This window comes from Moschus berezovskii, chromosome 27, assembly GCF_049115385.1.
Source record: "Moschus berezovskii isolate FMDL1 chromosome 27, NW_MosBer_1.0, whole genome shotgun sequence".
In the NCBI taxonomy this organism is placed as follows: Eukaryota; Metazoa; Chordata; class Mammalia; order Artiodactyla; family Moschidae; genus Moschus; species Moschus berezovskii.
In genome coordinates, this window is record NC_142486.1 from 31,695,962 (window position 1) to 31,984,319 (window position 288,358).

General features: G+C 44.1%; 5 protein-coding genes and 1 long non-coding RNA gene across 8 annotated transcripts in view; 5 read left to right on the forward strand and 1 right to left on the reverse strand.

The window, feature by feature from the left end:
- Positions 1 to 1,114: 1,114 nt before the first annotated feature.
- Positions 1,115 to 31,573, forward strand: GSPT1 (G1 to S phase transition 1). 2 transcript variants are annotated; one of them, XM_055409513.2, is made up of 15 exons: positions 1,115 to 1,780; positions 11,430 to 11,474; positions 11,593 to 11,634; positions 12,337 to 12,561; positions 13,610 to 13,643; positions 15,250 to 15,327; positions 16,342 to 16,522; positions 17,293 to 17,447; positions 17,551 to 17,691; positions 18,849 to 18,942; positions 19,742 to 19,822; positions 23,709 to 23,882; positions 24,909 to 24,998; positions 25,122 to 25,290; positions 26,943 to 31,573. In XM_055409513.2, exons 1-15 carry the CDS (start codon positions 1,420 to 1,422, stop codon positions 26,993 to 26,995), a joined length of 1,923 nt encoding a protein of 640 aa, XP_055265488.2. In that variant the 5' UTR covers positions 1,115 to 1,419; the 3' UTR covers positions 26,996 to 31,573. The 2 variants fall into 2 exon arrangements, with proteins under 2 accessions (XP_055265488.2, XP_055265487.2); XM_055409512.2 differs by having other exon boundaries at positions 1,116 to 1,780; positions 12,334 to 12,561.
- A 9,327-nt stretch (positions 31,574 to 40,900) lies between these two features.
- Positions 40,901 to 53,029, forward strand: RSL1D1 (ribosomal L1 domain containing 1). The gene is made up of 9 exons (XM_055409514.2): positions 40,901 to 41,065; positions 43,611 to 43,750; positions 46,123 to 46,261; positions 46,850 to 46,998; positions 47,087 to 47,188; positions 49,230 to 49,323; positions 49,412 to 49,537; positions 50,422 to 50,694; positions 52,455 to 53,029. The coding sequence occupies exons 1-9, from the start codon at positions 40,970 to 40,972 to the stop codon at positions 52,779 to 52,781; spliced, it is 1,446 nt and encodes a 481-aa protein (XP_055265489.1). The 5' UTR covers positions 40,901 to 40,969; the 3' UTR covers positions 52,782 to 53,029.
- A 66,565-nt stretch (positions 53,030 to 119,594) lies between these two features.
- On the forward strand, positions 119,595 to 158,081 carry ZC3H7A (zinc finger CCCH-type containing 7A). The gene is made up of 23 exons (XM_055409510.2): positions 119,595 to 119,746; positions 131,419 to 131,520; positions 132,294 to 132,333; positions 134,617 to 134,814; positions 135,558 to 135,716; positions 135,951 to 136,031; positions 136,125 to 136,163; positions 137,041 to 137,074; positions 137,688 to 137,971; positions 139,699 to 139,906; positions 140,971 to 141,035; positions 141,583 to 141,769; positions 142,784 to 142,945; positions 146,140 to 146,336; positions 146,632 to 146,732; positions 147,384 to 147,565; positions 147,970 to 148,046; positions 148,989 to 149,122; positions 149,522 to 149,627; positions 152,127 to 152,235; positions 154,021 to 154,154; positions 155,939 to 156,102; positions 157,195 to 158,081. The coding sequence occupies exons 2-23, from the start codon at positions 131,453 to 131,455 to the stop codon at positions 157,382 to 157,384; spliced, it is 2,919 nt and encodes a 972-aa protein (XP_055265485.2). The 5' UTR covers positions 119,595 to 119,746; positions 131,419 to 131,452; the 3' UTR covers positions 157,385 to 158,081.
- An 8,328-nt stretch (positions 158,082 to 166,409) lies between these two features.
- Positions 166,410 to 227,796, forward strand: TXNDC11 (thioredoxin domain containing 11). 2 transcript variants are annotated; one of them, XM_055409508.2, is made up of 12 exons: positions 166,410 to 166,790; positions 174,512 to 174,728; positions 177,852 to 177,949; positions 181,371 to 181,500; positions 194,191 to 194,284; positions 210,078 to 210,190; positions 212,280 to 212,480; positions 216,015 to 216,807; positions 219,063 to 219,205; positions 219,666 to 219,775; positions 223,244 to 223,324; positions 227,037 to 227,796. In XM_055409508.2, exons 1-12 carry the CDS (start codon positions 166,546 to 166,548, stop codon positions 227,677 to 227,679), a joined length of 2,868 nt encoding a protein of 955 aa, XP_055265483.1. In that variant the 5' UTR covers positions 166,410 to 166,545; the 3' UTR covers positions 227,680 to 227,796. The 2 variants fall into 2 exon arrangements, with proteins under 2 accessions (XP_055265483.1, XP_088689217.1); XM_088833091.1 differs by lacking the exons at positions 166,410 to 166,790; positions 181,371 to 181,500 and having other exon boundaries at positions 174,591 to 174,728.
- Positions 227,719 to 237,651, reverse strand: SNN (stannin). Its single transcript, XM_055409509.2, has 2 exons — positions 237,518 to 237,651; positions 227,719 to 230,840 (listed from the first exon to the last, which is right to left on the reverse strand). Exon 2 carries the CDS (start codon positions 230,756 to 230,758, stop codon positions 230,495 to 230,497), a length of 264 nt encoding a protein of 87 aa, XP_055265484.1. The 5' UTR covers positions 230,759 to 230,840; positions 237,518 to 237,651; the 3' UTR covers positions 227,719 to 230,494.
- A 37,956-nt stretch (positions 237,652 to 275,607) lies between these two features.
- The window catches only part of LOC148773685 (uncharacterized), a 13,283-nt gene continuing 532 nt past the window's right edge, over positions 275,608 to 288,358 (forward strand). Inside the window, exons 1-3 of the long non-coding RNA XR_016036602.1 lie at positions 275,608 to 275,988; positions 284,095 to 284,290; positions 285,440 to 288,358. The exon at positions 285,440 to 288,358 is cut by the window's right edge and continues 532 nt beyond it. This is a non-coding gene — a long non-coding RNA (uncharacterized LOC148773685). The remainder of the gene's footprint in view (positions 275,989 to 284,094; positions 284,291 to 285,439) is intronic.

Here is a 288,358-nt window from a genome sequence, read left to right on the forward strand (position 1 = left end):
CTATTGAGCTGGTTAGTTGCACTCTGTCTAGACTTCTTGGAGAAAAATATCAACAATATGTTTTTCTCGGCCTTGGGCTCTGCAAGGGTGAATTACAGGAAAACTTAACAGGTACCTTCCTACTTTAAGCAGTTGGATCTATATATATATATATATATAGATTTTTTTTTTTTTTTCCTTTTCCAATGTTTACCAAACGGCAACTGGCAGCAGTCAATAAAGTACTTCGGGAAAACCTGAGCAAATTCGGCCATTCAAAATATAATCACTTCACCGGAAGGTGTACAATGAAGCACAAAAATAACCCTGTTAGGTGGGACTAGCTGGTTACATCATGCACTATGGTAATCCTCTATTTAATTTACAAAGCCCTTGGCCGAGAGGAGGAAGGGATGGAAAAGTTTGAGTGAAGGCTTTAAATGACTAGTCATACAGACAGTGAGTCACTGTAAGTTTCCAGTTAATAATCCCCTCTGCCGGGCTGGGCTTTATGAGCCACAAAGCAGTTTAAGTGGTAATGGCTCACAGTTTTATGATCTCTTCTACCAAATGAAAACAGAAAATGAAAGACGCCCTGAGTCGTCTTTGAAATGTAGGGCAAATTCTGACTGGGGGCAGGGAGAAGGAAGGTGGAATGAGAACGGGGTAGGATGTCTGTGAGGCAGGGAACGCAGAGGGCTGGTGAGACGAGGAGGGAACGATTTTCAGGAGGTGAAGGCTTTTCTCTCCACCTTGGAACTGCTGTCCATTTTCCCGCGTTCTGTGCAGAACAGCACGGAACTGGCCACCCCCGCGACCTCAGAGGCTCGCGGTCCGCCGCCCGGCGCCGAGTCGCGCCGGGGTTCGCTCCCGCCCCCGCCCCCACTCGGTGACAGGTGGGGCAGCCGTGCGGCAACCAGACCTCCGCCTCCTCGCGCTGCCTGCCGGGAGCCGGCGCCGCTTCCGGTTGCTCTCGGCCCCGAACTCCGACTCCCGTCGGCCCCCGGGAAAACCGCAGCGGGGTCGCGCGGGCGCTGCCGGAATTCGTAGTTCCTCCTTCTGTCGCGCTTCATAAGCGGAAACTGGGTCGCCCGGGGCCAAGAACTACCGAGGCGAAGGTACGGGTGGCGGCGAGGGGTCAATCCGCGCCGGGCCTGGGGTTGGCGCTGAGACTGTCGGAGGTGGTTGGGGCTGGGTGGGAGGAGATCAGCGCGCACACACGAGGAGGGTTGAGTCGCCGCCGCCGCCGCCGCCGTCGTCGTCGTGAGTGCCGAGTCGGGACTTGAGCTGCCGCCGCGACGACGCCGGGGAGTGTGCCACTAGCCCCCGGCCCTTCTGCCTTGCCGCTTTCCTGGGTCAGCGCGGCCTGCTCCTCCCCAGCCCGTCTCCCCCGCCTCCATTTCCCGCCCTCTCTTCACCACACACACGGCCCCCCCGATCATGGATCCCGGCAGTGGTGGCGGTGGCGGTGGCGGTGGCGGCGGCGGCGGCGGCGGGAGCAGCAGCAGCAGCGACTCGGCGCCCGACTGCTGGGACCAGGCGGACATGGAAGCTCCCGGGCCGGGCCCGTGCAGCGGCGCCGGCGGCCCCTTGGCGGCGGCGGCGACCGAGGCCCAACGTGAGCACCTCAGCGCGGCCTTCAGCCGGCAGCTCAACGTCAACGCCAAGCCCTTCGTGCCCAACGTCCACGCCGCCGAGTTCGTGCCGTCCTTCCTGCGGGGCCCGGCCCAATCGCCAGCATCTCCAGCTGGCGCCGCCGCCAACAACCACGGAGCCGGCAGCAGCGCGGGAGGCCCTTCGGGTAAAGGGCCGGGACGCGGCTCAGCCCCCGGGACGGGAGGAAGCCGTGCTGCGAGGGCTGGGGCAGCTGGCCTGAGGGCCGGAGCCCACCTGGCACGGGGCCCGGCGTAGGGTCGGGGGCGCGCCTCGCCCGGCGAGGAACGCGTGGCCGTGGGGCCGGGAGGCACGTGGGGCGCTGACAGCGGCGCCGGCTGTCCTGGGTGGGGCGACCCGGGGCCGGGGAGGCGGCCTGCGTGGGGCGACCGCGGCGGGGGGGGCGGGAGCAGGGTGCGGGGCGCACCGGTGGGGCCTGGGGTCCGCCTCTCACCGCCCCTCGCAGGGGTCGCAGTTACCCGCTGGGAAGTGGGAACCGTATGGGACGGAGAGCGGGTCAGTGCCACGAGGCCTGGAAGCCAGGACAGATGGAGCCAGGAGTCGGCCGGATGGGCGTTGAGAGCGCTGAGGAGTTGGGGCGGACGAAAGCTCACGTTTTCCCTTCACCTTGGGCCTAGGCTAGAGAGCTTCCCCCGGTGCAATGCCTGTTATCCAAAGTGTAATTACGTTTTGAATGTCCACGGACCCGAACAGTCCCGAAGGAATCCCAGGATGCATTGCAGCCCTGCCACCGGGCCGAAACTGTTGGCTGTCAATAGATCCTTAGCATTTTGTAAGGTTGTGAAGTTAACAGAGTGTCCCAAAGTTAGAGTTCTTCACTTAACATTCAATTGTGTAGGAAATGACGTTGATCCGTGTGCCCTTTTTCTTAAGTGGGGCTTGGATTCTTCCCCTTAGTTGATGACACGTTTAGAATTTTTATTGCGTTAAAAATCGTTTGCCTCATTCAGGTTGCTTGGTGTAACTCATTCTCTGTGTTCTTGTGTCAGGAGTTAGTCTGTTCAGACACCTGAGCATATGTTAAAACTTCTTACGGGTCATATGCAGTTTTGACCATGGCTAGTCGAGTGACTTTCTGTGACTTCAAGTTAAGTCTTCAAAAATCTCCCTGTACTAAGGGGCTGCTTAAGTGATGGCATGTTTTCAGGTACTGATTTTGTAGGAATGTCAAATGAGTGAACTTGATTCCTCTCTGAAGTTCTTTGTTGTCCTATTTCTTGGATAGGTAGACATTGTAAAAGTGCTCTAGGAGTTTAGTTTGTTCAGAAACTTTGCCTGCAGTTTTCTGTCTCGAGGCAAAAAGAGAGTTTGGGGAAATGCTTTTGGGCACACAGTTGGATTTAGTTATTTTATTGACTGGTATTTCTTTTACTTGTGTGAAGCTGTTGGTGTTTTCCCTTTAAACAGAAGCTTAACTTTGCTTACTCCTTTGGTCTACATAAACTCCTTCACTTACCAACTCCTAAAAGTGCCTAGTTCCCCAAACCTTATCATGCAGTCTGCTCTTATCTGGCCATTTTCTTTTTTGACCCTCCCTTGTAAATCTGCAGTTACTAGTATCACTGTGACTAGACCTAGGACTCCATTTCCAACCTATGTAGCCATCAGCCAGTCATCAAGTGGTCTGGAAGGGTGGTCATTCTTGAATGAGTAGGCATTGCCTCTTATGAAGGACTGTCTTTTCTCTTCCTGATATTTATATGCTGATTTGAAGTTTTAATCCTTTCCTCTGTGACACTGCCAGAAGTTGGAGATGTACAACGTGTAGGGAGGTAGTTGTCCCTACCTTAGGGATCCCTACATTATGGTCAGTTTTTTCTTATCCTTTTTTTAAATCAGAAACCTATTTTGGTGTTACTGACTCTTACTAGCTGTTTCTACAAAATGCCAGTTAATATTAAAACAACAACTTATCCATCCTCTGTAGGATGTCTATTTGGGAAAGAATGGATGGTCCAGAGTTAATGTGGCACTGTTGGATTGCATGTTCCAGCATAAATTCAGGCCCATAGATTATACAAGCATAAGAGCAAAGAACTATGTTTTGAAGAAGCAGGGAAAACATTGAAATGGCACTTAGGTTGAAATTTGTGAAGGGGAAGCCCATAAAGTGTGCAAGTATTTTTTAGTAAGGAAATCAACTGTAGGGCTAGCATGTTTTCTTCTGTCGTTAAGTCATAGCTAAAACTTGGCGGATGTGTTTTTAAACTGGATACCAGGAGAGCTCTTGAAGGAGTCTAGAGACAGCACTCTCATGAACGCCTTTATTTAGTTATTTATGACTGCACCGGGTCTTCTTTCCTGTGCGCGGGCCTTCTCTTGCTGCGGAGCAGGGCCTTTCGGCCCGCAGGCTCAGTAGTTGTGGTGCAGGGACTTATACTTGCGCCACCTCTTGTGGTGTTTTCCTGGACCAGGGATTGAGCCCAGGCCCCCTGCATTGGCAGGCAGATTCTTAAGCACAGGACCACCAGGGAAGCCCTAGAATTAACAGCTTTTAAAATATACGTGTGTAGGATGAATATCTGTCATTCTCCTGAAAGAAGGCTGCTGCTGCTGCTGCTAAGTCGCTTCAGTCGTGTCCGACTCTGTGCGACCCCATGGACTGTAGCCCACCAGGCTCCTCTGTCCATGGGATTTTCTAGGCAAGAGTACTGGAGTGGCTTGCCATTGCCTTCTCCGGAAAGAAGGCTAGTTTTCTCTTTTTCTTGCTTCCTTTTTTTTTTTTTTCCAGTGGTACTTGGAGCAACCGGTAAGGGGAGATGCTTTTGCACAAAAAGTCCTCCACTTTCACTGGCAGGCTGCTGGTTAATCGTGCTATAGGATATCCTGAGTCACAGCTTGGGATTCAGTGTTGACCTTGGATCTCTGAAAATTTTTAAGATAAGTTTCCAAAGAAATGATTAAGTAGAACCCATGCAAGTGTAATTACATGTAATTCATTTAAGTACAGTTCTCTCCAGATCCAAGTAAAATGGCTAAGTAATGGTCATTTAGAGTCCTTCATATGAATGAAAATGTAGACAAGTTTTGTGTGTGCCAGAACAAACATTTTCTATAATCGAATGTACTTATTTTCAGTTCAAATTTGCACCAAGGTCAGTCTTTTTTATTGTTAAATGAGAAACAAGTTGAGCAGTGTTCATCAGGATTGCTTGGTGTCTTGCTCTGTTTGGGCTGCTATAACAAAATTCTGTAGACTCGGTAGCTTGTAAATAACAGAAGTTTATTGCTCACAGTCTGGAGCCTGGAAGTCTGAGATCAGGGTGCCAGCCTGGTTGGGTGAGGGCTGTCTTTCCTCTTCTGGATAACAGACTGCTGACTGACTGCTTTCTGTGTCCTCCCAGGGCTGAAGAGGCAAGGGAGTTCTCTGGGGGCCTCTTTTATAAAGGCACTAATCCCATTCATGAAAGCTCTGCCCTAATGGTCTAAGGCCACCCAAAGACCCCACCTAATACCATTACTTTGGGCATTAGGATTTCAACATAGGAATTTGGGGGGAACACAAAACAGGCCACAGAACTTGGCCAGAGTTTCTAAAGTAATGGTATAGAGTTCTATCATCCCTCCCTCATTGCCTCTCAAAACTGCCATTGTGAAATGGCTATGGACTAAAACCAGCAGTCCTCCGTAAATCCTTGTTGTTTTTTAGTCACTAAGTCATGTTCAGCTCTTTGCGACCCTGTGGACTGTAACCTGCTAGCCTCCTCTATCCTTGGGATTTCCCAGGCAGGAATACTGAAGTGGGTTGCCATTTCTTTCTCCAGGGAATCCAGGAACAAATCCATGTCTCCTGCATTGGCAGGCGGATAAGATACAGACTCAAAGTAATAGTCGTTTTGTCCTGAAGGGCTCTTACACTTTTTATGTTAAAGAATACCAGTTGATTGATAGTTAAGTTTAAAGAGATGGTAGATACGGTTGCCCCGAGACATTTGTTTTTCTTGTGACTGAATGCCTGCAGTAACAATTGTAATAGAAAGGACTTTTCAGATGAGACAGTGAATGGGATAAGTGGGCTGAGGAGATCAGGGAAAGTATTGTTCCTGGAATATTATTTCTTTTCCTACCGTGTCATACTGATTATTAGAGATCATTCAGTGTTGGCTCTCGTTTCATGATTTTACATGTGGAGTGGCTCAGATTTGGGGGTTCAGGGAACTAGGGAGGGCATCCACTAGGGCTGCACCATGTTGAGCAGCTGTTTCAACTGTTAGAAACTTTGTTTGGGAGTCAATTTGATTTTTTATTTATTTGGCCACGTTGCCGCATGTGGGATCTTAGTTCCCCCTGCAGTGGAAGCATGGAGTCCTGACTGCAGCACTGCCAGGGAATTCCCATGGGAATTTTTGAGCAGGTTTTAGTCACTGCTTTTTTTTTCTTTTATTTTTTGCTTTTTTTCTGGAATTGTACTGCATGAAAAGATGATGAAAACATATCATGGCGTGTTGGGAAATATTGTAGAGAACAGATTTTAAGCCTTGCTTTGTTTGCCTGTCTTATATTTCATTCTTAAAAGTTTTTATAATCATTATTGGACATTGAAATGCTTACTGTAATAAATTTGTTGAGCAGTTACCACTTGGTTAAAATGCTCTTCACAACAACCGCTTGAGGTATAGATACTGATGACCTATTTTTACAGATAAGAAAATTAAGTTTCAGAGGAGCTAAATAAATAGGGGACGTGACATCCATGAATAAATGGAGGAGTTGGGATTAGAACCTAGATCTGATTTCGAAGCTTATCCTAGTAATAGTAACTCCATTAGTTGTTTCCTTGAAATTGCAGTTAAACGATCTTTTGGCTGAGACACTTTTTCAAAAACTGGGCTTATGAGTTTGTGCACCACAGCACTGTCTCCATGTTCTTTCTCAGCAGCAGCTGGGTACATGTATGTCATAAGTAGGCAATGCTCTAACTTTTAAATTTTTATGATTTTTTGGCTGTGCTGGGTCTTTGTTGCTGTGCAGGCCTTTCTCTAGTTGTGAGTGGAGGCTACTCCCTAGTTGCGGTTCAGGCTTCTGATTGCAGTGGCTTCTCTTGTGACTCACGAGCTTTAGCAGTTGCAGCAAACAGGCTCAGTAGTTGTGGAGTGCATGGGCTTAGTTCCCAAGACCAGCGAGCAAACCTATGTCTCCTGCATTGGCAGGCGAATTCTTTACCACTGAACCACCAGTGAAGCTCGGCAATACTCTAATTTAAAGTAACATCTTGAAATTATTTCTTAATACATTTTAGGAAATGATGTAAAATAAACAGCTGTGATCACAACTATCTGTAACATTGTGCCTTTTTATTTTCAGAGGGTTAGGTAGTTAAGGCAAAACCATGGACCCTTGTACATGTTCTGCATTCTTTTCTTTCTGATGTCTGCCTTTACTATTTTCCAGTGTTGTCTGGGAGAAAATGCCTCAGCTTTTGTGAGACCGTGTGGTCACCTGTGTGCCAGAGAATTTTAGTTCCTTAGTCAAACAGTTCTTTAACATCTCTTCGATATTTTTGCTCTAACTCCCTTAGAAAATTGGCACATATAAAATTGTTCTGAACCCTACTGCTGAAGTTAATTCAGTAAAAATTAAGTGTATTTATTCTATACAGTACACTGTGCCAACCTGTGGAGACAAAGTAGAGAGAAAAGTCTCCATGTTTCAGAAAACCAGTCATTCTAGAAGTCCATAATCTCCTAAGGAACAAGAACTAAGCTGTGTGTGTGGGTGGATCTATAATTGAAAGAGGGTCATGTCTTAGGCCAGCTCATTAGCCCTTCAGGTGGAGAGTGGTTGGAGAATAGGGCAAAGTGGAAAACCAGATAAGGCAAGTTCATAGGGCAACTGAGGTGACTCCTTCAGAGGAGCCAGAACTGCACATGTGGGTGTTTAATTTTAAAGCTAAAATATAAAATTCAGTTCCTCAGTCACAGTAGCTGCCTTTCAAGTGCTTAATAGCCACATGTGGCTAGTGACTATCATCAGAGCACAGATATTTCTATCTTTGTAGAAACTCAGAATTGTCACACTCTCTCTCAGATCCATGCAGTGTAGGACACTTGTTACTTCTGTGAGAGCACTGAAGTTGTTTTTATTTTTCTTTAATGAACACATCATTTAATGAACTAACAGGAGTAAGATATTTTAGTTAAGATGGTATTATAAATAGCTGTTTTAGTGTGTAAAGGGGAATAGAGACTGGTTTTATAGCTAAAGCAGTGCAAATTTAACTTGCTGATTTATGAAACAGATGGATTAAGCACTTTTCGAGAATTGGTCATCATTTATGTTTTAAAATATGTAGCTTAAATTTAAACATAGCTTTCATTACCTGCCACATGTATGGTCTTGACTAACTTGTGCTGTCCTTACTGTAAGCTGGCAAAATGGGAGCTGCCATGTTGAAGTCCTTTGATCCATGATTGTATCTTTAAATTTTTTTTATATTAAAAAAATCTGTATAACATAAAATTAACCATTTTAGAGTAAACAATTCATGGCATTTAAAACATTCTCAGTGTTGTAAAAACTGTCACCTCTGTCTAGTTCCAAAGCATTTTCGCCCTCCCTTCCCATTCCCCTTTCCTTCCAGCTTCTGGTAACCACCAATCTGCTTTCTGCCTCTCTGGATTTACCTCTTCTGAATATTTCATGGAAGTGGAATGGTATAACATGTGGCCTTCTGTGACTGGCTTACTTCACCGTGATCATATTTAACTAGAAGTTTTAAGCCCCAGATCACAGGCATTATTCTTTGCCTGGCTGTCTTTTGGTAAAATCTTGTTTTAAAAATTGTAATAATTTCACCACAATTATTAGTTTCTCCTTTTAACTTAGGGTGTGGCAGTTTTAATCACTTGTACACTCTGATAATGTTCCTACTTTACTAGAATCATTCCTTCGAATACTTGATAAGAATGTGTGTCTGAACATGGAGATACCATTGGAATATATGAAACCATAATTTCATTCCTTGGGAGGGTTTTCTTCTCTTTCACTGATAGGTATGAACTGTGCAAGACTTGAGAAATCAAGCGTTAATAACCCTGTTTGCTAACCATGAACAAATGACTTTGGGTCTAGTAGAATTCTAAGCCCAGAATTAATAGTAGCCAGTAAAATCTGGATGTGATGTGCATTGTGAATAAGACCAGAGTAAAATGAACAAGAAGGGCTTGCATGAATGTGTAAAGCCTGGGTACAACGATACTGAGAAGCTTAAATTTAAGGAACATCTTGTTATATGTGATTTTTCTGCTTCATTAATTCCAAAAACATCAGTTTGCAAATGTAACTAGCATTACCAGTAAGTTTATAATGTCTTCTGTGGTCTGAGTGCATATCATTAGGTGTATATTAAGCACTTGATTGCTTTTGGTACTTTGTCTCTAAGTTTTATAAACTTAAGACAAATATTCAATAAAAGTAAGACACCTTGAAAAATAAAACCATGAACAGATTTTGCATTATGCACCCATGGGGGTGAACTCATGACTGATGTCACTGTCAGAAGTGCCTTACAGCCTAATGCATGTTGTGTATTTGTAAGTTTAACAGAACTAGATGGTCAGGTGTACATACTATTTCATTTTATAAAGCTCAGTTGCAGTTTGGGTTATTTTAGTAAGTGACAGAAGAGTCTACTATACTAGTTATCTTAGTCTTTCCTGCCTTAGAATATATGTACATCATTATTTACTCAATTCACTTTTTCTGAGTGATTTTCAACAGAGGCCATCTGAGGAAGGGGAGGATGGTACTTATATAATTTGAAAAAGCCTACTTGAGTCTGATACCATCAGAATGTTAGATGGTCGTTGTCTATTTCATAGGGTTTTCAGGGGAATTGGAGAGACAGCAGTTAGCACATAAGGGCTCAATAAAGGTTAATTGGAATTAGGGTAATTTGCCACCAACTCCCTCCCTGCCTCCAGCACTATATGGATTGGGGAATGCTTCTTAATCCCTGTCTAGACCATAAAAGACACTCAGTACATGTTAGTTGATAGAATTGATACTCAGTCCATGTTAGGAGGTAGAGACTCATTTGTTGAGTATCTAGGTGCCACGAGTTATTTTATAACTAAACAAATTATTCTTTCATTTAATCCTGTCTGGCAGATGGCATGACATCTTCATGACTCCAGTGAAATAATTGTATCTGAAAACTAACAAATGACAAGCCAGGAATCAGCTCAGTTCTGTCCTTTTGCTACTACCCTGTGCTGCCTCTTCCATCCCTAAGGTGGCATATGAACTTGACTTTTTCTGAAAATTGAGTAATTTTTCCTTATCTTACCTATAAACTTTTCTTAATAGGAAAACCAAAAACAAAAAACAAAAAACTATCATATCTGAAGTACAATTCCTTTCACTTTGTGGACTGAGTTCAAAGGATTTTTTCCCCCAGTTCCTGTTAAAATACCCTGCTAATCACATAGGGTGGGGTCATCTTAGACTTTTCATTCTTCCTCCCTGCTCTTGTCAGATCTTCGCTCCCTTTATCTTTGCACTGAACTCCTTCTCTGGTTGTACCATTCGTTTGTTCTGATGGCATACTTTCTTGTAAGTAGTGTTGGTCTTTCTGACTGGTGGTATCTTTACCTCTCTGGTTCATCTGTGTACTACCATAGAATGATCTCCCTAAGTCACACTTGGCATGTCTCTTCCTTCTTCAAAAAAAATCGGTTGCCCTTGACCTTTCAGGGACAGGAATTTCTTTCTTTCCTTCTTTTCTTTTTTTGGCCATGCCATGTGGCTTGTGCAGTCTCAGTTCCCTGAGCAGAGACTGAACTCAGGGCTGTGGCAGTGAAAGCCTGGAATCCTAATAGGCCACCAGGGAACTCTCAGGAATTAACTTTCTTCAGCATTTCATGTTATTGGAGATTGGGCCCCAAGCTTCTTGTTGACTTACGGGTGTTAATACTTCCTGGGCACTGATTTTATGAGACTGATGTTCTGCCTACTGTGCTAAGGAGGCAGATTGCACACTGATTTTAAATGTGAATCTTGCAGGTTAAGTTCTTTCTTGGTGTGCAGGATTCATGTGATTTCAAATTCTCTGATGTCTTTTTGCCTCTTATAGATTCTTTAAAGCAAGAGTACTTAGGTATTGGAGTATTAAGTATAAAAAGTAAACATGGATTGGGGTGTTAGTGTATATTTCACATACATTTCTTCCAGTGGTGTCATAAAGTTTATAAGGTGATAGTTGTGGAAACTGGGTTATTGCTTGACCTTAGAATTCTAATGTAGGACAAAACTAGCATCATTATAACCACTTCTTCTGAGATGATGTAAGGGCCTGGATACATTCCAGAGACTATACGAATGTCCTTTTCATTTTATTGGTATCAAATAGAATTTATTTAAGGATCTTGATGATAACATGCATTATAGAATCTTAACAAGGACTAATCATTACTTCTTGGGTTAGAGAATCTAGAATAGTAATGTGTATTTGTTGAGTAAAATCTAATTTGATCTGTTCTGGGCTGCAGGTTACTTTTACAGTATCTGTAAAGGAAAAGTTTATGAAGTAGAGTCAGAAAAACATGCTTTTGTGAATACATGTCAATTACTGAAAATGTTTTAAAATTGGTTGTAGTTGGTAGATTTTTTTTAGGTTAAACAGATTTGTAATTTGAAAGCCTGGGTTAGTTGTCATAGTTCTGAATTATTGAGGTTTTTGTTTTGTTATTGAACTTCTGTTTTTCCTGTTTCTTAAAAGATAAGTAAAATGGATGTATAGGTCTCAATTTTTAATAGAGCTTATTTCTGTTAAACAGCACCTGTGGAATCTTCTCAAGAGGAACAGTCTTTGTTGTGTGAAGGTAATTTTCTATGATGTGACTCTTTGAACAACTAATTGAGAAAGCATTAAATTGTCTGTGATATGTAAATCTAGATAGTGTTTTGTAAATATATATTATATCTCAATTTGTTGTCTAGGTTCAAATTCAGCTGTTAGCATGGACCTTTCAGAACCTATAGGTAAGAAAATTTCTGACTTTATTAATACAGTAATATGAAACTCAGTCTCAAGATTAAAGGTACAAATGTCAGTGTTATCATTATTATAATGCCTACATTGAAAACTGAGTCTTCGCCATTAGGATTTAGCAAGCAGAGCTAATGGGGCATTAACACTGCCATGATAAATTTAGTAATGGCAAATATAAAAGAATCAAATGGAGGAAATGCTATTTGAATAGGTGTACTTAATTTACGTTTGTAAAAATTTTCTTCCTTTTTGTAAATTTCTTAGCCTTAAGGTTTCCATATTCCCAAGGTGTTTAATAACATTGATACTGAAGGAAAAACAGAAATCTAAATCTTTTCGCATTTTTTTGTATTCTGATTTTGAACTTCCCCTTTTCTGACAGGACATCTTGATGCCAGAATAATTGGGCCGTTAGGAGTCTTAGATGTCCTGTTCATATTTTGCTCGTCCTTATGAAGATGAAGCTCCATTAAAATAGTCTCTCGTAATCTGAGTCAGAGCTCTTATGTCACCTGTGAGGCCAGCTTGTCTGTTTCTGTTATGAAAGAGATTTTCTTGCTTGTGTGTCACTAGATGTTAGGGTATGGAACTGAATATGTTAAGTTCTGTTTGTTGTTTAAAAGCATCTGTGTTTTAATGTATAGATAGATGATAAACCTTTTTCAGAATACTAAACTGTTTTATTTCAGTAGAAAATGGGGAGACAGAGATGTCCCCAGAAGAATCATGGGAGCACAAAGAAGAAATAAGTGAAGCAGATCCAGATGGTGGTTCTTTGGGAGATGGAAGGCCCACCGAGGAAAGTGCCCAGGAAATGATGGAGGAGGAAGAGGAGATACCAAAACCTAAATCTGTGGTTGCACCGCCAGGTGCTCCTAAGAAAGAACACGTAAATGTAGTATTCATTGGGCATGTAGGTAAGTTGTACTTGTAGCAATGATAAGAAATGACCAAAGTTATTGACTCCATCAGACAGAGAACACCTTATTTAGCTACTGGAAGTATTTAGTGAAACTGAACTAAATTAATCTAAAATGTCTTGATTTTTAACTCAGTAGATTTTTTAGCTGGCAGAACATTGCCAGCAGTGTATTCTTGGAAGTTGTGGTGGCATGGTAGCTGGAAGAAAATAAGTATATTTGTATGTGATACATAATTGGTCTGTAGGCCACTGGTGATGGCTCAGCATGTTATAACATCTGTTAGTTAATGTTTTTTTTTTTAAGTCTATTTTTTTTGTGTGAGAAGAAAATAACAATTATGTGCCCCAAAGGCAAGCCACTCCAGTACTCTTGCCTAGAAAATCCCATGGATGGAGGAGCCTGGTAGGCTGCAGTCCGTGGGGTCACTAAGGGTCGGACACGACTGAGCGACTTCACTTTCACTTTTCACTTTCACACATTGGAGAAGGAAGTGGCAACCCACTCTGGTGTTCTTGCCTGGAGAATCCCAGGGACGGGGGAGCCTGGTGGGCTTCCGTCTATGGGGTCACACAGAGTCGGACACAACTGAAGTGACTTAGCAGCAGCAGCCCCTGTTTCTTTCCTTCTCTTATCTCCGCCTTCTTTGGAATTTGATGATACACCATTCTGCTTTTTTTAGTAGCAAGAACTCCTTTGAAATTTGTAAAGGAACACCTATATTGGCTAAAAGCGCAAAGCAGACTACCTAAATGTAGTTCAGGGGTCTTGGCTACTTTTGTTCTCCTTCTGAGACTCCCCTTGGGTAATTCATATTATCAGTAAAATAGTCCAAAGTCACTGTAGAACTGCAGGGGGGATCTTAGATTCAAGGAGAAGGTAACTAACCAGGGCTTCTGACCCAGATTTTATTCTTTGCAGTTGCTTTTGCAAGCTGTTATTAGGTATGTTAAATGGGCCTTTGGTTGTGTTTCTATATAGTCCTTATGTTTTGGTTTGACTACACCTATAGTTTGCCTGTTGTTGATCATGTTGTTACTTTTAGACGCTGGCAAGTCAACCATTGGAGGACAAATAATGTAAGTATATTTTTTGTTAAATACCTTTTGTTATCACTGTAAGACTCTCATGAAACCTTAATTAAATGTATTTCTAAAAGCTGTCTTTTAGATATGTTAATAAAAAGTAATATAGAACCCTAGATTATAAGAATTTTACTTTGTTTTAAATATAATTTTCTTGGGAATAATGAATCTGGGGGACCTGGTGTTTCCTCATTCATTAACTCCTTGAATATATGTGGATTTAATCAGAGTGTCTGGCTAACATGCTTTTTTATTAATCATATATAGACGGTATCTAGGTACGAAAATGCCATGGTTGATGTTTAGTGATGTGTTCTAGAATTGAAAAATATTTTAATTAAAACATCTTTTTAATCTCTCCAAAGTAGATGCATTTCTTTAAGCTGTTATCTTAAAGGATAACAGAGGGTCTAGAGGTCATATCTTCACTGTCTTGCTTTGTTAAGTAATCTTAATCAGTAAATTTGCCAGTTACTGCTGAGAATTTCTACAACAGATCCTAAAACAGGCTATTATACAGGAATTCTTATCTAAGACTGTGGAAAGAGGTGGCAGGCCCATTTGATGTTGTGTTTTAGGAGAGTGTATATTTTTTGATTATGGGCTGGAATTTTCACTGACGTTTCACAAAGATTCTATACCAAAATGGTTAGAGATATGCACTATAGATGACTATTGAGAACACCCAGAGGCAGAAGCTTAGAACAGGATTTGATTTGGAGAGAGTCAAGGGAAGCAGTTAGGTAATACTAAGGAAGTATTTAAAGATTACATTAAATAGTAAGACTTAAGCACTTAGAATTCCTTTCTTTTATGTTAGTATTTACATTTGCTGTTTAAAAAAAACATTTATTTTGAAATAATTTTAGACTTATAGAAAGGTTCCAAAAACAGTAGTGGAATTGTTAGGCAATTTTATTCAGCCTACCTTAATGTTAACATACTAAATAACCATTGTATAATCATCCCAACTAGCGAGTTATCACTGGTACAAACTAACTTAACTACAGATATCATTTGAATTTCACCAGTTTTTCAACCAGTATCATTTTTCAGTTCTAGAGTTCCACATTACACTTAGTTGTTATGTCTTTTTAGTCTCCTCCAACGTGTGACATTTCTTCAGTCTTGTCTTTCATGACCTTCATAATTTGAAGAGTGCTGTTTGGTTATTTTATTGGATGTTCTTCAATTTGGGTTTGACGATGTTAATAATTAGATTGAAGGTATGCATTTTAGAAGAGAATATCTCAGAAGGTATGTTGTGCTTGTATGAGAGCACAGATGATCACAATATTCAGTATGTTTTATCTGGTGATAATAGCCATGATTACTTAGTTAAGGTGTCTGCTGCCAGAATTTAGCACTGTAAAGTTATTTCTTTCCCATTTTCTTGGGGGAGGTAATCTGAGACTGTAAATGTCTTTTCCACTGAAATTTTCCATGATTTCAGCATCTACCCCAGTGGCACTTGTACTTTAAAGTAGCTTTTTTATGGAGTTCAGATTCCCTTCGAGAGCTTTAGAGATTTTCTAACTTCACAACTGAGCAATTCATGAGTAATTAAATGTTTGTTTCTCTTTTCTTTCAACGTTTTCAGGTATTTGACTGGGATGGTTGACAAAAGGACACTTGAGAAATATGAAAGAGAAGCTAAAGAAAAAAACAGAGAGACTTGGTAAACTTTTATGTGACGCTATAAGTTACTTTTCAGGAAACTACTTATTTAATGCTTTTGTAGTCTACTAACATAAATTCATGAGAGGAGACTTGTGGGATAAATTATAAAGCATCTATTTAATTGAGACATTACCTGGCTACAAAATTTCATTCACAGAATTTCTAACAATCAGGAACAGATGTTACAGTGGAATTTGGGGAGAAGGCAGATAACATAATAGTACTTAAGGGTATGATCATTGTGTGAGTAAACAGTTGAAAGAAAACAGAAGAGATGGAATAATATATTGACAGTAGTTGCCTTTGCATGGAGAGGGGGGTCAGCTCTTTTCTTTCTAACCTTATCTTATTTTTTCTTAAGTTAACAAGCTTTATCTCAGTAGGACATTGGTGGTCTTTTTTTTTTTTTTAATTGTATTTCTGTGTTAAGGGGAAAAATTCCTAATCAATATAATATTAAAAAATGGATTACTTACTATGAAATACAGATGATGTGATGAGGTAATCTAAATTAACACTGTTATGGATGATTTGAATTTATATATGTAATTTTTATATGGCAAAGAAATATCAAAATAATTTTTAGCAAGTAACCATTGTCCCAAATGGTGGGTTAGTGGCCTTCAGTTTTGAAAGGTACCCTTAGACAGCCTTATTTGTATTATACTTTGTGCTAGATGATTTTTAAAATGAAATATAAAGGAACTCATTACTTAGCTCATAGTGATATTGGCATTGGTACTAAATAGTCTTTCTGTGTATGTTGTCATCTTGTTGTTATACATAATATTTGCTTACAGAATGTATAATTGACACTGTATATAAAAGCTCTTGAGTGTTTGAATCAGAAGGATATAAGTTTTAGTCATTTAACTTTTATTTTTACCCAGTCCTGTTCATGATTTAAATGTATATTGAACATAAAATTCTTCTACCATTAATTACATGTTTAATGGTAGAAGAATATTTTTAAAACTCACGTTCTTACCAGTATTGTTATTTTAAAATTCAGGTACTTATCTTGGGCCTTAGACACAAATCAGGAAGAAAGAGACAAGGGTAAAACAGTAGAAGTTGGTCGTGCCTATTTTGAAACGGAAAAGAAGCATTTTACAATTCTAGATGCCCCTGGCCACAAGAGTTTTGTCCCAAATATGATTGGTGGTGCTTCTCAAGCTGATTTGGCTGTACTGGTAAGGAAAGATGTTTCCAATTCATCCCTGTATTTGTTAGCAGCCCAACTTGAAATGTAAACTACTTGGACTTACCTTCTAAAAGCTAGACTTTAGATTACAGTAAAATATACACAGTCACAATTTTCACTTTGTTTCACTAATCTGCCCAAGAAGTCTTCATAATTTGATTTACTTATGAAAATGTTTTTGCTTTTCTCTACCATTGCTATTATGTCTTATTGTGTCAGAAATTAGTGTCCATTGAATGTTAAACCTAATCCATTTTGTACTCAAACCTGTGAGTACAAAAACAAGTAAATTATCTGTTTAAGATCTTCAGTCATTTTGCAACTTGGGGGTAGTTATTGTACTAGCACTAAATCACATGTATGTTTGAAATGTAAACTATAAAGCCATACTAGATTTTTGAGAATTGGGAGTGAGAAGAAACATATACCAACATTTTAAAATATTTAGACATTGTGACATTCAAAAGTATATATATGCTCAGACGATAAAAGAATCTACCTGAGATGCAGGAGACCCAGGTTCAATCCCTGGGTCAGGAAGATCCCCTGGAGAAGGCAGCCCACTCCAGTATTTTTGCCTATAGAATCCCATGGACAGCCTTTCAGGCTATGGGGTCACAAAGAGTTGGACACACTGAATGACTCACTCACTTCTGTTTTCTTGCAAGATGCTTGTGATAAAACTGAAAAGAAAAGTGTTGTATTGCTTGAAGAGTGTACTTGAATGTGTGAGAATAAACTATTGATTTCTTGGAACAGGTAATCTCTGCCAGGAAAGGAGAGTTTGAAACTGGATTTGAAAAAGGAGGACAGACAAGAGAACATGCCATGTTGGCAAAGACAGCAGGTGTAAAACACTTAATTGTGCTTATTAATAAGATGGATGATCCAACAGTAAATTGGAGCAATGAGAGGTAAGCTTGACTGTCTTACTGTTTTTTCATACTTTGTTTAATGTTGAAACTATAGAGTTCAGTTGCTTTACATTATAATCGAGTTATTCATAAATATTAATAGATATGAAGAATGTAAAGAGAAACTGGTGCCGTTTTTGAAGAAAGTTGGCTTTAATCCCAAAAAGGACATTCATTTCATGCCATGCTCAGGACTGACAGGAGCAAATCTTAAGGAGCAATCAGATTTCTGTCCTTGGTACATGTAAGTAATCTTTTTAAGTTTGTGTCTTAATAAGACACATGTAATTTCTTAATTTTTTTAAAAATTAATTTTTTGGCCACACAGCATGTGGGATCTTATTTCCCTGACTAGGGATCGAATCTGTGCCCCCTGGATCACTAGGGAAGGCACAGTGTGTTTATGTGTGTTAGTTGCTCAGTTGCGTCTGACTCTTTACAACCCCATGGACCATAGCTCACCAGGCTCCTCTGTCCATGGGATTCTCCAGGCAAGAATACTAGGGTAGGTAACCTTTCCCTTTTCCAGGGGATCTTCCCCACCCAGGGACCAAACCAGGGTCTCCTGCATTGCAGGCAGATTCTTCATGGGCTGAGCTACCCGGGAAGTCCAGTAATTTAAGAAAATATTGAGTGTAACCTTGGCTTTAAAAAGGCCATGACCTTTGTCTTTTAACTGGGTTTTCTTTTTTGTTATTGAGTTGTTAGTGTACTTTATGCACTGGGTACAATTCCATTGTCAGAGACATGATTTGCAGGCATTTTTCTACCATTCTGTGGGCTTTTTACTTTCTTCATAGTGTCCTCTGAAGTACAAAAAGGTCTTAATTTTGATGAAGTCTTGTTTATTTTTTCTCTTAATTGTGCTTCTGGTGTCATGCCTAGGGAACTGTTGCCCAATCCAGTGAAAAAGAGTTAGACCTGTTCTTTTCATTTAAGCCTACTCAAGCTCTTAGGTGTGAGTTTCATTTTGGATTGATTTTGCCTTTTTGGGTCCCTTGAATTTCCATATGAACATTAAGATCAGCTGGTCAAATTTCTACAAAAAGACAGTGGGACTTCAATAAGAACTGCACTGAATTTATAGATCAGTTTGGGGGGAACATTGTGATCTTGGCAATATTAAACCTCCCTACTGTAGTTTTAAAGGGAAAATTATAGAATCTTGATTTCAGAGCTGGAAAAAGTCCATTAAAAATTAAGTTATATAGAGTGGCTTCAATTTATTACAACATGTGGGTTATTTGCCATTAAATATTTTTATAAGTTTACAGGGAAACTTTTTCATTATATTGATCTATTTTGTTATTTTTTTAGAAAACATTTCTGAGGAATAAGATAAAGTTAGAGCCATGTAATTTCTTAAAATTTTAACATTTATGTTGATTCTTTAATTCTCAGTGGATTACCATTTATTCCATATCTGGATAATTTGCCAAACTTCAATAGATCAGTTGATGGACCAATCAGGCTGCCAATTGTGGATAAGTACAAGGTACCCAAAATGTTCAAGAAATTGGGTTTTATGGGAGGTGACAAATTATTTTGTGGTCTGTTTTAAACTATGAAATAACTTTAATAATTAACAACATAATACAGGTATCTCTTTAATAAAGATTGTTATTCAGTTTAGTTTATTTTGGCTGTTTTCCTATGAGCCAGTGATCATTTTTTGGTGAGAGATTCTTATAAGTAAAACTGCTGAAAGAGTTTGTACATTAAAGTTGATAGATACTGACAAATAGCCTTCCAAAATACAGTGCTGATTTACATGACCACCAGCAGTATATGAACATGTTTACCATAGCCTAACCAACACTGGATGTTAGTCTTTAAAAAATAAGCTTCAAATAAAAATATAATAAGCTTCATTATTTTTAACTATGTTTTCAGCTTCGTTTTTTTAAGTACTGCACTATCAATATGTAGTATTTTGCTTTTTTTCAAATATGTCATTGTTTCATTAGCTTCATGCTAAATTTCTTGAAATTTAGTTTTTAAATAGGGAACGTCTCAGTTTTGAGAGAACCTCAATTTGAACAAGAAATTTAGATATTCAAACATAAAATTCTGTCTCCTGCAGTGTGTTTTCTTTTTAAATCCCAGGCATACGTATTTATTAGTACAGAGAGTATTTGTTGCCTGTGTCCAAGATTAATCCTAAGCATTCTACCACTTGAGCTAAAGATTTTCTTTTCTGAATAAGCCTAACAAGATTTCACTTTGGGTTGTTGAACTCCTATATAGTAGTAACAGAAGTCTGACATTTGGTTTTTTATTTTAAATTTAAACAGGATATGGGCACTGTGGTCCTGGGAAAGCTGGAATCAGGATCTATTTGTAAAGGCCAGCAGCTTGTGATGATGCCAAACAAGGTAAGAATTCATAATGCTCTTGCTCATTTAAATTTTCTCTTGAAAATATTAGTAAGGAATCAGAACTTTTCAATCTTAGGGATTTCATTAAAAGAAACCACTTTTTAAATCCAACATTGGTGGTGGTGGTTAGTCGTTAAGTTGTGTCCGACTCTTGCTACCCCATAAACTGTAGCCTGCCAGGCTCCTCTATCCATGGGATTCTCCAGGCAAGAATACTGGGGTGGGTTGCCATTTCCTTCTCCAGGGTATCTTCCCAACCCAGGGATCGAACCCAGGTCTCCTGCACTGCAGGCAGATTCTTTACCAACTGAGCTATGCGGAGCTAGTTAATGTCAAGTGCAAAATTTAATCAAGAATATGTGGCGTTATTTATTGACAAATGGAGAAGGGACAGTATTAGCACCATGTTAGAGTAAAAGGTACATCATCATGAGAGCTTCAGTTCGTTATTTTATAGGAAGTAAATAGAGATCTGAAGTGGTTAAGTGATTTGCTTCTGTTAACATTCTAGATTAGTAGGTGAGCCAGGGATGAAAACTCAGGTTTATATAATTAGCTTTCTTTTATTTTTTGTACATAGTGGTTATGTTGGATACTATCAAATGTATCCAAGCTATGTTCCTAATTTATTTGGGGAGAAAGGGATTTTTTTTTTTAAATCATAAATGAGTCTTTTCTTGACTCTTAATACCTTATTGTAGTTTCTTCATTATAGGAGAGGGTTTCATTAAATAACATGAAAAAATCTCAATGAACTATATTCCTTTGTGTTATTTTTGACTGGTCAGTTGTTGGTAATTGCAGATGACCTGTTACTAAGAAACTGTTACCTATTTTCCAGAGGACTTCTCTAACAATCCAAAGATGTTATTTACGTAGGAAAAAGCCTGAATTATCAGAACCTCTAAATAGAGATTTTGCTAGATTTAACTGAGAATTTCTTTACCATGCTTATTCCAGGCAAAGAATATTACAAAAGATAACTGTCAATGTACTGTTGAGTTTTAACTGAAACCATACAAATTATATTTTGGGTTTCTTGATGCCTTATGCATTGGAGATCAGAGTATCCTATCATAGTCTCTTTTCTTTAAAAGGTAATTATGCAGTGATAATTGAAAATAATGGTCAGTTTGAATCCTTATGTTTTGTCTGTTGAGCAATCACAGAAGTCAAGTTTGCTTGTGGAGATGGAAGCAAGGGGCTGGGGAAAGAAGAATGGGGAGTGGATTCTTAATGGGTACAAAACTTTTGGGGTGATGATGTTTTGGAACCAGACACTGATAATGGTTGTATACCATTGTGAATGTTGATGCCACTGAATTGTACGATGTAAAATAGTTGAAAAAGGTAAATATGAGTATTTTATCACAATAGAAAAGTACTTACTCGGGCAAGTGAACTTAGTGCTGGGCTGTAGCTAAAGGGACTGAAGGGACTTAATATATTAGTTCTCTCTTTAGAAACTATCACTTTACACTAATTACTGAACAGGTCAGTGTAGCATATCTTACCGGTGTTAATCAGTCCTTAAGAATTCAGTTTACTTCAGTCCCTGAGTGTCAGTGGAATAGAATTATGTTTTAAAAGATGTTAGACTATGCTGTGCTTGACTCTTTGCGATCCCATTGACTGTAGTCCACCAGGATCCTCTGTCCATGGGGATTCTCCAAGCAAGAATCCTGGAGTGGGTTGCCATGCCCTCATCCAGGGCATCTTCCCGACCCAGGGATTGAACCCAGGTCTCCTGCATTGCAGGCGGATTCTTTACTGTCTGAGTAATCAGGGAAGCCCAGATGTAAGACTGTTTTACATTAAAAAACTATAGGTAGGCAACCTACCGAATGGGGGTAAGAAATTGTATATCATAAATCTGATAAAGGGGTTACTATCCATAATATATCAAGAACTCCTACAACTCAACAACAAAAAGAAAGAACCTGACTAAAAAATTAGCAAAGAACTTAAAGCAGGCATTTCTCCAAAGAAGATGAACAGGTGGCCAACAAACACATGAGAAGAAGCTCAACATCACTAATCATTGCTGCTGCTGCTGCTAAGTCGCTTCAGTCGTGTCTGACTCTGTGCGACCCCATAGACGCAGCCCACCAGGCTCTGCCGTCCCTGGGATTCTCCAGGCAAGAATACTGGAGTGGGTTGCCGTTTCCTTCTCCAGTGCATGAAAGTGAAAAGTGAAAGTGAAGTCGCTCAGTCGTGTTCGATTCTTTGCGACCCCATGGACTACAATCCACCAGGCTCCTCCGTCCATGGGATTCTCCAGGCAAGAGTACTGCAGTAGGGTGCCATTGCCTTCTCGGGAAATACAAATCAAAGTTACAGTGAGATAATACCTCACAGGCATCTAGATGGCTATTTAAAAAAAAGAAAAAACCCAGAAAATTAACAAATGCTGGTGAGGATGTAGAGATTTGGTACCCTTTTCTTCATTGTTGGTAGGAATATAAAATTGTGCAGCTGCTGTGGAAAACTTAACAGCATTTCTTCAAAAACAAACATCATAATAAAAATAGAATAATCATGATCCAGCAGTTCCACATCTGAGTGGAACATTTTTCACCCTTAAAAGCTGAAAGCAGACCTTGAAGAACAAATGTTCATAGCACCCAACACATGGAAGCAGGAGCAAACAAAGATGGTGTATACATAAAACAGCATATCACTCAGCTTAGAAAGGAAGGATATTCTAACATAGGCTACAACATGGATGAACCTGGAGGGCATTATTACTAAGTGAAATAAGCCAGCCAGTCATACATACATAAATCACGTATGACTCTCCATTTTTTTTGAGTAGGTAAAATCTTTACTACCTCTCAGAAAGTAATAAAAAATTAATCTTAATTTTTCATAAGTGTGGATTACTGATTTGACTTGCTCTATTTTGTTTAGTTATAAAAGTCTTCATTTAGGGAAAGGAATTGTTAAACTGGATTATTTGGGCAAAAAGTAGTAAACATACTTGTTTGGTTATATATGATGGAACTGCTAGTTTCTACCTCTTTATTCCATTACTCTAAAGAATTTGTTAGCAAATATGGCTGTACTACCAGTTTTTGGAATGAATTTCAAGACAGGTATCAGTAAGGTATAAGCTACCTTTTGGGAAAGAAAGCCATTATTTGTGTATGTGTATGGGGGAGAAACTACTGGAGTTTAGCAAATGACAGTCTGTAGAATTCTGGTATGGAACACAATGATTCTGGATTCTCTACCGTTTATCTACCATCCAATTAGAAAGTTCATTTTGTCTTGAAGGTTGTTGTTTTGTTTTGTTTTCTGGCATGTGTTTTAAAAATATGAATTATCTCCAAGGGAGGAAATGGAGTAAAATAAGGGACTACTTTGTGGGTATTGCTTTTAACATTTTTCCCCATCTATATGCTTTAAAAAAAAAAAAAATTCTTGTAGTAAAAGACAAATTTTACCACTGTTGACATTTTGTATGTTCACAGTATTGTGCAACCATCACCACGTCTAGTTCCAAAACATTTTCATCACCCTAGAAAGAAACCCTCTACCTATTAAACAGTCAGTGTGCTTTTAAAGCTTAGTTGTTCAAATAACCTTAGAAAAATACATTAGGTGCTTGCAGATTGATAGGTAATAGAAGCTATGTCTCTTAACTCCTGAAATTTAAGAATAATAAAAGTTATATCTTTAAAATTTAAATGATTTATGTTTTAATTTTGAAAAAGAGAAGGCAGATATTCTGTTTGGAAATCATTAGGATGTGATATTAAAAAAGATGACAGATCTTTTAATTGGCAGCTTGTAAATCTAGGATATGAGTTTCATTAAATTCGTGTTATACAAATGTTAAAGTTTTAAACTCAAAGTTTTCCAATCTTGGTTTCTTTTTAAGCACAATGTGGAAGTTCTTGGAATCCTTTCTGATGATGTGGAAACCGATTCTGTAGCCCCAGGTGAAAACCTCAAAATCAGACTGAAAGGAATTGAAGAGGAGGAGATTCTTCCAGGGTTCATACTTTGTGATCCTAATAATCTTTGTCATTCTGGTCGCACATTTGATGCCCAGGTAAACCAGATATTGTGTTATCATGATGACCTTTACTGTCACAATGAGACCAGGATCTAAATGCCCTTTGTCCTGACTATTGGTGATATGCCATTGTGTACAGAAGGGGAACTGAAATAGGATAAACCACATATAGGGATCACAGTAGCTGTGATGTACATCTCATACCCATAACGGTCTTTGATGGTACAAGTCCTGGGTAGAAAGTATGCATTTTTAGTTTTTCTTTTCTGTTGATAATATATATTGATACTTAATATTTTGCTCAAAGTGTCTTTCACTTTAAGTAGAGCATAGTTGCCTTGGAAGTCATGATTTGTCTGCTTATTCAGAGCAAGCAAATTTCCAGATAGGAAAACACAATTAATTTCTCCATGTTATTAGCAACCTGACTTCCCCAGGAGGATGACAGAGAACTGGTACAACTCACAGAATTTTTGAGTTGTTATATGATGATTAATCAAGTTAGATTTTTATGTCAGATACAAGGTTGTTAACTTTGGAGCTTGGATACTGGGAAATGGATAAAACTAAGTTCATATCAGGAGGGAAAATTCTAGCATGTGAACAGAAGTGAATGGCTTGCTGGGGGAGTATAGAGGAAAGGCTTCCCAGAGAAGTATGCCTATGTTTTTAAAGTTTGGGCACTTGCCAAGAAGATCTATAGAATAGTTCAGTTCAGTTCAGTCGCTCAGTCGTGTCCGACTCTCCGCGACCCCATGAATCACAGCACGCCAGGCCTCCCTGTCCATCACCAACTCCCGGAGTACACTCAAACTCATGTCCACAGAGTCGGTGATGCCATCCAGCCATCTCATTCTCCGTCGTCCCCTTCTCCTCCCGCCCCCAACCTTTCCCAGCATCAGAGTATAGAATAAGGATATCAAAAATTCATGCTTTGAAGTAACCCAATATGACCTATCACTTCTAACACAAAAATAAGTTAGTGCCCTACTGAAATTGTGAGTTACACATTCAGTTCTTTTTTTACCTAGGATAAAGATGATAATTTCTTTTGTTTGACAGATAGTGATTATAGAGCACAAGTCCATCATCTGCCCAGGTTATAATGCGGTGCTGCATATCCATACCTGTATTGAAGAAGTCGAAATAACAGTGAGTTTTAAGATAATTGGGGTTTTTGTTTTAAGACCATTATTCACACTCCTGGTCTTTTAAAAGAAATAAAAGATTCTTTTATTAGGCATTATTCTAATTTCATCCATTTTTCTTGGATAGGCCTTAATCTGCTTGGTAGACAAGAAATCAGGAGAAAAAAGTAAGACTCGACCCCGTTTTGTGAAACAGGATCAAGTGTGCATTGCCCGCTTGAGGACAGCAGGAACCATCTGCCTTGAGACCTTTAAAGACTTCCCTCAGATGGGTCGCTTTACTTTAAGAGATGAGGGTAAGCCTTTAAATTGATGTCCAGAGGTCTGTCTAAGGTGCTTAGCTTTGGTAGTTTTCATCTGAGTACAGTGCACATTAGAAGTTCATAGGAAACTTGGATACCTGTTTATAATATATGTTTATTATACCTGTTTAAAACATATAATATCATATATGTTTTATGAGTTGAATGAATTAAACAGTAAGATGAAGAACCTTAATCTTGATATTTTGCAGGCAGTGGGTTTTGAGAGTCCTTTTATTTATTGCTAAATAAGACATTTCTATGATAAAATCCTCTGTAATATGTGTGATAAAAACTCATCTTGAGGGACTTTATCCAGTAGAGCAAATTTTTGCTAATAAGCAAACCTCTGAGGTAGACATCTTATTTTTAAGAAAAAATCATTTTAAAATCCAATATGATGAACTTTAACTGCACTGAAATGGGGGGAGATAAAGGAGTACATAGATTGATAGTATTAACACCTAATATTTTCAAGGTTTAGTATTTATTCATTATATTTTTTATATTTTTAAAATAAAAATAATATAAAATAAAAATATTTTAATATTTATTTCAAGGTTTAATATTCATGTTCTTTTGTGTGTGTCCACTTCCGCCTGAGTGAATTGGAATAGCTGTAATTTTCCTGTTTCAAACAGCTATGAAACTTTGGTATCATAGAAACAAAATGACTTTGTGTTTAACAGAACACTTCTCTTATAGATTATTAATTTAAGTTACTATTTTAAGACTATGGAAGACTTTACATAAAACTTTATGGTTCACTTAAAATACAGAATAGTCAGTTCACATATTAGTTCCAATTTGATTCAGCAAAAACTTTACTGTGTATCTGCTGAATGTCAGGAGTTGTGCCAAGCACCAGGAATATGATGGATATGGTCCCTGAGCTTTACTTCAGAGGAAACTATATAAAATCATTACCTTAAAAGTCTTCTTGATGATAGTGAAACTGGCTATTCGGGCTTTCCTATTAATATAACAAAATGATAATTTCAGTTACCAATTAGAAATTAATGTAGCAAGAATTTTTAACTTCAGAATCTTTTTTTTCCCCTAAAGAATAGCTTGGCTTTTAGGTTTTCACAAGACCAAATGGATTTTGTATTTCTAATAATAGGGTCTGAGAGCCCTTTTTAACAGCTTTTATTGAGATAATTTATATACCGTGAAATTGACCTGTTTGGAGTATTATAGTTCAGTGAATTAGTATGTTCAGAGTTGTGTAGTCATCACTACATCCTAATTTTATAACATTTATAACATCTGGAAAAGGAACCCAAATACCTGTTTACCAAGTTACCACCTATTATTCTATCTACCTCTGGCCGCTGTAGGCAACCATATGTCTACTTTTTCTCTGCCTGCCTTTTTTGGACATGACTTATAAATAGAATTATATAGTTTGTGGCCTTTACTGTGTAGATTATTTCACTCACCATGTTTTTGAGGTTCAGCCATGCTGTGATATGGATATAATTAATTCCTTAATAATAATTCCACTGTACAGATATATCCACACTTTACTTTTCAGCATAGGTTTTAATTAGTAATTTACATTGTAAAATAATGATAAAGTTTTAATATCTAACATAGCCTTGTTTTTAACTACTGAAAAGGTTTCTTAAAAATTTCATTTCTAGGTAAGACCATTGCAATTGGAAAAGTTCTGAAACTGGTTCCAGAGAAAGACTAAGCATTTTCTTGATGACCCTGCACAATACTGTGAGGAAAATTGACTGCAAAAGCCTACTTCACACCGCCTTCTTTTATTTTCTGCCCATTGACAAACCTCTCCCCATATTTTGCAAAGACAAAATTCACAGCAGAAGTCCACATTATGTCAGCTTTCTCATATTGAGAGCTCTGCTATGCCACTGTTGAATTTTTCCCAAGATTTTTTTCTTCCCCTCTCAAACTCTGCTTCCTTGGACAGATTTGGCAATAGCTTTGTAAGTTATGTGGACATAATCGCCTACAATAATGAAAAACCAGGAATTTTTTTATTTTTCATCTCCCCTTAGGCATACCTAGTCTTTTCCCCCAGGCAGATCATTCTGAGTGTGCGAGTGTGTGCACATGTTACAAAGACAACTACCATGTTAATAAAATATTCAACTTGAAACCCTTTTCGGTATTTGAATTGCTTTTGAATACTGTTTTTTATCTGGATGTAACATTGTTGCATTAGCTTTTTAACTTTACCAAGTAATCAAGTACATTTTATTACTTGGACTTTTCTAAACTCTTTCCCTCTCCACTACTTAAATGAGGCACTTACAAACCATGTTCAAGTTTGTATTAAAAGAAAGAATTAGATGGACTCCTTTTGATGGTTAATGCATACATATAATATCTTTATGCAACTATGACACTGCTTTATTAGGTCTCTCAGTTATTTTCTGCCAACTGATATTTTAACATGGTTTCTTAAACAAAGTAAGTGGTTTTAAAACACAGGAACAGCATACTGTAGTTTTTATAAGTATAAAGCATAATGAAATTGTACCCCTACAAAAAATTCTATTCACTTGTTAAATTAGTGGAATTTACAATAAAGACAGCATGTTGAGATCTGGCAAAAATGCCTCCTTTAGTATTTATAAGAGCTGCATGCAACTAGTATGAAAACCGTATCAATTGCAAGTGCCAGTTCTACAAATTACTCAGTTTATTTGTTTATATCAGTAATTTTAAAGGCTGGATGACCCTTGCTGGTTAAAGCTAAATCTCATCCAGTAACTAAATGAACACGTATTTAGAACCATCAGAATCTGCACAGACTAAAGTTAACAATGACACGTAGAATCATTGTGCTTGATTGCACAGTATGTTTTTCTCAATTATTCAAAATTGTTTTCTTAAATATATGCTGAAATTTGCTAAATTATGATTTGGATGGCCCAGAGTGCAGCATTGTGGTGGTTTTTAGATTGAATCCTGACCTTCTGCTACAGCTGTCATGATTTTGAAATTTTTAATGAGAATAAATGGGAAATGGAAGGGATACTTTCAGGGATTCTTTCTGGGTTTACTAGAAGCCCCACCTTGATTTTGAGTGTTGCCATTTAGGGAAGACTTAGCCTCTTTCAGATTGGCTTAATCTCTAAATAAGATACTTTGTAATTGCGTATCTGATGACATGTCCCTTCCCTGTAATCTTCCTGCCTCAGAAAAGCCTCCTCTATTTCCAGCCACAAAACAGAAAAATTAAATCTAATCATATTTTCATAACTGTAAAATTCCCATTCATTTCATGAGTGAGGCTACATCTTATGGACAGAGCGCAGTTACTGTCCTGCAGTTTCCTATAACTACACTCATGGTTATTAAAGTTGCGTGAAATTTAAGTTAGACTATGTTTGCAAATCTGGGCTTTTAGTTTTCTGGAATGTGTGGGAGCTTTAATCAGTACATTATAACTTTTTATACTTCCAAGTTAATAAGAACAAAATACTAGCAATTGCTTGGATTTTAATGAATCTTTAAAAGCTCAAGAGTCACTGAAATTACTTCCAGAGATATATTTCCATTTTTAAATTGAACATTTTTTTTTAAAGTTATGTTTGCTATTAAAAGTTACACTTTTAGAATATTATGTGCATGTTGCCAAGACTCAAAATGACTTGGATATCAACTGTGAAGGGCCTACCTCTAAAAAAATAGAATAAATAAATTATGAAATAAAACTTTTGATGGATTCTTGCACATTTATGCAAGTAAGATTATTTAGAAGAAACCTCATTGTTAACCAACACCATACATTTTTGTGGGCTTTGAAGTTCTGTGGGAGGAATGCTTACTTGATGCATTTTAAAATCTTCATTACACTGCCTGGTTACTTGGACGGGCAGATGTGTCTGAAGTGAAATAGAAGTGTGGGGAGATGTTAGACCTATGAAAAGCAATATACAGATTCCTATGCCGTCATTTTGTCTTCTGCAAGTGTGTTTATATTGTTGACAATGCAAAAACAGGGTAATTGGCTACAGACTTAGGATATTACAGACCTAAACGTTTGTTTTTCTTTTCTGTCTTTAGCATAGATATGTTAGAACCACAATTTTCTTTGCATCTTTTTACATTAATGATGTTCTTTATACAGCTTTCATGCTAGATTATTTAATCATAGTTTTTTAAATTAATAAACTTAACGATAATTGAAATAAATAATTGCCATTTTTCAACCTTTATTTCTTACTACAGGAGAAGGGGAAATACGTTTCTTGTTTTTAATTTGCAAACATAATTCATCCAGTGAAAATCTATGTAAAATCAAACTAAAAGAGATGGACTGAGTATATAATGCTATAGTAAGGTATTCTTGAATAATTAAGCCCATGTATATTTGTTTTGAATTGAGTCTTGAAATATGTGATAATTGAATGTAAAAACTTTGTGAATTGTAGAAGAATAAGGTTATTCACTGTAACAAGAGGTAGTTCATACTTGTCTGCTAGTTACATAAACTACAAGAACTACTTTTACAAAATAGGATGGACTTTGAATGTGATACAGTTGACAGATACTGGCATCCTCAGCTGAAGTGCTACAGATATTGGGGGTCATACATTCAACCAGCTGCAGTTTTGCAACCCAAGAAAAAGGTGAACTTACGCTCAAAAACTGCTTTCACGATGAACTTTTGAAAAAAAATCAAGAAAACTCCCTGGCAATCTTCAGAAACACTAGTTGTGACTGTCATTACTCCGTGGTCTTTGATGGCTATTCCGTCTGACAGCACTCTAGCACCTTTCCTCATTGGCGTGGACTTCTTATGGACTGCTGCTTCATGATGACAGCTTCATTGGTTTGGGTAGCAACGTTTTTATTACAGCTCTTAACATCAAGCAACTTTCAGCTTTTAAAAACCCTTTGTGAAAATTCTGGTAACAGCACTATAGCTCTGATTGTAGGATGATTAAATGTTCAGTGTTGGCCTGTCTTATCAGAATAAACTGTGCCATTAATCCTCTCACATACATACTAAGGTAGATAGCAATCAACAGAATTTAGGGGACGATTTTCTGTCTCCACATAACATGGCTTATATTTCCTCCAGCTGATTTTTTCCATGATTGTAGCAGATGTCATCTAATACGTTTATGATCTTCTTTCCTCTAAAGATCCTGCCATTGAAGCAACTTAAGTAAATAAATGTACTTACAAGCGCATAAGACTAGTAGGTTTAAATTTAGCAGTCAGTTGGTTGTATTAGATTTCATAGTAAATGGAATAGGAATTGTTTTTACTTCCCTGTAGTTCAGTGGATTCCATTTGAACCAATGTACTGCCAAATTTCAGATAGGGTAAATTTGGTTCAACTTATGATGGTTTTGGCTCTAGGATATTTTAAATTTTCAATATCCTAGGACATAACTGAGTCTTCCTTCAGTAAATACAATTTTCACATACCTCTAATCCTATGCTTCCTTGAAACAGTAATGTGCTAGCTGAGTTGTTTATTAAGAAGTGTTTTAAGGGCAAGAAGGTGTGGGAATGTTGGAGTGGTCTCCAAAATAAGGGAGGAGCAGAAAGGCACTGTGTCTGATTAGGCAGAAAATCAGGCAGGATTTAAGTGGCCCTCAGAATGGTGGGAGTCTTTTCTGCCTTGTCACACATGCCACTGTGCCCTTTACTATGTACCGTGGAAACCTCAGGTTTGTGGACAGCAAAGGTAGAATGACATTGTGCTTCCCAAGGCTCCCCTCTGCCAGGCACATTAGCTTAGTGCTTGTCAGCCCAAGTGCCCGCTACCTCCTTGCCTGCTGCCCGGGAAGAGTGTTTGTGCTGGAACTGGAGCTCCTGCACACCTCAGCTGACCAGACCACCCACATGCATTAGGTGAAACTGAGGTCTGAGCCCAGGTCTGCATTTTAAGGACTTAACATTTGGCACACGTCTTAGTTACCAGTTTCTTCTCTTTGTTCTAGAAGAAATGTGGATCTCTCTCAGGCCAGGATTTAGTGACTAGTTTTCACTAGATGGCAGGTTAATACCTAGCTCTCCTTTTAAAAAAAACAGAATTGAAGGGAACTGATTAGGTTTGCTGGGTTTTTAACCTAATTCCAAAGCATGGCAGAATGCTCTAGGTAGAAATTATGGGAATCCAAGGTGAAGAAACCTTTTTCTTATGATTTGTAGCTACCTACTGTGCCTGACTTGGTGCCTGTGTGAGGATTAAGCCCTTAGTCTGCTCTTGCAATTATTCAAATGACTGAAGTTAAAAAAATTTGCTTTTGTAATAATAAAAATTGTCATCTTCCCTTTTGAAGGATTTGTCCGTTTGTTTACAATTACTGTATTGTGTCATACTCTGAGTGTATCTGTTTTCTTTACAGCTCTCAATGTCGTGTTCAGGCACTGTATAACAGTGTGTGCAGGATTGACAATAGAGTATTTTTTAATACTTCACGGCCCATGGAACCAGTGTCAGATACAAAAGTTGTATCAACACATCTTGAAGCAGAAAAATAGCAATTAGTACCTTGGATGTTTTAGCTTTGTAGTGGAGAATTTTATCTCCCAGTGTAGAATAAACGATGACCAAATTACAATTAGATTTTAAGTTTTCTGAATTTTAAAAGAACCAAAATTTGATGCTAGCATGAAGATTTTGAAAAGTCATATACGGTCATGGCATCTTTTTGTGGTTCTTTGTATTTAATTTGTCCTCTAAACTCAACATTATTATATGAACCTAATTTGCATGTCTAAGGCATTTCCACCAAAAGTTCTATGAGTTTAGTGAAGAGCGAGGCTACTGATAATTTCTACTAGTACAATAGTTTAGCTAGAGCGGGCATAATGAAAGAATCATGTTGAAATTGCTTTGCACTCTTGTTTGTGACTGTCTAGGTTGAGACTTCACCCCTCTGAATTGAGCAGTACAGTCCTCCTAAAGAATTTTGTGTTTGGTAATAAATCACACAAATTGTTATACTTCAAACAAAAACTATCTCCATTGACATCTTTGCTATTTTCCTGGCAAATACACTTAGTTTTAGACTAAAAGAAAGAAATTTTGAAAGATGAGATTCTGAACAGTAACTACTATTTATAAAGAAGTTCCAGCAGACAGAATGTGTACACAAAGGAGAATTTTTTTTTTATTAAGATAAAACTTGCATACGGAAAAATGCACAGATCTCAAGTTTAACAATGAATTACCTGGTGTATATAATTATGTTAACATCCCCATCAACATAGAGAACATTTTCATCACTACAGAAAGTTTCTTTGTGCCTCTTTCCAATCCATCCCTTCCTCCTGCCAAGGCAATCACTACTCTGCCATAGATTAGTTTGGCCTGTTTTTGAACTCCAGGTAAATGGAATCATGTTATACACCCAGTTGTCTTTCTTCTGGGGGTCTCAGAGATTGATTAACCCACCTGTCTTATCACTAGTTTATTCTCTTTACTGCCGGGGTAATTTGTTTGAATTATTAGAAATGCAAATAAGTAAATAAGGCAGAGAGAAAAGCTTCACATCTCCCTTTATCTGCTTTTATAAAGCTGTTACCACACAGACCACTTAGTATTCCTCAAAGGTGGTGAAATAACTTGAGCTTCCCTCCCAGCCTATCAGTCCTGAGTGCCTGCTTCACTCTGTTCCCTTTGATGTGCCCTGTCAGTCAGTTATAACACTGCATTGTCCCAGGACTTCCCTGGTGGCCCAGTGGCTAAGACTCTGTGCACCCAATGCAGGGGCCCTGGATTTGATCCCTGGTCAGGGAACTAGAACCCGCACAGAAAACAAAGACTCTGTGCAGCCAAATAAATGAATACTAGATTGTCCCTATCAGACTTTGATGTTAGAGCCAAGTTCATCTGGCTTGTACCTCTGCTGATTAACTTTTTAAATCTCAGGGCTAAGTCCTTGTTTTCTTTTTTGGTAGATTTTATTAAATTACATGTATGAATAACTTTTAGAAGGTCTTTTATTGATCCCTTATTGATCACCTATCATAATACTTCACAGAGGCTATTGAAAGTGAAAGTCACTCAGTCCTGTACAAATCTTTGCAACCCCATGGACTGGAATTCTCCTGGCAAGAATACTGGAGTGGGTAGACTTTCTCTTCTCCAGGGAATCTTCCCAACCCAGGAATTAAACCGTGGTCTCCTGCATTGCAGGTGGACTCTACCAATGGAAGCCCAAATATTGAGGCTACTGAAAACCTTCCTAATTTAAGTAAAGATGCACTTTGACTATCAATAACATTTACCAGTTACATACTGTTATGGTTAAATGAACACAGTCCTCCAAGAAGTTGTCAGCTGCTTATCTTCAATAATAAAAGATGATCAATGGTACTAAAAGGCCCCCCCTCCACTTTTTTAAGCCTAGAAATCACTTCTGAGAATAGTCTTGATGACATTTCTCAGGGAATATAATTCCTGATGGCAAGCCACTCCAGTACTCTTGCCTAGAAAATCCCATGGATGGAGGAGCCTGGTGGGCTGAAGTCCATGGGGTCGCTAAGGGTCGGATGCGACTGAGTGACTTCACTTTCACTTTCACACATTGGAGAAGGAAATGGCAACCCACTCCAGTGTTCTTGCCTGGAGAATCTCAGGGACGGGAGAGCCTTGTGGGCTTCCGTCTATGGGGTCACACAGAGTCGGACACGACTGAAGTGACTTAGCAGCAGCAGCAGCAGGATTAAAAAGTTGTCTTCCAAAATGGTGTACAAGGAGGCGTTTGTGTCCTTTGTGAGACAGTTAAATGGGGTGCTCAAGGCACCCACATAGCTGTACACAGATACACGGAGAGAGCTAAACAGCAATAGCAAACAGGTTAATAGTTACCCTACTGAAATTTTCTCTGGTTTCACTGTTTTCCTGCTTCTCATTCCCTAGGGCCTTCATTCCCTAATTTTTTTTTTTTAATCAGAATCTAGTAATTTCTTGACTTAACAACCTCTTCTTCCCTCCTTCAGTTTAGGTACACTGCCTCCACTCTTTCAGACCCTAAGATGCACATTTCACTTTCCCATCCTTTTAATAATGATTATTTTCAGCAAAGGGCTAACCCTGTCCTATTACAGCATGTGCCAGGTACTATGTACGTATATACGTTATCTCATTCAATTCTCTGAACAATTCCAATGGAAAACTAGTTTCCTCTCACATAAAAAAAAAAAAAAAAAAGAGGCTTGGGAGATTAGCTGACTTGTCCAAAGCTAAATAACTACTATATTACTGAGTTAGGATCCAGAGTCAGATCTTTCTGACCAAAAAGACCATATTCTTCCTATTTCCCTTATGTCACAGTCTATACTGTTAGCAATACTGTTTCACTTCACGCCTAGATCAATATTTCCTAGCAGATTTCAATACCAGGATGGATCTTGAGGACACTGACAGAACATTTTAAAAATTGCTTTTAGATAACTCAGACATGGATATTTAACGATATGGCTTGTTTTGCCATTTGTACTAATAATTATCTTAACTCTGCAGGGCTGTCTAGATTTACTAGTTGATTCTAGCAAATATTTATTTTCAAGTAACTAGAATTTGAGCTCCATTATTAAATTTGTTATTAAACTTTGTTTACCATCCAGCAACATCTTCATACATTCTTTGCAGGTAGTTGCATTATGACTTATTAAATCCTTTATACAATTATATACTACTTTGCATACAGCTGATGCCATTTTGTTAATAAGGAGGCAGATTTTGCAACTACTAAAAATTCAAGAATAAAGAGAAACCTCTTTTAGTACCTTCAGGGAAACAACAGTATTCAGTGAGACCTGGGTACTCAAAATGTTGACTGACTCTTACTTAATATATGCTTACTAGAAAAGAAATACTACAAAACTTAGTAATTGTCCCATTAGAAATGTACATGCTAATTACTTTGATTTCTTCCCCAAGATGTTAATGTATTAATTTTTAAAAAGCAATTTGCATATATGGTTCAAGATACTTATTATTTTTCCTTTAATTCAATCTCCACTAATAGAACTGCCTTTATTATTCCTTTACAAGTACAATTTTCATTTTGGCTGGCAATTATCATATTTAATTCATTTAAAAGTGGATAGAGGATAGATGGGCATAAATAATGTAATTAAGTAGGTGGAGTCTGGATAAAGTTTACAGAGTATTAATCTTGTGTGTGTTCAACAGTATCTTGAATTTAAAAAGTTTTAAAAAGAAGAGGTAGAACTGACAGCAGTTTAAGAAAAATTTAAGTTACTTAATTTATGAATGAAATATTTACCCTCAGGTACTGAGTGAAATTTTATAGAATAATGTGGATTAGTTTTTCAGGTTAGTTCTTTTAAAAGACTAATTGATAAGAGTAAAATATTTTCCAGCATAAATCCCAAAGTTAAATAACATACTGTGGCAACTACATCTATACAGAAACAAATGAAGTACAATTCACATTTAAAACTAGTGCTCACTAATGGCTAATTCAGGTCTTAATATCTATCAGGCATGGATATTTATTTTATTATTATTTTTTTTATTCACTTTCTTGCCCAGCTTGTTGGGACACCCTACATTTGCACAGTCCAACTGCTGGGAAATACAATCAAGTAGAGTGTAGTTCACTGGCTTGATGGTAGGGGGTTTTTCAGCTGGGATGAAATGCTGCTAGGGGCAGGGAGTAAACAGAGAGGGAGAAGAGGCAAAGGAGCTGTTGGCTCACAGGTTAGCGAGCAGCCAATCTAGCAGTTGGTTTCTAGCCATGTTTCCCATGGCTTCATCCAGTTGCCGTTCCTTGGCAAACTTCATGACCTCTTGAAGAAGATCTCCTACACTGTACCCCTTCTCTGCTGCCTTAGCTGAAACTTCAGGAAGCTTCTCCAGTTGTCCATCATTGTCTCCCATGAAGGAGAGCATGGGTAGGTTAAGTTGTGAGGCTGCAATCCACTGCAGGACAGCCTGGAGCTGCTTTTGAAAGCTGCTTGTTGAGCCCTGATTATTGACGATGACTTCAGATCTGTGACAGTCTTGGCAGCTCTGACACATCCCAGCTTCGTGACTATATCTGGGGCCACTGGCCTGGGAAAAATTAGAGTTGTTGGATGAGGATGCTTGCTCTTCCAAATCAGTGAGGGCTGCTTCGTTGTTGCTATGCTTAGCCATGATAAGGCACTGCTTCATCACAGATTCTACCAGTTGATCAACAATTTGTTAGTTCACTTGCTTCATCACACTGATAGTCAACTTCTCTATTGTCCTGGCCTTGTTCTTCCTCTCTGTCTGTCTTCTTGAACACGGAGGTGAACCCACTTTGCAGTCCTGATCTTGTCCTGTTGGGCTGTTGAGAGCAACCTTGCACAGGCCCCTGGGGCTGTGTAACCAGTCAATACCATCAGACATCGTGATAATGAAGTTATTGTAGACTTAGGCTGAAAATGTGCCACCTAGAAGGGAGATGTGCCCCTTGGGACGGAACTGGGCGGTGCCAAGTTCTTGGGCACGTGCAGCTGGCTGCCACCCCCGTCAGCTGTTGGATGAGACTGCAGGCATGGATATTTAGAAAGGGATAAAATTCCTTGAGAAATTTCACTGAACATGAGAATGGTTTCAAATACAACAGAGCAAAAAGAATGAGGATTTTTTTTTTAATTATTTGAATTGAAAGGTCATTGGTGACTTTAGAGGGAATAGTAATAGTGTGATTGAAATAAAGGAGTTAGGAGAAAGCTGAAAGCGCTTTATAGCACTTGACTACAAAGACAAAAAAAGGTAGGAGAAAAAAATAGCATGTGGCACCATTTCTTAAGAACACACATGAACACTATTTCTTAAGAACACAAAGACAGCTACTGGAGAAAAGGAAAATGAAGACAATGGAGGAAAATTAAAAGAGTAAAGCCTTCAGAAGGTAAGAACGGATTCACAAATTCAGTGTCCACTCGCTACGTGCCACGCAGACCCTGTGTGTACCAAGTAAACTTGAACCCCAGTTCGGGTCTCAAAGGACTCAATCTACTGCACAGAGCAAACAAACTAATCAATAGTCACTACCACACAAGGGTGAAAACACTAAATTTAGAGAAGCACTCTTCTTGCTATTCTTTGAGTTTGTAAGTAATCTGAGTTCATGTGGCAGCTTATAAAAATTACAGCATTGATCACATCCTGCTTCATAGGTCTTACTTTGCCCTATTGCCCTGTTAAGTTGTAAACTCCCTGGTAGTAAGCACATACATGAGCTGAGACCTATGGGTTGAAAGTGAATAGGATAAGACCACAGATGGTCAATCTGTGGAGAAATAAAAAATGCTACCTAGTAATTCAACAGATGCTTTAGAGGTTGACAATGGACAGGGAGGCCTGGCGTGCTGTGATTCATGGGGTCGCAAAGAGTCGGATACGACTGAGCGACTGAACTGAACTGAAATCTATATTTAAATATATAATCGTGTCCAACTCTTTGTGAGCCCATGGACTGTAGCCCGCCACGCTCCTCTGTCCATAGGATTTCCCAGGCAAGAATATTGGAATGGGTTGCCATTTCCTTCTCCAGGGGATCTTCCTGACCCAGGGATTGAACCCGTGTCTCCTGCACTTCAGGCAGACTCTACCAACTAAGTCACCAGCGAAGACAGAGAGGTAAATAAGCAAGTGCTGTTACATACGTTATCACTGATAGTATGGAGAACCGGCAATAGAATTCCCTGGGGCACAAAAATAATTTCACTTTTCATATGCCTTAGCCTGGACTTCCCTGGTGGCTCAGATGATAAAGCGTCTGCCTACAATGAGGGAGACCCGGGTTCAATTCCTGGGTCGGGAAGATCGCCTGTAAAAGGAGATGGCAACCCACTCCAGTATTCTTGCCTGGAAAATCCCATGAACAGAGGAGCCTGTTAGGCTACAGTCCCTGGGGTTGCAAAGAGTCGAACACGACTTAGCGACTTCACTTTCACTTTCATCTGCCTTAATGGGAAATAAAAGTTTAAAATATACCAATGTTCCATTGTTTTCCTCTCTCATATCTCTCATAATCGTTTCACTGAAATTGTTTTCTATAAGGTCACCATGACTTAACTGCCCAATAAATGGCTTTTCAGAAGTTCTTCAGTATTTATGGTATTAACACATCCTCACTTTTCCATTCCTAAGCACCCTCTTGGTTTTCTTTTACATCCTAAACTATTTCTCAATTTTATAGGCTCTTTTTCCTCCTGTCTCCTAACTGAGGGTTTCTCCATACCTCTATTCTGACTCTCTGCTTCTTTTGGCAACCTCATGTACTTCCGGTTTCCTTTTTTCTTTTCAGCCTTGCTGTGCAGCCTGTGGGATCTTAATTCTCCCTGCAGTGGAAGCTTGGAGTCTTAACCATGGGACCACCAGGAAAGTCTCACCTGGTTGCCTGAGTAGTCTCAGGACTTCTCAAAGATTCACCCAGAGCAAGTAATTTGAACAACAGAAAGAGGGAGGGGAAAAGAACACTTAAGGTTGAACCTATAGTCTTTTTATAACCTAATCTCCAAAGTGACATCCCCTCACTTCTGCTCTATTTTATTTACTAAAAGCAAATCACTAAGTCGAGCCCTTACTCAAGGGACAGGGGAATGAAACTCCATCGCTTAAGGCTTCAATGAATTTGTGGGCATATGACTCTTCTAACCACTACAATACCACAGAAAGATCAATTTTCGTAAAGTCTAATTCATTACTAATTCCTCTTCTTCCTGACACCAGTTCAAAAACCTTGTATGCATATGGTTTCTCCAAAATATAAAACTTCAGCTTGATAATAAATTCCTTAACCTACCCACTCTAGCCTCATCTCCTCTTTCTCCCCTCTGCGCATCCCTACTCCAGCCACTTACTACTTCCAAACACCACCATCCTCTTTTACCTGAATTCATGCTGCTCCCTTGGCCTTGAAATCTGGTTCTTGACTTGAATTCAGGTGACACAACATGTAGCAGCCCCGATGTTCTTTTCAGAATACTAGCAGACAGTACATGAAGCCTAAAGTAACAGCTTATTATCGTGTTAAAATGAATTCCAATCTGCTAGCAAATGAATCTGGAATTCCATTTAGAATTTCAGATTCTAAAACAGGCAAGTGGGAATTGGTGCCAAAGGTTACAAGTTTTTGGTTGAAGACAAAATGAGACATAATACTGTAAATTAACTATTTCAATAATTTTTTTTTTAAAGACAAAGTATTAGAGATCAGCAGAACTCCCCTTTTTTCAGCTTTAGCAATAGGGAAGGAGCATTTCCTTGAAAGCAACTGACATGGAAAGCATCCCACTCCCATCCTTTCATATCAAAATTTTCATAGCTTTTTAAGAAACATATTTGATTTACAATATAGGGTTAGTTTCAGGTGTACAGCACAGCGACTCGGCTAATTTCTTTATCAGTAAATCTTTGCTGCTTATCTATTTTATGTACAGTAGTTTGTACTTAATCATTTTAACTAAACTTTTTATTTTGTATTGGAGTATAGCCAATTAACAATGTTGTGACAGTTTCAGGCGGACAGCAGATGGACTCAGCCATACATACATATGTATCTGTAGCTCTTTGCAAAGCCATCCTGAATATCCATCAAAAAGCTCCTAAAAAACCCTCTGATTTACTTCAGTGATGAAAGGCCATATGGCTATAAAAACAAACAAAAAAGAGGCAAAGCCTTAAGTACTGACTTGGACAACCTTTAAGACACCTTAAGAGAAATGGGCAACGTACACAGAACGATGGGTACAGAGCCTACTTCAGTTCAGTTCAGTCGCTCAGTCGTGTCCGACTCTTTGCGACCCCATGAATCACAGCACGCCAGGCCTCCCTGTCCATCACCAACTCCCGGAGTTCACTCAAATTCACGTCCATCGAGTTGGTGATGCCATCCAGCCATCTCCTTCTGTGTCGTCCCCGTCTCCTCCTGCCCCCAATCCCTCCCAGCATCAGAGGCTACTACTTGTCTTAAAAAAGAAAAAAAAAAAAAAAAAAGAAGCCCAACGATCCATAAAGAGAAAAAAGTATAAGTATTTCCTAAACGTACGTAGAACATCCCCGGAAAGCTCCAGGAGGGGCCCGCGGGGAGGGAGAGGGGAGTTCTCCCGTGCTCCAGTCTGCACCGTTACTGCACTTGCTCTCTCCTCCCGCCTCTGTGAAACTCGAAGCTCAGGAGCCCGGGCCCGGCTCACCGTTCGGGCCGCACACCGCTTAACGACTCGCCCGGTGTTTCCCGTGCACGGAACCGTCACCAGCCGGCGGGGTCACCCGGCAGGTAGGTGGTGGGGCCAGATTCCCCACGCCCCGCGCTTCCTGCTCCAAAGTAGGGATCCACCCAGTGCGGGTGGCCCCACCGGGTGGGCGGACCGGCCTCCCTTTCCGCTTCAGGGCGCTCGCCCGCTTTCGTGGAAGAGTGAGAACCAGGCGTTGCCAGGCTGCTCCCCGCGCCTCACAGACACCGGGAGCTGAAGAAACTCGAGAGGCATCTACGCCCCTCGTCGTAGCGACTCAGATCGCAGAGGGAAAACCTACCTCAGTTTGCTCGAGCCAGCCAATCCCTGACACCGCGACGCCGAAGCGCTTGACCCCGCGCTCCCGGAAGTGACGCGAGCGTCCGGTTCCCGCCTCCCAGCTTCCGGCTACGGGCGTGGGTCCGCGCGTGCGCACGGAGGACGAGCTCGAGGGTTGGCACCCGAGTCTCCACGCGGTGAAGGCGACATGGAGGCTTCGGCTTCTACCCCGCCGTCAACCTCAGCCGCGACTTCAGCTTCGACAGAGACCCCGGCCGGCCCGGAGCAGCTGGACGAAGAGCAGGTGAGTGGCCCCTGGGCGGGGAGTTTGGAAGCGGGGCGGCCGAGGCCGTGTGAGTCGCGGATTCCGAGGGCGAGCTCCGCGCCGGTGTGGACGCCTTCTGGGGTTAGGGTCGCCCGTTCGCGGTGTCCTCCGCTCTCCCGCTGCCTTAAACAGCCGGCTAGACGCCACCTCCTCCAGCCCTGCGGCCTAGCTCTCTTGAGTTGATTTTTTTTTTTAATGGCCGCTCCGCGCGGCTTACGGGGTTCTAGTTCCCCGACTAGGGATGAAACCCGTGCCATCTGCAGTGTGAGCTCGGAGTCCTAACCGCCGGATCGCCAGGCGAGTCCTTTACCTTGAATTGGATTTCAGGTATACCTTGGGTCCCTGGAGTGAGGCCCACCTGGCTCTGCTTCCCTGCCGTTTGCCTTTTTTTGCTTTTGTTTCTTCCAATTCATAAATCTCTCAGTTGATTGCAAATAATTAGCGCAGAACACAGAGTAGCCTCCAAGGAGAAGTCATGGGAGGAGGCGTCGCAGCGCAAGCAGCAGTCCGGCAGCTGTTCTCTTAACAAGCCCGAGAGGGAAGCAGGCTCCTACTGAAACAAGGCCTCCGGCAGTATCCGTCTGGAGCAGCTCTCAGCAGCGCGGAAACGGGTCCTCCAGCGAGGAGACTTCACGTCTCTCGGCTCCGGGGTCTCTTTTTGAGGAGTGGTGATAAAGAACCCACCTTCCAGTGCAGGAGACATAAGAGATGCGGGGTTTGATCCCTGGGTGGGGAAGATCCCCTAGCGGAGGAAATCGAAACCCACTCCAGTGTTCTTTCCTGGAGAACCCCATGGACAGAGGAGCCCGGTGGGTCCATGGGGTTCCAAAGAGTCAGACTCCACTGAAGAGAGTTAGTGCACACGGTTATTACAGGGGAGTGGGTTATGTCTCTATCAGTTGCTCCTTCTATTCCACATTACACACACATTGCCCTTCAAATTTCTCATCTAAAGTAACACTCTCAGGTTATCACTCTGAGACACTTGCAGTCTTACAGCAGGTTTTTAAAAAATGTTTATTTGACAGATCCGGGTCTTAGTGGCCTCATGTGGAAACTCTTGGTTGCTGCATGTGGATCTAGCTCCCTGACCAGGCTTGGAACCCAGGCCCCTGCATTGGAAGCACAGAGTCTTAGCCACTGGACCACCAGGGAAATTGCTAGCAGATGTTTTAAAACAACTGATGCAGAAGTTCTTGCTGGCCACTGTGACTCCATTTTGAACTACTTCACAGAGTTTTTGTTGTTCCATCACTAAGTCGTGTCCAACCAGACAGAGCATGCCAGGCTCCTCTGTCCTTCACTCTCTCCTGGAGTTTATGTCCATTGAGTCAGTGATGCCGTACAACCATCTCATCCTCTGCTCCCCCTTCTCCGAGTTTAACATTGCTAAATGTTTTAAGTTTTTCACAAGATGAGTAGGTATCAGAACACAAAAGGAATTGCCTTATAACAGCAATACAGTGGGGCAAGAGAAGAGCGAATGTCTCTAAAACAGACCCAAATTATACCTTGAAAACCACACGACTGGTTTGACTCCTCTGAGTATTCTAAAGGAATGCTTTTCTAAGGTTTTACCAAGTTTTCCCTTTCAGTTCGGTCAGTTCAGTCGCTCAGTGGTGTCTGACTCTTTGCGACCCCATGAACTGCAGCACGCCAGGCCTTCCTGTCCATCGCCAACTCCCAGAGTTTACTCAAACTCATGTCCATTGAGTCGGTGATGCCATCCAACTATCTCATCCTCTGTTGTCCCCTTCTCCTTCTGCCTTCGATCTTTTCCAGCATCAGGGTCTTTTCCAGTGAGTCAGTTCTTGGCATCAGGTGGCTGAAGTATTGGAGTTTCAGATTCAGCATCAGTCTTTCCAATGAATAGTCAGGACTGATTTCCTTTAGGATGGACTGGTTTTCCCTTTAACATTTTGATTAGGCTTTGTTAGAAATAAAGCTGCAAATTAGAAAGCTTTATTTTTTATTAATTTTTATTGGAGTATAGTTGCTTTACAACGTTGTATTAGTTTCTGCTGTATAGCAAGATGAATAAGCTGTACATATACACATACCCCCTGCAGTTTGGCCAAGTCGCTTGATCCTTGGTAACTTCCTCGGATTTAAAAATGGACTCTGCTCTCCAGGATCAGAGAAGGTGATGCAAACAAAGCAAGGGGGCCAGGGAGGGCCTGGCGCATAATAGGCACTCAGAAAATGTGAGATGCAGATGTATTGTGCTTTTATGGGGTTTGCTGCCTTCATTTTTGGGTGCAGGGGAAACATGCTCCCGCTTAATATTTTGTTTTGGCCTTGTGGGGACCTGTGCCTCCTGCAGTGGAAACTCAGAGTCTTAACCACTGGACTTCAGGTGGCTGCATTCCTCTGATTACAAATTGCACAATCTTGATGAGTATGGTTGTGGAGATTACCTGCGAAAATAGAAACTGAGCAGGGACAAATTCTGGGGAGAGGTTAGATTTTGAATTTTGCTAAATTCAATTGAAATTTGACTTACTTGTTTATCTCCACTTTGCAGGTTAAGAAGGCAGTGGAGGCTCTGTTGGCACATTCCAGATCCAGGAAAAACGCGAATGGATTACTTCTGAATGAGAATGAAAATTTCTTTTTAATGGTGATATTATGGAAAATTCCAAGTAAAGAACTGAGGGTCAGATTGTAAGTTCTTGTTTTCTACTTTTGCTGGTCTTAACTGCTTGGATGTTTCGTGGAACTTTAACAACTGTCAACTTAGTTTTTGGTGGAAACTTTGCAAACTCAAAATATTTGATTTGAAAACCATTGGATTTAGACATGCTTACATTTTCTAAAAATTCCATCAGTTTTCTGAATGGTTGGTGGATGATTTGACCAAAGCCAAACTCAGTTCTGTTGAATCTGGCTAGCTCTGTTCAGTCCTTTGTTCTGTGAGCGGGTCTGGCGGTGTCTTAGGTTGGGGCTTTTTGGCTTTTTGCCTTTTCGCAGGGTAGCTATCCCGTAGTCTGTTTAGCTATCTTAAGTTAGCTCCCTCAGATTGCCCTCGGGGCGTTCAGGCCCAGTCCTTGCTCTAAGAGATGCAGCCTGTGCCTCCCTGCCCAGCCCCCGCTTGCTAGTGAGGGTTGCGGGCAGTTGCCCGCTTCTCCGCTGAGAGTTACCTCTGGGCACTTAGCCTGTGGGTTTTAATTATTTATTTCTTTTTCCTCCTGGTTACGTGGCCCTCTGAGGTTCCAAGGCTTGCCACAGACTCACCAGTGAGTGTTTCCAGGTGTTTGGAAACTTCTCTCTTTTTTTAAGCCTCGCTTCCCCAGGATGGATTTCCGTCCCTCCCTCTTTTGTCTCTCTTTTTATCTTTTATGTTTTTTCCTACCTCCTTTCGAAGACAATGGGCTGCTTTTCTGGGTGTCTGATGTCCTCTGCCGGCACTCAGAAGTTGTTTTGTGGGATTTACTCAGCATTCAAATGTTCTTTTGATGAATTTGTGGGGGAGAAAGTGGTCTCCCCGTCCTGTTCCTCCGCCATCTTCCTCAGTTCTGTTGAATCTGAAAACCTGGTTTTTGAGAGGACAAAGGTTAGAATAAATGAAGCAGCTTTTGTATTTTCATAGAATCTTATCTTTCCATGTCAAACTAGTTCTAAGCTAAAATTACTGAGGTGCTAAACTCATTCCTATATACAGAGACTATTAAAGATTTGACAGTGAATTCCTTACGGAAAAGAAACCCATGAAGATTACACATTCTTATTGCTGGAACTCTTAGGTCAAAGATGCCAGACTTAGCAAATAAAAATACGGGGGAATTTTTTTGTTAGTGTAAGTAGGTCTCATGCAGCATGGGGACATAATTATGCTTAAAACATGATTCAGGTTTAACTGGGTGTCCTATATTCTGTCTGGTAACCTGCCATTCTGTGGAATCCTTCATTTCCAAAACCAGCTCTGTTATAGAAAGCAAGGTGTGGGATAGCTTTTCTTTCCCCCGTAAGGGTGGAGGATAGGGGTTACAAATAACTACAATTGGAGATGTTATTCCCGGATGTCCAGTGGTTAGGGCTTCACCTTCTAATGCACAGGGGTGCAAGTTCAATCCCAGATTGGGGACCTGGGATCCCTCATGCCTCTTGGCCGAAAACAAAAAACAGAAACATTGTAACAAAGTCAGTGAAGACATCTAAAAACAATTTTTTTTAAAGAATGATTACAAATTGGGAAGGCCTCTTTAGCCCTCAGACTCTTTTAACTCATCCCCATGAACAGCCCTAGCCATGTTGTTTTAGTTACTGCTTTACACCCGGTGTGTTCTTTCTTTATTCCACACTTTTGCCCTCACATTGTCCAGGTTATTTTCCCAACTGCTCACTTGGTGATTTCTGCCACTTGCCATCCCATTGTCCAAGTCCGGCTGCAGCTTGCTCTCCTCTTAAACTAAAGCTAAGTCTTTTTTTTTCCTTTTTGAGACTCAGTATAATGCATGTTTGCTGGTCCCTGTAGGTTTGCTCTGTTTTCTGTTTCAGCTCTTAAGAGTTAGGATTATGGAGCCCAGAAGTTTCTGCAAGGTAGTGTTCTGAACCAGAACTGCCCTGATGAAACTGGATTATTCTAGCACTTCATAGTACATGTGTATATATAGCAAACATGTAAAATAATGATCAGACTTACCTAGCAGGCCAGTGGTTAGGATTCCACCTTCCAATTCAGGAGGCGTAGGTTTGAACCCTGGAAGGAACTAAAATGCCATGTGTGTTGTGGCCAAATAATAGTGACACTTTTACTATTTTGAGTGTTCTTGATATATTTTAACTCTTAATCACATTCCAGATGTTAATGGTATTTCGGTCTGTGGATATTTGTGGTGATTTAGTGTTTGAATCTTAACTTTTCTGTACCATTGAAAACCGTGTGTATGTGTGTGCTGTGCTCAGTAGCTTCTGTTTAAAAACCATGAATAAAGTTTATTGAAATGACTGGATTTATTGTGTATTCTGTGGAATATAAACATATATATAATCAGTTATAATGCTTTATTCCTTGGTCTGTCTCATGTATTTTGCAGGTCTTTGCCTCATGGTATTCGATCAGATTTAGCAGATGTTTGTTTATTTACCAAAGATGAACCCAATTTAAGCTCTGAACAGACAGAACGTTTTTATAAGAAGCTTCTAAACAAGCATGGGATCAAAACCATTTCTCAGGTAGGGAGCAGGTTAATATTTTCAAGACAACGAAAGATTGGATTCAATTGAAGTGACAAGAGGGTCTTCCCCGGTGGTCTGGTGGTTAAGATCCTGTGCTTCCACTGCAGGGGTCCTGACTTTGAGCACTGGTCAGGAAACTAAGATCCGTCATGCCTTTTGGCTCTCCCCCCAGCCTGACCCCCCAAAAAAAGATTTCAGTTGAAGTGACAAGTAATACATTACCTAGTACATGTTCCTCTCCTGGGAATTTAATTTTTAACCTAATTTTCCCTTTTAAATTCTCACTGGCTTTGGGTAGGGCATATTCCCTCTAGCTTGTAACGAATGAGCTGTTGAGGTTGGTTGGCCTCGGACCTCTACATGTGCATCAGTGATGTTTCCATCTTGAAGATTTTACAGAAGGTTGCTCCGTTAAATTGTTCCTTTCTCCTTAGGGGTGTCCTGCGTTTGCATCTGTTGATCCCAAACTCCTAATTTGTCCCTCCTCTTCCCCTCTCCCCTTTGGTAACCATAAGTTTGTTTGCTGTGTCACTGAGTCTTTCTATTTTGTATATTCATGTTTTTACATTTTCTTAAATTTTCTAGATTATCCCCCTCCGAACTTTAAAAAAGGAATATAAAGCCTATGAAGCCAAGCTCCGCCTCTTGGGTAGCTTTGACTTCTTTATTACAGATGCCAGAATCAGGCGGCTCTTGCCCTCCCATCTGGGGAGGCATTTCTACAACAGAAAGAAGTAAGTTTCTCAGCAGTGACTGGACTTGAGTAACGTGATGTTTACGGCTGTGTATGTGCCGCGGTAAAGAGCCATTCTGTTGTTCTAGGGTTCCAGTATCTGTAAACCTTCAGTCCAAGACTTTGTCTAGAGAGATCAACGACTGCATTGGGGGAACTGTCTTAAACATCTCTAAGAGCGGCTCTTGCAGGTAGGTAAAAGGCATGAAGGTGTGCCTCTGTTTAATTTTATCTTTAGTAATGGTTTTATTGGGGTTGCAAAGAGTCAAACACGACTCATTGACTGAACGACAACAGCGGTGGCTGTATAAACATTTATAAGATGGTGTTAATGAAATCAGATTCTTAAGTTAAAATTCATTCCTTATACGTATTCAGTTCTCTAGAATGGTGCTGCCCCCTAGAGCTTTCCACAGTGTTGGAGAAGGTCTGTGGCTGTGCAGTCTCACAGGAGAAAGCGCCGCGTGTGGCTGCTGAGCGTGATGTGGCTGCTGCAGCTGAGGAACCAAATTTCCAACTTCACTTGTTTTTAACTGAATTTAAAAAGGCATGTCTGCTGACTTTTACTGTATTGGACAGGGCACCTCCAGACGTTCAGGAAACCAGGAGAATAAGACCGATGCTTAGGGAACGTAGGTAGTTCTGGGCTTCCGTGTTGACCAGCATCATTTATCCTTTAAAGTCAAGGCCCACTTCAGTCTTGCTTTAACTTCTTGAGAAGTGAGTTCTGGATCCCCCCTGTTTCACCAGCCTGTTTTATATCTCGGCATGGTCTCATGGAGCTTCTCTTTCCTGGAATGCTGAGCTGGGTGGAATCCCCACAGCCACCAAAGATCTTTTAGGACAGTGACTGCATCCTAGCCTTCAGGTAGACAGATAGCAGCTCAGCCTTTTTATCTTTTTTTGATTAGACTGAGAAGCAGGTTGAGTTTGAGTGCTTAAAGGGAGGGTTAAGTTTGAGTTGTGTGGAGGAACATAATTCAACATCATTTCATAAAACAAGTAATCTGATGACTGGGACATCTGTGGTGTGGGCATGGGCGGCTGCCAGTAGGGCAGGGCTGTAGAGCCTTTCCACCCAGAGATACCCCAGAAGCCCATGTGAACCCAGTGGTCACATCCATAACAAAACAGGATGTCTTGGCTCTGCTCACCAGGGAGGCCAGCCCTCAGTAGTGTCTCCGGGCGAGTTAGAACAGGGCATGGCTGGGGAGACTGGTGTCATATTCTGCCTGCAGGGGGGGAACCCTCCTACTTGGGTGAGTTAAGCAGCTAAATAGAGTTGATGGTCAGGCCTAGACCCTCAACTCTGTATATTATAGGCTGACGTAAAAGTAGTGGTTTATGGGAATCAGTTAGCTTGAGGGTCAGAGGCCTGATTCAGGGTGTGCTTGCAGGTCAGTGCCAGTGGGCACACAGAATTTTGGTTTGAGAGAGGTGGGATCACCAGCCTGTGTCACCCTCATTCTGCAGATACCCCCACCAATAGCCAGCCTGCCTGTCAGCTCTCCTGGTAGGGAGAGTGGGAGCTGGCAGGACCAGGGGAACTGGTGGCTGAGCTGTCGGCACTTCTGGGCTCTCCATTGGCCTTTGGGTGCCGTCTGCTTCAGCTGAGGAGATGGTTTTGCTCTTGGCCAGAAGATGCTATTCCTTGAGCAACTGATGCTATGTCAGGGCGGTGGGGCTATAAGATAGCAAGCGGTCCTCCCGGGAGTGGGTCCTTTCCAGAACAGCCACTGTTGGGGGTTATCACTCTCAGCAAAGCTTGAGGGCTGACTCGGGGACCTGTGTTCTCCAGAATGCAGGTAGAATTTGCTGTGGCCCTCCACTGACCCTCCCAGCCTCACACAGTTATGTGCCAGCTTCTTAGTCGCTGCTTGTTTTGATGGCGGGGGTATAGTTACTTCACAGAGTTGTGCTAGTTTCTGCTGTACAGTGAAGTGAATCAGCCGTACATGTGCATGTACCCCTTCCCTCCTGGATTTCTCTCCCATCTAGGTCACCAGAGAGCAGCGGCTAATCGCCTCTTGATATTTCAGGAGGAGGGTATTTCTTTTAGAACAGGAAAGATGATCATCTTCTCTTAAAATAAATGGAAGACCTGAAGATCTTAGTGTTTCTACCCTAAAAAAAATGTCTGAGTTGTGTACTTCTATTTGTCATATACCAGGCTGTGCTTTATTTTGAGAAGCAAGTTACATTTTCTCATCTCTGTGTCGGATGCTTTTCCAGCACTATCCGCATCGGTCACACGGGGATGCCGATTCAGCACATCGTTGAAAATGTCGTTGCCGTTGCGAAAAGGCTCGCGCAGAAACTGCCAGAGGTACGGTCGCTCAGATGTCTCGCAGTCAGTCCTTCACATAAAAAAAGCAAAACCCACACGGGTGACGTTGCTCTTCTTTCTGTTTCAGAAGTGGGAGAGCGTGAAGCTCCTGTTTGTGAAGACTGAGCGGTCAGTTTCCCTGCCTGTCTTCTCTTCCTTTGTCAGCAGTCAGGGTGAAGCCCAGGGACTCCGCGTACGAGACCTGTTGAGAAAGGTTAGTAGAAGTTCATGTCCTGACAGGCTTCATCGTGTCTGTAAGCACAGCCCGAGAGGGAACAGAGGTTCGGAAGAGCCTGCAGGAGAGGCAGAGAGGCAGAGGAAGCCCTAAGTCTAGGCTGCGTGCTTGGTTATTCGTGGCAAAAGGCAAGCCCGCTCGAGGCGGCCATGCCTCGTGGTTCTGGTTCGTGGGTTTAGGTGCTGCCGGTGCTGTTGCAGAAAGTGGCGGGAGGGAAGACGGAGCCTCTCGTTACTGGTTGGTCCAGTCTCCTAGTTGATTCAGTCTCTCTCCAGCCATGTTCATCCATGTGTCCAGTGAGTGTTTTTTTGTTTGTTTTTGTGCCTGAACAGCAATGTCCCGTATATGAGTTAAACTACACACATCCTCCCGTGTACTCTAAATCACCTTCAGGTTAGAATACTGAATGCAGTGTGAGTGCTGTGTAAAGAGTTGCCAGAGTGCAGCAAGTTTAAGTTTTGCTGGTTTGAACTTTGGGGATTCCCCCCACCCCGAATATTTTTGATTCACATCTGGTTGAGTCTGTAGATATGGAGCCCTGCATGTATGGAAGGCCAGCTGTTTCACAACACATACTGTACAGTTCCGAATTATTCTTAACTCAACCTGTAGACGAAGTTGAATTCCACACAGCCGGTGACCACACGCTTCACATAACCAGATTCTGGACAGAATGTACCACATGAAATGCGTCTTTGGCTGTGGCTTTGAGACAAAGTGGAGTTGGGTTTCAAGTGGTGGCAGTGGGGCTCGTTTGCTTGGATCTTGTGCAGGTCTAGGCTCTTTCAGGAGCTGACAAAAGACCTGACTGCTTGTGCTAAGAAGATTTCCACCCTTAAAATTATTCTTGGTTCTTCTTGGAGGTATCAAAGAAAAGCCGAAAGAAGAAAGAGCGTGCTCTTAAAAGACAGCAGGAGAAGAAAGAAAAGAAGCTTCTGAAGCAGGCTGGAAAGGCCAAACCTGCCCCAACAACAGATGCAGTGGCCCCCAAAACTGGGACCGTTCCAGCCCAGGACCCTGCACCCCAGAAGGAGACCAGTGGGGTGAGCGCCCTGCCTAAAGCACAAGATGATTCTGAAGATGAAATCCCATTGCTGGTGCCATTGACGGAAACGCCAGCTGCAGGAAGCGCCAAGGTATTTTCATTAATATTGGTGCCCGTTGTGGGTGAGTTCTGGGGCTCGCGTGTGCCAGGAGGCACTGCTGAGGGACAGGGAGTGCTACCCCTGGGAGGCAGCTCTTGTAGAAATTTGTGAAGTAAGGGATGAAAAATACCAGGGTGAGCCCCAAGAACCCCTGACTGACTCTGCCCGCCTCCTTAAATATTGGAGTGACGTGTAGTCAGCCAAGGCTTTCTTCATGTACCTTGGAATCAAGGGAGACTCAGCCATATTAATAATGCTAATAATTCAACCATGTTGCCTGTGGTTTTGAAGAACAGATTCAGTTTGCGAAGGTGAGTCCTCAGTCACCACATAACAGATCTCAGAGAACTTACCTGAGGGGAAACTTGGGTGCTGGGTCCTGCCTCTGACACCTTTGCAAATATTCGGCCTTGCGTGGCTCTTAACAGAAGTCTGACTTCATGGGTTTCAGAGGAGGTGATTTAAAGGAACTGAGTTTTTCATTTTGGGGTGCTTTTTTAATGTTTTTACTCAGAGTATCCATCCAGCTATTGGGGAGAGACCTCAGAGGGGAGCAGTGGGTCCTTTCTAAGAGATTTGGAGGGTGGCCTTTGCATGTGTCTGTGAGACTCACAGCCTGTCTGGGCGCAGCCCGTCAGGTCATCCCACGGCTGTCCCTGCACTTTACCTATTACGTATATTTTTGTAACAGTAATCCTTAAAATCTTCAACAGAATTATAATTGTCCTCTATTAGTGAAAATATTACTTCTAAAATATCCCCAAAATGCTCTTGAGATTTTTTTAATATATTTGAAATTAATGTTGATGATCAGTATGTTTACTGTAAGCAGTATAATTGTTTCTAGAAGAAATAAGCTGTATTTGTTTTAATGTGACTGAAAGGTGATAAGCTGGAGATTAAAGAGGGGAAAGCATCGTTGCCAGGGTGATACGATTCAAGAGTATTCAAGTGTGGGTAGTTCCCTGGAAGTCCAGTGGTTGGACTCGGTGCTTTCACTGCCATGGTCCTGGGTTCGATCCCTGCTCGGGGAACTAAGATCCTATAAGCTGTGCAGCGTGGTTGGAAAAGAGTGTAGAAGTGTTTGTGCCTTTTGAACCACCTAGGAAATTTGGAGAAAGATACAAAAGTTTCATCATATTTTTAATATTTTTCAAAACTTCCATCTGTTGTTTTATATTGTCAGAAAAAGTCCTGTTGGTGATTTTGTCTATATTGTCTCTCTGTGTGGGACACAATCCATTGCTGGAATGGTGTCCGTGGATCATCTAGGGTGCTTGAAAAATCCAGGTGTCCCAGCCTGGAGTACAGTCCCTGCTTTTTTCTAACACGCCTCACTGTTGGTTTTAACTGGGTAACCAGCCAACCAACCTGGTTTTCAGCAGGATAACCCACTGCCGTAACCCACATATAGGGAATTTACTCCTGGGGGTGAAGAAGAGTCAGGATGAGGTCACAGGTCTCCCAGCTGTGCTCCCAGCGCGTGCTTCCCGAAGCCCTTAGCCCCAGCCATAGGAAAAGATGGTTTTCCTCTGATTGGACCAAGAAGATGCTAGGGTCCTTTCCACAGTCATTAATAATGAATGCAGCTGCCTTTCAAAATGTTTGCAAGGCAAAAGGAGGAAAGCATTCCTTACTCTTCGTGCTGCAGTGTGCCGTTTAGGGGTTCTCTAAATTTTAAGAACAGAAGCTCTTTGGGTTACATTGTCAGTAGTCTGGCCCATATTCACCCACCTTTTTCTTTTTCTTAGATACAAAAAGCTGCCACAGGAAAGAAGTCTCCGAAAAAGAGTCCTGGTCCCAACACTGCTCGTGGGAAGAAGAGAAAGGCCTCCCCAGCCCTGGAGACCCCAGTAGCTACGGAGCCCAAGACCCCAGGGAAAGGCCCCGGGAAGAAGGCCAAAGGCAAAGAAGAGGTGGAGAAAGAAAGAAACTCTTCCCTGGGGAAAAAAGACCCGAGACAAACTCCCAAAAAGCCCGAGGCCAAGTTCTTCACCACCGCTAGTAAATCTGTGAAAAAAGCCCCCCGTGCCCTGACACAGCGACCCAAAAAACGCAAAGTACCCCAGTCAACCTAAAATTAGAGACTCAGCCAGCAGGAAACTCAGCTATCCGAAGAGCTTGTAAAAACAACATACCTGCGTTCTGACCCTGACCCCTGCTGCAGCCTCAGAGTGAGACCTACCTAGACTTCATATTTTTTAATACCTCCACAAGTAATTCTGATACATATTCACGGGTGTATAAGAACCAGTAGTTGGCAGTAAGTCCATTTGTTCTTCTGTGTATTTGCTAATATAATAAAGGGAAAATACAGTGCCTCTCCGTGGTTGTGTTTTATTATTAAAGTGTCGCATTTGTTTCACAATACACTGTTGGCATTCCAAATCTTGTTGGTGTTTTACTTGAGTGCCTATGAGATAATTCTTTTCTTCATCTGCTTTCAACCATTTGTTCACTTGACAGCTCCATTACAGTAATTTGTGCAGACGTATCCAGAGCTTGTCTGCAGGCCACTGGTGGACTTGCATGCGAATCAGCCATGGAACTGGTGACCAACTCCAGTTTCATGGCCCCCATGCTGAGATGGGTCTTGGAAAAGACCCTTGAATCAGAAATAAAATAATTGATTCCATGGCCCAAGGTTCCAGATCACTGAATTAGCATGCATTTGTTGAGGGAAATTAACCATCATCATTTAGAGAAGCCCTGGATCCAGTCCTGCAAACTGGAGGTAAGAAAATGCTTATTTCCCATAGCCTTTCCTCATTCCTCCAGATTACTCCTCACCCTATACAGATTTACTTTCCTAGGGGAGGAAGTGCAGGAGAAAAGACTAAAACTTCAGGTCGTCGTCAAACATACCTGAGGCAGTAAATTGACTTTGCAGGTACTTCTGCTGGATTTGAACTGGAGTGTACGTCTCTAGTAAGTGATGTAGTCACTAGTACAGAAAGGACAGAGGCGTGCTTTCCAAGATCATGTCATTGATGAATAGAATGACAAAGGAGTAAGAGCTTTAAGTGGTTCTCCAGGTTTTTAAATCATGAAAGCTTTTGAAAAACTGTTTCACGCTATTGTCCTTTTAGACTGTTTAAAGTGAGTATGCTACATTTAATGTAGGGGTTTAGCATAATTGACGGAGAAGGCAATGGCAAGCCACTCCAGTACTCTTGCCTAGAAAATCCCATGGATGGAGGAGCCTGGTAGGCTGCAGTCCGTGGGGTTGGCTAAGGGTCAGACACGACTGAGCGACTTCGCTTTCACTTTTCACTTTCACACATTGGAGAAAGAAATGGCAACCCACTCCAGTGTTCTTGCCTGGAGAGTCCCAGGGACGGGGGAGCCTGGTGGGCTTCCGTCTAGGGGGTCATACAGAGTCGGACACGACTGAAGTGACTTAGCAGCAGCAGCATAATTGATCTTATATTTAATTATATCATTTTATATATTATATAATAAAATGCTAAATATATAAGAATAAATTGTATACATATAATAATACAAATTTTTATTTATAAGACTATAAATCAAAAATAGGCAATCCAATTTTTAAAATGAGCAAAGGGTCAGAATGGACATTTGCCCAAAAGAGATACACAAATGACCAACAGGCACTTGAAAAGATGATGATCATTAGTCATCAGGAAAATGCTAATCAAAACCACAACAAGATATACCACTTGACCCTAAAAGACAAGAGGGATATGAAGAAATTGGAATGCATTGCAAATGGGAATATGAAATGGTGCAGCTGCTTTGGAAAACAGTCCGGCCATTTCTTGAAACAGCATAAAGCAGGGTTAACCGCATCCATTCCTTTGTATACACCCAAGGACGTTAAGAACATAGGTCCACAGAAAGATTTGTACTTGAATCTTTATAGCAACATTATTCATAATAGAGAAGTAAAAACAACCCAAAGTCCATCAGCTGATGAATGGATAAACAAAATGTAATATATCCATTCAATGGAATATTATTAAACCACAAAAAGGAATGACTTACTGATACATTCCATGACATGAATGGACCTTGAAAATACTATGACCTGTCACCCTCCAAGTCCAAACTTTCAAGGTGGGAATGTGTGTATGCATGTGCAGTCATGTAAGCTGGGTCACGTGTCTGGCATATATGGTCACGTGTGCGTCTTCTGTAACTAGTTGTGCTTTTATGTACTGTACAGTACTGTATAGAGTACAGTAGTATGGTATCTGTTTCAAGCCCAGTGTGTCTGGAAGCAAGGGACTATCAAGAGTCCCTTGAATCTAGCAAGGAAGCCAAACCTGTGCCAACAACATCAGGGGTGAGTGACTGCAGCGCGTCCTCCATCTATTGCTGGTGATCCTTCAATGCTACTATCTTCCTCCTCCATCAGTCAATCTTGCTTGTTCACTCGACGCCAGCCCCTTAATGCCAGCTGTTGTACTGTCCTAGGTCCTGTACCATAAGATTAAAAATATTTCCCTTGATTTTGTGTTTGTTTTTAATGCACTATTTGTGTGAAAAGTTTTATAAACCTGTTACAGTACCACACTAGATCAGGTCAATCTCAGTCGTGTCTGACTGCAACCCCATGGACTGCAGCAGGCCAGGGTTCCCTGTCCATCACCACCTCCTGGAGTTTGCTCAAGCTCACATCCGTCAAGTCAATGATGCCATCCAACCATCTCATCCTCTGTTGTCCCCTTCTCCTCCTGCCTTCAGTCTTTCCCAGCATCAGGGTCTTTTCCAACAAGTCAGTTCTTCGCATTAGGTGGCCAAAGTATCGGAGCTCCAGCTTCAGCGTCAGTCCTTCCAATGAATATTCAGGACTGATTTCCTTTAGGATGGACTGGTTGGATCTCCTTGCTGCCCAAGGGACTCTCAAGAGTTCAACACCATAGTTCAAAAGCATCAATTCTTTGATGCTCAGCTTTCTTCATGGTCCAGCTCTCACATCCATACATGACTACTGGAAAAACCACAGCTTTGACTAACAGGCCTTTGTCAGCAAAGTAATGCCGTGCATGCGCAAGTCCTTTTGAAGGAGATGGCCATTACAGTCATTACCCCATCATAGTTTGGCCTCAGGCCAAACAACAGGGAGGTAACACAGACTCACTCATCAGAATAAGACCCAGTTTCCCCAATAGTCAGTCTCTCCTATCAGGAAGCTTCCATAAGCCCCTTATCTATCAGAGGGCAAACAGAATGAAAACCACAATCACAGAAAACTAAACAAACTGATCACATGGACCACAGCCTTATCTAACTCAATGAAACTATGAGCCATACCATGTGGGGCCGCCCAAGAAGGATGGGTCATGGTGGAGAGTTTTGACAAAACGTGGTCCACTGGAGAAGGGCATGGCAAACCAGTATTCTTGCCTTGAGAACCCCATGAACAGTATTAAAAGGCAAAAAGATAGGACACTGAAAGATGAACTCCCCAGGTTGGTAGGTGCCCAATATGCCACTGGAGAAGTAACTCCAGAAAGAATGAAGAGATGGAGCCAAAGCAAAAACAATGCCCAGTTGTGGATGTGACTGGTGATGGAAGTAAAGTCTGATGTTGTAAAGAGCAGTCTTGCATAGGAACCTGGAATGTTAGGTCCATGAATCAAGGTAAATTGGAAGTGGCCAAACAGTACTATATAGCTGATTGCATTAGTTGGGTACCTAACTAACTTCGTGGGACTTAACGAAATTGCTCTTGAAATGGAATTTGTATGTAGGGGACTTAACTGTATTGAATAAAAGGAGCCAGACACAATGACCATCTATTGTAAGATTTCATTTATATAAAATATCCAGAATAGGTAAAGCCGTAGAGACAAAAAGTAGATCAGTGGTTGCCAGGTTCAGAGGGAGGGAGGGAATGGGAAGCAAGGTTTCTTTGGGGGATGATGAAAATGTCAAGGTGATGGGTGTAGTCTTGTGAAAAAAATACTAAAACCCTCTGAACTGCACATTTGCAAAGGGCAAATTGTATGTTACATGAATTATATCTCGAACAGCTTTGATAAGAAGAACTAATGTTCACAGAAGCAAGTTCAAACTTCTAATTTATAAATATGAAAACCTACTATCAAGGAGTTTTATAAAAATTCAATATTTAGTTTTTCCTAATAGGGTGTACTTTTTAATATGCTATCTAGGTTGGTCATAACTTTCCCTCCAAGGAGTAAGCGTCTTTTAATTTCCTGGCTACAATCAGCATCTGCAGTGATTTTGGAGCCCCCAAAAATAAAGTCTGACACTGTTTCCACTGTTTCCCCATCTATTTCCCATGAAGTGATGGGACCAGATGCCATGATCTTCGTTTTCTGAATGTTGAGCTTCAAGCCAACCTTTTCACTCTCCTCTTTCACTTTCATCAAGAGGTCTTTCTGCCATAACGTCATCTGCATATCTGAGGTTATTAATATTTCTCCCGGCAATCTTGATTCCAGCTTGTGCTTCTTCCAGCCCAGCGTTCCTCATGATGCACTCACCGACTCGATGGACATGAGTTTGAGTGAACTCCGGGAGTTGGTGATGGACAGGAAGGCCTGGCGTGCTGTGATTCATGGGGTCGCAAAGAGTCGGACACGACTGAGCGACTGAACTGAACTGAACTGAATAGGATGTACTTTAATGTAATTCCAGATTACAGAAAATGTTTTGCATTTTCCCCACAAACTTCGTATAGATGCCTCTAAATCCCTTCCAGTTTCTCCCTGAGTACCACCAGAAACTGACATGTTCTAGGGACTTCTATGGTGGTCCAATGGTTAGCACTCTGAGCTTCCATTGCAGGGCACACTAGTTCAAGCCCTGGTCAGGGAACTAAGATCCCCATACGCTGAACCCTGTGGTCAAAAAAAAAAAAAAAAAGACTAAACATTGCAAGAAAATAATATCCCAAACATATGAGAATAGTATATTTTCTATTGTTATTTTATACAAATAGAAATTTTCATTTCCTTCTCTTTTTTTAACCATTTATATTTGTCAAATTTCACTCAAAGTTTCTATTCTAATGAAAAAAGAAAAGTTCTCTTTTCTTAATTGTACTTCTTTCAGTATTAAGCAAAATATAGTAACAAAAAGCATATCAGTGGTTGTTGCCTGGGGATGGGTGGGGAGATGTAGATTACCAAGAGATACAAAGAAACTTTGGGAGGCAATGGATGTGTTTATGACCCTATTTGTGCTGATGCTGTCATTGATATATATATATATATATACATATATATATACACATATGTCAAAACTCATTGAACTGCACTTCAAAAACTCATCAATCGGTGCAGGTTCAATCCCTTGTCAGGAAGCTAAGATCCTACATCCACCATGGCCAAAAAGTCCAAAACATAACAGAAGCAACATTGTAACTAATTCAGTAAAGACTTTAAAAATGGTCCACATGAAAAAATCTTTAAAAACAAGAGTCCCAGGCTTCTCAAACTCAGGGCAGTTGGAAACCACTGGTACCAACTGGGTGATAGCTAAGAAAAGAGACTTCCCTCATCTTAACCAAGTCATCAAGTGAATCCAAATGAAACCATGACTATCAACATCCCAGGGATAAACAAACCTATGATTTCCTAGTGTTTTACATAAATGCACGATCCTTAATCAGTATATGATACGTGAGTGTCCCACAAGGTTCTCAGCCTCTCACCATTTTCTATCATTGGATTAATTGGGATGAAATAGGACAGGTGATAAAGGCTCTCCATAGAATCCACGTTATTGCAATTATCCAATCACGATCCTGTCTCCTATAAAAGAAACGCAGTGCTGTGCTCAAGGTTCATCTTGAAATGTGTTTGCCTGTTTGTTATTAAGGAGATTCATTTAATCAGGTAAAGGGAATTATGTTTTTTAAAAATATATATTGTGGTATGTTTGAAAGTCACTGAATGTTTTTTTCCCTTGTTACTAGGTGAACTCAGGTATGTCTAAAAAAGATTCACTGGTCATTGCAGTTCCTCAGATGTGTTTCTTGTTTTACCTTTTGTCCGTTTTCCCTTACTTGTCAATGTTCTGTGTATTAACGTCAGCAGTTTCTGACTCTTTGAGACCCATGGACTGTAGCCTTCCAGGCTCCTCCATCCATGGAATTTTCCAGGTAAGATTACTGGAGTTGCCAGTATTCTGGTTTGCCATTTCCCATTCCAGGAGATCTTCCTCACCCAGAGATCAAACCTGAGTCTCTTGTATCTCCTTCATTTGCAGGTGGGTTCTTTACCGCTGTGTCATCTGCAAAGCCCTCAGCATGTTTTTATTTTCTATGCATATAAAGTGTATTTCTCCCAACTGATCATTTACCATAACTTGTCTGTAATGCCTCTTGCCAGTCAAGGAAATTTTTTTTCCCTTTGAAGCACCCATTTCACTCTTTCCAAGAAAAACTTGAAGGAATTTATTTAGCCAGACAAACTAAAACATGCCTTCAACCTAAGGCTCTGGAAAAAACAGTAATAAAACCAATAGAAATGCAGGAGGAGTAGTTTAATAAGGGAACAAAATAAATTGGAAAACTGAAGCCATGACTGGTAACACTCAAATTTAGTTATTGAAGAATGTGACAAGTAGCTAAATAAATATGGCAAGCCAAAAAAAAAGAAAAGAAAATTGTATGAATGAGGCAAGAAATATAGTCAGATAAAAAAAGTTATAAAAAAGTTCATGTAAAACTTCATGGCAATATACTTGGCATTTTAGACAAAAAAATACGGTTTTCTTTTTCTTTCTCACCATTTATTTAAACGAATGCTAATACATTCATTCTTTGTCTGGCCATATTTAGAGTTTTTATATTTGAAATATAATTGATGTACAATATTATGTTAGTTTCAGGTGTACTATTGATATTTGCACTTATATTATGAAATGATCAGCACAGCAAGTCTAGTAACCATCTGTTCCAATACAAAGTTAAAATTTTATTGAACATATCTCTTTGCTGTATACTTCATCCCTGTGACTTATAAGTGGAGGTTGGTACCTTTAATCCCTGTCACCTGTTTCACCCACTCACGTCTCAGCCTCTGCCCTTCTGGCAACGACCCATTTGTTGTCTGCATCCGTGAGCCTATTTTCATCTTGTTTGTTGTTTTATTTTTTCAGACTCCACATATAAGCAGTATTTGTCTTGTCTGCCTTATTTCACTAGACATAATACCCTAAAATGTATGGTTTTCTTAAAAAAGTCACCAAAAAGTGTTACCGAAAGTTACCAAAATTGAATCAAGGAGAGTAGAGACATCGGAATAATCCAACCTTTTTAGAAGAAATGAGAGAGGAGGCCACACACCTACCTCTGCTGGCCTGAAAAGACAATTCTAACAGCTTCGTAGTCATCTTACAAAATCAGTGTTACCCTAACCTCAGCAGCCATAAAAATCCCCTTGACAAAACTAAAAATATAGTGGAAAAATTCTTAACAATGCAGGCAAATTGTGTCTTTTAAAAACTTTTAATCATAACTTACAAACACTTAGACACGTTTTAGAAAGACACAGTACACACTCCCTACTCTCTGCTGTGCTGCAAAAGCTTGTTAATGTTTTTATGTGGTACATAGGTATGTAATTATTTGCTGAATCATTTGAGAATTGGCTGATGGTTCAATAAGATGCAACCATGTCCTCTAGCAAACCTCAGGTCTATGGGTCATGGTCCCAGTTCTGTAGTGTTCTCTGGATATAATCTAGAAGTTTGTGATGGATGATTTCTTGGAGGTTACTGAAAGAAACAGTGAAAGGAAATTAAGAATATGTACTCATCCTCCTGGATTTTCTGTCAATCTTCTTTGGAAGTCAGTTCCCAAGTCATCCAGAAAGAAGTCCTTTGTTTTATACCATCAGGACACTTGGTAACTCAGTGAATATAATTAAAAATTTGATCCAAAAGTACTGTCCTGCCAACTGGGGAGATAGGTTCCTGGTCAACCTTTTGATTTTTCTAACCTTAATTTTTAACTTGGGCTTCCCACATGGCTCAGTGGTAAAGAATCCACCTGCCAATGCAGGAGGCACAGGTTCAATTCCTGGGTCAGGAAGATCCCCTGGAGAAGGAAATGGCAACCAACTCCAGCATTCTTGCCTGGAAAATCCCAAGGATAGAGGAGACTGATGGGCTATCATCCATGGGCTGCAAAAGAGTTGGACATGACTTCGTGACTGAACAACAAACAATTTTCTCACCTCTCATCCTACAGATAAGACTCATCATGATCCTAGCTTCTCAAGCTCATGGTCAGTGGACCTGGTTTCAAAGACTAAAGCAAGAATTCTGCAAGCCCATCTGTTGGTTCCGTATCGGATTAATAATTATGCTCCTCAAAATTGCTGTGGTAGCCTTCTTCGGTAATCATTTACCTTTCTCCCTCTCAGTGACAATAATTGCTTCTGGCATCGTTTTAATCCTCATTTCTGGAGCGATACTCTTGTATGGATTATGCCGAAACTCAGACTACACCTCTCTTGGACCAGAAGAATTAGTGAGGCATCGAACTGTCCACGGTCATCCTGAGGGTTTTGAAAGAGAGGCAGCAACTATCAGCACCTCGCTCTGATATATATATTAAACCCAGACATCACTGGGTCTTTTAACCTTCTGAAAGTTCCTTGAGTATAATTAAAGTAGAAATAAACTTTGACCTCTAAAAAATTTTGTTTTCTGAGTTTGGAATGTGTTTGTTCTCTCTTGCCTTTATGAAACCGTACTTCTTCAGAAGTCCTCTCTCTCTCAAATTCATCTCAAAACGAGTTTTGTCCTGCTTGTTTCTGCACCTCCCAACCTTCTTATTCTCTTCCTGCCATCACTGGTGCTTCTCATCTGGGTCTTCACTGTCAACTCCTGCAGCTTTCAGCAAGCACAGAGGGGACCCCTTTAGGACCACAGGGGCCGAGCTCAGGGCCCTCATGACCTGCCATGTCCTGTTCTTTTCTCACCATCCATGGTCATGTTTTGTACCTTGTCATAAATGCTCCCTGTGAGACCCCTAGAACATCATTGCAGACACCTCACTGGCTCACCACACTTCCCTCAGGGAAGTTCTGAGCTGTCGTTTGATGTCTTAAGAAAACTAGAGCCAGCCAGTAGTTAAAGTAATAAAATTAGATTTTACTCAGGAAATATTGTAATGGGAAAAGGGACCCCAGCATAGAACTGGGCTCAATTCTTCTTCTTTTTTAAAATATTTATTTAGCTGCACCCAGTTGTAGTTCTGGCATGCAGAATCTAGTTCCCTGACCAGGGATCTAACCCAGCCCCCTGTATTGGGAGTGCAGAATGGTTGCCACTGAGCCACCAGGGAAGCCCCCTGGGCTGAGTTCTGCCTATGTGAAAATTTATGACACAGGTGAAGTTGGGGGATCAGTCACTGGATAGAAAATTACTAAGGAAACATTAGGGGTGTTGGGGGGCATGGTGAATCTGGCTAAATCAACCTAACAGGATTTTTGCAGACAGCAGGTCAAGATGACATCACCTGAGAGCTGGGGTGAAACAGGAATCTGATCAGCCATCAGGGGTGGGGGTTTCTCACTAAACCAACTTAGCAAGTTTCCAGCTCATATTGGAAGATGCAAAGACCAGCACAGAAGTGTAAAAGTTGAGTCCTAATTGGGATGGGGACTCAGAGGAGCCGGACTAAATCTGGGTCAAGGAGAGATACTTTGTCATTGAAAATACCCACAATGTTCTACCCCTTATAACTCTCCAGGCCTGGGCACACAGGAAGCCCACTGAAGTTTTCCACTGTGGACATGAATCTACAGACCCACACATCTTAGAGCAAGTCATGCTACAAGGCTGAGTGACTTCTTTGAAAATCATCATTATTGCCTCAGAGGAGACTCCCTACTTCTAGTCCACCTTTTGAGATTGTTCCCCACTCCTTCAGTCCTCATGAACAGTGAAATCTTTTTTTTGGCCACACCATGCCAATTGTGGGATCTTAGTTCCCCAACCAGGGATCAACCCCAGGTCTGGGCAACGGAAGCACAGAGTCCTACCACTGGATGGATGGTCAAGGAATTCCCAAGAGTGAAATCTTGTCTTTTAATATAATTGACCAAACGTCTTTGCTCCCTCAACACGTGTGTGTGTGGAGTTCCACAATGAAATGATGACTTATTATGCCACCAACTCACCTAATCACGCTACAGACCCCACCAGTGCACCAGCCCTACCCAACAGCCCTAGTACCTCACTAAATATGAAGGGAGAGCCCAGAAATTGAGACCTTTGGGGAAAGTTTCTGTTATGGTTGGTGGCTCAGAAGGTAAAGAATCTGCCTGCAGTGCAGGAGATCCTAGTCTGATCCCTGGGTTGGGAAGATTCCCTGGAGAAAGGAATGGCTACCCACTCCAGTATTCTTGCCTGGAGAATTCCATGGACAGAGGAGCCTGGTGGGCTACAGTCTATGAGGTCGCAAAGGGTCAGACACAACTGAGTGACTTACACTTTCACTTTTCTTTCTATCATGGTTGCAAACTCAAAGGTCTTTAGAGGATGCTCAGACAGTGCAGAGAGCAGCACACAGGAAAAACATCTTTCATCCTGTATCTTTAATATTTCAGACATGTAGGAAGCAGTATATAAATGAAGTAAGTGTAGAGTGTCATAAAGGATCCAGAAAAAAAATGCAAGAGCTCTTGAAAATAAAAAAATGAGGGCAAAAATTCAAAATCTAAAACTGTTGTGTCATACAGGTGAGGGGATAAATCCAAGACAAATCACTTCCAGTGGAAAATACTGAAAACAATGTCTAATACTTTTTGAAAAACATGATAGAATAAGACAAAGAAACATTTACTATCCCTGATGTCAAAAAGAAGTAAATGTAATAGGAAATCACCATTTAGGTGATTGTTTCTCAGTGGGGTAAGTAATGAACTTTGTTTCTAGTTGAATTTTTTTGGATTTCCCAACGTTTCACTAAGGCTTTTTTTTAATTACATGGCAATAAAATGGACAAGGAAGCCTCATGTGCTGCTGTCCATGGGGTCGCAAAGAGTCGGACATGACTGAGCGACTGAACAAAAGCAACAATAAAAAAGACTAAATAGTTTAAAAAACAAAATTGCATATACATGTATACATTTGCATACACACATTCATTTATAGTTAGAGCCATCCATCTATCTGTGTATATATGTATCGATATGTACGGATGGATGTCTCGATCTATCTCAGTGGCTCAGTGAAATATTACAGGAAATGAAAATATATTCCTCCCAAAAGTGGCAAGGAGCTGAAAGACAGTACCTAGCTTGTCTGCTGACATCACATACAGACCATTTCTTGGTATTGCCTTAAACATAATCATCAACTTTTTGTGTTGGCTTTTCCACCACTGGAATGGGGAAACAACCCCAGGATACTTTGGAAATATCTTGCACTTCTGAAAAGTTCTGTAGGAAAAGATATTCAAATCCAACAACTTCCAAGTATAAGGATGATTGGTTTTCTGATCATCTTTTCCCAAAATATATAAGGCTTTTAATTTTTAATATATATTCCCAGTCTATATGTTTTCAAGCATTTGTCAAAAAAATTTCCTTTCAATAAAGAAACAGTAAACTGGCATTTATACTCTTTAATGTCCTAAATTGTTTGTGATGGCTCCAAACTGGAAACAACCTAACGTTCATAAATAAGAGAATGGATTAAACCAACAGTGATATATCCATACAGTGCAATATTACTCAAAATAAAAAGGAACAAACTACAGATACTCAAAACAATAGAAATGAATCTCAACATAATTATCCTAAGTGAAAGAAGCAAAAGAGAAGAGAATACATATTTGATACTATTTATATAAAATGCAAAATAATCTTTAGTACAGAAATCAGGGGAGAAGGCAATGGCAAGCCACTCCAGTACTATTGCCTAGAAAATCCCATGGATGGAGGAGCCTGGTAGGCTGCAGTCCATGGGGTCGCTAAGAGTTGGACACAACTGAGCGACTTCACTTTCACTTTTCACTTTCACACATTGGAGAAGGAAATGGCAACCCACTCCAGTGTTCTTGCCTGGAGAATCCCAGGGACGGGGGAGCCTGGTGGGCTTCCGTCTATGGGGTCACACAGAGTCGGACACAACTGAAGTGACTTAGCAGCAGCAGCAACAGAAATCAGACTGGGTGGCTGCTTGGGTCTCGGGAGGGAGGCATGGACTACGAGAGGACATCAGGAAACTTTGGAGGGCAGTGGATGCGTTTAATGATCTTGTTTGTGCTGATGCTTTAATTGATATGTCAAAACTCACTGAATTGTACACTTGAAATTTGTGCCATCATTTGTATGTCATTTGTACATCCATGAAGCTGTGAATAAAGAAGCAAAGAGTAATAATTTTAAGCAGAGTCCCCCCAGCAGGCTTAATATCAGTGTGCTTATATCAAGAAGCCTGTGGTGCCTTGGGAGGTCCATGCTCCTGGTCCCACTGCTGGAGCCTCCATGAAGCACCAGGTGAGCTGTGCTCTCAACAAGGGTCCTGGGAATTCTCAAGCTTGGGGCAGTTAGAAAACCCTGGTACCCACTGGGTGGCAGCTCTTATCTTGACCAAACTATCATCAGGTGAATCCAATGAAATAACTACCATTAATATCCCAAGGGGAAAACAAATGATCATTTGTTTTATTTATGCCACATTATCCTTAACCATCATATAACAAGTGTTTGTCACCTGTCTCTCCTTTAAGAAGTTTTTCAGTCCCCCAACATCTTATATCATTGGATGAACTGAGAGAAAACTAAGCTGATGAATGAAATAGTTCTCTATAGAATACATGCTATTGCAATTATCCAATCAAGATCCTGTCTCCTATAAAAGAAACACAAAGAGCTATGTTTAGCATTTCACCCTGAAGGGTGTTTGCTGATGTCTGTTGAGAAAGAGCTGCTTTTAATACCAGGTAAAGCATGATTTTTTTTTTTTACATTGTTATGAAAGTAGTGGTGGGATTGGAAGTCGTTAAGAAAGCTCTTTTTTTCATGACTAGATAAGGTCAGGAATATCTTTTGAGATTCACAGAGCATTGCAATTCCTGAGGTGTGTGTTTTCTCTCAAGTCCTTTGTCAGTTTATTTTTTTCCCTTTAATTTGTGGTGTTCTTTGTTTGTAAAGGATTTTAACTCTTTGTCTTCTCTATGTTGAAAATATATACTCCCATCTGTCACTTTAACTTCATTTCTAGTGTCTTTTTTCCTTTATGGCAGCTGTGCTAATTTTTTTCAGTAAAAACTTGAACTTTTTATTTAGCAAAACTGAAATTATATAAAACATGCTTTCAATTTGGAACTGAGAAAAATGCTCTTTAAGCATTGGAAATGGAGAAGGAATTTAATATGAACACCTAAAACTAATCAACTGGAAAACAAATGTTTTGGTTGATGGATATAAGTAAAAGCTGGTTTTGGGAAAGGAAAGTATTTTTCTTTTTGGAACCCTGTCACGTCAACTAAAAACTTAAAGTTTATTATGAATAAGACAAGAGATATTGGACAAAAAGTTATAAATAACACAACAGACAACTTCATACCTATATGCTACATGAATAATTTTCTGGAAACCAACAATACCAAAATTAAATATAGAGAGGACAGGAACTCCAAACAAACCACTTTCTTCAAAGAATTTTAAAAGTTTGTCACACATTTACCTAGGGATAGCCTGAGGAGCTGATTCCTTTGAGTTGCTGAAAGCTTTGCAATTATTTTACCAAGGTAAATAGATTTACGCTAGTCTTGGTAGCCATAAAAATTCCCACAACAAAACTGGGGCCTTAAGTTTAAAACATACATGTAAAAATTCCTAACAAAACAAGAAAATTAATCCCTGTGGTTTTTTTTTAACTTAGTCATAATAGTTTTCATTTACAAAAATTTAAATAATCAAAAGGTGGCTTATCTATACTTAGATTTAACAGGTTATTTGGTCATAACTGGTACATATGTATATCCTTATTATTATTATTAGAATGATTTGAGAGTAAGTTGTATTCATGACATTTCACCCTTAAACACTTGAACTTGCATCTTCTACATGTAGAAACATTCTCCAACAGTGACTCACTTATGTACAGGAAAACTACTAAATAATTTAAATATAATCAAGATGGCTATGAGGGTTTATTTCAGGACATAAAGATGAATCCAAATTGGGGAAATCATCGAATGTCATTGTACTAATAAAAGAAAACTGAAAGTCCCATTTGTCAACAAATACTGAGAATGTGTTTGAAAAAACTCCCTAGAAATTTTCATCACAATTTGTCATAGAAGGACAGAAATATTCTCTAAATGTGCAAAAGAGAAGCAGCACTTGTCCAAGAGCATGAGCAACAATCAAAGTGTTTCGGAGAAATGTAATATACACAGCTCTGTAGTCTTAAGTATGTCTGAGATATTCAATTTCCTTGACCCAAGAACCATAACATTTTTGGAGGACAATTGTGTCCTTCATTATACATTAAGTTGACTTCTAAAACAATTCATTGTAAATTAAAATATTCAAAAAGGATGCACTGACATATTATAAATTATGTCTCAAAGTAACTGCTATACCACTTTTAAATGAATTTGCAACTCTATCATCTGTTTGAAATATACATGAACTGAGCTCTACATTCAAATTCAAAATTTCACGTTCTTCACTTCCTCTTTCTTCAACTTCCTTTTTATTCCATGCTCTCTCACCTAGAGGTGTGTCCTAATGTAATATGTTATGCCTTAAATCTTTTTTTGATCAATAATATCATAGTTCTCTGCAGTAAAAGTATCAGTTCAGTTCAGTCTCTCAGTCATATCCAACTCTGCGATCCCATGGACTGCAGCACACCAGGCCTCCCTGTCCATCACCAACTCCTGGAGTTTACTCAAACTCATGTCCATTGAGTCAGTGATGCCATCCAACCATCTCATTCTCTGTTGTCCCTTCTCCTCCCACCTTCAATCTTTCCCAGCATCAGGGTCTTTTCTCATGAGTCACTTCTTCGCATCAGGTGGCCAAAGTATTGGAGTTTCAGCTTTAGCATCAGTCCTTCCAATGAACATTCAAGACTGATCTCCTTTAGGATGGACTGGTTGGATCTCCTTGCGGTCCAAGGGACTCTCAAGAGTCTTCTCCCACACCATAGTTCAAAAGCATCAATTCTTCGGCGCTCAGCTTTCTTTATAGTCCAACTCTCACATCCATACGTGACTACTGGAAAAACCATAGCCTTGACTAGAAGGACCTTTGCAGTAAGAGTATACATAAACCTAAATTGTAAGAAATATTTTTGACTATAAGACTCTAGGTGTTAAGTTTCCTCTACGTTAAAAATACAGCTAATATACTTGTGATCAAAATAAGATAGTGCAAATCATATGTTTAACAGGAAAAGGAAACTTGTAAGGGCCTCATCTCCAATGATGTAATAATATGTTCTTTTCTCATATTTTTCCCTTTTCAAAATGCATATGTAGACAATTCTCATTGCTAGAATAAGACCATCATTATACTTCTTTTATTTTTCAGAGACAAAAGAAACTCATTCACAAACATAGAGATGGGCATGTACAGAGATGTTATTTAATATTTTGGACTCCTTCAAGGTTACATGGAAAAATCACAAAATGATCTTTTGTTGAGTTATTTTCCTGAGCTGAAGCTTCCATTGATTCCTCCAGTTTTTGTTATCAGCAAAAAATAAGTGACTTCCACTTGTAAAACTGTTAACCGGTTATTAGTCATTTATTTTCTTAAGATAGCTGTCCACATTTCTAATTGTTCCTATTTGGTGCCTCAGATGTTTTTTTAATACCTACCCTAATGCAATGCACCATAGCAAGTTAAATACGAATGAGATGATTTTTGTTTGAAGAAGGCGAAGGGCATCTGCCAAAGGGATATCTTACCTGCAGGCAGAGCAGTTGTAGGAAGGACCACAGCTGAGGTTGTAGAGCCTGATAGAACTTTCCAAACACAAACCACCTGGGTGGACTTTGCGTCCCTTGAGGGTACGCGTGGGTTCATTTGAAGATCACTGTTCTAGATGATGTAATAAAATAGGAAAATGCAATAGGAAAATGACTGGGAAAATTATTCTTATGGATATAGTTTTATACCTAGAAAATCCAGGATTTAACTGAAGAGTTTTAGAATTAGTACAACAAATTTAAATGTCTAGTGATAAGAAATGGTTTACAAATCTAGCAGTTTTCCTTTATGATGGTAATTGCCAATTAGGATGAATAAAATTTTCAATTATTAAGTTAATCATATGTCATTGGATATAACTGTAATTTTGTGTTATACATAGAAGTAAAGGAACAGAAATATAAATATTAAGAACTGAGCATAAAGCAGTAATGAAGACTAGAAAGATGAACTCAGTAGAGAACCCTTCCTGAAAAAGAATTCTTATTATTATAAAATGCAATGTCTTTCCAAGAAATGGTTAGTTACAATTTCAATTATAAGGCCAGACTTGTCTCTGGCTGTTGAGGGTAATGCCAAGAGATGTCTGACAGGTTGTCGGGAAACACTCTGAACAGGATCACAAAAGGGGGTCTAAATCAGTACAAAGTGTGACTGGCAAAAAACTAGATATAAATGGAAGATAGAGTGTTGAAACACATCCTATGGTATAGAGTTATTTAATGTGATGGGGGTAGCATTTCAAAACAATGTGCAAGGATTAAATATTCCATAAGTGGTAGAGGACTAATTGGCTATTCATTTAGGAGGGAATCTAGAGTTCCTTTTCATGCAAAAGTACAAACATGATCAATGGATTAAAATGAAGGACACAGTTATTAAAATGTAACACTTGACAGTATTGATGTGGGGTATTGCTCCTTAAATGTTTCTTGAAATGTAACAAAATGTGCTAGTACCAGGATTTGTTGATCAAATGGACTTTATACCTGAGAAAGCAGAGATTAATAATATAATGGAGAGTAATAAATCCTGTGATTCAGTTGAGATTGTTGTGGCTCTTTTTTTAAATTTTAATTTTTTTCACGTATAGTCAATTTACAATGTTGTGGAGACTGTGGCCCTTAACCATGCTAATTAGAAACCCTGTCCTTCGTCAGGTGGGTCCTGAGACAGCAGGCAGCCCAACTGTCTGAAAAAACATCAATCAAAACAGGAGTTATCTGCTGACTCTTCCTTAATTCTGCCCTCCCAAGTGGCCCTGGGAAGACTCCTCTTCAGTCCACTCAGGCAAGGACAAGGGCATCGGTGGGAATTTCCTTCCAGAAGCTTCCTTCTGTCTTGCTGGTCAAACCTTGCAGCTGTCTTCCCTACTGGCAGAGGAAGGAAATCACAGCCCCCTGGGCTGCAGGTCAAATTTCCCCTGTTATGTTTTGTCTGGAGAGTGTGTTGCTTTTGGCATGCATGCCATTCCATTATATCTGTATCTATAATCTTTTTAAAAAATGTTATTTTAATTTTTAAGAATTTTGGCTGTGCTGGGTCTTTGCTGCTGCACTGGCTTTTCTCTAGATGCTGAGCGGGAAGTTACTCTCTAGTTGTGGTGTATGGGCTTCTCATTGTGGCTTCTCTTGTGGAGCACGGGCTCCAGAGCACTCAGGAATAGTTGCCACTCTTGGGCTCTGGACCACAGGCTCAGGGGCCTAGTTGCTCCGAGGCAAGTGGGATCTTCCCCAACAGGGAATCAAACCTGAATCTCCTGTGTTGACCAGAGGATTCTTTACCTCGGAGCCACCAGGGAAGCCATACACCTGTATCTAAATTAAATAATGAGGCCCTTGCTTGGTGCTCCATTTCATCTGTATCTGATGAACAATCTTAGATATACCTCCAAGTAATGTTGATATTCCCATAAAGTGCAACATGTGTTCTGAGTCTTTACATGTCTGCCAGCAAACCTCAGGACAACATGATATACCCAATCCCTAGTGGTCTTTCTAAAAATGACCCAGAAGTTGGGGATAGACAGCTTCATGAAGATATTGAAAGAAATATTTGAAATAAATATGGATTAAATACCAATCATCCCTGATTTTTCTAGCAACATTCCTTGGAATTCAGCTCCTAGGTTGTCTTAATTACTAGCTCTATGTATTATATCACCAGGACACTTGATAACTTATTGTGAATGCATGCTCAGTCACTAAGTCACGTCCGGCTCCTTGCGACGCCATGGACTGTAGCCCACCAGACTCCTCTGTCCATGGGATTTCCCAGGCAAGAACACTAGGGTGGGTTGGCATTTCCTTCTGCAGGGGATCTTCCCGACCCAGGGACCAAGCCCTTATCTCCGGAGTCTCCTGCCTTGACAGGCAGATAACTTAAGGTGAATGGAATTTGAAACTTCATTTAAAAGCAAAGTCCTATCAAGTTAACCTTTTGATTTATCTGACCTTCACTTTTTTTCTTCCTCTAATCCTTGTAGCTAAAACTCATCATGATCCCAGCTTTTCCAGCTAACAATCAGTGGACCTGGTTTCCAAGAATCGCGCAAGAGGAGGTTTCACGTAGATGCTGGTTGTGCTTCTATTTGCTCTACGCTGTGACATTAGCATTGATGCTCGGTGGTGTTTTCATCACTTTGTTCTCTGGTCACCCACCTTTCGCCCTTGTAATGACAATGATTGTTACTGGCATTGTGTTTTTCATCCTCACTGGATTGATGTACTTGTGTGAAACAAACAAGGTATCAGCTTTCATACAAGAAAAATTTTCAAGGAGGAGAATTGCTTGGGATCCTTGTAAGGCTTTAGAAATGAAAAAAACCAATGGTTGCCACCTGACTGTAATATCATCTTAAACCTGGAAATCCTTGGGACTTGGATATTTTAATGATTTAAATAGAAATAAACTCTGGCTTTTAAAAAAATTTGATTTTGGAATGTTTCTATTCCCTATTGCCTCCCTTCAGTCTTCTTACAGAAGCTCCTGTTCTTTCAAGTTCCAGCCAGATGAGTGGACCAGTTTCCTCCTCCCTGTTGCCATAGCATGCTTCCAACCATCACCGAAGACCCAGCCCCTGCCTCTCACTCTGGCTTTTCACGTGGACTCCTGCAGATATTAATTGACCCATCCAAGACCATAGGTGCCCAGCTCATGGCCAGCCTCCCTGGCAGTGCCCTGATCTTGTCTATCGTCCTGTCCTGTAAAACTTTTCATCACTGTTGCCTGTGAGTCTCCAAAATGATCCTTCAGACACCCCTTCCTCCCACCACACAGCCCTTATCATCCATGGTCAATTCCCCTGGCATCCCCCACCTGACCATCCTCTGATGTAATGGTGTGGTCTACCCTTCTGATGCTAAGGTCTCCTTACTCTCCTACAGTGCCTCGACTTCTTATCTCTTTGGGGCTTCTTCTTGGAATTACCTTCTACTTTTCCTCCCTTTATTCTTGCCTTATACATTCCCTTCTACATGCCTGGTGATGTGCGGACATGTGAACCTGCTTGAACTAAGTTATCTCCCCGTGTACATTAATCCAAGGAGATAATTACTCAATAAAGGTGACCTCTTCCTTTCTTTTTCTTAAAATGTTATTAATATTTTTGGCCATGTTGGGTCTTCACTGTTGCTTAGACTTTAGTTGCGGAGCAGGGGCCACCCTCTAGTTGTGGACTTCTTATTGCGGTGGCATCTCTTGCTGCAGAGCATGGGCTCTAGGCGCGTGAGCTTCAGTAGCTGCAGCACATGGGCCCAGTGGCTCCTGGGCTCTAGACCACAGGCTCAGCATCTGTGGCTCATGGGCTTAGTTGCTTCTAGTGATGTGGGATCTTCCTGGACCAGGGATCAAACCCATGCCCCCGACATTGGCAGGGGGATTCTTTATCACTGAGCCACCAGGAAAGCTTCGCTGATTTTAATTCCTTTCAATTATGATCATTCACCAAAGGGATCACCACTGCTGTCCTGCTTTTCTGAGCTGTTTCTAGTCCTTCAGTTCAGGCAAGAATTGGAAGACTCTTTGCTAAGTTTACTGGCCAAAGAAAAACCGTCCCTTCTCCCCTAACATGTAGGGGTCACATAATAAAAACACTGCTCAACCTACTCTGACCTGAGGGTTGGATGGCATCACTGACTCAACGGACATGAATCTGAGCAAACTCCGGGAGACAGTGAAGGCCAGGGAAGCCTGGTGTGCTGTAGCCCATGGGGTCACAAAGAGTCAAACATGGCTTAGTGACTGAACAACAAAACCTACTCACCAAGGAAACCCTATCCTCCAACAAGCCCTCCCCAGCAGCCCCAGGGTCTTCCCTCTGAAATGAGAAGGGAGAGCCCAGAAACTAGGACCCGCTGAGAAAGCCTCTGCCATGGTTTGCAAACTCAGAAGACGTTAGAGGGCATGGAGAGTGTAGGGAGCAGTAAACAGACCTAGCTTTCAACTATGTAACTGACATTTTCAGACACTTAGAACATACTACATAATTGAAACAACAATAGGGCGTTAAAAAGGATTCATAAGAAAAAAGCAGGAACTCTTGAATTATGAGTTCAGGCAATGTTATGGGGCAGACTGGATGGGAGGGAGTTGGAGGGAGAATGGATGCATTTATATGTCTGGCTGAGTCCCCTTGCTGTCCACTTGAAACTATCACAACATTGTTAACTGGCTATACTCCAAAACAAAATAAAAAGTTAAAAAAATAGAGGGGTGGGAGGGATACTCGAGAAAAAGGGGGCATGTGTATACTTACAGTTGATTCACGTTGTTATACAGCAGGAATTAACACACATTGTAAAGCAATTATCTTTCAATTAAAAAAATAAAAGTTAAAATTCTTTTTAAAAATGAGAGCAGAACTTAATTCAAAAAATTGTATACAATGAACGTAAAAAGAAATAGTCAAGAAGAGCAGCTTACAGTGGGGGAAAACTGAAAACAATGTCCAAGAATGAAGAATTTTTCAAAATCTTGATGCAATAGAACAAGACCATGAACTATCTTACCCTCCCTAACTGATATCAAAAAGATAGAAACACAGAAGGAAGCCATCATCAATGCTGACTGTTTCTGGGAGCTGGAATAACTATTGACCCTATTTGTACCTGCATATTTCTTTTATCTTTCCAAAATTTTTCAAGATTCTGTAATCAAAAAAATCGAATGTCAAAAAGTAAAATTGCAATTTTATTTTCCCAGTGTTCTCAAGGTTCGGTCATCAAAAAAAAAGTCAAATGTTGAAAAATAAAGTATATCCAGGTGACCTGGTTAAAGAATACATGACGTGAAATTACATTTCTGGAAGGGAGACTTCCTGTGCTTCCCAGGGGCAAGAAGACCATGTGGGCACCCGGCGTTGAGCCCATCTCCCATGCCTGTTACATTTCAAAAGCAGCTATAACTGTTGGCATTTTCCACCCTTGAACTATGGATACAACCCCTAAATGTTTTTGAAGTATCCTGCACTTTAAAAACATATATATATATATATATATATATTTATTTATTTATTTTTGGCTAAGCAGGATCTTTGTTGCTGTTGAGGGCTTTTCTCTAGTTGTGGTGAGTGGGCTTCTCACTGTAGTGAATTTTATTGTGGAGTGCAGGCTTCAATAATTCTGGCACATGGGCTCAGCTGCTCCGAGGCATGTGGGATCTTCCCCGATCAGGGATCCAACCCGTGTCTCCTGCACTGGCAGGTGGATTCTTTACCACTGAGCAGTCAGGGAAGCCCTGTCTTGCACTTTTGAGACCAAGAATTTATAAGAAAATAATATTCAAGTCCCCACTTCTCAAACAGAAGGATGGTATATTTTCTGACAGTCTTCCCATGTGTGTAGGGTATCTCTCTTCTCTTCTTTATGACCATCTGTCATATTTAACTTTTTCCTAGTGATTTTTTTCAAAAGAAAAGGGAAAAGTCATCTCTCCTTCATTGTAACTCTTCATGTATCTAGAATTACTTGTGATAGGCTCAACTGGAACCAACTTACATATCCATTCACAGAGGGAATGGGTTTATCCTTGCAGTGGAATTGTGCTTCATTGTGATCCACACCTCTTTCCGTCCATTCCAAGCCCACTTTGGGCTTCTCTGATGGCTCAGCTGGTAAAGAATCTGCCTGCAGTGCGGGAGACCTGGGTTTGATCCCTGGGTTGGGAAGATTCCCTAGGAAGGGAATGGCTACCCACTCCAGTATTCTGGCCTGGAGAATTCCATGGACTGTATAGTCTATGGGGTCACAAAGAGTCAGATACGACTGAGCGACTTTCACTTCACTTTGCAATGGAATACTATTCAACGTGAAAACAGTCTGTTGATACTCAAGACAACATGAATGAATCTCAAAATAATTATGCTGAGGGAACAAGCCAGACACAGAAAAGTACATACCAGAGAATGTCATTTATATAAAAATGTGAAAGCACTTCTAATGACACATTGTAGATTGGTGGTTGCCTGGGAATGGAAGGGAGGAGGTGTGAACTACAGAGAAGCACAGTGAAACTTTGGAGGTGACAGGTATATTTTTTATTTTAATTAGACTGATGCTTTTATTGGTTCATACATGCCAAAACTCAATGAATTGTACACTTTGAATATGTGCTGGCTTTGTACCTCACTTGTACATTCAAGTGCATAAAGAAACATAGAATGAATTATTTTAGGCAGTGTTTCTCCAAACTTTGCTGATATTAGAAAGCTCCTAGTACCTACAGTTAACATACTCAACAGTGAAAAGCTGACAGTGTCTCCTCTAAATTCAGGAGAAAGACAAGAATGCCCACTCCCATCATTTCTGTTTAACATATTATTAGAAGTACTAGCTGGGCTTCCTGAGTAGCTCAGCTGGTAAAGAACCCAGCTGCAATGCAGGAGATCCTGGTTCAATTCCTTGGTCAGGAAGTTCCCCTGGAGAAGGGACAGGCTACCCATTCCAGTGTTCTTGGGCTTACCTGGTGGCTCAGATGGTAAAGAATCTGCCTGTAATGCAGGAGACCCGGGTCCAATCCCTGCTGTGGGAAGATCCTCTAGAGAAGGGCATGGCAACCCACTTCAGTATTCTTGCCTGGAGAATCTCCATGGACAGAGGAGCCAAACAGGCTACAGTCCATGGGGTTGCAAAGAGTAGGACACGACTGAATGACTAAGCTCACCACAGCACAGCAGTATTAACTACAACAATCAGTCATAAAAAGGAATGAAATTCTGCTATTTGCAACATCATCATAGACCTGGAGAGGGCTTCCCTAGTGGCTCAAATGATTGAGAAACCGCCTGCAGTTCAGGAGACCTGGGTTCAATCCTGGGGTCAAGAAGATCCCCTGGAGAAGGGCATGGCAACCCACTCCAGTGTTCTTGCCTGGAGAATCCCATGGACAGAGGAGCCTGGCAGGCTACAGTGCATAGGATTGCAAAGAGTCAGACATGATTGAAGCAATTTAGCACGCATGCCTGCATGGACTTGGAAAGGATCATGCTTAGTGAAATAACCTATATAAAAAGAAGACAAATTCTGTATGTTTTCATTGAAACATGGAATCCCCAAAATTAGATACTTCTCTGGTGGTCCAGTGGTTAAGATTCCATACTTCCACTGCAGGGGGTACAAGTTGGATCCCTGGCTGGGTGGGGAACTAAGATCCCATATGCCATATTATGTGACCAAAAACAAAATAAAATTCAAAAAACGAAACAATGAATTTTAAAAACAGAAGCCTCTGGTCCTGTGTAAAGTCCATACTCTTGTCCCACTGCTGAGCACTCCATCAAGCACCAGGTGAATTGTGCTGTCAATAAGAGCCTCAGTGGTTCTCAAGTTCAGGGAAGTAGGGATACCTGGTTTAAAGCAGGTGGCAGCTGAGAAAGAATGCACCTTCCCTCACCTTGACCAAACCATCATCAGGTGAAGCTGAATGGAAAACACCACCATCAACAAGCAGGGGAAAAAACCTATGCGATTTCCTAGTGTTTCCCACAAGTGCATGACACTTAACCACCATATCCAGGGTTTGTCACCAGGATCTCCTTTAAAGAGCTTTCTCAGCACCCCCAGCATCTTATATCAATGGATGAATTGGGAGAAAACTAAGCTAATGAGTGAAATGGCCCTCCACAGAATCCATGTTGTTGTTATCCAATCAGGATTTGTCTCCTATAAAAGAAACACAAAGAGCTGTGTTGGATGTTTCATCTCGAAAGGAGTTTGACGTTTCAACTTGTTCAAGAGCTGCATTGCAAGCCAGGTAAAGGAATCTACGATTTTTCGCACCTAACTGTAGTGGTGTGTTTGGAAATCATTATAGATGCTCTTTTCATCATTACTCAGTGAGATGAGAGATTCTTTTTGGAGGTATCTTTTTAGATTTACTGACCACTGCAGTTCCTCAGATGTGTTTCCTGTTTTGCCATTTGTCTGTTTTTCTTTTTTCCTTAATTTGTTGATGTTCTTTGTTTAGGAAGGATATTAACTCTTCTACGTGTATAAAATAGTGACTTATCAAAACTTTGTCTGTGATGTCTTAATGTCATTCAAGAGTTTTCTTTCTTCCTTTATTTCATTTTTCTGAGTAAAACATAAGCGCTTCCCTTACTTAGTAAGACTGAAAATATGCATTCAATCTAAGAAACTAGAATAAATAAAATCAGTGGAAATAGAGGAGGAAATGCAAAAGCCTAAATTAAACTTGAAACCAAATACAACACCATGCCTGAAGGGTAACACTAAAAGCTTGTTCTTGTAAATGGTGACAAGTAGATCAATTCTGTCAAAACATTTTTTTTTTTCAATGAGCATTTGGTGAGCAATAAGAAGAAATAGAGTCAGGTAAAAGGTAATGTACAACTGCATGTCAAAATACCTGATAATTTACGTGAAAGGGATAGTTTCCTTGAAAAGTTACGAAAAAGGATCAAGAAGTAACAGATACAGCAGACAAATCACTCCAGAAGATAAATTCACACCTCCACCTAAAGAGCCTGAGTGGCCTATTGCACTGAGTTCAGAAACTTTTGAAAGGCACCTTTTTATAAAGATAATTTTACCTCAGCCCAGCACCCATAAAAATCTCCATGATGAAACTGGGGCATAGTCTAACTCAAAAACCTATTTGGTAAAATTCCTAACATAATGAACAAATAAAATCTTACTTTTTAAAAAACCTTTAACCTCCATTTAAAAAGTCTATTTATTTCTAATTGATGGATACTTGCTTTGCAATATTGTGTTGGTTTCTGCTATACAGCAACACGAATCAGCCATAAGTGTATATGTGTCCCCTTCTGTGTGGCCCTCCGTGCCACCTCCCACCCCATCCCACCCCTCCAAGTGGTCACAGAGCACCGGTTTGAGTTCCCTGAGTCACACAGCAAAGTCCCACTGGCTATCCATTTACATATGGTGGTGTGTATGCGTCCATGCAACTCTCCCTATTCGTCCCACCCACCCCTTCCCATTCTGTGTCCGCAAGTCTGTTCTCAATGTCTGCGTCTCCACTGCTGCCCTGCAAATAGGTTCATCAGTACCATCTTTCTAGATTCCATGTATATATGCATTAAGATGACATTTTTCTCTTTCTGACTTACTTCACTCTGTATAATAGGCTCTAGGTTCATCTGTCTCATTAGAACTGACTCATGCATTATTTTTTATGGCTAAGTAATATTCCATTGTATTTATGTACCACAGCTTCTTTATCCATTCTTGTCAATGGACATCTAGGTTGCTTCCGTGTAACCACAATTTTCAAGTGTGTAAAATGCGACGAGTTGACTCACTGGAAAAGACTCTGATGCTGGGAAAGGTTGGGGGCGGGAGGACAAGGGGACGACAGAGAATGAGATGGCTAGATGGCATCACCGACTCGATGGACATGAGTTTGAGTGAACTCCGGGAGTTGGTGATGGACAGGGAGGCCTAGCGTGCTGTAATTCATGGGGTCGCGGAGAGTCCGACACGACTGAGTGACTGAACTGAACTGAAAATGTTAAAACACAAGGAACACTCACCTACCCTCCTTAATGTTAACAAATTAACATTTTGTTGTAACTTTAGCACATGTTTATAACATTTGTTGCTATTGCTATTATTGTTGTTGGTTGAATCACTGAAGAACCAATGGCAGACTTTATGAATTTCTTGCCTGAATGCTTGAACCTTCATCTCCTGTTTAAAAAAAAAAGGAGGGGGCATTCTCCTACAAAAACTGAATGCCACCATGGATTAGATTGTACCAGTTAATAAAGATGGCCATGAGTTTATTTCGAGAACACAAGGATAGGTCCAAATTAGAAAAATGGATAAACCTTATTATATTAGTGAAAAAAAGCAGAAAGTCACATTTACCAGCAAGTGCTGCAAATGTACTTGACAAAATTCCCTGCAATTTCTGATAAGTTCTCAAAGAAAAATAGAAATGCTGATTCTAAAAAAGACAATCTGCCAACACAAATGATGTAAAAAATGGTGAAATAACCAAAGCATTTGAGCTAAAGGCTTTCTACAAAGTGAGGCAGTTTTCGATGTTTTCCTCCCTGTGTTTGAGTTCTTCAGTTTCCTTGATCTCATGCATCAAATATTTTTGGAGAGACTCCATAGTAACTTATACATTAAGTTGACTTCTAAAGTTTTCCATCACCTTAACTAGTCACAAAGAATGCACTGTCTGGTATATTGTAAATGCTGACACATCAAAATAACTGCTATACCACTTTTAAATGTAAGTATAAGCCTCAGTCTTCACCACCATCATTCATTTGAAATACACATAAACAAATTTTTCTTTGTCTCAAGCTTTGCCTTATTTCCTTTTCTTTAATCTGTTCTTCCATTTCATTCAATCTCTCCTGAAATGTGTCTTAATATAGTATGTTATGCTTTAAGGTCTCACTCCTATCGTTGTTCTCCTCAACAAAGATATATATTAATATGTATATGCATATGCTTGGATTTAAGGCAAATTCTTCTGACCATGATGTTCTAACTGTAAAATTTCTTCTGAACTGGGTTACAGTTACAATTCGTTTACATGTGATCAAAATAACACTGCTATGGTCTGAACGTTTGTGTCCCCAAATTCATATGTTGAAATCCTACCCCTTTTGGTGATAGTATTAGGAGGTGGGGGCTTTTAGGAGGTGGCTAGGTCAAAAGGACTGAGATCTAATGAGTGAAATTAATGCTCTTAAAAAAGATCCCATGGACCTCCTTCTCCCCTTCCCCAAGGTGGGGATAAAAGGAAAAACCTGCAACCCAGGAGAGGTCTCTCACCAGTGATACTGGTTTCCTGATCTCAGAGTTGGAGCCTTAAGACCATGATCACTAAATTTCTGTTGTTTATAAGTCACCCAGCCTGTGTCATTTTGTTAGAGCAGCCCAAGTAGACTGAGAAAATATATTACAACACAAAAATTTATTCAACGCAGAAAACTTTTAAGAACCGCACCTCCAGTCATAGAACACGTATACCTTTTTTTTGGTTTGCTTTAAAAAACTTTTTTGTTGTTTTTGTTGTAGAACAGTTGATTTACGATGTTGTGTTAGTTTCTGCTGTATAGCAAAGTGAATCAGTTGTATATAGCTCTACTCTTTTTTAAAGTGTTTTCCCACATAGACCATTAAAGAGTATCGAGAAGAGTTCCCTGTACTGTACATTTGTTTAGCTGCTAAGTTGTGTCCAACTCTTTTGCGACCCCATGGACTATAGCCCATCAGGCTCCTCTGTCCATGTGATTTTTCTAGGCAAGAATACTGGTGTGGATTGCCATTTCCTTCTCCAAGAGGTCTTTCCAACCCAGGAATTGAATCTGCGTCTCCAGCATTGGCAATAGTCAGTCAACCTTAAAATTTTTTCCCTCTTATCCCTGAAGACAAGATTCATTATGATCTCATCACCTCGAGTTTACCGTCAGTCAAACTGGTTTCCAAGAATAACTCACGTCAAGTGTTCATATCGATTATACAAACAATTATTTTTGTTCTTTGCTGTATTCATCGTTTTGATATTTGGAATTGCCATGGCAGTTTTCCCTCTGGATCTCAAGACGTTATTCCTGGTAATCACAATAATTATTACTGCCATCGTTTTTCTCATCATTATTGGAGTGCTCATTTTTTATGAAGTCTGCCGAAAGTTGGAGGAATTTATCCCTCCCCAAGTGGAAGAACCATGGAGGTATAGAATTGAACACATTGCAATTTAAGCTTCAGCAACAGATTCTTATTGTCAGCACCTGACTACCATTTTATCTGAAATCTGAACTTCCTTAGGACTTTGAACCCTTTTACAGTCTTTTGAGCATTTTAAAAGGAATAAATGTTGACTTTTTAAAAGGTTATGATTTTGGAAAGTTCTTGTTTCCTGTTGCCTCTGTGAAATCTCTTCCTAGGGAAAGCCCTTTTTTCCCCTCAAATATGTGATAGATAAATGTACCAGTGTTCTTCCACCTGTTTTTATTTTATTTATTTTTGGCTGTACTGGGTCTTCGATGGTTGGCGTGGGCTTTCTCTAGTTGTGGGGAGCAGGACTCTTCGCTGCAGTGCATGGCCTTCTCATTGCGGTGGAGTCTCTTGTTGCAGAGCACGGCTCTAGGGTGCTTGGGCTTCAGGAGTTGCAGTTCCCAGGCTCAGCTGCTCTGTGGCATGTGGGATCTTCCTGGACTAGGGATTGAACCTGTGTCCCCCTATACTGGGAGGCAGATTACTATCCTCTGCACCACCAGGGAAGTCCTTCCTTCAAGAAGTTTTTGCTTCTACCAACTTCTTGCTCTCTTCCTCCCATCACTTACGACCTACCTCTTACTCTGGCTTTTCATATCAGCTCCTGCTAATTTTAACATGTACGGAGGTGACCCACTGAAGACTCCAGGTTCCCAACTCATGACTCCCCACTTGCAATGTCCCAATCTTATCTCCGCTATTGAAGTGGAGCAGGATCCTATGGCCCTTGCCCGGCATGTCCTCAGTATGCCTTTTGTGTGTGAAAAAAACTTTAGCCAAAGAATAACTTTAATCAGAAGGGAGAAAAGGTGGAAGCTAAGAACAGCAGTCAAATAAGACAAAACAATAGTCAGTAACCAAAGTCAAGGACCTTTGGTTCCTTCTCACGGATTATAGATAATATTCTGAGCCATATCCTGTGGGCTGTTTTGTAGAGACCAAACCCCTCATCAGGTGGAAGAAATTAATGACATGATGATTGGACTATAGCCATGACATAAGTTGCCACAATTTCAAGAATTTTCCCCAAAGAAATGAAAGCAAATCAACCCCTGGAACACACACACAATGTCACATGACCTTATTTTACTGTTCCTAAAACTGATATCAAAACCATTTTCAAAAATGGTTTTGTGCACTTAAAAACTTGAGATAGTAGATCTCTTGTTGTATTCCTACAAAAAAAAAAAGGTAAGAAACACAGTAAATGGTTTGGAGGTGAAGGATATATTTATTACCTTGATTTTGATGATGACATCATGGGTATAGGTATATGTGCAAACACATCAAAATGTATACATCAAATATGTATGATTTTTTAATATAGTAAGTATGCCTCAAAAAACTAAACACAGTGGAAGCCATTGTTAATGGGAATTGGTTCTGAGTGGTGGAATAACTTCTATTTGGATCTTTCTTATTTTTTTCAAAGTCTCCCAAAGAACATATATGTTACTTTGTAATCAAAACCCAGCAAACTGTTAAATTTGCTGGACAGCCATGCAGCCCACCATAGATGATAATATAGGCAACATACTTAAAAAAAAATCCTAGATACTATGTAAGTAATATCTTATAAAAAAATGTCACTGAAATTGCCTTAGAACTGGACTCTTGGCTTCCCTTCCTCCCATACCCCTCTGTCATCTCTTGTTAACTAAGAGTATGATTTTTAAAAAATTTTTATTTTATTGAAGATAATTGATTTACAATGTGTTAATTTCTGATATACAGCAGGCAGTTATACATGTATATATACACATTCTTCATATTATTTTCCATTATGGATTATCACAGAATACTGAATGTGTCTCCCTGTGCTATGCAGTAGGACCTTGTTGTTTATTCTCTATATAATAGTTTGCATCTACTAATCCCAAACTCTCAATCCATCCCACCTCCAACCCCCTCCCCCTTGGCAACCACAAGTCTATTCTATGTCTATGAATCTGTTTCTGTTTCATAGGTAAATTTGTGTGACATTTTTATTTATTTAAAAAATTCTTAATTAAAATTTCTATTGGCCACAGCACATGACATGTGGAATCTTCCTCAACCAGGGATCCAACCAGTGCCCCCTGCATTGAGAGCACAGAGTTGTAACCATTGGACCACCAGGGTCATATTTAAGTATGACCACCTGTGTCATATTTCAGATTCCACAAATAAGTGAAGTCATATAATACTTCTCTTTCTCTTTGTGACTTGCTTCACTTAGTATGACAATCTCTAGATTCATCCAGGTTACTGCAAATGGGGTGATTTCATTATTTTTAATGGCTGAGTAATATTCTATTGCGTTTACACCACATCTTTATCCATTCATCTGTCGATGGACACTTAGGTTGCTTCCATGTCTTGGCTATCATGCATAGTGCTGCAATAAACAGGGGTGCTTTATTAAAAAATATTTATTTTTGGCTGCATGGGGAACTTTGTTGCAGGGCGAGGGCTTTCTCTAGTTGCGGCAGCGATCAGGGCCACTCTTCCTTGTGGCATGAGGGCTTCTCTTCTTGCAGAGCACGGGCTCTAGCGTGCTCGGGCTCAGTAGTGGTGGTACATGGGCTTAGTTGCCCCGTGGCATGTGAGATCTTCCTGGACCAGGGATCGAACCTTGAATTGCTGGGCAGATTACTAAATACTGGACCACCAAGGAAGCCCAAACAGGGATTCTTGAGTCTGTCCTGCAGAGCGACAGATCAGGGAGCAGCTGGCTAAAACCCCTCTGCTTGTAAACTGCCTTCACTGGCCACGCTGGATCCAGCTATTTTCCTTTCTTTCTGTTTCCTCTCTTTAGTTGCATACCTTCCCAGCTTCATATGGCTCAGTTGTTTCACAGGAACTTAGAGTTACCTCACCTTTTCCTCTACCTCCAATCACTTTTCCCTCATGCCCCATTCCATCCTGCTTGTCTTACAACTATCCCGACCCCCTTCAGCTTTGGGGAGGCGGATCTGAGACTCGTTCTCCTATCTCTAGTTTGTCTCCTCCCTTGGCAAAACCTCGGCACCTCAGCGTTTGGCTTGCTGTGCCTGGTTTGGTAATGGTGTTAACATTCCCCAGAGGTGCTTGTGGAAGACTGGTCCTTCGAGAAAGGATCTGGAGAATTGTACTTGCAACAAGCGCCCCAAGATTTTTCAAGCCCAGTGGTGGTTGGGAAAAACTGGTATAAGGTGGGTTGCAGGTGACAAGGAAACTTTCCTCAACTTGACCAAACCATCACTGTGGTGCGTGTGTGCTAAATCGCTTCAGTCGTGTCTGAGTCTGTGCAACCCTATGGACTGCAGCCCACCAGGCTCCTCAGTCTGTGGGATTCTCTGGGCCAGAATACTGCAGTGGGTTTCCATGCCCTCCTCCAGGGGGTCTTCCTGACCCAGAGATTGAACCCACAGCTCCTGCATTGTCAGGTGGGTTCTTTACCACTAGTGCCATCTGGGAAGGATGTCCAAACCATCATCAGGTGAAGCCAAATGAAACAAACACCATTAATAGCCAGGGGGAAAACAAATGATCATTTCCTAGGTTTTTTCCACGACACATTATTCTTAACTACCACATAGCAAGGGCTTCCCTGCTGACTCAGTGATAAAGAATCTGCCTGCCAATGCAGAAGACGTGGGTTTGATCCCTGGGCTGGGAAGATTCCCTGGAGGAGGGCATGGCAACCCACTCCAGTATTCTTGCTTGGGAAATCCCATGGACAGAGGAGCTGGGTGGGCTATAGTCTATGGGGTCTCGAAGAGTCAGACACGACTTAGAGACTAAACAACAATAACAAACCATAGAGCAAGCGTTTGTCGTCAATCTCTCCTTTAAGAAGATTTCTCAGAGCCCAGCATCTTATACCATTGGCTCAATTGGGAGAAAGCTAAGCTGATGCGTGAAAAAGGCTTTCCATAGAATTCCTGTTATTGCAGTTATCCAATCAGGATCCTGTCTCCTATAAAAGAAACAGAAAGCGCTGTGCTTAGCATCTTATCTTGAGGTGTGTTTGCTGGTTTCTGTTGTGAAAAAGCTGCATTTCATACCAGGTAAACCCCACTATCACCTCTATTTATTTATAAAAGCAGCGATGTGTCTGAAAGTCATTAAAGACTCTCTTTTTCCTATTTCTAAGTGAGGTCAGGGATACCTTTTCAAGTCCACCAGCCATTGCAATTCCACAGATAGGGGTTTCTTGTTATATCTTCTGTTTTTCTACTGGTTTTATTTCTTTATTGTCAATGTTTTGTGTATATAAGGGACCATATGCAAGAGTTCAGGAGGGCGTGGAAACACACTGAATATTCTTACCTGGAGAATCCCATGGGCAGGGGAGGCTGGCAGGCTACAGTCCAAAGGGTCGTGAAAAATCGGACGTGACTGAAGCGACTGAGCACTCACACATGCATGCAACAGTTCAAATTACCTTTGTTAGGGTTTGTCTAAAGTACATGCTGCTTTCTGCCTCTACTCCATTAAACCTAAATTAATAGGGATTTTGCTTTGTGATCTGTATCAATTTCAAACGATGCATTTACGTAATTCTGACACTTCCTTAAAATGAGCTCTTGAGTCTGTTCTCGTCCCCAGGCAAACCTCAGGACTATGAGCTATGCCCAAGTGCTCTGCGGAAATGTTTCGGAAGTTTGTGATAGTTTCATCAAGGTTATTGATTTATTTACAGGAAATTAAGATATTTATGTTTCCTGACTTCCTGGCAACCTTCCTTGGTCATCCTAGACCCTAGCCCTATTGTTTCACTCCATCAGGACACATTACAACTTAGAGTGAATAAAATTCAAAACTTTGTCTAAAAGCAATGTCATGGCAAATGGAGAGATGGGTTCCCAGTCAACCTCTGATTTATTTGACCTCATTTTTTTTCTTCTAACCTCTGCAGATAAGATCGTCATGATCCCAACTTTTCAAGCTCATAACCTGAGGAGCTAGCTGCTGAGAATACAGAGTTTATACAAATATATCTGGCTTTTTTATTTTGGAGTAATCACTTTGTTTCTGGAACTTTCTGCAGTGGCTTTCTTTGCTGATCAGATTCCTTTTCGTCTTGCAATGATGATGGCTGTTTCTGGAATTGTTTTTATTGTCATTCCTGCAATCTTTGCCTTGTATGAAGCTTGTCAAAACCCAGAAAATTCACCTTTAACCCTAGAAGAACTATCAAATCTTAGAAACCCCCAGAAGCTTAGAAATAGCTATTTTGAAATGGGAGCACCAACCACAAGCACCCGATTTTTAAGTTGTTGTTAAACCCCCAAATACCTTTGTGCCTTTGGACAGTTTAAAAAAAATCCCTTGAGCATTATTTTAAAAAGAAATAAACTCTGGCTTCTAAAAAAGCTTACTATCTGATTTTGGAATTTTTTGCCTCTATGAAATCTCTTTTTGCAGAAATCCTTGTTCGTTCAAATTCACGGCAGATGAAGGAACCAGGTTCCACCTCCCTGTTGCCATGACTACCAACTTTCTTGCTTCCCTTCCAACCATCACGAAGATCCAGCTGCTGCTTCTCACTCTCTCTTCACATCAATTCCTGTGGACTTTAACATGCACAGAGGGACCCTTCCAGGCCCACAGGTGCCTAGCTCATGGCCCTCCTCACATGGTTTGTCACCTTCCTGTCTTCCCCAAGAGTTACCTGCCTCCATGGTCCTCTCCTGTGCCTTGTCGGAATCCCCAGACATCACTGCAGACCCCGCATCCTCTAAACCTATAGCCCCTGTTTTTTTAATTTTAGCTTAACATTTTATTTTTTTATTGATAATATTTTATTTTATTTATTTTTTTTACAGTTCATAACTTTTATAAATAAAATAAATGTACAGTGAATAAGTTCTCTGAAATATTTCAATATTTCTGCAGGTTTAGTAACATCGTAAAATGCATTTCAACTAAAATTCACAAATCTAAAAACCTGTTAGGCATTTTTTGGCGTTTTAAGTTGGAAATGAAGACCAATGTTACATCGTAATATGCCAATTACAAATAGTACTTCAAATAGCAAATACTACAGTTTGTCCCAAACTTTAAAAACTATTCATGAACTCAACACTGAACTATTGATGGCTATGAGAATTGTTTCCTAGCCTTTTTGAAAATTTCAACCCATTTATGTTTAAGGTAATTATTGACAAGTACGATCCCGTAGCCATTTTCTTTATTGCTTTGGGTTCAAGTTTATACACTCTTTCTGTGTTTCCTGTCTATAGAAGATCCTTTAGCATTTGTTGGAGAGCTGTTTTGGTGATGCTGAATTCCCTCAGCTTTTGCTTGTCTGTAAAGCTTTTGATTTCTCCTTCATATTTGAATGAGATCCTTGCTGGGTATAGTAATCTGGGCTGTAGGGTATTTTCTTTCATCACTTTTAAGTATGTCTTGCCACTCCCTTCTGGCCTGAAGAGTTTCTTTTGAAAGATCAGCTGTTATCCTTATGGGAATCCCCTTATGTGTTATTTGCTGCTTTTCCCTTGCTGCTTTTAATATTTGTTCTTTGTGTTTGATCTTTGTTAATTTGATTAATATGTGTCTTGGAGTATTTCGCCTTGGGTTTATCCTGTTGGGGACTCTCTGAGTTTCTTGGACTTGGGTGATTATTTCTTTCCCTATTTTAGGGAAGTTTTCAACTATTATCTCCTCAAGTATTCTCTCATGGTCTTTCTTTTTGTCTTCTTCTTCTGGGGCTCCTATGATTCGAATGTTGGAGCGTTTAACATTGTCCCAGAGGTCTCTAATATTGTCCTCATTTCTTTTAATTCGTATCTTTTTTCCTCTCTGTTTCATTTATTTCTACAATTCTATCTTCTAGTTCGCTTATCCTGTCTTCTGCCTCTGTTATTCTACTGTTTGTTCCCTCCAGAGTGCTTCTGATCTCATCTATTGCATTATTCATTGTATATTGACTCTTTTTTATTTCTTCTAAGTCCTTATTAAATCTTTCTTCCATCTTCTCAATCCTTTTCTCCAGGTTATTTATCTGTAACTCCATTTTGCTTTCAAGATTTTGAATCATTTTCACCATCAAAATTTGAAATTCTTTATCAGGTAAATTCCCTATATCTTCTTCTTTTGTTTGTGTTGGTGGGCAATTATCTTGTTCCTTTACTTGCTGGGTATTTCTCTGCCTCTTCATCTTGCTTATATTGCTTTGCTTGGGGTGGCCTTTCCCTCTTCTTGCAGTTTGTGGAGGTCTCTTTATTATGTCGTTTCTTCGCTGTGTGTGGGGTTGGACGAGTGACTTGTCTGGGTTCCCTGGTTAGGGAAGCATGTGTCGGTGTTCTGGTGGGTGGAGCTGGATTTCTTCTCTCTCCTTTAGAAGACAATGGGCTGCTTTTCTGGGAGCCTGATGTCCTCTGCCAGTATTCAGAAGTTATTTTGAGGACTTTACTCCACATTCAAATGTTCTTTTGATGAATTTGTGGGGGAGAAAGTGGTCTCGCCATCTTATCCCTCCGCCACCTTGTTCCTTCCTCCCCAGAACACTGGATTCTTATATTCCACTTGGTTGTGGAGTATCTCTTCCCAGCTGCTCCAGCAAGGTGCAGCCGGTGTACCTTACCTTGGACGAGGGGTATCTCCTCAAGGCCACCCCTCCTGCTTTGAATGTGGATCAGCTCCTCTCGGCCCTCCGGTGCCCAAGCAGCCACCGCCTCCTGGACGTGGTACAGCTCCTCTCAGCCACCGCCCTAACCCTGGGCGCGGGGTAGCTCCTCTCAGCCACGATTCTGCACGTGGTCGGTTGCGCCGGAACCGGGCGTCTCCCGCGTCTGCGCCGCCAGAGCCGGGCATCTCTCGCGTCTAACATTTTATTTTTAAAAAAACTTTATATTTTGTGTTGGGGTATAGCTGATTAATAATGTTGTGATAGTTTCAGGTGAAGAGCAAAGGGACTCAGCCACACATATACATGTATCCATTCTCCGCCGAACTCCCCTCCCATCCAGGCTGCTCCATAACATGGAGCACAGTGCCCTGTACTCCACAGTAGATTGTACATATTACAGTAGTAATTTGTTGGTTATCCATTTAAGATATAGCAGTGTGTTCATGTCGATCCCAAACTCCCTAAATATCCCTTCCCCCTGGCAACCATAAATTCATTCTCTAAGTCTGTGGGTTTTTTACATTTTTCTTTTTTAAAATATTTGTTTATTTGGCTGCACCAAGTCTTAGTTGCGGCCTGTGGGATCTAGTTCCCTGACCAGGGATGGAACCCGGGCCCCCCTGCATTGGGAGCAAGGAATCAGCCACTGGACCACCAGGGAAGTTCCTCCTATAGCGCCTTGACTTTTTTCTTGTCCCTCTTGGGTTCCAAATTTTTCACCCCCTCTGACCCTCCTGTATATTCCTGGCACTTTTACTGGCCTATTCACGTAGTCAGAAACCCAAGAAGCCACACCTCCTGGAGCAAGTGATACAAGAAATTGTCCTTCAAATCATAATCACAAAGTTCAGTCACCCGCACTGCGGTCCTTCTATTTCATTGTATCTTCTCCTTTGCTGCCAGGCTGGGAACTGGCAGATGCCTCCACGAGAAAAGCGCCTCAAAAGAATATCTTGCTTCCCTTTGTCTGACGTTTCTGGGTGCCCCCTCCCCCCACCACCGTTGAGAAATGGACTCACCATGCCACCTGCTCATTCTAGAAATCTCACCAGTCAACGGCCCTACCCAATGGCCCTTGATATAAGAAGAATCAGAGCCCAGAATCAAGGACCTGGAAGGATTTCTTCTCTCATGCTAGAAGAGCTAAAAGTCATTTGCAGAGGGAGTTGATGCAGATAGTAAACAGAAAACAATTTTTTTTTTTCTTTCAACATATAATTACTATCCTCAGGTCTGGGGTAGTAGGCTGTATCACAAAATGAAACAAGGATCAGACCGTGTGAAGGATCGGTAACTAAGGCAAGGACACTTGGAAATTGAAACTGAGGGCAGAAATTGAAAAGTGAAAAGATTTGGAAGACAAAGCAGAGAAGTCTACGAGGTCAGCCATTTGTGATGGGGACAGTGGAAACGAGGTTTAAACACATGAGAGTTTTTAAAAAACTCACATTCAGTTTTGCAAGATGCAAGAAGTTCTCTGGATAGAGTGCCCTGACAACGTGAATGTACTTAATGCCACTGAACTATCCGCTTAAAAATGGTTACAGTGGTAAACTTCATGTTAAGCCTGTTTTACCGCAATCAAAAATCATTTTTTAGAAATGGGATATGGCGGAAGAGAACAGGATTCAAACTGATATGGGGAAAAAATAAAAGGAGTTCAAATGAAAGTTCCCACCAACATATTGGGGGTGGTGCAATAATTGATAACATAAAGGAAGGGCTATAGAAGATATACTTTAAATTGCAAGTGATAAAGAAGATTGAAATTGGTCGTTGAGGCCCAAGTCCTCAGGGGGATTTCCTAACCTGTAGGACTATGCTGCTGCTGCTAAGTCGCTTCAGTCGTGTCCGACTCTGTGCGACCCCACAGACGGCAGCCCACCAGGCTCCCCAATAACCTTCTAGACCATTCACTGCTATTCTGTGGGAGGGGGTGCACTGCATCTTTGTTTTTGCGAGTGAACTTTCTCTAGTTGCAGCGAGTGGGGGCTACTCTTTGCTGTGGTGCACGGGCTTCTCATTGCGCGGGCGCCTCTTGTTGCAGATCAGAGGCGTTCAGACCTCAGTGGTCGAGGTGCATGGGCTTAGTTGCTCTGCGGCATGTGGAACCTTCCTGGACCAGGGATTGAACCTGTGTACCCTGTCCAAGAGGCGGTGGCTACGTGGGCGCAGGAGGGCCGAGAGGAGCTACTCCACGTTCAAGGTCAGGAGGGGCGACCTTGAGGAGATAACCCTTGTCCAAGGTAAGGTGCAGTGGCTGCGCTTTGCTGGAGCAGCTGTGAAGAGATATCCCACGACCAAGATAAGAGAAACCCAAATAAGACGGTAGGTATTGTGAGGGGGCATCAGAGGGCTGCTGCTGCTGCTGCTGCTAAGTCACTTCAGTCGTGTCCGACTCTGTGTGACCCCGTAGATGGAAGCCCACCAGGCTCCCCCGTCCCTGGGATTCTCCAGGCAAGAACACTGGAGTGGGTTGCCATTTCCTTCTCCAGTGTGTAAAAGTGGAAAGTGAAAAGTGAAAGTGAAGTTGCTCAGTTGTGTCCGACCGATAGCGACCCCACGGACTGCAGCCTACCAGGCTCCTCCATCCATGGGATTTTCCAGGCAAGAATACTGGAGTGGCTTGCCATTGCCTTCTCCGCAATAAAAGTCTAGGTTTAACTAAATAAATATGAGATATTTTATTCACTTACACTACTATGTGATAAATGATTTAGTCTGTTCTCTACCTGATATCTGAATCCTCCCATTCTCCCACTCATCTATTGTTGATTAACTTTTAAGCTTCTTGCTGGAGAAGATTCTTGAGAGTCCCTTGGACTGCAAGGAGATCAATCCTGGGTGTTCATTGGAAGGACTGCTGCTAAAGCTGAAGCTCCAATACTTTGGCCACCTCATGCGACAAGTTGACTCACTGGAAAAGACTCTGATGCTGGGAAGGATTGGGGGTGGGAGGAGAAGGGGACGACAGAGAATGAGATGGCTGGATGGCATTACTGACTCGATGGACATGAGTGTGAGTGAACTCCGGGAGTTGGTGATGGACAGGGAGGCCTGGCGTGCTGTGATTCATGGGGTCGCAAAGAGTCGGACACAACGGAGCGACTGAACTGAACTGACCCTGCATTTGCAGGTGGACTTCCATCCACTGTACCACCAGGGAAGTCCCTTTTGGTCTTACTTTTCATATCTGCTAGAAACAACACATATGCACTGGAAATGGAAGGCTGGCCAAACCCAGGATTCATGAATTCACAGCAGCAGAGTTCACGTGCAAATGTGTTTCTTGTCTCTTCTGTTGATGTTCTTCCCATTTTTTCAAAAAGTATGAGGCCATGAGGATCTCCATACAGCAATTTTTATCACAGCTCTTCATAGAATCGTTGGTGCCAGTGAGATTTATGATGCCCCAAGAGCCACATAATCCTATAAATCCTTAGATACCTGACAACATCGATTTTTACCCTCTGTTTCCATTAATGCATACTCAAACCTCATGATGAGAAAATGTAGATTGTACCAACAAATCAAACTATTTGAGCCTATTGTTTTTAGATGCAGAACAGAATCACCTGATGCAAATTTTAAAAAAGTCTACTTGCCAGGAGAATCTAATTCTGACATGTACATCCAGCTGAAGATCATCAATTTAGGCTGAGCAGGGGCACTTCTGATTTTACTGATTTGATGAGGTTTCAGTGAGTAGTTCTGTCTGATGAACTGGGGGTGTAACCAAGTAGGACCTTTGGGGGCCTTCCCGGGACAGACTACCCCCGACCCCCAACTCTTGTCCTCCAGCTGCCTCTTGTCTGTAGAAAACTTTGGCTTCCTAGGCCTTCCCCAAGCTCCAAAGGATAAATTTAATCAGAGAAGTGAGGAAATGTAGAAACAGGAAAACAGTCAAGCAAGGCCATAATAACAGTTTAGCCACTAAACAAAGTCGAGGGCTCTCAGTTATCTTCTGAGTCTTTTGCAGGTATTTCAACTCCCATCAAGCAGAAGAAGTTAACTGCTTGCTGACCACAAGCACATAGACCCCAGCCAGGTTGGAACCAGAAGGTTGATGATGTTGACTCCCCAGTTACTTCACCACCACCAAGTCAGAAGAATGTTCATGAGCTGATTATGTGCCCACAACCTCTCTCCTTTATCTTGAAAGCCATTGGGGAGTTTGGGTGTTTTGAGCACTAGCTGCCTGGACTCCTTGCTTGGTGCCTGCAATAAACACTGCACTTTCTTTCCCCAAGACCCAGTGTGAATAGATCTTACTGCATGTGGGCAAGCAGACCCAAGTTTGATTTGGTAATAGAAGAAGCAGTAGACTCCTGCTTTTAATGAAATACTTTAAAATTATCTTCTTTCCTCATCAAGAAATCTTCCTCAGCCCTTTCTGAGATTCTTGCTTATTCTTGGTGTACTTTTCGACTGGGAATATCAAATAATATAGATGTACAGCCTACTTGGGAGTATGTAAAGACAGAGGCTTCCTTTCTTTGTATGAGGAGTTCCAGGCATTGTGCGGATGGCCAAACAGAACTGAATATCTGAAACGATCGTTTTTACTTTTTAATATTTATTCATTTATTTATTTGGCTGCATTGGGTTTTGGTTGCAGCACGCAGGATTGCTGATCTTTATTGTGGCATGTGAACTCGTAGCTGCAGCATGTTGTATCTAGTTCCCCAACCAGAGATTGAACACCAACCCCCTGCACTGGGAGTGCAGAGTCTTAGCCACTGGACCACCAGGGAAGTCCTTGAATCAGTCATTTTTAAACTCTGCTGTTGTTGTTTAGTTGCTCAGTCATGTCCAACACTTTTGCGAACCCCTGGACTGTAGCCTTCCAGGCTCCCCTGTCAATGGAGTTTCCCAGGCAAGAACACTGGAATGGGTTGCCATTTCCCTCTCCAGGGGATCTTCCTGACCTAGGGAACGAACCCACCTCTCCTGCACTGGTAGGCAGGTTCTTTATCGCTGAGCCACCAGGTAAGCCAATAGAGAGGGCTCCAGAGTCTCCTGAAGGGTTTACTGAAAGCCAGACTGCTGGATCCCATCCCCAAGAACTTCTAATCCGGTAGGTCTAAGTTGGAGTCTCCAGAACTTGCATTTCTAACAAGATCCCAGGTGATGGTGCTGCTGCTACTTTGGAGAACTCTCTTTGAGAAACTCTGACCTATTCCACCTGCTCAGGCCAGAGAGGCATGTATTACGAAATACCAAAGGTGTTATGACTACTCTAGGTGCCAAAGAGACCATAGAAGGAAAACAGACTCTGCGTTGAATCCTAATTCTGCCACTTCCTGCCTGAAAACTCTGTGCAAATTATTTAACTCTCTGTACCTTGTTTTCTTGTTGGTAAAATATGGATGATAACACGTGCCTCACAAGATTCTGTCTGTGAAACACTTGGCCTAAAGTAACATACAGAAGAGAGCATTTCTGATGATGACCTTTCTCATAAATAGTTTATAAATTTCTCACCACTCCTCTCAGTCCTGGCTGCATATTAGAGTTATCTGGGGACCTCCTGAGGTGGTCCATCCCCAGGGGTGTTGATATAGATGGGATGACATTATGGGTGTTTTCATTTTCAGTGGAGTATAATGGCTTCCCTGGTGACTCAGATGGTAAAGAACCTGATTGCAATATGGGAGACCCAGGTTTGATCCCTGGGACAGGAAGATCGCCTGGAAAAAAAAATGGCAGTCCATTCCTGCCTGGAGAATTCCATGGACAGAGGAGTCTGGTGGGCTACAGTCCATAAGGTTGCAAAGAGTCAGACACAACTGAGTGACTTTCACTTTCACTTCACTTTCAAAATTGCTTTACAATGTTGTGTGAGTTTCTGCTGCACAACAAGGAAATCAGCTATATATGTATACACACACACACACATATATGTATATATATATATTCTCTCTTTCTTGGATCTCCCTTCCACCCACCCCTATTCCCACCTATCTAGGTCATCACAGAGCACTGAGATGAAATCCCCGGGCTGTACAGGAGCTTCCCACTAGCTGTCTATTTTACACGTGGCTGTGTATTTATTCAAGCTCCCAAGTGAGTCAGATATACATCATGAGTAGAGAGCCACTAACCTAGTTAACAAACTAGTCAAAGACGAAGCAATAGAAGGCCCAGGTTTAGCTCCTCAGTGGAAGACATGATCCGTGTGACATATACCCATAATGTCTCGAGAGTCTGGGTGTTCTCTGTGCTAACATTAACAAGAGTAAGCTCACTACCCATCCCGTTAGTGTCCTTCACAGCCCTCCGGAGAGGGAAAATTACTGTGCTAAGTAGGACTAAGTGCTCATCTGAGGCTTAACAATGGTATCCCTGGAAAGTTCACATTATTGTCATTATCTAATCAAGATCCTCTCCCTCTTAAAAGGAAAAGGAAAGGCTTCAACTCTTCTCCGAAGGTTATGCCAGTTTGGTTGGAAAGCCTGCTGGCTGATTTCTTTAAACTCCTCCTTATTTTTAGGTTTACATACTACTGGGTAAGTAAAACAAGACTGTCTTTCATGAAAGTGTTAACTTTTTGCAGATGTATGCATTGGATTAAGAAAATTTTGTAAAAAAAATTTCAGTTACCATTTTGATAAGTACTTTAAAAAATCATGAATGGCTCTGAAATTTAATCAAATGATTTATCAGCACCTATTGCAATACTAATATGGGCTTCTTTCATATACTTTTTAAATGTGGTGTTGTGTTATAGTGAGATTTTTGTCATGATAAGCCATCTTTCCATGCTTGGGATAGCCATTATTTGTTGGCTATATGTGTGTGTGTGTTTTGTTTTTAAATATTGATACAATGCTCAATGGGTTTCCCAGGTGGTGCTAGTGGTAAAGAACCCGCCTGCCAATGCAGGAGATGTAAGAGACTCGGGTTCAGTCCCTGGGTTGGGAAGATTCCCTGTAGAAAGGAATGGCAACCAACTCCAGTATTCTCGCCTGGAGAATCCCATGGACAGAGGAGCCTGGTGGGCTACAGTCCATGGAGTTGCAAAGAGTAGGACACAATTGAAATGATTTAGCATGGACACACAATGCTGAATGCTGAATTTAAACTAGAGTATTTTTTAATTATATATGACGCATTCATATTTCTGTATAGTTAACAAGAGTTTGTTGATAACTTCTTTGTCACTGAGAAGATTGTTTAAATCTGGGAAATGAATCCATGAATGAATAGCTAATCCGATGTAAAAATGGATGTCAGAATATTATCTGCAGTGCCTGTTACTGTAATCCCATCCTCAAAGACAGTACATTAGTTGGTAAGTCGTGTCCAACTCTTGTGACCCCAAGGACCGTAGCCCACCAGGCTCCACTGTCTGTGGCATTTCCCAGGCAAGATACTGAAGGGGGTTGCCATTTCCTTTTCCAGGGAATCTTCTCTACCCAGGGATCAAACCGGCATCTCTTGCATTGCAGGCTAATCCTTGACTGCTGAGACACCAGGGAAGTGCATTTAAAAAGGTATATGACGTTGCAGGATATAAAATCAACACACAGAAATCCCTTGCATTCCTATACACTAATAATGAGAAAATAGAAAGAGAAATTAAGGAAACTATTCCATTCACTGTTGCAACGAAAAGAATTAAATACTTAGGAATATATCTACCTAAGGAAACAAAAGACTTGTACATAGAAAACTATAAAACACTACTGAAAGCAATCAAAGAGGACACTAATAGATGGAGAAATATACCATGTTCATGGATTGGAAGAATAAATATTGTAAAAATGAGTATACTACCCAAAGTAATTTATACATTCAATGCAATCCCTATCAAGCTGCCAACAATATTTTTCACAGAACTAGAACAAATAATCTCACAATTTGTATGGAAATACAAAAAACCTCGAATAGCCAAAGCAATCTTGAGGAAGAAAAATGGAACTGGGGGAATTAATCTGCCGGACTTCAGGCTCTACTACAAAGCCACAGTCATCAAGACAGTATGGCACTGGCATAAAGACAGAAATATAGATCAATGGAACAAAATAGAAAGCCCAGAGATAAATCCATGCATCTATGGACACCTCATCTTTGACAAAGGAGGCAAGAATATAAAATGGAGAAAAGACAGTCTCTTTAACAAGTGGTGCTGGGAAAACTGGTCAGCCACTTGTAAAAGAATGAAAATAGAACACTTCCTAACACCATACACCAAAATAAACTCAAAATGGATTAGAGAGCTAAATGTAAGACCAGAAACTATAAAACTCCTAGAGGAGAACGTAGGCAAAACACTCTCTGACATAAATCACAGCAGGATCCTCCATGACCCACCTCCCAGAATATTGGAAATAAAAGCAAAAATAAACAAATGGGACCTAATTAAAATCAAAAGCTTCTGCACAGCAAAGGAAACTATAAGTAAGGTGAAAAGACAGCCTTCAGAATGGGAGAAAATAATAGCAAATGAAGCAACTGATAAAGGATTAATCTCCAAATTATACAAGCAGCTCCTGCAGCTCAATTCCAGAAAAATAAATGACCCAATCAAAAAATGGGCCAAAGAACTAAACAGACATTTCTCCAAAGAAGACATAAAGATGGCTAACAAACACATGAAAAAATGCTCAACATCCCTCATAATCAGAGAGATGCAAATCAAAACCACAATGAGATACCATTTCACACCAGTCAGAATGGCTGCTATCCAAAAGTCTACATGCAATAAATGCTGGAGAGGATGTGGAGAGAAAGGAACCCTCTTACACTGTTGGTGGGAATGCAAACTAGTACAGTCACTATGGAGAACAGTGTGGAGATTCCTCAAAAAATTGGAAATAGAACTGCCATATGATCCAGCAATCGCACTCCTGGGCATACACACCGAGGAAACCAGAATTGAAAGAGACACGTGTACTCCAATGTTCATTGCAGCACTGTTTATAATAGCCAGGACATGGAAGCAACCTAGATGTCCATCTGCAGACGAATGGATAAGAAAGCTTTGGTACATATACACAATGGAGTATTATTCAGCCATTAAAAAGAATACATTTGAATCAGTTCTAATGAGGTGGATGAAACTGGAGCCTATTATACAGAGTGAAGGAAGCCAGAAAGAAAAACACCAATACAGTATACTAACACATATATATGGAATTTAGAAAGATGCAAATGATAACCCTGTATACGAGACAGCAAAAGAGACACAGATGTATAGAACAGTCTTTGGGACTCTATGGGAGAGGGTGAGGGTGGGATGATTTGGGAGAATGGCATTGAAACACGTATGTTGTCATATGTGAAATGAATCACTAGTTCAGGGTCAATGCATGTTATAGGATGCTCGGGGCTGGCATGCGGGGATGACCCAGAGGGAGGATAAAGGGAGGAGGGAAGTGGGAGGGCGGTTCAGGAGGGGGAACTTATGTAAACCCGGGGCAAATTCATATCAATGTATGGCAAAACCAACCAATATAATATTGTAAAATAATTTGCCTCCAATAAAAAATAAATTAATTACCTAAAAAATAAAATAAAATAAAATTTGGTTAAGAGGATAGATTTAAAAAAATAAATAAATAAAAAGGTATATGAGACTGTAACTTCTGAAGGGTCTTCATGGAGGACAAAAGTACTGTCTGAAACCTAGCCTTGGGACTTCCCTGTGGTCTAGTGTTTAAGACACCGCACTCCCAGGGCAGGGGGCTTGGGTTTGATCCCTGGTCAGGGAACTAAGCTGGAGGAGGAAATGGCAACCCACTCTAGTATTCTTGCCTGGAGAATCCCATGGACAGAGGAACCTGGCTATGGTCTGTGGGATCGCAGAGTTAGACACAACTGAGCAACTGAGCACACACACACTCAGGGAACTAAGATCCCATATGCTGTACAAGGTGGCAAAAAACACAAAACAAATAAAAACCTTTACCTCGCCCTTTACGTTATCTTCAAAGAGTATTAGATTCAATAAATAGTCTAACAAGTCATGTTCACAGTAGATTTTAGACTGTATCTAAATAAAATGTCATCTCAAATAGAGAGAAATATTAATATTTTGCATATCTTACACATTAATTTCTTTTTGCAACCGCAGCAGCAAAGACTCACCATGCTTGAGCCTCATAACTGGAGGATAAGGCTACCAAAAAGCATGCTGCAAAAACCTTTTTACATTCGCTACCAGGACTCCCTCATCCTCACCAGCCTGGGATTTCTGACTTTGGCTCTGGGAATTGCTATCACAATCGGAGCTTTTAACAACTTGGTTGTCCTCCTTGGGATGACACTTGACTTTCTGGGTGTCCTTCTTGGTATTTCTGGGGGGTATAAACATGTACACCACCTACTCGTGCTTCCAGAGCTCCTTAGAAGCACGAGAGGCAGCTGAGAACATTCACCTTGTGTGGTGTCAAGAGTCTAAACTCTTGGCCAGCACCTGCTTATAATCTCATATTTAACCTGAATATCTCTAGGACTCCAATTTTGTTTTATGCACCATTTTCAAACTTGAAATAAAATTCTGAAAGCTACAGTGAAAGAGATTTTCAATGTCCCTTCTTACTTTTGTTTTTCCTCTTAATTTGGCCACAGCAACGCACTGGATTTGCTATAGAAGTTCATGACCTTTGACTTCTGATCTCTGGTGAAAGAGGGAATGTAGGAGTACAGGTGATGCTGCCGCCGCTGCCGCTGCTAGGCCACTTCAGTCGTGTCCAACTCTGTGCGACCCCATGGACAGCAGCCCACCAGGCTCCTCTGTCCACAGAATTCTCTGGGCAAGACTACCGGAGTCGGTTGCCATTTCCTTCTCCAGTGATGATGCTAAACCTTTCCATGTAGAAGAGATACCGACATGGACTTCTCTTGTAGAATTCACTCATCCACAAAGTCTTTCCACTCATCCACAAAGACTTGTGACCTCTGTTTTGGGCCCTGAATCTTGGCCTCAAACTGCCCAGCTCTCCAGGGATGGACCTGGAGTTTGTACTATGATCTGTTAGGCTCAAGCCTCATTTCTCATGTGGATCCAATGATTTGGAATGGAGATATAGTGCCAGCAACCCATGTTCCTGTCTGAGCCACCAGGGAAGCTTAAGAGGTGGGTGCTAGTTGTAAAGAACCCGCCTGCCAATGCGGGAGACATAGAAGACGAGGGTTCGATCCCTGGGTCGGGAAGATCCCCTGGAGAAGGAAGTGGCAACCCACTCCAGTATTCTTGCCTGGAGAATCCCATGGACAGAGAAGCCTGGTGGGCTACAGTCTGTGGGGTCACAAAGAGTTGGACACGACTGAATCGACTTAGCACACGACCCATGTTCCCAGCATAACTGTCAGGCAACACCAATTGCCTTATTGGGTTCTCTCCTGAGTGCTTCATTCTCAGCTGACTTAATTCACAGTATGGCACACGGGTTCCTAGTTCCCTGACCAGGGATCGAACTTGCACTCCCTGCACTGGAACCACAGAGACATAACCATCAAACCTCCAGGGAAGTCCCCCCTCTTCCTTTGAACTGGCATTTCCTCCTGTTGAAACGCTCATTCTTCAGAACGCGTGCCATCTCATGATAGCACACCTCCTCTGCCTGGGACTGTCCTCTTCAGGTCCATCTGTCCATGTGCCACCGTCTTATCCCTCACCCCTCATCACTCTTTGAGAACTTCTCCAGTCCTACTTTTTTGTTCTCATTACTATTATTCTTGAGGACCGGGATGACCCATCAGTACAAAAACTGCTTGGTTCTTGTTGGAATTTAAAAAAATAACTTGATTTCAGGGACTTCCCTGGTGGTCCAGTGGTTAAGAATCCATCCTACTGCAGCAGGGGGTGTGGATTTGATCGCTGGTCAGGGAACTAAGATCTCACATGCCTCTTGGCCAAAAAACTAGAACATAAACAACAGAAGCCATGTTGTAAGAAACTCAATAAAGACTTTACAAGGGACTTCCCTGGTGATCCAGGGGTTAGGACCCCTTGTTCCCAATGCAGGGGGCCTGAGTTTGATCCTAATTTTCTAGTTAGGAAACTAGATCCCATATGCCACAACTAAGACCCAACGAAGCCAAATAAATTTTTTTTTTTCTAAAAAGACTTCATAGATGGTCCACATAAAAAAAATCATTTTCTCCTTGTTTAACAAATTTTATTGAAGTATAGTTGATTTGACTCAATGGAAAAGACTCTGATGCTGGGAAAGGTTGGGGGTGGGAGGAGAAGGGGACGACAGAGAATGAGATGGCTGGATGGCATCACCGACTCTATGGACATGAGTTTGAGTGAACTCCAGGAGTTGGTGATGGACAGGCGTGCTGTGATTCGTGGGGTCGCAAAGAGTCGGACACGACTGAGCGACTGAACTGAATTGAACTGAATAGTTGATTTACAATGTTAATTTCTATTCTACAGCAAAGTGACTCAGTTATACACATATATTCTTTCCCAGTATAGTTATGACAGGACTTTTTGAACTTTTTATTTTATACTGGAGTATAGCTGATTAACAAATGTTATAACAGTTTCAGGTGGACAGCAAAGGAACTCAGCCGTACATATACATGTATCCATTCTCCTCCAAATTCCCCTCCCATACAGGCTGCCACCTAACACTGAGCAGAGTTCCCTGTGCTGCACAGTAGGGCCTTGTTGGTTACCCATTTTAAATACAGCAGCATGTCCATGTCCATCCCAAACTCCCTATCTGTTCCACCCATTTCCCCCCCCACCCCCGGCAACCGTAAGTTCCTTCTCTGAGTCTGTGAGTCTGCGCTTGTTTTGTAAATAAGTTCATTTGTATTGTTTCTTTTTAGATTCCACACATAAGCAGTGTCATAAAATATTTCTCCTACTCTTTCTGACTTACTTCACTCTGTATGACAAATTTCTAGGTCCATGTTGCTGCAAATGACATTATTTCATTTTGAATAGCTGAGTAATGTTCCATTGTATATATGTACCGTATCTTCTTTGCATTCTTCTGCCAATGGCCATTTAAGTCACTTCTATGTCTTGGTTATTGTAAACATCGCTGCAATGAATGCTGGGGTGCATGCATCCTTTTGGATCATGTTTTTTTTCGATATATGCCCAGGACTGGGCTTGCAGGATCATATGGTAGTTCTATTTTTAGTTTTTTAAGGAACCTCCATACTGTTCTCTGTAGTGACAGCACCAATTTGCATTCCCACCAACAGTATAGGAAGATTCCTTTTTCTCCACACCCTCTCTAGTATTTATTATTCATAAACCTTTTGATGATGGCCATTCTGACCAGAGTGAGGTGATATCTCATTATAGTTTTGATTCCATTTCTCTAATAATCAGCAGTGTGGGGCATTTTTTCATGTACCTGTTGACCATGTTTGTGTCTTCTTTGGAGAAATGTCTATTTAGATCTGCACATTTTATTATTATTATTATTTTTTATATTGAGCTGCATGAACTCCTTGTATATTTTGGGAATTAATCCCTTATTGGCTGCATCATTTGCAAATATTTCCTCTCATTCTGTAAGTTATCTTTTTGTTTGTTTTATGATTTCCTTTGCTGGGCAAAAGCTTTTAAGTCCCATTTGTTTATTTTTGCTTTTAAACCCATCCATTTAAAGTGTGCGGTTTAGTGGTTTCCAGTATATTCACCATTGTGCAATCATCACCAACTGTAGAACATTTTCCTTGCCCCACCCCCTCCAACCTCATAACCTATTTCCTCCCAGACGTGTGTGTGTGTGTGTGTGTGTGCAAAGTCGTGTCCAACTCTTTGCGACCCCATGGCCTATAACCCACCAGGCTCCTCTGTCCATGGGATTCTCCAGGCAAAAATACTGGAGTGGGTTGCCATTTTCCTCCTCCATTCCTCCCAGACATAGGCAGCTGCTATCTACTTTCTATCTCTACAGATTTTCCTGTTCCGGACGTTTCACGCACATGTAGGTTTTTGCAGCTCGCTTCTTTCATGTAGCATGTTTCCAGGCTCACCCGTGTGTACCTTGTATCAGTACTTCATTTTTGGTTGCCAAATCATATTCCATTGCATGGAGAGACCATATTTTATTTCTTCATTCACCACTTGATGGGCAGCAGCTTGGTTTTGGGCTCTCTCTAGCCGATAACCTTTTTGCTACAGTCCATACTCTATTACTGGAGAAGGCAATGGCACCCCACTCCAGTACTCTTGCCTGGAAAATCCCATGGACGGCGGAGCCTGGTGGACTGCAGTCCATGGGGTCGCTAAGAGTCGGACACGACTGAGCGACTTCACTTTCACTTTTCACTTTCATGCATCGGAGAAGGAAATGGCAACCCACTCCAGTGTTCTTGCCTGGAGAATCCCAGGGACGGGGGAGCCTGGTGGGCTGCTGTCTCTGGGGTCGCACAGAGTCAGACACGACTGAAGCGACTTAGCAGCAGCAGCATACTCTATCACCCACAACAGTGCCCTGAATTCTCACTTTTAATCATTCCAACATCATAGTTTCTTTCTTTACACAAATTAATTAACTTCCTTATTTTGGCCACACTGGGTTTTCGTTGTGCTTGGGCTTGCTCTAGCTGTGGTGAGCTGAGGCTACTCTCGAGCTGCGGCGTGCAGGCGTCTCAGTGCAGTGGCTTCTCTTGCTGTGGAGCACGGGCTCCCGGGCATGTGGGCTCAGTAGTTGTGTGCACAGGATTAGTTGCCCCTCAGCATGTGGAATCTTCCCAGACCAGGGATCAAACCTGTGTCCCCTGCATTGGCAGGTGGATTCTTAACCACTGGATCACCAGGGAAGTCCCTTTCAGGTCCTTCATGAGATTGTTCCCACTGTTGAAATTCTTTTCTCATGAGACCGCCAATATACAGACACACACATACAAAATCTCCCAATTTTCTCAATTTCCATGACTCCTCTAATGTCTTCATTTCTCCCCTCATCTGAGTTAGAACCTGTATTCCACCATGATTGCTTCCTTTCCAATGTCTCCAACTCTCCTTATCTCTCCCCCTCCACTCTACCTTCTGCTTCTTAAAATACATGAAACTTGGTCAATATAAGAATTTACTGGGACTTCCATGGTGGTCCAGTGGCTAAGACTCCAAGCTCTCAGTGCAGGGGGCCCAGGTTCAATCTCTGGTCAGGGAACTAGATCCCACATGCCTCAGCTAAGAATTTACATGATGCAATGAAAGATCCTGTCTGTTGCAACTAAGGCCTAGTGCAGCCAAATACACAAATAAAATAAGTAAACATATTAAAAAAAAATTTCACTTCTTAGATGTCTGTACTGAGGCAGTTAAACATTATGCCTAAACTGACGTATGTTGATCTAAAATAAAGTTCACCCATGTCAACTGGGCATCAGACTTCTTGTCCGTCCTTATTTCCAGCCCCCAACTTCTCACAGGAGACTGGGAGACTCCTTTCTCAGGAGACATACCACTTTAACACAAAGAGAACTAGGCTTACTCAGTGACAAGTTGGTTGGCCTCTTGATGCTCCTTCTGCAAACTTACTGGTTGAAAAGGCTATTTGAAGAGATCCTGAATGGCATTTTGATGCTTTATTCTTAACACAGGCAGCAAAGAATTACCAAACATCTGAAGAAAGCTCTACGATGAATGAGTCACCCAAGCAAGAAGACAAAAAAGGAACTAGGGAAGAAAAACACAATGCAGGATGCCTTCTCATTCCCAACAGAAGAATAATTTCCTGCCTAAGAAAAGCCATACTCAGGAAAATTATCAATCAAAGGTGAGGTTGCTGCTGCTGCTAAGTCACTTCAGTCGTGTCCGACTCTGTGTGACCCCATAGATGGAAGCCCACCAGGCTCCCCCGTCCCTGGGATTCTCCAGGCAAGAACACTGGAGTGGGTTGCCATTTCCTTCTGTTAGGATAGAGATATTTTCAGACACACAAGGTCAGAAACATTGGCTTGACATGTACTCTTTCTCAAGAAGCCTAACAGGAACTTGCCTGGCGATCCAGTGGTTAAGATTCCGAGCTTCCAATGCAGGGGGTCGTGGGTTTGATCCCTGGTCAGGGAACTAAGATCCCACATGCCATGCGACCACACACACACACACACACACACACACACACGCACGCCTTACAGAAACAAATTCTTAAAACAAGAAAGTGAAAGCTTTTTATAGAGATATAAGAGTTAGGGGAGATTACAGCTCTCTTGAATCAAACCAAGAACTAGAACCTGAGCTTTCTGGTTCTCAGTCCAGTGATGATTTTACTGTGTTACACTGTTTGCAATATTTGTCTCAATAAAACTGAGTTTTAGAATATAAGATTCACTTTACGTTGCCACAATGCTAAAGGAGAATTTCCAGTTGGTCTTTGAATTTAATATTATTTAAGCACCAACATGGAGAAGGAAATGGCAACCTTCTCAAGTATTCTCGCCTGGAAAATCCCATGGACAGAGGAGTTTGGTGGGCTATAGTCCATGGGGTTGCAAAGAGTCGGACACGAACTGAGTGACTAACCACGAAGCACCAACATAAAATACTCTTATAGGCCTACTGTGGTTTCCTTAACCTGTCAAAATGCTATTGTCAGAAATGAGTCTGTATAATTGGTGAAAACTGGTCAGTGTCAGCCTCCTGGTGTTGATAGTACAATACCAATGCTGGGAGAGGCTGGGGGAAGGGTACAGGGGACTTCCCCATACATTTCTTAGCAATCTCCTGTGAATCTGTAATTATTTCAAAATAATAAGTTTTAAAATTAAATTGTATGAAAACACAGACTATTGAAATTTATTATAGACCTGGAGACTGTCATATAGAGTTACTCATAAAGAGACAAATACCATGTATTAATGTTTATATGTGGAATCTTGAAAATGATACAGATGAACTTATTTGCAAAGCATCTATAAAGACGCAGATGAAGAGAACAAACATGTGTACCAAAGTGGGAAGGCGGAGGGGGGGATGAATTGGGAGGCTGGCATTGGCAGATATATACTATTGATATTATGTATAAAATAGATGAGAACCTGCTGTATAGCACGGGGAACTTTACTTAGTGCTCTGTGGTGACCTAAACGGGAAGGGAATCCAAAAAAGAAGGGATATATGTATATGTATAACAGATTCATTTTGCCATACGCAGAAACTGCCAAACACAGTAAACCAAATATACTCCAGTAAAAATGAAAAACAAAACAAATAAAAACCAAAACCACCTAATGTCAGTTTGTCTAATTTTACATTGGAAAGTAAAAGTGAAAGTGTTAGCTGCTCAGTTCTGTTTGTCTCTTTGTGATCCCATAGACTGTAGCCTGCCAGGCTCCTCTGTCCATGGAATTCTTCAAACAAGAATACTGGAGTGGGTTGCCTTTCCCTTCTCCAGGGGAACTTCCTAACCCAGGGATCGAACCCGTATTTCCCACATTGTGGGGAGATTCTTTACCATCTGAGCCACCAAGGAAGCCCCCTACCAAGAAACACCCCAAATACTACTGTAATTATAAGGATTGACCACAGGGTGTCACCAGTGGCCTGTCATAGCCCTCTGAAAGTTTGTTTTTAACTCTCACTAAGCAAGAGTTGTCATTTGGGAAGAAAGGAGTTGTTCTTCTTAAAGAATAAAGAATATAAATTTAATATACTTGAATATGTTCAAACATTTTTTCTAACTGGGTGCACTAGGAAGTCCCAGTATCTCATTCGTTTTTTTTTTTTTTTACGTGAAAACACAGAAAGCCCTAAGAAAAGGAATAGAGTTTACCTAAGGCAAATAAGCAGAGAAGGCAATGGCAAGCCACTCCAGTACTCTTGCCTAGAAAATCCCATGGATGGAGGAGCCTGATAGGCTGCAGTCTGTGGGGTCGCTAAGGGTCGGACACCACTGAGCGACTTCACTTTCACTTTTCACTTTCCACTTTCACACATTGGAGAAGGAAATGGCAACCCACTCCAGTGTTCTTGCCTGGAGAATCCCAGAGACGGGGGAGCCTGGTGGGCTGCCGTCTATGGGGTTGCACAGAGTCCGACACGACTGAAACGACTTAACAGCAGCAGCAGCAAGGCAAATAAAACAGTCTCTAGAGGAATCTCACTTGGCTGCTGCTGCTGCTAAGTCACTTCAGTCGTGTCGGACTCTGTGCAACCCCATAGACGGCAGCCCACCAGGCTCCCCCGTCTCTGGGATTCTCCAGGCAAGAACACTGGAGTGGTTGCCATTTCCTTCTCCAATGCGTGAAAGTGAAAAGTGAAAGTGAAGTCACTCAGTCGTGTCTGACTCTTCGAGAGCCCCTGGACTGCAGCCCACCAGGCTCCTCCGTCTACTGGATTTTCCAGGCAAGAGTACTGCAGTGGGCTGCCATCGCCTTCTCCGAGCAGTGTTGGTATGGCCTATGAATTTGTAAGATGTGCAAAAAGAACTCAGGCCTCACCCCAGGTGTACTGAATTCGATTCCTAACAAGCTCAAAGGTCCACCCACCACTCTAGTAAAAATCTAAAAGAGACCTGGGGGTTTAGGATGGTGGGACACATGTACACCCGTGGCTGATTCATGTCAATGTACGGCAAAAACCACCACAATATTGTAAAATAATTAACCTCCAATTAAAATAAATTAATTAGAAAAATAAAAATTAAAACATTAAAAAAATGAATAACTTCATTGAATAGAAAGAAAGAGACTTAAGAAAATGAATGCAGGCATGGAAAATACCAGTTGCTGTCAATACAACAAAACTGTCCTAATTTGGAGCTACTGAATCAGAATTACAATTTTAACCTGGACTGGATTAAATATCGTGTTATAATGTGTGCAAATGCATAATTATACTTACAAACTAATGTTTGCACATATATGTGTATGCTCATAAATATGTAAATTATATTCCATGTTTATTATACATCAATCTTTGGTCCTGATTTTGCAAAAAAAAGTTTAGAGATAGCTTGTTTTATCAACTTAGACCAAATCATCAATATGGTTTACACCAGCCTTGTGATTTTTCAAATGAAATGATATATTCTATGATCACTTAATAATTACTGAATTTGAACAAGATACCATGTTACTTCCTTCTTTAGAATTGGTAATAAAACCAGATAGTTTCAAATGTTACCAGGATGCTCTCAGAGTATTGTGAAGAAAAGCTTTCAGAGTTTAATGGGGGAAAACTTTTACTTTTTTCTCCTCTAGCCAATTTACTTTTTCGTCTCTTGATATTTTGGTTGTGTAAATTCACCTTATTTGCTCCCTGCAGTTCATGAATGCTATTTACTTCCCCCATATCCTTTCTCTTAACTTTTGCATTTGATTTTAATGTTTTAGTATTCCTCTGCAGTCTCTCACTCTTAGGGGACCTTCCTGGTGGTCCAGTGGCTAAGCCTCTAAGCTCCCAATACAGAGGGCCAAGGTCTGATTCTTAGTCAGGAAACTAGATCCCACATGCTTTGCGTTAGAGTTCACATGCTGAAGCTAAAACCCAGCACAGCCAAAATAAATAAATAAATATTTTCTTTTAAAAAAGAATAGATTCTTATTATGATGGCTGTTGTCTATAAAATTAACAGTTCCTCACTTTTTTAAAGCTATTTTACTTCACAGCCTTCTAGTAATCTACTTAATTGCTTTTATGGGGCAAAAAATTTCCAGAGCTGCCACTTTAAAAAATTGTAAAAGAGCACATAACACAAAAATTACCACCAGAACTGCTACATTTGTTTACTAAACATGTTGAACTTTGTCACAGAGTTGGCTTCCTTGAAGGACAGTTTGCTCCCTGGCTGATCACATCTTATTGTTGACTTTTCCTTCCTTGTCTGCCTTTCATTCCCTGACCTTTTCTCTGATCTTATCAGTCTCTGCTTTATTTCCTCCTGGGCTGATCACTTTCAACACAGGGACATCTCAACCATAATGGACAGGATGCTATTTAATAATTGCTTGATTTTCATAACTACGTATAAAATGTTATAAAATACAGATTCAGAAAGATCCATGAACCCCAGGGTCCATAGCTGCACTTTTACAATGGCTAAGGGATGGAAGCAGCCCAAGTGTTCATCAACAGAGGAATGAATAAAGGTGAGACGCATACACACAATGGAATACTACTCAGTCGTAAAAAGAACGACGTTTCACTTGCAACAACACGGATGAACTTGGAGAACATGAGTGAAACAAGTAAGACAGAGAAATACAAATAATTTACGGTATCCCTTATGTGTGGAGTGTAAAAGTTATAACAAACTAGTGAATAAAACCCCAGAGAGGCAGATTCAGAGAACAGAGAACAAACCAGTGGGGAGAAGTAAGTGCAGAGGGACACAGAGGGTGGGGAGACAAGGGTTTTTAGGGGATAACGTGAAATTGTGTGTGGGAAACATTTGAAAATTATAAACATTATGGAATTGAAAGAGTCTTTCATTCAACAAAAATTTTAATAGCTTAGGAAACTTAATGAAAAGATGATAGCATTTTCATTGTAATAAAAGCGCTATCTATATCTTTAGAGAAAAATATGAAAGCTGTATACATTTTCAGTTCAGTTCAGTTCAGTCGCTCAGTCGTGTCCGACTCTCTGCGACCCCATGAATCACAGCACGCCAGGCCTCCCTGTGCATCACCAACTCCCGGAGTTCACTCAAACTCATGTCCATCGAGTCAGTAATGCCATCCAGCCATCTCATTCTCTGTCCCCTTCTTCTCCCGCCCCCAATCCTTCCCAGCATCAGAGTCTTTTCCAGTGAGTCAACTCGTCCCATGAGGTGGCCAAAGTATTGCAGTTTCAGCTTTAGCAGCAGTCCTTCCAATGAACACCCAGGATTGATCTCCTTTAGAATGGACTGGTTGGATTTCCTTGCAGTCCAAGGGACTCTCAAGAGTCTTCTCCAGCACCACAGTTCAAAAGAATCAATTCTTCGGCAATCAGCCTTCTTCACAGTCCAACTCTCACATCCATACCCAAATGTAGAACTGAATAGATTAGCTTTATTGTTGAATAGAAATATAAATGCATGCATATGCAATAAGAATATATATGTATATGATGTTACATGTCATCTTTTTTACTTTTCTTGTCTTCTGAGAGCCCTCATGCCCTTGGAAATCTTTCAAGCTGGCCTTTTAAATTCACCTTAGGAGATCTGTGTTGCAGAGCAGTGGGTGTCAAGGAGCATGTATTCATAATCAATATCTTCGTACCCACTGCCACCCATCTGGTCTTCTGTACTTTGGATTAATTTCTGACTAGCAAACTGTCTTTTTTTAGAGGGTATTAATACAGTAGTGGGACACACTTCTCAATAAATAGTTGCTGCTGCTGCTGCTGCTGCTGCTGCTGCTGCTGCTGCTGCTGCTGCTGCTGCTAAGTCACTTCAGTCGTGTCCGACTCTGTGTGACCCCCTAGATGGAAGCCCACCAGGCTCCCCCGTCCCTGGGATTCTCCAGGCAAGAACACTGGAGTGGGTTGCCATTTCCTTCTCCAATGTGTGAAAGTGAAAAGTGAAAGTGAAGTCGCTCAGTCATGTCTGACCCTTAGCGACCCCATGGACTGCAGCCTACCAGGCTCCTCCATCCATGGGATTTTCTAGGCAAGAGTACTGGAGTGGCTTGCCATTGCCTTAATTGTTACGTACCAATAAATACTAATATAATAAGTGAAATGTTTATTGAATATCTGTGTTCCCATCTCTATGGGATATGATGTTAAGGAAAAAAGATACAGTCGCTACCCTCATGGGGCTTCAGTCTAGGAAGGGAGACAAATATGAATCAAATAACATGCAAACAAATGTGACTTTGTACTTGTGTCTAGTGCCAACAGGGAGGCAAACCATACACTGAATGTCTCTCCTGGGCAGACTTGATCTCCTTGGGAAAGTTAGGGAAGGTTTCCCTAAGAAAGTCTCATATGGGCACAGGGAGGCCATGAGTTCAACTTTTGAGATGTGGTGTTGGAAATGCTTCTGAGCTGTCCAAGAAGAGATGTTAAGTAGGCAGTTGGATTATTTATTGGACTGGGACTCAGGACTGATCTGGGCTAGAGGCCTACATGGAAGAGCCATCAGTGCATAAACAACAGTGGAGGCCAGAACCATCAATGAGATTGGCTAGGACGGTAGAGAATTGGAAAAGAAGAGGACCTATATCCATTTATTATCTTCTATCAGCACTAGAAATAGAGTCTGTGTTTTTGAAAAATGTGCCAGCTACTTATAATCTTCTTTAGGTACCAAGTACTTTTCCTTGGAGGGATAATCCTTTTCCCTTTCTTGGCTGAGTTGACAGAGCTCAACCAAGAAACGGAATTATGTATTGACCCCCAGCACCAGGGGTGAGTATGTAATTGAAGCCCAAGTCATTATTTTCTAATGTGATTGTATACAATGTCAATGGACAACAACTCAATTGTATGACATCCCCCAAGCCTCAGTGATTGATTCGGGATAGTCAGATGATGACCTGGTTCTGGCCAATGAGACTCAGGCCTTGAATATTTGTGGGGGTTGCTGAGAAGACGCCCCATAAGCCTGAAACTGCTAGCAGCTCTCTGGACCCCGTAAAGGGAGGGACTGCCTGAGAGTGACAGAGTTGCCTGACGGAGAAAGACTGGGTTTTGTTGACATTGAAGCTGGCTTTACCTGGATGGGTGAATTTATATGTGATTAAGTTAAACGTGCTTTCTGCCTTAATCTAGGCTAAGCAGGGCCCCCTACTTAAAGATCATTGCTACTAAAATATTCTTGATATACCCATTCATAGACTTTAAAGAAAATGCCAGTAGAGAATTCCCTGGCGGTCTAGTGATTAGGACTCCTTGCTTCCAATGACAGGGGTTGGGGTTCGATCCCAGGTTGGGGAACTAAGATCCCATAAGTGAAGTGGTGCAGCCAGAGAAAAAAAAAAAAGAAAGAAAATACCAGTAAAGGGTTGTCCTTAAAGAGGATCTTGCCCCTGAAATGGTAAGTAAATCATTAAGACTTTGGGTTCCCCAGGTTAGAGGGACTTCTTTGCCTGAACTTGATGTACTCCCAAGGTGCCAACTACTTCAATGTTTACTCGGGATAAATTAGCCTACTTAAAACTTGTTTCTCTGATCAAAGCTGAAGAAAAGCAAGACAGACTTTGCTGATACTATAGATGAGGTGAGGAAGAGTAACACTTGAATTGAGAAGCAGAGAGAGCTCTTACAAAGTCATGAGGAACCTAAGAATGTTTAAAATCTGGTTAGATTTTTAAAAAATACATAACTTTATTTTTTTGGCCACACTATGTGGCCTGTGCGATGCCAGTTCCCTGACCAGGGACTGAACTTGTGCCCCTACAATGGAAGCGTGGAGTCCTAACCACTGGACTGCCAGAGAAGTCCCTAAGACCTAGCTAGATTTTGTTCTAGAAAAGGAACAAGAGATTTAAACCCATCCTATAATAAATTTGTGTGGAATATATGAATTTTGGGGGTTGCAGCACACACACACACACACACACACACGCACACACACGTTCCTAGAAACGTCTTTTCTAATGAAAACACATGCTTTAAATAGCATGCCTGAAGGATGGACGCTGAATGATAGGGAGCAGAGCTGGCTTGGGTTTTTTATTTAATTGATATTTAAAATTTATAGCACAACCAGATGACTATGATTCAGATTTAGAGTTTATTCACATTTATTCCTTTTTTGCAAATGTCTTTAAAAATACATTAATTTAAATTTTTGCTATAAATCAGTCTAGAGCAGCAGATGTAGATTCGTGCTAAGTACATTTTATAACAACTTCACAGAAGGGGAAAATGGCTTTGGACATGTTGCTGGAAACATTCATGTGGTTACTCAAGGGAGAATTTGTACATTTTTTATATTTATGGCTTCTGCAATTTCTTAATAAGCCTTGGCACCCTGCCAAAGGCTATAAAAGACTGAGTAAAATTTATGATCCTTGAGCATGTTTAAAAAAAAAAAAGCAATCTATTGTAGATTAGTTGGATTAAAGGAGCCTGCCAGCCATTTCCTTTAATTGAGGTAGTAAGTACCTTTTAAACTGCAGTGTCGGTGGTAAGTTTTCTTCTGATTTCATGTTAATCCTCCTCATGTACACATGTCCTGAGAATTTCACGTGTTAAAAGACAGAGATCTTGGACCCTACATCCAACAGATCACGTTTGCTTAACCTATGTTTTAGGTTCATCATAGGGGCTTCACAGATGGCTCGGTGATAAAGAACCCACCTGCCAGTGCAGGAGACTCAGGTTCAATTCCTGGGCTGGGAAGAGCCCCTGGAGGAGGAAATGGCAACCCACTCCAGTATTCTTGCCTGAAAAATCCCACGGACAGAGGAACCTGGTGGACTACAGTTCACGGGGTCACAGAGTCTGACATGACTGTGAGACTGAGCACGCACGCCTAGCGTCCCTGTGCTCTTTCCTGTTCTAATTGTCTATTTCCCAAGCCCACATCTTGGAGGATCTTCAAATAGCAAATATAATCTTAAGCATCTTGAGTGTAGGAACTCTGACTGTAGGTTTCGGAATTCAGCACACTGAATGTAGTTGGCACTGACATTTGTTGAACAGATGAATGGAGCTCCCTGGATCCCATCCACTATTCCAGAAGGACCATTTCCAGGTGGTTTCCGTTCCAGAGGCTGGAAGCAGTAGAAAGCATGGGCTGGATTAATCAGTGGATGGGGGAGGAAAAGTCAGCTGGGAATAGCTATGGAGGGAAGACAGAACACATGGAAAGGGGACCTTTGTACTCCCAGCTTTGGGGCAGAAAGAAGTAGGGGAAAGAATTGAAAATAATTCCTGCTGTGAAGACAGCACTCCTGGATTTCTCATGATCCTCCATCCCCCAAAGCTGCTATTAATAGGAAATGGAGCAATTCTTTTTCTAAATGTTAAATGTGTCTCCCCACATAAAAGAAAGGAACTGTGTGATACATTGTGGCACCAAATTTAGTATCAAGTCCAGGCTGAGAATCAAGGGAACACACTTCGGAGGCAGAAATCTGCTTTCCCACCACTGTACCCTTTTGGGGGAACTCCAAAGAATTCCTGGAAAAAAAATGTTGACAAGTAAAACGTAAAATCTTTCATCTTATTCCCCCAATTATTTATCTATCTGCTTCTTTTATTTTCTTGGATAATTAGGGCTCTTTTGCTCCATACTGGGCTTCCCTGGTGGCTCAGATGGTAAAAAAAAAAAATCCGCCAGCAACGCAGAAGACCTGGCTTCGATCCCTGAGTCGGGATGTCTCCTCACCTGCAATTAGTCACACATGTAAGCTGATGTACAGGCCACCAGCCCAAGGGTGGAGGTTTTAGCAAGGCATCTTCAAAGCTGAGTAACATGAGATAAATACCAAGAGAAAGTGGAGAGGAAGCACATGCCTAATCCGTATAGCAGCTACAAAGCCAAATAAAGGAATCCAGTTTATGCTTTATCTTTCTTGTATTTTAGCACTTCATCACAGCAGAATGTGGAAGTATAGTCCCAGTGATTTACTGTGATTACTCAGTTCATATGATTATTCAAGAAGGAATATAATAATACTACATTTTTTAAAATGCTGAACATGTAGGTTCCAACACAGGTTCCCATAGGAGCACTGACATAATTCATGCGTGTGGCTTGTCAAAGTATCATGTGGTCATTTAGCAAACATTTAACATGTGCCTTTCCTGTTCTGAGTCACCATAAAATTGAAGGTTTTCCTTTTCTGGAACACGTATTATCAATTGATGCTTTCAAATTGTGGCACTGGAGAAGACTCTTTGAGAGTTCCCTGGGCAGCAAGGAGATCAAACCAGTCAATCCTAAAGGAAATCAGCCCTGAATATTCATTGGAAGGACTGATGCTGAAGTGCAGTACTTTGGCTGCTTGATGCAAAGAGCCAACTCATTGGAAAAGACCTTATTGTTGGGAAAGATTGAGGGCAACAGGAGAAAGGGGCATCAGAGGATGAGATGGTTGGATGCATCACAGACTCAATGGACATAAGTTTGAGCAAACTCAGAGAGGTAGTGAAGGACAGAGAAGTCTGGCATGCTGCAGTTCGTGGGGTTGCAAAAAGTCGGACACGACTTAGTGACTGAACAACAACAAATATAATACTTGCAAACAGATCGTTTCTACTTTCATTCTTATTTAAGGTTGGCCCTGTGGTGAATCCATTTCGTAAATACATTGATAACAGCCTCAAGATAGTGGGTTTATCTCTGAGATGGTGGGTCTATCTTTAAAGATTTTTTTTGATGTGGACCATTTTTAAAGTCTTTACTGAATTTGTTACAATATGACTTCTGTTTTACTTTTTTGTTTCTGTTTTATGTTTTTGCTCAGATCTGATTTGTTTTTGTTTCTTGGCCAAGAGGCATGCGGGATCTTAGCTCCCGGACCACGGATCAAACCCACACCCCCCGCACTGGAAGGCCAAGTCTTAATCATGGGATCATCCGGGAAGTCCCCTGAGGTTCCATTTTCAAGCCAGTGACTCAAGCATTTTTCCCCTTCAGGATTCCTAAGACATCTGTCGCCCTTCCATCATGCCCCACCCAGGAACAGTTTTTCCAAATGTAGGGTGACTAGGGAGCATGCTTCATGGTGTCTGGGGGTGGGGCCCAGTGCAAGTGCCCCCCCCCACCTCCAAGATTATGGTGGCAAGTTTATTCCAAGCATTAGTCAACTCCTTGAGGGAAATGTAACTGCTAATTATTGACCATTCTCTGTGCCAGGTGCCTTATGTATACATTATTTAATCCTCACCATGAGAGAGGGATTATTAGCCACATGTTAAGACCATGAGCTCAAGACTGAGATAAAAGACACAGGCCCCAGGCCATCCATATGGGTAAGGAGCGTGTTGGGATTTAACCCTTGTTTCCCAAACTCCCTGGGCTTCCCTGGTGGCTCAGAGGTTAAAGCGTCTGCCTCCAATGCAGGAGACCTGGGTTCGATCCCTGGGTTGAGAAGATCCCCTGGAGAAGGGAATGGCAACCCACTCCAGTATTCTTGCCTGGAGAATCCCATGGACAGAGAAGCCTGGCGGGCTACAGTCCACGGGGTCGCAAAGAGTCGGACACGACTGAGCGACTTCACTTTCACTTTCCCAAACTCCAAGTTCCCTCCCCACTGTGCTATCTCCTACTAACCAACTGCTTGTGTCTGAGATGTTCACTGTCTCGGTTCGTACCTGCTGCTCTCACAAAATAACCATAGACTGGGTGGCTTAAACAAGAAACTTTTTTTTTCCCTCACAGATATAAAGGCTGGGAAGCCCAAGATCAAGATGACAACTGATCTGTGTGGTGAGACTCTCATCCTGGCTTGCAGACAGCTGTCTTCTTGTGTCCTCACACGATGGGGAGAGAAATCATTTCCCTCATGCCTCTTTTATAAGGGCACTAATCCTGTTCCTAGTGGCTGCACCATCATGACCTGATCACCTCCCAAAGGCCCACCTTCTAATATCATCACATTAGGGGTTTGGATTTCTAATATATGAACTTAAGAGAGGGGACACAAATATTCATGCCACAACATTCACTTCATATTTATTTGGAGGAACTTGAGTGAGAGAGAATCGTGTTTATAATGGTATGAGTACCTTTTTTTTTCCTTTGGAGGGGACTTAGGATGTGAGTATAAAACAAAACTCACTTTTGTCATGTGTGCATGCCAGCTGCAGCTGAGAATCTTCAGAAACTTTATACGGAAAACAGAGCCATCACGGATGTTACTGCCAGGATGCAGGAGCTGCTGGCCAGAGATCCCCACAGTCTAAGAGCTCACTCCCACATTTCCAGATGAGTGCTAGGAGATGAGGTTCTTAAACTAAGACTCCTAATTTGGTGCCCTGCTGAAAGGAAGAATCAAGGCAACCAAAAATAGACATATACTGATTCCTTATACAATTGAGAATTCTGACAGGATAACATGCAGAGGAGTGGAGGATTTAAGGTGGGTAGGAAGACTGGGATCACAAACTAATGCAAACACACCTTAGCAAAAACAAAACCTATCTAAAAAGAACAGGCCAAATAAAATTTAAAAGAAAAAGAACAGGCCTTGGGACTTCCCTGGTGCTCCAGTGGTTAAGAATCCACCTTGCAATGCAGGGGACTTGGGTTCGATCCCTGGTTGGGGAACTAAGATCCCATATGACTCAGAGCAACATAGCCCATGCACCACAACTGCTGAGCCTGCGCACCACAATGGAAGATCCTGCATGCAGAAACTAAGACCCGGCATGGTCCAATAAATAAAATAGATCAATTAAAAAAAGGACAGCCCTGGTTTGCCTTCTCTTGCTTAGTAGAATACACAGTTCTGGTCATAAGAACTCTCCCATAGATAGATAAATGTGGAGATCATCCTGCATGATCTGGACAGGCTCACTGTTACCACAAGGTACTTACAAAGGAAAGAAGAAAGCAGGAAAAGTCAGAGAAGACCTGACATCAGAGGCAGAGCTGGAGAGATGCATCCTGAGAAAGGAATCCCTAATCACTTCTGGTTTTGAAGATGACGGGAGGTACCGTGAGCAAAGGGAGGCTGCAGCCCCCAAAAGATGAGAAAGGCAAGAGAACAGTCTTTTCTGGAGCCTCCAGAAGGAATCAGCCCTGCCCATACCTTGACTTTAGCCCATGAGACCCATTGTCAGAACACCAGAACTATAAGAGTAAATATGCATTATCTTAAGGCACTAACTTTGTGGTGATTTGTTACAGCAGCCAGAGGCAACTCATACAATCCCATCAAGTTTTCTCTTGTACTGGCAAAATGATGTCCATCTTCATGTAGCTTTACAACACCCTTCAGGGCCTGGCCTTTGCTCATATCCTGTCTAAATTTCCTGGGACACCACTCAGGTGTCTGTGGTCCAGCCATTCTGACCTTTTAGCATCTTCTCTTTTTTCTCTGTCAACACGTGGGATCTTAGTTCCCTGACCAGGGATGGAACCTGTACTCCCTGCATTGGAAGTGCAGAGTCTTAGCCACTGGACCACCAGGGAAGTCCCCTTTCAGCATCTCTGACTTAGGTCTCCTCTCTCTCCACGCACCCCTGCAGCCAGGTACCTCTTGCTCATCCTGCAGACTTTAGCTCCTAGTTACCTGGGGACATCCATTTGAGAAAAATGTATAGAGTGCCAGCACTATTCTAGGGGCTGGGAATAGAGAACAGAGCAGGAGGAGTCCCTGCTGACCTACGTGGGAGGAGGAAGACCATAAATAAGAACCCAGATGATTAAACAAGGTCATCCCAGAGAGTACTGAGACAACGGGCAATTTTAGGTGGCCGTCGGGGAAGGCCTCTCCAGGAGAAGTCGTCTGAGCTGAGACCTGCGTGACGGGCAGAATCCCTTCCTCAGATGGTCAGCTCTCCTTGAATGTTTCTATCACAGTGCTTCCCTGGTGTTACGCACTAAACTGTGTCCCCTCCAAATTCATAGGTTGAAGCTTTAACTCCTGACATGACTGTATCTGGAGACAGGGCCTTCCAGGGTAATTAAGCTTAAATGAAGTCATAAGGGTGGGGCCCCAAGCCAATACGATCGGTGTCCTCCTAGGAAGAGAAAGGCCTGTACACAGAGGAAAGACCACGTGAAGACACAGAGAGAAGGTGGCCCTCTGCCGGCCAAGCAGGCAGTTCCCGTCAGAAACTAACCCTGCCAACACCCTGATCTCGGACTTCCAGCCTCTAGAACTCTGGGAAAATGCATTCTTCTTTAAGCCTCCAGGTCTGCTGGTATCTTGTTATAGTAGCCTGAGCTAGTACACCAGGTTTATAAAAGGACATCACCCAGATCACTGTCAGGGCCACCCAGCAGTCTCCCGGTTCCCCCTCTTGGTCCTCCTATGACGCCCAGTCTCAGCAGAATAGCCCCAGAGAACTTCCTGAAATGCAAATCACATCGTGTCACTCCCAATTCAGACTCAGCAGTGCCACGCAGAACAAGCTCCAAATTCCAAACAGTGCCCCGCTTTGGTTACTTAGACCTGTTTGCTCTCAAACACACCTCCTGTTCCCCAGACACCAAGCTCCAGCCTCCTGGTTTTTGCACTTGACCTTCCTTCTGCTGGGAGCACGTTTCTCAGCTCTGCAGACTATCACCTTCACAGAAGCGTCCCTCCCCTCTATTTTAAATGAAGCTGTCCCATCGCAGTCTCTTTACCCAGACCTGAGTCTCCTGGTTTTTCACCGCCCACAACGGTCTTTTCTGCGTCTTGGTGGGTTCCCACTGCCACTCCCCATTCCATTATGGGGCAGGGACCCTGCCTTGTCCACCGCTAGAGTCCCGAGCACCGCTGGCTGTTGAAAAATACAGGTGGATGGGGGACTTCCCTGGTGCTCCAAAGGTCAAGACTTTGCCTTCCAACGCAGGGGCTTCATGTTCCATCCCTGGTCGGGGCGGGGTGGGGGTGGGGTACAAAGATCCCCACATGCCTTGAAGCCGAAAAAGCAAAACATAAACATTTTAACAAATCCAAGACTTTAAAAAAAGGTCCACATCACCAGGATAGGGGGGTACGTTTTAGATTGCTGACGGCAGATTAACAATAAAGTGATGCTCTGGTGGAGAAAAAAAAACAGGTAGACATTAAAAAAAAAAAATCTTAAACAAGAAAATACACGTAGATGAGGTGGCACTGGAAGGACGGGAGCCAGGCCCTCTAGCCGTCCATATCAGAGCCGCCACTGAGTTCCGTGCTCAGTGGCGGAAAGAGAACAACGATGTCCACAGGCTCCAAACAGTTCACAAGCCGGAGAGTAACGAGCACCAGCTAAGGACTTGCTAAATAAACGGTGTCTCGGGGGAGGCACCTCCCGACACCCGAAACGAGGTCAGTTCCCTGGGAGACGCTTTCTAACTCCTAGCTCTTCTGCTCCGGGGCCGCGCGGCCCAGAAAAACACGCCCGGCGAGCATCCATTTGAACCGCACGTCCACCCCCAACCGGGTCCCAGGACCGCTGCTTCCGGGAGCCGCGCGGCCCCTCCACCGGCTCCGCCCCGCGGCCGCAGGACGGCGAGGACCGCGCGCCCGCCTCGGGGGCAGCCCCCGGGCCGAGGGTCGCCGCCGCCCGCTGCCGCCGCCCGCTGCCGCCGCCGCCGCCGCCCGGCCCGACGTGGCGCCGCTACCGCCCCCGGCGCAGACGCTCGCGGGCGCAGCCAATGGCGGCGTCTCCCGGGCGGCGGGCGCGGCCTCCGGCCGCCAGAGGGCGCCGCGCGGAGGCCGAGGAGCCGCTGCCGCCGCCGCCGCCGCCGCCGGGTCGCCGCGGAGGGAAGCTGCGAGCGAGCGCCCAGGCCGCCGCCGCCGCCCGCTCACCGCGCGCCGCTGCCCGCCCGCCGGCGCGGCCGTCCCCGCAGGTAGGTGCGCGCCGCCCGCGCGCCGGCCCGCCGCCGCCCGGCCCCCGCCCGCCGCCGCCTCGTGCTCGCGGCGCCCGTAACGGGCGCGGGCGGGGGAGGGGCGCGCGCGGCCGCCCCGCGGCGGATCGGCGGCCCCGGGGGCGCGGGGCTCGGCCACAAAGGGCGCGCGGCCCCGGCGCAGGGGCGGCCCGAGCGCGCGCCGCCGGGGGCGGGCGGGTCCCGGTGCCTCCCTCCCCGCGGGGCGGCGGGGGCGCGTCTCCGCCGAGTGGGGCGCAGGCCCCGCCGCGCGCCGCGTCCCCGCGTGTGTTTCGCTTGACAAACACCCCCTCTCTGGTTATTTAACTAAAAAATATGTGTGCGTTTTTCCGTACTGTTTGTCTGTTTGGTGATCGAGGACCCCCGTCCCCCGCCAATCCGGTACCTTGGTTTCGGGGGCGGGAAGGGTCCTCGCGGGGCACTTGGCTCGTTAATTTCGGGTCACTCTCTCCGCCCTCCCCTCCCCCGTTATTTTATTATTTTTTTTTTGCGCGGGGTTCACGTCTAGGACGCATACGAGTGGTTTCCTGTCTTTATTGTGGACACCGAGACGGCCCGGGCTGGAGGTTTCTCGTCCCCACCCTTAAATAATGAAGACCTGTCAGTTCCCATTAGCGTGAATTTCCTGTCGGGGACGGTCACTGCAGGGGTGTGGTCCAGCTGGAAAGCTCTGGCTGGTCCCGAGAGGTCGCGCCTGCACCCTGATTGGGTGAAATTTTCGGGACGTGGGTCTTCCCCCCTGTCCTCCGATACGTAGTTAGGTATTTTAAAGGCCAACCGTCCGCCTGAAGTTCGTGTGAGCTGTCCCCAGAAGGTGGCCGCTGACCGCCGGAGCGCTTGCAATGTGGCTTGACTTAGGAGAAAACAGTAAAACACCCTCATTCGTCATTTTTTTCTTGCTTAAATCATACAGGTTGAGATGTTTCAAACATATTGGGTTAACTTAAATACATTCTTAAAATTAATGTCACTGGCTTCATTTTGCTCTCTCTTCTCCTTTTAACATGGCTACTTGAAAATTTAAAATTAGATATGTGACTGGCATTATATTTCTGTTGGACAGCGTTCAGCAGGAGCCTCGGGATGGGGCAGGGGTGCTTAGGAGCCTGTGCCATCTGCTTATATTTTCCTGCTTCTGTGATGGCATGTGGCCTCCTTCTCTGCTAGGCTCTCAAGGAATCCCCTGCCTCTTCCTTCTCACCCTCAACTGGACTGCCCAGCTGATTGCTTAATGAGGATCTTGTCCTAATTTGCAGAATAATTCAAATTAGTGGACGGAATTTTCTTTGCTGAAAAAATGTTTTCCGTCTGCTGTCTACACGAGTCTGCAGATAGTTTCACCCAGAGTCAGACCGTGAGCTATTGAAGCTGAATATTTTTTTGGGGGGTGGGGTGTATGTGTGTGTGTGTGTAATGCAAAGCACATGTTAATTTTCAGGTCCTCTGCCACCTAAATGCCTTACTTCAGGTTACCAGGGCTCTTTCTTGGGTGCTCATCACACACTGACCTACACTCTTTTCCCTTCCCAACTGTTGATAATGTCAGTTTTTACAAGTACAAATGGTGGTTGTCAATGATACTGTCCCCTAGTTCTTCACTTTGACTAACTGTAAAGCCTGTCAGTTTGGGAGGGTTAAATCAATGTTAAGTAGGAGAGAATCAGTTAGTATAGAATCTCAAGTCCAGTAATGGTGACAGTGACTCTGGGAGAGTTGTGAGCATTCCAGTAAAGGACAAGGTAGAACAGAAGATATCTGTATTCTGTTGCCTTGGTTACTCTAGAATGACTTCCAAGAGAAAGTATAATGTGTGGAGATTTGATTTCCAGATAATATCTTGAAGTGTGTGTGTGTTAAAATACTTTTTTTCCAAAATCTTCGGATTGAAAGTGAAATTTGTGTTCTCTAAAGTGTGAAATGTTTACAAATCAACAGAAAAACTGTAGATAGTATTTTTAGGGAAATAAGAAAATATTAATCCGGAAGTTTAAAATGTATGCTTGTTCCAAATATTAATTTAAAAAATTTAATTCACATACACGCACACATACAATAGAAGCATATTAAGTGAGGTGAAAATTACCTTTGATGCAAAGAAGCAGGGTCATTTATCCTTACCAGGTTTTGCCCAAATGAGAAGTTTGCTTTTTAATTTTGTTATGAGTTTAGCGATGTGTTGTTTAGTTAACTAATTACTGTTAATTTCACATACTGTGAAGCCTTGGGAACCAGGTGATGGGTACAGTAAAAGGCGCAGAAATTTTTCTGTTGCACAAATGAGAAAGTGGAACCTTTGTATTTTCAAATGCGTGAGTCTGGAGCAAGGTAGTAATCTGGCAGTTCAGCACAGCTCTGCAGTCCTGGGCATGTAACTGACCCAGGGCCTGGGTGCCCCTGGGCAGGCTGTTTGCAAGACTTTTTGTCTTTCTTGTCCATTCCTCCCATACAAGATTCCTGTGTCAGGCAAGGTGTTCCCTGGGCCTTAGGAGGCCTGGGCCCCGGAGGGGGCACCTGGCACATGTTGTATCTGAGAGATCTGAGAGCAAGTTCAAAGTGAACAGCTGGGGCGAGGAGTTGGGGGTGGAGTAAAAGTGTGAAATTTCCTCCCTGTTGTTGCTTAGCACAGCCTTCATCTTGGGGCTTTCATTTTCAGTAGAAGGGGCAAACTGCCTCATAAGTGTATCCAGGAGGAAATTTCCCTGTTCCAAGAAGGTGCCAGAACATCTGTAATGATGTTTCCCTCCCTGGGTTTGTGGTCTCTATGGGATGTAATGTATCCACCTGCTTTTGCAAGTCTTTCCGTAGTACAGTTGGGCACTGGGGTGACAGGGAACAGTTACTTTAACTGCTTCGTGTGTTGTTTGTGCCTTGACCCAGAGAGGCTTGAGTCTGAGGACCGCATTGACTACAGGCTGATGATTATAATTTTTCACTTGCAGCTTAGGAATGCCTTTTAAGGCAAAAATTCAGGCACTTTGTTGCACATTCCCTGGGGCACCTTCTCTGGTCCTGTGTGAGGATGTCTTGGAAGTACGGCTGTTTAATAATATTTATTCCTCTTTCTAAACACATGATGTCGTGGGCAGAGCGTATTTCCACTCACCCCCACTTGTCCCTGGAGTGCTGTCCTAAAATTCCCTGTGTCCACACCATCAACCCCCTCTGCTGCCCTGAGTTGCTTTAAATTTCATCCCTTGCCAATGTCATCCTGTGTGCCTCAGTGTACAGAGGGCTCTATTTATTCGGTTCCTCTTGAGTGGCACTGAAGTGCCCACCTGTCTGTGGCAGCTGCGTGTGTCTTTCAGAGCCCAGCCCTGGTGCCCTCGGAGCCACGCTGGCCCTCCTGGCAGAGCTCCTCAGATGGGAATTCAGGCCTGGGGCCAGCCCGGGCGGCTGGGCCGCTTCCTGGCTGTGTGATGCTGGCCTGGCCGTGCCACTTCTCTGTGCTTCAGCTTCTTCTCAGCACCTGCCTCTCAGGATTCTTAGGATTAGATGATTTCATACTCAGAAAGCACTTGGAACAATGCCTGGCATCCAGTCAGAGCCATCAGTGATAGCTGTGATATTGTAGTCATGTTTCGTTTCCTTGGTGTCCTCTGATAATGGACACTGGTTCCCGAAGTCACCATGAAAGGCCAGAATTTCACAATTTTGCATTTCATGGTTTAGTTATAGCTTTGTACTAGGCTTCGATATAGTGGGTGTCACCTGGCAGGCACAGAATAAATATGTAAGGAATTATACCAGAGAGCCAGGGTACCTTGCCTTCTGTGAAGCTTCAGAGTAAGGAACTTAAAATCAGCTGGTTCCAGAGAGGTGATATCTGTTCTAGTTTACAGGAGTTTAGCTAATTAACGAATCGTTGTTGTTCAGTGGCTCCCTTGTGTCCGACTCTTCTCAGGCCCCCTGGACTGCAGCAGCCAGGCTCCCCGTCCTCCACCATCTCCCGGAGTTTGCTCAGACTCTGTAATTGAGTTTCTGACTGATTTTGTTTATTTATTTTTACTGTTCAAAGCTCCCACCTCACCCTTCCCACCACTTCCTTTCCGTTTAAGGAGAAGAGGGTGTGGCTGACTGGCTCTTCCCCTGTTGGTGATGAGTGAACTCCTTCAGGAGTGACTTAGGGTTTCAGATTTTTCCTCTGTTGCGGTCTGGTTGATTCCCATCCTATTGATTCACTCCCTTGTTTGCTCTCTAAGGACGTGGGGTCCCCCTCAGCTGGCCCCGCTGGCGTCTGGTCACTTCCTCTTTGGCCCTGTCCTTTGGTTTAATCACGCCTGCTTTGACTGAACCGCTGTCCCGGGGACTTTGAATGGAGTGTTCTCTTTACACTTGACCACTTCATTATTCTTCACTAAGGTTGTCATTGACCTGGACCCAGGGAGTGTGAGGTGATTGTGGCTAAGAAAGACAGGGGTCTCCTGGCAGGGAGTGACCCTGAAGCCCAGACTCAGGGCTGAAAAGAGCCAGCTCAGGGCAGATCTGAGAAGGGTGTCGTGGGCAGAGGGAACTGCATGCATGAGCTCCCAGAAGCGTGGAGCCCTTGACTCACCCCAGGGACCTACAGGAAGAGGAACAGCGTGACCCGGGCCAGGTGAGGGTGGCGTTGCTGTCAGGAGTCTAGATTTGGTTCTGGGTGCCAAGGGGATGCCAGCGGAGGAGTTTAAGCAGGATCGTAATACCCAACTTGTGTTTTTAAAGAGCCTTCCTTTCAGTGTGGTGTGGGGATGGGGTGGGGGAGGGAGAGTGGCGAGGTCGGGGGGCCCAGAGCAGAAGTGGGGGAGGAGGGAATTGCGACACCCCCCTGTGACTGGGGCCAGGGTAGCACACGAGGCCTGAGCGCGCTCAGATTTGGGGTGCCCGTCATGTGTTTTTGACTGTGTCGCCGACAGATGCTTTGTCGGTAGATTAGTTAGATGTGGTGAGAGAAAGGTTTCTGGTTGAGCAGTTGGCCAGGAGGTGATTTCAGCACTGAGAAGGGCAGAGTTAGGCTTGGGAGGAGGAGGGTATAACATTAGAGGCCTTCCAGTTAGAAATGCTGAGTAAAGGTCGCACACTGGCCCAGAAGTTTCTATGCATTTGGACAACTGGTAGCTATTTGCGAAGGAATATGTATATATATCATTCCTTAGAGTAAACTGGCTGAGAAGGCAATGGCAAGCCACTCCAGTACTCTTGCCTAGAAAATCCCATGGATGGAGGAGCCTGGTAGGCTGCAGTCCGTGGGGTCGCTAAGGGTCGGACATGACTGAGCGACTTCACTTTCACTTTCACATATTGGAGAAGGAAATGGCAACCCACTCCAGTGTTCTTGCCCGGAGAGTCCCAGGGACGGGGGAGCCTGGTGGGCTTCCGTCTATGGGGTCACACAGAGTCGGACACGACTGAAGTGACTTAGCAGCAGCAGCAGCAGAGTAAACTGGTGGATCTGGTTTAAGGAAAAAAACTTTTTTAATGAAACGGTGACACTACTTACTAGACGAAAACGTGGAGAGTTATTTCATAATCTCAGGGTGGTACAGGCATTTCTTTCTTTCTGTAAATAATTTTATTTCTTTATTTTGGCAGTGTTGGGTCTTCACTGCTGCTAGAGCTTTTCTCTTTTAATTTCATTGCTGCAGTCAGCATCCACATGAAATTAAAAGACGCTTACTCCTTTGAAGGAAAGTTATGACCAACCTAGATAGTATATTAAAAAGCAGAGACATTACTTTGCCAACAAAGGTTCGTCTAGTCAAGGCTATGGTTTTTCCAGTAGTCATGTATGGCTGTGAGAGTTGGACTGCGAAGAAGGCTGATCGCAGAAGAATTGATGCTTTTGAACTGTGGTTCTGGAGAAGACTCTTGAGAGTGCCTTGGACTGCAAGGAGATCCAACCAGTCCATTCTAAAGGAGATCAATCCTGGGTGTTCATTGGAAGGACTGATGCTAAAGCTGAAACTCCAATACTTTGGTCACCTCATGCGACGAGTTGACTCACTGGAAAAGACTCTGATGCTGGGAGGGATTGGGGGCAGGAGGAGAAGGGGACGACAGAGGATGAGATGGCTGGATGGCATCACCGACTCTGGACATGAATTTGAGTGAACTCCGGAAATTGGTGATGGACAAGGAGGCCTGGTGTGCTGTGATTCATGGGGTCGCAAAGAGTCGGACACGACTGAGCGACTGAACTGAACTGAGGGCTTTTCTCTAGTTGCAGCGAGCAGTGGCTACGCTAGTTGCAGTGCATGGGCGTCTCGTTGCGGTGGCCTCTTTTGTTGCAGAGCACGGGCTTGCAGGCGTGCGGGCTTCAATCACTGTGGTATGGGGGCTCAGTAGTTGCAGCTCCCAGGCTCTGGAGCTTGGGCTCAGTAGTTGTGGCACACGGGCTTAGCTGTTCCATGGCATGTGGGATCTTCCCAGATCAAGGATCAAACCTTTGTCGCCTGCTTGACAGGCATTCTTAATTACTGAGCCGTCAGGGAAGCCCAGGCGTTTCTGAGTATGTCAAAATCCAGAATCCATAAAAGAAAATATTGAGCTTCTTAAAAATAAAGACTTTTGCTGTCAAAAAGTACCATAACCAACATCAAAAGTTTGACATCACGTTGGGGAAAATAATAATAACATCACAAAGGACTGCTTTCCTCAACACATAAAGAGCTTCCATGAATCAAAACAGCTCAGCCTGGAAGAAAAATGCATGAAGGAAACGAAACAACAGTTCACAGAAAAGGAAGTACAGACGGCTCTGAAATCTTAAAAGCTGTTCAGCCTCACTAATGATAGGAAGACCTAAGCAAACAAAGCCCCAACCACAGTTGTCACACTGTTTGTCATCTCCCTGACGGCAGTGGAAATGGTGCTGGGTAGGGTCATTTATAAAACTTGGCAGTAGCTGGCAAAATAAAGAAATGCGCCTGCCCTTCACTCTTTGGAAAGTCTTTGAAGATATGCGCATATGAAATGTCCGGTGTACCTGGTGAACTTTTAAAGATTTGAAATGACCAAAATGTCCTAGGGGCCTGGTGACGGCTCGGTGCCATATCACAGAGCTCGGCTGTTAGTGCAGCTGGATGTGAGCGGACGTGGACTGACCTTCAAGACGAGGGGCCAGTCAAGAAAAGTAAGGTGTGGACGTGTGTTAGGAGCCCCGGTTTGTATGAAAAATAGCATATCCACAGGATATTTTTAACTTTTTATTTTGAAATGATTATATACTCACAGGATACTGCGGAAGTCATATATTGAGTCCCACGAACCCTTCGTCTGCTTCCCCCAGTGGTGCCGCCTTGCCTCACTGAAGTGCCATAGTCAAGCCGGGAAACTGACATCTGTGTAATACTGTTAGCCAGACTACAGACCTTACTCAGCTTTTCATTCACGTGCGTGTGTGTTTCTGGGCAGTTTTATCCCACGTGTAGGTTCACCTCTGTAGTCCAGGCACAGCTTTGTTCACAGAGTGTCTTTGTCAGGATACATAACAGATCTGTGTCAATGATGTTCTGTTGATCGATTGCCTGAAGAGGGCACACAAGCGGCTGAATGATCGGGTTGGGAAGGAGACGTTCCTTTTCACTCTCATGGTATTTTAAAGCCCTGCTTTCTGAACAGTGGGTGGCGTCTGGACATCCAAGTAGAACTACCAGGTAGAAGGTATTTGCGAGCTCTGCCAGAGGATGGACACAGGGCATTGTCGGGCCCTCAGTGAGAACATTTCACATCTGGGTGGGGCAAGGGGTTCCTGAGGGGAGAGGGTGGTGGTGGGGCACAGGGAGAGGGGTTCTGGTGCCCCCCAGGGCCCTCACGTTTAGAGGTCAGCTGGAGGTGAAGCCCCCCGCCCCCGCACTTCCAGGAGGGAAGGGACCCCTGTCATGTGCTGCTGAATTTGAAGAGAAGTGGTTGTTGGATTAACTTTATCAAGTTCTCCTTCACCTTAAAACTGAGGTTGGATTCTGTTGACTGGATCCCAAAATAAGACGGTATGGAAAGCCTTTACTGTTTTATTTTAAAATGAGATGTTGGGGGAGGCTTCATTTCCCAGGTAAAACTAACTGCAGCGGGAAAAAATCCAAACAGTGATTGCCCTGGGTGCGTGGTAGGGGAGGACTGGCCGGAGAAGGGGCCCGAGGGAACTTCCTGGAGTGAAGGCAGTGGTGTGTCTCAAGACCAGGGTCTGGGTTACACGAATGTATCATTTGTCAAAACCTGCCTTAACGTTAAGTATGTGCGTTTTACCTTAAAAACTGCAAACAGATGTTGAACTCCACATAATGCTGAGGTGTTTCGCGGTGAGTTATAATTGGTGTCTGCAGCTCACTTTGCAGTTTACAAAATTGTGTTGGTGGATGGATGGAGGGTGGGCAGATGTCATTAAGGATGGGCAGATGTGATACAGATACCAAAATATTAATTGTAGGGTATAAGTAGTATAGAGGGATATGGTATTCATGGTAAAAAAAAAATTAATTTTTCTGTGTGCATAAAATTTTTCATGACAAAATTTAGGGGAAAATTCTACAGAACATGAAATGCTGGGTCATGTGATATTTAAATGTCACCTCATGCTCTGTTCCCCAGTCTTTAAACATGTAAAGGTGGCATGGTGTTTCCTGCTGTTAAGAATCCACATCTTACTTTCTCTTAATCACTTGCTTGAGTCGTCAGCTCTTTCTCTGCTGCCCTTTGTCCTTAAGAGGCCAGGGTTCAAGGTTTTTGAGTACTTCCTGGGGAAGCAGCTCTAAGGCTCTTATCTGGGCGGATTATCCTAATCCCGGAGTTCCTTCTGAGTCCACAGATTGCTTTTTTTGTTGTTACATAAATGAACCCATTTATTATAGGCTAGGCAACGTTATCAAATGGTGGTGCTTTTCCTGGTTCCTTCAGTCTTCTTTCTGATGGCAGCCTTGACTATGACAGCTGAGGTGGTGGTGAAGGTCCAGGCACCACCAGCTGCTGTTCTCGTGTAGGAACCGCAGTGCCAAATGCCCACGGCTCGTCTCTTCATCTTGGTTTTGCCACAGAAGGAGCAGGTGTACTTGGCATGCTGGCGGGTTTCAGTTTTCTTCACCATTGTCCTGAAGGAGGCACCATAACAGGTCCCATGTTTGCCCACAGTTCTGACTTTGTTGGTGCATTTCGCCAGGTGGTCAAAGCCCAAGAGTCAGATTTACTTTTCAAGTGAGCCTCAAACTACGAGAACGACGAGAGGCCCGTCGTTCATTGAAGGACAGGAGAGGCTTCTTGCCTGCAGCTTCTTTTCTTTCATCCCAGTCACTCTGGCCTGACCACCCTGGGCCCCCAAGTGCAGCCCTTGGTGCCTCTGAGCTCCAAGGTTCTGACTCTGCCTTAAGTTAAAGGAGAAAAAACTTGAGTGGGCTCAGAAGCCACATAGGCTTCTTTGAATACTTTCTTTTTCCAGAGGTCATTTATTCACAAGGTTAAAAAAATTTTTTTTAAAGGTTTGCTGTGAAGAGACTCTGTCTTACCCTCTCCCAGCCCCCAGGTTTCTCTCACGGCTGTCGCTTCTGTAAATCCATCTGGAGCTATCCTGTGTGTGGCTCCTGCTCAGTTGCCTCAGCCATATCTGACTCTTCAAGACCCCATGGACTGTAGCGCACCAGGCTCCTCTGTCCATGGCATTTCCCCAGGCAAGGATACTGGAGTGGGCTGCCATTTCCTTCTCCAGGGGATCTTCCCTCCCCAGGGGTCGCACCCATGTCTCTGGCATTGCAGGTGGATTCGTTACTGCTAAGCTACCAGGGAAGCATGAAAGTTGTTGAGAGAGTGGAGTAAAAGTTCTCATCACAAGGAAAAAAAATATTGTTATATTCTTTTAATTTTGTGTTTATATGAAGTGATGGATGTTTACTAAGCCTGTTATGGTCATCATTTTATGACGTTTTTATGTCAGATCATTGAGTTTTACACCGTAACCTTACACAGTGCTGTATTTAGTGGTATCTCAATAAAACTGAAAGGCGAAAAAAAGAAAAAAGCCTTTGCATCAGTTCCCAGGTTTCAGGGCACTCCAGCCTCCATCCCACTCTACACTTTGAAAAACGGTAGAATTAAAAATAAAACTTGCTTAACACATGGTAAGCAGTAATGAAGCTAAAACAATTCAGCTATGTATACTTTAAATATGGGTGTAGATCCATAGTTTTCATGACACGATGTCCTCTTAGAATTAACTCTCAGGAGTCCTTGTCCAAGGGTGACTGTGTGGACCCCCCAACCCCTCCCCGCCCCACCAGGGAGCATTTAACGATATCTGGAGATACTGGTTTGTCACAGATGAGGGGAGGAGTGCTGCTGGCACTTAGTGGGCAGAGGTCAGGAAACTGCTAGCATCCCACAGCACACAGGACAGCTCTCCATGCTAGAGAGTTTGGTGTTGTTATTTAGTCTCTAAGTCACGTCGGACTCTTTGCAACCCTGTGGACTGCAGCACGCCAGGCTTCCCTGTCCTTCACTATCTCCTGGAGTTTACTCAAATTCATGTCCATTGAGTTGGTGATGCCATCTAACCATCTCATCCTCTGTCGTCCCCTTCTCCAAAGCTTCAGTCATTCCCAGCATCAGGGTCTTTCCCAGCGAGTCAGCTCTTCACATCCGACCAGAGTATTGGAGCGTCAGTGTCAGCATCAGTCCTTCCAGTGAATATTCAGGGTTGATTTCCTTTAGGATTGACTGGTTTGATCTCCTTGCAGTCCAAAGGACTCACAAGAGTCTTCTGCAACACCGCAGTTCAAAAGCGTCAGTTCTTCGGTGCTCATCTTTCTTTATGGTCCAACTCTCACATCTATACAGGAGTACTAGAAAATCATAGCTTTGACTATACGGACCTTTGTAGGCAAAGTGATGTCTCTGCTTTTTAATATGCTGTCTGGGTTTGTCGTTGCTTCCTCCCCGAATGGCTGAGATTGAGTGACCCTAGTTTAGGATACTGAGAGGTGACACTTTATCCCATTTCTCTTCTCTGTGGTTCTCCTGTAGCTTTCCGGAAAATACTTCATGAACAACGGCCAGTCAGGGTAAATATCCCCGGTTTGACATTAACCTGAGTTACATTTCAGGTAAACCCTTACTGTCTAGAAAATTCCAGTTAATGTAACTTCACTTAGATCCTCATTCTATCAGTTGTATGAACAAGGATTGTTTCAAAAGTCTGTGTAACAAAGTATGGATCAGGCTTAGACTCTGCTCACAAGGAAGTCAAAATCCCTCAGAGGCAAGCGGATATGAAACCTTTTTGCTCCTGGAAGGTTTCCAGAAGCAAAACAAGGCCAGGACTGTTCTCATGGCTGCTTCCGCGTGTGTAGAGACGGGCCAGAAACAAAACCCGCAGTCGCAGGCGGGTAGGCGAGAGTGGGAGAGAGGTGCTCGTGCGTGGGGATTGTTAGGAGGGCCTGCCGGTCTGCCTGGCTGTTCAGCGCGGGGCAGGCAGAATGTGGCCACTCTCTGCTCGAGGCGCGCGAGACAGCGGGCCCACGGGCCCAGCTCAGGTGTGTCTCGGCCTCAGAGACCCTAGTCAAGCCGGAGGAGATGGATGCATCCACAGTTAATTGTGCGACATGACCTCAATCCTGAGTGTTTTAATTGGGATCCAGGAGTCCCGTGCCTTGTGTAACTTGTTGCCTGTTTCTTTCCAGATTTCTCCTTTAGAAAGTGGATGTGTGGGATAACATGTCCAGTGTGTCCGAGGAGAGAAGAAAAAGGCAGCAGAACATTAAGGAAGGACTACAGTTTATACAGTAAGGGTTCCCTGCACGCCTGTGTCCTCGCCACGTGGCAGTTCCTGTTTGCTGTGGCTCTGCGTTTAGGAGGGGATAGGACACTTTTGGTCCTATTCACTTGGGTTAGAAATCAGATATTTTTGTCCCAGCAATGCTTTCTGCTCCTGGAACATCAGTCCCTTTGTGTTCTGAGGTGGATCTTGCGTCATCGATATTTCAGGGTTAAAATCCTGACGTATCTCCCAAAATGTTTGACGGAGGAATTTGAACCTAGTTTCACTCTGATAAGGGAAAGTCAACATCAGTCAGCACCCACGGCTTTTGTGGTCACACTCCTTCTGCTGAGAAGCCTGGTCTCCAACTGGCCTTCGTGACGCACATCAGCGACAGGACCACAGCCCGGGTGGCCGTGTCCAAGCAGAAAGACTTCTTTGTCCCTCCTGGGAAGGGGATATTCTTTCCCTCTGTTCTGCAGTGAATTGGAACAAGCAGAACTAGTGGTTCTGTACTATTTTAAAACTTTTTTGGCATTTGAAGAATTAGGCCCTCTGTCAGTAGAAGTAGATTTGAAAGGTAACTGTTGCCCTAAAGAAAATACAAAAGAATAGTTTTAGATTTTTTTTGAGACTACAGTTATATGTGAAATCTTGGTCATAGAGCACAAGTAGGTCTTTCAAATATGCTTTGAACCAGTGGTGAGCTAATGAGAAGCCCAGTTTTAGGGTCACTCCTGGATGAACAAATCCTGACAGGGACCTGATCATCAAAGTTAACTGGTTTCTTCTTCTTAGGTCACCGCTGTCGTATCCAGGAACACAGGAACAATATGCGGTAAGGAAAAGATCTCTTTGAAAGTAGCTTGGGAACTGTCACACGTAGCCTGGCTTGGCAAACTCCAGTGCGGCCCTGTCTGTTTTGTAAATAAAGTTTTATTGGAACACATCCATGCTCATTTGCTGGTGTGTTATCTGGCTACTTCCATGTCATGGTTGAGAGAGACTGTATAGCTCACAAAGCCTCAAATCCTTGCTCTCTGGGTATTTACAGGAAAAGTTTGTCAACTCGTGTATGTAAGACAAGGTTAGTTTTTTCCGGCATACTTAGACAGTTGTGTATTTTCTTTCCTCTGTTATTATAGTTTTGAAGTAATTTCTTTTGAGTCCCTTGACAATTACTTTTAGCCTTTCATTTCAGGAAGATTGAGAGGGACAGATTATGTTGAGAAGGAGAGTACAGAGTATCTTCTGGTTTTTCTTTAGCAGAGAAATTGTCACAGTAAAGGGGTAATCAAATGAAAGAGCTGGAGATGAATCTAGTTAGAGAGAAAGCCCAGTTGACTATGCCTGGAACTAAAGACCCTCATCTCTGCAGACCGTTAGTTCCCTGTGGCTTTGTGTCTCTGCGGGTTTTGGTGTTTCTGAACATCACTCCTTTCTCTCTGCCTCCCTCCCTCTCTGTTCGTTTCAGCCTCTTCCTTCCTTTTCTCCAAACAGACGTAAAACTGTAAAGTATGAGAGCTAGCAATCATGTGGAGCAGTCTGATTTTACAGATGGGCACTCGGAGCCCAGAAAGCGGAATCAGCCTGTCTCTCAAGTCACCTCAGTTGTTAAAGATTGATCTGGACAGTTTCCTTTGTCACTTTCATCAGCTTAGATGTGAATTCATGAAATGAGATGAAGAGTTGCATGTTTATCTGCCCCCTTGATGGGAAAGGATTACTTATGTATTTAATTTATTTTCGGGGCTGCACTGGGTCTTCACTGCGGTGCACAGACTCTCTAGTTGAGGTGCACAAGCTTAGTTGCTCCGAGGCATGTGGGATCTAGTTCTGTGACCAGGGATCGAACTGGTGTCCTCTTCACTGGAAGGCAGTTTTTTAACCACTGGGCCACCAGGGAAGTCCTGGAAAGGGACTTTTAAAATCTTAAAGCAATGATAGTAATTCTGAAGGAAACTTAAAGAACCTTTGCCCCTACCGAAAGAACATGTATACTAAAAGCAATAAAAAAAAAGATTTGACTTCCCCTGGAAGAAAAACTATGACCAACCTAGGCAGCATGTTAAAAAGCAGAAACATTACTTTGCTGACAGGTCCATCTAGTCAAAGCTATGGTTTTTCCAGTAATCTTGTATGGATGTGAGAGTTGGACCGTGAAGAAAGCTGAGCACTGAAGAATTGATGCTTTTGAACTGTGGTGTTGGAAAAGACTCTTGAGAGTCCCCAGGACTGTAAGGAGGTCAAACCAGTCAGTCCTAAAGGAAATCAGTCCTGAATATTCATTGGAAGGACTGATGTGAAGCTGAAACTCCAATACTTTGGCCACCTGATGCGAAGAACTGACTCATTGGAAAAGACCCTGATGCTGGGTCTTTTGAAGGCAGGAGAAGGGGATGACAGAGGATGAGATGGTTGGATGGCATCACTGACTCGATGGACATGAGTTTGAGCAAGCTCCGGGAGTTGGTGATGGACAGGGAAGCCTGGCGTGCTGCAGTCCATGGGGTTTCAGAGTCAGACATGACTGAGCGACTGAACTGAACCCCCTAAATCAGTAAGCCACATGAACATTTACAAAAGAAGAAATACAAATGGTCCATTAAATTGTGGAGAAGTTCAACCTTGCTGATAATCAGATATGCAAATAAGTAAAGGATACTGTTTTTCCCCTAGAAACCGGTAGATTTTATGTGTGCATGCTCACTCACGTGTGTACACATGTTAGCAGGGGTGCTCTCAAGCAAGCCACTATACACATTCACCATTACTGCCTTTTTTGGAAGACAATATAAATACCAGTTAGAAGCCTTAAAATGCTCATTCTACTTGTAGGAATTTATCCTCAGCACAGAGTTGGCGATGTCAACAAATATTGATAGGCTGCTTTTGCAGCACTTTTCTTAATTGAATTTTTTCTTGGGAAAAGCAAGCAGGATGAAACCCTAGCTGAGATAGTAGTGACCTGGCCTAGATTTCATAATTTCTTACAGTAGTGCTTGTTGCTCTGTCAGATTATTTCTTCTGAAGTTTTAGATACAGAAATTAAAATTTGCTTGCACTCTGACTTGTTCCTTAAAGAGTTTCAAGGGGTAACATTCTTTTTATTTTTTTTAAGGTATATTTACGTGCTCTTGTGAGAAATCTTTTTAATGAAGGAAATGATGTTTATCGCGAATGTGATTGGAACCACTCTATAAGTCAGTATTCAGAAGCTTTGAGCATAGCTGATTATGCAAAGTCTGAAGAAATTTTAATCCCTAAAGAAATCATTGAAAAACTATATATAAATCGTATTGCTTGCTATTCCAATATGGTGAGTTGTGATTTGTAAAGCAATGTTTATGGAGAGAAAATGATTTTCAGTAACATAGTACATTAGCAAAAGTCAGCTTTCTAATTTCAGTTTATAGGAAAGATATATTAGCTGCTCTAGAGAGGCCTAAAGCTTTGAAAAATAAGTTTTGGCCAAATACTTAAGAATTTTTGAAAATCATTTGTTTCTTAGATACTGGTCCTTGGAGATTCCCTTTTGAGTATGGCTTTGGGGAAGCGGGGGGTGGTATCTGCTCTTAAAAAAAAAAGTCAGCCTAGGAAGATACAGGTATTCACAGATGGGTGTATCAGGTGTCTCTGCTGACAGTTTGCTCCTTATGTTTCTCTTAGGAGTTATTATTATTATTTTTTATTAAAAAGAAAGTAGTGAGCCTTCAAAAGAATTAACACAATCTCTTCACTTATCTAAACTTAAAAAGTAGTATTTTGATGTTCTTCAGTTTTCATATAGACATTCACACTTAGGACCTCACCTATACCTCGACAGCTTTCTTTCTTGAAGATCTGGGGTCTTTTATGGCCAAAGGTCTGGCTGGTGGGTACATAGGTAGCCATGATATTCTTTCTACTTTTCTGTATTTGAAATCTCATAATGAAAATAATTTTAAAAAGACAAATAAAAACCACTAACAATCCATTTGAGAGGAGAATCTGAATTTGTTTGTGTTTGCATCATTGCAAGACATGAATTGATTGCTAACTTTATTTGGTCTCACTCACCAGGGTTTCCATGATAAAGTTTTAGAAGACTGTGATACAGTCCTCAGTTTAAATACCAGTAACTGCAAAGCTCTGTATCGGAAATCTAAGGCTCTCAGTGATTTAGGAAGATTCAGAGAGGCTTACGATGCTGTAGCAAAGTGTTCCTTGGCAGTGCCTCAGGTATGGTATTTATGTTCTAGTTCATTTGTTTACATTCTAGCCATTTTATTGCTTCTATGCAGACGAATGGCATCAAAAAGTTGTTTTCCAGCCAGCCGTCCACCTGCTGCAGCTGGAATAATTGCCCATAAAGCAAGTGTCTTGACAGGATAAATTAGAACTATTTTGTCCCTTCACCTCTATGGTTATTGTAAATATAATCCTCCATTGATTGTATATTCTGACTTTTTTCAGGATGAACATGTAATAAAACTAACTCAAGAACTAGCTCAGAAATTGGGATTTAAAATAAGAAAAGCATATGTTAGAGCCGAGGTAAGCTGGAGTTCTCGCCATAAGGTATTTTCATTTTGTTTTGTAACTTGGAGTCAGTTCTGGTTTTAAATTAGCATCTTGATTTTCTTTTAGCTCTCACTAAAATCAGTTCCTGGGGATGGGGCTACAAAGGTAAGGTTATTACTCTTGTAAGAGTCATAATTTTTTAAAAAAGAAAAGAAGTATCAGCAGTTGTGCTTTTAATATTTTTGGGTTTTGTTTATTTTTGAGACCTTTTTATTCCTCATACACCTAAGTGGCCAGAGCTTCCTGCACTGTGAAAGGAAAACAAACAGCTCCAGTCATATCTTTTACCTTTAATCAGCATTTCCTGAAGGCCCATGGAGCATTTTATAGGATGTTCATAGAAGTTAGGTGTTACTTGAAAAAGTGGGTTGGGGCCACATACTAATTTTAGAAGTCACTGGATTAAACACAACTAACAAGATTTATCTTTTTTAAAGATAAGTCTTCTTAGAACTGTTAGGAGGTCGCTGTGAGTTGGGGAGGGTGGAGTGGCTACACGGGTCCCTCTGGAACTGAAAGGCTCCTGAATATCCTTGGAGAAATACTAGGCCACACGAAATGAGTGGCAAGAGGCCCGCACTGTTTAATCCTACGTATTACAAAGGTTGGGCTTCCCAGCCAGGTGACCTGCCAGTGCAGGAGACGCAAGAGATGCAGGTTCAATCCCTGGGTCGGGAAGATGCTGAAAAGGAAATGGAACCCCACTCTGGTATTCTTGCCTGGGAAATTCCGTGGACAGAGGAGCCTGGTTGGCTACAGTCCACGGGTCACAAAAAGTCAGACACGACTGGGCATGCGCTGGACTGGTCCACACAACTGAGTGTGCCCTGGACTGGCCATTACATTCTGTTTGTCTCTATCTTAATTGGAAGGAGGTCAGATGTGAGAATTGGCATTGCTCTCTTAGAGTGAATTTTATGGCTTGCTTTATAGTCTAGAATCCTGAAAATAACTATGATCAATTATTTGGTTCAATTTCTAGGCTTTGAACTGCTCTGTGGAGGATATCGAACCAGGTATGTTTTCACACACGTGTCCTCTTAATCTGAAGTGCCAGCCTTGGGGACTTCCCTGGTGGTCCAGTGGTTTAAACTGCACGCTTCCAACACAGGGAGTGTGGGTTTGACCCTGGTCAGGGAACTAAGATCCCACACGCCTCACTGCGCACCAAAACAAGAGAAAAGGAAAGTGCCAGCCTTCGATGTACATTATAGTGTTGTCAGTTAGGATTGCTGGGTCATGAGTAGTGTTAAAACAAGAGCAATTTCAGAAACCACCTCTGTGCTGTGTGAGTAGTGACTGATGGTACCGACTGCCAGCGAGCAGTTGTTCGGCGTCCACCATGGTGTCACCACCCTCTAGTAGCTCCACCCAAAAGGAGCCCAGGCTTTTTGAGAAAGGAGGAAGTGTTTTCACAAGTGGATATATCTGTTCCTGGGCAAAACAAACTCTTGTTTTTTAGAATTGCTTTTACTCTTTTATTTGAATTGCTTACACTGTTGTATCTATCTGTTTATAATTGCTTTCATATTTTCACCTTGCTCTTCATTTTCTCTGTTACTGGCTATTAACACTAGTATTATGTAAATATACTGAAAATAAGTGAGCACATGTCCATTCATGTTACAGATTTATTAACTCCAAGGCAAGAAGCACTTTCTGTCGTTTCTATACCCGCATCCAGTTTTTCTCACCAAGTTGGAAATGAGCTGGCCTCAGTTTCTATTCTGCCCTTGACTTCTGTTTTGCCACTGCAAGTGGAAGAGAGCTCTCTACCATCGACAGTGTTGGCAAACGGAGGAAAGATCCCCTTCAGCACGCCAGAAGCATTTTTAGATGATGGGGATATGGTCCTCGGAGATGAAATAGATGATCTCCTGGATTCTGCACCTGAAACTAATGAAACAGTCATGGTAAATTTCAGTCTGACTCCTCCTTAAACCTGACTTTTTTTCCCCCCCTTTTTTAAAAATTGTGATATAACCTGCTAGATATTTTCAGTATTGACTGTAGGCTAAACAGGCTTTCTTGAAAATTACTTTTGTCCTTTTCCAGTGTTAACTGGCTTATTTTGTCACTTTTTAAAATTAAAAAAACAGAACGTGCTAGGAATCACATGTTATGGGAAAGGGAAATTTAACTCCCTGGCAAAGAATAGACTTTTGGTGTGTAAGGCAAAATGAATCGATGGATTAAGGATTTCTCATTCCTTAAGGATGATTCTCCTATAGCTACATAACCATAAAGCAAACTTGGGCCCACAGGCCAGATCTGGCCTGCTGCCTCTTTTGTATGGCCCGAGCACTAAGACTGGTTTTGAGATTTTTACATGGCTGGGAGAAAGGGAAAAGAAGAATGTTTTAAGATACATGAAAATATCTCATGACCCTGCAGTAACAGAGCTGAGTAGTTGCACCAGAGACCGTGTAATCCACAAAGCCTACAGCGTTAATAGGGCTCTATTAATGTCCAGCCCTTTATAGAAAAGTTTGCTGACTCCTGCTGTGAAGTATATTAAGACAGTGGCAGCAGTGATAACTGGAACGATGACGCGGAGAGGGGAACTCCGAGCTGGTTTCCGGGGAGGGTAAAACCAGTGATGTCCTTGTGGGGCTGCCGAGGAGAAGATGTAAGAGGCAGACAGACTATGGGGGTGCGGGGGGCGGGGGTTGGCTCCTCCTGCTGTGATCGGGGGCAGGTTATTCCACCTCTCGGTCCCTCGGTTTCCCCATCTGTACAGTGACAGTCCTCGTAGGATGCACCTCAGAGGCTTAGGAGGATTAAATGCACGGTATATCCCTCCGTTTATAGAAAAGTTTGCTGACTCCTCCCTGAAGTGTATTAAAATAGTGGAAGGTATTTTAATTGATATCAGTCAGTTCAGTTCAGTTGCTCAGTCGTGTCCGACTCTTTGCGACCTCATGAATCACAGCCCGCCAGGCCTCCCTGTCCATCACCAATTCCCGGAGTTCACTCAAACTCATGTCCATCGAGCTGGTGATGCCATCCAGCCATCTCATTCTGTCGTCCCTGTCTCCTCCAACCCCCAATCCCTCCTAGCATCAGACTCTTTTCCAGTGAGTCAACTCGTCGCATGAGGTGGCCAGAGTATTGGAGTTTCAGCTTTAGCATCAGTCCTTCCAATCAACACGAGGCTCTCAAAAAAAAAATCATCGCTGTGTGGGGGAGGGGCAAGGCATCGTTCCACTTGTTCTCATGAGGTTGTACACTGACAGCTCCAAAAAGATGGTCCCCAGTTCTCCAGGCTGCTCCAGCTCCCTTCTCTTGACCCCCCTTCCTTCCGCCCTGGCCCTGTTTACCCCCTCGTGGTTCCTCTTTGAGGAAACCTTCTGGTTGGCTCAGAGCAGGGAATGTTAGGAATCCTAGGAAGCCTGGAAAATGAAGCAGGGACTTCTCATCAGTGATATTAGAAGTCACATTTCCAGACTTTGTAAAAAGTGGGCTGGAGAAGAAGTCAACTCTGTCGCTTCGATTCTGCCATCTTGATTATGACTTCAACTTTGTTACCTAACAAAATCACCCAGTGGACTAACTTGTTCTTATGTGCTGATATTAAAAGCAGTTTGGCCAGCTTGGGACAGAGTTTCATGGACTTCAATTTGGTCTTGTTCCTCCCCAGCCATCAGCCTTAGTCAGAGGCCCCCTCCCAACTGCCAGCGTTGGCCCGAGCGTCCCCTTCTCAGCAGCGTCTCTTTTGGGCGCCTTGCCCATCGGGGCGAGGTACGCACCCGCACCCTCCTTCTCGGAGCTGTATCCGCCTTTGACTTCGTCCTTAGAAGATTTCTGTTCTTCTTTAAATTCATTTTCAATGAGTGAATCCAAACGAGGTAAGACTCTAGCTGCTTATGTAAACAGTTACAGTTCATTTTCTAAAAAAGACAGTCTGTTTAACTAACACTAGGTAGTTGGTACTTGAGTTATTTTCACTGTAGCTAAAAATACACCGTAGCTCTAAAACCTGAAGCTTCCTGTTTTAAATTCACCTGGACTTAACTGTGCCATTGTGGAGATCAAGAAGCAAAGGCCTAAGAGTAGGAATGTATGTGGCACTGTTTTTTTTTCCTTAATAAGATAGCCTGTTAAGGTGGGTGTCTGTTGTTTAGAGGGAGGTGAAATGACTTTTAATGTTTTTTTCTAGAAAAGGGATAACCCCCTCTTAAAGGGTCTTAAAGACAGGTTATCGTTTTAAATTCTGAACTAGGCAATACTTAGTTAAGACTAATTTAAAATCAGTGTTTAGAATGATAATCCATTGAGCTCAGCAAACTGTGGTGCTTTACTTTTGCAAGGGATTGCTGAGGTTTGAGCCTGACTCCTGTTTTTGTAATCCTAGGCTTAATGTATCCTATAAGTAGCCACGAGAAAAATCTTCATATTTTTGTCAGGCATCATTACAGTTAAACGAATCAAAATCAAAATAATTGATTTAAAGATTGGCAACTGAACAAATGAAAATTTATGGAAAACAGAGGGCAGAGAGAAAGTAATTGAGTGGTAGACTAAGAAAAAGAAATTGAACCTGACTGATTCTCTTAATGTTTTGATGAGTTTCTGTTTCATACTTTCAAAAGGAGAGAATCCTTTCCCATTTTTAATATGAATTATCTTCTTAGTCTTTTTAACATTCCCATTTGGTAGGCCCTGCCTTAGCTCATGTCTCTGAAAAATTGCTTTTTATTGAAATTTGTTTGTCTAAGGATTATTTATGTCCTTGGTTTCTGGAGGAGAGGAGAGACTCCATAGCCCTCTTTGGGTGTCAATAATGAGCAAGAAAGCTTCTTGGAACTGGGATGGGAAATAAGGTGGGAAGCCATAGTGAGCTGCTAAGCCCTGATGTTCTTATTACATGATTAGAATGAAAAGGTCTGTTGAAGTTTTTTTATTATTTTAGATCTGTCCACCTCAACTTCTAGAGAGGGAACAGCGCTTAACAACAGTAATTCTTCCCTTTTACTTGTAAGTGCCACTTCCTCTTTTGTAACTACGTCGCTTAAATTGCAAATAGGTCTTTTACTTAAGTAACTTGAGTTATTTGAATGAACGATACCAGCTCCCTGGAATTTTGTGTGTGCTGTGGGAAAGAGTGCTAAAATAAGACTCTTCTGGAACATCCAGTAATAAATACTCTGTGTTTAAGGCTGGATCTGTCATGGCAAATTAATCAACAGTATAAGAGGCTTTAGCACAGGGTGAGTGATGAAGAAATGCAAGATCAGGGCATGAAAACCCTGTTGGCTGATGAAGCAGAACAATTACCCATCGCTTATAACAACTCATGGAGCATCCCAAAATGTGGGGGAGGGGCCTAGAGACCCCAAAGACAGGAAAATGTAGAAGGAGATGGTTTTTAAATAGAAACGTAGTAAGGATAGAATAGTCCCACCTCGAGTCTGTGCAGAATGTCTCATTTTTCAGATGCATTTGTTTTCTTCTTTAGTGATAGTGCAATATTTGTTGGCTGTTTTTTGTTTTTTTGTTTTTTGTTTTCTTATGCTTCTTGCAGATGAATGGACCAGGCAGTCTGTTTGCTTCTGAGAGTTTCCTGGGAATTTCAAGTCACCCTCGGAATGACTTTGGAAACTTTTTTGGAAGTGCAGTAACTAAACCCGCTTCTTCAGTGACCCCAAGACATCCCCTTGAAGGAACCCATGAACTGAGACAAGCTTGCCAGATCTGTTTCGTAAAATCAGGTCAGGACCAAACCAAGGATCCCATCAATAACCTGAGAGTTCTTAGGAATTTGTAAATCTATGTGAAAACACCAACTGTTGTGACTCTTGCATCTTTATTTGAGTTCTTTCTAAAGAAGCAGCAATTATTGATTAGGAGCCTTTAGAGTCTAATAGGATAAGTCTCAGTTCTTCTTTGATATAATTTTATGTATAGAATCATTTGGAATAGAATATTTACCTGATTTTGAAAATTCTTTGTATTTTAAGTATATGTTTAAGAATTTGATCATTTTCAAATAGAGTGACAACTAGAAAAGAGCATTTTAAGACCAGTATGTGATACAGTGTTTGTGAAAATTAGAGTACTTTCTGTTGGATTATTTCATATCTTTACCCCTAAGTCAAGTGATACAAACACAGTTTATTCTAAATGGGGCCCAAATTCATTTTCTTTCTTAGTTTATTTAAGCACATGCTTTACCTTTACTCAGTTGGTAAAGAATCCGCTTGCAATGCAGGAGACCCTGGTTAGATTCCTGGGTTGGGAAGAACTGCTGGAGAAGGGATAGGCTACCCACCCCAGTATTCTTGGGCTTCCCTGGTGGCTCAGCTGGTAAAGAATCCGCCTGCACTGTGGGGGACCTGTGTTCAGTCCCTGGCTTGGGAAGATGCCCTGGAGAAGGGGAAGGCCGCCCACTCCCGTGTTCTGGCCTGGAGCGTTCGTGGACTGTAGAGAGTGACTTTCACGTTCACGTCACCTTTAGGAGCCGTCAGAATTCCTATTCTAATAATTAAATAAGGGTTATATCTTGGGAGCACTGGTGGTTTTGTTCTGATCTTTGTGTTTTGTCTGACAGCACAAAAGGCAAAAATTACTTTCCCTAGCTTGTTTATATTTGGGGGTTATGAAAGGACTTTTTCATGGGAATTCAATAATCATTATTCAGTTGCTCACATGTGCTTATAACTGTGCTTGTAAAATGAAATGATACTTCTTGTGCATATGAACAATCCTTTTTACATCTTTTTCAGGCCCTAAGCTAATGGATTTCACTTATCATGCTAATCTAGACCATAAATGTAAGAAAGATATTTTAATTGGTAGGATAAAGAATGTAGAAGATAAATCATGGAAAAAAATACGTCCAAGACCGACAAAAACAAATTATGAAGGACCTTATTATATATGTAAAGGTATGTGCTATAATTAATGAATTGGTGTACCATGGCCTAAGTGAGAAACAATTTGCTGCTTTTATTGCAGTGGTCCCAGTATTACTGTTACTAAAAATGTTTAGAGTTAACAGCAAATTCCTTGGTTTGAAAGATTAGTATTTTTTTGTATTTTTACCTTTGCTTTTAATTTGCTGTGTAGTGGGTGTTTTATAGTTATTTATTGAAATAGGGTTTCATCAGCTTTTAAACAGAAAACTGTCTTAAACTTTGGGTTCTCTGACATAGTCTAAACAGAATCAGAACACTGAACTAAGGCGTTGATAATGTTACTCTTTTAATACATTTTTGAGAGAAACATAGTATTTTCATTTTGTCGGACTGCTTCACCCAAATGAGCTTTCAGTCAATTAAGTTGCTTAGTCATGTCTGACTCTGCTACCCCATGGACTGCAGCATGCTAGGCTTCCCTGCCCATCACCAGCTCCTGGATTTTGCTCAAACTCATGTCCATTGAGTTGGTGATGCCATCTAACCATCCCAATCTCTGTTGTCCCCTTTTCCTTCTGCCTTCAATCCTTTCCAGCATCAGGGTCTTTTCCAGTGAGTCAGTTCTTCACATCAGGTGGCCAAAGTATTGGAGCTTCAGCTTTAGCATCATTCCTTCCAATGAATATTCAGGAAATGAACTTTGAATGTCCATAAATGATAAAATGGGAAAGACTAGAGATCTCTTCAAGAACATTAGAGATACCAAGGAAACATTTCATGCAAAGATGGACTCAATAAAGGACAAAAATGGTATGGACCTAACAGAAGCAGAAGATGTTAAGAAGAGGTGGCAAGAATACATAGAAGAACTATACAAAAAAGATCTTCATGACCCAAATAATCACGATGGTGTGATCACTGACCTAGAGCCGGACACCTTGGAATGTGAAGTCAAATGGGCCTTAGGAAGCATCACTACAAACAAAGCTAGTGGAGGTAATGGAATTCCAGTTGAGCTATTTCAAATCCTGAAAGATGATGCTGTGAAAATGCTGCACTCAATATGTCAACAAATTTGGAAAACTCAAGCAGTGGCCACGGTGCTGGAAAAGGTCAGTCTTCATTCCACTCCCAAAGAAAGGCAATGCCAAAGAATGCTCTAACTACTGCACAATTGCACTCGTCTCACATGCTAGTAAAGTAATGCTCAAAATTCTCCAAGCCAGGCTTCAGCAATACGTGAACAGTGAACTTCCAGATGGCTTTAGAAAAGGCAGAGGAACCAGAGATAAAATTGCCAACATCCGTTGGATCATCGGAAAAGCAAGAGAGTTCCAGAAAAACATCTATTTCTGCTTTATTGACTATGCCAAAGCCTTTGACTGTGTGGATGACAATAAACAGTGGAAATTTCTGAAAGAGATGGGAATACCAGACAACCTGACCTGCCTCTTGAGAAATCTGTGTGCAGATCAGGAAGCAACAGTTAGAGCTGGACATGGAACAACAGACTGGTTCCAAATAGGAAAAGGAGTACCTTAAGGCTGTATATTGTCATCCTGCTTATTTAACTTATATGCAGAGTACCTCATGAGAAACGCTGGGCTGGATGAAGCACAAGGTGGAATCAAGATTGCCGGGAGAAATATCAATAACCTCAGATATGCAGATGACACCACCCTTATGGCAGAAAGTGAAGAAGAACTAAAGAGCCTCTTGATGAAAGAGGAGAGCATAAAAGTTGGCTTAAAGCCCAACATTCAGAAAACAAACATCATGGCATCCGGTCCCATCACTTCATGGGAAATAGATGGAGAAACAGTGGAAACAGTGTCAGACTTTATTTTTTGGGGCTGCAAAATCACTGCAGATGCTGATTGCGGCCATGAAATTAAAAGATGCTTACTCCTTGGGAGAAAAGTTATAACCAACCTAGACAGCATGTTAAAAAGCAGAGACATTACTTTGCCAACAAAGGTCCGTCTAGTCAAGGCTGTGGTTTTTCCAGTAGTCATGTATGGTTATGAGAGTTGAACTATAAAGAAAGCTGATTGCCGAAGAATTGATGCTTTTGAACTGTGGTGTTGGAGAAGACTCTTGAGAGTCCCTTGGACTGCAAGGAGATCCAACCAGTCCATTCTAAAGGAGATCAGTCCTGGGTGTTCATTGGAAGGACTGAAATTGAAGCTGAAACTCCAATACTTTGGCCACCTGATGCGAAGAGCTGATTCATTTGAAAAGACCCTGATGCTGGGAAAGATTGAAGGCGGGAGAAAGGGATGACAGAGTATGATGTGGTTAGATGGCATCACTGACTCAATGGACATGAATTTGAGTAAACTCAGAGAGTTGGTGATGGACAGGGAGGCCTGGCTTGCTTCAGTCCATGGGGTCGCAAGAAGTTGGACACGACTGAGTGACTTAACTGAAATGATTTTTTAAACTTAGGTGGTGAACATGCAAACATCAGGGCTTTTTTTGCTCTGTCTGAAGTAAAACTAATTTAGAATTGTGCTGCTGTTTTTTGTTTGTTCGTTTGTTTAAGAGTTAATGCCATTGGGACCTCCCTGGTGGCTCAGATGGTAAAGAATCTCCCTGCAGTGCTGGAGACCCAGGTTCAATCCTGGGTCGAGAAGATCCCCTGGAGAAGGGGATATCTGCCCACTCCGGTATTCTTGCCTGGAGAATTCCATGAGTCTGGCAGGCTACAGTCCACTGGGTCACAAAGAGTCGGGCACAGCTGAGCAACTAACACTTTCATGCTTTCGGTACACCATTCCCGCATAGCAATATGTGTACCATGGTTTGAAGCTGTCCATGAATTGTTACAAAAATTTTAAGAATACCCTTATTGTGTTTAATATTCATTGGCTTTGAAAACACAGTGGCCCATGTTTTAAATGTCTTTTAATTCCCTGTCTCTCCCCTACTTTTTTTTTTTAATTTTATTTGAATATCTTTTTTTTTTTTTCCTTTTTCAGAGGATAGTTACTTTACAATGTTGTGTTAGTTTCTGCTCTACAGCACAGTGAATCAGCCATACGTATACATACATCCCCTCTTCCTTGGATTTTCCTCCCATTTAGGTCACCACAGAGCATTGAATAGAATTCCCTGTGCTGTGCAGTCGGTTGTCATTAATTATGTTTTATTCATATTTGTATATGCATGCCAATCCCAATCTCCCAATCCATCCCACCTCTGTTAATTTCCTGCCTTTCTAGATGTTGCCGCTGAGGAGGAATGTAGATATTCAGGCCACTGCACATTTGCTTATTGCCAGGAGGAGATAGATGTCTGGACGCTGGAGCGGAAGGGGGCTTTCAGCAGAGAGGCCTTCTTTGGTGGCAATGGAAAGATCAGCTTTACCGTGTTCAAACTATTCCAGGAGCATCTTGGAGAATTTATATTCCTTTGTGAGGTACTGTCTCCAGATCTTTCTACTGTGAAACAGGTGGCGGTTTCTGACTCAGAAATATCAAGTACTTAGCTTTGGTTCTGCTGTATGCTAAAGCATTTGCTTAGCAATGGTAGCCACTGTTACTATCCAAAAGAATAACATTAAGACGTCCTATTTGCCGAGTGTTAATTGACATATGCTTGTAATATGTAAGTATGAACGTCATCAGCCTCACACAAAAGTTATCATCTTAAAAAAAAAAACAATTATCATCTTGTATTATGTTTTTATGATAATTCTTCTCTGTCTATTTCAGAAATGTTTTGATCATAAGCCTAGAATGATAAGTAAAAGAAACAAAGATAATTCTACTTCTTGTTCTCATCCGGTTACGAAGCATGAATTTGAAGACAATAAGTATGTTGGTATTTTCTAATATTTTTAGTGACAAAATTAATCCTCTTTTTAGATCCAAATAAAACCAGAGTAGTATCTTCCCAGGCGTTCCCTTCTCCTTTTGTTGTTGGTTTGAAAGATGGTGACTATTTTTAAATGGCTAATAGGTTTTGCTTAAAATTTTAAAATGAATTATTAAGATTTAATACAGAGAAGCAATACTGATTTATAGCTTCTCATGACATAGATTTAGGTATTTTAATATAGCCTAACATAATTATCCTCTTATCTCCCCAGTTAATCCTACAGTTGCATACAGTGATTTGTTTTTTTCTGATAAAGATTTAAAATGTATTTTCAATCTAGAATTTTACATTTTGTATGTGAATATGGGCTTCCTGGTCGCTCAGATGGTAAAAAATCCACCTGTAATGCAGGAGACGTGGGTTTGATCCCTGGATTGGGAAGATCTGCTGGAGAAGGGAATGACAACCCACTCTAGTATTCTTGCCTGAGAATCCCATGCATGAGAGCCTGGCAGGCTACAGTTCATGGGGTCGCAGAGAGTCAGATATGACTGAGCGGTTAAGCACAGACATGTGCGTGAATATACATTTGTTTTTAAAAGCTGCAGTACAACAGTAGTAAACTGTCACTCCATTTTCCTCTTAGGTGCCTTGTCCACATTCTGCGAGAGACAACAGTAAAGTATTCCAAAATACGTTCTTTTCATGGCCAGTGTCAGCTTGATTTATGCCGACATGAGGTTCGATATGGCTGTTTACGGGAAGACGAATGCTTTTATGCACATAGTCTTGTGGAATTGAAAGTCTGGATATTGCAAAATGAAACAGGTGGGTTTGTGCAAGATTGAGGCAAGTCCCGTCAAGAGCAGTCAGGGTTTACGAAATGGTGTCGAAGACCTTTCTCCATCAGTCTGGTGTGGCAGCACTGTTTTTATCCTGAGTCTGAAACCTGAGTCACGTTATCTTTAGAGTGGCCTGTTTTGAGTGTGGTCTCGTATATGTAATTGCTGATACAAGTTCATGTATATAGTACGGATCCATGAGGAAGAAAGATTCTTCAGAAGGCACCAAGAGCTGTATTTGCAAAGATTCCATTTCGGAAGAGTAGTATGATATTCATCCTTGGTGACAGATTATGCCAGATGGGGGTAGAGAACTGAGTCTGACTGTGCCTAGACAGGGGGCCTGGTATTGCGTGAAGAACCTGAAAAGCAGTCTTCGGCATTTCTCAGGTATCTCACACGATGATATTGCCCAGGAATCTAAACGATATTGGCAAAACTTGGAAGCAAACATACCTGGAGCTCAGGTATGTTTTTCCTTTGTCCTTTCTGCATTTGGGGTCTTTTCCGGAATGGCCTGATGGATGTTAATAGTTGGCAGATGCAGTTTATAATTCCATACAACCCAGTTACTCTCTTGAGTTTTCTTGAGTTTATTGAGTTAAGTGGGAAAAAAAAATTGAGTAAATGTGAAAAAAATTTTTCTGAATTTTAATTGATTATCATTAAAAAAAAAACAAACAAACTAGACATCTCATAACACCTGCCAAGAATACAGGTTAGGGAATTCCCTGGTGGTCCAGTGGTTAGGACTCTGTGATTCCACTGCAGGGGCCATGAGTTTGATACCTGGTCAGGAAACTAAGATCCTGCATAGCCAAAGAAGAAAAGAATATAGAGTACAGTTTTCTCTAATTATTTTATCTTTTGGCTGCACCACATAGCATATAAGATCTTAGTGCCCCAATCAGGGATTGAATCTACATCCCCTGCAGTAGAAAGCACAGAGTCCTAACTACTGGACTCTCAGGGAAGTTCCAGGATACAGTTTTCTTATTCAGTTTATTTGGCAAAACAGTTAGGGTCTTGGGCTGTGGGGATCCTTGGAGTAGGGGAGGTAGACTATGTACTTTTGCTTACCACTTAGCCAGACTGCTTTATCCAGCCATCTTCCTTCCTTTCTCCCCACAAATCCTAAACATTAACACCAGAGCTGACTTTGATAAATTGAGGTTTGGCATCTGTAATCTACTTTAATCATATTCTCTTATATTTGGGTAGAGAACTGGAGATATAGTTATCAGATTGTATATATAGATGTCAAATCATCAGACCAGACAAAAACAGAAGTTGTGTGCCGTTATATTAAAAAAATAAAATAATAATGTACACAGTTGTGCATGGCCAATGAATGTGTTCTCAGAAAATGGTTTTCTGTTCAATTAAAACTGATCTCTTAATTACTTAAGGTACTTGGCAAGCAAATAATGCCTGGATCCCTTAATATGAAGATAAAATTTGTATGTTCTCTGTGTCTGAAAAATGGCCAAATCATTGAACCAGACAAAAACAGAAAATATTGCAGTGCAAAAGCAAGGCATTCGTAAGTAGTGTGTGTGCAAATAGTCCCTGTTTCTTTTCATGGGCGTAAAATCGTACATATAAGAAAAAAGATTAAGGCTGTGAGGAGAGCAAAGGAAAGTAGACAATTTAGGAGTAACTGCAAAGCAAAAGCAAAGAGATTTTTAGGATTTAGTGCTAAGAATTCAACAATATTCAATAGTGTTTTTCCTGTAGTTTACCATTTCCTTGTTTAGGATTCATAGGGAATGTCTGTTTATAAATATCGACAGGAAGTGAAATGAGAGAATCATAAGGCATTTCTTCTAGAAGGGTTGAAAGAAAACATCTCTGGTCCCTTGGGTACAGATCTCGTACCTGCCCCTTTATGTGATGCCTCTGCCGGTGTGTTTTTGTTTTTTCTGAACTCCGTTTTTCTTAGGTGGACCAAAGACCGTCGTGCGATGAGAGTGATGTCTATTGAACGTAAGAAGTGGATGAACATCCGTCCTCTTCCCACAAAGAAACAAATGCCTTTACAGTTTGATGTACATACGTAATTTTTAAGCCACTTTTTTTTATTAGGCATTTCAAATCATTAGAAAGTAGTAGTAATTCAGATGGAAACTGGTACCCTTTAAATAATGCTCGTCGTGTTACTAAAATCTAAGTGGTCCTTTCGTTTTCCTTCCCCTTTCATGTGTGTGGCTCTGGCACAGTTCTTAGGTTGATTGGAATGAGTTACTTAGGAGACGTAGAAAATGAACTAGAGAAAAGTGATGGTCTAGACTCAGCTTATTTTCCAGATGAATGACTGTCAGCAAATGGGAGAGAATTTCGTCTATATTTGATTCCTCAGCTTTGCTATCAAACCTAAGACTTTCCGTATTATTAACTCTGTTGATGAGTTTTTGGTGTTTGTTTTTTTTTTTTATCATGCCTGTTTCTTTCACAATGGAAGCAATGGATGCTCGCTAAAGGATACCCAACATTACAGGATTTTCTTGAAGTAACCCAAGGGAAAAATGCTTACTGTTAGAGCAACATGTTCCCCAGAAGCCCTTAGATTGAGAACACCAAACTGACTTCCAAGGTGGCACGTTTCATCTTGGTCCCTCTGGTCCCCTCCATGGTCGTCTGGGCAAAGCTTGGAACTGGCCCAACTTTCTTGTTCACAAGGGCGGGTCTGGCGGGGTTATACCTGAGCTCGGATGAGGGACGCTTTCTGTCCCAGCAAAGCCAGTCTTTTGCCCAGAGCAGCAGTACAGATGGACTGCACAGGCCCCGCTAACGAGGCTCCCTGTCCAAGCTGCCAAGGAGTTGAGGAAGAGGCGGGTTCGTTTCCCGTCACCCAGGGCACCTTGCTGTTTGTGAAACTTAACACAGGTTACAAGGCCAGTCTTTGAAGGAGGTGACATGTTTGTGTTTATCCACTGTGGTTTCAGCCTCATAGATACGGGTGATTTATTAGTGGGCTCTAATAAGAGAGGAGGAAGGCTTATTAGAACCAGTGATTATCTGGTGCCTCAGTAGATAGTGGAGATTATAGAGATACTCCTCAAAATTTTGCCAAAACAAAGATGACTGGGAACAGTTCTAGCTCATGAGGCAGCTGCCTAGAACCACTGGTTATTCTCTTACTGCAGATGCGGTGTTCTACCTGTAATGTTTACAGGAACCCATTTCCTCTGTTTCGCTACCCCACTAGATATTGCTAAGGACGGGACCTTTTTCTGAAAGAAGAAATAATGCTCTGCATGCCTGTATGTGCGTAGGCAGTGTGGTGAGGCGGAGAGAGGATGGGCTTCAGGGTCTGTCCAAAGGGCCAGTTAGTTAGCCTCAGTTTGCTCATCTGTAAATGGGAAGCATTGCACCCGAGGGAAGATGTGTGGGATGGTGCTGTGTAAAAGCCCAGTGCAGAGTGGCCTTCTCCTTTATCTTCCCCCTGCTCCTTGTCACTGAGCTTTGAAAGAGCTCAGTATCCACTCAGTAATACCTGAGTACTTCCTGGGGCTTGACTTGGAAAAGAATGTAAGAAAATCCATCACAAGAATGTTTTGTTGACTACTGACTTCCTGCAAAAAAATTGTAAAGGGGTTGGGGGGTCTCTGACTTTGTGTCGGGGGAGGAAAGGAGCAGTGTTTAGTGTTAACTGCTTCTTGATTTTTGGTGAAAGTCAATGCTAAGCATTTGCTGTTAGGTAAACTAATACATCCAGCCAGCTCCTGCTGAAACAAGGATTAACTAAGACAAGCTAATGATGAATTGTACTGGGATTTATGCTTCATAAAGACAGGGACATTGATGATATTTACACTTGAGCTCCGCCGTGACAGTGGTATTCCTAGTTCTTAACAGTCACGGGTCTTAGGGAAATCTGTGTTCTGCTGACTGCGGTCACTTTATTTTTCCTACCAGTATTGCTGTATTTACTCTGTAAAATAAAAATGCAAATAACCACAAGAGGTATTACTTGAATGCTGTATAACTGGATGGGCTGGTTAGTGGAATAATTGTCTTCTGACACTGCAGAGCTAGTGAATGATGGCTGAGATTAGCTGCCAGTATCGGTGAGAAGTAAACGTCGGAGGTTTTCTCTGACCTTGTTTATTGGAGGCGTCTGCAGTTTCTTTCCTGCTTCCCAAGTGCTGACAAGGAGGTATCCTAGGTGTCAGGCAGAGGAGAGTAGGATATGTCATATTGAGGGGGCCAGAGACTTGCAGTGCAGAGATAAAGTGCTCTGCTGTGTTAAAAGCAGATACTCTGAATAAGTGAATCTGCTGACATTTTCTCATAAGAAAATGTTCCGTATTCCAGTTCCATACTTATGCTCTTTTGAAAAGTTTTGAGACAGAAAGCTTGATATCATCTCATGTCTTTGGGGCTTATAGTCAATTTGAATAGGAGCAAATTAATCTCATTTAAAAATTATATTACCCAGCATTAGCATGGATAATATTATTTACTTTGCTTAAATGTAAAAATTAGGCAGTTTACTCAGTGTACTCTGTCTTAAAGCATATTCATGTATTTTTTTTTTTATACAGCTGTGCAATCATATTGCTTCTGGGAAAAAATGTCAGTACATTGGAAACTGTTCCTTTGCTCACAGTCCCGAGGAACGAGAAGTATGGACCTACATGAAGGAGAACGGGAGTAAGTTGATGATTAAGCATGGCCTTGACACCCACGGAATCCAGCTCGCCTGGAAGTCTCTTTCCTCCCTGTAAATTGCCAGCTTACAGGGAACACAGAAGGCAGTCTGTGCTCTAAACCATTATCTCATTTTATCAGTGAAGCAGAGTCTGACCACCAATTGTGTTCGCTCAGGTCAAATTTGGATACAAAAACATAGGTCAGCATCCTCTGACATCATAGGCGTGTCCCTGAGTCACTGTCTGGGGGAAGTTCAGTCCCTCCACGAGTGCTCGGGTCAGATCACCTCCTGGTGTGAAGAGTCACTCCTGAATTCATCAGGTTGGAACTGGAGGTTTCTTCTGGGACTCTTATGGGTAGAACAGGCCCAGATGCAAAGGCCCAAGGAGAGAATGTTTGTCTTGGTCAAGCGTCAGTTTTACTGTGAGAGCCTTGGAAAGAAGCCTCAGGCGACCTTTCACTTCTGACCAGAAAAGGTTTTGCTACCAGGATCATTGTTCTTCAGTCTTAAGTAAACTGATCAAAATTTACAGACGGCTTAAGATCTGCAATCTGGGGATTACAAGAACCAATCTGATTTAAGCACATCACCTATTGCATTTCAGCCATGTAAACGTTCAGTGACTTGTGTGAGTGGGACTCCTTGCTTGGAGTGAGGACTTGAGGTTGGCCTTCCTGAAGGTATCCTTGCAAATCAGGGCTCTTGCAGCAATTCCTGCTACCTCTGGCCTGAAGGAAGAAGGATTTCCTATTTTATCTCTCATCTTAGCTGGAGGTATATTGTTAGAAACACTTGAGCAGACTGTAGAGCCGGGTTTTGACCAGATCCTCATTTACAGCTTTTTTTTTTTTTTAACTCAGTGCCTCTCAGCTGGGGATGAATTTTGCCACCCACACCCCTCTCCCCTTGGGGACAGTTGGTAGTGTCTAGACCTTTATTATTGTTATGACTTGTGGGGCAGTGCTACTGGCAGCAAGTGGGCAGAGGCCAGGGAGATTGTTTAACATTACAGTGCCCAAGGCTTACCCGGCTCAGCACACAGGTGGTGCTGAGGCTGAGAAGGTTTAGCTTTATCAGTGGATGGTAATGCCGGATACACTTGTTCCTACTGTAAGAAGCAGCTTGCAGCCACAGCCAGGACCTGGTCTTCACCGCGCTGTTGTAAATTGCACCCCTGCGTGTCAGTCCTCTGGGACAGTAGCTGGGCTGACGGGGCTCTGTCACGTCTTGGTCCCTATAGTAGGTTTCTCACCTTTCTCAGTGAGGAGCTGTTTAAGTTGCCTGTGTGTTTACGGCACTGATAACCTAAGTGTTTGACGCACCCCATTGTGAAGCTGTGGCTTTCCTTTTCAGCAGTGCCCTTGAAATGGCTTCTGAATTTTATTTTTTGGCTGCACCATGCGGCACGTGGGATCTTAGTTCCCTGACCAGGGATCAAGCTTGTGTCCCCTGCACTGGAAGCTCAGAATCTTAACCACTGGTCCACCAGGAAAGTCTTGGGTTTCTGAATTTTAAACACCCACAAGGTCTTGCAAATGCAGGGAGGAATTCATCAGTCTTGAAAACTAATGTTTGTCTGTGCCCTAACGGACCTGAATTTGGTTCTTACCTTGAGCATCTGGAACTGGCCCATCTCTCGTGTCTAATACATAATCAGTCTCTGTTTGCCTCTTGATTTTCTTTTGAAAATTACGCCGACTGATGCAAAAAGAGTGCATGCTCTTGTGTGTATTTAAATGGTGTCTTTAAATATTTGCTGCTGAAAGGAGTTCATTTTTCTTTAGTACAAGATATGGAGCAGTTTTATGAACTCTGGCTAAAGAGCCAAAAAAATGAAAAAAGTGATGATGCAGCCAGTCAGTCCAGCAAAGAGAATGGAAAGCAAATCCACATGCCGACGGATTATGCGGAAGTTACTGTAAGTACCACAGGTTGGTTCCCTTGCCTGTGCTTCCAGGCCTTTTCTTTCCCACCTTTTCCCAAACCTGGCTCCCTCGCTCCCAGCTGGCCTGCCCACCCCTTGGTGTCTCTTCTCTTTGTGCTGGCTCCCCGCTGTGAGTCTAAGCCTCTCCATCCTAAAAACTCCTTTCCTGCCTCCTTTTTCTGCCTCTGGAAGAAGGAGCTGGTGAGTCACTAGCCTGAGACCCTGGGTAACTTACTGAATGCCTCTGTGAGGGAGACACAAAGCGTGATGAACCTGCGGGTATATCCCAGTGCTGGGCCACGGCAGGTGCTCAGGAATCGAGGGTTCCCCACCCCCAGGTCCTCCTTGTTTTTGGATGGGATGCTATGCAGCATGTGGGATCTTAGTTCCCCAGCCAAGGATTGAACCCATGCCCCCTGCACTGGAGTCTTAACCACTAGGCCATCAGGGAAGTGCCCACCCCACCCCAAGTCCTCGTGTTCCCTTACCATCCTCCTACAGTCTGACCTCTGTCTCTGGGTTCCACCCCAGACATAAGTCACCTGTGGTGTTTCACAGGGCTTGCTTTAACATTTTTCAGAAAAGTAAAGGGGTTAATATAAAGAGTATCCCAAGTCAACTAATGTTAACAGTTTGCTTCTGTTAGGTAAATAAAACGTCTCAGATGAGGTTGGAACCCCAGTTGTCACCGTTCCCAGAGGGACCAGATCCAGTGTGTCTTTTTTCCAGTCCGTGTCTCCATGTCTTGGACAGTCGATTCCTAATCTGTAGTTCTGCCCAGCGTGGTTTTTCAAACTGACACAGACGTACCCATTAACTCTGCTCCTTGTTTCCAGTTTTGTTTTTTTGGCCTCTCTCTGAATTGAATCAGTCAGACCCAGGTCAGGGACGTGTCTCTGCTCATGATAAGCCTTGTGGACTCTGCCCTCTCTGCCTGGACTCGGCGCCGATTGCCTCGCCACTTTAAGTACTGCTGGGGTTCCCAGAGCAGGGTCACCCCAACTTGCTGGGTCGTGAGAGTCACCTGTCTCTGAGAGCCTGTTCTTTCCCCCCTTCCCTCTGCACCACACAGCATGTGAGAGATCCTGGTTCCCCTGCCAGGGATCAGACCCACATCCCCTGCATTGGAAGCACGGAGTCGTAACCATGCACCACCAGGGAATTCCCTCTGTAAACCTGTTCTTACCCAGCATCACACAGGATTCTGACCCAGGGCACTTGGGAAGTACTGCTCAAACACCACACGCTTGCATCTGTGGCAGCACAGGGTTCCTAATACAGTTCGTGGGTCTGTGCCCCCGGGGCAGCGTCTTCCCAGCATGGGTACTCCCCCAGCCCCTGGCACACATCCTGGCCCGCAGTAGGGGCTCAGTTCACGTGCAAGAGTAGAGTTGCTGCTCCTTGTTCTTGCACAGCAGGCGAGCCCTGGGCTTTCGCATCCTCTCTGATTTTCCTCATGGTATTTACCCTCCCCGGGACCCTGGTTTGAACCTGGCCCCCCATCCTCCCGACAGACACCCTTGTTGGCACACCAGCTTCTTGCCAGAGAGTGCTGGACCCCCGGCCCAGCCCATTGCCCCGGCTCTCTGCTTCCTGTGTGCTGGGGGGACCCTCGGCCCATCTCTCCCAGCTACCCCCGCTGAATGGGCTGCGTAAGAATAGAATGTGGGCCTTAGGTGGAGTTGTTTTTAGTCTATCTGGGGCCTGAACACGGGTGACCCATCAGGGGCCCCCCAGACAGCAGCTGCTGACGCGACGCATGTCTTCGTGTGCTGCAGGTGGACTTCCACTGCTGGATGTGCGGGAAGAACTGCAACAGCGAGAAGCAGTGGCAGGGCCACATCTCCTCCGAGAAGCACAAAGAGAAGGTCTTCCACACCGAGGACGACCAGTACTGCTGGCAGCACCGCTTTCCAACGGGGTATTTCAGTATCTGTGATAGGTGCGTGGGCCTCTCAGCTTCCCGCGGGAGCTCTGCTGGTCCGGCTTGGATTGTAGTCACTGTACCAGTAGACAGGCTGCAGGCTAAGTCACTACCGGTGTCAGACTGTGTGACCCCAGGGACTGCAGCCCTCCAGGCTCCTCTGACCATGGGATTCTCCAGGCAAGAATCCTGGAGTGGCTTGCCATGCCCTCCTCCAGGGGATCTTCCTGACCCAGGGATCGAACCCACGTCACTCACCTCTCCTGCATTGGCAGGCAGGTTCTTTGCCACTGAGAGCTACCTAGGATGCAGTAGACAGGGTACCTGGGTGGCCAAGTCTTCTAATCCTGGATGTTGGCATCTGAGCTCAGAGTTTTAGTTGCTCCTTGAACATTTCCTTCACTCACCTGAGTTACCTGAAAAGATTCACTAGTTTGCCCTCACTGGAGTGAAACATCTTAACCAAACAGGGAAGTCAGTTCATTCAGGCTTGCCCAGATGATCTCTGAGCTGGCATTGAGGATTCTCTGACTCTTCACAACCATCTTTTCGTAGTAGATGTTCATCACTTTTGAAACTGCCTTTGAATTATATTCCAAGTGTCAATCTGGAACTTTATCAGGTCAGATGGAAATAGTATTAATAGTATCACTCTTTTAAGTATGGTTAGAAAATTTTTCAGTGAAAAGCTAGGTAATTTTGAATTGCTCCTTATTTTGTTGTTGGCTGTTTCTGTTTGATTTCCCAGTTTCGATCCATGTGATACATAGAATTATTGAAGATTACTTTCTACTTCCTGTCCCCTCTGATTTCTTTCTACTGCATCAGGAAGGAGTGGAGTGTTGTTTTTCCACCCCCGCAGCAATCAGTCTTTTTCATTAACTAGTGCATTTAAATAGTTTAAGGTACTCATGTCTCTATTCTAGATACCAAGACAATAAAATACTCATTTTTATTATACTCCAATATAAAAGTATTAAAAATACTCATTTTTCTAGGATTATGAGTTTGCTAAAAGTTTACCACAAACCATAAAGGTAGTGAAGAGCACATTTTAGAGATTGTTGTAAACAGTGGGTGGACACTTACCACGCTGACTTGTCCTAACAGGTATATGAATGGTGCCTGCACGGAGGGAAGCAGCTGTAAATTTGCACATGGCAACGCTGAACTTCATGAATGGGAAGAGAGAAGGGACGCCCTAAAGATGAAGCTCAACAAAGCACGGAAAGATCACTTAATTGCCCCCAACGATAATGACTTTGGAAAATATAGTTTTTTGTTTAAAGATTTAAACTAATATGCCGGCTTTTATATATGTTACCTAATCAGGGCATTGACCAGAAAAATTGAAAGTGTTCTAAGGCACGTAGCAGAGGAGCTGCAGGTTTTCTGCTTGTATTGGCGTCTCTCGTCCCTCCTGAGCAGCAACCCACAGTAGGTAGGAAAACGGGCTGTTGGACAGGTCTGGCCAGGCTCTTAGGGCGTCACATGGCGAAGTGACCGCTACTGGTTGCCATCAACAGACTTTTGGATGAATTGTGTTGGGGAAGAGGTGATGTCTAGGACGACTCCTTGAGTTGGTCCTTCAGATAAGAACCACGATGGTGAGAGAGAAACACTGTACTGGGATCAGAACACATGATGGATGAAATTCTTCACACGTTTTTAAGAGGAACGAATTTGTCTAATAAAGTTCGCTACTTATCTGTACGTAGGTTGCTAAGAAGGATTTTCTTAACTCAGATTTTAAGCCAAATAACCATTTAACACTAGTATATGTTAAATGGGGTATTTTTCTGTATTTGTATGTTTCACTATAATGAGGGAACTGAGGATAATGTGCATTGAGACTATTTTGAAAAATAATCAGTTGACTCAAATTTTATTTCTTGGTCTTTTGCTGTTTAAATGATGATTTTGAAAGATTAAACTTGTACTGTTGGTATTGTGTAGTGTATGGACCAATATTGCCTGTAATAAAGATTTTATATATAGATGTCTTTCATTTTGTGGTGTGGTCCTTGCCTCACAAAGAATTGTTAAAACTGGGTACTAAAATCACAAGGTTAGATCTTTTTTTTCTGGCCACTCCAGGCAGCTTGTGGGATCCCAGTTCCCCAACCAGCGATTGAACCTGGGCCCTTGGCAGTGGAAACATGAAATCCTAACCACTGGATCACAAGGGAATTCCCTAGATTTTTTAAAAACACTTTTCTTTAAGCAGTTACTGACAGAAAGTAAATTAGAGGGATATGGCAGCAGCTGCCACTCTGTCCCTCTCTCCTGCGATTCGGGTTGCTAAAAGGCTTATCGACCGACATGCTAACCCCTCTAGGAACTCTTCTGTGTTTCATTGAGATGAACACTCAGCAAGGGGAAACATGGTCAGCTAGGACCTGGGCTGTGGGCCTCCACAGAGATAGCCGTCTAGCAAGATGCGCTCGACAGGGTTGTGGTGGTTGAAAGACCGCTGAAGACGTGGTCAGTGCAGAGACAGAGAGGCACTGTTGTCGTTCTGCTGAGTCTCCCTAGTCTGATGGCCTTCGTGAAGTTTTTCTTCATCCTTCCGGACTTCTTTTGTGCTCTTTCCAGGGAGAATAGATGTTAAAAAGAGATATCTCTGCTGTTCCGTTTCAACCTGCAGTTTAAAAAGTTGGTTGTTTTAATCTTGGAAATCTAGGCTTGAAACCTAGTTTGGAATCCTCTGATTGGTCAAGAGGAGAATTTTTTTGATTTTCACACCCCACCTCCAAATTTTCTGTGCCTCGGCTCTCTTGCAGTTCTCTGTGCTCTGAACCATCTTTGCAATAAATCCCACTTCTGCCTAAGTCATTCAGTTCGTTGCTCTGGTTTCCACCGAAGACCCTGCAGGCCACAGCCTTGGTCTCAGCACCAGGATTTAGTCGTTCAGTCACTAAGTCGTATCTGACTCTGCGACCCCACAGACTGCAGTGCACCAAGCTCCCCTGTCCTTCACTGTCTGGTGGAGTTTGCCCAGAATCATGTCCATTGAGTCGGTGATGCTGTCTAACCATCTCACCCTCTGCTGCCCCCTTCTCTTTTGACTTTCTTTTCCAGCATCAGGGTTTTTGCCAGTGAGTCAGCTTTTTGCATCAGGTGGCCAAAATACTGAAGCTTCAGCATCGGTCCTTCCAGCATCAGTGAATATTCAGCATCAGGAAATCAGTCTAATTACTCCATGATGAAGTCACATCCCCATCCCAGAAATGAAGAGAAGAGAGTAATATTGGGGTGAGGGGAGGGAAGGAAAATAAGGTATAAAAGAGCAAAACTGCAATATTAACAGCATTGGGAACTAATAAATCGATGTGTCTACTTGGACAGATTTATCTATCTCCTCCAGAGTGGATTTTTTGTTTGTTTCAATGTTTAACAAATGGAGATACAATTTTAAAACCCCCAAATGATTGCAGCCATGAAATTAAAAGACGCTTACTCCTCGGAAGGAAAGTTATGACCAACCTAGATAGTATATTAAAAAGCAGAGACATTACTTTGCCAACCAAGGTCCGTCTAGTCAAGGCTATGGTTTTTCCAGTGGTCATTTTGGATGTGAGAGTTGGACTGTGAAGAAAGCTGATCGCCAAAGAATTGATGCTTTTGAACTGTGGTGCTGGAGAAGACTCTTGAGAGTGCCTTGGACTGCAAGGAGATCCAACCAGTCCATTCTAAAGGAGATCAGTCCTGGGTTCATTGGAAGGACTGATGCTAAAGCTGAAACTCCAATACTTTGGCCACCTCATGTGAAGAGTTGACTAACTGGAAAAGACTCTGATGCTGGGAGGGATTGGGGGCAGGAGGAGAAGGGGACGACGGAGAATGAGATGGCTGGATGGCATCACCGACTCGATGGACATGAGTTTGAGTGAACTCTGGGAGTTGGTGATGGACAGGGAGGCCTGGCGTGCTGTGATTCATGGGGTCGCAAAGAGTCGGACACGACTTGAGTGACTGAACTGAACTGTTACCATTTTAAAGTATAAATCCATGGTTTTAGTAGAATCCAAATGTGCTACAATCACCACAATGAAAAAGTGTTTTACTCCCTAAAAATAAAACCCACACCCTAGTCTACCCACTCCTCCTGATTTTCAAGCCGTAGGTGACCACTAATTTGCTTTCCTTCTTATTTAAAAAAAAATTTATTTATTTGGCTGTGCCAGGTTGGGCCACGTGGGATCTAGGTTCCCTGACCAGGGATTGAACCCAGGCCCCCTGCATCTTGAGCTCAGAGTCTTGTCTAGTGTTGTCCCAGACAAGGACAGGGAAGTCCCAATCTGCTTTCTGCCTGTGCCGGACATTGCATGTACATGGAATTATAGAATATGTGGCCTTTTCTGACTGGCTTCTCTTACTGAGTGTAATGTTTAAGAGGGCAGCAGAGGAGGAGATGATTGGATGGCATCACTGACGCAATGGACATGAGTTTGAGCAAACTCCGGGAGATAGTGAGGGACAGGGAAGCCTGGGTGCTGCAGTGTGTGGAGGGCACGACTTAGTGACTGAACAATAACACTGTTTTCAAGGTTCATCTGCACTGTGGCATGTTATCAGTATTTCATTCCTTTTAACTGCTGATTAATCACCGACTCGATGGACATGAGTTTGAATGAACTCTGGGAGTTGGTGATGGACAGGGAGGCCTGGCGTGCTGTGATTCATGGGGTCGCAGAGTTGGACATGACTGAGCCACTGAAGTGAACTGAACTGAATCCTTCACTGTGCAGATTTGTTACATTTTGTTTACCCATTCCTCTGTTGATGGGCATTCAGCTTGTTTTCTCCTGGCTCTTGTGAATAGCAACATTCATGTGTAAGTTGTGTTGGCCACAGTGAGCTGGTCCCATCAGTCCTGAAGAGATGTTGGGAGGTGGCAGGTAGATTTTCCCCTGCCCAGTTCTCCTACCTGTGTTGGACGTGCCTGGACAGTAGGCCGGGGCTGGAAGTGCTCACCCCTCTCCATCATTCTCACCCTTTTTGCGTCAGCTCTTTGAGGGCTATTTGCCTTTGACTGAATTCCAGTGATCCCCACTGGGAAACCGAAGGACAGCATGTTCCCTGGGCAGTTAGTACAGGTTCAAAAACTCCTTAGTTGACCTGCAGAGATGAGAATATGGGTTTTCTGTCAGTACTTGCTGCAAGGGAACAAGGAGTGCCAATTTATGGAAAGCCAACTCTTCGATCTTGATACAAAGTCTCCAAGAAACAGCACCATTGTCCAGCTTTACCTAGTAGGCTCAGGGTGTGGGCTCCCTCCTGCATTACCTGCCAACCTGTACCCTGTTAGGCACATCCTGTTAAGTAAGTAAATGCTTCGAGGCTTTAAAAATTAACAAGCAAACAAATCATCAAGCATTAGATGTTTCATACACACACACACACATAAATACACTTCTCTGGTAGCTCAGTGGTAAAGAATCTGCCTGCAATGCAGGAGACACGGGTTCAATCCCTGGGTCAGGAAGATTCCCCACAAGAAGGAAATGGCAACCCACTCCAGTATTCTTGCCTGGAACATCCCAAGGACAGGGGAGCCTGGAAGGCTATCTATTAGGTTGCAGAGTCGGACATGACTTAGAAACACTAAACAACAACAACAAATATATACATGTTATATATACGTATATAAGTATATGTGTGTATATACACACACACATATACATATACATACAATGGAATATTAACTCAGCCATACAAAAGTGAAATTTGTAGCAACTTGGATGGACCACAGAATACTATACTTAGTGAAATAAATCAGAAAAATACTGTATGATATCCATTATATGTACAATCTAAAAAGATAATACAAATGAACCTATATACAAAACACAAACAGATTCACAAACAGAAAACAAATTTATGGCTACTGAAGGAGAGACGGAGGGACAAATTAGTTGTATGGGATCAACAGATACAAACTGCTATACATAAAATAGATTGGCAACAAGGATTTACCATACCTTCTACATAGTACAGGGAATTACTGAATATCTTGTAATTACTATACTTTGTATATAGCACAGGGAATTACCTAATATCATGTAATAACTTATAACGGAACACAATCCACAAAACACACTGTGCTGTGCATCTGAAACTAACACAATATTGTAAATCAACTATACTTCAATTTAAAAAAATTTTTGTTGAAATTACAGGATGTAAAATATGGGCTTTCTTGTGCAAGAAACACTGACAGAATACAAAACCAGAGACTCAGATTTAAGGAAGCTGATAAAGGGACAAAGTAGAATAAAATATTTGAAGCAAGTGATAGCATTGCTTTCTGAGTTACTATAGTAACTCACTTTTAAAAATAACCAAATTTGGCTTAGAAACAATAGTAAGGAGACAGTTAAAAAGACAGAATTATAAAATTTTGGGCAGGGGAAAAGTTATGATTATTTGCACACACACAAAAAGAAAGAGCTCTAATTTTAAAAAAATTAACAAGTAATTATTTCTCCCCAATTTTAAGGATTAATACCTGGGGAAAATATATGTCCCAGGGGGCATGGTGGTTAAGAATCTGCCTGCCAACATGGAGACAAAAGAGATATGGGTTTGATCTCTGGGTGGGGAAGATCCCCTGGAGGAGGAAATGGCAACCCACTCCAGTATTCTTGCCTAGAAAATTCCATGGGCAGAGGAGCCTGGCAGGCTACAGTCCATGGGGTTGCAAAGAGTCAGACATGACTGAGCACGTGCACAAAATAAATAGAAAGATATGTAATCTTCTCCCTGCCCCCTATGCAAATGCCACCACCTTGATCATGGTATGAAAAGTGACCATGGAAGCTGGTTGACGTGGACTAGTTAGGGCTGACACGATTTAATGACTGAACAACACGAACAAGCCTTGAAGAGCAGTTCAGCCTGACCCAGATGGCCTAGTGTCATCTGAAGTGAATTTCCCATTGTCCATCATTGCCGGAGCAGCAATGTCTGGAAACAGAGGAGTAAAGGAAACATACTTTGGTCTCCTGGCTTGTAAGACACCCCCCTGCACTGCCATAAGATATAGTGGGTCTCATGAAAGAGCCCACAGGCAACAAAAGCACTTTGAACTTTATAAAGGCCTGTGCAAAAGACAGGTGTCTTATGAAAGAGTAGGGTGGATTCTGCCCTAGTGACCTACAGTGAATGAGTACCCATGACTTTGGACTGTATTTGTTTTTGTTAGCAATATACCGTGTTAACTCAGATCTAAACAAATCAAGAGAACTAGAAATCGTAAATAAAGTTAACATCTTTTTAAAAAACTAGAAATGCATTTTTTAAAATTTTCTCAGCTTCTTCCAACAATATTATATAAAACAATAACATAACACTAGGTTTATAGTAGATTAAAAAAGAGCAATGATAGCGTAAAAGTGGAAGGAGGAAATGGAGCTATATTGAAGCAGTTTCTATATCTTACTGGAATTAAGTTAGTGTAAATCTGAAGTAGATTCTGAAAAAATGTATACTGTAATCTCTGAAGGGCTTCCCTGGTGGCTCAGATGGTAAAGAATCTGCCTGCAATGGGGGAGACCCAGGTTTGATTTCTAAGTCAGGAAGATCCCCTGGAGAAGGGAATGGCTACCCACTACAGTATCCTTGCCTAGAGAATTCCACAGACAGAAGAGCACGGTGATCTACAGTCAGTGGGGTCACAGAGAGTTGGACACTGAGCAACTAACACACAATCCCTAAATGCCACCACTAAGAATATAAACTGAAAAAAGTAAGTTTTAAATCATTAAAGGAATTAACAGTGTTTTAGAAAAGAGCCACTTAACATAAAGGAAGGAAGTAAAGAGCAAAAAACTTGGGATTGTGAGAGGAAATACTTCCCTGGTGGCCCAGTGGCTAAGACTCTGCACTTTCAATGCAGGAGGGCCAGGTTCCATCCCTGGTCAGGGAACTATACAGCCAAAATAACCAATATTAAAAAAAAAAATGAGATATACAAACCAAAGAGCAAAATGGCATGCAAACATGAGCTACCAACATGTTGAGACTCCATGGTTAACAAACTGAATGCTCTGGGCCACTTAGGAAGATGGCTATTTCTAGAGCCCTTTACCTCCCTGGAAACCTTGCACTGGGGTTAGCACGCCGGCTTGTGGCATAGGTGACTTCTCATCTTCTGTTTTTTTTCCCTTGTTTTTTTGTTTTTGTGTGGCATCATACTGCCTTAGTTCTCCCCGCGTTTTATTTACCTGGTTTGTAGTTATTGACAGCGGAAGTCTAGTCTAGATCTTTGGCTCCAGCTGTTGGGTAATTACAGACATTCTTTTAGCTCCAGGCACACGTGACCCAGATAAACAATCCTTGTCACTCTCAAATCACATTTCATCCTTCTCCGACTTGTCGTTTTTAGTCACAAAAACTTATTTAGAAATCACTTAACATTTAGAACATTAGGAGCTCCCCCTGTGGCTCAGGAGGTAAAGAATCCGCCTGCAATGCGGGGAGACTTGGGTTCAATCCCTGGGTTGGGAAGATCCCCTGGAGAACGGAAAGGTTACCCACTCCAGTATCCTCCCCTGGAGAATTCAAAGGGCTGCATAGTCAATGGGGTCGCAAAGAGTCGGACACGGCTGAGCGACTTTCACTTTCATTTACATTTAGAGTCAGAAAGGATTTAGAGTCGGCAGAGGATTGCTGGAGCGGCTTGTTATCCAAATTGCTTTCGAGTCTACTCCCCTAATGCCTAGTGGAAGCGGTCAAGCGGCTTTTCCAAGCCTCTGTTTTCCCATCTCTAGTGAGTACTCTTGCCTAGAAAATCCCATGGACAGAGGAGCCTGCTGGGCTACAGTCCATGGGGTCGCTACTAGTCGGACAAGACTGAGCGACTTCACTTTCACACATTGGAGAAGGAAATGGCAACCCACTGCAGTGTTCTTGCCTGGAGAATCCCAGGGACAGGGGAGCCTGGTGGGCTGCCGTCTATGGGGTCGCACAGAGTCAGACACGACTGAAGCAACTTAGCAGCAGCAGCAGCAGCAAAGTGAGTACAGGATGCACTGACCGTCTTCCCAGGGCCGAGGTGCACAGCACTTCACTGTGCAGGAAGTGGACACTGGGAGAGAACAGTCCCTAAGGCTTATTTAGCACTCACTATGGAAGGTATTCGGAGAAGGCAATGGCAAGCCACTCCAGTACTATTGCCTAGAAAATCCCATGGATGGAGGAGTCTGGTAGGCTGCAGTCCGTGGGGTTGCTAAGGGTCGGACACTACTGAGAGACTTCACTTTCACTTTTCACTTTCACACATTGGAGAAGGAAATGGCAACCCACTCCAGTGTTCTTGCCTGGAGAATCCCAGGGACGGGGGAGCCTGGTGGGCTTCCATCTATGGGATCACACAGAGTCAGACACGACTGAAGTGACTTAGCAGCAGCAGCAGCATGGAAGGTGTTGGAGAAGACTCTTGAGAGTCCCTTGGACTGCAAGGAGATCCAACCAGTCCATTCTAAAGGAGATCAATCCTGGGTGTTCATTGGAAGGACTGATGCTAAAGCTGAAACTCCAATACTTTGGCCACCTCATGCGACGAGTTGACTCACTGGAAAAGACTCTGATGCTGGGAGGGGTTGGGGGCAGGAGGAGAAGGGGACGACAGAGAATGAGATGGCTGGATGGCATCACCGACTCGATGGACATGAGTTTGAGTGAACTCCGGGAGTTGGCGATGGACAGGGAGGCCTGGCGAGCTGTGATTCAAGGGGTCGCGGAATCGGACACGACTGACCGACTGAACTGAACTGAACTGATGGGTCCAGCAGTTTCCATCAAGGACCTCAGTTAACCTTCAAAGCATCTCTGTGAGGTCGGTACTGATGCCACTGTAATTCCACAGATGTGTCCCAGACACGACTGCTGTCACCATCACAGCTCTTTTAAGCTCCCGGAGCCAGGTGGTGACTCTCCGTAGCCCGGGGCTGCTTCAGAGCAATGCTGGGTTGAACCGGCGGTAGGCGAAGGCTGCCGTCTATGGGGTCGCACAGAGTCGGACATGACTGAAGCGACTTAGCAGCAGCAGCAGCAGGAGAAGCCGAACACCTGACGGCGGCGCCTGCGCAGACTCAGTGGACGGACCGGCGTAAGCGGGGCGAGCACGTGGCAGCGGCAGCGTGCGCGCAGACTCCAGGAACTGGGCGGGGCCTGTGGGACGAACACACCTCCGCGGCGGCGCTGGCGCGGGGTGGGGCCGCGCAGACGCCACGGGCGAGGGGCGTGGCCCTCCGGGGCGGGGCTTCGCGTGGTGTCCGGCTCCGCCCTCTGCGCTGAGAGGGCGGGAGCCGCGGCGGCGGCCGGGCTGACGTGGAGGTTCGGGGTTAGCGGGCGCGGCGAGCTGCGGGATTGGGGAGCGACGGCCCGGGCCGGGCCGGGCCTTCGGGCCCTTGGCGGCGGCGGCGGCGGTATAAAGCCGGCGACGGGGAGCATGTAATGTCGGAATGCGGAGGCCGCGGCGGCGGCGGCAGCAGCAGCAGCGACGACGCCGAGGACGAGGGCGGCGGCGGCGGCCCCGCGGGCTCCGGCTCCCTCAGCCCGGCCCCGGCTGCGTCCTCGGAGGGCCGGCTCCGCCGCGGGCTGCGCGGCGCCTCTCTCATGGCGCGCCGGCGGCCCGAGCTGCTTTACGGGGCCGTGGCGCTCGGCTGCGCGCTGTTCCTCGCCCTCAAGTTTACCTGCAGGTGAGGCGGCCCGCACCCCATCCCGGTCCGGCGCCCCTCGGCCCGGCCGGCGGCGCGTGGCCGGCTTGGGGGCCTCAGAGTCGGGGGTCTAAGCGGCCTGCGGAAGTCGGGCCTGACTTTGCCCCGGCCGGTGGACTTGACCCTCCTGCCTGCCGCATGCGGCCCTGCCCGCCGCTTTCCCTTTTCGCCGGCCAGCGAGCCCTCAGGGCTCTGAGGTGCTGCCCGGCGCCCTTTCCTCCCATTTTCATACCGAGGAAAGGTGGGCTAAGTTCTGATGTGCTTGTCACCTGTTGGGATTTCTTGGGGGTGCACCCGTCACTTTTGCCCATATTGTAGGATCCTCATTTATCACCCATTTTATTTAACTATGCCTCGGGTAGGCGTAGATGACCATTAGCGTCCCGGACGTTGAGAATTCATGCACTCATGGATCTAACGATTATTTGTCCGCACCTACTGTATGCGGACGGCTCCTCGAAGGTGTGTGATGAATATTAGAAGTTCCTGTTCTCCATTCCAGGGGGTGGTATACAGGCAGTAAACGAGTAACCTTAACATAATCTTAAAGGGTTTCAGTAAGTGCTGTGCAGGGAATAGAAGCGATGAGGGTGGGGCCTAAAGACCTTCCCCGGGGAGCTACATAGGAGAATCACCCAAGGGGAAGGGGCCAGCACTGGGGAGATCCGGGGGGAAATATCCAGGGTAGAGGAAACAGTAGGTGCAAAGGTCCTGGGGCTGGACAAGACTGGTGGACTGATGTTTTCCTGAAACTGGAAGAAAGGCCTGAGTAGGCTGGAGCCAGTGAGTGGGGTGGGGAAGGGAAAGACAGTTAATGTGTCTTGTTTTGGAAAAGGACATAAGTACAAATTTTGCTTTGTGTTTTAGCGTGTCCAGTGTGTTTTAGTATTTTAGTGTGTCCACAGTGTGTCTTCTGGGACTCCAATTTATTTATAAGTCTGTGGTGCCACTGACTGGCATAGCGGCCACTGGGAAGATTTCAGCTTGGAACATTTTTATGGAGTCTGTTAAGGACAATATGTGACCCCTGTTGTCAAAGAGATGTCAAAAGATTGGAGATTTTAGTGGAAAGAAGAAATTATAATAATTATCGCTGATGAATTAGGAGATGGGGATTGACATATATACGCTAGTATGGGTAAAATAGATAATAATGAGAACCTGTTGTATAGCACAGGGAACTCACATAATGCTCTGTGGTGATCTAAATGGAAGGGAAATCCAAAAAAAGAGGGGATCGTGGATACATATGGGCTTCCCAGGTGGCTCAGTGGTGAAGAATCCACCTGCCAGTGCAAGAGATACAGGAGATATGGGTTTGATCCCTGGGTCAGGAAGGTCCCCTGGAGAAGGAAATGGCAACCCACTCCAGTATTCTTGTCTGGAAAGTCTGTGGGCAGAGGAGCCTGGAGGGCTGCAGTCCATGGGGTCGCAGGGAGTTGGACATGACTGAGAGACTGAGCGTGCGTGCACACACACACGGAAGTATTTGTATAGCTGATCCACTTCGCTGTATAGCAGAAACTAACACAACATTGTAAAACAACTGTACCCCTAATTGAAAAAAAAAGTCATAGAGTAAATAACAAAAGACCTTATTGAGCATTTGCCATCGTGCCAGGTGCAGCCTGTCAGCTGGGTTTCTCAGCCTTGTTACTGTTGGTATTTTGACTCACATAATTCTTGTGGTAGTGGGCTGTCCTGTACATTCTGAGCTGTTCAGTGGCATCCCAAGCCTCTACCTACTACCTGCTCTTACCCCCCCCACCCCCCACAATGTGACAATAAGAAGAGTCTCCAGATGGTACCTGATGTCCTCTGGGGAACAGAGTCGCCTGTTTGAGAACTACAGATTCCATGAATGCATTTATTTATTTAACACGTGACCTGAGAGCCTGTTACGGATCACTTAAGTCACCCAGTAAAGTCTGGAGAGAGATACACGCGCACACACACATATATATATATATTCTTACCCTTCCAGTTTACACACAAAAGAGTGGAACTTTGGCCATGTTGCAAAACTTGGCCCAAATCACTTCCACCTAATGAGTGGCTGAGCTGGAATTTGAATCCTTTATTGTCAGAAACCAGGCTCTTAATCGTGTTCTGTGTCACATCCTACACAAGGGAATTACACAAAGTATTTTACAAGGTAGAATATGGCAACGTGGTATTTGAGTTCAGATGAGGAAGAGAGGTTCTGTCTCCTCCAAGGCTGGAGAACTTACTTGCATCAGTTTGTCCGTTTATAGCAATAAAACGTAGTGTTTTCTCTGAGAGAACAAGACTTAGTAGATATCAAAGTCCTTTGAGATTTCAGGAAGAAGTGTAAATCCAGTTAATGGAGCAGGCTGAACAAGATCCCACTTGCTTCAGGCAAGGAGAATGAGCCAGTGAACAGCCTGTTTGCCTGTCCAGCTTCTTTCTGTGCCACAAATTTGACGGTCTTTTAATAGACTCAAATTGATTTTTTTATAATCTCCTTTGAATGGTGTCATGATACTACTTTATTGTTCTACAACTGACTGACATTTCTGCCACTCTTTTCCTATTTTGCTTTTAAGATCTTGTGTGTTAATGCGGACAGAGGCTTAAAGGAGAGTAGAATTTTAAGTTATTTTTTATTAATAGCTCCAACCCCCTTTATTGTCTTATTGCTTATTTTTTAAAAAAGAAAAAAGGTTGATTTGGGGTTGAAACACTATTAATAATTAGTTGTACATTTCTGAGCACTTAATCTCTGTCCTAGCTGCCTTTCTATGCATTGAATGTCCATGACTTCATCCTTTCCTTTTACCCTGCTTTGTGGGTGTGTCTTTGTGGGGGGAAAGTTATAAGTACGTCTTTGGGTGTCCGTCTCTGTTATCTCTGTTGTTCGGTCGCTCCATCATCTCTGACTTTTTGGGACCCCATGGACTGCAGCACGCCAGGCTTCCCTGTCCCCATTATCTCTCTATGTGTATATATTCATTTTGCTTTATTTTGTTTTGTAAGCTCAAAGCTGCCTCAGATCCTCTTTGGAAGGAGGTGTAGAGCGTGATTCTCTATAGAAATTGGGAGTTGCGACAGGACTTCCTTGTTTGCAACCAGTTCTTTTAGTTTTTGGTACCTGAGACTTTGGCTTCAAAGCTGCAGGAAATCTTTAATCTCTGTATAGTTTCTCAAAAACAGTAGCTAATTTAGGAATTAAATGGCAGCTCATGAATGCTTCTGTTGGGGCAGATGCATATGGGTTTCTCTGCCCCTGTTAATGTTTGCTTTTTGACGGCCACGGCTCGTCTGGCTCTTTTACTTGAGGAGCTGGCTCATCAGCAGTACTAGGTTGATGATGGTCCTTTGTTTGATTTGTCACAGACCTGCATTTTCCCTCCCCTTGCCTATTTAACTCTTACCACCAAATTTGAAGAGTAGAAATACAATACCTCCAAAGTCTTTTGGACTTGCTGAGAATGTGTCAGCTTGCCTCAGGGCCTTCCCTCTGGGTGACTGCCTTCCTGTCACTCACATCTCAGCTTAAAAGATACCACCCTGCCCACCACCCCATGGAGGAGCTTCCAGGTGCCCTGCCACATTTCCGTGTTGACTTCTCCAGCGAGCATGATCATTTTGTATGGTTTTATGTCTGTTTACAGGTTTGCTTGTTTGCATGTCTTCTTCCCTGAGAAAGGAAGCCCCTTGAGAACAGGTCCCTGCTCCTGTAGCCTTAGTTCCTATACAGCAGTGCCTGAAGCATAGTAACATTTGCTCAGTGAACTTTTTTTTTTGGAATTATTGTGTAAGTGACTGAGTTTTGGGGGTTATGAAGATGTTTTACTTGGACAAAGCTCCCTGATTGCAGAGTTAAAATATTAGCGTGAGTGTGTAAATAGGAGATTTTTTCTGACTTTTAACAGCATTACTTTATGATGTCAATAATTTTTGGTTAAAATGGGGAAGCAATATATTTAAAACTGTCTTAATTCAGGAAGCTGACACTTTCTAGATGTAGAGAAGGGTGTGTACTCTTTTCCTCAAACTAAATGACCCAAGGCTCTTAAGAGTAGCTTTGGTCTTAGATATTTGTATGATTTCTTTTTTTTTTTATTTTATGTATTTGTAATTGAAGGATGATTGCTGCACAGTATTGTGTTGGTTTCTGCCATACATTAGCATGAATCAACCACAGGTACACATATGGCCCCTCCCTCTGGAACCTCCCTCCCACCTCCCACCCCATCCCACCACTCTAGGTTGTCACAGAGCACTGGTTTGAGCTCCCTGCGTCATATAGCATTTTCACACTGGCTTTCTGTTTTACATACGGTAATACAGGTTTCAGTGTTTCTCTCTCAATTCATCTCACCCTCTCCTTCCCCCACTGTGTTCACAAGTCTGTTCTTTTTGTCTGTGTCTCCATTGCTGTCTTGCAAACAGGTTCATCAGTACCATCTTTCTAGATTCCATATATATGTGTTAATATATAGTATTTGTTTTTCTCTTTCTGACTTAATTTCACTCTGTATTATAGGCTCTAGGTTCATCCACCTCATTAGAACTGACTCAAATGCATTCCTTTTTATGGCTGAATAATATTCCATTGTATTACACTACAACTTTTTTGCCCATTCATCTGTCAGTGGACATCTCGGTTGCTTCTGTGTCCCATTACTGGGCATATACCATTGAGAGACCATAGCTGAAAAAGACACATGTATCCCAGTGTTCATTGCAGCACTGTTTACAATATCTTGGAAGGAAAGTTATGACCAACCTAGATAGTATATTGAAAAGCAGAGACGTTACTTTGCCAACAAAGGTCCGTCTAGTCAAGGCTATGGTTTTTCCAGTGGTCATGTAAGGATGTGAGAGTTGGACTGTGAAGAAAGCTCATCGCCGAAGAATTGATGCTTTTGAACTGTGGTGCTGGAGAAGACTCTTGAAAGTCCCTTGGACTGCAAGGAGATCCAATCAGTCCATTCTAAAGGAGATCAATCCTGGGTGTTCATTGGAAGGACTGATGCTAAAGCTGAAACTGCAATACTTTGGCCACCTCCTGCGACGAGTTGACTCACTGGAAAAGACTCTGATGCTGGGAGGGATTGGGGGCAGGAGGAGAAGGGGACGACAGAGAATGAGATGGCTGGATGGCATCACCGACTTGATGGACATGAGTTTGAGTGAACTCCGGGAGTTGGTGATGGACAGGGAAGCCTGGCATGCTGTGATTCATGGGGTTGCAAATAGTCGGACATGACTGAGCGACTGAACTGAACTGAGGACATGAAGGGGCTTCTCATATCTCAGTTGGTAAAGAATCTGCCTGGGGTGCAGGAGACCTGGGTTTGATTCCTAGGTTGGGAAGATCCCCTGGAGAAGGAAATGGCAACCCACTCCAGTATTCTTGCCTGGAGAATCTCATGAACAGAGGAGCCTGGCAGGCCACAGTCCATGGAGTCACACGAGTCAGATTCAGCTTAGCGGCCGAACTACCACCAGGACATGGAAGCAACCCAGATATCTGATTTCTTTTTTGGTTCTCAGTATCTGTCTGTCTGCTGCATATCTCAGAGCTGGCAGCATTTTCCTACCTGTCCCTCCTTCCTGCTACTTTGCTGTATACTGAGAGACCAGATGATCAAGTTCATTTGAACACATACAAAGTTAGAGCAGAATAAAGTGGTCCTTAGAATCATTCCTTGTAATGCGAGTGGACCTTCTGACATTTTTGATTCAAATTAATAATATATATCTGTATGGATTTAATTTGCTTTCACATATATTCAAGTGAGGTAAGTATAGGTTTGTTCATTTCACACATTACTGACCTTTGCAGTACTGGGAGCTGCTAAACAGTAAGGATTTATCAGTGAAAAAAAGAGCCAGGGTCCTTACCCTTATGGAATTAATTATCAGGGAAATAAGTAAGTCACAGATTATGGTGAGGGCTGTTGAAAGCAGCTAATAGGAATCTGAGAGAAAAAAAAATTGGGAGAATCATCAGAGCAGTCCTCACCAAGGAGGTGACCATCAGCCAGGCTTGTTTCTCATCAGTGCCATTGTGCTATAATTTATGTTCGGTAAAATTCACACATTTTACATATGTAGGTCCATGGCTTTTGGCCAGTGTAACCACCTCTATCCTTTTAATTCCTTCTCCCCAGAAACTTTCCTCAGTGCCCTCTACAGTCAGTCTTCTTTGCTGTACTCCCAACTCCAGACCACTGCTAATGTGATTTATTTCATTACAGATTAGTTTTGCCTGTTATGGAATTTCATGTCAGTGCATTCATATTGTTTGTATTCTTAATGTCTGACTTCTTTCAGTGTATTTTGAAACTCATCCAGTTATAGTATATATTGATTTCTTTTCTTTTAAATTACTGAGTAACATTTAATTGTAAGAACACACAAATTAATTTATCGTTTCACCTAATGATTCATTACAGCTTTTTTGTGCTTACTATGTATGTAGTTTATCTTTTCCCATCCCTGTGGTTTCATGCTGTGAATGTCTTTATGTTTAAAATGCTTTTAGAGAGCATATGGTTGGGTTTTGCTTCATTATCCAGCCTGGCAATCTCTTCCTCTTAAATGGGTTTTTTAGTCCTTTTATATTTAATGTAATTGTTGATTTGGTTGGGTTTCTGTTTACCATCTGGCTGTTTGTTTTCCATTTATACTTTCTGTTTTTTCTTCCTCTCTTGGCCTTTTTTCTGCTCACCTTCCCGCTCCCCACCCCCTGCCCCCGAACCTGGTACCACATGATCTATGGGAATCTCAGTTTCCCAACCAGAGACCAAACCCAGGCCCTCAGCAGTTTGAAAGGATGCAGTGTCAACTATCGAACATCTAGGAAATTCCCTCTTTTGGGTTAATTGAATTTTCGTAGGGTTCCATTTTATCCTCTCTTGGTTTCTTAGCTAAGCTGCTCGAATGGTTTTATACTCTTTTAATCCAGATATGTGGACAGCTCAAGAGTGTTTACTGGGACCCTTTAACCTGGTGGGATGCAGCTTCAGCCCAGACCTTGTTGTCTTGGCTCTGGCCACTTGTTTAGTTTTATTTTTTTTCTTCCCCTGACTTTCTGTGAATCTTAAGTACATACTTAGGAAACCTGTTTTCCAGTTAAGTGGGCAGTTGCTCTGCTGTTCATCTTTATTAGCCTTTGGATCATGATGCATGCATGCAAATGGAGACACCTCCATTATTATTGCTTTTCCCTGAGTACAGGCCAGCCGCAGCTGATGAACGTGCTGTGAGTGGCCAGCAAGCGTTTCCCATGCCCTTTGGTGGCGCCGTGTGCGCCCTCCTCTTGATTCTGAGCAGGCTCACTGGTGGCTCGGAAGCCCTGGGCAGCAGTGGCGTTTGTGGAGAGCAAGGCTGCAGAGAGATAAGGATGGAGTCTTTTGGGTGGGGGAAGCAAGAGTCCGGATTATTCAAAGACACTCTTCTCGTTTTGCTCTCCACTGCCCTCCCACCCCACACCTGGGGCAGACAGTGTTAGAGAATGTTTTTAACATGTCATTTGAGTCTTGCATTCTCTCAGTCAAATCTTGCCTTCGCTTAGCACAAAGTACTGCTTTTATCCTCCAGGCCAGTGTTTGGGGAAGTCCCTTTTCTTATTTAAGAGAAGACTTTTCTTTTAAGCTTTGTTCTTTTTCTGCACAGAGCTGTTGTTAGAAGAAGATAAACTAAACAATCTTGTGTTTGCTCTTTTTTAGTCGAGCAAAAGATGTGATAATTCCAGCAAAGCCACCTGTCAGCTTTTTCTCCTCGAGGTCTCCGGTTCTTGACCTCTTCCAGGGGCAGCTGGACTACGCAGAGCACATTCGCCGGGATTCAGAGGTGGTGCTGCTGTTCTTCTATGCTCCATGGTGTGGCCAGTCCATCGCCGCCAGGGCTGAAATTGAACAAGCAGCGAGTCGGCTTTCAGACCAGGTAAGGTGGACATTCAGCCTGATTATCAGATGACTGGCAGTCCAGGTTCAGGGCAGGTTCTCCCCACAGAGATACCTTTCCCAGATGGCTGATTTTGCCAGGGTGAAGGCCAGGAGCCTTATTCCGAGCCTAAATCATAAAGCCCCTGTGAGCAGAGGCTTTCTGATTGTGGTTGTCATAGGCAGGAGTGGGAGGAGATGCCACGTTTTCTTGTGATGAGGCTGGTGCTCATCTTAGGGTGCCAGGTTGTCTGGTTTCAGTGGGGAGACTGAAAATCCTCATTGAATATACTGTTAATATTGCTGGTTATTTATTTTACGTAAGAGAAATTTATGTGTCATGATTACAGTGTAACTAGGCAAACCTTTCAAATACCTCGATCATAGCTACATTCAACAAATATTTAATGAACGCCACCTTCACGCTTGGTAAGAGGGATATATAGACAACTGATATGTAGACCTTCTGTCTGGCAGTGGTTTTCAATCCAGTAGATCCCAGTTGACCTTTTTAAAGCAAGTATTTTTTGATGCCCTTCTTCTGTCCTCAGAAGGTATTCATAGATGATAAAACTTCCCTATACTATAGTTTCAATGTAGCCAATCTAATGCACTAATTGTAACATAAAGATAAGGGAAAAGAAAAGTGGTATATAATTAAACATGTGTCTTAGTGTGTAAGTGCTGGAGTAAGTTAGGTCCCTGTACCTTTATGTAGAACCACTATGAATTATAAATGCAGGAACAGTTACAAATGCAGCCCCATAAAGTAGGATATGTTGGCCACACAGAGGCCACGAGGGCATTGCTCTTAGTGACTTGATTTTTCTAAATGGTGAACAGCTCTTGGTAAAGTTCTGAGCCAGCCGAAGTCCTTTCTGCCCTCAATTAAACAGAAATTGCCTTCTTGAGAAATGCAGTGAACACAGAAGCCATGCTTTGGATTGACATATATAAAATGGAGTCAGGATCTGAGTTGAATAATAATAAACAGGTTTCCCTCCACATCAGTGTTTGGCAGGACTTTTAAAACTTCTCTGGGCGATATGGAGGATCGTTCCATGTGCAGAACAGCTTGAAGTACACTGCAGGACGTCGGTGCCATGGCCCCTGCCCACCACGTGCTCTCTAGCACCCCCCAACCGATGCAGTCAGCCAAAAAGTATCACACAGGTTTCTAAGAGGCTGCTGTCGAGACCCACTGATCTGGGGTGACTTGTGGCACAGTTGAGTTTCAGAAGTTCACTTGGAACTCTCAGTTGGATTTTCTCAGAATGTTATAAATGGTGGCTAGACTTCCTGCCCAGCCTAGCAACCTTTTAAATTATGTTATACCCCTGAACGTGATGCTAAGTACTGTATAAATACATTGATTTTTGTATTGATAGCATTGATTCTCAGGGGGTTGTGATTTTATATTCCAGCTTTGGACCCATGGAATCAATCTATTCCTTGTCTCCCCCTCAACCCCCTGCCGCAACTCCCCTTAAGAATGGCTGATAGCAATCAAGCTGGGGACACTTGTGGGAAGAAAACAACCCTAAGGGAGCTCTGGAAGGCAAGCTTAGAGGAAGTCACCCCTTTGTCAGTCATTCCTCATGTAGAGCACTTGTGGGGGAAAATGTGAGAGTCTGTTGTATTCTAGGGTAAGTGTCAACTACTTGTTATATTACTGCCAGCCGAAGGAATATGTCCTTCAGAGTGACTGTAGGGATTGCATGCTGGTGTGCAGGCCCCTGCTCCTTAGAACAGCCCTGCAAGCTGATGCTGGTTGCCCTGAAGCATGACCTTGGGTTTAGAGAGCAGAATAGTTGTTAAAGGTCACAGGACAAGTGGTGGAGGTTACAGTGCCATCCACAACTGATGGGCTCTGCTTTCTTTCAGAAAAAATTTTCAGCTTCTTCTAAATTGAGAGCTTATTGTTCTGTGTTCTCAGTAGGGAAAAGGAGTGGATTTATTTTTGGAAACAGGCAAAAATTTCTGGAGCCACATTACTTAATAAAATTAGCAAATGTGGTAGATTGTGCCCTATTTTTGAGGTGTCAGCCTTAGTAAAGGTACTGTTATAAAGTATAGGTAGAGTGTAAAAGGAGTTCTTAAGAGTTTACACTTAAGTTTTGAGCAGTACTGCTCTGGTCAGTGTAAGGCATCTGAAAGTGACTTTTCATTTGTAGTCTTCATATTTTTCGGTACTTTATTACAAAGATTTTTAAATATAGGATAGCAGAGGTGAGCTGTGTCTGCCACTTCTAATAACATTTTATTAGGCTTGTTTTATCATGTATCTGTTCATCTTATCATCCATGTAATCAGTGGTTCTCAACTAGGGGCAGTTTTGTCCTCAGGGGACTTTTGGGACTGTCTGGAGAGGTTTTGGATTATCACTACTAGAGAGGGGAGGCCCGGGATCCCACAGCATCCGACATCCACTTTGTGCCCTCCCCACCCCTGCCCCCAGCAAAAACAAATAAAACAGCAGCAAAAAACCTGTATCATGCTCAACGTGTCAGTAGTAACAAAGGTGAGAAACTTTTTCCGGTCTGTTAGGACATCCCATTTTGGGTACAGGTCAAAGTAAATTTCAGGCACTGGGATACGTCTCCTTAAATACTTCAACATCTGCCTGTAAATACATATTTAATCCATATTTTTGCTATCTGATAGTATATTTTAGAATTTAGTTCTAGTCATCTATTATCTTTATTGGTTTTTAATATCATTATTAAAAATAGTCCTTTGAAATTTTTGGTATGTCATCTGTAGGTAAGATTGCTTTTATTCTCAGATGCTCAATTTGACTATCAAAAGACATATCTTACTGGTAAGTTTTAGTATAATCATGCTTAGAAAAAGTTTTTTGGTGTCATTCACTTCAGGATTTGAAGCAATTCATTTTCCTCTTGGACCAGACTGCAAAATACTCAGAGTCCCAGCTGGACACTGTGGACTACAGTCTTTCTTTGTCCTTGTCAGGGTAAATGATGCTCTTCTTTGAGCACCGAAAATGATTTTTTTAATGCTTTCTGTTTCAGAGAGGGATTGTTTCATTTTTATAATTTTGTTTAAATCTTGGTGATTTTTCAGTTGTTATTTATAGTCATTTGAAACCTTCTTTGACTTGCAGGTGTTGTTTGTCGCAATTAACTGTTGGTGGAATCAGGGAAAATGCAGAAAACAGAAACACTTTTTTTATTTTCCTGTAATATATCTGTATCATCGGAGGTAAGAACTTTCAAGTAGTGTTTCTAATTCAATTCATTTTATCAGTTTCAAAGTGAATTTTTGTTTTATCCTGTTTAAAAGTACCCACTGTAGAAAATTGAGAAAATAACAAATAAGCAAAAATAAGTAAACAGAAGGATCTGTGATTTATCAACCATCCATAATCATTATGTGTTTCGATTTATATCCTGTGACTGCATATCCATACCCCCCTTTTTTTACTTAAAAAATGGGGTCATGTGTTGATAGTAGTAATATCTCCTCAATTGCTTTTTTTTGTGAACATTTTTCCATGTCATTACGTATTCAGTAGCATTGTTTTCAATTTGACTGGTTACTCCACTGTGTGGCTGTATGTTTCAAATATTATAGAAGTATTTTATGGAATAAAAATGTACTGAAGTGCTTATCCCATTATCTAGCAGCATAACATAGTCAGGAGGATATCTAACATCTTTTCAAATTGGGAAGAAAAAACTACAAGTCTGCAACCCTATAATCTCTCATTCTGAAATCCAGAGAGCTTTGAAGACCTGAAAGAATTCCATGAATATCTTCCTGGCCTAAAGTACCAGGAGGCCACCTGTCTTTGTGCCACGTCAGGTGCCACTGTGCTCGTTTTCCTGAGGAGATGCTGGCGTCTGATTTTAGGGGACCGACCAGGCCGCGCTCAGTTGCGCGGTTGTGTCCGACTCTTTGTGACTCTGTGGACTGTAGCCCTCCAGGCTCCTCTGCCTATGGGATTATCCCAGCAAGAGTACTGGAGTGGGTTGCCATTTCTTCCTCCAGGGGCTCTTCCTCAACCCAGGGATTGAACCCGTGTCTCCTATGGCTCCTATACTGGCAGGTGAATTCTTTACCACTGAGCCATCTGGGAAATCCCGCTGTGGATTTAGGTCTAGAATCTGACCTGAAGGATTTGGGAGACAGAAGATGAAATTCTGGGCTCTGTTCGGTGTAATTGGCTTGAAGTTTGTTACTGAAGGGTTAAGAAGAGTTGACCAGTTAGAACTTTACTTTTTATTACCTCCCTCTAAATTCTTGGGCCTTAATCAATGCAGATTTATTACAGATATCACCAGACTATCATGTGTGGATTATCTATCCCCTTCCAGCACATTCCTGTGTCTCTAACATAAAACTTGTGTGGCTCAGAGTGTTGTTTCTCGGGAGCTATTAAATAATATTTGGGCAAAAACACACATTCCTTCCCCATCTCCACCCTCAAATTTCCCTCTGGGTATAAACACAGTTTCTCTGAGTAACTTTCTGATGGTCACTTCTTTTTTTTAAGGTAAGTATATGGTGTTATATTAATATTTGAGAGTTCAAAACCTTGGTAGTGTGTAATGGGCGGTGAGCTTGCCCTGAAGAGATCCCTGTGTTTCTTTTTTTGGAAATAGGGCGCAGATGGCTAGCAGGGAGTGCAGGCCTTGCAACTGTGTGTAACCAAGCCCGCTGCCCAGAGATAGACTTAACTCGATGTGACATTAAAATCACAAGAGTTCCCTTGAATTGAGTACAAATGTCATTTCAGCATATGGAGGTGTGCAACCTTGTCTTACACTATTGGTTTTCTTAGTTTTATAGAAAGATTGAAAGCACATGAAGGGAACATCAGAAATATTTCGCCCAGCCCTCTTATTTTGCAGATGAGGAATCTGAGGCTGGTGTGCCTTAAAGTGCTTGCCCCTCATCTTGGCCTGTTAAACCTTTACTTGTTTGAGTCAGTTCAGAACCATTGACACTCATTTCAACATCTACCATTCCCATTGTACCAAAAAATAAAGTGCTACGGCAGAGACACCCAAAAGGTAGCCTTTTTGTATTCTGTGCTGTTTGTGTAACAGCTTAACTAGTAGTGGCTACCTATAGAAATTAACAGGCTTTCCTGTTTTGTGAGTGCAGACTCTGTTTTTTTGACTTGTTTTGTTGCCAGTCACAAAGGCAGTTTAGGAAAGGCTCTGAAGCAGGAAGTAGTTTTCCCAAAACACTCTGTGCAGAATTCAGCTGCCTGAAAGCAGTGGCCATGGTGTGCTGGCAAAACATGCTCTGCGACCTGCATCTGGGTATCTTCTCATTATACCAGATCCCTGGGACCCTTGTAACACAGTACCTAGGAACCTCAGCAGAGCCTATTTGCTTGAGTGGACGAGGTTTCCAGGTCCCTTGCCCACTTTTCTGCTAAGCAAAATAAGTTATCAGATGATTTTTTTGATTTCTTCCTTTAAATTAAAAATTGGTGGTGGATGATGGGGTTCGTGGTGGTGGTAATTTAAAGACAAATTAGTTAGCAAATGGATTGTGCAAGTCTTGAATCGGTGGAGCCGCTGACCCGGTGTCTCCGCTATGTGTGTAGAATGCTGTTTTTGCCTCTTCCGTGCTGATGTTCCTCTCTGCTGTCATGTTCTGCAGTGCACACTGAAGATTGTGCTCATGTCATCACACTATATGTATGTGTGAGTGTTCATTCCTGTCATCATGTTAATATTGTAGTTCCATTTATATTGTACCCATTTATGTAGTTCTTTTCTGTGCCCTGTTGTTGCTGTTGCAGGAGGCTTAATGTCAGTGTCTATTCAGAGAGAAGAATGGGTATAGATCTGCTGATTTTCACCATACTCCCCCGTCCTTGCTACATACCATCCAGTTATATTTGAGCAATGTCTGTTGTGCAAGAGTGAAGAAAGCCCTGTGAGCATTCTAATTATTTTAGGAGGATAACTCAGTGTTGGCAGTATTGCTTATTGGTACTAAATCAAATTCATGTGTGTCCCCAAGCACAAGTGCCTGGGAAAACCGGGAAGATCATTTGTACAGTTCCCTGACTTCATACCTTCATATAATTTTTTGTTGTAATAAAGTATTAAGTAGGTTTAAGGTTTATTTAGTGATCCTTTTTAAGTGCCTCTGAGAATATTTAATGACTACTTTATAGTAGGCCAAGGACCAACTGCTCAACTTGTTCCTTATTTTACAGTGACTTGAAAAGGAAAGTCTACCCTTCCCCCCCCTTCCTCCCCTCCCCCACCCCACAGCAGACTTTTGTAAAGATCCTAGAATTCTTTGGCATTTGGTCAGTTTTCAGAGTTGCCTGCTTTTTGTTTTTTATAGAAATGTTACTGTGAGAATTAATTTTTTTTTTCAGAAACTAGAATGAACTTTGCTCTGAAATTCAGTTTGCAGAATTAATTTCATATTAAAAAGTAAAGGCCAGTTGTACTTCCCCTCACATAAAATGCTTGCTCTTAGTTAGGCCTCCAGTTACCCTCTTGAGACAAGGAAGGCTACTGACATATGAACCAGTTGGGATCCTAAAGCAGGACATTTTCATTTTGTGGTGTTGATGATTTCAGTTACATATTACAGGTTTAATGCATGGTGTACTTTTATTTTTTTATTTTTATTTTTTTGGTACTAGTTTTGGACCAATCGAATACAAAGGCCCCATGAGTGCTGTTTACATTGAGAAGTTTGTTCGCCGAGTGATGAAACCACTTCTCTACATCCCATCTCAATCAGAATTACTAGATTTTCTCTCAAACTACGAGGTACCTGTCTTTCCTATCTTCTCCAATTTCCTCAGGCTTCACTGGGTTGCATTGGATTATTTTTATTAGAAGAGTCTTTATACCTCCCGATTTGCAGCAATTAAAAGATCACATTATAGGTAAGCCCCAATTAAATGCTTTTGGAGATACTTATATAGGAATGGTTTGGCCAAGTCAGTTTTTAGAGAACAGAAAACTTGTGAATATTATTTTTTATTTGGGAATTTTAAACAAACTTTCAGTTTGTCTCACTATTAGCTTAGAGTATGTAAGAATTAATTTACAATTTATATGCAATTGTAGATTTCTAAAAATTTTATATGATGCACACAGCACTTTTGGGCATCCCAGGTGGTAAAGGACCCGCCTACCAGTGCAGGAGACATGAGACGTGGGTTCAGTCCCTGTGTCAGGAAGATCCCCTGGGTTTGGAAGATCCCCTGGAAAAGGGCACAGCAACCCACTCCAATATTCTTGCCTGGAGAATCCCATGGACAGAGGAGCCTGGCGGGATACAGTCCATAGGGTTGCAAAGAGCCGGACATGACTGAAGGGACTAAAGCACATAGGACATAGATTTCTAAAAATTTTATATGCTGTTGACAGCATTTTACTATGAGATAAATGATTTTTCTTATAAGTTGTAGTTTTTTTTTTTAAGAAAGCTAGGAATATGTTCTTTCTGTTTTATAATAAAAATTTCAAGGTTTGTTAACAGAAAGTTTCCTAACATGGCATCTCAACTGTTTTCCTATTGCCAGTCAGCCCCTGATGGATTATTTTGTTGGGATCCTCAGTGCGTGTTCAGGACAGGTTGTTATTGAGAGACCAATATAAGTCTTAAAATAATCTCAAAAATTATAAGAATAGTTCCACAGAAAAATTCACTGGATCAAATATAAAATCATACTTATAATGTTAGTCGCTGAGTTGCATCTGACTCTTTTGGCACCCCATGGACTGTTGCCCACCAGGCTGTATCCATGGAATTCTCCAGGCAAGAATACTGAAGTGGGTAGCTATTGCCTTCTCCAGGGGATCTTCTCAGCCCTGAGCCTCCTGCATTGCAGGCAGATTCTTTACCATCTGAGCCTCTTGGTCACAAGTAAAAATGATACTTAGCTACAACAAAATCAAGACTGTAAGTACCTAGCAGAGATAAAAAGCATGTGAATCCACCTCTCTGTACTTGAGAATTTAGTAACTGTCATTTGATTAAAATTTACCTTTTGCACTGTGTATATTTTATGTAGGTGGGATATGAATTTCTTTCCCCAGAACATCGTTGGCAGCTTTTTTCAATTGTTGCAGAAATACTTTGTGTTCACTGTTAGCAGATTCTCTAGGCAGCAGTGTTCCTCTCCAGTTACTCCGCCTCTGGTTCCCAGATGTGCTTTAGGGTGAATGCTTCCGAGCTCTTACGTGTTTAAAGGGTGGGTTTCCGTGCCCCTCCTGGGCTTGCTCCCGTTTTCCTGGGAGGCTGGCGAGCAGGACCTACAGTGGGAGGCAGTGCACCTGGGCCCCATCCCTCTGGCAGCACCAACTGGGTTTGTGACTGGGGGCAGGTCACTCCTCTGCCAGGCATCAAGGTCTGGGAACAGGGTTTTCCTGAGACTCCTCTTGGTGCAGCAATTGTGCGATGAGGGTTTTCACGTAGATTTTCAGTAGATGACAGTCAGTCACTGGGGGTGGTCCAGCAAGATGGTGAAGAATCAGGACTCAGACAAACTTGAATCCAAACTCATCTTTGTCTTCTTAGCTATGTGGCCTCCAGTTAGTACTTAATCTCTTTAAGCCTCCATTTTCTCATTGGTAAAACAGGGATTAAATGAGATTTAAAAAAGAAAATACCAGCTAGGATGTAGTCATAATAAATGAAAATCTATCAGTGAAAATGACATTGTGAAACAATCCTGGATAGCTAGCACTACTGAGAGAACTTAAAATGAGCATAACATCTGCTGGAATTCCCTACTTATGTAAAACCTTTTGCTTGTTTTGTAACTGAGATGATAAAAATGGCCTGTAGAGGCCTGCCTTCAGGGGAACTCTGCTGAGACTTCTGTGGAACACTGGGCCTGGGTTGGTCCCCTCTGTTGTTTCCTTTACATTTTCACTCGGTGTCCTCTAGAAAGTAATGGGAGAAGAGCTGTAGAACATCACATAGCATACAGCTTGTACCTACCCGTCCCCAAGAGTGTGGGAAAAAAAAACTGAGATTATTTGACTTTAAAAAGCACAGAGAGGTGGCTTTATGATTATATCCAGCTCTGTGAGAGATTTGTGTACAGAGAGTTTTGAGCCAATTCTTAAGCAGAGGTCATGTGATGAGATGGACTCAGCTAGGACTCTACAGGGCTGGGTTTTAGCCCTGACATCTAGCTCTGACAGAAATCTTTGATTTCTGCGTTTTATGCCGATTTCTCATCTCTGAAGTAAGGGAGATGGCTCAGCTAATCCCTCCTGTTTGGGCTTTGGTGAGTTTAGAGGTTGGAAAGAGGCAGACGAAAGATTTATCATTTTTGGTTGGGAAAGTATTTTTGAAACAGTGCCTTTGAGCATGTGTATCCGAGATCTTTCTAACTCTATTACTGTCTCTAAGATGTTTGTAGTGTCTCTATAGTTGGATCTGCAGGAGAGAGACGAGGGCACAGCTATGACTGAGCAGCACGGATGATTTCTGACCTTGAGCTTCTGCATTCTTAGAACCCGCTTTTCAGCAGCAGCTTTGAGTGATGATGCTCCAAGTCTGATGTTGAGTTCACATCAGACTCGATGTTGTGCCAGTGACATTACTCAAGTTTTTTTTTTTTTTTTTTGGCAGCCCACTCAATTAGAAAGATGACAACAATGGTTAGACTGCCTTTAAGATGGGACCCAAGAGAGTGCTGCCAAGATGGAACCCTGTAGAGCTTCTCTTGGCCTTTCAAATGCCTCCTGAAAGCTGCAGATGGCTTTTATCTTGTTAGAATCATCTTTGCTGGACTTCTGTTCACTGAGATGAAACTGTTGGGTTGGCAAGAGACAGTATTTGATTAATTGTGAAAGAATTTGGGAGTCGCGCCCAGCATGGTTTCAAATGGGAAGTCTTTTATCTTGTGAAACATACCAGATACTGCCTTAGAAAGAAGCGATATCCGGAAAAAAAGAGGAAAAAAAAAAAAAAGAAAGAAGCGATATCAGCTTCATTCACTCTCCGTAAGATAGCATAAAGACACAATTTCCGATCCAGAAATGAAACCACTGTCATGGTTTTGATAGTTGAGTAAATAAAAAAGTTTAAAGGGATTTTTAGAGGCCCCACTCTGGACCATAATAAACTTTATAGGCATCCTCTAAATTAAGGTTTCTCAGCCTCGGTGTTATTGACATTTGGAATCAGATAATTGTGTGTTGTGGGGGGTTGTCCTGTGCTCTGCAGAATGTTTAGCAGCATCCTTGGCCTCCACCTACTAGATTCCAATAGCACTGCACCGCCCCCTTACTTGTGGCAGCCAAAAATTTCCAGGCATTGTCACGTGTCCCTTAGGGCACAGAATCATCCTGGTTGAGAACCGCTGCTCTGAATCATTGTTTCCTCAAATAAGGCCTTTAGGATGCCTCACAGGTCTCAGTATAAGCACACATTTTTTCATATAGCACAGAAAGCCGCAATCTAATTATTGCAAGTGTCTCTGCTTATCAGAGTGTCAGTAGAGAGATGAAAATTAAGCAGTGCCTTAACTAGAAAATTCTGGAGTGTTACCTGTGGGGAGCTAGAGCCAGGAGTGAGTTATTTTTCATCTATAGATGTCCCTGATGCTCAGCTTTTTACTCAGTTTGTTTGTACCACACCCTCCCCCTGCCCAAAAAAAAAGGCATCCTAAGTATGTTAAGGGTATTGCTGATTTAAAGAAAGCTTAGTATGACAGAGTGCAGCACTTTCACAGCATCATCTTTCAGGATTTGAAATAGTTCAATTGGAATTCCATCACCTCCACTAGCTTTGTTCGTAGTGATGTTCTCTAAGGCCCACTTGACTTCACATTCCAAGATGTCTGGTTCCAGGTGAGTGATCACGCCATAGTGATTATCTTCGTCGTGAAGATCTTTTTTGTACAGTTCTTCTGTGTATTCTTGCCACCTCTTCTTAATACCTTCTGCTTCTGTTAGGTCCATACCACTTCTTTCCTTTATCGAGCCCATCTTTGCATGAAATGTTCCCTTGATATCTCTAATTTTCTTGAAAAGATCTCTTGTTTTTCCTATTCTGTTGTTTTCCTCTATTTCTTTGCATTGATCGCTGAGGAAGGCTTTCTTATCTCTCCTTGCTATTCTTTGGAACTCTGCATTCAGATGCTTATATCTTTCCTTTTCTCCTTTGCTTTTTGCTTCTCTTCTTTTCACAGCTATTTGTAAAGCCGCCTCAGACAGCCATTTTGCTTTTTTGCATTTCTTTTCCATGGGGATGGTCTTGGTCCCTGTCTCCTGTACAATGTCACAAACTTCCGTCCAGAGTTCATCAGGCACTCTGTCGATCAGATCTAGTCCCTTAAATCTATTCCTCACTTCCACTGTATAATCATAAGGGATTTGATTTAGGTCATATCTGAATGGTCTAGTGGTTTTCCCTACTTTCTTCAATTTAAGTCTGAATTTGGCAATAAGGAGTTCATGATCCGAGCCACAATCAGCTCCTGGTCTTGTTTTTGCTAACTGTATAGAGCTTCTCCATCTTTGACTGCAAAGAATATAATCAGTCTGATTTCGGTGTTGACCATCTGGTGATGTCCATGTGTAGAGTCTTCTCTTGTCAGTCTTCATTCCAATCCCAAAGAAAGGGAATGCCAAAGAATGCTCAAACTACCGCACAATTGCACTCATCTCACACGCTAGTAAAGTCATGCTCAAAATTATCCAAGCCAGGCTTCAGCAATATGTGAACCGTGAACTTCCAGATGTTCAAGCAGGTTTTAGAAAAGGCAGAGGAACCAGAGATCAAATAGCCAACATCCGCTGGATCATGGAGAAAGCAAGAGAGTTCCAGAAAAACATCTATTTCTGCTTCATTGACTATGCCAAAGCCTTTGACTGTGTGGATCCCAATAAACTGTGGAAAATTCTGAAAGAGATGGGAATACTAGACCACCTGACCTGTCTCTTGAGAAACCTGTATGCAGGTCAGGAAGCAACAGTTAGAACTGGACATGGAACAACGGACTGGTTCCAGATAGGAAAAGGAGTACGTCAAGGTTGTATATTGTCACCCTGCTTATTTAACTTATATGCAGAGTACATCATGAGGAACGCTGGGCTGGAAGAAGCACAAGCTGGAATTAAGATTGCCGGGAGAAATATCAATAACCTCAGATATGCAGATGACACCACCCTTATGGCAGAAAGTGAAGAGGAACTCAAAGGCCTCTTGATGAAAGTGAAAGAGGAGAGTGAAAAGGTTGGCTTGAAGCTCAACATTCAGAAAACGAAGATCATGGCATCTGGCCCCATCACTTCATGGGAAATAGATGGGGAAACAGTGGAAACAGTGTCAGACTTTATTTTTGGGGGCTCCAAAATCACTGCAGATGCTGATTGTGGCCAGGAAATTAAAAGACGCTTTACTCCTTGGAAGGAAAGTTATAACCAACCTAGATAGCATATTAAAAAGCAGAGACATTACTTTGCCAACGAAGGTCCGTCTAGTCAAGGCTATGGTTTTTCCCATGGTCATGTATGGATGTGAGAGTTGGACTGTGAAGAAAGCTGATCGCCGAAGAATTGATGCTTTTGAACTGTGGTGCTGGAGAAGACTCTTGAGAGTCCCTTGGACTACACGGAGATCCAACCAGTCCATTCTAAAGGAGATCAATCCTGGGTGTTCATTGGAAGGACTGATGCTAAAGCTGAAACTCCAATACTTTGGCCACCTCCTGCGATGAGTTGACTCACTGGAAAAGACTCTGATGCTGGAGGGATTGGGGGTGGGAGGAGAAGGGGACGACAGAGAATGAGATGGCTGGATGGCATCACCGACTTGATGGACATGAGTTTGAGTGAACTCCGGGAGTTGGTGATGGACAGGGAGGCCTGGCGTGCTGTGATTCATGGGGTCGCAAAGAGTCGGACACAACTGAGCGACTGAACTGAACTGAACTAGTATGACAGATACTTGCTTTGATCAGATATGGATTTCAATATCAAGTGTGTTTAATATGGATTTTAATATCAATCCATAGTAAACAAATATGGATTTTAATATCAAAATCCATATTAAACAAATATGGATTTCATATTCCATGAAATTACAAATATGGATTTCAGCATCAAGTGTGTTTAAATTTAGGTATATTGAAATTGGGCAGAAATAATTATTTAATGTTTCTGTGGCACTTCTAAGGTTTGTTAGGATGGCACTGCTTCTGTCTCTAGATGTGTCTGCAATGTTTTTCAGGAATGCATTTGATAATTTCCTCCTCACTAAAAAAAAACAAACCATATTGGTTACTTATAAGTTTGTCTCTAATCCAGATATTTATGAACAGTGTGGATCATTGTAAGATTGTATAGTGTTTATTGGGAAGTGATGCTACCCTGCAATTAACAACTTTCTATATTGTCATAAACTTCATTATTCTATGTATACTGAACTCTGTTCACATATGCTTCTAATGTTGTTATGAACAGAAATTCTAGGTTGGTTTGAAGTTTTATAAGTCATACAGATCAATCCTTTTCAAAGCCTGTTTCAGATTATTTGATAATTACCTGGAAAAGCAGAAGTTTTTAACAAATGGAGAAAATATATATGTGTGTGTGCATGTGTATATACATATGTATATATAGTTTTGACAGTGTTGCACGGCTTGCTGGTTCTTAGTTCCCCAGCCAGGCATTGAACCCATGCTCCCTACAGTGGAAGCACAGAGTCCTGACCATTGGACTGCTGGAGAATTCCCTAACCAATATTTTATTTGACTTAGAATACATCAGACCTACCCAAATGAGATTGCTCATCATTCTCCATACTTTTATGTTTATAAAATATGACACTAAACCCAGATGCTATTTTTAGGAAAACAGTATTGCGTTTAATTTATTGAACATTGCAGAAAGACATTAAAGGGTGAATATTGTAAGTGCTTGACTCTGTAAATTCCAAAATACCTTAGACATTATCAGCAAACAAAGAATGAGTAAACTATGCTTGGGTCAGTGACCAGCAGTTTTCAAGTGCTTTTACTTTTGATTTTCCCAGCAGCCATGTGAGGTAGATGGAAACTGTAGATCCTTTAAACAGATTAAGGAGGTAAAGGTATAGAGAGGCAGAGAGGGTATGATTTACCCTAAGAGGAGATTGGACTGCAGTCCAGGTCTTCTGACTCCCAAGATTCTTCCTTATATACAAAGGAACGATTAAAGTCTCTGATTTGAAATTTCACTATGTAACTAGAGGTTAAAACTTTGAATATTTAATTATTTTTATGTCATTTTTGAGCCTTCCTTCTTCATGGAAGAAAAATTTTGAAATAAATCTTAACTTGACTGTAACTTTTTTTCCTTCATCTTGAAGAATGGTTCTAAGACTAATGAATGATAAAGGCTGCGCATGGCTATTGACTTACTATTAAAGAAACAAAGTTTTATTAATTGGGTCGTTAGTATTTATTCTGCAGAACTGGGCATGTTCTGTGTATGAAAAGCACAGGATTGATGCTTGGTAGAGTCCAGAATGTTCTTCCAGATATGCACTAAAATCATACCTGCCTTATAAATCATGAAGGTAGCTAAAACTAAATGGACCTGCTGGTGGACACTGCAGGCAGAGGACAGGAGCTTTATGTCATCTTGTTGCAAACCATGTAAGAAATTCTGCTTTCTTCATTTACTCTTAATTGTATGATAAAATTCCTCTTCCTTAAAAATTCTTCCTACATATTTAAGATACAGACAAGACAGTTTATTACTTGGGGACAGCATAGTCAAACGTACCCCAGTGTCATCTTCATTTAGACGTTAAGTTGACTGGAAAGGGAACAGGACTGAGTGTGGTAATGTCACTTTCACAGTCACAAGTTTTATGACTACTCTGTCGGTAATTTTCAGACATCATTTGTCTTAAGTATCAGCAGCTTCTATGTCAATAGTGCTTGCTTTTTTATATTTTAAAGCATGTGACAGAATCATCTGATTTGTACCTTTCAGTCTACCAGCAGATGCCAACAGTATTATTTAAAACTCATATTTGTAACCAAAATCTTTTCATGAATTTCTATAATTTATCTTTCTAAGAGCAGTGATTTAGCATATATCCATTCATTTATTCTTAGAAGTTTTGATAGATCAAGTTGTTTTAAATTTAAGTGGGATAAGAGAACGTTTGGAAGGTGTTTGGAGGGAGAAGCAGGGCATTGGGTAAATTGCCAATTGACAGGAATCTGAGCACTTTGGAGACAAACCTAGAATGCTGGGTGGTACCTGCTGTTATCCTGTTGTTTGTTAGTAAAAGTGTTGTTTGTATTCTGATGTTGCACAAAGAAGTAGATACTGTTTCTGTTAATTCATAGTTCTGAACAACTGTGAATTAAGTAGCTTTACCTGGATGTTCATTGGAGGGACTGATGCTAAAGCTGAAACTCCAATACTTTGGCCACCTCATGCGACGAGTTGACTCACTGGAAAAGACTCTGATGCTGGGAAAGGTTGGGGGCGGGAGGAGAAGGGGACGACGGAGAATGAGATGGCTGGATGGCATCACCGACTCTGTGGACATGAGTTTGAGTGTACTCCGGGAGTTGGTGATGGACAGGGAGGCCTGGCGTGCTGTGATTCATGGGGTCGCGGAGAGTCGGACAGGACTGAGCGACTGAACTGAACTGAACTGAACATTTTCTAAGTGTGAGTTAACATTAATTCAGAAATATTGTTGCCATTGAGGAAAGCAACACATGGAGGTAACTGTTCTCATGGCCACTAGAGGGCGTGCACACCATCTGCTGAAATTTATGCCACACTGCTGGGCTGCAGTCCATGGGGTCCCTAAGAGTCGGACACGACTGAGTGACTTCACTTTCACTTTTCACTTTCACACATTGGAGAAGAAAATGGCAACCCACTCCAGTGTTCTTGCCTGGAGAATCCCAGGGACGGGGGAGTCTGGTGGGCTGTTGTCTATGGGGTCACACAGAGTCGGACACGACTGAAGTGACTTAGCAGCAGCAGCAGCAGCAAATGGTGCTCAAGGAGGAAAGACATATTTTATGCTGATGAGGTTGGGCTGGCCTCATATAAATAGCCCATTTAGCCTATTTCCAGCCTCATTATAGCAGGTACTGAATATACTGTACATCATGGAATGGAGTTGAAAACCCACAGACTGGGTTAGGGTATAATCTGGTACTCTTTTGTTCTTCACCATGAGAATAAATTTCTGTTGGTTTAAGCCACCAAGTTTGTGGTGATTTGTCATGGCAGCCCTAGAAAGCTAACACATGAGGTAATATCAGTAAACCATTGCTACAGACAAAGACAAGTGATGGGACAGATACGAGAGCAGAGAGGAAGGTGTGAGTGTCTTAGAAGGCAGAGAAAACATCTCTGAGGATGTGACCTTAGAGACTTGGAGTGAAGCCTGTGTGATGTGCTCCATCCCTGAGGAGGTTTGGGGATAGTGCTCCAGGAGGCGGGAACAGTGCGTGCAAAGGTCCCGAGGGAGGAATTGGATTTGGGGGGCAGTGACAGGAGCAGAGGGGAGAGCACTGGGAGTTGAGGGCACAGAGGTGCTTTCCTCCCAACCTTAGCCCAGGATCAGGCTTCCCCACGTGCTTGGCCTGCTCATCTGAAAGAGCGCCTCAAAAGTCCATGAGGCAGGGGCCCCAGTGTCTGCTTTGAACCAGCCCCTGGGTTGAACCAGCAAACAAGGGGTGTAGACCTGCCATGGTCGTGTATTTGGATAGGCATGTGTTTTGTTCCCCAAACTTCCCTTTTTACAGATTTAAGAAAGAACTGTGGAGGAAACTCTGAAATATATAATCATTTCTCAGATAACAGCTTTGGTTGGAGAGACACTGAAACTTTGGGGAAATGGTTGTGAAATTTATTTTACCTGAAGCATAACCAGAGCCAATTTAATAACTTTTAAATGGTAATTTGTAATAGAAATAAACAGATAATTGTCACTTTATTTCCTTTTTATTATTTTGAAATGTTAGTTTTAAGTGACATTCTGAAACATGCCACTTTTCAAAATTTACTACAGACTGTCACACTGCTATGAATATTTGAAAAATAGTACCTAAAATAGATAGACGTTGCCTGTTTCTTTAAAATAGCTAGCTAGTATTTTATGATTTGCTGCTGCTAAGTCACTTCAGTTGTGTCCGACTCTGTGTGACCCCATAGACGGAAGCCCACCAGGCTCCTCCGTCCCTGGGATTCTCCAGGCAAGAACACTGGAGTGGGTTGCCATTTCCTTCTCCAATGCATGAAAGTGAAAAGTTAAAGTGAAGTCGCTCAGTCTTGTACGACTCTTAGCAACCCCATGGACTGCAGCCTACCAGGCTCCTCCATCCATGGGATTTTCCAGGCAAGAGTACTGGATTGGGGTGCCATTGCCTTCTCCGATTTTATGATTTATGCAACCTTTAATCCTTTCATATGGTTGTTGAATTTTATGATCTTCATATTTTTGGCAGTAAAAAGTAAAAATAATTTTACCTATGGGTTTTTTTGTATTGTTTGTGGAATTTCTTTGGAAATTTCAGTACTAAGTCTTCTGAGCATAGAGACTCCTTCATTCAAGTTGCGTAGCCCCTTGGGAAACCACAGCAGTGGTGCCATCAACAGGGATAAACCCTTACGCTGTTGAAAGGCCTGCAGAGGACCCCTGCAAATGGTTTAACCTTTATTCATTTTTAAAGGTTTAATCTGCATTTCTCATAAAGATGTAGAATTCAGGTCGTTTTTATTTCTATTGAGGTGTGTTTACATAAACACACATGTAATTACATACATGCATGTAGACAGATACATATGTGTTCTTCTATGATGGGAGAAGAGAGTTTGAAGCTCACGTCATACAATTTTTGGCCATGAAACCTTTCTTAATATTTAGAATGAGTTTATCCCAATTGGTTTTGATTTAGGAGAGTGAAAGAAATTTAAATGGGTGTATTTTCTTTCCATCACTTTTCATTTTATCTTGTATTACCCAGTATTAACTGACTGAAATACCTGAAGGTCTTGTTTTCCTTTGTTCATGGTAGAAAGCCTGATACACCGTCATAGGTTGGTTTAAAACATTAGGAACCCAAGCACTGTGTTATTCTACTTTGGACCAGTTCTGGATTGGCTTGTTAAAAACATTTAAAGAAATTAAGCAAAAAAAAAAATCCTGTTTCAGTAACTTTATTTTCTTATTTCCTCAGTTGTTTGCGAAATTAGTTATTTGTTGGATTTTTTTTTATATTAAGACTAAACATTGATTGTCTCAGTCTCTACCAGAATAAAAAGCAGTTAATTTATTTAAAATGAAATCTTATTAGACTAAACAAATGCTTTAGATTTGAAAGACAGTGTGTTCCATTGTAGATAAGGAATTTCCTTTTTTGTACAACATACTGATTTTAAACTTTACCAACAGGGTAAATTTCTGTTTTACTATTTAGATCTTTGTCCCAGTGATCACATCAGCTCTAAAATTATTTATTACAGACAGTGTTGTGTGTTTTAGGACTAGAAAGGACTCCTTACCTCTGCCTGGTGCTTTATGTTCATCAAGCTCATTCTTCTCAGAAACCCCAGGATGAATGGTCCCCATTTGCCAGTTAAGAAAGCTGAGCTTCACATTGAAGGGTTCACCCAAGATCACTGAACTGTCAGACCGGAGCTTAGGTCTTCTGACTCCCAGCCAGCACTCTTTGCTCAAGGATCTCATAGTTGGGCTTCAGAAACATTTAGTTACAGAACAAAGTGAGACAGAATGGTGCCCGCAGGGCCTTCTAAGAAGGAAGAAATTATTCTGAACATGAAAGCAGAATGTGTCTGGTGGAGCACATTGGTTTGGCAGGATGGAGGGGCGTGCAGTTCTAAGCTTAGAGAAATGGAATGAGCAGGTGGAAGCTGCGCTGGAGGACCGAGAGAGCTCTCCGCAGACTGACCTGACGAGAGGAGAGTTACCTGTGAGGAATGCTGGGCTCTGCTTGGGGGGAGAGGAGAAGCCCCTAGAAGGATGACGTTGAGCACCAGTGGAGCCACTCAGGGGTAGCCTGATTTCCAGTGAGCGTGAAGGTGTGTTTGGAGTGAGGGGAGGAAGAAGCCAAGGAAGAAATGTAAGAAAGGTTACAGATCATTGAACTGGTTTGCCTAGAGTTGCTAAACAAAGACAAGTGAGTACTTGAACTTGATGTGGTGAGGTTTCAAACCAGGGCCATAGGAGAACTGTCCACAGAGGGTGAAAGACCTGCCTAGGACGCTTCAGCTCTGAACTAACTGCCCCCGTAAAAGCTGCTGCAACTCAACTTGATCTCTTACCTTGTCTGTCGTCTAGATGGAGGGAAAGGGTCAGTGCTAAACGGCAATTTAGGTTTTTTAAAAAGGGAATGCAGTAGATTGCAATTGTTAAGTTGTAATGGCGTGTCTTTCTGTTTTGAAATATTTCTCTTTATGCAGTGACCAGCGATACCCCAGTCACCTAATTCTGCTCTTGTTCTACAGCCTGGAGTTCTCGGGTACTTTGAGTTCAGTGGCTCACCCCAGCCACCGGGTTATTTGACCTTCTTCACCTCGGCATTGCATTCATTAAAGAAAGGTAAACAGGATTCATGTTAACACATTAGTGCTTTAACTGAAATGTATGTTTACTGATGTCTACTTTTGCATAGGTTATCTTTCTGATAATATCTTTTAGTTCTCTTGATTCTTTTCCTCTGTATTTGTATTACATTGTTTTATGTTCTATTTAAAGAATTGTTTGCTGTTTCAAGTACAGCCTCTTAAATGTTTAGAGCCTTTTTTTTTTTCAAGTAGCTTGATCACACAGTGTCTACAATGTTGTATTTTGCACTTTAAATTTTATTATATCATAGTCTCTTGTTTTGTGTGGAGTTAGATGTTTTGATCAAAGTTTTTAGTGGTCGTATTGTTGGTTGTATGAAAGTCATGTCACATTACAGCATTGGCCTATGGCCAGGTTCAAATCCATATATACATATTTTTTTTTACTTAGCTATATCATATCTTATTTGAAGCTCTGCTTTGTAAGTTGAACATTGTATCCTGCCCATTTTTTCATGTTGCTCCATTTTCTTTCTCTGTATCAGCTGTGACCTTAAATCAGTTCTCTGTTAGATACTTTCATCTGCTGTTCATCTCCTCATTACAAGCCATGGTCCAAGCCTCTTCCCACACCTGGACTAGACCAGTGGGCACTTGACTGGTACCCCGCCTCCACACTCCTGCTCACACGGGGGCCGCTGTGTCAGTCCTTCTGCCTGAAGTGTGTCTTCTCCATCCCCAGGACCCAGGGCCCAGCCCTCCACCTTTTAAACCCCTGTTTATCCTCCAGATTCCCCTCAAATAGCACCTCCTCAGTCTCCCATACTGGAGAGAGATTTGTTGTTTTCTTTCATAGCACTCAGCCTAGTTTATATTTATGTGTCTACTTACAAGATGATTTGTTTACTGTCTGTCGTTTTGCTGGGACTGGGAGATTTCTGAGGGTGGGGACCATGTGTCTTCAGTTTAGTGTTCTTTCTCCAGCATCTGGCACATAGCAGGGGCTTAATCACTATTTGCCAGATGAGTGATCGCATTGATCTTTCGGTAGGCCCGCCAAAATATGTAGCCATCCTCCTGTTACTGGATATTACATTGCTTCAATATTTGGGGGGATATTATGATAGTGTACTATTAATACATCAAACAGTTATATTATTGGCCATTTTAGTGTGTACATTGTCTTAAGGTTTTATGCATAGAGAATCTATTGTATGCATGCTTTTCATCCAGGGGACATTGGGAGAGGAACTCAACCTGTCATATTAGGTGTCTCTTCTGTCCCCTTTAAGAATGGGCTGCACAGCTTCAGGTGACTGAGGAGTCTCAGTGAGTCAGAGTTTGAATTTTGAAGATAAAATACTGCCAACTTAAATAAGCTTAAGCAGATAGATGTTCACAAATCCTCTTAGAAAACTAAATAAAGTCCTTTGAAGGTAATGTATAAAAGGGTAGCCTAGAGTTAGTCACTAGAACATGGCAGCATTCAAGTTCTTGAGTTGGAGAAGCTGTTTCAAGATTTGAAAGGGTGTGTTGTTATCCAGCTAACTTATAATGTGTGTTAATGTTTCATCTTAAATTACCTTTTCATTCAGAGCTTTCCAAAACATTGCTTCTTTTGGAAAAAATCTTTCCAAATATAAGGTAGTAGCCTTTATTCCCATTTTAAAAAAAAATATAGTTGACTTATTAAAAGTTTTTTTAATAAGTTTTTTTTTTTTTTTCTGTTCCTTTTTAAGCAAGGAGGGTAGCAAATGGGTTAAGACTACCTGAAGGTACAAAACAAACCTTCTAGTCAAATCACTAGTTTTGACAAATGATTTTATCAAATTTCTTCTCAGAATAAATCTAGCTCAGTAAATTTGCTCCATTTCTTTCCTCTTTAGTTGGGTCTTGTAAAATCCTGTTGCCTATGGACTTTGCAAGAACTGAGTTCATTGTAGTTAATCATTTTTCACTCCATTTTTGTGGCTAAGCTCCCACTTAAGCTTTAAAGAACCATTTTTAGAAGAAAAACACAAATTTGGAAGGATGAATTTCTATGAAATATGTACTGTGACAGATTCCCTAAAGTAAATCTTCCTTGGGCATCTGGGTGTTTTTCACCTTTGCTTTCTCCTATGCTGAAGTCAGATGGTGTTTTACTTACTATTAATAGCTGATGCTCAGTAAGAGAAAACCTTGCAGGCTTTTTGTATTTTAACGGGACAGTTTGAAATGTAAATTCTAGGTCATTGTTGCGTTTCTGTCTTGTACACAAATTGAGACCTGAGGAGCATTTGACCCGTTTAACATTTGGTTATGGAGAGCTTAACTGATGAAGTGTTTAGACTGTTGTGGTAGAAAGCAGATGTCCTGGTTCACCAGGCCACGAGCGTATATAAAATGCACATGTCTTTCCATTGCCTTATGGTTTGTTTTTTTAAAAAGTTGCCTTAGAAATAGCCAGGACAGGACACTCTCTAACATTTGTTTAGCTTGCCATTGATCTGCAAATATTTTGAGAATGTACCATAGACGAAGCACTCTGCCTGGGTGTTGGGGGTGGGGTGCTGAGAGGGGCCATCTCAGTCACCTGTGTCCTCTGCCTGTTGTTCTCCATCTGGGTGCCGATTCGTCAGTTTATGTTGGCCCTGCTGTTTGATGGTTGTGGGCAGTAGCCCTTTGTTATATTTCTGTCCATTATTTTCTAGCCACTTTACTTTTATCTTTTTTTTTATATAGCAGTTCTATATTTTCATGTAGTTAAATCTGTGGTTCTTTTTCTTGATCTGTTTATTTAAAAAAAAAATCCGATCACTAATTAGTTTACTTCTCTTTGGATTTTAAAATTATTTAGCACTTTATGCTGCCTGGGTTTACCTTGGCTTAAAATACAGAGCACTGTTGATTTTCCTCAATTCTTACTGACTCATCAGCACTATTTACAGAGTAACACTTCCTTTATCCTTCATCTTGATGATGCCTGCTTAACCAAAAAATATTTTCTCATGTGTAATTGGGTCTATTTTCTGTGTTTTCTCTTGGTCTGGAACCCTCTTTTTGTATGAGTAAATATAATTTCATTTCTTGCTCTGTGAGTGAGTCCCTGGTGAAGTCTGGACTCTGCTTCTTTTAGTTCTTGTGTTTTATGAAATATTACTTTATATCCATCTATGCATTGGGCTGGGAATTTTATTAAATGTTTATATTGACTTAGAGGTAATTGACATTTTCATAAAATTTAGCTTCCCTTTCTAGGCTCACAGCGTAATTATTCATTTATTCAAACCTCCCTTTCAGTTTTTTGTAAATGGTCTTGGCGTGCGTGCATACTCAGTCATGTCTGACCAGGCTCCTATGTCTATGGGATTTTCCATGCAAGAATACTGGAGTGTGTTGCCATTCCCCCCTTCAGGGGATTTTCCTGATCCAGGAATCGAACCCATGTCTCTTGTGTCTCCTGCATTGGCAGGCGGGTTCTTTACCACTGCACCACCTGTGAAGCCCCAAAGGTCTTCCACACCCTCATTACTGATTAATCCTTTCAAAGTGCTGAATGATTAACTGTGGGCTGGCATTCTGGGTGTGTTTCCAGATCCTGGGGGTGCTGGTCCCTTGTACTTTTCCTCTCTTCCCAGACTGCCAAGCCTTTCCTCTTTAAGCCTTTTCACCTTGATCTTGGCAGACAGGCTCTTTCTTCTTTTGCCTAAAGAAAATTTGATAAAGGGGTTGATATTTTTAGGGTACCTACTTGATTTTTTTCTGTCTTATGATTATTTACTGTAAAGATGTGTTCTGGTAAAATGTTGTTATATTCTGCTATGATTCAGTGCCCTTTTTAAAAGAAAAAATTTGCAAGAAATTTCGTCCATTTGACCTTCAGAAGGGATGCAGTGCTTCCTGAGGGGAAAACAGGGGCCTAGGACCTGGTATCTGGTCCTTAGCCTTTGCCCCGGCAGGGTCTATACACTTGAACAAAACAGTCACCTTTTCTTTTTTGAGTTTCTCTGCCATAAAATGGGAGAGAGTGGAGGTGAGAGGGTAAGTGCTTGTTTTACAAGGCCACATCATGTATGAATTATGTTGTGTGTAAATAAAGTTACAGTCTGAAAATCTGTAGTAGTTTAATGGGAAAGCCATTGACTGAAAGCACCTGAAGTAAGTTCTGGGTCTGGTTTCTTAAAAGCATCTACAGCAGGTGTTCTGCACCTAGACCAGCCAGCAGGCCTTCGTCTTCCCGCTCCTGGAGCTCTCCATCCTTGTTTCTTTTTTGTAGTTAGCCCTCTGTGTCCACCTGTGGACTCACCAACCCTGGGTTGAAAATAAATTAGGAAAATTCCAGGAAGTTCCCCAGAGCAAAAATTGAATTTGTCACACATCTGCCAATTAACTGACATAGCATTACATTATATCTACAACTATTTATTGAGCATTTACACTGTGTTAGGTGTTATAAGTAATCTAGAGGTGATCTAAAGTATATCAGAAGATGTGTGTAGGTTACATGCAAATGTTGTGCCATTTTGCACAGGGGACTTGAGCATCCCTGGATTTTGGTATTCAAAGGGAGTTGGGGGCGGGGCTGGAACCAGTTCCCTGTGGACACCAAGGGATGGCGATGAGGCATGGTGTTCTCCCCGTGGAACTGACTGCATCTCTGTCCCACCAGAACGTGAGCTACTTTGTTCAGATAGTATTTACTGAGTGCCTTGAGGCCAAGATTTTATCACTGGGCTCTTGCAGTTCTTACAGTTTAGCTAAAAGTTTGAATGAATAACTTGTAAAGAACACTTTACCTTGAGATTGCTGAAGGAGTGATTTTCTCAGTGGGATATTGTTACTTTGGATCTCCTGCCCACCACTTCCATGTCCCCTCATGTCTGTCCTTTCAGGTTCCCTAGACCAGAGTTGCAGGAGTCACTCACCCTGGGCTGGACGGAGGCCCAACCTGGCTCATTCTTGACTTCTCACTGTCTCCTGACACTAGAATCCTAATGGATTGAATTGAAATACACATGATATTGTGGAGAAGTAAATTGCAACCCACTCCAGTACACTTGCCTGGAGAATCCCATGGACAGAGGAACCTGGCAGGCTACAGTCCATGGGGTCATAAAGAGCTGCACACGACTGAGTGACACACACACAGACACACACACACACACACACAGACACACACATAGACACACACAACATTTAAATGTCATCCTCAGAATACACTGAACTGTTAACTAAAGACTCACTCCCTTCTTTCACCTTTAGGAATTCCTGAGTGTAGTTGACAGCAAACTTTGTGACATTAGTCTTCTAAGGAACACTTTTGGAAAATAACCATTGCAGCAAATTATTTTTAATAGAAATTGATGAGAGGAAGTAATTCCCATGTAGGGTCCCTCTCCTCCACCAGGTGGCGTTTTGTGGTGCTGCTATTTGCTGGGACAATCCTATCAGGACACAAAAAGGTCCCTTCATGAATAAAGCTGTTTTGGAGCACTTTTCTGTTAGATTATCAAACTTTATACAACATCAAGAGATCTGAAAGGTAGGATTTTCTTATCCTGTAAGTGACATTCTTAAAGTCATTGAAAAAACAGGGAGCTGGGACTTCCCTGGCAGTGCAGTGGCTAAGACTCTGCACTCCCAACACAGGGGCCCCAGGTTTGATCCATGGTTAGAAAACTGGATCTCACATGGCTGCAACTAAGAGTTCACATGCCATAACTAAGAAACAAATAAATAAATATTTTTTAAAAGACCAACAACCATTAAAAAAAAAAAAACACGAAAAATCAAGGGACTGACTTCTTAGGCAAGGTTGACTCTGAGATTACTGTATTTCCTCAAGTTCCTGGATCTAACTCTTGGAAGTTTGGATCAGGCATTGGGTTTAACAGTTCTCCATCAATGAAACAGGTTCTTGATCAGTTGGTTTTCTCAGATAATAGATTATTGAGTTTTAATGAGTACTGATTAGTGAGTATTGTTGTCACTATACTCACTTAGAGAGAGAAATCTTTTTCTAACTAACTAACTGCTGGTGATCTGAGGCCTTTTGGGTACTGATTAATACATGTTAGAGTAAACATATTAGGAATTCCATACTTCTTTATTCCCATTTAAAAATGACTTTTAATTTTATTGCTATTATTTTAGCAAGGATATGATCGTATTTCATAGGAAATGCTTTTATTCCCATTATGACATCTCCTCAGCCTTGTAAGTGCTGCTCAGTTCAGTTCAGTCGCTCAGTCATGTCCGACTCTTCGTGACCCCGTGGACTGCACCACGCCAGGCCTCCCTGTCCATCACCAACTCCCTGCTAGGTAAGCAGCGCTGCTAGATAAGCACTAAGCCTGAAACCAGACATTCCTGTTCTTGAGTTAGATTCAGAAGCATGACTTATTAATTCAGAGAACTTTGGAGGGTCTATTTTGTACTCCAGCTATGAAGAAGAGTAGCACTTCTTACCATCCATAGTGCCCCCATAAGGTGGCCCTCAGGTGGGCTTGTTCACAGAGCGAGTGCAGTAACACATCTGTGACAGGCTTTGTTGGAGCACGGAGGTGTGGGGTGTGCGAGTCAAGTCAGGGAAGACTGGAGGTGGGCGGGGCTTCCCAGGAGGGTGAGGGGTCAGGAACAAGACAGTGAGGATGAGGAAAGAGAGAGCGGAAGACAGGTGGAGCTGAGAGCAGCAGAAAGTGTGCGGAGAGCTCAGAAACAAGCTTAGTGGTCGCTGGCAGATACTCTGATTCCTTGGACCCGTGTGTTTGAAAAATTTCACTGTCTTTACTTTCTAATTGTTTTGTGGTATTGTCTGTCTTTTTTAAGTTTACCTGTTTTATGAGTGTGTATGTATATGTGTTTTTGTTGTTGTGTTTGGGGGGTTTTCTCTTTGGCCACGCTGTGTGGCATGTGGGATCCCAGTTCCCAGACCAGAGATGGAACCTGTGCCCCCTGCAGTGGAAGCATGGATTCTTAACCTCTGGACCGCCAGGGAAATCCCTGTCTGTGTGTGTTTCGATTTTTTATTCTATTTTTTCAGGGTTGTTGGGGGTTTCTGGTGGGGTTTTTTGTTGTTGTTGTTTTAAGCTGAAATAAGACTCCTAGGCAAAGAACCCAAAACATTAAAATCTTGAAAACCTCTCAGGGATCACCTTCTATAATAAAGTCACACACTTACAGTGAAGCTGTTCGGTTCAGACAAACCCAGCTCTGGCCTCCACTTGACTACTTGTTATGTAACATTGAGCATGATAAGCTGATGCTGAACAGAGCACTTTACCTGGACAATCCAATCTTCACTGCCACTCTTTGAAGTAGGATGTTATCTTCTCAGTGTGACTATCTCTGTTGAGGAGATGAGGCTTGGGAGAGGTTGCTAACAGACCCCAGGTCACTGTGAGGCAGAACAGTGGCTCTTCAGAGATGTCCACATTCTAACCCCAGGACCTGTGAATATGTTACATTGCATGACAAGAGGAAATGGAGGTTGCATGTGGATTTAAGTTGCTAATCAGCTGACATTGAGAAAGGGAGGTTATCTTGGAGTATCTGAGTGGACCCAAGATAATCAGAACAGTTCTTAAAAGTGGAATTGAGAGGCCAAGAACAGTGTCAGAGTGATCCAGTGAGAGAAGGACTTGTTTGGCCATTGCTGGTTTTGAAGACGGAAGGGGCCACAAACCAAGGAATGAGGTAGCCTCTGAAAGGTAGGAAAGGCAAGGAGATGGATTCTCCCCTGCAGCCTCTGGAAGGAACACTCCTTGCTGACACCTTGATTTTAGCCCAATGAGGCCCGTTTTAGACTTCAGCCTCCAAGCTGTAAGATATTTTTTAGAGCTACTAAATTAGTGAGTAATTTGTTACAGCAGTAACAGCGACTTAATATAGTCATGTGCAGTAAGTGAGGAGTGCGACAGGAACCACAGCCACATCACTTCCATCTGCCTCTGCTCTGCTGGGATGAGGAGGTGGTGATTCTCACCTCCCAGGCTTTGCTCACAATCGTGCTTAAAATGCAGTGCATCGCCCTAGTTAGTATCTGCCTTCCTAATTTTTCACATCCTAGCCGAAGTCCTGTGGGAGCTGTAGATACTGCCCAGTCAGCGCGACATCTGGCGCTCTGTAGACATGGAGTGGAGATTTCTGTCCACCGGCTCCTTTCTTGGGACTCCTGCTGCGCTCCTTGGCTGTGGCTCCCACTTAGCAACCAACCTTGTTTTCTGATTTTCTCCTCGACTTCAGTGGCATCTTCTTAGCTTGTAGTCTAGTGACTGGTTGTGTTAGTGGCAGGTGTCCTGTGTGACCACGACTTACTCTTCAGGTTCCCCATCTGCAGCATAAGGGAGCTTTGCCCTGGTTGCCTCTGAAGGAGACTTCAGCTTGGAAATGCTCTGGCCCACGGCCTGTTTTTTTTTTTTAGACCTGGCAGCTCAGAATTATTTTTATTTTTGTAAAACATGATAAAAAAACAGAAATATATATATGACACTAATGCTAGATCCCGAGTGCAGCATAAGAGGGGATGGAGGAGGCATTTCTAAGGAGATAATGTTTCGTTAGTGAAGTCTTTCCCTCCCTGAGGCTTTTTTTAAAAGAGAAACTTAATTGAAATACATACAAGAGATGTATTCAAACTGATCATTTGAATATTATGCTTTGACTATAGGAGAACAGTGGTGTGAGGGTGTTTATGGTCGTGTTAGTGTGTAGGGCAGCACCTGTTAGTGTGTAGGACAGCGCCTGGTGTCGGTGTGTAGGACGGTGCCTGCTGGTGTGTAGGACGGCGCCTGGTGTCGGTGTGTAGGACAGCGCCTGGTGTTGGTGTGTAGGACGGTGCCTGCTGGTGTGTAGGGCAGTGCCTGTTGTCGGGGTGTAGGGCAGTGCCTGTTGTTGGGGTGTAGGACGGTGCCTGTTTAGATCTATAGTTTATGTTCCCCTCAAATGATGAATTTGGAATGATGTTTTTCTTTCCCTCCTTCCTGACTCACGAGTAAAAGGAAAATCACTGCTAAGAAGTTACATGTTTACTTGAAGTTTAGCAGTATTTTGGCAAGCACCAGAATATGCATACTGTGTCTATGGTGCCCAAATGCCAGACTTTTTTCTACATAATTGCTTTGTTCTTAGGATTTTGAGGGAGTTGCCTGGTGGTCTGGTGGTTAGGATTCTGTGCTTTCGTTGCCATGGGCTGGGGTCAGTCCCTGGTTGGGGAACTGAGATCTAGTAAGCCATGCCGCATAGCCAAAAAAAAAGAAATTGACGATATAACAAATCTCAGAGTCACGGTTCTGTGGGAAAGATGCCAGCCGTACCTATAGTTCATACACTGAAGACAAACATTCCTATACAGTTGCATTTCTTTGCAGATTTTTTTATTTTGGTGAATGCATGCAGCATTGGAAGTGCGTGAAGTCATCATCTGGTGGCTGATGCCGAGTCACTGCAGTGGAAACGCTAAGTAACCTTGGAGGGGCTGTTGTTATCCCTGTTAATACAATCCTGTCATCTTCTTTTTTCTTGCTTGTCCAAAACCTTGGAAAGAAGAGTGGGAAAGCAGAAGTTAATAAAAATGTCAGAGTATAAAGTAAAGTGAGAATTGTTGGAGGCATAGAAGGGACCACAATACAGGTTTTGCCTTTGGGAATGTGACCACTTCCCAGAGTAAAGAATTGAGAGAAATTTTCCCAGAGAGTATATAACTTCTTAGCCTTGTAGGTTAAAACCTATGTGACTTAATCCAGTGGTACTCAGTTTTGAAGAATATCATGGTTTATTTGTTAGCAGTGTTCTGTATTGGTATTTTTCTCAATTTGGTGTTCCATTTTGCCCTGAGATCCCTGAGAGATTAAGCTCACACAGAAGCCTCCTGGAGAGCAGATGGTCGGTCCCAAGGTGAAAATTTCCATTCAGTTCCAGCATGTCTGCTCATTCTTTCAGTGTGTCCTTGGGTACCTTGCTTTGTAGGACACCAAATGATGTTTAATGTAGACCTCTGAGAGAATTTCAGAAGCTCGGCCGTTTATACCCAGAGTCCCAAGGTCTAGGTACCTTTTCCTTTCTGAAGGAGAGAGTGGGACACATTCTAAAAATAACCATTCTCTGCTATTTAGAGAGGTTTTCATGAAAAAACATCTTGTCTTATGTGTCCTTCCCAGATAACTGTCCATTATTAAGACTTACTGGCTGCTGGACTTATCTGAGGCTAATCTTCTTCCTGAGTTACATGAATCTTGCTTTTTCGTCATGGTCACCTTGGCATAGTTCAGAAGAACTTTAACATGAACCACAGAGATACTTTAAAATTTTCTAGTGGCTGCATTAAAATTGAAGAAGAAAGGTGAAATCAGTTGAATAATTTATATTTTATTTACCCCAGTTATTAGCATTTCAACATGTAATCAGCATAAAAACTGTTGAGATATTTTACATTTTTTTAACCAAGTCTTTTATACGTAACAGCACACTCCAATTCAGATGCTAAGTGTTCATTGGAAATACTTGATCTGTATTTAGATTTCATACAATTTATAGCTGAAAAAGTGTTTTACATATCAAATAGTTTTATATTGTTTCATTTTGTGTATTTATTTTTATTGAAATATACTTTTTTTATAATATTAGTTTAAGATTGCAAACTCATCTTTTGAATGTTTTTTTATAACTGAGTTGAGTATCACAAATTAGATTAAATAAAGTCAAATAAAGTAAAAAATTTAGTCCCTCAGTTGCTCATATTTCAAGTACTTGTTGGCCACATGTGGTTAGTGGCTCCCACTTAGGAGCATGCACTTAGGACCTAGGCTCATTATCCCGGTGTCCTAGGAAGAAGCAATTATACCCTAAGATACTGAGTCTCCTGCAGGCGCCTCCCTGAGCTAATGCTTCAGTGCCCTCCTGGTAGTCTGTTAGTTGGTGAGTGTGAATTGTGTAGCTTTGCTTCTGGCAAGATGTTTATTACTAATTTGAAAGCAGTTAAACATTTATTAGTGGAAAATCTGAAAAAAATATAAAATTGAATCATTGTGCTGTGCACCTGAAACTCATCCTGGATTATGAATCAACCATGCTTCAATAAAAAGGGGAACAAAAAACCTTTTACTAACAAAAGGAACTAATTTTTGTTCTTTTCTGGAATGTTTGAGAATTTTAATATTTTTCCTCACTGAGGTCTTGCCTTAGAATGTATGCAGTTTACCTTAATACCGAACTGAAGTTTTAATGTTAAAAATTGAATTTAAAGCAGTGGTTTTAAGCAATAAAAGTAGTCTGATATTAAAACATTATGCAGTGACCGAAAACAAAAACCCCTGATGCACACCAGAAAGCTCACAAGTGAGCCAGGTGAGTCTGAATGGAAACCAGATGGAATGTCAGGTCTTTCCATCCTCCGTGTGTCCTTGGTGGTCGCCAGGAGGTAAATGGTGAAGTGGTACGTAGAAGGTCAGTGAAAGCCCCACCCAGAGGGGTGAGGGAAGCAGGGGTAGAGCACTGTGTGAATGACAGAAAAGAACCCCAAGCTCATGAAAGGTAGCGAGGGGTAAACCTGCAGTAAGTGCTGAAGATAGACAAGGTTTCATGGATCAAAGCAAGGCTGTTTGTTCCTCAAAGCACGCAAACAGCAAAGCACCATGGTACATTCATTCCACTCGTCCCATGTCTCATGGGGAGCCTGGCGGTGGCTGTGTGCCCAGTAGGTTGCCGTGTAGCTAAGGGAGACCAGACTGAGGACTCAGCAGCTTCTGCAGCAGACAGTAGACAAGCCAGTCTTCTTGCTGTGGTCTTGATGTCTGTGTGACCAGCTGCAGAAACTGCCCAGTAACTCCTGGTCTCACCCAGATGTTCTTTCAGGATGTCATTGCATGTTGCGGTAGTCTTTCTGACACCTTTCCCTGGATGGTTAATAGACTGTAGCTGGCTGGTCACCTGGCTAACAGAATTTATTAAGATTTTATTATTATTATGAATTGAATAGGATCATGCCATTGTTGGACCCACTGATGGGGGAAGGGAGAGCATAGTTCTGAATTTGTTTTTTATATTCAGTACATTCAGAATCCTCAGTTAAAATATTAAAGCTTCATTCATTTTGGGACAAAGTTATTCATTTTATAATTGACAAAGACCCCTATTGTAGAAAGCCCTGGAGCCTTCCTGACAGAATGTTCTGGATATGGAGATGAGAAGTGTTATTTTCGTGTGTCATTCTTACACTGTGAACTTTGCCTGCTAATTCAAGTGCTTCTTAAACACAGAAGACTGCACAGATAAACTGCTTCTTCCAGCAAGATTGCCGCTATTTGAAGGAACTTTTAAAATGTGTGATTTTTGTAAATTTCTGTGTGAAAAATAAACTTTTGAAATTGTAATATGTTTGGGCGTGTTAAAATCTGCCCCATGCAGGCGGCTGTCCATTCTTATGAATGCAGCTAAGCTGGTTTTTGAATGGCCCCTTTCAGCTTTTGAGTCAGGCTGTCACTCCTGATTCCTCTGCTCCAGTAAATCATGTTGGTGACTTTGGCGGACTCTCAAATGAGTTTCCTACTGGCTGCTTCTCCTTCACCCCTCTCTCTATTGGGCGGTCTGCCAAGATTGAGCCTACTGCTGGATGGAGGAGGGTGGTGTGTTTGCCTCTACCAGTGCATTTCCCCTCCTGGGTCCTGCTTTTTCTTCCAGCAGCTTTGGAATCTGAACTTATATGTTATGCCTTTTTTTTTTTTTAATTTCAAATTTGAACCAGTTTTATAGCTGCAGAAATGTTGCGTGGATGGATGGATCCGGAGTTTCCTAAAGCCCTACCTTCACCTAGCTCCCCTCCAGTGTTAACATGATTTAACCATTTGTGGTGGTGCTTTTGTCAAAACTAAAAAATAAACGTTGGTCCAGTGTGAAGGTCTGTAAACCGCAGACCTTATTTGAGTTTTGCCGCTGTTTTCAGTAACGTCTGTTTTCCATTCCAGGATTCAGTCTGGGATCCTGCATCGCAGCTAATTATTTTTTCTCCTCAGTCTCCTCCTATGACAGTTCCTCACTCTTTTCTTACTTTCCATGACATGGACACTTTTGAAAAATACCGGTTGTTTATTTTGTTGCTCAGATTGTTCCAGCTTTGGCCATTAGTCTCTTGGGTTGGTGCCTGTGTCCCTTGAACAGATTCTCCTCTTTTTATGAGCACTTCTTTCCTGACTCAACAAGATGTTTCAGGCTCATCTTGTACTGCCTTTGCCCCAGCTCTGGGATCAGCTTCTTTTCCAAGAAGCCCCAGATCCTTTTTATTGGAGAATGACATTTAGAAACCCAGTTCTGGGGCTTCTTGATATTCAGTGTCATTACTTCTAGGCCCTTTCAGCGGGGAGAGAGCTCAGACATGTATGTGTTTATTCCTACGCACACGCATGCCTCTGTTCTGTATCTATTATCTGTGTCTTAAGTCATAAGTTTATACTAAAAGTTGTAAGTTTATTCTAATTTCCTCTGATTCCAGTCTAACGCTGCAGAGTTTACTTTAAGTCTCCTCTCTTCGTCTGTGACTCTTTCTCTTTCCCTGAGAAGCCTGGCTCTCGCTGTCTTGACAGTATCCAGTCAAGACACTGTTTGCAGCTCTTCTCTGGTTCAGTTCTCTGTCCTCACCCACCACCCCCCGCCGACTGAGGTGTGCGGCGTTTGCAGTGCCGGCAGGCGTGTCTGTTAGTGCTTGTGTTCCGCACTGGATCCACACGTGGTGGCTGGTGTCATGAGTCTAGTGTTTGATCGTGAAGGCTGTGGAACCTCACTGTGGTTCTAAGTCTGGTGCTGAGAGGAAGGTTAGGCTGCCTCACTCCCATTCTCTGGCTCCCATTGCCCACCCCGCCCCGCCCTTTGCCATCCACCCTATATATAAGACTTTCCTGTCATTTTGGGCTTATTCTTCTTGTGTTTCTTTGGTTCTGTGCCATTTTCAACTCATCAGGTTTGTGTTAGATTGTCCAGCCTGGTGTGAGGGACATGGCCACTCTCGCCTCATCCTCAGTAGTCGCTCCTTCTCTGAGAGGAAGAGTGGGCTTGTGTGAGTAAGCTAGAAGCTTCGTGTGTTTACTTAGATGTCGCTTGGTAACATTTTAAGGTTTTTTTTTGCTCTGTAAATAACGATGCAGTGAACATCTCTGTGCACAGGACACTTTAAAGTGATTTCGCCTTATTTTCATAAGATAGAGTCAGAGCTTCCCAGGTGGCGCAGTGGTAAAGAATCCACCTGCCAGTGCAGGAGACACGAGAGACATGGGTTCGATTCCTGGGTCAGGAAGATCCCCTGGAGAAGGAAATGGCAACCCACTCCGGTATTCTTGTCTGGAAAATTCCACGGACAGAGGAGCCTGGCGGGCTCCAGTCCATGGGTCACAAAGGGTCAGACAGGACTGAGCGACTGAGTGTAGCACACGATGTTTAACTGCTGTCTCACTCAACCTCTGCCTGCAAAGCGGAGAGGGGGCAGGAAAAAATGCACCTCTTCCTGCATCGTTTTATCCACCCTCTTCTAATACTACATATTTTAGTCAGCTTTTAATCACACAAATATTACATTAAATATACTCCTTAGGGGGAAAAAGAAAGCTTCACACATAAGGATCAAGTCCCCTTTGATCTCCAACCCCCAACACAAAACAGTTTTTATTATCCTTTCAGATTGTGTATACATCTGTAACCATATGTGCCTGTGGGAGAAAACATACTTTATAAGTGTGAGGGATTTTTCCACATAAAAGGTACACTATGTCTTTGCTTTTTTACTCACATGTGTCTTAGAAAATCTATTCAGGCTGTATAGATTGCCCTGCCCCACAGTTTTCAACATCTGCAGGCCATTCCTTGGTGACTGCCCTCAGGTATAACTCTCACGGGACATGTGTAGGCACCAAAAAGTGGATTGGGGGCTGCAGGCCTTGTCCGGGTTCCATCGTGGACAGCACAGCAGATTGCGCTCCCAGGTGTCTGCCAGTCTGCCTTTTCCACTAGTGCAGCGGAGCACTCATTTCTTTACTGGTCATCAATATCTGGTACTTCCTATGTCTCAGATCTGGGACATTTTGAAGGTGAAAAGTGGCAATTGTGTTTTCATTTGCTTTCCTCCGAAATAGGTTAAGTGCACAGTTAGTTAGCCTCTGACATTTCCTTTTCTGTGATTTGCCCATTTTTAACTATTTTATTTTTGTTAGTAATTCATATGAGTTCCTTGTATATGCTAGATTGATTCATGTAACTAACATTTATTGCTGAAGAGATCAATACACGTATGCCCAGATGCTGCTGTAGCTGCTGAGGTAAACAGCAATAAAAAAGGTTTTAAGAGGAAGTTGGACCAAAGAAAATCTAAATAAATCAGTAGGATTATGTAAATGTTAGTAAGTGCTGTTAAAAGCTTAGAGTAATGGTAAAGAGAAGGCTTGAGTCAGGAGGGAGCCTTGGTGTCCCCTTACAGAACATCCTCTCGTGTTTTTGTCTGGAAGCAGGTGGTCAAGGAAGCCTTCTCAGAGAAAGTGGGGTGGGAGATGTGAATGATGAGAAGGAACTGGCATGGAAATGTCCAGACAGAGAGAATAGCATGTGCCTGGGCTCTCAGGTGAGGCTCGTGAGTAGGGGAACAGGGACCGAAACAGTGCAGGTCCTAGTCAGAGGCAGGTACTCGGGAGGAGACACGCGATCTGTTTTAGGAGGTGGTTTCTTCGGCTCCTCCTTTTCGGTCTAGGCTAGGTGGCCAAAAAGAGCTTTGCTCCGGGGAAATTTGTGTCTCAAGATTTGATCATTGGGTTTTGTGGTTGTTTTAAGGCATAGGCTTTTTCTTTTTAATAAAGGAAAATTTTCTGTTTCAGATTACCTAGGAACAGTACGATTTGGGGTTATCACAAATAAGCATCTTGCGAAACTGGTATCCTTAGTACACTCTGGAAGTGTGTATTTACATAGACATTTCAACACATCACTTGTAAGTATTTTAAAATCACGTTTCTATTAGCGCAGTGGTTCTTAACCTTGTTTAGATCATAGACTTCTTTGAGAACTGGGTGAAACCTGTAGATGCTGTCTCTAGGAGAGTGCACATGGTTTTATATGGAAACCGAGTCCCCTCAGCCCCTTCTAGAGCCCAGTGCCCCAGAGCTCTCAGATTTAACAGCTAGAAATTCTGTTTATATTCTTAGATTTTGATGCAGCCTTGTTAGCTTTCCTTCTTGGATGAAATTGCAAAATTGCTGTATTGGAGAAGTGTTCCTCTGGGACCATGTTCTCAAAGGTTAAGGTTCCATTGGGCGATATCCTTTGTTCATTTGTTCCATTTATCAAGAGTAGTAACGTGTCATGCTTTTCTCCTTTAGCTGATGAGATGGATTTGGAAGTCTTGACAAGTCACAGTGAGAAGCTGGTGGCTTCCTGCCCCAGAGCGCCTCGGTTTTCCATTGTTGTCTTTGTTCCCTGATTTTATTTGCTTGTTGGTGGACTGGCCCCAACTTAGCTATTTCTGAGCTTCTGACCTGTGCTGTGCTTAGTCCTGTTCTTCTGCTCTGTTTGTTGCTACTTCCTCAGCCCCAGCGCTGAGTTTATTTTCTTCAGTGTTTTCTCTCTCTAGCTTCGTTGATAGTGTCAGTGACTTACAGGTTGAGTGAGGACCCGAACCCCCATACCCAGTGTACCCAGCCTTTAAACCCATGCTGCCCTCGGCTCAGCGTACAAGGCTCTTGCCTGTGGAGGGACTGCTGAGGGACCCTCCCCGTGGCCAGTCTCCCTGGCTTCTACCTTTCTCTAGTAACCCAGCTGACTTTACTTCTTGCAGTTTATATTCCTAAAGTCAAATATTTTCCATGTTTTCTAGATAGAAATGTTCATGAAGACAATTAACATTTTTTTCCACCTCCCACCATCCCACTCAGAATCAAAATCTGACGGTTTCTCCTGTCGCCCGCCTATTCTCCTTGTGCCTCTGTCTTAAGTTTCTGTGGACTTCATATGCTTCTGCCGTCTGTCATTCTTCTTCATCCTTCTTTTGTAACATGCTTTACAAGCAACGTATATCATGTTTATGTATAGTCGTGGGTACTGAGAAAGAAGTTTAAAATAGATGGCGAAAAGAAGATAGGACTATGAGAAAGATACTGAAAAAGATTCTGAATTCATGATGTCAATTCCATAGTTTTTAAGGGTGGCTCATTGACAGAGCAGCAGAACTCCTTTCAGTAAATGAAATATTAATGGGATACCAGTATTTTTTTTTTTATATAAAAAGTGGACATCTTTTTTATAAAAGCAGTGGACATCTTGTTGTAAGTCAATTTAAACCTCTATTTGGGGAAGTATAAAATATCTTATTTTGTGGAACTCTCCAAGCATTTTGGGGGAGTTTTGTTTGAAACCCTGTAATTTATATCATTGGAATTTCAAAAATAATTTTATGTTGACATAATTTGTTAGAGAAAAAGCAAAAAAATCTAGGCATATCTCTCCTTAATTCTGCACACATAAAGTATGATCCGTGGCCTTGTATACAAGTTCTAGGTCACTCAGGGTTTCATGCAAATATTTGTTGAGTTCCTGCTCTGTGCCAGGTATTCTTGTCCTTGTGGTGGGGAATGGGGGTAGGGAGACAGGTGAGCAAGGCAGATAGAAACTTCTGCCCTAACAGCGTCCCCAGGAACAAGGGGAACATGATTTTCCCAAGGATAAAATGACCCCTGACTCCATCATTTCTGTTTCCTTAGCAATCACTTTATGCAGGAAGGTAGAGGTCACTGTTGCCAGCAGCAGGCAGGGAAACTTATTTGTTAATAGATAAACAAATTCATCTTTTCTGCCTAAAGGGGCAAAGATGAATCCCATGATCTGAAAGTCCCCTCTCATAGCAGCTTTTGCTTTCCAAACCACTTGTGAGGAGGCGCCCTGTCTGGAGGGGGAGAGCCCGAGTGCTGCTGCCCAGGCCACTCTGAGCCTCGTTTTCCTCCCTGGTGAAGAGAGGTCTGAGGCCGGGCAGGGGTGGTGCTGCGGTCCCGCCTTGCCTCTTATGTTTGTGCATTTGTCCTTCCCAGGTCTTTCCCAGGGAGGTCATCAACTACACCGCCGAGAACATCTATAAGTGGGCCTTAGAAAACCGAGAGACGCTCTTCCGATGGCTGCGGCCGCACGGCGGCAAGAGTCTCCTGCTGAACAACGAGCTGAAGAAAGGACCAGCACTTTTCTTATTCATACCTTTTAATCCCTTAGCCGAGAGTCACCCTTTGATAGATGAGGTAAGAGCCACAGTGGGAAGAGGCTTCTCTGTCCCACCATCAGAGTGGTTACCCTTACTCGCTGAGTGGCTGCTGCGTTTCATGGTGCCACTCCTTCCTGTAAGTGGGCAGGAGAGCCTGTACCTTCTTGGTTGGGACCCACCATGGCCTCTCCGGCCACATTACTGACAGTGTCTCAGGTCTGGGTGAGGTGGAGCAGACTGGGCGGTCAAACCAGGCCTCTTTGGAGACGGGCCAGATTCCCTCTTCCTGCGGCGACTAATGTTCGGGAAAGGTGGAGGGGGTGGACAGCACAGGTTTAGTGTGGCCTTGAGGGTGCTGTCATCACAGGCATTTGGCCAGGCTGGTGGCCCTGACCACACTTAGTCCAGCAGTGGCAGGGTGACCTTGGGATCCTGTGTTTTCCTAACCCTTCTGTGGCTCACAAGAGCGGTTTTCAGAGCCGATCGTCATCAGAAGTCAGCCCCTTCCGCCTGCCTCTTCTGCGTGCGTTGCCTGTCTCTGGGTGTGAGTTTATTTTATGTATGGATCGTTCGGAGGCACTTAGAGAGAGCAGTAACAATCAGCAGAGAGCGCCTGGGATTGCTCAATTGGGTTTACTGGGGGTTAAATTTTTTCCTTCCCTCCAGAGATCCCTTAATTGGCCAAAACCAATTTCAGAGAGTCCGTGAGCCACTGGCCAGGCTCACCAGATGCTGCTTCTCCTGGGCCCTCTCAGGAGCCTTCCTGAGGGGACGGGGAGGCATGACCCTCGCCAGGCCAGGCCCCTCCCACGGCTACTCTGGAGCCTCTTTGCTGACATGATTCATCCCCGCTGGGGGCCTGCTGAGTGGACGCTGCTCCCGTGGCTTAGAGGAGGGAGGAAGAGGAAGTGAAATGACTCTGTCGGTTCTCTGATTAGGGAGGACTTGAAGTAATAAGATTTCATTTCTTTGGAAAATCTTCACTACACAGTTATTTTATGAACTAAGACACTCTTCCTTTACTAAGAAGCTCTAGTATTAACAGTTCTTAAAGTTGTTTGTAGTAAATGTGGGGTTTTCAACCAGCCATCCCCTGGTATCCATGGGGGTTTGGTTGCAGGACCCCCGCATACACCAAAGTCCAAACATGCTCAAGTTCTGAATTATAAAATGGCATAGTATTTACATATAACCTGTGCACGTCGTCCTGTATGTTTTAAATCATCTCTGAGATTACTTATAATCCCTATACCTAATACTGTGTAAGTGACGGTGTTAGTTGCTCAGTTGTGTCTGATTCTTTGCGACCCCTTGAACCGTAGCATGCCAGGCTCCTCTGTCCTGGGGATTTCTCAGGTCAGAATACTGGGGTGGGTTGCCATGCCCTCCTCCAGGGGATCTTTCTGACCAAGGGATCAAACCCCCATCTTGTACGTCTCAATACCATATAAATGCTGTATAAATAGTTGCCTGTGTGCAGTGAACTTAAGCTTTGTTTTCTGGAATTTTTTCCCCCAAATATTTTTGATCCATGTTGTTTGAATTGCAGATACAGGATATGAAGGGCTGACTGTAGTTGAATTTTTGTGGCTTTGGTGGGGTCCTGGGGGTGGTGATCTGTTATGTCTTTGAATATAAAGTAGTACCCAGATGGGGCAAGAGGGCAGCTGGGCTCTTTATTAATCACATTGGCTTGAACTTTCAGTATCATGTGCTGTGGGACCCTTGAGCTTTAGGAAGGGCTGAGATATTCTTGTGTGTACATGTGTGTAGGGGAGGGGGTACTGAAACACGGGTTTTATCATCTAAAGTAACCTTCTTTATGCCCAGGAACTAGTCCAACAATTTGTTTTTCTGTACAAACACATGTGTCTTAAATTTGTCCATAAGTATCATGTGTTATAAACTGTGGGTTTTCTTTTAAATTGGAGAAGTACTTTTACACACACATGCACACACACTCACCCTCTTTAATGAAACAAAATCCTAAGTGACTTAACACCCTTTAGCTAACCATGGCAGGATTTGACCAAGTTAGCACAGTTCTGTTTTAGGGAGTATGAGTGCCTCTGGGTTAGAATGACTTGCTCGTCTTCTGCATTAAACTGGGATGGTATAGGGTGGTGAAAGCACCTGAGTTTGGAAATGGAAGAGTCCTGGAATGAAACTTGAGTCTAAATGGCTAACACTGATCTCAGGGTGAAGCGGACCATCTCACCAAGAAGCAAGAGTGTGTACATCCCCCTGAGATGCCTTCCGTTCACCAGGTGTTTATCAAGCCTTTGTTACGTGCCTGGCTCTGGGCGAGGCTCGGGGGGACAGCAGGATAAATCAAGCCCAGTCCTGCCCGTGAGGATCCCTGAGTCTGTGGGGAAGAGGGGTATCTCGACAGACAATTGTGAGGCTCTCTGGGAAGGACTTCTGGGACCATAAAAATGCAGAACCTGCCTCTCCCCAGGTTGGAGTAGGGTTGCCTTTACTGTGTAGGGTCTTGGGGAGAGTGTTGAGGTTTGTCAGGTGGAGGAGGCTCTGACCAACCAGAAAGGCAGACTTGGGTAAGACTGTGTTTGGTTTTACCCTCCAGATAAGGGGAACCATTGAATGTCATTTGGCAAAGGAGCCTCATGCTTTGGGTGGCATTTTTAAAAATAAGGGGTGGCAGTGTAGAGGCTCAGTAGGCGGGAGGAGAGAATGGCGGTCTGTGAGGAGTGAGGCCTAGTCGAGGCAGTGGCCATGAGGATGCAAAAGGATGCTGCCCAAGTCAGTGCTGGCTTGACTGGGGGCGTGGGTGACGTGGAGGAGAAACCGAGGGCTGGCTGATGTTTCTGGTTTGATGGTGACATTTTCCAGAGAGGGTGGTGCAGGAGCAGGAAGGCAAAATGGAGGAGTATGGTTTAGAACAGGTTGAATTCGTGAGCTCCTCTGGTGCATTAATTTATTTGGAAACATAGATGCCGGGAAATAGATGATCTACTCATTAGGTGCTTGGCAAGTTTTTTTAGGCTGCTGCTGCTGCTAAGTCACTTCAGTTGTGTCCGACTCTGTGTGACCCCGTAGATGGCCTCCTACCAGGTTCCCCCATCCCTGGGATTCTCCAGGCAAGAACACTGGAGTGGGATGCCATTTCCTTCTCTTTTTTTAGGCTAAACTGTTATATTTCAGAGGAGGAATGAAGACTCCTCTGGAGGAGTTTAAGGATGTAAAGAAAAGTGACTCAGCTGGGTGTTCAGACTTAGATTCTGTTCCTGGTTCTTCGACGACCCAGATGTGTCTTGTGGGGTGAGCTGCTTCACCCCATCACGTGATAGGCTAAGATATCTCCCTCTAAGACCCCTTCTGTCTCTGAACAGGTGGTTCAGTATTTGTTAACAGAGTGACATGATCTGAGATGTGACCCAGACCTCTTTATTAATAGCTGTAGGTGTGACAGCTTCCTGTTTATTGCTGTTTCCGGCCAGGGCTCTTCCTTCTGAATCAGACAGGATGCTCTCCAGGTCTGTGGGCCCCAGGGTCAGTCCCTTGGCTCCCTACCCGCCCCCATGCCTCTCACGAGCTCCACCCTGTGTTTCAGATCACCGAAGTGGCCTTGGAGTACAACAACTGTCACGGGGACCAGGTGGTGGAGCGGCTCCTCCAGCACCTGCGACGAGTGGACGCCCCGGTGTTCAAGTCCCTGGCACCCGAGCCCCCAGCCCGGCTATCAGACCCGCCGCTGATAACAGCGTCACCCTGCTGCAACACGGTGGTGCTGCCGCGGTGGCACTCCATCTCCAGAACCCACAATGTGTGTGAACTGTGTGTCAACCAGACAGCCGGTGGCCTCAGGCCGAGCTCGGTCAGCGTGCCCCAGTGCAGCTTCTTCGAGATGGCAGCAGCTCTGGATTCTTTCTACCTCAAGGAGCAGACCTTTTATCATGTGACATCAGACAGCATAGAATGCAGCAATTTTCTAAGTTTCTACAGCCCTTTCAGCTACTACACTGCATGTTGCAGGACCATAAGCAGGAGCATGGCGGGCTTCATTGATTCTGAACAAGGTGTCTTTGAAACCCCGCCCATTGCATTTTCTCCCCTGGAGAAGAAGTGCGAGGTTGAGAGCCCGGGCTCTGTTCCTCACATTGAGGAGAACAGGTATCTCTTTCCTGAACTGGAGGTGAATAGCTCGAGCTTCACAGGCCTGAGCTGCAGAACCAACAAGACCCTAAACATCTACCTTCTGGACTCTAATCTGTTCTGGTTGTACGCAGAGAGGCTGGGTGCTCCAAGCGCCGCACGGGTGAAGGAGTTTGCTGCAATCGTTGACGTGAAAGAAGAGTCTCACTATATCTTGGATCCAAAACAGGCTCTTATGAAGTTCACCCTAGGTACCATGGGCTATTTCCTTCCCCAAGCCTAACGCTTTCCTTAACTTTCCATAGGTGACTGTTATTTAGGGATATCATGACGATTGGCTCTTATTAGCTCATTTTAAATCTTCACACTGCAGTTGTAATTTTAAAAGAAGCTAATTTTGTCCGTTAAATGAAACGGAAACTCCCTAACTTCAAATTCTGGATAAGCTGATCACTTAGCCCTTGGGGGCTAAGAGTCCAGCGTCCCAGATTGGCAGTACCTGCCGCATTTCCAAGGTGGGAACCTGGCCACAGTGATGACAGTTTGGTGGCAAGGGGGTCTGGTGGTAACTCCCCTGGGGCTGATGAACAGCCCTGGCAGGAGCTTCACAGAAAGCAGTAGAATGATAGAACCACCTGGCCCCCTTTTTGTCTTGGAGGTTTAACTACATATCGGGGCCACCAGACCTAATTTGTTCTGCTGCTCTTTTTTAGCAAAAGTTGAGGAATACTGCTTGACCTTGGGTGCCTCGATGGTAACAAGCAAGTGTCAAGTGCAATGAACAAGTGTCAGACTGCAAACCAGCAAGACCCACTTTGAGGGCAGGGCTGGGAAGAGGGTAAATCACCGTTGTGGGAAAGCACCCGAGCTTGCCCTTAGAGCCTGGCAGCAGCAGAGACCCAGCCCACGTGTCCTGTTCCCAGGGCTTCGCTAACATCCTTGATGTGCACACAAGGAAGTGAGAATCAAAAGCTGTGTTAGTTCAGCCTCGTTGGAACCACGGGGGAAAGCCGGCGTTTGCCAAGTGGAGACAGGAGGAATGTGGTGGGGAGGGCAACCTTTAGTTTCCAAGTTTTGGAGAGCATGAAATGAAGAAACTCAAAGCCTTTAAATAGTAGTCACTGTAGGTGCTGTCTTTTAAGTCCAGGTGAAGCTTGTTTCTTACATGAGATGCATTTGAAAAGGCTGATGTAAATGGTAATTTATTTTTCCTAAATCAAATTATATACTAAAATGTGAAGCCTCCTGAGTGTGTAGAGGAGCCCCGTGAATAGTCACTTAATGAAGTGCGTCCACTTTTGATATCACACCTTGCTCCTCTTTCATGTTGCCTGAAGTTACGTTTTGCTCTACTGAGTTTTCTTAAAATGAAACAAGCCTGTATTTTTAAAATAAGCGTTGATTGGATTTTCCTGCCTCCTGTGCTGATACTCAAGCATTCAGTGAGCATGATGGGTGCACCCTGAATTTAAGGGTGATCTGAAAGAAGCCGCCTTCTGATTTCTTTTCATCTTCTGTATGTACTCTGAAACATCTAGTTCTGTTGTTCTCTGTCCTGTGGTTGGTGACAAAATTTGTCAGAGTCCTCATACAAAAACATCCACTGTGTTGTTATGGAGAGGTGACTCTGAAGTCAGCCGTCTCTGGGGCAGTTTCAAAATTCAGCCCTCATTCAAATTAGTGAACAGTTCTGGGTTTTATGTTTCAAAAATCAACTAAGTGTCATTCAGATGTTGATGACTGATTCTCTTTAGTATTCACTCAACCTTCTTCCCTTCTTCCTTCCTCCACGGAGCCTGTCATTGTTCACTAGGACCTCAGAATGGAGAGAGAAGAAAAAAAAATGAAACTCAGATTAGTGCTGCTTCAGATGAAACAAAGGAATCTGAAGACATAGTTGTTGGTGGAGAGAGTAAGACTGTTGGTTCAAGTTAGGGTTTTGGATTATTTATGGGTCTTATTTATGCTGTTTTCCCACTAAATATAGATGTTTATTTCACTTACCATTTTAATTAAAGAAGAAACTTGAGGAGCTTTAGTAAAGGAAGCACAAACCATAGCTCCTCACCCTCAGATGAACGGTTGTTTGAGCACCTCCCACCTTACAGTGGCTTGTGCAGTTACTGCATCGGTAGTCAGGCTTAAAGGTCTCGGGACTGTAGGCTGAAATCTTAACGGTGACTCGTTGATGACTTACCCAGTCTCTGGTGTCTTGTGGACCAGTGTTAGAAACAAAGAGCGTCGAATTCCTAGCCCCGTGCACGGTAGACCGTGGAACTCTGAGCAGTGCTTTGTTAGCTAAAGTGCTGTCTGCTGAGTTACTACAGCCAATGCGACCCCCGGTCCCCTCCTGTGTGGATTTTGTTCAGAGTTCTGCCTGTACATAAAGTGTTAAAAATGTGGGCCTGTGAAGTCAGCCCAGTTTTTAAAGTGTGTAGTTTAAAGTGGGCCAGCTACTCTCCTTGTACCAAGAGAAGAGCTGATCTCATTTTCTCTTTATTTTTAGAGTCTTTCATTCAAAACTTCAGCGTTCTCTACAGTCCCCTGAAAAGGCATCTTATTGGAAGTGACTCTACCCAGTTCACTTCTCGGCGTTTAATCACTGAAGTGACGACTGACACCTTCTGGGAAGTAGTCCTTCAGAAACAGGTATGGAATCGAGTGAGACAGAAATCAAGCCATCTGTACCTATTAAAATAATTTCCACAGCTGCAATCACGGGTGGAGCAGTTGGTACTGACGTACAGAAGACTGGCCACGTGACAGCCTTACTGCAGAACGTGCGTGAATTACATGGTGCTTTTGTGATCGCAAAACATCCTTAAAAATACATGATTGAAAACACCAAAAGATCAGAGACTTCCCTGGTGGTCCAGGGGCTAAGACTGAGCTCCCAGTGCAGCGGGCCTCCCAGTTCCCTTGTCAGGGAACTGGATCCCATTTGTCACAACTAAGAGACCCAGTGCAGCCAAATAAATATTTTTAAAAAATACCCAGAGATCAAGTTTTCACTGTACTTTGTGCGTGAGCAGCATTTATGGAATGCCTGCCAGGCTCTAAGGACAGTGAGGACCCCAGAAGCCCAGTAACAGCCAACTTCTTCCCACAGGATGTGTTGCTACTTTACTATGCACAGTGGTGCGGCTTCTGTCCAGCCCTCAATCACGTCTTCATCCAGCTAGCTCGGCTCCTGCCCTCAGACACGTTCACTGTGGCGAGGTAAGGAAGCCCGTGCAGCCGCATGCTGGGCTGGGTGCCTGTCATTGCTCTTGCTTCCAGCTTAGCCACGTGGCTTGCAACGGTCTGCATGTTTTCTGTGGACTTGGGTAAGACTGGGTTGATTGTCAGCTGGAAGCTGTGGGCAAAACCTCATTGGCGCCAGTCTTCCTGGTGAATACTGAGTGTTCCTTGCATGATGTTGAGTGTGTTCAGCCCTGATCAAGTTCATCGGAGCACGAGGGTGTTTCTGTGGGAGCAGTGCTGACCTGTTTGCTTAGACAGCCCCCCAAGTGGCCAGCTTTCTGGAATATACATCACTGGGGCCTTGGCCCAGCCAAAGGGGGCCAATCTCTGACATACTGTCAACAGCCCTGGGACCTGGAGCAAATCTCTCCAGCAGGCCTTGTTTCCCTCCTCATTCCTGAAAGGAAGAAGGAAGATTGGCTGATACTCACGTGGTGGTCTAGTTGTGTGATTCCATGGCACTGTATGTGGGTTCTTCAGTAAACAAATAAATTTTAAATCACTGTTTTGTAAAAACAATGCTCAAAGAGTTTTTGGATGAGGTAGTAGGCAGTTCGGAGGGACGATTATTTAAATTTAAGCTGTAACTTCTTTCTCCCTCCTCCCCAAGAAAACTGCTTCAGATGGGTAGAATTAAATATAAGAGATCAAATCAGAGAAAATGACAGAAAATAGAATATTGGATTTGCTGGTTGCTTCGAGGGGTGGAAACTTGCCAAATGGTGAAAGAAAGATGAACAGATTTCACTAGAAAAATGTACAACGAAAATACAGAAAACCGACTTACAAAAGGACAAAAACTGTATTTTCCAGCACATATGTCTTTCCTTTTGTGTATGCCGTAAGTAATGATTTAGAGCCATACTAGAGGAGTTACTGTGCTGTGAGACTTTTATATATACACGTTATCTGACTTAATCCTTAGGACAGTCAGTGGAACAGGTGTGATCACCACTGTCTTTCTACTGAGGACGAATCTGAGGCACAGAAATATCAGGCAGCTTGCCCAGAGTCAAGCAATCTGTAAATAAGGGATCAGGATTCAGAATCAGGCCTTCATACTTCAGACTCTGAGAAGTTAGAGTGGTTTAAGAAAACCGCTGAGAGCAAAATGTGGTTTGTACACATAGTGGAATATTATTCAGCCTTAAAAATTTTAGGAAGGACGTTCTGTAACATGGGTGCACTTTGAGGATGTTCATGCTAAGTGAAATGAGACACAGAAGGACAAACACTGTGCGGTTTCCCTTGCGCGAGGCCCCTGGAGTAGTCAGAGTCATCGAGGTAGAAAGCAGAATGGTGGTTACCGAGGGGTGCGGGAAGGATGGGAGTCTTTGTCAAGTGGGGGCAGTTCCTGTTCTGCGGGATGAAAGAGCTTGAGACAGGTGGTGGTGATGGTTACACAGCGTTATGAAAGCACGGTGCACTTAGAGCTGGTTAAGATGTACGTGTTGTGTTACGTATATTTTACCACAGAGGAAGAGGGGGTTGGAGGGAGAAACAGCTGAGAAGGACTGCAGTCTGAAAGAAAGGTCACAGAACAGACTTTCCACCTAAGAGGAAAGAGCGAATAAACAAGTAGGGAGGTGATAATCTAGTAAATGCAAATTAAAACAGTAACAAGATGTCATTTACGTTTACTAATGAATGCTCTTGAGTGGTACAGTCTTTTTTGTTTGTTTGTTTTTGTTTTGGCCACATCATGTGACTTCCAGGTCCTGACCAGGGATCAAACCCAGTCCCCAGGGCAGTGAAAGCACAGAGTCCTAACCACTAGACCGCCAGGGAATTCTCATTGGTAGGATTTTGTGTTGATAAAATCAAATGAAATTGTCACAGTCACATGTAGCTAATAGAGACAGCAAATTGGCATAAGCTTTTGGAAAACATTTTAGCACCATTTGTAAGAGGTCGCAAAAATGGTTTTATACTTTTGACCCAGTTAATTTCACTTTGGGGAATTAAGGAAATGGGACTCCCAGAGAAGCATGTGCTCATCATTGCAGCGTTATTTATATCTGACAGGATAAAAATGGTTATTACATAAATTATGGTTGAGCATTTGATGGAATTTTTACCCCTTCCTTAGAATAATGCTCTTCATACAGTTGATTTTGAAAAGAATAGAATGTGAAATATGACTGCTTCTCTTCACAGTGTGTCGGCACAGACACCAGAACTTGAATGAGAATGGCAAGAGGTCCTGATTAGCCCAGTGGGATTCTGAGGGGATGTTTACAAATATATTTTTCTGATTTTACAGTTTAGTTTTTCCTTGAAGTAAAAAATCAGGAGAAAAAGTATTTGATTATAAACCTCTTGCTTAAAAAATAGGACTGATGTTCTCTGTAGCCTCTCAGAAGGGGAGGCGGGAGTGCTGTGTTGTTAGTGAAGCTATTTAAAACTGTTATGATTTGATTTTGTCTTTTTTTTTTTAAAGTGAATTTCATCCTTCTGGACAAATGCATGGCACTGATTTCTCCCGCTCCCAATTATACGTTCTGAAAACTTCTGTTGAGTTAATGATTCAGAACATTTCCATCTTTTGTATGTACTGTTTGTGAATACTGACACCTGGCCTAGCGGGCCTTCTTCGGTCTGCTTCCTCCTCCTAGGATGTTCCTTTTGCTTCAGCTGAGCAGTCCCGGGGCGAGTGGGGAGGCCCTCCTGCAGGTCGGCTGAAGAGGTGCCTCTACCTAGTTCAGCAGAAAGCAAGTGAACAGGTTGGGTAATTTAGCCCAGATGTCATTTCCTGTATTAGAAAATTAATCTAAAATCCGCTAAGGAAATACAATTTTTTTGGTCTCTGTCTAGACTTACAAAATATAGAGTATTATCTTTCATTCCCAGTTTTCTTACATTTTCAGAGGCTCGATATATTTTGCGCAATGATTTCCTTTTTCCAGGGCTGATTCATGGGTTAAAGTACTTGCCCACATTCTATCAGTTAGGTGGACTACCTGTCAGGTGTCAGTGAGACTTTTTTATTCTTTTTTGGATTTCAGTTTTACTTTCTAGACATCACTACATTTCAGGACTTCCTGGTGGTCCATTGGTTTAGACTTCGCCTTCCAATGCAGGGGGTGCAGGTTTAATCCTTGGTCGGGGAGCTAGGCTCCTACATGCCTTCTGGCCAAAAAACCAAAACATGAAACAGAAGCAGTATTGTAACAAATTCAGTAAAAGACTTAAAAATTGTCCACATCAAAGGAAAAAAAAAAACCCACTACATTTCCCTCAGTGAGTCAGGTGAGCAGTTGGCTGTCCTGGAAGCCTTGGTGTGCCTTGCGTGCGCTGTGCCTGCCAGTGGTGTGCTCACTGCCAGCAGCCAGTCCATGTGGCACACATGGGTTCTTAACTTACTTAAGAAGATGCTTTCAGGTTCCAGGTTGGAGTTTCTTGGGCCACTCTATTTTATGTTTTCTGTTCTTTTCCCTTTGCCAGGATTGATGTATCTCAGAATGATCTTCCTTGGGAATTCATGGTTGATCGTCTTCCTACTGTCTTATTTTTTCCCTGTAACAGGTAATGCTGAATTTTTTTTTTTTTTCCAGTATTTGGGCAGAGGGGATTCTTTTGCCGAAAATAAAATGGGTTTGAGGTAATTCACAGAAGTGAAAGGTAAATCATTATATATTACTAAAATATTTAGAATAAAATGCATTGTTTGGAACATGTACCACTAGGGACCAAGGAGAAAAGGGCTTTGGTGTCAGGGTGTCAGGTGTAGTGGTTTTAATAAATGTGCCTCTCCCGGAGTGTGTTTTACACAAGCATGAATGTGGCCACTGGAACTCGTTCCCCTTCTTGGCCTTATGAGCACACAGTATGTGCTGAGATCGACAGCAAAGAGCCCCAGGTTCAAGTGGGCAAAACAGTAGCTCATGGCTGGGCTCTTCGGGACCCAGGCCTGGCTTGCTTGCTTCCACGTGAGTCATTCATTTCTCATTGAGCCCTGCAGATGGCTTCCTTGGCTTCCTGATACAGGGAGGAAAGAGCCTCTCCCGCCTGCTGCACCCCCATTCTAGGGTTCACAGAGCCTTCTTCCCGAGAATGTCACTTCAAGGGCTGTCACCTTGATCTCTTCACATTCATCTAAGGGCGCTCCAAGGTCAGCCGTCAGGACACCCTCCCTGAGAGCCCAGGCACAGGGATGGGCCATTAGGTTAGCAAAAGGACGCCGACCTGGCGGTCAGAGAACATGGATCCGGATGTTTTGGTAGAAAGGAAATTAACTCTTGGCCTTTTAAAGCCTGACAAACCAAATGTTCTCTTTGTATAAATTCCTTTTTGTTTTTAAAAGGATGGGTCCTCAGAGACCCAATCACATGGGTTTGACAATATCTTCTCAGGGAAGAGCACTCGCAGGATGAGTTTAGTAATGCTCTAACTCACGTATTTTATTCTCCGGCCCTCGCCTTTACTATTTATTGCAGCCACTGTCATGCTTCGCGTGTTTCTCTAAGGAGAGTGCTTCCTTCATGTGTACTGATTCATTTCCTTGGTTTTTCCTCTCTATCTCAAAGAATTTTTGCTGGTACACTTCCTGTGGTAGTAGGGTCTTGTCAGATCACGGACTAAAAACAGAGCGTGACTCACCCCATTCCACTGCTATGTGGTGATGAGCCTTTTTCTTTCGAAGAAGCGTCTCAAATGCCACACAGTCCAGGAAGCGTGGACAATGACACAAGCAATTTCACCTTGTGTGGGACAGAGGTGGGGTGTGAAGTTTAATGCCTCAATTTTCAAATTTCAAGCCTAGTTTGAAAAAGAAGTGAAGTCATAACCCCCAGCACATGCCTTTGCACGAAGGCATTCCCAGCAGCTAGATGGTTTCTTGTTTGGGTTGGGCGCTTTTCGCTCTGAGGCCGCCCAAGGGAGTCGCTCATGCCCAGCAGGAAGGGTGCTGCAGCCCCTTTTTGTTTCCCTGAATTGAAAAGTCAAGGAAGTAAATACTGAATAGAGAAGACTGTCCAGTTCTAGATTAACAGAGAGAGCTTGAGAACCAAACTCTTATTGCCCTGGAGTGGAAATTTTCTTTTTTATAAAATATTTATTTATTTATTTTTGGCTGTGCTGGGTCTTCGTTGATGCATGCGGGTTTTCTCTAGTTGCAGTGAGCAGGGGCTGCTGTAGTTGAAGTGTGCAGGCTTCTTGTTGCGGTGGCTTCTTCTGTGGCAGAGCCTGGGCTCTAGGGCACGTGAGCTCGGTAGTTGGCACTCCCTGGCTTTAGAGCACAGACTCAGTAGTTGTGGCACTTGGGTCCGGCTGCTCCACAGCGTGTGGGATCTTCCTGGATCAGGGATCGAACCCGTGCGCCATGCATTGGCAGGTGGGTTCTTTACCACTGAGCCACTAGGGCAGCCCAGGAACAGAATTTTTTTCTTATTTCCTAAAAAGAAATGGTAATCAGAAGTGAATAAGCTCCTCACTAGCTGGTCCAATGTGAGTGTTCAGTTTACTCAGAAGGTAGATGGGCAGGGAGCTGACAATTCGCAAAAGAGGACATGAAAAGGCTGACAACATGCAGTTAGACCTTCCTCACAGTCACATGCTTATGTTATCTTTCATGAAGAGAATGTAAGAGTACATATGCGTTTTGGTAAAATATAAATTTACACATGCACTGGGTTAAAATATGTGCAGAAGGGAAGATATCAAGGGGGTTGATGGTGATGGTTTTGCAGGAGTGAGGCTTACAAGTGGTCTGGTGAATGCCTCTTGTGTGCTTTTTACACCCTTTGCAAATTGCCCTCAATGAGCACGTTGGATTTAATAATCATGAAAATGAAACCATAGGAGAGAGCTTGTCCTCTGCCACAGTGTGCAACCTGGGCCTCCTCCTTCTCCTGCAGGGCCACCTTCCCACTCAGGGGCATCTCAGAGCCACTCTTGTTCCACCATGTCTTCTGTGTGACCTTTCACAAGGCACGTGCTCTGGCCCAGCGTTGGGCCAACATATTAGAAGCAGGAGGGGGTTCACTCTAACGTGGCCCCTGGGGAAGGACCTCACTTTTTTAGAGGAGCAGCCCACCCTCCTTCTTGGCCCATTGGCCTGTTTGCATTTGACCTTTTATTACGTGCTAGAGGTGCACATATGTGCTCTTGGTGAACTTCCAGAAGAGTCAGATAAACAGTGGGACCTTTACCGCCACTCCTGCAAAACGATTACCGTTTGGGAAGCAACTTGTTGATGCTCTGTGTCCTTGCTGCTTAAGGAGTTTGAAAGTATTTTAGCACACATTCAGGTAGGTTCATGGAGATTGCTCCAGACACTGAAAAACAGCATGCTTACCAGTGTCATTTTCTGTCCTGTGTCCCCAGATACACACACTAAGCTCTTTGCTGGGGATGGTTCATATTTGCTGTGTCCTGGAAGATCAGGTTGTGCTGCAGAACTTGGGGGCAGATCTAACCTCTGCTTGCCTGTCCTAGCCCACTCTTCACAGGGGCCAGGGTGTTCTCAGTTGTTGATTGAATGGCTGGGAGGCCCCAATGGGGAAAGCTTACACGTTAAGGAAACTATGCTTTAAAGGAAGATATGGTTATGTGTTTACCCCCAAAGTTTTAAAAAAATTATACCATTTACCTGAAAGTTTCCATAAACATATAAAATGGGGCATATCTGGTTTTAATTTCCCTGTGATCTTTCTTTCATAGGGAAAGGGCTACCCTTTGATAGAACCCCTTTTGTCTTTTCTTAGGGCTGGGCCACCTTCATTCTTCAGAGCCCCTCAGTCTGTCTGTCAAGGGTGGGACTCCAGTAACACCTTCCCCATCGTGACAATAAAATGTATCTCCAGGTGTTGCCCACTGTCCAGAGGGTTGGGGATACAGTCACTCCAGTTGAGAACTCTTTGCTCAGATAATGTGTAATAAATGCTTGCTGAAGAGCCAGGCTGAGTGTTGGAGGTTCCCCCATCTCACCAAGCATTGCTGATGGCCACAAGAATGATACGGTGGCAATCTGGTCCCAGGACACTCTTCCTGACACACCCCTGGCTTTAGGCCTGGGAGCGCTTATCTTTCCTGGAAGGTTGTGAGCAGACACACCTTTGAGATAAACCACTTTAATTAGAGAACCAGCACAGGGGACATCCTCATCTGCGCAGAACATTTTTTTCCAGATGACATTTTCCATGCGGACTTCCTTTTGGTAGGAAACAGCAGCCTGGTTTTGGACTAAGAACGTAGGCCTGGCTCTCTGATCTTTGACTCCTTCCCCCTTTCTCCCCAGAAAGGACCTAAGTATGAAATACCCTGAAGACCTTCCCATCACCCTTCCCAACCTGCTGCGGTTCATCCTGCATCACTCAGACCCAGCTTCCACCCCCCGGAACCTGGCTGGCCCTCCCACCGCAGAGTGTCTTCAGAGTGAGGCGGTCCTGCAGCAGGGGCACATCGCCCACCTGGAGAGAGAGATCCGGAAGCTGCGGGCGGAGATTGGTGCCCTGCAGCGGGCGCAGGCGCAGGTGGAGGCCCGGCTCGCCAGTGCACGCAGGGACGAGCACCGGCTGCTCCGGCAGCAGCACACGCTGGAGCGGCAGCATGACCTGCTGCGGCTGCACAGCGAGCAGCTGCGGGCCCTGTACGAGCATAAGACCCGGGAGCTCGACGAGGTGGCCCACAAGCTCCAGGAGCTGGCTGACGCCTCGGAGACCCTCCTCACTGAGAACACGTGGCTCAAGATCCTGGTGGCCACCATGGAGCGGAAGCTGGAGGGCAGGGACGGGGTGGACGACCGCACGCCCCCGAGCAAGGTGCACTCAGAGCACCCCGAGCCCCCAGGCGCCCCCCGGCTGCCCGCCAGCACCCCCCTGCCAGCCAACGTCAGCTCCACACTGGCCTCCGAGAGGAGCCCCGAGAATCGGACAGACTGACTTTGGAAAATGACATGAAGAAATCAAAGGAGAAAACTGTACATTGGGAATATATTTATGCAAATTTTATTGAAATTTATTGTAAATAAAGATTTTCTCAGTGGTCTAGAAAATCAACATGAATGTCATTCAGCTTTTATTGAACAGGAGTGACATCCCCCTCCACTTATTGCACAAACTTGGTAGCTTTGAGACAAAAACAGTAGCACAGTCCATGTGAAGATTCGTCAGAAAAGTTAGTCCCTGTTTCAGTGGCTCAGTATCGGAGTTCCCTCCCCATCCCCCTCCTGTTGCCTCTGCCATACACACAGGATGAAAGGCTAACGTCCTGACTGACAAGTCAGGAAACTTGGACGCAACAGTTGGGCTATTCAGAAAGAATTCAATGAGAGGTCATAACTTAACTGAGCCATTGGAGTGCGTGGCTCTGGTGTCTGCTAAAAAAAGTAGCTATTGACAAAGAACAGTGAGAGCTATTGTGTGGTTGTCACCAGTCCTGTGGGCCCCTCCACTTACCCCCGAGATGCCACTAGTGCCCCACTGTGCCTCTGACCGGCGCTGACGCCATGCCGACACGCCTGCTGCAAGAGGCACAGATGTCAATGGATGAGGACCGAGGAGGAAGAGTGAAACCGAGGAGAAAGTGGCGCTTCATCTTCTCAAAACTGAAACTGCGCAGGCACGGCAAGAGGCTCGGGGCAAGCCTGACAGTCAGGCGGCGGTCATTTTCAGGGTTGGGCTCAGGGACTTGAAAAGGCAAGTGCTTCGGTTACTTAGGGGAAGGACAGACAGCCTCAGGTGCTGACCGCCGGCTGCAGAAAGTAGAGGTAGAAAGCCCGAAGCTCTGAAATGCGAGGGGAATGGATCAGACACCCCCACACCTGCCCGTTTTATGTCCTCCATTAGAAAGCACACCTCCTTGACCTTCCAGTTGACCCCTTTAGAACCTCTGACACCCCCCTCCAGCCCACACCCTGTGTCCTGCCTCTGCTGGTCTCCAGTCTCATACTTGGCCATCCCTGGGTGGGGACCAAAGGCAGCCCCTCCCCTGCTCTAAAGCCTGGCGACCTTCTAAGGATCCCTCAAAAGCCTCCTGTGCTGTCTCTTGTCTTTTAACTAGCTACCCCTCCGCTCCCCGCTAGCTATCATCTAAAGTTGGACCCTTAATTGAGGGGTACACCGCTGAGAGAGGTGTTCCCTAAGCTCTCCCTTAGGGGTTCTAGAAAGTTGGATTAGTTCAACATACTTTTTTAGGGGAGATCTGGATGAGGCCAGAGGAGCCGCCTTCAGTGTGCCCAGGAGGCCAGAGCTCTGGGCGGGGAGCTCTGATGGGGTGGGGGCAGCCTGGGGTTAGCCAGGCACTCCCCACCTCTGCTGCGGCAGGAGGCTCAAGTGCTGGGGGCCGTCCTCCAGTTTATTCCGGAGGATGCGTACACAAATCACCATCTAATCATTGTTTAGGACTGTTTACGGTGGTGTGATTAAAAACCCGAGTTCTCTGAAGTCTACACAAAGGACACCATGGAGGGGCGAGGGGTAGGGGGTTGATGGCCATCCAGCTCCTCATCTTTGCAAAAACCAAGTCCTGGACCTTAAGCCCCTTCTCCCCACTGAAGTACAGGCTGCTCGGGGCTTCTGCTTCCTCCGGCACCCAAGAAACGACACTGGGCACTCTCAGAGCAAGGCCAGGGGACCCTCCTTGTCGGTGGCCCGCTGAGGACAGTGAAATCGAGCAGATGGGTGGGAATCTGAGAGGAAAGGAAGCAGATCTGTGAAAAGGGCAGGAGGGGGAAACGGGGGAAACTAAGCCCCGCCCCGCTCCAGTGCAGAAAACATTAAATACAACAACAAACTAAAACCGCCATTGTCTCCCCTTCCTGGGCCAGTTGGGTTTCGGATACCGGGTGAAGGCGGCAGCTCTGGTGTTTTCTAGCGAAGCCAGCGCTCAGTACAGCCGGGTGGGGGGCGGGGCGCCCAGCATGCTCAAGACCACGGGGGCCAAAAACTGCTCTGCCACTGGGACGCCTGGCAGCCTCGGGACTCGTGCCCTGACTCGTCCTTCACCGGCTCCCAAGCAGCCGCAGCAGCTTCCTTGCAATCGCTCCACCAGCAACAGGGAACAGCCATTTAACGACCTCATCTACCAGGAGCTAGCGGGGCGGGGCACGGGGGCGGGCCGCGCCGCCGCTCCCATTCACTGCTCACAAAGCAAACCACCAAGGCACCCCGAAGGGTCGGCTACAGAGGCTTAAAACCAACATGTCACGTCCTCTTCGGACACACACGTATATCAGAGGCCCCTGCCAAGTGCCACGTGGGCCTTACCTGTCTAAAACCACCCTCCCTCACTGCCTTGATTCAGCTCAGCCTTAGTTCGGACAGTCCCATATGCTCTACGCGCGATATTTTTAAAAATCAGCAAAAGAGGCTTAAGCACGTGCTTCCGGGGCCTATTTACAGTTCACAGGCTTGTGAGTTCACGCGTTACAGTAGTAGTAGCTCCATCAAAAACAGGCTCAGCTAAACATTCAAGTAACAAAAGCGCTGCGGGGCCAAGAGCCCCGGCTAGGTTAGGTCTGCCCACTGCCTGCAATGGGCAGTCCCACCAGGACGCCGAGGGGTTGCCCAGGGCCAGCGAGCCCTGGATCAGGACCACTGGGACCCCGGGAGTCAGTGCATGCGATGATGAAGCCTGGCGAGGCCATGCCAGCAAGTGTCAACCCTTCCTCTTAGGCGGAGGCATGTCTGTGGTTTCACCCCTCCTGCGCCTCTCCCGCCTGACTACAAACGGGCCCAGGAGCCTCCGCATCCTGGCTCAGCCGTGGACTTCAGGGCCGTTGGGGGTCAGCTTGGCCTTCCTCTCCACGCACGGTCCCTTGGCCGAGTACTGCACCAGCAGGAAGGGCTCCTTGGTCTCGCCATCCCCTACGATGCTCTCCTCATCCTCCGACTGGCTGATGCGCTGGAGTCGCAGGTAGCACCAGCAGCCCAGGATCAAGGCCCCCAGGGCGGCGATGGCGATGAGGATGACAATGACCGTGACCACTCCCGTGGTGGGGCTGTGGTCCATAATAGACATGGTCAGCGCCGGTAAGGGCAGGGGCTTGCTCCGTAGGAAGGTCTCGCGTGCGGATAGCTCAGCAAGGCTGGACCCGAAAGCCCTGAAAGACAAAGCAAGACGATGGGACACTCTGCTGCCGACCCTGACAGCTCACACACTCTCGCTGGGTCTTCCACCGGGTCTATTTTTAATCAGTTTGTAAGCCTGACCAGGCCGCCCTCATCCTAGTGAAAAACAGGCCGGTTGGCGTTTGCTGGTTTTTTTGGCTCATGATGCCACCAGCGGTCTTTGCTCACCCCAGCTGCTTCCATTTAATACCTTCAGTGCCTCTGCTACCAGCCAGCCAGTCGCCCGCACTCAGGCAGGGAACCTGACAGGCAGGAGAGGCAGCACCCAAGACCTGTGACCAGGTGAATGAATGTTCTAGAAACCCAGCACCACTGGGTGTTTAGTAAGTGCTCACAGATGAAAGGAGCCAGTGCTGCAAGACAGCCAGAGACGAGGGATTCAAAAGCAGGGAAATGACATCAGCCCCGACCGGGGAAGTATACAGCTCAGCGAGCCTTCCGGTACACCTGTGAGAGGTTGCAGCCAATGACAGGCTTTGCTCCCGAAGGAGCTGTAGCTGCCCTGGCTCGGGAACTTTGAGGAGGGCACAGGGGAAACGGAACAGACCGGCCTCTGCCCTCACTGGGCTCGGCGTCTAGTGCAGGAGCCAGACTACAGATGGGTCAATATGCCACACACCTGTTGTTACACATGCAAGAAAGTCACACTGGGGACACGGGGGACCAGGTGCCACCAGGTTAAACTGCGCGGGGCAGGCGGCAGACACCTGGGAGGTGATGCTGGGACATGCAGGAGGGTCAGCCCTTGGAGAAAAGCGTTCCTGGCAGCGGATCACCATCTGCTAAGGCTCTGAAGGCAGGAGGGTCCGCTAGCAAGCGTGAGGAGCTGAGGGGGTTTGATCCCTGGTCTGGGAAGATTCCACATGCAGCTGGTTTGGGTGGGGTACAGGAGGGGGAGGCAGGGACAGCCCCCTGAGGTTGGAGGTAGTGGCTCCCCTGGGTCCCAGACCGAGCCCTCTTTAACGTCTCCTGCCTGACCACACATGGAGCAAATAATAGTAACAGTCAGGTGGTCATGAGGGTGCAGGAGAGCCCGGGGTGCCTTGGGCACAGGGCTGGCGCAGAGCCGGTGCTCAGCTGTCTGAAGCTGCTGTTTTTGGAGAAGACTGATATCAGTGCAGGTAGACAGCGCTGGAAGGGGAAGGTGTCCCCTCCAAACAGGATGGAGTGCTGTCCTTGAGCAATGACAGCCTTAATAGCAATGATTCTCCTCCACACCAAGGAGTTCCCCCAACCCCTACCCCAGGACCACGTTCTAGGCAGCACAGTCAATGTCCCTGAGTCTGTCCAGGGACCAGGCCTTGAGAAAATTCCTGCCCTGCTCCCACCCCAACACTGGCAAAGGGGTCTGGGGCTGGAGGGGGCGACACACCTGGAGTCTGTGCCCTTCTTACCACCTCCAGGGCCAGACTGCTGTCATCATTCTCAACGGGCTCCCTGGTCCACCTGGACCACTGCAGCCAGTGCCCTGTCACTCAGCAGAAAGGCCCCAGGTCCTTACAGTGACCTTCAGAATCTGATACGAAGCAGCCCCAGCCCCTGCTCATCTCCCACTGACCCCACCTCCCTTCTACCTCCAGGCCTTTGCCCAGCCAGGTCCCTCTGCCCAAATGCTCTGCTCCCCTACCTAACCCTGGCTCAGTGGTTCTTAAGTGGGGACAGTCATGCCCCCCAGGGTTCATCTGGCAATGTCTGGAGACATTTTTCGTTATAACTGGTGCGGGGTTGGGGGGTTGCTACTGGTACCATATGGATAGAGACCAGGTGTGGGGCTAAACCTCCCCCACTGCCAGGGACGGTTCCCCAAACAAAGGTCCCAAACAAAGATCATGCAGAGGCTGAGAACCCTGCCCTGGTTAGTTCCAGCCCAGGCAGGGAGCCTTCCTGACCCCTCAGTCCAGGAAGCCCCCTTGGTCCTGCGGCTTGCACTCCCTCCCTCCCTCCCTTCAGGGCACTCATCTCAGTCTGCCACCCTGGCTTCAGTGTCAGCACCAGGCTGGCATACTTGCTCCAGGGGTGGCCCCGCACACTTCTGTGCCACCCAGGGCATATCCTCCTGGCTTCTCAATTGCCACCATCAGGGCTGCCATCAGCTTCCACAACCCTGCTCAGCCCGTTCTCTTCTCGGGCCTCCAGGTAGGACAGGTGACCCCTCCCCTGACCCCATCCCCACTAGATCCTGCTGGCAGCACCGGGTAAACCCGTCCCAACCCCTATGCTTTCTTCCCACTTGGGAGCACACTGAGCTGCCAGTCCCTCTCCACCCTGCCCTCTCCACTCGCCCTCCTGGGTGTCCAGCGCCTGCTGGGGTGCCTGCCCCCACCCTGGGTTCTTGGACAGGAAGGGAAGTCAGTATCAATTCGGAAGAGGAAGTGTGTGTGTTTGGGGACTGGGGGGTAGGGAGTGGGTTCAGGGACAGGAAGTCAGAAATCAAACAATGGCAGCAAGAACCTGAGGACGTGGACCCCGGGGGCCAAACCAGCTGGGGAGCCCAGGAAGTGCCCCCCGAGTCCTGAGGGAGAACCAGCGGTCCCAGGACGGATGAAAAAAACGGAGGCAGAGGCAGCCCCAGCTCCAAGGGACCCTCTGAGAGGGGCGGTGACCTCTAAACCCTGTCAGCTGCCCCTTCCCCCGCCCCGCCCCCAGCACCCCAGGCCAGGGGGAGGGGGCGGAGTCAGGTCTGGGCGTCTCCCTCGAGGGAGCACAGAGCCAGGTGACCAAGCCAGTCACACCTAGCCGGAGTTCCCTCCCCCACCCCCAAACGTGTGTGTTTATTACTTCATTCCCTCTGCAAGTACTTCCTGAGAACCCATCTTTTACAAAATCTGGTCGCGTCATCTCCTGCTCAGAACCCTCCCCAGTACCGGCAGAGAATCCGAATTCCCCTGCCTCCCCAGCTTCTTCACACCCTCCTGCCTCCCACCTATCTCCCCAAGGCCTCTGCACTTTCTGTTCCTTCTGCCTGGGTGTTCTTCCCTGCACGTCCCATGACTGGCTGTTTTCCATCAGAGGGAACTTTCTCAGAGATGCCTCTTGGGAGGGGGTAGTCTCCCCAGACCCCCAGGCTCCAGATGCGCCCCCCTCACTGGTCCCGGTCTTGTCTTACTTCCTATTTCCTGGTGCTCTTTGCCACTTGACATTCTCCTGGGTCAAGAAAGGTGCTTCCCTGGCTGCCAACTCCTGCCTGCAGTGGACTCTAAGCCTGGAGGAGGATGCCATCCATCCTGCCCATTGGTGGAGCCCCAGCCCTGTTACCAGTACACAGCAGGTGCTCAATACTTGTCTGCTGACCCACCACTCCAAGCTTGGGGGAAGCAGCAGTCCTAGGCAGCTGGCCTAGGCAGCTCCTACCCCTGAAGGCCCCCGAATCTCAAAGCTACCAAGGAGGAAGGACAGGCTGCAGCCTGAGTGTGGGGATGGGCCCCAGGCAGGCCTGACCTGAGCCCTTGGAGGGGCAGCTGTCCCCACACGGGCTGTGGGGAAGGGAAGATGTCACCGAGATGCAGATCCAAGAGCAACCTGAAGCCAGCCGGTTCCCCCCTGCAACACTCACGGCCCGGGCTGGACCCTACCGATGGCTCCATCTCTTCCGGGCTTCCCTCCTGCTAAGCTGTCTCCTGCAAGTCAGTTGACCCCCTCACCTTGAGCTAGGAAAAGACACAGGGCAGGACAGGGAGGACCACAGGCTGGGTAAACGCCCAGAAAGGTACGTGGGAAAGCTGGACGCCTTCAGAACACTCATCCAAGTGGCTAACACTTTATTCCACACCACCGTCTGATCCTCCTAACAAGCTGGGGGCTAGCGCTGCTCAGGGTTCCCATCTGAGTTTCACAGGTGGGGAAACTAAGGCGCGGGGAGCTTGAGTGGATTATCCAAGAGTGAGCCTGGGGAGGGTGGGGCCCCGCAGACAAAGGGGCAGGGGCTTCCCTGTGCAGGGGGAGAGGGGCAGGCCAGCCTGGGAGCCAGCGCACAGCCGAGGCACTCCAGGGGTGGGCGACGGGCCATGCTCCCCCCAACCTCCGCAGCAGCTCCTTGCCAGCTCCCTTAGTCAGGAGGGAGGCTGGCGCTGGAAGCCCAAGGCCATTTGGATCCCCAAACACACAGTGCCAATCCTCCACCCTCCAGCTCCGCCTCCCTGGGATCTCACTCACTGCTTCTGGAAAAACAAGATGTAAAAAAGCCCAGTGCCTGCAGACGCCACCCCTCAGAGCTTGCCATCCCAGCCCCACACCATCCACCAGTGGGTTTAAAGGACTGTCCCTGCCTTGGCCACCAGCAAGCCAGGCATCTCCCACTGTCCTGCTGTCCTCAGAGGCCCACCGCTTAGGTCTTCCTCAATGTAAGGTTGGGTGTATCACCCCTGCCTCTTCAGGGGACCCAAAATTAAGCCTTAACCCCACTCCGCAGGTCCCTGCACACACCCTAGGCCTAGTGGAGCCTCACCCTCCAACAGAGCAAATTCGATTCGAGTCCCCTTCTTCACCCCATCCCACCCCTCCACTCAATATCATGAGTTACTGTGACTCAGCCAAGCAAGCTGCCCCTAACGGGCTCAGTTTCTCAGGCTGCAAAATGGGAACAAGACCCTGACCTCACCAGCCAGGCTGTGGGGAGGCTGAGAAGTGATTAGAAATGTGACAACAGGATATGGAATCACCAGGTGTGTGTGTCGCCAGGCCCCACACCTTCCTGGGTGTCACAGGGAGGACAGTGAGACCTCAGGGTGGCCCCTCACAGCACCCCCTCTCCAAAGGACCTGCTCCCAGAAGGGTACAAAACCTGGTCCAGGCCCAGTGCCACAAATAGCACCGTCCTCAGGGGACATGCAGCCACCTTCTCGCTTAACTGGGCACATCACGAGTGTTACCCGGCCCAGCTGGACACCAGTTAGCTACCTCCACCCTGCAGCCGCTACCTTCTGGGACTTTCCTGCTTACAGGGGACAAACCACCTCCGCACAGTTAAGCCATGCCCCTTCCCCTGACAGAGCCATCTGTCAGGTGTTCCAACAAACCCTGCTCTGTCTCTTCGAGGGACCCCAGTTCACAAACTGGAAACATTTCCCGCCCAGTTTCTGATGAGGAACACAGGACTGTTGGGGAGGGTGGGGCATGGGGAGGGGGCAAGTGGGATATCTGCTCTGTGCCAGGCCTGGGCCAGAGTCCGGACCCAAGGGAGCATCACAAAGGCCACTGCCCTCGACGAGCCAGGGCGAGAACAGTGGCGATGAGGATGAGAGATTAACTGCGCTGTGCCCAGCTCTGCGTCCAGTGTCACCTCACCTTCCACCACCCACCCATTACACCAAGGTCCTCCCGAAGAGGAAATTCGCACTAGAACCCTCTAGGTTCCCCTGTGCAGAAGAGGAAGCTGGCACAGGCAGAGCCCCAGGGACTGCCCCAAGGTCAGCCTCAGTCTCTTATGCCCGCGCCCTGTGAATCAGCCACTGGTCATTCTCACAGGCTGCCCCGGGGTAGGCCCACTTGCCGGACAACTTTGGTAATGACAGTAGATGCCTGACAGAAGTTGGCAGTGATTACTCTGTGCCTGACACTGGGCTAAACACTTCACACAGATCATCACCTCTCAGCCTGAAGAGTCTGTGGCTCAGAGAAGTTAAGTCAGTTGCCCAAGGTCACACAGCTCGAAAGTAACTGCGCAGGGATTCAAACCCAGGCAGCTCCGGATCCAAAATCTGGGATTTCAACTCTGACACTCAAATGACATATTATTTGACCCCCACCTCCCCCGGTCCCATGCCTGAGGGGCCAAGGGAGACAGGTGAAGCCCAGTCCGCCCCCATCAGAGCAGTCTGGGTGACTGGGGCCGAGGGCTCTATGCTGGGGACACGGGGATGACAAGCGCCCGGGCAGCTCCCGCGTGCCAAGCGCCGGCGACGTGCAGGCGCGATGCCAGGCGCGCTCCACGCATCCTCTCATTTAACCCTGCCAGGCGACTCCGTCGTCTCCCCGCCTCTACCAAAGAGCTAAGAAGAGGCTGGAGAGAGGAAGGGACGCGGCCCGGGGTGGGGGGACAGCTGGAGGAGGAACGACAGCTGGAGAGGCAATTCCAGTCGGTTTGACTGGGGGAGGGAGCTTGGGGGACGCGGGACCACGAGACCCAGTCATGCCCACGCCGCGCAGTCACGTCCTCAGTTTCCCCACCTGCGAAGTGGGCGCCAGACGTCGCCAGGACCCCCCCGGATTCCTCCTGACCACCCCGAAGGCTGCCAGGATCCCCGCCTCCTGTTAATTTTTGAAAATCTCTAAGTGTCCCGAGGAGCCCCGCGGCCGGCCTGGGGCGCCGAACTGCGGGCCGCGGTGAGGGGCACGCACTGCGTTGGCGGGGTACACTCGCTCCCTGCAAAGCCGCCGCCCCCCGCCGCCTCCTTTGTCCCGATCTCTCCGCAGCGCAGCGGACAAAGAACCCCCGCCCGCGGGCGCGGCCCCCCGGAACAGACCCTCCCCCCGAAGCCGCGCCCCCCGCCCAGGTTGCCCCTCCCCCGCCGCAGCGACCCCCCAGCCCGCGACCGAGCCTCCCAGCGCGCGCCCCAACCCCAGGCGGGGCCGCCCCCTCCCCTTCTGCAGGGCCCCGCCGGGCCCGAGCACCCGGCACCCGCCCTCCCTGGCCCTTCCCGGCTCCGCTCACCATGGTGCCGTCCGCAGCCCGGCCCGATCGCCCCGCAGCAGCCCCGGGGGCCCGGCTCCGCCCGCCTGCCAGCCGGGTCCGGCCGCCGCGCACCGTCCGGACGCAGGAGCCCAGCTCTGCGGCGGGCGGGGCGTCTCCAGCTCCGCCCCCGGACGGGGGCGGGGTCCTCCCTGAATAGCCAATGGGAGTCCGCGCTTGGACGACTGGGCGGGGCGGGCCGGGGCGGGGTCACGTGCGCGCGAGGCGGGCCGCCCAGGCGGGGCGGGGGCTGCGCGCAGCTGGCAGGACTGGGGGCGGGGGGCGGTCTCGGCCTCGGTGCACGGCGATTGGGCACGAGTCAGTGCGGGGCCCCTGTGCCCGGAACCCCAGCCTCCAGCCCCCAGAGTCTGCCCTTACTCCCACTAGCAAACGGGGGAGAACTGAGGCGCATAGCAGGTAAGAGTGTGGCAAGCTGCCCGGGCAGGACAAGGCAGGACCCCTGAGTTACATGTCCTCCCTCGGGGCGGGAGCTGGTCATTCACTCGTTTATTAATTAGTTCATTACTCCATCATCCATCCATTCATTCGACGTTTGTGGAACGCCAACCACGTACGCTGGGTGTTCCAGTGGTGGCCAGAATAACCGCGAACAACACAAGCAAGGACCCTGACCTCAACAGAGCTCTCATTCTGCTGCGGGCTGAAACAGGATTTGCAGCATTTTTGGCCTCTTTTAATCATGGTTATTGAACGTAATAGCCCCCGCGATTAGGCCTCACACAGCGCTAGGCCCTGTGCTCTCCTCTCAACACACTTCATGGAGACAGCTGGGAAAGGAAGAGCTGCTCATTTTGCAGTTGGTGTTCCAGAGAACTGAAGTACCACAGGCCACATATAATAAAGACAGGATTGGAGGCCAGGCCTGTTTGCCCTGGGAATGACTGCCAGTCAGTCCACTTGTCCACCCAGGAAGGCGGTCAAGAAAGAGGACACTCCTTTCCCTTGTGGCCAGCTGGCTCTAAGAGGGGCAAGGGTGGGTCCTTCAGGGCCTCTGTGGCCCAAGTTCCCTGGACCACCGCCTCTGGCTTGCAAGGTAGGAGGGGGCAGGTGGAGCACCTCATCCTGGGAACTGGTAATCTTGTCTGGAAATGTCTTTTCCAGTCTCAAGCAGAGTCCTTGGAACTTCCCTGGTGGTCCAGAGGTTAAGAATCCACCTGCCAATGCAGAGGACAGTTCAGTCCTGGTCCCAGAAGATTCCACATGCTGTGGGTCAATTAAGCCCCCTCACCACAAGTACTGAGCCCATGGGTTGCAATTGCTGAGCCTGTGTGCCCTTGAGCCCATGTTCCACAACAAGAGAAGCCACCGCATTGAGAAGCCCAAGCACAATTAGAGAGTCACCCCCACTCCTTGCAACTAGAGAAAACCCTTGGGGAGCAACAATGACCCAGCACAGACAAAAAAAAAAAAAAATCAGAGCCCTCTAGGAGAAGATGGAGGGCCCCACTCTCAAGGCCATAGTCACCATGCTCTTTCTGCTCCATCCACTTGGCGTTGGTGTCTTCCTGCTTCAAATCACCATGTTGTTTCCCACCTCTGGGCCTTTGCCTGTGCTGTTTCCTTCAGCAGAAACGTTCTTCCATTCCATCTTTCGGAGGGCCCTCCCTGATTTCCACTCAGTGCTGTATCTTATATTCTAGCTTGTGCACTGCAAAATTGTACATTTACAAGAGTATGTGATACGTGCTTGTCTGAAGGAAGGAATGAATGGGCAGACTGCAGACCTCCGGGTCGGACCCCGTTGCACCCTAGCCAAGAGGCTAGGCCCAGGAGGTGAGCTGGAGGTTAAGTGAGAGTGGACGAAGAGGCAGAGGGGCATTCAGCTCCAGGCCAGCTCCCCAGAGGCCAGAGCCAGACAGCTCAACACAGATCCTACTCCTGAGTTGGCCCAGCGCCACCCTCAAAGGCTCCTGCCCGGTCAGCCACACCTGGGAGCCCCGGGTGAAAGGAAGCAAGGTCTTCCCACAGAGTCAGTTTCAGTGGCCTCTGCGGTCCCAGCCTTAAGTGGCCAAAGACCTCATTAGTGGTGAGCAGATGGGAGGAGCAGGCCCAGAGCCCCAGAGCCAGGGTTGGCAAAAAGGTTACAAGGGACTCAGGCACACTTTGGGGGAAAAGATTCTGGGAGGAAAAAATAGTGATGGGGGGTATAGCATAGCATGGATGATGAGCATCAGACTGTCTGGGTACAGTGCAGCCTTTCCTGCTGGGTAGCTTTAGAAAAGCAGCCTGACCTCTCTGACCCTCAGTTTCATTGCCTGAAAAATGGGGGTGACAGCAAAGGCAATTGTGAGGTAGTTGACGGGGCAGTTGTGAGCACCACGAGGGTTTAGTACAGCAGAAACAATTCCATTTGCTCTTTTTTTTTAATACTTATTTTTTGGCCATGTGACACAGCATGTGGGGTCTTAGTTCCCCGAACAGGGATCGAACTTGTGCCCCTTGCATTGGAAGCATGGAGTCTTAACCACTGAACTGTCAGGGAAGTCCTCCATTCACTCTTAACATTAATAGTAGGGTTGGATCGGTGTGGGAGTGAGCCTGGGCTTCCTCATTTGGATCTTGGGCAAATTACTGCATTTCTGTGAGCCTTAGGCTCTTTGTCTTCACAGGGACAACCCACCTCTGGGGTGCTGAAAGGTGGGGGTCTGGGAATAGCCCAGCTATCTGTCTTGCCCAGAGTGAGTTGCTTCAACAATAACAATAACGATGAATAAATAATAAGAGCAGCAAACCATGTTCTAAGCACTACTACATATACATGAACCCATTTTAATCCCCATTTTACAGATGGGACAACTGAGGCATAGAGCAGCGCATTTGCACAGAAATTATCTGGAGGGGGGGTCTTGTTAAGTTGTAGATTCTGACTCAGTAGGTTGGGGCCCAAGGTTCTGCATTTCTCACAAGCCCCCGGGTGGTAGTGATGGTTTGGGTACCACGCTTTGAGCTGCAAGGGGCTAGTGCATTTGCTATAGGTCACAGGTGGTGTGCACCAAGCCTGATTCAAGCCCTCCCAGTAGACTGCCAAGTCCTGAACTTAACCGCCACCCTAACTGTCTGCCCCAACCCTAGCTTTCTCCCCTACAAAGAGACAGGAAGTATAACTCCCCTCCCCAAGCCCATTTCCTCTCTCTGGGCAGGGGTAGGTGCTAATACCTCCCTCGGTTGGTGACATCTGGTCTGTAGAACCGCCCTGCCCCCAGCATCCCAGGGGTCCTCCTGAAGATGACAGGGAGGTTTTTAGATGCTCATTAGTCAGGAAGATAATTAAGGGCGAGGGCTGAGCTCGCCTTGGCTCCCTGGGGCTTGCTGGGGCCCAGTTGGGCCTGCCCTGTGACAGCCTGGCCCTGTGCCCGCTTCCCTTGGGGCGCAGGAGGGGCTGGGGCAAGGGAGGGGCTTGCCAGGGAATAGAGAGGCCTCAGCCAGCCTCCAGGGAGACTCCAGTGGGGCCTCTTGCCCAGCCCACTACTCTTAGGGTTCCAGGCCTAAACATGAAAGGAACTGCTGGGCCAGAGGGCAGTTCCGCAAAAGGTGAGAGTTGAGTTCTGCAGGGCGAGGTTAGGTGGGACACAGACGTGGTATCACCTAACTCTGAGTCACCCAGCAATCTGGGCCAAGGAGAGAAATCAGCCCTTGCTGGTTGGTGGGTTTAACATCTCTCTGGCCTCTCTCTAGCGCTGGCTCGGCCCCCTTATAACCTTATAACCTCAGGCTGACAGTCTTGGGCAATCCACACTCCTATCTCCAATTGAACAACGTGTTGTTTTTCTGCAGTTTATGTTACTGTCTATTTTTGGCCCAGATATTGCTTTTCCGTTTATGATAGTGACATACCCATTCCTTTTTATGTATTTATTTATGTTGGCTGTGCTGCGAAGCTGGTGGGATCTTAGGTTCCTAGCCAGGGACTGAAACCCACACCAATAACAGTGAAAGCGCCACGTCCTAACCACTGGACCCACCAGGGAATTTCCCCCATTCCTTTTTCTTTTTAAAACTATTTTAAAACATTTGCTCTTTATTTTTATTTTTGGCTGTGCTAGGTCTTCGCTGATGTATATGGGCTCTCTCCAGTTGTCGCACAGAGGCGGGGCACTGTCTGATTGAGCTGCGACGGCCTCCCCTGCTGCGGAGCACAAGCTCTGGGCTTGCAGGCTTCAGTAGTTGCGGTGCATGGGCCCAGCTGCCCTGTAGTGTGTGGGATCTTCCCAGACCAGGGACCAAACCCACGTCCCCTGCATTGGCAGGTGGACATCCAACCACTGGACCACCAGCGAATTCCTTCCCCAGCCCCCTCCACTCCTTTTTAAATCAGTCTCTTCAGGGAGGAAAAAAAAAAGTGTGTTAATTTAAAGCAAAGTGTAATAGAAATAACTAGAGATGGTTAGGGGAGCTAGCAGCAGTGAAGATGGAGGCAGATGGAAGGCTGAAGTGGAGTACACGCCAGAGGTGAACCCCACAGCGGCTCAAAGCCCGGTGCTCTTACTTCAGTGTCGGACAAGAGCCCCCGGCTGGGGCAGAGACATCCCATGGGCTCCTGCGTCTACCGGCAAAATCCAGCTGGGTTGTCATGAGCTGAGGGGAACCTGGGTTGGTTCTGGTCTTCGTTTCTGGGGTCTGTTATCAGCATGATGAGGGGCAGTCTTGGGGTGTGGGGAGGGCATGACTGCCCCCAGGTTGCTCCCTGCCTGAAGCCTGTCCTGTATTTCCATGTGTGGTACCTAATGCCCTCCAAACACACATACACCTGAGCACCGGAGCCCCTTAATTGCCCATTCACCAAATCCATCGTTTATTTACTCCGTTTTTTTCATTTATTTAGCCAATCTTTGTGGAGCACCTCCTCTGTGCTCCCTCCTGGGGAGACAGGCGTGAATCAGATGGGAACCTCAGCCCTCACGGCGTTCACGGCGTCTCCGAGGGAAGACAGGTGATAAACGCACAAATGAGTACTTTGCAGGGCTTGCCAGACCGTGTATGCGCTGGGAAAGAAGGGAAAGACAGTATGGGGAACAGTGTGGGGACTGGGAGGGGGCAGGGGAGAGGGACACTCTGTCACAGATGTGAAAGAAGGCAGTGGTGCAGGAATCCCTTTTATTTTGATTTTATGTAATTTTTTATTGTTGTTGATTTTAAGTAATTTTATTAGCAAACTTCAGGTGCAGACAATGATGGACTAATCATAACCCAGATCATGGTGTATTCTCTTTGGTCCTTGCATGACCTGATTTTCTTAAAAATTTCCACAGTTATTTTAATCACATGATTCACACCATGTAACCTGTAAATCAAAAGCTAGGACCCTAACAATAGCCAATGTCCAGGCTTGAGGTTTCCCCCTTGTCATCCCCATCGCCCTGGGTCCTGCCTTCGTTGCTCCCTGGTTTCTTTCTTGTATGGTTTTATCCTCTAGGTCTATTTTTATGTTGTTGTTGTTCAGTTGCTAAGTCACCTCTGACTCTTGGGGACCCCCATGGACTGTAGCGTGCCAGGCTTCTATTTCCTGGAGTTTGCTCAGATTCATGTCCATTGAGTCAGTGATGCTATCTAACCATCTCATCCTCTGCCGCCCCCTTCTCCTTTGATGTTTTTTTTAATGTTAGTTTCTTCTTACTAACTTTATTGAAAGGGTATATTAGCTTCCCAGGGCTGCTGGAAGAAATTCCCACAAACTGGATGGCTTAATACAGTAGAAATTTATTCTCTCACAGCTCTGGAAGCTAGAAGTTCTAGATCAAGGTGCTGGCAGAGCCACGTCCCCTTTGAAGGCTCTGGGGAAGGACGTGTTCCACGCTTCTCTCCTGGCTTCTGGTGGTTGCCAGCAATCCTCAGCAATCCGAGGCTTGCAGATGCATCACCCTGATCCCTGCCTCTGTCTTCACATGCCTGCTCCTCTGTGTGTCATCACCTCTCCCTTTCCTCCCTCAACTTTATTGAGGAATAATTGGCAGATATAATTGTATAATTTAAACTGCACAGTGTGAAACTTCAGATAATAATGCATACACATTGTGGAATGATTACCCAGATCAAGATAATGAACATGTTCGTCACCTCACATGGTTAACTCTTTGTGTGTGTGAATGCATGCATCTACGTAGACAGTGTGAGAATGTTTAATTCCTGCTCTGCAACGTTCAAGTATAAGGTAATGAATTGCTAACTGTAGTCAGCATGCTGTACATTAGACCCTCAGAACTTATTCTTGTAACTGAAAGTTTGTACCCTTTGACCTTTTTATCTCCTTGTTTCTTCCTCCCCCACAGCCCCTGGCAACCACTGTTCTATTTTTTGTTTCTGTGAAATTGGCTTGCTTTCCTTCCCTCTCTTTGTTTCTCCGTCTCTTTCCCACTTCCTTTCTTCTCCACACGTAAGTGATAACCATATGGTATTTGTTTTTGTCTGGCTTATTTCACTTAACATATGGTGGGATGATCTTATATTGTGTGTGTATATGTGTGTGCGTGCGTGCTCAGTCACTCAGTCATGTCTGATTCTTTGCAACTAGTCCGCCAGGCTCCTCTGTCCACAGGATTTTCCAGGCCAGAATACTGGAGTGGGTGGCCATTTCCTCCTCCAGTGTGTGTGTGTGTGTGTGTGTGTGTATATTATATTACATATATTATATGATATATTGCGTATATTATATGATATATTGCATATATGTGTGTGTATATATATATGCCACATTTTCTTTACCCATTCATTCATTGAAGGACATTTAGTTTCTTTTTCCTGTGTCTTGGTTATCATGAAGAATGCTGCAATAAACATGGGAGTTCAGATATCTCTTCAACATACTGATTTCATTTCATTTGGATTTATACCCAGGAGTGATTGCTGGATCACATGACAGTTCTATTTTTCATTTTTTGAGGAATCTCCATACTGATTTCCGTAGTAACTGCCCAATTTGCATTCCCACCAGTGTGCACAAAGGTTCCTTTTTGTGTGAAGTGGTATTGTGATTTTGATTTGCTTTTCCCCAATAATTAGTGATGTTGAGCACCTTTTCATGTGCTTATTGGCCGTCTGAATGTTTTCTTTGGAAAAATGTCTATTTGGGTCCTATGCCCATTTTAAAAATAGCAAATTCTTTTTTGCTATTGAGTTCTTTGTATATTTTGGACATTAACTGCTTGTCAGACAAATGGTTTGCAAACATTTTCTCCCATTCTGTAGGTTGCCTTTTCACTTTGTTGATTGTTTCTTTTGCTTTTCACAAGCTCTTTAGTTTGATGTAGTCCCACTTGCTTATTTTAGTTTTTACTGCCCGTGCTTTTGGTGTCTTATCCAAGAAATCATTGCCGAGTCCAATATCAAAGGGCTTTTTGCCGATATTTTCTTCTAGTAGTTTTATGGTTTCAGGTCTTACTTGTAAGTCTTTGGTCCGTTTTGAGTTTGTGAGTGGTCTAAGACAGGGATTCAATTTCATTGTTTGCCATGTGATTATCCAGTTTCCCCAGCATTGTTTATTGAAGAGACTGTCCTTTCTCCGTTACGTGTTCTTGTTGCCTTGTCAAAAATCAGCTGACTGTATTTGTGTAGGTTTAACGTCTGGGCTCTCTGTTATTTTTCACTGGTCTCAGTGCCTTTTTTATGCCAGTATCTTTTTATCAAATTTATTAATTTGACTGTGCAGGCTCTTAGTTGCAGCCCTCAGGATGTTCGGTCTTTGTCGGGTCTTGTGGGATCTAGTTCCCTGACCAGGGATAGAACCGGGGCCCCCTGCATTGGGAGTGTGGAGCCTTAGCCACTGGACCACCAGGGAAGTCCCTATGCCAGTATGTTTTATTAAAGCTCTGTAATATAGCTTGAAATCAGGAAGTGTGTTTCTGCCAGCTTTGTTCTTTCTCAAGATTGCTTTCACTATTTGAAGTCTTTGTGGTCCCATACAAATTTTAGGGTACTTTTTTATTTCTGTGAAAAATACCATTCGGATTTTGATAGAAATTGCATTGACTCTATAGATCACTTTGTATAGTATGCACATTTTCACAATATTAATTCTTCCAATCCGAGAACACAAGAGAGCTTTCCATTTATTTGTGCCTTCAGTTTCTAACTTTTTTTGTTTGTTTGTTTTGATTTGATTTTTGTCGTATAGTTGTCAGTGTACAGGTCTTTCACCTCCTTGGTTAAATTTATTCCTAAGGATTTTATTGTTTTTAATGCTATTGTGAACGTGATTATTTTCTTAATTTCACTTTCAGATAGTTCACCGTTAATGGATAGAAACACAAGTGATTTTTTTGTATGTTGATTTCTATATCTTGCAATGTTACTGAATTCATTTATTAGTTATAATAGCTTTTTTAAAAAGTTTTTTTGGCCACATTGCATGGCACGTGGGATCTTAGTTCCCTGCCCAGGGATGGAATCCGCTTCCTCTGCAGTGGAAGCGAAGAGTCTTAACCACTGGAACACCAGGGAAGTCCTCTAATAGCTTTTTGATGGAGTCTTTAGGATTTTCTGTACATAAGATCAGGTCACCTGCAAACAGATAATTTTACTTTTTCCTTTCCAACTTGGATGCTTTTTACTTCTTTTGCTTGTCTAATTGTTACTGGGAGTTCTTCCCCTGCTTATAAGGATACCAGTCACTGGATTTAGAGCCTACTCTAACTTATATGACCTCATCTAAACTTAAATAATACCACTTCCCTGGTAGTCCAGTGGTTAAGAATCCACCTTCCAATGCAGGGGACACTGGTTCAGTTCCTACTTGGGAAGATCCCATATGCCATGGGGCAGCTAAGCCTGCATGCCATATCTACTGAGGCCATGTGCCTAGAGCCCATGCTCTGCAACAAGAGAAGCCACTGCAATGAGAAGCCCACGCACCACAACTGGAGAAAACTCATGTGCAGAAACGAAGACCCAGCACAGCAATAAATTAAAAAAAAAAAACTGTAATCACATCAGTAAAGGCTCTATATGGGTTCAAATAAGGTTACACATACGGGAATCAGGGATTAAGACTTCAGTGTATCTTTTCAGAGACACAATTCAATCCATCAGCAAAGGGAAGCCAGATAACCAAAAAAAGAGTATCAAGATATGTGAATCTTATGAGACTTCATTTCATCATTTAATAGTCTACATATACTGGGATTTGCTTATTTTAACTGTTGTGTCATATTCTCCTAGGTCAATGTATCGTGCCTGACCAGTCTGTGGACAGCCTCTTGAATGGTGTCCAGGTATCTGCTAATTTACAGTGCTGTTTAAGCATTTTTTTATATATATATTTTTGCCTTTGTTGGGCTTAGTTGTGGCACATGGCTGTTTGTTACAGGACACAGGCTTCTCTCTAGTTGTGGCCTGTGGGCTCCAGAGTGCACAGGCTCAGTAGTTGAGGTGCTTGAGCTTGGTTGCCCTGCAGCATGTGGGATCTTAGTTCCCCAACCAAGGATCGAACCTTCGTCTCCTGCATTGGAAGGCAGATTCTTAACCACCGGACCACCAGGGAACTCCTTGGGCATTCTTATAAGCGGCTCTTGATTGTGCATGCAAGAGTTTCTCTGGAGTGTTTACCCGGAAATAGAATCACTGGGATTATGAATACATGAATATTCAATTGTGAGAGATGACAGCAAGGTACTTTATGAAGTGGTTGTCCTAATTACACTTCCACCAGCAACATGTACGATCCACATCCTCTCCAGCACTTGGTATGATTCGATTTAAAAATGTTTTCCAGTTGACTGTGAAATTGTTCCCGGTCGAGATCTTGATTTGCATTTCTCGATCAGTAATGATGCTGAACATCTTTGTTAACGCTGAGGTCTAAAATATATTCACCTATATTTCCTGCTAAGGTTTCTGAAGCTTTGTTTTTGACATTTAAGTCTATAATCTATCATCTTTGCATCATTTAAGTTCGAAAGGATTATTCCTCTCATTCCTGCTAAAATTTTTTTAAGGTGGGTTTTGTGTTTGTTTTTGGTATTTAAGTCCTTAATCTGGAGTCGATTTTTGTGTAAGGAAGGATGGATTGTGTAAACTGAGGAGCTTGTGTAGGGTAACAAGTGTAGGACAGTGGGGCAGGGTGTTCCACTGGGACTCCTGAGTGTACTGGAAGTTGTTCACTGGATATTGAGTTCAAATTCTGCTCCTCTCATGGACTGCTTTGCGATCTTCTACTTAATCTCTGTGATCCTTGGTTTCCTTATCTGTAAAATGAGAATTATAGCAAATACTGTCCTTGGGTGCCACAAGGAGTCCATGAGACAAAGTATGCAGAAAAGCTTCCCACATTGTGGGTAAGCAACCTAACTAGCATTTATTGAGTACTTACTGTGTGCCAGATGAGGCCAAGCACTTTACATGTGTTATTTATTCGTTTAACCCCTGACAGCTCCGTGAAGCCGATGGTATCTCCCACACTTTACAGATGAGGAAACTGAGTCTCAGGATGAGTGAGCCCCCCAAAGGCACCATGCTAGCATGAGTCAGAGGACTTGAACGCTGGCAGTTGAGCTACAGAGCCCTCATCCATCAGCGATTGTGCCACTGTGCTCAGTTGTGTCCAGCTCTTTGCGACCTCATGGGCTGTAGCCCACCAGGCTCCTCTGTCCATGGATATTCCAGGTAAGGATATTGGAGTGGGTTGCCACGTCCTTCCCCAGGGGATCTTCCCATCCCAGGGATGGGACCCAGGACTTCTGCATTGGCAGGCGGATTCTTTACCACTGAGCCACCAGGGAAGACCATCCAACTGCATCACATTTCAAAGCTATTCCTTCCCTCCCTCACCCCCCAGAATCTAGTCCCTGGGCCTTGCTTCTCCAGGCGGAAGGGTCTAGAGGTGGCGATGGGGGAGTAATAGGCAGTAGGGTTGACCCCTGATTCTCCTGTGGCCCCTTCCTTTGACTCTGAGACTGGGGAGAGACTGGGGAAGGAGAGGGGAGCCTGGGCCTCTTGCGGGGAAGTCCATCCATTCTCCCCTCCCCACACCAGAGGCAGTTGACCATCACAGTGAAGATGAATCACCAGCCACAGAGTTCTCCCCACTGTCATCCATTATTCACAGCCGCCATCCCAGGCACGGGGTGGCTTTGGGGTCAGGCAGGAATTATTCCCGAGGCCCAGCTCTTAGGGGCTTTTATCCACAGCTGAGCCTGACCACAAGCAACCTCATTCTCTCGGTCTGAGGGCTGGGGACTTTCCATCCAGAGGGGCTGGAGACTCCAGCATGAGCTAAAAGGCCTGCGACCCGCTGGCCAACAGGGCACTTGGGGCTGTGTTTGAGCCCAGCTCTGCCGCTTTCCAGTTACCTTCTTGATCCTCAATTTCCTTACCTGTAAAATGGGAATAACTAGCCCCACTGCGTTAATAGATTTAGAAATTATCTACAGCTAGAGGCGTGGGTACCAGAGTTGACCACCAGAGCTGCTGTTGTGACATCTGCTCTTTCAATGATTGTCTCTCAGGCCTTTCTGGGGATGCAGAGATGGTGTGACCCTTTAAAGTTCACCTAGTAATTTTTAAAAATTTTTATTTAAATATAGTTGATTTGTAATGTGTTAATTCCTGCTGTACAGTAAAGAGATTCAATGATATCACTGATATCAAAGTGATTCAGCGAGGATATATATGTGTATACATGTGTATTCTTTTTCATATTCTTTTCCATTCTGGTTCATCATAGGATATTGAACATAGTACTCTTGCCTGGAAAATCGCATGGATGGAGAAGCCTGGTAGGCTCATGGGGTCATGAAGAGTCAGACACAACTGAGCGACTTCACTTTCACTTCACTTTCCATGCACTATACAGCAGGACCTTGTTGTTTATCTATTCTGTATGTAACAGTTCGCATCTGCTAATCCCAAACTCCCAATCCTTCCCTCCCGAACCTACTTCCACCTTGACAACCACAAGTCTGAGCCTTGTATCTGTGAGTCTGTTCCTGTTTTGTAGAAACGTTCATTTGTGTTGTATTTTAGATTCTACATAGAAGTGGCATAATATGATGTTTGTCTTTCTCTTTTTGACTTCCTTCGCTTAGTATGATAATGTCTGAGTCTGTCCATGTTGCTGCAGATGGCATTATTTCACTTTTTTATGGCTGAGTAACATTTCATTATATTATATATATATACACTACATTCTTATCTGTTTATCTCTCAGTAGATATTTAAGTTGTTTCCATGTCCTGGCTATTGTGAATAACGTGGCTGTAAACATAGGGGTACATACATCTTTTCAAATTAGAATTTTGTCTGGATATGTACACAAGAGTGGGATTGCTAGATCATATGATAACTACATTTTTAGTTTTTCACCAACTAATTCTTATTTGCAGCCAGGGCTGAAGCCATTGTCTTCACCTTGGAATTCTTAAGAGTGATCCCTCAGCAGATAAAGTTCAATGAAGAAATAAAAAATTTGGGAGGGGGTGCCTATAATTTTGTAATTCTCAACCTGTGGCTCCTCAGCGTCACCTGGGAGCTTGTTTGAAATGCATGTCCTTCCCCACCCAAGGCTGCTGGGTCAGGAACTCTGGGGGTGGAGCCTAGTGAGTTGTCTTTCAACAGCTCCTCCAGGCAGGTTGGGTGCATGCACAAGTGTGAAACACATTGCTCCCTCTCCCATTTGCTTGCTTTGTGGACACAAGTTGCCATGTCGTGAGCTCCCACGTTGGAGGGCCTGTAACAAGGAACTGAGTGCTGCCAGCGTGCACTGAGGGAGCTTGGGAGCTGGTCCTTCCCCAGTCATGCCTGCAGATGAGACCACAGCCCCACCGATGCTTAGATTGCAGTAAGAAAGACTGAGCTGGAAGAATTCTCATTCAGATTCCTGCCCAACAAAACTATGGGATAGGAAATATTTGTTGTTTTAAGGTGCTCTATTTTGTGGAAATTCATTTTGCAGCAAATCGGTAACTAATGTGGTGATTATTGGCAAGAAGGACAGAGTGGCTGGGTGGGGGGAATAGAAGGATATTCTGGAGTAATCTAAAGCCTACATGAAAGGGGTTTATGGGACTTCCCTGGTGGCTCAGTGGTTAAGAATCCACCTTCCAATGCAGGGGATGTGGGTTTGATCCCTGGTTGGGGAACTACAATCCCACACACCAACTAAGCTGAAATGCCACAGCTATTGAATCCGCATGCCACAATGAAGACCCAGCGGCACAGCCAAAAAATAAAATAATAAAACTTTTTTTTCAAGGATTAAGGACCTACTGTATAGCACAGGGAACTCTGCTAAATATTCTGTAATAACCTCAATACAAAAATAACTTCAAAAAGAATAGATATGTATACATGGACAACTGAATCACTTTGTTGTACACCCGAAACCAATGCAATGTTGTTCCTCAACTATACTACAATATAAAACTAAAAAATTTTTTTTAAGGATTTAAGAGACATGTAAGCTGATTTCAACGTGCAGACCTTGTTTGGATCCTGACTGAACATATTAACTGTCTTGTTTTACATTGATATTTGGGGAATGTGAACACCAAGGGAATCCTGGATGATATTAAGCTGTTATTGTTCATTTTATTGGGTGTGATAGTGGTTCTGTGCTTATGTTTTGAAAACGAGGCTGTGTCTCTGAGAGAAGCATGTTGAACTAGTTACAGATGAAGTGATACTCTGTTGAGGAATTGCTTTAAAATAATCAGGGTGGGGGGGTAGATGTGAAAGAAAAGGAACTGATGGCTGTTGAGGGGAGGGCGCAGTGCATGGAGGTTCCCTTTATTCTTCTCTGTGTTTTTGTATATGTTTGAAATTTTTCACAGTAAAAAGTTTAAAAAAATGGAGTGAGTCAATGTTCCCACTGTACAGATGGACAGAAGAAATCCCAGAAGCAGGCAGGAAGCTTGGAGGGAAATGGGGAGTGGAGAATCTTAGGTTGTTGACAGTGGGGGTCTATCCCTGGGCCTGACCTCCCCCACTGGCGCTTGTGTAGGAGACTCTGGGGCCTCCCTGAGCCTGGGGCGTGGAGAGGAATCTCCCCCATCATCCGAGACTCAGCTTTCTGGCAGTTCGTAGCTGACACTCTAAGTCATCTGAGTCTATACCTGTGAGAGGCATCTTTTTTTGTTTGTTTGGCCACCCTTTGAAGCTTATGGAACCTTAGTTCTCCAACCAAGGATTGAACTGGGGCTGCAGTGAAAGAGCAGAGTCCTAACCACTGGCCCACCACGAAGTTCCTGGGAGGCATCTTTCAAGTGTATAACGGTGACGATTTTTTCTTTTAATAAATTAAGTCATTACAAAGGGAGTGTTTGATTGTGTTTTATTCATTTATTTTGTATTTTATCTTAGATCTCTCTCTTTTTTTAAAAGAAGATACTTGTTCATTGTAAACTCAAAGGGAATACAATGCAAAGACAGTACCCTTCCTCTTGTCTTCCAGTCACCTCCCAAAGACAACTATTTAAGTAATTTTTCAACAGACATATATTTTAAAATTTTACTTTTGGTCACACCCACAGCATGTGGGATCTTCGTGCCCCAATCAGGGATTGAACCCACACTGCCTGCATTGGAAGCACAGAGTCTTAACCACTGGACCACCAGGGAAGTCTCCTGTTCAACAGATGCATATTTATGGAGCACCTGCTATATGCCAGAAAGGCACTGTGTCAGGCACTAAGGAGAACTGCGTGTGAAATTTAAAATTTCCCAAGAGTCCCATTTAAAAAGGAAAAAGAAACAGGTGAAATTAATTTTAATAATACATTTCTTTAACTCAGTATATCCAAACCCATTATATGGAATCAATGCAAAAATTATTAATGAAATTTTAATGATCTTTTCATAGTGTATTAGTTTGCTCAGGCTGCAGTAACAAAATACCACACGTGGGGTGGCTTAAATTTATTTTCTCACAGTTTGGAGGCTGAAAGTCCAAGATCAAGGTGCTGGCAGGGTTGGTTTCTCCTGAGGCTTCTCTCCTTGGCTTGTGGATAGCCACCTCTGAGACTCAGTTTCTCCATCTGTAGCATGGGCTTGGTGAGATCTGATTGAAAGGGAGGCAGGTGTAAGAACACAAGATTGTTTCTGAGCAGAGCTGATGCCTCCCGGGGCTCCCTAGTTCCCAATGCTCTGAAGAAAATCCTCCCACACTGCTCTGGGCTCCCGCCAAGCCCTGACCTTGCTGCTTTGGCCCCAAGGAAAAGGGGTTGGAGCCTGTGAGTGGGTCTCTGGCAGGTCCTGACCTGCCTGGTGGGGAGACGGGAGGGGAGTGAGGCAGGAAGGCAGCTCTGGGTCCTGAGCACCTCCACCTGCCCTTGGATCCTCTGCCCCTGCCTCCCTTTCTGCACTGCAGCCATGCTCAGCCACCACGGTTCCCTGACCCTCCCTGTCTCAGGGCCTTTGCACAGGCTGTTCCCACTACTCAGGTTTCCACCCGCCTCTTTTCAGACTTCTACTCACTGTTAAAATCCTGAGAAGCTTTTCATGAGGTCCTGCTCTGTGGCCGCTGCCCAGCCCAGTTTTCACTGTAGTGTGTGGTCCCCAACAGGCTAAGCCCCCTGAGGTCTAGGATCAGATCTGTGCCAACTTGGTAGCCCAGTGACAGTGGGTTCTCAGCAAATGGTTGTTGAGAACAAGTACATGAAGGCAGGAGCATGTCTCTGCTCCGTCCAGACTTAGATGCTCCATGTGCGTTGCTATGAGGGGCAGGTAAGAGAAGGTTCCCGCCCCCAGTGCTGCTCAGTCTAAGGGGAGGCAGATATGAAACAGATAATTATACAATCACTCTGAACAGTCCCTGGAGGCAAATATAGAGCCAATGAGAGTGTGTAGAGGGAGATGCCACCTTGACAGGGACCTGAGGTTTCCTGGAAGACATGATGTTTGCGGTTTGATCTGAAAGCTGAGCAAGAATAATTAATCATTAATAATAATTAATTAATAACAGAGAGAGGCAGAAAGATCTTTCCAGGAAGAGGGGACCGTAAGTGTAAAGGCCCAGTGGTCAAGAAACACCCAGAGGAGAGTATGTGAGAGGTACCGTGGGCTGAGAGGTTGGGGTGGGAAGGTCAGATCACATGGAGGGTGGCTGAACTTTACCCACAGAGCAGTGTGAAGACACGAAAGGGTTTCATCATCCCTGGGAAGATGGAACCCATATTAAATTGGAAAGAGCTAGCTGTGTCTGCCACATGAAAAACAAATCAGAGGGGCCAGGAGGGCAGGGAGGAGGCCCCTACAGTTCTTGAAGGACTTGGACTAAGGCAAGGATAGATAGATGTGGACAGGCGTGGAGGATTTTTAGCAAAGAGCCAGTCTACAAGCCCAGCCATGGAGGTGGTCTGCAGAGGGAGCAAAGTCAGGATTCAGAGGGAGGCATGGTATCCTGCCCCAAGCAGGACCCCGCCAGCTGGGAGCAGCCTGTTCTCAGGAGGAGGGTCTGATGAGCCTCTGCGGCCCTGGCCACTAACCAGCCAAGAATCCCCTGGCTAGAGACATGGGCCTGGGGACAGGAGGGATTCTAATCCTGTTTCCAGGGATGACACATTCCAGCAGACAAGTCTTCTACATCCTTTGGGCCCTGCCCTACCCTGGAGTTGCTGAGTGACCATCTCTGGGCCTTGCCTGCCCTCCTGCTGAGAGCCAGAGGCTCATCCACTTCCTTGGGGATCAAAGACTCCCAGTGGTCTCCTCCCAGGAAGCCCCAACCCAGGTTCAGCCAAACCCCACCCCTGGGAATGTTCTTTAGAACAGTGGTCCCCAGCCTGTTTGGCACCAGGAACCAGTTTCGTGGAAGACAATTTTTCCATAGTGGGGTGTGTGTATGTGTGTGTGTGTGTGATTTGAGAGCATGACATTTATTGTGCACTTTGTTTCTTTTATTACTGCAGCAGCTCCACCTCAGATCATCAGGCATTGGATCCCAGAGGTTGGGGACCCCTGCATTAGACCACTGAGGATGCACATGCCAAGGCCTGGGGACAGAGCGTGAACAAGGGGACAAGACTCCTGCCCGCAGGGGGCTGACAGTCTAGAGGGGGAGGAGGGAAACACGAAGACACATTGATAAATACGTTATGAAATATAATTTCAGAGCCAGACAGATGCTGTAGCGAGTGGTGTGATGGAGACTAATGCAAGGGTGGGCTGGGGTTTGTGTGAGAGAGGAGGTCAGGGCAGCACATGCTCTGAGGATGCAGAGAAGCCCGTCAAGGAAAAGCATTGTAGGTGGGGGAACAGTCAAGGCAAAAGCTTGAGGTGGGACGGAAGAGACCAGGGAGGCGGGGAGGGGAAGATGTGGTGAAGGAGGGGCCCTGGTGAGCATGTCACCTGGAAGGCTGGCAGGGGTGAGACCGGGCGATGGGCTTGGTTCCCCAGACCTACCAGAATCTCCCTTCTCGCTCAGCTGGAAACCCCCTCCCCCGGAGTTCCCTATTTTAGCCCTTTCTAGCCTCTCTGCCTCCTTCACCCCCATAACAGGTACTCCCTGGGCTGGAATTTCCCCATGATGTGCAGTCAGGGAGGGAAAATAACACCCATCATTGTCAAGGCCATCAGTGCTGGGATCTCCTAACCCAGTGCCCTGGCCCCTGCTGGGCGCGCTGTGACTTGGGCCCTTGGCTCCTCACAAGGGGACCCTTCAGGTTTTACGGGCCCATTCTACAGACCAGGAGACCCAGACGCAGTGTGACTCTCTCAAGGCCATGTGGCCCGAAGGCAGGAGCCAAGATTTGAATTCAGCTCAGTCTCATCCTGAAAGTGAAAGTGTTAGTCGCTCAGTCGTGTCTCTTTGTGACCCGGGTGGACTGTAGCCCACCAGGCTCCTCTGTCCATGCAGATCTTCCAGGGCAGAATACTGGAGTGGGTTGCCGTTCCTTTCTCCAGGGGATCTTCTCGACCCACGGATCGAATCCGGGTCTCCCGCATGGAGGGCAGATTCTTTTCTCATCGGAGCCACGAGGAAAACCCTAGTCTCATCCTGAAGCTTGCAGGAGCCTACTCAAGTCTCGCGAGAGTTTCAGGATCCCGGGAGATCCAGATTCCTCCGCCCCTTTCCTGCCTGCCTCGCTTCACTGCCGCCATGTGGTAAGCGTTGCCGCCGGTTTCCCAGTTGCTGAAGCAGACACCCCAGAGTCATTCTGAGCCCTTGGCTGCCCGCCTCTACCAGGGGCTGGTCACGAAATGCCCTTATGGACTCTGTTGCAGCTTTAACACCCAGCATATCTGACTAGTGGTTCTCTCTCCCTCTTGAGACAAAAAAAAAAAAAGAGGAAATTAAATTGTGGCAGGTTATCATTGATCTAGAGAAAGCCGCACAAAGGCCTGTGGTCACCTTTCTCTAAAGACACACTTCACACGATTGCGGTAAGTGCAGTGGGTAGGCGACCAGGCCAGCCGGCTGATCTCTGGTGTCCCTAAAGAATACCTCAGGACCCGGTGGCTGACGGCGCCCACCCCAGAGGGGCTCTGGGGAGGTGGGGGCCCCCACAGCCCACCCCTTCTGCCAGAGGAGAAGTCATAGAGGGCTCAGAGCCACTGCTGCCCCTCCGTGAAGCCGTGTCCTCTTTGGGGGCGACAGTCTGAAACTGATTGTGGTGATGGATGCATAACTCCATGAAGACACAAAACCACTGAATTGTCATGTATGGATGTGAGAGTTGGACTGTGAAGAAAGCTGATTGCCGAAGAATTGATGCTGTTGAACTGTGGTGCTGGAGGACTCTTGAGAGTCCCTTGGACTGCAAGGAGATCCAACCAGTCCATTCTAAAGGAGATTGGGGGCGGGAGGAGAAAGGGACGACAGAGAATGAGATGGCTGGATGGCATCACCGACTCGATGGACATGAGTTTGAGTGAACTCCGGGAGTTGGTGATGGACAGGGAAGCCTGGCATGCTGTGATTCATGGGTCGCAGAGTCGGACACGACTGAGCGACTGAACTGACTGACTGAATGGGGAATCACGTGGTATGTGAATTACAACTCAGTATATCTAGTTACAAAAAGAAAAAACAGCAAACACAAGTGTTCTGTGACTGCCGGGGTGGGGGTGGTCCAGGTCTGCTCAGACAAATGAAATGTGAAAAAAAAAATCATGAGACCTCTCAAGTGCTATCTGATAGCAACAATCAGAGCTAACCTTTCTTTTTTAAAAATATGTTTATTATTACTTTGCTGCACTGGGTCATAGTTGCGGCATGTGGGATCTTCCATCTTTGTTGCAGCACTTGGGATCTGTAGTTTCAGCATTTGAACTCTTGGTTGCGGCATGTGGGATCTAGTGACCCGGCCAGGGATCAAACCCAGACCTTCTGCATTGGGAACTCTGAGTCTTATCCGCTGGACCACCAGGGAAGTCCCCAGAGCTAGCAGTTCTTTAGTGCTGGTGGTATGCTAGTTAACTCCTCTGACTCTCACCACAGTTCTATCGGGAAGAATTATTACAGCCCCACCCTTGACCGCTGGGGGAACTGAGACATACAGTGGGACTGTGACCGGCCAAGCTCACACACCAGTGTCCGAGCCAAGTCTGAACCCCACAGTCTAGCCCCAGTGCTTTTACATCTGCCTCTGATACAGACAAGAGTAAAGAAGACAATACTATAACCATCAAGTGTCCCCCAGCTCAGGAGTGGCCCCCCGAGTTTTCATCAGCACCAGTTAAACCACAGGCTGGTCCAGTTCCAGACACCCTGCGATAATGTGAAGAATATCTTTCTTTTTCAATGACTAATTGAAGTGTAGTTGATTTACAATGTTATGTCTCAGGTGTACAGCAAAGTGATTTAGTGACACATACATACAATATGCCAGCAGATTTGGAAAACTCAGCGCTGGCCACAGGACTGGAAGAGATAAGTCTTCATTCCAATCCCAAAGAAAGGCAATGCCAAAGAATGCTCAAACTACAGCACAATTGCACTCATCTCACACGCTAGTAAAGTCATGCTCAAAATTCTCCAAGCCAGGCTTCAGCAGTATGTAAACCGTGAACTCCCAGATGTTCAAGCAGGTTTTAGAAAAGGCAGAGGCACCAGAGATCAAATTGCCAACATCCGCTGGATCATGGAGAAAGCAAGAGAGTTTCAGAAAAACATCTATTTCTGCTTCATTGACTATGCCAAAGCCTTTGACTGTGTGGATCACAATAAACTGTGGAACATTCTGAAAGAGATGGGAATCCCAGACCACTTGACCTGCCTCTTGAGAAACCTGTATGCAGGTCAGGAAGCAACAGTTAGAACTGGACATGGAACAACAGACTGGTTCCAAATAGGAAAAGGTGTACGTCAAGGTTGTATATTGTCACCTTGCTTATTTAACTTATATGCAGAGTACATCATGAGGAACGCTGGGCTGGAAGAAGCACAAGCTGGAATCAAGATTGCTGGGAGAAATATCAATAACCTCAGATATGCAGATGACACTACCCTTATGGCAGAAAGTGAAGAGGAACTCAAAAGCCTCTTGATGAAAGTGAAAGAGGAGAGTGAAAAGGTTGGCTTGAAGCTCAACATTCAGAAAACAAAGATCATGGCATCTGGTCCCATCACTTCATGGGAAATAGATGGAAAGACAGTGGAAACAGTGTCAGACTTTATTTTTTTGGGCTCCAAAATCACTGCAGATGCTGATTGCAGCCATGAAATTAAAAGACGCTTGCTCCTTGGAAGGAAAGTTATGACCAACCTAGATAGTGTATTAAAAAGCAGAGACATTACTTTGCCAACCAAGGTCCGTCTAGTCAAGGCAATGGTTTTTCCCGTGGTCATGTATGGATGTGAGAGTTGGACTGTGAAGAAAGCTGATCGCCGAAGAATTGATGCTTTTGAACTGTGGTGTTGGAGAAGACTCTTGAGAGTCCCTTATACTGCAGGGAGATCCAACCAGTCCATTCTAAAGGAGATCAATCCTGGATGTTCATTGGAGGGACTGATGCTAAAGCTGAAACTGCAATACTTTGGCCACCTCATGCGACGAGTTGACTCACTGGAAAAGACTCTGATGCTGGGAAAGGTTGGGGGCGGGAGGAGAAGGGGACGACGGAGAATGAGATGGCTGGATGGCATCACCGACTCTGTGGACATGAGTTTGAGTGTACTCCGGGAGTTGGTGATGGACAGGGAGGCCTGGCGTGCTGTGATTCATGGGGTCGTGGAGAGTCGGACACGACTGAGCGACTGAACTGAACTGAACTGACATATATATCTATTTTTTAAAGATTCTTTTCCCATATAGATTATTATAAAATACTGAGTATAGTTCCCTGTGCTATACGTTAAGTCCTTGTTTATCTGTGTGCGTGGGAGCTAATCCTCTTCATTCGTGTCCCACTCTTTGCGACACTGTTAACTATAGCACACCAGGCTCCTCTGTCCATGGGATTCTCCAGGCAAGGATACTGGAGTGGGTTGCTGTGCTCTCCTCCAGGGGCTCTTCCCGACCCAGGGATCAAACCCACATCTCATATCTCCTGCATTGGCAGGAAGGTTCCTTACCACTAGTGCCACCCTATCTATTAGTGTATATATGTTCATGAAAGTGAATGTGTTAGTCCCTCAGTTGTGTCTGACTCTTTGTGACCCCATGGACCATAACTTGCTAGGCTCCTCTGTCCATGGAATTCTTCAGGCGAAAATACTGGATCGGGTTGCCATTTTCTTCTCCAAGGGATCTTCCCATCCGAAGGATCAAACCAGGATCTCCTGCTTCGCAGGCAGGTTCTTTACCATCTGAGCCACCTGGGAAGCCTGTATATGTTAATACCAAGCTTTCAATTTCTCTCTCTCTCTTTTTCTCCTTTGGCAACAGTAAGTTTGTTTTCTATGTGTGTGGGTCTATTTCTGTTTCTGTTTTTAAGTTCATCTGTATCATTTTTTTTTTAGAATCCACATACAAGCAACATCATATGATATTTGTCTTTGACTTAGTATAATAATCTCTGTGTCCATCCATGTTGCTGCAGATGGTATATTTCATTCTTTTTTATGGCTGAATAGTATTCCATCATGTATATTTGCCACAATTTTATCCATTCATTTGTCAATGGACACTTAGGTTGCTTCCACATCTTGGCTGTTGTCTGCAGGGAACATTGGGGTGCATGTATCTTTTTGAATTACGCTTGGGAAACCCCTGTCATCATATTATTTCTCTGTATATATGCCCAGGAGTGGGATTGCAGGATCATAAGTTAGCTCTATCTGAGAATGAGATGGTTGGATGGCATCACTGCCTCGATTGACATGAGTTTGGGAAGGCTCCGGGAGTTGGTGATGGACCGGGAGGCCTGGCGTGCTGCAGTCCCTGGGGTCACAAAGAGTCAGACATAACTGAACTGAACTGATACTGATTTTTAGTTTTTTAAAGGAAACTCCGTATCATTTGAGAAAAGTGCTGCTGCTGCTGCTGCTGCTAAGTCACTTCAGTCGTGTCCGACTCTGTGTGACCCCATAGACGGAAGCCCACCAGGCTCCCCCGTCCCTGGGATTCTCCAGGCAAGAACACTGGAGTGGGTTGCCATTTCCTTCTCCAATGTGTGAAAGTGGAAAGTGAAAAGTGAAAATGAAGTCGCTCAGTCGTGTCCGACCCCTAGCGACCCCACGGACTGCAGCCTACCAGGCTCCTCCATCCATGGGATTTTCTAGGCAATAGTACTGGAGTGGCTTGCCATTGCCTTCTCCGTGAGAAAAGTGCAGCGTCCTCTAAATCATCTTGTTTCAGCCCTATCTGCCCTACCCCTTACTTCCCTGCCTGCCCCCTGCTGGGTTCTTTTATCATGAATCATATTGTCATTTCATTCATAAGTTCTTTAGAATGTACCTCTGTGATAGGAACTGTCTCAAATAACCACATTTTCATTTAACTGCTACTTTCACACCTATAAGAAGTTCACGATTCTGTAATATCCACTCAAATCCCATCTTCACCTGCTGCCTCCTGTTGTTTCCTAAATGCCTTTAAGGGCTGATTGGTTCAAATCAAGAGCCAAAATCTGTACATTGCATTTGGCTGGTGTTTCTCTTAAATCCCTTGTAAGCTATAACAATTCTCTCTTTTGCATTTCCTTGCCTTTTAGTTGCAGAAAGTGTGAGATCCTTTCTCTTAAGCATTGATTTGCTGTCTCTTAAATGGCCTCCAGCAGAAGTTCGAGGGCTAGGGGGTGAGGGGCGGAGGGGGCAGGAGATGGTGGGGGCTTGGCCAAGCCTCCAGACCTGGTGCAGAGCCTGTATTTTCCATCTTACGGGTTATCTGAAATGAAATAAAATCCGGCCTGAGTAGAAAAGGGAGGCTTATTGATGTTGGCAGCAACTGTGCTAAGTCGCTTCAGTCGTGTCTAATTCTTTGTGACTCTATAGACTGTAGTCCACCAGGCTCCTCTGTCCATGGGATTCTCTAGGCAAGAATACTGGGGTGGGTTGCCTCCTTCAGGGGATCCCGACCCAGGGATGGAACCTGCATCTCTTATGTCTTCTGCATTGGCAAGCGGGTTCTTTACCACTAGTGCCACCTGGGAAGCCCTGACAGCAACTAAATATATTCATTTGTCACAAACGGTGTCCATCCCACCTTCAAAGCATATATGGAACCTGCCCTTTCTCTCTTGCAGTGGATTGGAGGAGGTGAGAGGGGCAGCAGGGCTGGGGTGCTGGGAGGCTCCCACAGTCCAGGTGAGAGTTGATGATGTCCTGGGCCGGGGTCGTGGCCTAGGTGAAGAGGGGACAGATTCCAGGAATGTTCTGGAGGTCGAGTTGGTCTGGCGGAGTGACCACAGAGGGAAGGTGTCCAGGATGCTTTGTTTATCTTTAAAATTTTTGGCCACACCCTGAGGCATGTGGCGTTTTAGTTCCCCAACCAGGATCAAACCTGCACCCCGTGAATTGGAAGGCAAAGTCTCAACCACTAGACCACCAGGGAAGTCCCCGGAGTGCTTTGGACAGCAGACTCCTTCCTCTCTGGGGGAATGCAGCCTTCCTGCCTTGGGCTCATGTGCACAGACCCCCTCCTCCCAGCTGCCAGCTGCAGCTGGGGAGATGAAACACACCAAAATGAGGGTGACTCACTCCTCAGCACGGACCACCCGCACCCCACACTCAGCCTTCCAAAGAGAAGCAGCCAACAGAGGAAAGGGAGGGGGTGGGACAGGGCATGGATGCCAGAATCAGCCGCTTCCCAGCGCCGTGAGCTTGGACAGCTCAATACCCCTCTGAGCCTCAGTTTCCCCTTCTGGGCGATGGGATGCCCGTTTCTACCTGGGTGTTGTGAGAAATTTAATGGTGAGCAGCCCTTAAGTGGTGGTCTTGAGGAAGAGAGCCCAGGAGAGACAGGGAGATGTGAGGACTGACTGGGAGGGAGGCTGAGCATGTTGGGAGCACGGTCTGCAGCTGAAGAGGGTACGAGGCCAGGCACTTCCCAACCGGTGCTAGAGCCCCAGTAGGGTCAGCCTCTGAGCACCCTGGTTACAGGCAAAGCAGAACTAATGAGGGGGAAGTGATTGGGGTGCCATTTGTGGTTCTGCCAAGCCTTGGGCCATTTCCTTTTTTAAATATATATATATATATATTTTTTTTTTAATGGCCATTTTTTCGTCCTTTTGTTGTTGTTTAGTTGTTAAGCCGTGTCCGACTCTGTGACCCCATGGACTGTAGCCCGCCAGGCTCCTCTGTCTGTGGGGTTTTCCAGGCAAGAATCCTGGAGTGGGTTGCCGTTTCCTTATCCAGGGAAATCTTTCTGACCCAGGGATCGAACCCAGGTCTCCCGCACTGCAGGCAGATTATTTACCACTGAACCACCAGGGAAGCTCCTGATGTGTTTAATTCCTCACAACACCCAGCCAGGTGGAAATGGCATTCCCACTGCCCACATGGGGAAACTGAGGCTCAGAGAGGTACTGAGCTGTTCAAGCTCATGATGCTTATTGAATTTGTTACATCATCGCTTCTGTTTCTGACACGAACTCCATAGTCTTTGAGAGTTTTCCTGATTTCTGGAAGACATATGCCATATCCATCTTATACCCTTTCTACTTGGAATCAGCCATTTTTTCTCAGAGGGGCCCTTGTTCCTTTTGGTGATAAATGGGAGTGAGGGATCACAATCTATACATTAAGGTGCTTATTCCTGTTGGGTTATCATTGCATCGAGGTGTGAAACTAGAGATACTGATCCTTTTCATTGACATTTAAGATTACAAGGTTTTCATTTAACTTCTTTGATTTTATGTATTTTTTTAAAAAATTTTTACACAGAAAATCTTGGTTCCTAACATTAGCACACATTTCTTATCATCTTTATGCTATATTATAAAGCTGACAGTTTCAACCTAATAATACCAATATAATCACTACCTGTAAGATGACCGAGTGCTGTTGAGGATTTCATTGTGTTTCTCTTTCTTTGATTCTTTGGTCCTTAGGATAAAGCCCATTTAGTTCAGTTCAGTTCAGTCGCTCAGTCGTGTCCGACTCTTTGCGACCCCATGAATCACAGCACGCCAGGCCTCCCTGTCCATCACCAACTCCCGGAGTTCACTCAAACTCATGTCCACAGAGTCGGTGATGCCATCCAGCCGTCTCATCCTCTGTTGTCCCCTTCTCCCGCCCCCAATCCCTCCCAGCATCAGAGTGTTTTCCAGTGAGTCAACTTGTCACATGAGGTGGCCAAAGTATTGGAGTTTCAGCTTTAGCATCAGTCCTTCCAATGAACACCCAGGACTGATCTCCTTTAGAATGGACTGGGTGGATCTCCTTGCAGTCAGGGACATATAATCAAACTGCTGTGTTCAAGTCACTTCCAGTGCTCCTCCTCAGTGTGGTTGCCAAGTTGACGTTCAGTCAGGTTTATTCATTTCTGCTGGGTATTTTTATTTTAAGGTGGTTTTTTTTGGTCTTTGTTTTATAATTTTATAGACTGTTTGCATTTACAAAATAAAAACTGAAACCAGATACACTCACAGAAATCTAGCTTCCACATCTGTTCCTTTCACTAATTACCTCTCGCCCCATAGGTTAACAGTTTTGTTAGCTTCTGATTTATCTTTCCATTGCCTCTTTCTTCCTTCTTCTTCTTTTTTTTTTTAACAATTCTGTCCCAGAAAGGAGCAGTAATATATAAATATATGAAGAAGTTGAAATGTCAATCCCTGTGTCATCTCCAGCTCTTTGCAACCCCATGAACTATAGCCCATCTGTCCATGGAATTCTCCAGGCAAGAATACTGGAGTGGGTTGCCATTCCCTTCTCCGGGGGATCTTCCTGACCCAGGGGTCGAAACCGGGTTTCGCACATTGTGGACAGATTCTTTTACCGTATGCACCACCTATATATATATGTATATATATATTTAATATTTATTTATTTAGCTGTGCTGGGTCTTAGTTGTGGTAGGTGGGATCTAGTTCCCAGACCAGGGATCGAACCCAAGCCCCATGCATTGGGAGTGCAAAGTCTCAGCCACTGCACCGCCAGGGAAGTCCCCTCCATTGTCTCTTTCTGAAAATATAAGCAAATGTATACACATCTCCCACACATTCAGAAGCTAAAGAATATATATCGTGCACACACAATTCTGCTCCTTAGGTTTTGTTTTTGCTGTTTTCTCGTAAACCTGTATCCTGGAGATCACTCCCAGGCGGTCTTAGGAGAGCATGTTCATTTCTTTTCACAGAGGTTGTGCATTCTCCTGTGTGGACGTCCAGTTTATTCAGCTTCCCCTTGGTGGATGTTTGTACTGTGTCCAGTGTTTGCTGGTTCTGTTACGCTGCAACAACAACAAAAAGCTTTGTGCATACGTGAATTTGTATTTCGGGGGCAGATTCTTACATGCTCTAACCAGATTGGTTTTTTATTAAAAAAAAAAACTTTAAGATTTTTAACATTTTAGAGCAGTTTTAGGTTCACAGCAAAGTTGAGAGGACCTCGTGGGAATTTTAGTCATAACTAAACACGTTACCCAGGAGTTGATGGTGCAATGGGCGTGCGTAGCAGCTGTGCTCATGTGTGGGTGGAGGCGCCACTTGCCGAGGCAGGAAGCACGGAGGGGTTCTTTCTAACCTGGTGCCTTGTGGTTAACAAGTGAGCTGGTGGTGGAGGGAGCAGGAGTCAAGGTGTGGGAACCGAGGCTGAGGTATGCGGAACATGCAGACAGCAGCGACCTCCAATTTTAGCTGATTGGGAGGCTGCAGGCAGTTCTTGGAGAAGCGGGCAGAGTGGGTCTGGCACACCTGGCACTCCCAACCCCAGCTCCTTCTGAAGGGACTGTCCTCATCTCCCAGGCAGGAAGCACGTAGGAGAGGGGACCGATGTCCACCACGGCTGACTGCAGCCTCCTCTGAACCCTGGCTGGGATAAGTGACTCCCCCCCCATACCCCGCAGGCCAGGGAAGGCAGCCTGAACCTGGCCCAGACCTGGGAGACGGACTGCCCTGGGTTCAAACCCCAGCTCGGCTCTTGACCTTGGGCAAGCTGCTTAACCTCTCTGAGCCTCAGACTCTTCTATCCAAAGGGGATGGGGTGGAACCTGCCTCACTGTGGTGAGGACACTGTGGGTGTGTGGATGGGAAGTGCCTGGCACACAGTAGGCGCTCCCCACTGTGGACCAAACATCCCTGCTGCCCTGTGAAGGGGCTGGGGCTCAACCATTGCGAGTCCTGGTTCCTATCCTTTCCGAGCTGGAGCAGCTAGAGAAACCTATTCACTGTGGTGGTGATGGAATCTATGGGCGTGAGAGTCAGACAGTGAGTGAAAGTCACTCAGTCGTGTCCGACTCTTTGCGACCTCCCCGTGGACTGTAGCCCGCCAGGCTCCTCCGTCCATGGGATTTCCCAGGCAGGAATGCTGGAGCGGGTCACCATTCCCTTCTCCAGGGGATCTTCCTGACCCAGGGATGGAACCTGGGTCTCCCACACTGTGGGCCCATTCTTTACCATCTGAGCCACAAGGAAGCCGAGAGCCAGACAGCTGAGATTCAGACCCAGGCCTGGCCACTTCCCCTCTAGCGGGCCTTTCTTATTCTCCGTTCCTCAATTTCCCCATCTGTCAAATGGGGATGATGAGACCACCCACCTCACAGTGGTGCTGGGAAGAAGAATTGAGCTCAAATGTTTCAAGTGCTCAGTCCAGAGCTGGGCATACACTAAGTTCTGACTAGTGTCACAAAGAACCATGACAGGGGACTGTTGTCTGTGGTCAGCTGCTCAGGCCGGAGCCTTAGGGGCGCCAGGACAGGGGCCAGGGGGTGTGCAGGCTTTGTAGCCCCTGAGCAGGCAGGCACATGGGCACCGCTAAAAAGATCATCTCTTTAAGAAGGGAAAGTCAGGGGGCTTCCCTGGTGGCTGAGTGGTAAAGAGTCCGCTGGCCAATGCTGTCCGATCCCTGGTCCAGGAAGATGCCACACGCAGCGGAGCATTTGAGCTCGTGTGCCTCAACTATTGAGCCTGAGCTCTGGAGCCCGGGGTGGAGCCCTCTACTAAGATCACAGGAGAGAAATCTCTGGAACTGGCCGGTCCACCCCCGGGAGCTACAACTGCTAAGCCTGTGTACCCTGGAGCCTGTGTTGCACAAGAGGCGTAACTGCAGTGGGAACCCGTGCACCTAACCAGGAGTGGGCCCCGCTCACTGCAACTAGAGAAAAGCCCAGCACAGCCCCAAACACATGAACGGAGTTATATGTTAAAAAGCAGGGGGGCTCAGAACTCTCTCACAAATATAAAATCTTAGAACATATGTCAAAGATTTTTGACTCACGAGTTTACAAGGGAGCTAGTAAGATGTTACAGCCAATTCAAAGGAGGATTACAAAAGCCCAGACACAGGCAGGCAATGCGGAGTGCTGAAATGAATTTGCTAACAGGTGCGAAACTGGTCAGTGTGCAAAGGGCAGACATCAGTTGTGTCTCTACCGGATGCGGGTCATTTGCATTTCTATGGAGGAGACTCATTTGCATCACAGTCGGTTTTCTACCTCGTGGGAAATACCTTGAAGACTCTGCAAGGCCAGGATGACCCAGGAGGGTGCGCTAGGCAAGACACCCAGCCATCTTTTTGCCCAGTTCAAAACCTTGCATAATTTTACACACACATATGCACACACAGAGTCACAATCACTAACAAGGGCAGTCATTCACACACGGCCACAGCGCACACACAGGCCTCCTCTGCACGTGTCTGGGTGTCTCTCTGACTCTCCTTTTGCGGTGAGAGTGACTCAGGCTCCCACCTCCAGCCTTTGCTCCCCCCCGCTCGGCACACATCCCCATCAGCCCTCTGCCCACCCACATCTTGCTCACCTCTCAAAGCTTCCAAGCAGTGCCTCTCTGAGCCGGAATCTCTCTTTCCCCTGCACCCCATCCTGTCCTTACTTCCCTCTGTCTTCCACGAGCTTCCACATGGGCACCCATGTAGGGTAAAAGGAGCCTGGACTCCAGAATCGTTCAGTCATGTGGCACTTGCCCATCATGTGACCGTGGGCAAGTCACAGCTCTGAACTTCAGTCTCCCCACTTCATCAAGTGGGATGATAACAGAACCAACCTCATGGATTGTTTCTATTTTGCTTTGAAGATTAAATTAGCAGAGGCAAAGAATGCCCCTTTGGAAGAGGGTCTGACGCACAGGAGAAGAGGCCGACAGAGGGCCAGATGGTTGGATGTCATCGCTGATTCAATGGACATGAACTAGGCGAACTCTGAGAGATGGTGAAGGACAGGGAGGCCTGGCATGCTGCAGTCCATGGGGTCGCAAAGACTTGGACCCAACTTGGCGACTTAATAAGTGACACACAGGAAGTGCTCAGTACAAGTCAGCTGCTGTGAAAATGGGGCTCCTAATCCCCTTTGAATGGGTAGCCTGCTAAAGGGCTCAGTCAGCAGGTCAGTGGGCGAGGGGTCACCTTCCAACAGCTGGAATGGAAGGTCTCCTTGGCCCCCTACCCCAGACCTGCCCCTACCCAGCTGCTGTCGATCCCCAGAGGTGGGATTAAGCAGAGAGGCTGCCAGGAACCCCAGCCCAGGAGGGGTGCGGGGACTGATGGCTGCAGCTGGGCTGAAGTCCCCGGGGCTGCGGTGATGGATGGGGGGCTGGTTGGTGGAGGAAGTGGCCGCTCTGGACGACAGCTGGCCAGGAGCTGATGGATGTCACAAGGGAGCAGGAATGGCAGGGAGGCTAAAGCCCAGCCTCTGGAAAAGCCTGCCTGGGGCTCAGCTAGAAGAGTTATGGCCGGGGGTGGGGGGCGGGGCCAAGGTGAGACCTTGGGCACTGTGTGTCCTGGATACTTCCTCCTAGAAACACCGTCGTGAGGCCAACACCTAAAGGGCCCATGGACTTCAACATGAGGCTAGTAGTGTCAGTAGCAATGTGATCCCAGTCAATCCTTATAACCACTCGGGTAATGGTTTACTGTTTTCCCAAGTTTGCCTGTGGAGACACTGAAGCTTGCTGCTGCTGCTGCTAAGTCTCTTCAGTCATGTCTGACTCTGTGTGACCCCACAGATGGCAGCCCACCAGGCTCCCCCGTCCCTGGGATTCTCCAGGCAAGAACACTGGAGTGGGTTGCCATTTCCTTCTCCAATGCATGAAAGTGAAAAGTGAAAGTGAAGTCGCTCAGTCGTATCCAGCTGAAGCTTAGATGGGGTCAAAGGAGCCAAGACCTGTCCCAGAACAAAGCCTTTTCTACCTCCCAGGGAGCCACGAGGTCCTCTGAGTAGCACTCAGGAGCTCCTCCCTGTGATCACCAGCCCTGAGTTGCTTGTTCAGATCTTTCATTCACTCATTCATATATTCATTCATCTGTCCACCAAACCCCAGCTGACTTCTTCCTCCATGCTGGGCCCTGGCTGGGTGCCAGAGATGCTCCAGTTCTCAGACACGGCCTCCGACCTCACAGAGCTCAGTCCCCAGGAAGAAATAGACCAAAGGCACACTATCCCAACTCTGGACCTTGGGGGTATGGAGTGGTCAGGGATGGCTTCCTGGAGGAGGTGGACCCTGAGCAGACACCTGAAAGACAAGGGGAAGGAAGAACCCATTCTTCTCTGGGCAGGGCAGTGAGTGGGAAGGAAGGAAGGAAGACTTCAGTGGTGGAGACAGTTGAGCTGTATCCTGAATGACAAATAGTAAACAGTGATACAGGCAAGGTTTTCCAGCAGAAGAACAGACACAAAGGCCAAGATGCAGGAACTGCCATAAGGTGAGGGGGTGCAGAAGGTCCCAGTGGATGGTATGCAGGAGCCTGGGATGGAGAAAGAAATGGTACATGATTGGGTCAGAGACAAGACAGGGTCCAGGTCTAAAAGGCTTTTTGGTGTGTGTGTGATACAGTTGACATAAAATGTATAGTTTTGGGTATGCAACAATGATTTAATATGTGTGTGTACTGTAAAATGACATCACAACAAGTTTAGTTAACATTCGTTACCTTGCACGGTTGTTTTTCTTGTGATGAGAACCTTAAAGATCTCCCCTCTTAGCAACTTTCAAATACATCATAGTACATTATTGTTAACTGCAATCACCAGAGCTGTGCATGATATTCACAGGACTTATTTATCTCATGACTGGAACTTTGTGGCTTTTGACCCACTTCCTCCATTTCATGCCTCCCCATCCCTACCCCCCCGGCCTCTGGCAATCACCAATCTGTTTTCTGTATCATTTGGCTTTTTTAGATTCTGCATATAAAGTGAGATCATTCCATTTTTTTCCTTTCTTTGTCTGACTTATTTTGCTTAGCATAATGTCCTCGAGGCCCATCCATGTTGTAATAAAGGGCAAGGTTTCATTCTTTTTTATGGCTGAATAGCACTCCATTGCATATATATACACCACATTTTCTCTATTCATGCATCCGTCAGTGGACACTTACCTTGTTTCCGTATCGCTATTGTAAGTAACTCTGCAGTGAACATGCAGATATCTTTTTAAGATAGTGGTTTAATTTCCGTAGGGTATATACCCAGGAGTGGAATTGATGGATCATACGGGATTTCTATTTTGAGGCGCCTCCATACTGTTTTCCATAGTGGCTGCACCAAACTCATCCCCACTCTGCGCACCAGAGTTCCCTTTCCCCCACAGGCTCACCGGCACTCACTGTGTTGTTCAGTTGCTCAGTGTCCAGCTCTTTGCGACCCCATGGACTGCAGCACGCCAGGTTTCCCTGTCCTTCACCAGCACTTGTTAATCTCTTGTCTTTTTGTTAATAGCCATCTGACAGGTATGAAGGGTACCATGGAGGGTGTGACTTTATCCTGAGGCTGACAGAGGACCACCGACTATGGCAAGCAGGAGAGTGACTCGTGAGATCTGTATTTTTAGAAAGAGAACCCTGGCTGCCATTGGGAGGGTGGATTCAAGTGGACCCTGGAGGCCACTGGAGGCCTAAGCAGTGGTTCAGGAGAGAGGCTGAGGGTCCAGCCAGGGCAGGGATGGGTGGTGGGCATTCAGCATTGAGGATGCTGAGTGGACAAGGCTGGAGCCAATAATTTCCTGGGCAAATGTTACCACAGAGAGGCATGGATGTCCTCCTCACCTGTTTGTATGTCTTTTATAAATGACAAAGCGTTGGGTTAAGTTTTGAGGGGTTCAGTGGCACGTTGAGGCTCCATTAGCAGGTGGTAGAGCTGGAATGGAAACCCCGGAGTGCCCCTTTAGAAACCTGATTCTGGCCTCTTTTTGGGTGGCTTTCAACCGTGTTGCCCTTCCAGGAATGATCTGCAGGGGGAGACAGAGAGCAGGGGACGTGCCCTCGAGGCCGAGAGGCACCCAGCCAGAAGGGGGCGCTGTGGTCACGGGCGAGCGGGCCAGCGGCATCCGGGTCGCCTGGGCGGGGTAGTCAGCTCTTACCCGCGGTTTACAGAGGAGGTACCCACGACCAGAGAGCAGGAAAGGGTCTCCCAAGGGGTGAATCAGCGTCTCAGGATGCTGCCTAGTCCACTGCTCCCGCTTGGAAACCTGAACTGCTTTTCGCAGATCTGAGAGCACCAGAGGGAGCTTGGAGGTCAAGAGTGGGGTCCAGGATCCCCAGACTTTCCCTTAGGAGTAGGAACCCCCGGTTTCACCGACACCCAGTCCAGTCCCGCTAGCGGGCCGGGGAGTGATGGAGATGAGCCTCAGGATGTGGTCCACGCAGTGAGCCAAGACTCCCTGAAAGAAGCGTCCAGGCTTCTCCCAGTGGGTGGGCGCCCGCAGGCCTTGTATAGAAAGGGCGGTGAGGTAGGGGCGACACCAGGTGGCAGGCACCCTTCAAGCCTGGGCATCCTGTGGTTCATCTACCCTCTTTTCCGTTTTCTAACTCAGGGTGTCCAGAGCGGCAGCCGCTGAAGGGTCTTGCCTGGCATGTTTCTTGGTGTGTGGGGCCCCAGGGTAGAGCAAAGGGATCAAGGCTGGTATACGTGCCCCGCTCTGTGGCTTGGGTTTCTTCCCGCTCCTCATCAGTTAGGTTTAGTGAGCCCAGCGCAGGGGTGGGACGGGAGGTGAGAAGCCAGTGGGTTCAAACACTGAAGCTACCACTCAACAGTATGTGACCCAGGGCTCCATGCCCCTCTCCCAGCCTCGTCTGTAAACTGGGGAGACTGAACCCCATTTTGTGAGAAAGCTGCCTCTTGTGTGAAACAAAAATTACCCACACAGGCCTGGCACACAGAGGGGGCTCTGTCTCTCTCTGGCAAATCCCTTTGGGCCAGTTACAGTATGCAGTGGTGAAGCCAGGGTTAGGGCTTTGGATAGAGGAAAACAATAGAATGGGAAAGACTAGAGATCTCTTCAAGAAAATGAAAGATATCAAGGGAACATTTCAGGCAAAGATGGGCACAATAAAGGACAGAAATGGTATGGACCTAACAGAAGCAGAAGGTATTAAGAAGAGGTGGCAGGAATACACAGAAGAACTGTACAGAAAAGCTCCCAATGACTCGGATAACCACGATGGTGTGATCACTCACCTAGAGCCAGACATCCTGGAATGTGAAGTCAAATGGGCGTTAGGAAGCATCACTACGAACAAAGCTAGTGGATGTGATGGAATTCCAGCTGAACTATTTCAGATCCTAAAAGATGATGTTGTTAAAGTGCTATTACTTAATATGCCAGCAAATTTGGAAAACTCAACAGTGGCCACAGGACTGAAAAAGGTCAGTGTTCATTCCAATCCCAAAGAAGGGCAGTGTCAAAGAATGTTCAGACTACCACACAATTGCACTCATCTCACATGCTAGTAAAGTAATGCTCAAAATCCTTCAAGCTGGCCTTCAACAGTATGTAAACCGAGAACTTCCAGATGTACAAGTTGGATATAGAAAGGCAGAGGAACCAGAGATCAAATTGCCAACATCCATTGGACCATAGAAAAAGCAAGAGAATTCCAGAAAAACTGCTTCATTGACTATGCCAAAGTCTTTGACTGTAGATCATAACAAACTGAAAAATTCTTAAAGAGTTGGGAATACCAGACCACCTTACCTGCCTCCTGAGAAAGCTATATGCAGGTCAAGAAGCAACAGTTAGAATGGGACATGGAACAAGGGACTGGTTCAAAATTGGGAAAAGAGTACGTCAAGGTTGTATATTGTCACCCTGCTTATTTAACTTATATGAGGAGTACATCATTCGAAATGCCAGGCTGGTTGAAGCTCAAGCTGGAATCAAGATTTCTGGGAGAAATATCAATAACCTCAGATATGCAGATGAAACCACCCTTATGGCCAAAAGCAAAGAGGAACTAAAGAGCCTCTTGATGAAGGTGAAAGAGGAGAGTGAAAAAACTGGCTTAAAACTCAACAGTCAGAAAATGAAGATTATGGCATCCGGTCCCATCAGTTCAGTTCAGTCGCTCAGTCGTGTCTGACTCTTTGCGACCCCATGAATCACAGCACGCCAGGCCTCCCTGTCCATCACCAACTCCCACAGTTCACTCAAACTCATGTCCATCGAGTCAGTGATGCCATCCAGCCATCTCATTCTCTGTCGTCCCCTTCTCTTCCTGCCCCCAATCTCTTGCAGCATCAGAGTCTTTTCCAGTGAGTCAACTCTTCGCATGAGATGGCCAAAGTATTGGAGTTTCAGCTTTAGCATCAGTCCTTCCAATGAACACCCAGGACTGATCTCCTTTAGAATGGACTGGTTGGATCTCCTTGAAGTCCAAGGGACTCTCAAGAGTCTTCTCCAACACCACAGTTCAAAAGCATCAACTTTAGCACTCAGCTTTCTTCACAGTCCATATCTCACATCCATACATGACCACTAGAAAAACCATAGCCTTGACTAGACGGACCTTTGTTGGCAAAGTAATGTCTCTGCTTTTTAATATGCTATCTAGGTTGTTCATAACTTTCCTTCCAAGGAGTAAGGCATCTTTTAATTTCATGGGTGCAATCAGCATCCGCAGTGATTTTGGAGCCCAAAAAAATAAAGTCTGATACTGTTTCCACTGTTTCCCCATCTATATCCCATGAAGTGATGGGACCAGATGCCATGATCTTAGTTTTCTGAATGTTGAGCTTTAAGCCAACTTTTTCACTCTCCTCTTTCACTTTCATCAAGAGGCTTTTTAGTTCCTCTTCACTTTCTGCCATAAGGGTGGTGTCATCTGCATATCTGAGGCTATCTGGCAAATAAATGGGGTAAAAGGGAAACAGTGACAGACTTTATTATCTCAGCCTCCAAAATCACTGTGGACGGTGACTGCATCCATGAAATTAAAAGATGCTTGCTCCTTAGAAGAAAAGCTATGACAAACCTAGATAGCTTATTAAAAAGCAGAGATATCACTTTGGAACAAAGGTCTGTCTAGTCAAAGCTATGGTTTTTCCAGTAGTTATGTATGGATGTGAGAGTTGGACCATAAAGAGGGCTGAGCACTGAAAAACTAATACTTTTGAACTGTGGTGTTGGAGAAGACTCTTGAGAGTTCCTTGGACAGCAGGGAGATCAAACCAGTCAGTCCTAAAGGAAATCAACACTGAATGTTCATTGACAGGACTGATGGTGAAGCTGAAGCTCCAATATTTTGGCCACCTGATGCAGAGAGCTGACTCACTGGAAAAGACTCTGATGCTGAGATAGACTGAAAACAGGAGGACAAGGGAATGACAGAGGATGAGATGGTTGGATGGCATCACCAATTCGATGGACATGAGTTTGAGCAAACTCTGGGAGATAGTGAAGGACAGGGAAGCTTGGCATGCTGCAGTTCATGGGGTTGCAAAGAGTCAGACATGACTGAGTGACTGAACAAAAACAAAATATCAGAGAGATGAATTTCACACACAAAAGAATTCCAGATAATTCACCTCAATCAGCCAGGTGTTCAAGGTCACCACCAACAGTGATACGTCATCTTGAGGGCATGTACCCTTGACGTGATTGTGTTAACAATGCCCTTTCACCTCTATGGTCTTCCTCCCAAAACACAGACTACATTCTTCTTTTTTTTGGAGGTGAGGCATGGGATTTACAGGATCTTAGTTCCCCAGCCAGGGATCTAAGCTGTGGCCCTGCAGTGGAAGCAGGGAGTCTTAACTACTGAGTAGACAGAGAAGTCATGAAGAGACAATCAGACAAACCCCCGTTGAGGGACTTGACAATTATTCCTGGAAAGAATCAAGGTGATCAAAAACTCAGGAAAGTCTGAGGAATTGTCACAGCCCAGAGCAACCTACATGTAATGTGGTGTCCCAGACGGGCTTCTGGAACAGAACATGACTTTAAGGAAATTAGAATGAAGCACAGACTTTAGTAAGTAAAAATCTATTAATGTTGAAAACAGGGGAAGCTGGATATGAGTTCTCTGTTCTATTTTCACAGTTTTTGTCCAAGTCTGAAACTAAAATTTAAAGTTGATTTTTAAAATTTAAGGAGGGACATTAGTTGGCTGTTTTTGTTTTTTTCTTTTGCCACATGGACCTAGTGGCCTGGGGAACTTCCCCAATCCAGAATCGGACCCACGTCCCCTGCCATAGAAGTGCAAAATCTTAACCACTGGACCACCAAGGAAGCCAAGATGGCTAATTTTTTATTTTGATTAATGAAGACATTAAAAATCTCACAACCACTTCCACTCCCCTATTGTTTCATTAAAGAAAGGGGGTCCATAACAGAGGAAGGTCTTCATCTCAGAATGGACAAGAGTTGAAATGGAGTAAGTCCAGAATAATAAAGAATTCAGACTCTGTATATTTCTTGTTTTGCCAAAGACCCATGAGAAGTTGGGGCTGGAGAATGAGGGTAAAGTGAGAAATGGTACAAGAAAACCACAGCTGAGACTACGAGATGCTGGACAAAAGCTGGAATGTGACTTGTAGTGTAAGGTGCTGGGGGGGCGGGCAGTGATGGGTGGCAGGGCTGGCAGTTGATGGGGCTTCTGGGCCAGTAGGGTGACCAGTTGTCCCGCCCACCTGGGACCAAGGGGTTTCCCAGGCCCTGCACCTTCAGCTTTAAAACTGAGGCTGTGTGTGCTCAGTTGCGTCTAACTCTTTTGTGGCCCCATGGACCCACCAGGCTCCTCTGTCCATGGGATTCTCCAGGCAAGAAAACGAGTGGGTTACCACTCCAGTGGATCTTCCCAACCCAGGGGTTGAAACTGCATCGCTTGCATCTCCTGCGTTGGCAGGCAGATTCTTTGCCACTAGTGCCACCTGGTCCTGGTGTTTAGAAAGGTTTACTTTCGTTTTAGGTTTGAAAGATTTGGTAGCCAAAAAACCACTCCATTCATGACGCACAAGTTCAATTCTTTATAGAAGATTATTTGACTTGGTTCAATATACACTCATTAAAAGAAAAGAAATAAAAACAATAGAAGTAACTGCACATACATCATAAAATTGGGCCCAGCAGCATCCAGAATTAAACAGCGCTGTCCCTTGTTAACAGTAATCTGGAATACCAATTGGGAAAGGGTCCTGGGCTGTGCGTCCATTCCTTGCATGAGACTTCAAATTTTCAGGGGCTTCCACTTATAATTCCAGGCTGCAGATGATATCATTATCTGTTTGTGAGCAGAAATGCAGCTCTGGTTTTACTTCAACCTTTTTACAGTGCTGTTTGTTTCACCTTGTGAGTTAATAAAGCAGAAGTAGATGCTTTTCTGGAGCCCTCTTGCTTTTTCTATGGTCCAACGGATGGTGGCAGTTTGATCTCTGGTTCCTCTGCCTTTTCTAAACCCAGCTTGAACATCTGGTAGTTCTCTGTTCACATATGTTGAAGCCTGGCTTAGAGAATTTTGAGCATTACTTTGCTGGCGTGTGAGATGAGTGCAGTTGTGCAGTAGTTTGAACATTCTTTGGCATTGCTTTCTTTGGGATTGGTATGAAAATTGACCTTTTCTGGTTCTGTGACCACAGCTGAGTTTTCCAAATTTGCTGGCTTATTGAGTGCAGCACTTTCACAGTATCATCTTTTAGGATTTGAAATAGCTCAGCTGGAATTCCATCACCTCCACCAGCTTTGTTCATAGTGATGCTTTCTAAGGCCCACTTGACTTCACATTCCAAGATGTCTGGCTCTAGGTAAGTGATCACACCATCATGGTTGTCCGGGTCATTGGGAACTTTTTTTTGTGTAGTTCTGTGTATTCCTGCCACCTCTTCTTAATATCTTCTGCTTCTGTTAGGTCCATACCATTTCTGTCCTTTATTGTGCCCATCTTTGCATTAAAATGTTCCCTTGGTATCTCTCATTTTCTTGAAGACATCTCTAGTCTTTCCCATTCTATTGTTTTCCTCTGTTTCTTTGCACCAATCACTGAGGAAAGCTTTCTTATATCTCCTTGCTATTCTTTGAAACTCTGCATTCAGATGGGCGTATCTTTCCTTCTCTCCTTTGTCTTTCTCTTCTCTTCTTTTCACAGCTATTTGTAAGGCCTCCTCAGAAAACCATTTTGCCTTTTTGCATTTCTTTTTCTTGGGGATGGTCTTGATCACCGTCTCCTGTACAATGTCATGAACCTCCGTCTATAGTTCTTCAGGCACTCTATCAGATCAAATCCCTTGAATCTATTTGTCACTTCCACTGTATAATTTTGAGGGATTTGATTTAGGTTGTACCTGAATGGTCTAGTGGTTTTCCCTACTTTCTTCAATTTAAGTCTGACTTTGGCAATAAGGAGTTCATGATCTGAGCCACAGTCAGCTCCAGGTCTTGTTTTTGCTGTCTGTATAGAGCTTCTCCATCTTTGGAATCTGATTTCAGTATTGACCATCTGGTGATGTCCATGTGTAGAGTCTTCTCTTGTGTTGTTGGAAGAGGCTGTTTGCTGTGACCAGTGCGTTCTCTTGGCAAAACCCTGTTAGCCTTTGCCTGCTTCATTCCATGCTCTAAGGCCAAACTTGCCTGTTACTCCATGTATCTCTTGACTTCCTACTTTTGCATTCCAGTCCCCTATGATGAAAAGGACGCGTTGTTTTGGTGTTAGTTCTAGAAGGTCTTGTAGGCCTTCATAGAACCGTTCAGCTTCAGCTACTTTGGCATTAGTGGTTGGGACATAGACTTGGATTACTGTGATATTGAATGGTTTGCCTCGGAAATGAGCAGAGATCATTCTGTTGTTTTTGATTGCACCCAAGTACTGCATTTTGGACTCTTTTGTTGACCATGATGGCTACTCCATTTCTTCTAAGGGATTCCTGCCCACAGTAGTAGATATAATGGTCATCTGAGTTAAATTCACCCATTCCAGTCCATCTTAGTTTGCTAATTCCTAAAATGTCGATGTTCACTCTTGCCATCTCCTGTTTGATCACTTCCAATTTGCCTTGATTCATGGACCTAACATTCTAGGTTCCTATGCAATATTGTTCTTCACAGCATCAGACTTTACATTCATCACCAGTCACATCCACAACTGGGTGTTGTTTTCACTTTGGCTCTGTCTCTTCATTCTTTCTGGAGTTATTTCACCCTCTTCTCCAGTAGCATATTGGGCACCTACTGACCCGGGGAGTTCATCTTTCAGTGTCCTATTTTTTTGCCTTTTCATGCTGTTCATGGGGTTCTCAAAGCAAGAATACTGAAGTGGTTTGTCATTCCCTTCTCCAGTGGACCATGTTTTTTGTCAGAACGCTCCACTGTGACCTGTCTGTCTTGAATGGCCCTGCATGGCTTGGCTCATAGTTTCATTGAGTTAGACAAGGTTGTGGTCCATGTGATCAGCTGGTTAGTTTTCTGTGATTGTGGTTTTCATTATGTCTGCCCTCTGATGAATAAGGATAAGAGGCTTATGGAAGCTTCCTGATGGGAGACTGACTGTGGGGGAAACTAGGTCTTGTTTTGATGGGCGAGGCCATGCTTAGTTCAGTTCAGTCCAGTTCAGTCACTCAGTCGTGTCTGACTCTTTGCAACCCCACGGACTGCAGCACGCCAGGCTTCCCTGTCCATCACCAACTCCTGGAGCTTGCTCAAACTCATGTCCATCGAGTCGGTGATGCCATCCAACCATCTCGTCCTCTGTCGTCTCCTCCTGTCTTCAATCTTTCCCAGCATCAGGGTCTTTTCCAGTGAGTCAGTTCTACGTATCAGGTTGCCAAAGTACTGGAGCTTTAGTTTCAGCATCAGTCTTTCCAGTGAATATTCAGGAATGATTTCCTTTAGGATTGACTGGTTTGATCTTGCAGTCCAAGGGACTCTCAAGAGTATTTTCCAGCACCACAGTTCTAAAGCATCAATTCTTCGATGCTCAGCTTTCTTTATGGTTCAACTCTCACATGCGTACATGACTACTGGAAAAAGCATAGCTTTGACTAGATGGACTTTTATTGGCAAAGTAAAGTCTCTGTTTTTTAATACGCTGTCTAGGTTTGTCATAGTTTTTCTTCCAAGGAGCAAGCATCTTTTAATTTCACGGCTGCAGTTCCTTGGTGGCTCAGACAGTAAAGTGTCTGCCTGCAATGCGGGAGACCTGGGTTTGATCCCTGGGTCAGGAAGATCCCCTGGAGAAGGGAATGGCAACACACTCCAGTATTCTTGCTGGAAAATTCCATAGATGGAGGAACCTGGTGGGCTACAGTCTATGGGGTCATAAAGAGTGGGACACGACTGAGCGCCTTCACTTTCATTTTGCAGTCACCATCTGCAGTGATTTTGGAGCCAAGAAAATAAAGTCTCTCACTGTTTCCACTGTTTCCCCATCTATTTGCCGTGAAGTGATGGGACCTCATGCCATGATCTTTGTTTTTTGAATGTTGAGCTTTATGCCAACTTTTTCACTCTCCGCTTTCACTTTCATCAAGAGGCTTTTCAGTTCCTTTTCACTTGCTGCCATAAGGGTGGTGTCATCTGCATATCTGAGGTTATTGATATTTTCATGCTCAGTAAATCTTTAATCCAATTTCCCGTTGATGGACAGGGCCCTGTTCCCTCCCTGTTGTTTGACCTGAGACCAAACTATGGTAGGGGTAAAGAAGATAATGGCCACCTTCTTCAGAAGGTCTTGTGCATACACTGTTGTATTCAATGCCTCTGACCCTGCAGCAGGCCACTGTTGACCCACGCCTCCACTGGAGACTCCTGGACACTCACAGGCAAGTCTGGGTCAGCCTCTTGTGGGGTCACTGCTCCTTCCTCCTGAGTTCTGGTATGCACAAGGTTTTATTTCTGCCTTCCAAGATTCTGTTTCCCCAGTCCTGTGTAAGTTCTGTAATGAAGACCCAGCACTGTCCGAAAAAACAAGTCTTATCCAGGGAACTTCCAGTGGCTAAGACTCCATGCTCCCAATGTAGGGGGACTTGGTTCGATCCCTGGTCAGGGAACCAGACCCCACATGCTGCAACTAATGATCCTGTGTACATCAGCTAAAAAAAAAAAAAAAAAAATCCCGTGTGCTGCAACTAAGACCCGGCGAAGCCAAGTAAATAAATATTAAAAAAAAAAATCTCACCCAGGAGGGGTGCAGCCAGGCCTGAGGGTGCTCAGTGGGCTCCTCCCTGGTGAGACGCTTGTCCCTTGGGGTCAACTCAGGAAGGGAGAGGAAGCCACAGCCCCAAGTCCTTGGGGTGTGACTCCCAGGTGGCCTTGCTCTGTTCTGTCCACCATTTTATCACCCATCAGAAATCTTGTTCTGGTCTAGTGTTAAGAGCAGGGTCTCGGGAGCCAGTCAGAATTCTGCCTCAGTTTCTTTGTACCATTGAGATAATACTAGTACCTTATGAGTCGGTTGTTGTGAAGCTGCGGTGAGTGACTAGAGAGCAGAGACTGGCATGTGAGAAGCCTGTGTGAGATGTCCTGGGATTAGTCTTAGAGTTTCTTGCCCATGTGTTTATCAAGGGTCTCCGAATGTGGATGAAGACCCCAAGGTTCTTTCCCATGTGACCCAGCGCTTCTGCTCCGAGGCATGGACCCAAGAGAAGCAGAAACACACAGGAATTTGTACAGGGATGTTCATAGCAGGTTATTCATCATATCAAACAGAGGGACGAACCCAGATGTCTGTCAGCTGGATGAACTGACAAACAAAATGTCAGTGTCTGTGCTATGAAATGCTGCTGCTAAGTCACTTCAGTCGTGTCCGACTCTGTGTGACCCCATAGACGGCAGCCCGAAATGCTACCAGTCAATAAAAAGAAAGAAGGCATTTCTCTTCACTGAAGCTAGCTGATTTACGGTGTTGCGCTAGTTTCAGGTGAGCAGCACAGTGAGTCAGTTTTACATACATGTGTCTATTCTTTTCCAGTTTCTGTTGCATTGTAGGTTATTACAAAATACTGAGTACAGTTCCGAGTGCTGTACAGTAGATCCCTGTTGGTTATCTATTTTATATATAGTGGTGTGTATATGTTAATCCCAAACTCCCAGTTTACCCCCCTCCCCAAGGAATGAGCTACTGACATTGGAACCGATCGGTGTCATTTCAGGGGGGCTCTGAAGAGCTCTGGTACCACAGTCCTTTATGTCTCAGTTCAGAGAAGAACTCAGCGAGAGCAAAGTGGTAGATCAGAAGTGATTTATTAGAATAGCTTGCGAGGCTTCCAAGCAGGTGGCCGAGATGTGCCACACCCTGAGAACTTACTGGGCTACAGTTTTTTAATCAAAGGAAGAGTGGGGAGGGGGAGAAGACCTTTGTCTTTCTCGAGTAAACATCATGCTTCCATCATCAACTCTTCCTCCGCGTCGGAGAAAGGAGTTTTCTTGTCCCTACATGGTCAAGCTGGGTCTGCAAATTATTGTTTTCTTCTCTGTGTGCAGAGAGCGTGTCCCAGGGATCATTAAATTAGTGAGCTCACTGCCCAGGATGTGGGTCTCATGCCACCATTGTTTTATTGTTTTGGGTGCTTGTCTTGTGCTTCTGTTACATGGTTTTGTTGCTAAGCAAGCCTGCTTGGTTTTGTGGTTAAGCAAACCTGCTTTCTCGAGTAATCATTAATTTTACAGGGGTCTCCCGTATTTTTCTACTTGCAGTCACCTAGTGGGATTAACTAATTAATCACCTACTTTGTCCCTTCAGGTCCTTGCTGGTTATCTATTTTATATATAGTGGTGTGTATATGTTAATCCTAAACTCCTAATTTATCCCCCTCCCCAAGAACTGAAGTACTGATATGTGCTACAGTGTGGGTGAACCTTGACAGCCTGATCCTAAAGGGACGAGAGGCCCTAATATACGAGATACCACTCATAGGAAATGTCCAAAATAGCTAGATCTGTAGAGACAGAAAGATTAGTGGGTCCCCTTGGACTGCAAGGAGATCAAACCAGTCAATTTTAAAGGAAATCACTTCTGAATATTCCTTGGAAGGACTTATGCTGAAGCTGGAACTCCAATCCTTTGGCCACCTGATGAGAAGAACTGACTCATTGGAAAAGACCCTGATGCTGGGAAAGATTGAGGGCGGGAGGAGAAAGGGGGTGACAGAGGATGAGATGGTTGGATGGCATCTCCGACTGGATGAACATGAGTTTGAGTTAACTCCGGGAGTTGGTGATGGACAGGGAGGTCTGGTGTGCTGCAGTCCATGGGGTTGCAAGGAGTTGGACATGGCTGAGCGACTGAACTGGACTGAACTGAGGCTGTGGGGAGCAGAATGAGGAACAGGGAAGTGATAATAAAAGGTACAGAGTTTCTTTTTGAGCTGATGAAAATGTTCTAAAATTGACTGTGTGATGGTTGCACAACTTTGAATATACTAAAAATCATTGAAATGTTCACTTTAAGTGGGTGAACTGTATGGTATGTGAGTTTAAAAAAAAAATTGGCCACACCATGGGATCTTAGTTCCCCAACCAGGCATCAAACCCCTGCCCCCTGCAGTGGAACCACTGGACCACTGGGGAATTCTCTGGTATGTGAATTACATCTTGATAAAGCTATGGTGGCGGGGTGGGGGAAGGACTCCAAAAGTTTCAGCTGAGCCAAATCTAGTTTTCAGAGTATTTCTTTAAAGGTCACACACTTGGCCTCCAGGGGGCCATGTTAGGCTGGTGAGAAGCCGCATTTCTCTTTCTCTTTCTCTTCTGGTCCACAGTTCACTCAGATTGCTCTGTCTGCCTTGCTCACATCAGACGTCAGCATTTCGCGTGTACATCGCCTGCTTTCTCATGCTCGCCATGGTCATCTGGGTCCCTTGGCTGTGTCCCCGCCTTGCTCCTTGGAAGGAAAGTTATGACCAACCTTGATAGTATATTAAAAAGTAGAGACATTACTTTGCCAACCAAGGTCCGTCTAGTCAAGGCTATGGTTTTTCCAGTGGTCATGTATGGATGTGAGAGTTGGACTGTGAAGAAGGCTGATCGCCGAAGAATCGATGCTTTTGAACTGTGGTGTTGGAGAAGACTCTTGAGAGTCCCTTATACTGCAAGGAGATCCAACCAGTCCATTCTAAAGGAGATCAATCCTGGATGTTCATTGGAGGGACTGATGCTAAAGCTGAAACTGCAATACTTTGGCCACCTCATGCGACGAGTTGACTCACTGGAAAAGACTCTGATGCTGGGAAAGGTTGGGGGCGGGAGGAGAAGGGGACGACGGAGAATGAGATGGCTGGATGGCATCACCGACTCTGTGGACATGAGTTTGAGTGAACTCCGGGAGTTGGTGATGGACAGGGAGGCCTGGCATGCTGTGATTCATGGGGTCGTGGAGAGTCGGACACGACTGAGCGACTGAAATGAACTGAACTGAACTGAACTGAAAGCTATGGTGGCAGGGTCGGGGAAGGACTCCAAAAGTTTCAGCTGAGCCAAATCTAGTTTTCAGAGTATTTCTTTAAAGGTCACACACTTGGCCTCCAGGGGGCCATGTTAGGCTGGTGAGAAGCGGCATTTCTCTTTCTCTTCTGGTCCACAGTTCACTCAGATTGCTCTGTCTGCTTTGCTCACATCAAACGTCAGCATTTTGCGTGTACATCGCCTGCTTTCTTGTGCTTGCCATGGTCATCTGGGTCCCTTGGCTGTGTCCCAGCCTGCCTCCAGGCTGGCTGTCCGTCTGCCCATCCCTCAGCCTCAGTCCCTCATTCCAGCTCCGGTCACTCTTTCAAAGGGGCTTCTGGGGATGGTGGCGGGGGAGGGGGGGGCGGGTCAGGCAGGGCCAAGGCAGGAGGTCATGCATGAGAACAGAGTGACCAGGTACACAGGTGCTGGGGGAGCCAGAGGCCTGGGAAGGTAGGGGGGTGGCTGCAGCCCCGTGTCCTTGACTGAGTGTGGGTCAACCCGCCTGCTCCTGCCCAACTGTGCCGAAGCCAAGAGGCGATGATGAAGGCGGCAGGCAGGTGCAGGGGGAAGCCCGTGGGCCCTGAAGGTGCACTGGGTTCAAATCCCACTCCTGCCGGCTGTGGACTCTGGGTAAATGGTCTCCCTTATATAAGCCTCAGTTTCCTCCTCTGTAAAATGGGGCTAACGGCACATAGCTTTGAGTTTCTTGTAAAAAATAACTAAAGGCAGCAACGTGTTAAACACTTGGCATGGGCTGACGTGTGGACTGGGATCAGCTGGAATGCTGCAGGGGAGGCCCGGGAGTTCCAGCCCCAGGGTAATTCTGGCTGGCTATGTGACCCTGGGCAAAGCCCTCAACCTCTCTGAGCCCCGCTCAGAGATAACAGTTCTGCCCGTTTCATGAGGGTGCAAGTGAGGACTCAGGACAATAGGTGCCTCCTGGGCCTGGGCATCAAGACCTGGTTCTCTCCCTCCACGCGGGACGCCGGTCAGGCTGCCCACCCCAAGCCGGCTGTCTCCTCTCTGGGTTTGCTTCTTCCTTCCTCCTCGGCGGTATCTTCCCAGTGAGCCAATGTGAATACAGCCAAGCTCCGTGGATTGGAGCAAAGGGCCGGGATGAGTTTGGGATGGATGTCATGGATCATGCTTGCCAGTGATGCCATTCCACCCCCTGGCTATGACTCAGCCATTAGGATATGATTTCCCATCCCGTGGAGGGTCCTTGTACCCTACCAGAGGGACCATCCTGACCCCCCCATCCCAGCATTGGATGAAAAGACCTTTCAGCTGGCCCCTACCCCAGTGCTCAGGGGGAACTGTAGTCGTGATGAAGGGCAATGATTTGGGCAAGACCCCTGAAGGGTCTGCAGGTATGTGACCCCTTTGTCCTCATGAAATATTTCCCAGTAATAACCCCAATCTGGCTCCGCCACACATTGTGTCTGACCTGTGACATCACCGCATCTCCCCTTCAGTTTCCCAGGCTGTAGAACAAGTGACGGAAGAGATCCATTTTTTCCTTCACGGATTCCCACATTTGGTCATGCCACAAACACGTGTTGAAGCACCTGCAAAGTGTACCTGCTGGGAGACCCAGCTGTGGGCACCTGGTGAGGTCCTGGCCCTCATAGCTGGGGCATTCCAGTGGGGGGAGAGTCAACAGACAAGCAGGTATAAACTGACAAACTGCGGGGGCCCATAGTGGGGAGAACTCCATGCTGGGACTGGGGATGGGGGAAGGAGATGGGTGGGTGTGGGCAGTAGCGGGTAGGTGACCAAAGCTGGGGTCCCTGAGACAGCCCAAGGAGTTTGTGCTTCATGCTTAGGCTCCTGGGGATTGCACCACAGGACCTCCAGCTAGGGAAGGGCATGATAAAATCTGCCCAGGAAACCATCTCTGACCTCCCAGACATCTGTGGTCCTGTCCACTGTGCTGGGCTCAGGATGCAGACGCTCATTATGATAATTAAATGGCATTGAGCTCTTACTGTATGCCAGGGCCATGGTACGCCCTGATATATATATGTTAAAATGTATATATGTGTGTATTTTAATGAAAAAAAAATCACTTTGGGAGGTCCCTGGTGGCCTAGTGGTTAAGATTTGGACTTTCACTGCCATGGCCCAAGTTCAGTCCCTGGTCCAGGAACTGAGATCCCACAAGCCATTCGATGCAGCCAAAATAAAGAAAAATTAAAAATTAAAGCTAAAAAAAAAAATCACATTGGGGACTTCCCTGGTGATCCAGTGGCTAAGACTCTTCACTCCCAAAGCAGGGGGCCCCAGTTCCATCCCTGGTCAGAGGACTAGATCCCACATGCCACAACTAAGCCTTGGTGCAGCCAAAAATAAAAATTAAAAAAAAATCACTTTGATCTCAAATGATTCTATGAGATAGGCCCCTCATTATCCCCATTTTACAGATGGGGAAACTGAGGCATAGAGAGGCCAAGTGACTTGCACCAGCTGACGCAAGTTGGTAGTGAGGGGAGGGGCTGGAGAGAAAGCGGCTGATGTCAGAGACACCTAGGACTGTGGAGGAAGCACGGCTGCTAGACTGGAGTGTCTGGCTGGGTGACTGGCGGGTGGTGACGCCCTGAGGATGTGGGCCACCTGAGGAGGAGCAGCTCTCCTGGGCAGAGGCGCTGGTGAGCAGTGTGACATCTTCCCTGGTAAGAACTGGTGTATTGAAATGGAGCACTTGGGTTTCTGGCTCTTCTTCAAAGAGGCAGCGCAGAGTGGTTGTCAAGCATATGGGTCCTGAGCTGTGTGACTTTGGACCATTCACTTAACCTCTCTGTGCTTTCGTCTTCTTATCAGTGAATTAGGAAACGTAATGACAGCTCCTTCCTGAAAGGCGCCTAGGAATGAAATGATTTGAGCTTTGTCTGGCGCCAGCACCTGGAACGTGCTCAAAATATGTTAACAAGGAAGAGAAGGGCTCAAGTCTGGAGAGGTGAGCAGTACGAGAAAGCCAGTCCAGCAAGGACCTCACAGTAAGTTGCTGATGATAGTGACAGGTGGGCCAGCCTGGCCCCACCTCCCAGGTATCCCCCTGCTCTGGCTGCCTTTGGGGTAGGTGTACAGGGGCATGGACCCTGACGTAGCTAGATACCATGCTCTGGCTGGGGGACGGAGCTGTTGTCTACTCTGGCAGACTCCTCTCCAGGTCTCTTTATTCTGGAGCAGAGCCCAGAGTGACCAAACCTCATGCTTGCCCAGTCAGGGCTGGTGCCACGGCCCACACAGAAGGGTCAGGCGACTGTCACATGGGGCCTCATGTTTTTCTGATGACTGTCTTCTTGGGGCAGAGTCATCTGGAAACAGGAAAATCCTGGTCAGAAACCACGTGATTCTCAAAGGAGGGGAGGGACACCCCAGTTCCTGGGGACTCTTGTGGGGTCAAGGCACCCCTTCCAAAAGTATATTTTGTATTGAATTCATTTCTGGATTTATTTCTGTTGACTTAAGACTGGATATTTCATCTAAAAATATTTTTATTATATAAAGATTTTATTTTACTTCCAAATGTCTTAAACACTAATTTGACATCATTATTTCCCAGAGGTATGAGCCACAAGAAAAATGGAAAAAGCAGGTACTCTGCCAAAGATAAGTGAAGGGAAATAATTACGCCCTTCGTGGCATATCCATGTCTAGTCAGCCAGTGAATTTTTTTTTCCTGGTATATATCCCTGTCTAGTTGGCCAGTGAAAGAAAAAAATAATTCTAGAAGCATAAGAGAAATGCATGTGTCTTGGTAAAGTCAGAATTTTCTCAGTGGGCTCTTCCTGTAGACCCAGCTTACCCAGAAGAAACATAACTAATGTAGCCGCATATGTCATTTAATTTTCTTGGAGGTGCACTTTTAAAAAAGTAAAAAGAAGCAAGGGAAATTAGTTTTAGCTATATTTTATTTAATTCACTATATCCAAAGTTTAACATTTCAACATGTAATCAGTACTTTGAAATATTCCAGAGCTATTTTCCATCCTCTCTCTCTCTGCCACCCCCCTTTTTTTCTGATATGAAGTCTTCAAAATCAGGTATATATTTTACAGCATATCTCGGATCTGACCAGCCATATTTCAACTGCTCAGTGCCACAGGCGGCCTGTGGGCGTCACGTTGGCAATACAGCCTAGAGAGTGAACTTTCCTTCTAGGGAAAATGTGATTTTTCCCCACTTAATGTGCAGTAACTGAAGACTTGCAGTGTGTGTCTGCATTTTATGCTTCTTTCTTTCTGTATGGCTGTGCTAGGCCTTCGTTGCCATGAGGAGTCTTCCTCGAGTTGCAGGGGGCCGGGGCTATTCTTAGTTGCTGTGCTCAGGCTTCTCTTTGCAGTGGGTTCTCTTGCTGCAGAGCACAGGCTCTACAGCGCGGGCTCAGTAGCTGTGGCTCCGTAGTTGCTCCACAGCATGTAGACTCTTCCAGACCCATGATCGAACCCCTGTTCCCTGTTTTGGCTGGTGATTCTTATCCACTGTACTACCAGCACCAGAAAAGTCCTTGCACTTCTTTTGTCCATTTGCTTCCCTATATAATTTGATAAAAGGACTCAATGATAAACATGAGCTTTAGGATGTATCTTTCTTTACTCAGACTTTGAATGTCTTTGTCTTTCTCAGGTTCATCCTTTTCTCTCTTTCAGAAATCTTTCCCCCAACATTTTATTGTAAAAATGTTCAAACATATAGAAAAGTTGGAGGATTTGTGCAGAGAATACCCCATACTGATCACCCAGATAATGGCTTGTTATATCCATCCATCCATCCATCCATCCCTTTCTCCATCTATTCATCTCTTCATCTCTCTATCTCTCCATCCATTTATAACTCTATACAGCCTTTTATTTTTTTTTTTGGATAAATTTCAAAATAACTTGCAAACATCCTGACATTGGTCTTCCCAGCTGATGTAGTGGTAAAGAATCCACCTGCCAGTGCGGGAGACGCAAGAGATGTGGGTTTGATCCCTGGGTCAGGAAGATTCCCTGGAGCAGGAAATGGCAACTTGCCCCAGTATTCTTGCCTGGGAAATTCCATGGACAGAGGAGACTGTTGGCTGTAGAGAGTCAGACATGACTGATCACATCCACATTCAGAAGAGTCTTTTCCAATGCAACCCCCCCCAACAGGTTACAAAAGAAGCCAGCTGTGTCATTATACATATGACAGTCTTGGGATATGAAAATATTTGTGGCTCTGCTTGGTGATGAAGTCATAGGTCTGTGGATATTGCTACATCAGGAATTGAAGACAGACACTAAATTTCAGTTACAGACTAGTGAAAACAAAACTAATTTTTCTCCTATCTCAGTCTATGGGTACTCTGAATTCAAGGACTGCTACTCAGTTCTTATTTCATAAAACCCAAATAAATCATGCTGTTACCATGTTAAGGCAAATGGCAAATTCTTCCTGAGCTCTTGTTATATGCATTATCTCATTTCATCCTCACAATACCCTCATAAAGATAAAATTATCTACTTGTAACACTTCCAATACCAAATAAGTGAATATTTTTTCCTCCACACCAGCCAATTCTCCAATTCTCTGGACACCAATTGGGTATCCTATAATTTAATTCGATCCTGACATTACTTACCTGGAGTTGGGTATCAAATCCCACAGGTTTAGGGCTCAGTCCCACAGACTGCTGGGGTCCTGATCCCACACCCTGGGCAGGGCAAGGTGTTAGGTCAGACAGACAGAAACCAGTCTGTATGTCTGTGTGTC

Coding starts and splice junctions, on each gene's coding strand:
- ZC3H7A (XM_055409510.2), top strand. CDS start 131,453: ATGTCCAGTGTGTCCGAGGAGAGAAGAAAAAGGCAGCAGAACATTAAG. Junction 135,717..135,950: donor GTTCCTTGGCAGTGCCTCAG/GTATGGTATTTA, acceptor GACTTTTTTCAG/GATGAACATGTAATAAAACT. Junction 147,566..147,969: donor GATATTGCAAAATGAAACAG/GTGGGTTTGTGC, acceptor GGCATTTCTCAG/GTATCTCACACGATGATATT.
- RSL1D1 (XM_055409514.2), top strand. CDS start 40,970: ATGGAGGCTTCGGCTTCTACCCCGCCGTCAACCTCAGCCGCGACTTCA. Junction 46,262..46,849: donor GGATCAAAACCATTTCTCAG/GTAGGGAGCAGG, acceptor TAAATTTTCTAG/ATTATCCCCCTCCGAACTTT. Junction 50,695..52,454: donor CAGCTGCAGGAAGCGCCAAG/GTATTTTCATTA, acceptor TCTTTTTCTTAG/ATACAAAAAGCTGCCACAGG.
- GSPT1 (XM_055409512.2), top strand. CDS start 1,420: ATGGATCCCGGCAGTGGTGGCGGTGGCGGTGGCGGTGGCGGCGGCGGC. Junction 1,781..11,429: donor CAGCGCGGGAGGCCCTTCGG/GTAAAGGGCCGG, acceptor TCTGTTAAACAG/CACCTGTGGAATCTTCTCAA. Junction 19,823..23,708: donor TTGTGATGATGCCAAACAAG/GTAAGAATTCAT, acceptor TTTCTTTTTAAG/CACAATGTGGAAGTTCTTGG.
- SNN (XM_055409509.2), bottom strand. CDS start 230,758: ATGTCTATTATGGACCACAGCCCCACCACGGGAGTGGTCACGGTCATT.
- TXNDC11 (XM_055409508.2), top strand. CDS start 166,546: ATGTCGGAATGCGGAGGCCGCGGCGGCGGCGGCAGCAGCAGCAGCGAC. Junction 194,285..210,077: donor ATTGCATTCATTAAAGAAAG/GTAAACAGGATT, acceptor TTTCTGTTTCAG/ATTACCTAGGAACAGTACGA. Junction 212,481..216,014: donor GTCACCCTTTGATAGATGAG/GTAAGAGCCACA, acceptor CCTGTGTTTCAG/ATCACCGAAGTGGCCTTGGA.